Source organism: Durio zibethinus, chromosome 4 (genome assembly GCF_047325235.1).
Source record: "Durio zibethinus cultivar Kanyao isolate XHJ-2024 chromosome 4, ASM4732523v1, whole genome shotgun sequence".
Lineage (NCBI taxonomy): Eukaryota > Viridiplantae > Streptophyta > Magnoliopsida > Malvales > Malvaceae > Durio > Durio zibethinus.
Genome location: NC_143165.1, coordinates 9,000,908 through 9,274,399, shown reverse-complemented (window position 1 = coordinate 9,274,399; position 273,492 = coordinate 9,000,908). Strand labels below are relative to the sequence as shown.

General features: G+C 29.8%; 16 protein-coding genes, 2 long non-coding RNA genes and 7 pseudogenes across 28 annotated transcripts; 17 read left to right on the top strand and 8 right to left on the bottom strand.

Moving 5' to 3' along the window:
• Positions 1-57,425: 57,425 nt before the first annotated feature.
• On the top strand, positions 57,426-61,835 carry LOC149519093 (uncharacterized). Its single transcript, XR_016341501.1, has 2 exons — positions 57,426-59,471; positions 60,482-61,835. It is a non-coding gene; the product is annotated as an uncharacterized LOC149519093 (long non-coding RNA).
• Positions 61,836-72,250: 10,415 nt separating this feature from the next.
• On the top strand, positions 72,251-77,909 carry LOC149519092 (uncharacterized). The gene is made up of 3 exons (XR_016341502.1): positions 72,251-74,138; positions 76,976-77,074; positions 77,560-77,909. It is a non-coding gene; the product is annotated as an uncharacterized LOC149519092 (long non-coding RNA).
• A 1,850-nt stretch (positions 77,910-79,759) lies between these two features.
• On the top strand, positions 79,760-82,862 carry LOC111287105 (protein NOI4-like). Its single transcript, XM_022877339.2, has 3 exons — positions 79,760-79,897; positions 82,185-82,367; positions 82,501-82,862. The coding sequence occupies exons 1-3, from the start codon at positions 79,892-79,894 to the stop codon at positions 82,543-82,545; spliced, it is 234 nt and encodes a 77-aa protein (XP_022733074.1). The 5' UTR covers positions 79,760-79,891; the 3' UTR covers positions 82,546-82,862.
• A 542-nt stretch (positions 82,863-83,404) lies between these two features.
• Positions 83,405-86,377, bottom strand: LOC149519091 (transmembrane emp24 domain-containing protein p24beta2-like). Of its 3 annotated transcripts, none has more exons than XM_022877335.2 (5): positions 86,248-86,377; positions 85,487-85,696; positions 84,666-84,852; positions 84,465-84,572; positions 83,405-83,715 (listed from the first exon to the last, which is right to left on the bottom strand). In XM_022877335.2, the coding sequence occupies exons 2-5, from the start codon at positions 85,694-85,696 to the stop codon at positions 83,582-83,584; spliced, it is 639 nt and encodes a 212-aa protein (XP_022733070.1). In that variant the 5' UTR covers positions 86,248-86,377; the 3' UTR covers positions 83,405-83,581. The 3 variants fall into 3 exon arrangements, with proteins under 3 accessions (XP_022733070.1, XP_022733071.1, XP_022733072.1); XM_022877336.2 differs by having other exon boundaries at positions 86,139-86,267; XM_022877337.2 differs by lacking the exon at positions 86,248-86,377 and adding an exon at positions 86,053-86,125.
• Positions 86,378-88,562: 2,185 nt separating this feature from the next.
• On the bottom strand, positions 88,563-92,759 carry LOC111287103 (cellulose synthase-like protein E1). The gene is made up of 8 exons (XM_022877338.2): positions 92,375-92,759; positions 91,821-92,139; positions 90,778-90,918; positions 90,543-90,674; positions 90,165-90,377; positions 89,851-90,075; positions 89,402-89,749; positions 88,563-89,212 (listed from the first exon to the last, which is right to left on the bottom strand). The coding sequence occupies exons 1-8, from the start codon at positions 92,644-92,646 to the stop codon at positions 88,652-88,654; spliced, it is 2,211 nt and encodes a 736-aa protein (XP_022733073.2). The 5' UTR covers positions 92,647-92,759; the 3' UTR covers positions 88,563-88,651.
• Positions 92,760-94,221: 1,462 nt separating this feature from the next.
• LOC111287960 (cellulose synthase-like protein E1) lies at positions 94,222-97,739 on the bottom strand. The gene is made up of 8 exons (XM_022878655.2): positions 97,447-97,739; positions 96,903-97,221; positions 96,684-96,824; positions 96,459-96,590; positions 96,102-96,314; positions 95,772-95,996; positions 95,336-95,683; positions 94,222-94,868 (listed from the first exon to the last, which is right to left on the bottom strand). Exons 1-8 carry the CDS (start codon positions 97,719-97,721, stop codon positions 94,269-94,271), a joined length of 2,253 nt encoding a protein of 750 aa, XP_022734390.2. The 5' UTR covers positions 97,722-97,739; the 3' UTR covers positions 94,222-94,268.
• Positions 97,740-101,741: 4,002 nt separating this feature from the next.
• Positions 101,742-108,922, top strand: LOC111288509 (nodulin homeobox-like; annotated as a pseudogene). Its single transcript, XR_016341874.1, has 18 exons — positions 101,742-101,871; positions 102,616-102,667; positions 102,869-102,994; positions 103,081-103,239; positions 104,037-104,120; positions 104,202-104,330; positions 104,539-104,751; positions 105,102-105,230; positions 105,352-105,447; positions 105,556-105,717; positions 106,010-106,301; positions 106,393-106,518; positions 106,612-106,681; positions 107,104-107,167; positions 107,265-107,319; positions 107,667-108,135; positions 108,232-108,266; positions 108,377-108,922. The product of XR_016341874.1 is annotated as a nodulin homeobox-like (transcript).
• Positions 108,923-109,688: 766 nt separating this feature from the next.
• LOC111288375 (WEB family protein At5g55860-like) lies at positions 109,689-114,227 on the top strand. 4 transcript variants are annotated; one of them, XM_022879254.2, is made up of 3 exons: positions 109,689-110,303; positions 111,657-111,852; positions 112,209-114,227. In XM_022879254.2, the coding sequence occupies exons 2-3, from the start codon at positions 111,682-111,684 to the stop codon at positions 113,991-113,993; spliced, it is 1,956 nt and encodes a 651-aa protein (XP_022734989.2). In that variant the 5' UTR covers positions 109,689-110,303; positions 111,657-111,681; the 3' UTR covers positions 113,994-114,227. The 4 variants fall into 4 exon arrangements, with proteins under 4 accessions (XP_022734989.2, XP_022734990.2, XP_022734991.2 ...); XM_022879255.2 differs by lacking the exon at positions 109,689-110,303 and adding an exon at positions 110,337-110,576; XM_022879256.2 differs by lacking the exon at positions 109,689-110,303 and adding an exon at positions 110,570-110,631.
• A 1,589-nt stretch (positions 114,228-115,816) lies between these two features.
• Positions 115,817-130,379, top strand: LOC111288805 (uncharacterized; annotated as a pseudogene).
• A 656-nt stretch (positions 130,380-131,035) lies between these two features.
• Positions 131,036-135,615, bottom strand: LOC111287990 (phosphatidylinositol/phosphatidylcholine transfer protein SFH1-like). Of its 3 annotated transcripts, none has more exons than XM_022878721.2 (11): positions 135,313-135,615; positions 135,155-135,183; positions 134,157-134,240; positions 134,004-134,057; positions 133,784-133,861; positions 133,571-133,624; positions 133,118-133,177; positions 132,933-133,028; positions 132,671-132,772; positions 132,506-132,586; positions 131,036-131,655 (listed from the first exon to the last, which is right to left on the bottom strand). In XM_022878721.2, exons 1-11 carry the CDS (start codon positions 135,365-135,367, stop codon positions 131,335-131,337), a joined length of 1,014 nt encoding a protein of 337 aa, XP_022734456.2. In that variant the 5' UTR covers positions 135,368-135,615; the 3' UTR covers positions 131,036-131,334. The 3 variants fall into 3 exon arrangements, with proteins under 3 accessions (XP_022734456.2, XP_089615537.1, XP_022734457.2); XM_089759411.1 differs by lacking the exons at positions 135,155-135,183; positions 135,313-135,615 and adding exons at positions 134,566-134,647; positions 134,750-135,031; XM_022878722.2 differs by lacking the exon at positions 133,118-133,177 and having other exon boundaries at positions 135,313-135,556.
• Positions 135,616-145,927: 10,312 nt separating this feature from the next.
• On the bottom strand, positions 145,928-149,809 carry LOC111287936 (serine/threonine-protein kinase D6PK-like). Its single transcript, XM_089759410.1, has 3 exons — positions 149,451-149,809; positions 147,609-148,690; positions 145,928-147,009 (listed from the first exon to the last, which is right to left on the bottom strand). Exons 2-3 carry the CDS (start codon positions 148,562-148,564, stop codon positions 146,145-146,147), a joined length of 1,821 nt encoding a protein of 606 aa, XP_089615536.1. The 5' UTR covers positions 148,565-148,690; positions 149,451-149,809; the 3' UTR covers positions 145,928-146,144.
• Positions 149,810-154,929: 5,120 nt separating this feature from the next.
• LOC111288804 (oligopeptide transporter 1-like) lies at positions 154,930-157,917 on the top strand. Its single transcript, XM_089760320.1, has 6 exons — positions 154,930-155,461; positions 155,545-155,642; positions 155,724-156,293; positions 156,455-156,722; positions 156,815-156,997; positions 157,240-157,917. Exons 1-6 carry the CDS (start codon positions 154,985-154,987, stop codon positions 157,861-157,863), a joined length of 2,220 nt encoding a protein of 739 aa, XP_089616446.1. The 5' UTR covers positions 154,930-154,984; the 3' UTR covers positions 157,864-157,917.
• Positions 157,918-159,544: 1,627 nt separating this feature from the next.
• LOC111288624 (GBF-interacting protein 1-like) lies at positions 159,545-165,287 on the top strand (annotated as a pseudogene). The gene is made up of 9 exons (XR_016341500.1): positions 159,545-159,850; positions 160,666-160,707; positions 161,015-161,083; positions 161,184-161,310; positions 161,431-161,985; positions 162,547-162,814; positions 163,236-163,524; positions 163,873-164,322; positions 164,511-165,287. The product of XR_016341500.1 is annotated as a GBF-interacting protein 1-like (transcript).
• A 3,888-nt stretch (positions 165,288-169,175) lies between these two features.
• LOC111288608 (uncharacterized) lies at positions 169,176-172,169 on the top strand. Its single transcript, XM_022879567.2, has 2 exons — positions 169,176-171,256; positions 171,601-172,169. The coding sequence occupies exons 1-2, from the start codon at positions 169,403-169,405 to the stop codon at positions 171,694-171,696; spliced, it is 1,950 nt and encodes a 649-aa protein (XP_022735302.2). The 5' UTR covers positions 169,176-169,402; the 3' UTR covers positions 171,697-172,169.
• A 7,150-nt stretch (positions 172,170-179,319) lies between these two features.
• Positions 179,320-182,689, top strand: LOC111288076 (calcineurin B-like protein 3). Its single transcript, XM_022878835.2, has 10 exons — positions 179,320-179,537; positions 180,152-180,216; positions 180,306-180,460; positions 180,635-180,717; positions 180,833-180,892; positions 181,049-181,157; positions 181,384-181,436; positions 181,839-181,919; positions 182,018-182,130; positions 182,249-182,689. The coding sequence occupies exons 3-10, from the start codon at positions 180,337-180,339 to the stop codon at positions 182,304-182,306; spliced, it is 681 nt and encodes a 226-aa protein (XP_022734570.1). The 5' UTR covers positions 179,320-179,537; positions 180,152-180,216; positions 180,306-180,336; the 3' UTR covers positions 182,307-182,689.
• A 494-nt stretch (positions 182,690-183,183) lies between these two features.
• LOC111288075 (heat shock cognate protein 80) lies at positions 183,184-186,539 on the bottom strand. The gene is made up of 3 exons (XM_022878834.2): positions 186,336-186,539; positions 185,322-185,463; positions 183,184-185,229 (listed from the first exon to the last, which is right to left on the bottom strand). Exons 1-3 carry the CDS (start codon positions 186,453-186,455, stop codon positions 183,395-183,397), a joined length of 2,097 nt encoding a protein of 698 aa, XP_022734569.1. The 5' UTR covers positions 186,456-186,539; the 3' UTR covers positions 183,184-183,394.
• Positions 186,540-196,985: 10,446 nt separating this feature from the next.
• LOC111288309 (LRR receptor-like serine/threonine-protein kinase RGI3) lies at positions 196,986-200,904 on the top strand. The gene is made up of 2 exons (XM_022879139.2): positions 196,986-199,908; positions 200,164-200,904. The coding sequence occupies exons 1-2, from the start codon at positions 197,088-197,090 to the stop codon at positions 200,622-200,624; spliced, it is 3,282 nt and encodes a 1,093-aa protein (XP_022734874.2). The 5' UTR covers positions 196,986-197,087; the 3' UTR covers positions 200,625-200,904.
• A 1,300-nt stretch (positions 200,905-202,204) lies between these two features.
• Positions 202,205-203,302, bottom strand: LOC111288801 (uncharacterized). Its single transcript, XM_022879776.2, has one exon. The coding sequence runs from the start codon at positions 203,158-203,160 to the stop codon at positions 202,243-202,245; it is 918 nt and encodes a 305-aa protein (XP_022735511.1). The 5' UTR covers positions 203,161-203,302; the 3' UTR covers positions 202,205-202,242.
• A 9,533-nt stretch (positions 203,303-212,835) lies between these two features.
• LOC111287029 (uridine kinase-like protein 3) lies at positions 212,836-219,911 on the top strand. Of its 2 annotated transcripts, none has more exons than XR_016341499.1 (15): positions 212,836-212,920; positions 213,788-213,948; positions 214,361-214,452; positions 214,983-215,052; positions 215,443-215,561; positions 215,923-216,019; positions 216,488-216,567; positions 216,840-217,034; positions 217,422-217,505; positions 217,622-217,682; positions 217,989-218,049; positions 218,522-218,615; positions 218,706-218,778; positions 218,910-219,221; positions 219,333-219,911. XR_016341499.1 is itself a non-coding variant. In XM_022877189.2 (15 exons), exons 2-15 carry the CDS (start codon positions 213,798-213,800, stop codon positions 219,525-219,527), a joined length of 1,455 nt encoding a protein of 484 aa, XP_022732924.1. In that variant the 5' UTR covers positions 212,836-212,920; positions 213,788-213,797; the 3' UTR covers positions 219,528-219,911. The 2 variants fall into 2 exon arrangements, 1 of the variants encoding a protein (XP_022732924.1); XM_022877189.2 differs by having other exon boundaries at positions 219,139-219,221.
• A 1,364-nt stretch (positions 219,912-221,275) lies between these two features.
• On the top strand, positions 221,276-222,215 carry LOC111288800 (fructose-bisphosphate aldolase, cytoplasmic isozyme 1 pseudogene; annotated as a pseudogene).
• A 3,635-nt stretch (positions 222,216-225,850) lies between these two features.
• LOC111288799 (heavy metal-associated isoprenylated plant protein 46-like) lies at positions 225,851-226,523 on the top strand. Its single transcript, XM_022879775.1, has 3 exons — positions 225,851-225,856; positions 226,092-226,170; positions 226,249-226,523. The coding sequence occupies exons 1-3, from the start codon at positions 225,851-225,853 to the stop codon at positions 226,521-226,523; spliced, it is 360 nt and encodes a 119-aa protein (XP_022735510.1).
• A 3,944-nt stretch (positions 226,524-230,467) lies between these two features.
• On the top strand, positions 230,468-231,578 carry LOC111288798 (uncharacterized protein At4g26485 pseudogene; annotated as a pseudogene).
• A 3,845-nt stretch (positions 231,579-235,423) lies between these two features.
• On the top strand, positions 235,424-236,345 carry LOC111288797 (heavy metal-associated isoprenylated plant protein 47-like; annotated as a pseudogene).
• A 22,991-nt stretch (positions 236,346-259,336) lies between these two features.
• LOC111288565 (BTB/POZ domain-containing protein At1g55760-like) lies at positions 259,337-262,554 on the top strand. The gene is made up of 4 exons (XM_022879499.2): positions 259,337-259,925; positions 260,577-260,722; positions 261,213-261,331; positions 261,738-262,554. Exons 1-4 carry the CDS (start codon positions 259,807-259,809, stop codon positions 262,338-262,340), a joined length of 987 nt encoding a protein of 328 aa, XP_022735234.1. The 5' UTR covers positions 259,337-259,806; the 3' UTR covers positions 262,341-262,554.
• Positions 262,555-263,004: 450 nt separating this feature from the next.
• On the bottom strand, positions 263,005-266,134 carry LOC111288044 (protein CLMP1 pseudogene; annotated as a pseudogene).
• Between the last annotated feature and the right edge of the window lie 7,358 nt (positions 266,135-273,492).

Sequence of the window (273,492 nt, the reverse complement as noted above, 5' to 3'; positions counted from 1 at the left end):
CTAAATTTATTATCGACAAAATTTTATTATAATAAAAATTTTATTCTATACTTATCGATGGATCATTGACGGAATAAAATAAAAATTATTATGACTACTATCGATGGATTATAGGTAAATTACAAATATATATTTGGCTAATTACCTTTTCCTGCAAGAAAGGCCAATTGATGTCCACAATCTAAACACCTTTGGCTGTTCAGTTTTGAGAAAGGAATTAGTACTTAAGAGAATGGCAAAGTCAAGTTAAAGAAAAAAACGTTTCAATGGCTTTCTCTGCAAACAGTGAACCTTAAGCTCAAGTACTGAGATCATTAAGAATTATAGCAGAGAAAGGGCAAAGACAAGTTAAAGAAAAAAATTGTCCCTGCATAAGGGATAGCTTCAAAATTTTCTTTAACTTGTCCTTGCCTTTCTCTGATACCTTCTGCCTTTAGGTCCCTTTGCAATTAAAAAAAAAATCATTGGATTTTCTATACTAGGCAAAGCTAGATTTAATTGGATGACTGTCTGATATTTCCTCTTTGTGATTTATAGGCGTGGTGATGGGTGAGGGGCTCCACTTCTATGCAAATGAAAGGAAAGTTAACAGAAATTGTATCATTTGCAAAAGTTAGGAAGGAAAAATTAGAACAATTACATCATAGAATAAATTATTATTCTTTTAGACATGAAAAGAAATTTCATATACAAACCTGCTTGTGAAATTTAATAACATTTTTCTAAATTAATTAATTAGTAGATCAATCTATGAGGAATGACAACCGGATAGATTGAAATCCGTCAAATACGGGTTATTATCTTATTCCTAATAATAACTCATAATTTATTTAATTGTCTTTCCTTCCTCTCACGTTAATTATAAAACTCACATGAATTAATTATCTTATAATTATAAATTCAAATTGAAAAGAAAAATTTTATAGAATGATTCTACTGCTATAAAGAAACTTGCAGGAAACTAAAAGGAAGTTTTATCTGTTACAATCAAAAGGAAGGGAAAAAAAAAATGAATGGCAAGATACCACAAGTTAGCAATCCTTTTAGAAATCAGAGAAAATTGTAGTGCTTTTTCCTTTTTCTTTTAAATTCTTGGTGGATGATCAAATGAGAATGAGATTAAGATTTAACCTTCCATTTTTAATTTGTCAATTACAAGGGCACAAATTAGGGGTACTACTTGAATTCAAAATTTTTAATTCAATTGATTTATATAATTATTTTTAAAGATGATATTCAATAAAAATCCAAGTTTGAATTCCAATATCTGCAATTTAAACTCAAATCTCAATAATTATAATATCTTTCTTTATTTGCAGACTATTACCCCTTTTGAAAAAAAAAAAAAAGATACTTTTTCAAGGTTACTTTCATTAAACTTTCTAAGAAGATACATGGTATGTACTTGATACTTGGTTGGAGTCAATGTGTGGATGGTAATTAAATTAAAACATTAATGGAATTTTCCTTCCTCTTAATTTCTATTTCTTTGTTTTCCTGCTTGTCCCCCTTTTTCCTCTACCTTTCCTCGTCTCTACCCTACAAGATTGCATGAGTTGACTACGCCCAACTCGTTATTTAATTAATTCGAACTCAGCCTAACAATGATCGAGTTTTGTCAAATAACTCACCAAGTAATTTAGATTTTTTACTAGTAGTTAGTGATTACCATTGGCTACACAAGTAAACGCGGAAGCCTGGCACGGAGTCTGTGGAAAATGAGGAAGCCAACCTGCTGAAGTTGTCAAATTGCATCGGTTTCCTAAACACACGAAAGGAATCCATACATTTTTTTTTCATCTCATAGTTGTCAACCATGTGCTTTCAAATTATTAAACAATCATCTAATTTGATATTACATCCTTCATGTTTTCCGCACTTTAGTTGATAAATAATAATAAATAATTTGTACTAAGTTAGAAATGGTTAATCTTGTTGAAAGGTTAGATTATTTGTTTAAATTTAAAGATTTGTCCAAATTTTAAGAAGATTTGGACAAGAAATTAAAATTCAGTAAACAAATTTAGACATAATTTTTAGACTTATTTAAATTTTTGGTAAGGTTTTGGACAAAAGAATTAAAACCGAACTCGACTTAGTCTAACCCGAATAAAATGTATAATTAAAATATTATAATTATATAAGTAAATATATGTAAATTTTAATTTTTTATTTTATTTTAATTTTTACTATATAAATTAAGTTTAATGAGTGAGTTTACGATTTATTTTTTTAATTTGAATCAAGTTTAAAAAAATTTTAAGATCCAAAATATCGAATTGAATTAGACCTGAACAAATATAAAAGCTATTATATCAAGTATAGGTCTCATCCAAACTTGATCGGACTCGACTTATGAATACCTATAACAATAGTTAGTATTTGAAAGAATTTAAGTTACTTGTTTCAATATAAATGCCTCTAAAATTTTCTTACTTGAAATTACCCAAGGTTGGCCATACCCCACGCTTTTTTTTTTTTTTTCTTTTTTATGTTTAATAATGGAGCCATCTAACCTAATTCTTCTCTATAATAATTTGATTTTTTATGATATCATGAAACTGTCAAAATTTGAATGTTACTTTTTGAATTTAAGAGAATGTTGGCTTCTCTAATAAGTTGATTTCTTCCATTATTAATTTTAAAGGTTTCTATCAATTCTCATGTTACATTCTCTATTTTTTCCATTTATGGTAAGTTATTTTATGAGTCGCAATGATGATTAAAAAATTCTTAAACTACTCCAATTCAGGGTGGTTTTTGATAATTTCGGTATTTTTATATAGTATATATACATATGTATGTGTGTGTTAAGTTTGTCTCGAATAAAGCATATATATATTACTATTTTATCTTTTAGTTTTTAGTTTTTTTTTTTAAGATTTGAGGATATGGAGGAACGGGCTTGATTCGAATTTTAAATCTAAGTTTTCATGTTTTTTTATAAGTTATTTGTTACTAGATTAAAACACTCAAAACGAGTGTGCTTTTAATATACTAACAATAAAATTTGAATTTGATAATTTAAAATATAATATGGTGACACGATACGAATACGATATGAAAAAATGACACTAAGATAACACGGTTTAAAATTTTAATAATAATTATATATGAGTTTAATGAAATCAAAAAATAAATTTAATATTTTCGTATCAACACAAATTTTGACACGTAATTTTCATATAAAATATGACACAAATACACAAATATACAAATTTTAATATTTTATATTATGTAAATACATAAATTATCATGTCTAATAAAATTTATAATATGGTTTAACGAAATCAAAAAATGAATTTAATAATTTCATATCAACACGAATTTTAACATATAGTTTTCATATAAAACATAACATAAATACATGAATATGCAAATTTTAATATTTTATATAATATAAATATATGAATTATCAGGTCTAATAAAATTTATCAAGTGTTACTTTCATGAAACTTTCTAAGAAAACTTGGTACTTTACTTAGCCGGGGTCAATGGGTTGGTGGCAATTTAAATGAAAAATTCTTTCCTCTTAATTTCTGTTCCTTTGTTTTCCAGTTTTTTTCTTACTTTCTTCCTCCACCTTCCCTTTCTTTCCCACAAGATTAGACTCATTCTTTTTTTTTTCCAAAGAGCTTGACTAATTCAAATTATCTATAACTATAGATTAAAGCAATCCTAGAGATTACTATGGTTATACTTGTCTAATATTTAAAAAGATTATCTTACACTCAATCAATAATAATCTATATTATTATATTATTAAAATTAATCCCCTTTTTGTGATCCAAAAATAAAAAATAAATTCAGATTTACCATAAAAAAATTCATAGCCTTCATAGCCCCTCCCAAAAAAAGTGCAAATCTAAATACAAAATTAAAAAATAAAAACTAAAAACTAAAAAAAAAGAAATAAAAAAATAAAAAAAATCATAAGTTTAAAACTTTACATACAAATCAAAATATGAATAGCAATAGGCAAAATAATAATAATAATAATAATAATAATAATAAAAGTAAAGGAAAGGTGGGCTAGGTTCAGGTAAACTCATTTGGAATTAGCTTTGGCCTTAAGAAATTTGAGCTAAACAATAATAATTTAAACATTTGTTAGCTCTTTTTTTTATTTTTTTGTTTATTTAATTTTAATTTTGCACATAAATTAAATTTATCAAATTATTTAAAAAAATGACATAAAAATAAAAATTATTTTAATAAATTAAATAAGGATTATTTTATAATCCCTAATAAGAACCCATGATTTATTTAATTGCATTTCCTTCCTCTCGCGTTAATCACATGACTCACATGATCAATTAATTTATTATAAATTAAAAATGAAATTAAAAATTGTATAAAGACTTCTATAAAGAAACATGCAGGAAAAAATGATGAAGTTTCTTCGGTTAAAATCGAAGGGAAGGAAAAAAAAAAAAAAAGAACGATACCACAAGTTACAATCCTTTTAGAAATTAGAGAAAATTACAATGCTTTTTCTTTTTTTTTTTTCTTTTAAATTCATGGGGATGATCATATGAGAGTGAAATTAGGATTGAACCTTCCATTTAATTTGTAAATTACAATGGCACAAATTAAGTATATTATTTGAATTTGAAGTTTAATTCAAATGATTTATATAATTATTTTTAAGGTTAGTTTAGTGTTGCTATTGTTAGAAAACATAAATAAGATAAGAGAAATAATAAAAAAGAATTTTGGCTTTGAGACGTGAAGAATATTTTTTTAAAGGTAATTATGCCTTTTAAGATATAATAAAGCCTCAAACTCTCTAATTAAAAGTAATAAAAATAGTTATACTCAATGATTTATTTATGATGAATGAATAGATAAAACTTTTATTTAGATAGTTATGACCCTCTGTATAATCATAATTTTTATGAACAATAATCTATTTATATTCGAATAGTTATGACCATTTGTCATATGATAATTATTTCTAGTCAAACATAATTATTTAAAATATGAATAAAATTAATACAAAAATTAATTTTATTAATCAATAATTAAATCTTTCTATCCAATGTGGGATGCATTATATTCTAAACAATCAACAATCCCCCACTAGTTTGGAATGTTGGTGCTTAATTTTTTAACCTTTCACACAAATAAATATTATGAATACAAGAAGGTATCTTTCGATTTAAACCTTTAATTAGCGTGTATATCTTAGAATTATAATGAAATTGATGGTATTTACAGATTAAACATTTACTCTTAATGTTATAATTGAAAATATAATGCACATAATACTTATTTATTCTTCTATCAGAAGTTTATAATTGCTTTTAGCTTTATTATGGCTATGTTCTTATCCCATTCATAAACATTTACAAGAAAGACCAAGATTTTTCTTATTGAAGCGGCACCATTTCTATGTTTATATAGGTAGAGTTTCCATTATGTCTTCATTGCTTTAGACATTTAAAACTCCATGAAGAGTATAAAAACTCATCCTTCCCATGTAATAGATCACGCTAGTTTTTAAAATTTGAATGGATTTTACTAATGTTTAACATACATATAACAATAACTTATTTTTACCTATTAAACTTTGTAATTAGAGTTTACTAATTCGAAGTTGGGTTCCCATTATTGGTGTCTAATAGTAAGGGTTTAAATCCATTCTATTTGTAGTATTACAAACCAAATATCTTGGAATTCAATTTTCTTTTATGGTAATTACCTTCACTTAAGATTGAATATTTAACATAATCACTTCAGGCTAATATATCCAAACTTTTTATTTTGCATATGATTTATATGCTCTAGAAATTGTTGCCTCATTCTTATTATTTTAAGAAATAGCTGATTTTGGTTGTGGCCACAACTCTATACTCATAAATTTCAGCCATTATATTTCTATACTTTTATACATCTTTAATACAATTATATTCATAGGACAATTGGATAAACTCAATGAATAAACCAAACCATTTTAGTCCTTTTAAGATTTTTAAGCACCATTTTATGATTTTACTTTAGTAAGTATCTAAACTTATTAGCTTGTATAATTTATTGATAAAATTATACTAAAATCTTACAACACCATGATGGTAATTTTTTTTCTTTTAATTTTTATCACCCCTACCATGTGCAAGTATGCATTCTTTTATTAAAGAATGTCTCAATCAATTATCAAGATATCATATATACCTAATCAAGTTGCCATTTCATTTATCTTTTCACTATTTGGTTTTTTTTTTTTAAGTAGGAGGCCTCTAAATCTACTATTAGTGAAATGTAATTAGCAAATATTTTATATCTTAATTTTTTTTTCATAAAAGTTTCAAAACTTTTATATTTTAACTTAATATAAGAGTTTACATCAATAAGCAGATTTCAAATATAATCATACTTCTATAGTCTCATTTTAAGACTTTTTATGTCAATTCATAAATACTTATATGAATCTATTTCATCATGGACATTATTAATATATATTTTTTACTATGTATAAAATCATTTTCATCACCTAATGGATCAAATAACATTCCTTTTGCTATTATAAAAGTTTTCATAGTCACAAGATTTTGGAATCACTTATGGCTTCCAAAGCAAATATACTTTAAAATTTTCACTATATTTCAAAACTTTTAATAAAATCATAAATGATAAATCATTTGTACAATCCATGAATTAGATCATATACATAACAAAAAATTACCTCAACATCATTAAGATTGTGGCATCAATATTGGCTTATGGCTATTCTAAGCCAACCATAATAATCCAACTTATACCTACAAATCAAGTAGATTTGGCTATTCAAATTATCTCATTTATAGTGATGGATTTTAATGAAAACCAACTATCTCAAATGTTATCATGATTTTTCAATGCATATATTAATTGGCCAATAGCCAATTCCAAGTTCATGACTATTGAAAGCTCTAAACTTGATTTCAAAATTTTATGACATCTTTATTTCTTCACCATTTTGCAGCCTATATATCTATGTTATTTACCAGTTTTAATTGGTCATAACATTTTTAAATATATAATAAATTCAAATTTTACTCATAGAACCAATATACTATGTACAATGAGAGTCCATAGTATATGTAACTCCAATTTTAAATATCTTCACAATCATTTTATGTATCAATGCAAGTCATGAATCCAAATAATCATTTTCATAAAATAGCATAAACAATAATTATAATATAAGTTCTACTCATATTTCATAGAAAAAACTCGTGATGAATTTGCATTGGTTAAATCATTGATCGGCTAACTTTAAGGTTTACGGCTTTCACAAACCAATATTATTATCTAAGCCCATATGTTAATATAGTGTATAATCAACCACATCCTTGCCATTGTCATTAAACGATTGAAAACCTTGGAAACTTATACACTTTTCATTTTAATAGCTTGCAAAAAAACATTTTTTTGGGTAAAAGAAGCAAAAATATCTTTATATGCAAAAAGTAACAATGCTTTTGTATAATCATTGATTAACTCTTTGACGACTATTTATGATTTTCACTTTGTGATTGTTCGCATAAAATTTTATTTTATAAAATCACTTCTAGTGTAATACACCAAGTAGGCAAAATACATGTCTTATTACCCATGTTTCTGATAATAACAATTATTTGATTTATTATCTACCAATTAATCCATGAAACATCATATCTTCATAATAATTATTCACATACATCAATTTAATTTTAATTGATTTTCATGAAAATTGAATACTAGTAAAAATTTGAACCAATAATAAATTTTTTAAAAAAATTAACCTTTGATTTATAAACGACCAACAAAGATGGAACCATAAAAATAGTTTGACTCAATTTATTATCTCAATTTTAGTACCATGATTTAAAAATAAAACTAATCTTACAACCAAATCTTGTTTTCATAGAAACTATGTGACAAGTTGCATATTCTATATATCACCAAGAGATGACAATTAAACAATCGGTCATTCCATTAGAACCCAATTTAACTCATTACTTTATAATATGTGATAATTCTATTGGTCGTAGATCAATTCATGTCTTACTCTTTTATGTTTTCAGACTATTTCTCATCCTAGTCTTTATAAGCATTGATTTTCAAATAGATATAATACAATTCATTAACCCCATTATGGAACCAATTTCAATATATTTATAAACTTATGCAATGTAATCAATATTTTGCATATTGTGTTTTAACTTTACACACTAATGAAATTAATTTTTAACGTGTTTATCTCATTCAGTCAATTTTTTTACCAACAATTACGCAAAAAATAAAATACATACCTCTAATGAATAACTTTTAAAAATTAACATTTTGGTTCATGGAAACATTAATCATTTGACACTTTGAGCCTCCTCTAATATTGATATCCAAATCATGACAATTTCTTTTCCTTCTATCTTTCTTATACGAAATATAAATTTATCATAATTACCTTTAAATTGTTAGAAAAAATAAATAAAAGAAGAGAAATAATATAAAAGAATGGCTTTGAGACGTGAAAAACTCTTTCTTAAAGGCAATTATGCCTTTAAGATACAATAAAGCCTCAAACTCTCCAATTAGAAGTAGTAAAAATAGTTATATTGAAAGATTTATTTATAATAAATGAACAAAAATAAACTTCTATTCAAATGGTTATGACTTTCTGTATAATCATGATTTTTATGACTAATAATATATTTATATTCAAATAGTTATGACAATTTGTCATATGATAATTATTTCTATTCAAATATAGTTATTTAAAATATAAATAAAATTAATACAAAAATTAATTTTATTCATAAATAATTAAATCTTTTTATTCAATGTAGGATATATCACATTCTAAACTACCAACAACTATTGTAGTTGAAAAAAAGTTTAAATTAAAAAAATAAACGTTTCAAAGTGTGATTAAAAATTTTAAATATTTAATATTATTGTAAAAAAATGATGTACATAATTGAAATGTTAAATTTATATATATGCATTTATATATTTTATACATTTCGAAAATATATGCGTTTATATATATGTTTTGAAATGTATAAAATATATAAGCGCATATATATAAATTAAAATATATAAATATATAAATATATATATATATATATATATATATAATCTAAGTTTGAAGGCTTGCCCAAGTTTTGAGAGAACTTAGATAAAAAGTTAAAACCCATTAAATAGACTCGAACATAATTTTTAGAGCCGTTTAAATTTTGGGCAGGGTCTTAGATAGAAGATTTAAAACTCAAATTTGGCCCGGCTCTAATTCACGTATATATAAACTTTTTATTTTTATATATTTGTGAATTATATAAAAATTAATTCAAATATATATAAATTAAAAAATAATAATTATATATATTTTGTTAAATTTAATTTGTATTTTTATATAATTTGTTGTCTTTTTAATTTTTACATATAATTTTTTTTAATTTATATATATATGAGAATTAAATATAATCCTATTAAACTTAATTAATCACACCTTTTTAAATTTTTTATTATAAAAATTAAGTTTAATTGATAGACTTGAGATTTATTTTTTTTAATTTGGCCCGGATTTGAAAAGAATTTTAGATTTGAAATTTTGGACTAAGCTAAATCTAAACAAGTATATAAGTTATTAACACCAAGCATGAGTTTAATCTGAATCCAACCCAAACTAATTCATGAACAACCCGAATAAAAACCTAAGCTTGAATATCAATACTTGTATTTTGGGTTCAAATTCCTGTAATTTAATTTTATTTTCAAATTTTAATCATTTTATATAAAAATATAAAAATATTATTCTCGAAGTTGCTTTCCTTAAACTTTATGAGAAAATACATGGTATGTACTTAGGTTCTTTACTTGGTTGGGGTCAATGGGTGAGTGGCTATTAAATTAAATGATTAATGGACTTTCCTTCCTCTTAAATTCTATTTCTTTATTTTCCTATTTTTTCTTCTTCTTCCTCTACCTTTCCACATCCCTGTCCCACATGATTGCATTCAAATAATTAGTTTATTATAATAAAGACAGCTTTTTTGAGATGTTGGTTGGTGGAATACATAAATATTGTCTAAGTCATGTAAACACTAAATATGAACAAGAAGCATCAATTCATGGTATTAATGTCACCTCCTTTTGTTTTCCTGTCAAGTTCTGACTCCATCCGATAAGAATTTTTTTTTTTTTTTAATTTAGATTTCAAGTCAAACTAAATTTTAAAAAATAAAAATTAAGTTGAAATTAAGTTTTAGATGAATCTATCTCAACCCGATATGGTATATATAAAATAAATATATTTTATTATTTATTTAATTTTATATTTATATATTATATTAATAAAATTATTATTTAATATATTAATTTAAGATATTAATTTAATAAAAATATCATATTTATATATAATTAAGATATAATTTATATTAAAAATAATATTTTATAAATATTATATTAAATTAATTTTAAATCAGATTAAATTGATTATGATTTTATATATATATAATTTAAATCGAATCAAATAAAAAAAATAATATTTTAATATTAAATCGAGTCAAAATCAAATATATATTTTATAAAATATATATTTTATGAAATCGAGTTAGAATTAGGACGAACAAAACCTCGTTCACACTCGTCCCGTTACCATCACTGCTACCTCATCTATGGGGCCCGCTAGTGTGAAGAAGAGCAATCATCAACACCCTTCTAGATAATTTTTTGTGTGTACAAAGCCTTCTCTTTTTTATAATTAAAGTATTATGCCTTTTACGTAAAAAAAAAAAAATTGAAGTCCTCTTGACTTTTTAGTGAAATGTATAGTAAACTTGTAGTTTTTTAGAATTTAATAATGCCATAGATTGTTCGACTTTTAATTTTATTATTTAGTCATTAAATAGAGAAGTACTTGTTGAGAAAAGAAAAATGAAAAATGAAAAATATTTGTTAGGGATTATAACATGATAGCTATAATATATAGGAAAAATAATATCTGATAAGCAGTTGATCAGGAAGAGATCAAAGCTGCATCAAGAGGCATTGAAGCCGAATAAATGAACAAATTTTATTAAGAAAAAGATGGTTTTTCTCTCACATAATTACTGCTTTGAACATTCTCTGGAAAACAAATCTTCCATCTCATCAGCAAAGTCTTAAGGATGCATTGTTAGACTTTGTCTTAACAACTCAATTAAAATCTGTAGCACATTTCATCTTCCTAATCTATTGTTCTTAAGGCCTATCTCAAATTCTTTCCTGAAAACAGAAATTTCTTTCAAAATTTTGACTCTAGCTCCCTGGTGCAGCTTTCATTGGAGTTATAGAATATGGAACACTTCAACTATAAGTCTGAGGCTTTTGTCTCCTTCTTGGTTTCCTTGATGATTTGCAAGTCTACACTAAATCTGTCAATCGAATCCAGACCGACCGGCAACAACAGTCCTAACTATGGAACAGTTCGAAGCACTTACATCCGACAGTTCTAATCCCTCCAAGAAATGATACATGACTCCACTACAGACTTCAAAAGCCTCATATCCAACAACTCTCAAAAACCCACCTGCTGACCTATGAAGACATTGCAGCCTTGTTGGCATCAGACGAAATGAAACACCAATGACCTACTGCCTTACAAACACCTCAACACAAGCCACTACCTGAAAGTCCAAACAAGGAACAGCAGTCGAACAGAGATTTGGAAGCTCGGATAGAAGCTACGAATAAATAGTTAAAGAATAAAAGCCTCCACTTTTGATAAAGAATCCTGAAAACTTCTCCTTTTATCAAAAAGATAGACCAAGCGTTGCCCCAAGAGATTCAAAAATATCATAACGCATCCTCATAATATTTCGATGAAGATTGGAGCGTTAAAAGGGAGACTAGACCAGAAGAAATTCAAGTTTTGGTCTGATAACCACAATGAACCACATAATTTTGGGCCCAAATTGTGAAGAAGAAGACTGGATGGAGGTGATAAGAAAAAACAAATGAAGAAAAGAAAGCATCAGAGAAGGGCAAAGACAAGTTAGAGGAAAATTTGAAGCCAGTGATTATGAACATGAACAATTCCACCAAATATCTAACATGTTTGTCTAATTACCTTTTCCAGCAAGAAAAGCCAATTGATTTGCACAATCTAAACACCTTTGACTGTTCAGTTATGAGAAAGGAATTAGTACCTAAGAGAATGGAAAATACAAGTTAAAGAAAAAAATGTTTCAATGGCTTTCTCTGCAAACAGTGAACCTTAAGCTCAAGTTTTGAGATCATTAAGAAGTGTAGCAGAGAAAGGGCAAAGACAAGTTAAAGAAAAAATTGTCCCTGCACAAGACAAGAGATAGCCTCAAAATTTTCTTTAACTTGTCCTTGCCTTTCTCTGACACCTTCTGCCTTTAGCTCCCTTTGCAATCCAAGAAAAATTATTGGATTTTCTATCCTAGGCAAAGCTAGCTTTATTTGGATGACTCTCTGATGTTTCTTCTTTGCTATTTAGGAATGGTGATTGGTGAGGAGCTCAACTTCTATGCAAATGAAAGGAAAGCCAACAGAAATTTTAACATTTGCAAAAGTTAGGAAGGAAAAATTAGAATAATTAGAACTTAGAATAAATTATTATTCTTTTAGACATGAAAGGAAATTATGTATGCAAACCTGTTTATGAAATTTAACAACATTTTTCTAAATTAATTAATTCATAGATTAATCTATTAGGGATGACAATTAGATAGATTAAAATCCGTCAAATGCAAATTAATTTGTTATTCCTAATAATAACTCATGATTTATTTAATTGTGTTTCCTTCCTCTCGCGTTAATTACATGAGTCACATGAATTAATTATCTTATAATTATAAATTAAAATTGAAATGAAAAATTTTATGGAATGATTCTACTGCTATAAAGAAACATGCAGGAAACAAAAGGGAAGTTTCATCTGTTACAATCGGAAGGAAGGAAAAAAATGAATGTTAAGATGCCACAAGTTAGCAATCCTTTTAGAAATGAGAGACAATTACAGTGCCTTTTCCTTTTTCATTTAAATTCTTTGGAGACGATCAGATGAGAATGAGATTAGGATGTAACCTTCCATTTTTAATTTGTAAATTACAATGACAGAAATTGAGGATTCAGTTTGAATTCAAAATTTATAATTTAGTTGATTTATATAATTACTCTTAAAGATGACATCCTATAGCAACCCGAGTTCGACTTGTAACACCTAGGCTTGCATTCCAATACTTATACTCTATTTCTGTGAGCTCCTTTTTTTTTTTTTTTTTAAATTAAGATATTATTCTCAAGGGAAAAAAATTAGGATACCATTCTCAAGGGTTACTTTCATTAAACTTTATGAGAAGATACATAGTATGTGCTTGGAATTTTACTTGGGTTCCATGTGTGGATGGCAATTAAATTAGATCAACGGAATTTTCCTTCCTCTTAATTTCTATTTCTTTGTTTTCCTGCTTTTCTCCCTTCTTCCTCCACCTTTCTTTGTCTCTACCGTACAAGATTGCATGAGGTTGACTAATTCAAATAGTCAATAACATATTATAATTTTTAGAATTTATAATTAATATATTATCAATATATAAATTTTATATACTATCAGTAAATAAGATGATGATGAAACATATGATAACAACTCATTATTGAGTAAATTATTTTAATTTATATATATTTATTTTAAGAGTTGATATTTACTCATTAATGAATTGTTATTTATCTTATTCACTGAGAATATATAAAATTTATATACTGATAGTATATCAAATATAAATTCTATCTTTTATCCCTTTCTATTTCGGGTGACTCTATGAATTGGTTTCCTTTCCATGTATACCTTTGCTTCTTTTTCTTTTTCTCTCGATATATGATCAGGTCTGTAAACCAGAAGCCTGATGCAACCCTGACGAAAATGTTTGATCACATGCATCACATTTGTTCCTCTTCGGACACTTCATTATAATAAATAGCCATATAGCTGTTCAACGAAAGTAAAATCAAGGTTTCACACGTGGTGATAACCTGGTTTGGGGCAAGTAAACGGGTTGGCTCAGTAACCCATGTACGACAGACTCCACAATTATTAATTAGTTGTCCTAAGAAGCTTGTAATAATTAAAAGATGCTATTTGGGAGTTGGGACCATGTAATTAAAATTTTGTTACATGAATTTCTAAGGGATGGAAAATTTTTTTTAAATTAATTAATTAGTAGATGAATCTATTTTTTTACTAAATATTTATAATAATAACTACAGAAGCTAATGGAATGGATCGAAATTTAGAATATCAATTAAATAAATACGTAATATTAATTAAATTTAAAATATCTTGAAATTTTATATAGAAGATAAAATATTATCAATTAATTCTAAGTTGAGTCTCGCAAAAATGAACAATATTACCTTGATGTCAATGTGAGGAGTACTTTCAATTTTGTACATTGCCAATTGTGCTGATATGAAAGCAAATATAAGTTATATAGTTACATACACTATCAAAACTAAATTTATTATTGAGGAAATTTTATTGTAACAGAAATTTTATTCTATAATTATTGATGGATCATTGATGAAGTAAAAAAATTATTATGATTACTATCAACGGATTATCGATAAATTACAAATATATATTTGTCTAATTACCTTTTCCTGCAAGAAAAGTCAATTGATGTCCACAATCTAAACACCTTTGGCTGTTCAGTTTTGAGAAAGGAATTAGCACCTAAGACAATGGCAAAGTCAAGTTAAAGAAAAAATGTTTCAATGGCTTTCTCTGCAAACAGTGAACCTTAAGTTTAAGTATTGAGATCATTAAGAAGTATAGTAGAGAAAGGGCAAAGACAAGTTAAAGAAAAAAATTGTCCCTGCATAAGGGATAGCTTCAAAATTTTCTTTAACTTGTCCTTGCCTTTCTCTGATACCTTCTGCCTTTAGGTCCCTTTGCAATTGAAGAAAAATCATTGGATTTTCTATACTAGGCAAAGCTAGCTTTAATTGGATGACTTTCTGATATTTCCTCTTTGTTATTTATAGGCATGGTGATGGGTGAGGAGCTCAACTTCTATGCAAATGAGAGGAAAGTTAACAGAAATTATATCATTTGCACAAGTTAGGAAGGAAAAGTTAGAACAATTACATAATAGAATAAATTATTATTCTTTTAGACATGAAAAGAAATTGCATATACAAACCAGCTTATGAAATTTAATAACATTTTTTTTAAATTAATTAATTCGTAGATCAATCTATTAGGGATGACAACCGGATAGATTAAAATCCGTCAAATATGGTTATTTTATTATTCCTAATAGTAACTCATGATTTATTTAATGGTCTTTCCTTCCTCTTGCGTTAATCATAAGGTTCACATGAATTGATTATCTTATAATTATAAATTCAAATTGAAAAGAAAAATTTTATAGAATGATTCTACTGTTATAAAGAAACATGCAGGAAACAAAAAGGAAGTTTTATCTGTTATAATCAAAATGAAGGGAAAAAAAAAGAATAGCAATATACCACAAGTTAGCAATCCTTTTAGAAATCAGAGAAAATTATAGTGCTTTTTCCTTTTTCTTTTAAATTCTTGGTGGATGATCAAATGAGAATGAGATTAGGATTTGACCTTTCATTTTTTAATTTGTAAATTACAAAGGTACAAATTAAGGAAATTACTTGAATTTGAAGTTTTTAATTAAATTGATTTATGTAATTATTCTTAAAGATGATATTCAGTAGTAATTCGAATTTGAATTTTAATACTTGTAATTTGAGCTCAAATCCCAATACTTATAATCTCTTTCTTTACCTACATATTATGATTCTTTTTGAAAAAAAATTAAGGTACTATTCTCAAGCCTAGTTTCATTAAACTTTCTAAGAAGATACATGGTATGTACTTGGTACTTGGTTGGAGTCAATGTGTGGATGGCAATTAAATTAAGTCATTAATGGAATTTTCCTTCCTCTTAATTTCTATTTCTTTGTTTTCATGCTTTTCCCCCTTTTTCCTCTACCTTTCCTCGTTTTCACCCTACAAGATTGCATGAGCTTGACTAATTCAAATAATCAATAATATACCATAATTTTTAGAGTTTATATTTGATATATTATCAGTATGTAGATTTTATACATTGTCAGTAAATAAAATGACGGTGAATCAGATAATATTATCTTATTAATGAGTAAATTATTTTAATTTATATATTTATTTTAAAGATTGATATTTGTTAATTAATGAATTGTCATCATCTGATTTATTAATATTATATAAAATTTATATACTGATAATATATCAAATATAAACTCTAATTTTTATCGTTATTCAATAAATTGAATGGGGTAATACAATAAAAAACCAACACTTAAAGCTTGACGATAAACGTATTTCGAGGTCCAAAAAATTTGTCTTTTCACCATAAAGATCGAATCAGCAAGATTCAAAGAATTCTATATTTCTGTTGCTCACATTAATTTTTTTTTTGTTTCTAATTCTTGAAAAATGCTCACATGGCCAATTTTCTTTTTGGATTGGCTCATGTCGTCAACTATTGCTTAGTTCATATAATAAACTAGTGATTGTTTTATATTAAATCATCCCACTTTGTACTTTCGGTTACCTTAAATTTCCAATTAGGTTTTAACGCTTGAGTTGATATATTGTCTGGTTCGCGTTTCACTCGATTTGAGTTTCGAAGCTCCACTTAAATTTTATTTTTTATATTCAGTTTTTAATTTAATTGAGTTTTTTGAGTTCGATAAATTTATTAGATTAAATAAAATTATAAATAATAATATTAAATATTAAATATTTATAATTTAATATTAAATATATTTTTAAAAAATTTAAACTAAATCTTTTAAATTAAATATTAAATTATTTAAACTCAACTCGTTATTTAATTAATTTGAACTCATCCTAATAATGATCAAGTTTTGTCAAACAACTCACCAAGTAATTTACATTTTTACTAGTAGTTAATGATTGCAATTGGCTACACAAGTAAACGCGGAAGCCTGACACGGAGTCTGTGGAAAATGTAGGAAGCCAACCAGCTGAAGTTGTCAAATTGCATCGGTTTTCTAAACTCACGAAATGAATCCATACATTTTTTTTCTTATCTCACATTTGTCAACCATGTGCTTACAAATTATTAATCAATCATCCAATTTGATATTACATCCTTCTTGCTTTCCGCACTTTAGTTGATAAATAATAATAAATAATTTAGACTAAGTTAGAAATAGTTAAACTTATTTAAAGGTTAGATTATTTGTTCAAATTTAAAGATTCGTCCAAATTTTAAGAGAATTTGAATAAGAAATTAAAATTTATTAAATGAATTTAGAAATAATTTTAGATCTATTGATATTTTTGATAAGATCTTGGACAAAAGTGTTGGGAATATTGACTCAAATCTCATAAGAGATTTGTTTGAGATTTGTCAGATATTGCTTGATGGACAAGAAGACTTGCAAAAGAAGAATTCTAAGAGAAAGAAGATTCTTAATAGGTAAGTTTGACTTGCAAGAGAAGAATTCTAAAAGGAAAGTGATTCTTAATAGGCAAGTTTGACTTACAGGAGAAGAATTCTAAGAGGAGAGGGATTCTTAATGGGCAAGTTTGTATGGTTATAAATAGGTGAAGTCTCTACAGAGTTAGGTATGAGAAAAATATGTAAGAGAGTTGTAGGGTTTTGTGGGATAGACACCCCATAGGAGTATTGGGGCTTTACGCCTTATGGGTGTGTATGTTTGTTTGTGAGTGGACTAGAAGATCTACACATAAGTATGATGTATGGGAGCATATGAGTATGTGTTTGGTTATGTTGAAAGTGTGTACAAGGGTTTGGGTTTGTGTTTGTTTGGGTTGAGAATACTCCATAGGACTAGAGGAGATTGAGAGTGTCTTATGAGTATTGATTGTTGAGTGAGGTTGATGATTCGATGTATGTTTGTAATTCTCTACAACTAGTGGATCTTGTTTCTCATTCGTGGACGTAGGTTGATTAGACCGAATCACGTTAAATTGTTGTCTCTTGTGTGTTTGATTTATTGTTTGATTTCGCTTCCGCTGGTGTGATTGGATTGGAGGCTTTTAGCCCAACAAAAAGAATTAAAACCAAACCCTACTTAGCATGATCTGAATAAAATGTATAATTAAAATATTATAATTATATAAGTATATATATGTGAATTTTTATTTTATTTTTTTAAAATTTTAAAAAAAATTTTATTATATAAATTAAGTTTAATGAATTAACTTGAGATTTATTTTTGTAATTTGGGTCGAGTTTGAAAAAATTTTGAGATCCAAAATATTAGATTGGATCACCTAAATAAGTGTATAAGCTATTATATCAAGTATAGGTGTCGTCCAAACCAGATCCAACTCTACTTATGAATATCCATAACAATAGTTAGTATTTGAAAGAAATTAAGTTAATTATTTCAATATAAATGGTTCCAAAATTTTCTCACTTGAAATTACTCTAGGTTGGCCATACCCCGCGCTTCTTTTTTTTTTTTTATGTTTAATAATGGAGCCAATAAAGCACATCTTAATTTTCATTATTTTTACTGCTATAGTACTATATATATTACTATTTCATCTTTGAGTTTTTTATTTTTTTATAAGATTTGAGGATATGAAGGAACTGGCTTGATTCGAATTTTAAATCTAAGTTTTCATGCCTTTTATAAGTTATTTGTTACTAGATTAAAACATTCAAAATGAGTATGTTTTTAATATATTAACAAGAAAAAATTAAATTTGATAATTTAAAACATGATACAGTGATACCATACGAATACGATATGAAAAAATGATACTAAGATAATATGATTTAAAATTTTAATAATAATTATATATAGATTCAATGAAATCAAATAATGAATTTAATATTTTTATGTGACATGAATTTTAACATGTAATTTTTATGTAAAACATGACACAAATACATGAATATACAAATTTCAGTATTTTATATGATATAAATATAAAAATTATCAAGTCTAATAAAATTTATAATATAAGTTTAATGAAATCAAATAATGAATTTAATATTTTTATGTTGACACAAATTTTGATACATAATTTTCATATAAAACGTGACACAAATACATAGATATACAAATTTCAATGTTTTATATAATATAAATATATGAATTATCAGGTTTAATAAAATTTATCAAGGGTTACTTTCATTAAACTTTCTAAGAAAACACATAGTAAGTACTTGATACTTGACTTGGTTGGGGTCAATGGGTTGGTGGCAATTAAAATGGAATTTTCCTTCCTCTTAATTTCTGTTCCTTTGTTTTACTATTTTTTTCTGACTTTTTTCCTCCACCTTTCCTTTCTTTCCCACAAGGTTGGACTAATTCACCTTTTTTTTTTTTTGCCCAAAGAGCTTGACTAATTCAAATAATCTATAACTATTGATTAAAGCAATCCTAGAGATTACTATGCTTATACTTGTCTAATATTTAAAAAGATTATCTTACACTTAGTCAATACTAATCTATATTATTATATTATTAAAATTAATCCCATTTTTGTGATCCAAAAATAAAAAAAATAAAAAAATTCAAATTTACCATTAAAAAATTCAGAGCCTTCATAGTCCCTCCAAAAAAAAAAAGTGCAAATCTAAATACAAAATTAAAAAAATCACATATAAAAACTATAAAAAAGAAATAAAACAAAATAAAAAAAGAATCATAAGTTTAAAACTTTACATACAAATCAAAATATGAATAGCAATAGGAAAAAGAAAAAAAAGAAAAGTAAAGGAAATGTGGGCTAAGTTCAGGTAAACTCATTTGGAATTAGCTTTGGGCTTAAGAAATTTGAGGGAAACAATAATAATTTAAACATTTGTTAGCTCTTTTTAAATTTTTTTTTGTTTAATTAATTTTAATTTTGTACATAAATTAAATTTATCAAATTATTTAAAAAATGACATAAAAATAAAAATTATTTGAATAAGTTAAATAAGGATTATTTTATAATCACTAATAATAACCCATGATTTATTTAATTGCATTTCCTTCCTCTCGCGTTAATCGCATGACTCACATGATCAATTAATTAATTATAAATTAAAAATGAAGTTAAAAATTGTATAGAACCTTCTATAAAGAGACATGGAGGAAACAATGACAAAGTTTCATATGTTAAAATTGAAGGGAAGGAAAAAAAAATGAATGATACCACAAGTTACAATCCTTTTAGAAATCAGAGAAAATTATAGTACTTTTTTTTTCTTTTAAATTCATGGGGATGATCATATGAGAATGAAATTAGGATTGAACCTTCCATTTTAATTTGTAAATTACAATGGTACAAATTAAATGTATTATTTAAATTCAGAGTTTAACTCAGTTTTTAGGGTTAGTTTAGTATTACTATTGTTAGAAAAAATAAATAAGAGCAGAGAAGTAATAAAAAAGAATTTTGGCTTTGAGGCATAAATAATATTTTCTTAAAGGCAATTATGCCTTTAGGATATAATAAAGTCTCAAACTCTTCAATTAAAAGTAGTGCAAATAGTTTTATACTGAAAAATTTATTTATAATGAATAAACAGATATAAACTTTTAGTTAGATAGTTATGACCCTCTGTATAATCATGATCTTTATAAATAATAATATGTTTATATTCAAATAGTTATGACCATTTGTCATATGATAATTGTTTCTATTCAAACATAATTATTTAAAATATGAATAAAATTAATATAAAAATTAATTTTATTCATCAATAATTAAATCTTTTCTATCAAATGTAGGATGCATCACATTCTAAACTACCAACAATCCCTCACTAGTTTGGAATGGTGGTGCTTAATTTTTTAACATTTCACACAAATAAATATTATGAATTCAAGAAGGTATCTCTCGATTTAAATCTTTAATTAGCATATATATCTTAGAATTCTAATGATGTTGATGATGTTTACAGCTTAAACCTTAACTCCTAGTGTTAGAATTAAAGATATAACATACATAATATTTATTTGTTCTTTTATTAGAGGTTTATAACCACTTTTAGTATTATTATGGCCATGTGGTTATCCTATTCAAAACATTTACAAGAGAGAGCCCAATTCTTCTTGTTATAGAGCACCACTTCTATATTTTTATAGATAGAGTTTCCATTATGTCTCCATTACTTTAGACATTTAAAACTTCATTAAGAGCATAAAAACTCATCCTCCCTACATAATGGATCACATTAGTTTTTAAAATTGGAATGGATTTTACTAGTGTTTAACAGACATATAACAATAGCTTGTTTTTACCCATTAAACTTTGTAATTAGAGTTTATTAATTCAAAGTCGGGTTCCCATTATTGGTGTCTAATAGTGAGAGTTTAAATCCATTCTACTTGTAGTACTACTAACAAAATATCTTGGAATTCAATTTTCTTTTATGGTAATTAACCCCACTTAAGATTGAATCTCTAACATAATCACTTTAGGCTAATATATCCAAACTTTTTATTTTGCATATCATTTATATGCTCTAGACATTGTTGCCTCATTCTTATTATTTTAAGAAATAGTTGGTTTTGGTTGAGGCCACAACTCTGTACTCATAAATTTCAACCATTCTGTTTCTATAGTTTTATACATATTTAATACAATTATATTTCTAGTACAATTGGATAAACTCAATGAATAATCCAAACCATTTTAGTCCTTTTAAGATTTTTGAGGACCTTTTTATGATTTTACTTTAGCAAGTGTCTAAACTTATTAGCTTGTATAATATGCTCATAAAATTATACTAAAATCTTACAATACTATGGTGGTAATTTTTTTCTTTTAATTCTTATCACCCCCACCATGTGCAAGTATGCATTCTTCTATTAAAGAATGTCTCATTCAATTATCAAGATATCATATATACCTAATCAAGTTGCCATTTCATTTATCGTTTCATTATTTGGTGATTTTTTGTAAGTAGATAAGATAACTAGCAAATATTCTATATCTTAATATTTCTTTTTCATAAAAGTTCCAAAACTTTAATATTTTAACTCAATAGAAGAGTTTACATCAATAAGCAGATTTCAAATATAATCATACTTATATAGTCTCCTTTTAAGACTTTTTATGTTAATTCATAAATACTTATATGAATCTATGTCATCATGGACACAATTTATATTTTTTTTTTTACCATGTACAAAATCATTTCCATCACCCATATGGATCAAATAGCATTCCTTTTGCTATTATAAAAGTTTTCATATTCACAAGATCTTTAAATCACTTATGGCTTCCAAAGCAAATATACTTTAAAATTTTCTTTATATTTCAAAACTTTTAATAAAACCATAAATGATAAATCATTTGTACAATCCATGAATTAGATCATATACATAACAAAAAATTACCACAACATTATCAAGATTGTGGCATCAATTTTGGCTTATGGCTATTCTAAGCCAACCATAATTATCTACATTATACCTACAAATCAAGTAGATTTGGCTATTTAAGTTATCTCATTTATAGCGATGAATTTTAGTGAAAACCAACTATCTCAAATGTTATCATGAGTTTTCAATGCATATATCAATTGGCCAATGGCCAATTTCAGGTTGATGACTATTGAAAGCTCTAAACTTGATTTCAAAATTTTATGAGAACTTTATTTTTCCACCATTTTACAGCCTATATATCCATGTTATTTACCAATTTTAATTGGTCATAACATTTTCGAATATATAATAAATTCAAACTTTACTCATAAAGCCAATATACCTATGTACAATCAGAGTCTATAGTATATTTAACTCCAATTTCAAATATTTTCACAATCATTTTGTGATCAACATGTTCATATCTAGATCATCATATCAATGCAAGTCATGAAATATGAATCCAAGGAATCATTTTCATAAAATAACATAAACAATAATCATGAAATATGAGTTCTACTCATATTTCATGTGTCATAACGTATAGATTCGTAGACCTACCATTCGATATGGATTAAAGGATTTGCCACAAATTTTTTTGTTTAGGTGTGATTAGCCACCCGATTAAATCTGATTCATGAAACTACATTTAGGTTCAGGAGTATGGTTACACTTAAAGAAGGTATAGTACCCTCACAGCGCCCATCCAAAGATGGTACCAATTTGATTTCAAATTATCCAAGCCTTAAAAATATTTATGCTTTACTAAAATATTTAATAATGAGAAATAATCTTAAAATTACCCTAATAGTTTGGTAGCAATTTAAAATAATTCTTTCACCTCAAGAGTATTCATGGAGACTAGGGTCATACTCTGAAGAGGTTCTGTCATCGAATTTATTAATGTATTTTATTTGAAAAATTAGTAAGTCTTTCAATAGTTTGGTAAGACTTACTTTGTGGCAGATCTCCCAATAGTTTGGTGAGATTTTATTGTAAAAACACTTGCAAAAGTTTTATTTTTCTTCTTTTGAGAAAGTCCATTAAACCTTTCAATACTTTGGTAGAACTTAATTCAAGAAGCAAAGCCTCAAATAGTTTTAAGGATAAAAATTATTTTATTTATTTATTTCTAAAATTTGCCAATAGTTTAGTGAATTTCATAAAATTTAAATCTATGAAAATTCTCTAGTAGTTTGGTAGAATTCATGAATTTATTATAAAAAGATTTTTTTTATTTTTTATTTTTTTGTCATTTTTCAAAAAGGAAATTTTTTTATTTTTGCAAATAATAAATTACTTAAGGAAAATAAATAAATAATAAAACTAGTAAAATTAAAAAATTAAAAAAAAATCAAAATCAAAATATAAGATAAATATATGAAAATAAAATGAAATCAAAAAAATAAAATAAAAATAGAAAAGAGAAAACTTGCGATTCGGGTCGAGTCAGCCTATGGGTCAGCACATGGGTCAGTCGGTTACGAGCAGGTCTGAAAGCCTCTAAAACACTACTGTTTTGGGTTGATATATAAGCCACCTTTCAGCATTTTGCCTCAGAAGATCTCTGCTCTTTTTCTACCTAGAAAATGCTCTGACCTCTCTTTAAAACCTAGCCAAGAACACTATTGGAAATTGAAAAAGTTCATCGATTTCTAGAAAAATCATCAGAATCCCACTAAAAAATTCAAACTTTCATAAAAAAATTTATTAAAAAATTTAAGCATTCATCCAAAAACCCAGATGTCCCAAAATTTTTGGATTTCCTCAAAACCCTTCTAGAAACTTAGTCCTAATCCTAGAGACTTAAATCTAAACCTAGAACTTAAATCTAAACCCAGAAGCTTCAAACCCAACCCAGAATCAAAATCCTAGAAACTCCCTACTACCCATAAACTGTTTCTAGAGTAACAAACAAGTTTTTCACCAAGTTTTTCATATCCCTTATTATCTGGAATCTTAGTTCAATTTATAAGCATCAATAGGACAAATTTTAGGAAATGGATAGAACCAATCCCAGACCTGAATTCTATGATTAGATTATGCTCGAACCTCAATTTAGGTCTAAGTTCCTTGCTGATTTCCTGGATTGATTAAAAATTCCTTGATTTGGGTTCGGATTGAAACTTGACTGTTGAATTTCATTGATTTAACTGATTATAGATTATCAGTTTCCAATATTTTTATCCCTAATTGAAGAAAAGAAATAATAATAATAATAATGAAAGTCGACCCCGGACACAGATGAGTGTCTACAACTACCTTTCTTTACACATATTTGTTAAACAAGGATGATGCAAAGACCTAGACGCCCACTTTATTCCAAGAGTCGAATCAATAAGTAAAAATGACCAAGACTGAATCACAAGTCTAAAAAATAATTTAGACTGAGCCAAGATCAAATTACGAGGATTGAGCCACAAACCTGAAAGGTAAAGCGACCATGACCGAGTTGAGATTGAAGATGAATGATAGGGACTGAACCACAAGTCAGGAAAATGATCTAGATTGAGCCAAGATCAAATGATCGAGACGAAACCATGAGTTTGGAAAATGATCTGGACTTAGTCAAGATCGGATGATCGAGATGAAATCGTAAATCTAGAAAATGAAACGACCAAGACCGAGTTAAGACCAAAAATAAATGACCAGGATGAAACCAAGAGTCAGAAAATAAAGCGACTAGGACTAAGTCAAGGTTAAAAATAAATGACCGAAAAGAAATGACGAGTCAAAAAAATTATTTAAACTAAACTGAGATCGAATGACTAGGATGAAATCATGAGTCTAAAAGATAAAGTGACCAAGACTGAGTCGAGGTCGAAGATGAATGATCGAGACGAAATCGTGAGTTAAAAAAATAATCTGGACTAAACTAAGATTGAACGACCAAGATAAAATCACTAGTCTAAGAGATAAAGTAATCAGGATAGAGTTGAGGTCGAAGAAGAATGACTAGGACAAGATTATGAGTTAGAAAAATGATCTAGATTAAATTGAGATAAGATGATCGAGACAAAACTGTGAATCTAAGAGATAAAACGACCAGAACCAAGTCGAAGTCGAAGATGAATGATCGAAATAAAATCACAAGTCAGAAAAATGATCTAGACTAAGACGAGATTGGATGACTAGAACGAAATCACGAGTCTAAGAGATAAAGTAATTAAGATTGAGTCGAGGTCAAAGATGAATGACCGAGATAAAACCATGAGTCAGAAAAATGATTTGGATTGAGCCAAGATTGAAATGAGTGATAAGTGATAATGCGACAAGGTAAATGCATGTCTTATCTAGGATACAAATGTAAACACAGTGTGTGTAATGCATAAGTTACTAAGTCAATGCTATGAAGTTTCAACTGTGGAAACAAGGTTCTTAAAATTCCACTATTTCATAAATTCCTTCTCGTCTTCTCAGCATCTCAGAATAAATTCTATTAACTAATATATTTGATCATAACTCGTAGGTCATACCGATCAATCTATCACTGAATTTATCACTGATTCACCTTGTTTACCCTCTTATAAATAATTTTTTATGCTTATTTCATTTAGCTCATCTTGGGTTTTTTTTCAAAAGAATGCAAAACTCTTTATGAAAAATGTCATTCATTTATTTTTCATCATTCAAATTAGTGACAGACATGATACATTTCCTTGGTTCCTTCAAGAAATATACACTTGGTAAAGAATAAGAAAAATGGGTCTTCATTATCGAAAAGAAACAAGGTTGATAACAAGTTAAGAGCACAATATTTTTATTGTTTAAAAAGAATATCAGGATCCCAAAATAATGACTGTTCAGACAATTGTGAACTTTAACTTAGAATCTTTTTTCAAAAACACATTTTATCAATATCTTCAGTCTTTGAGCCAATCATCATCCTCATTCCTGGGGTTTTCATATGAAGTTTTTTTTTTGAGTTTCCATCTTTACTTAAACAGCTTTTTTGGATTTTCAGTTTCAGTCTTTCTTTTTTTGTTGTTGTTTTTTTTCTTTTTTTTTTTTTACTATTTTCTCTTTTCTTTTATCCATTTCTCATCTTTTCTTTTCATTTTTCTTTCTCCTTCATCTATCAATGACACTTTGATCAAAGTCTCAAAATATTCGATTAAATCTGCCTTAATTCAATTCATGATTTTTTAATTTGAGTATTCACATTTGATCAAAATGGATTTTTAAGGGACGTAATATAGGCTAGGGTAAAGGGTTATGAAAGAAATGGATGAAACAGGCTCAAACTATATTTGAATAGTAATCAAACCAAGGATTATTTTTCATGTAGAGCACACTGGCATTTTTCCCCAATAACTTTTCTTCTTTTCTTAGTTTTCCCTTTTTTTCTTTTTTATTTTTATCATTTTTGAAGAAAAACTTGAGCACAAATGGGGTTTGCCCCTAAAATAAACAAGCTTATTGAACTTTACCTTTTTAAGATAGGGGTGATCTTTGGTTAGGGTTTTTCAAAAATTTTTCTAACAAGCTCAAATAAGGTAGCAAATGATAATTTAACCTTTTTTTTAAGGATAAAAGAAAGATGACCATTTTTCATCTTGAACATAAATACTCTTAATGAAGAATATTTATTGATTAAGAGCAGACTTGCGAATGAAAAATTACAAATATCATGTGTTATATCATTTTCAAAACCCTTTACCCTATTTATCTTCTTTTTATTCAGTAGTCCCAATGAATCAACAATCTCCATCTATCAATCAGATCATCATGAATAATGTTTTCAAAATTGAATCCTAAATTATCGTCATGACTATCTGAATATTCATTATTTGAAATTAAAGAATGAATATGAAAAAAGGTATGATAAGGTAAAAGTAAATAATGGTGATTCACACAAAAAAAGAATGTCATGAAAATGTATCAAATCTATCACTTTTATTAAAATGATGAAAAATGTGATGAAATCCAGTACATGAAAGAGATCTATCTTCTCAAAAAATCCTAAGATGATAATTAGCTCCAATCAACCTCCTCAAAATTATGCCCTTGGATGATTGGGCAATGGGCTACCACTGACATTAGATGTCATGTTTCCACCTGTGTCAAAGTTTGTCGACCCTTTTTTAATCAAACTTTGGACCTTATATTTTAAAGGGATACAATTTTTTATAGAACGGCTAGTTTCCCCATAATAATAGTTACAATGAGCAGTGAAATCATACCATTTGGGATAGGAAAGTTTAAGTTATTTTGCAAGAACAGGAGCGGTCAAGTGGTTTTTGTATAGTTCTTGGTACAATTTTGTGTAGCTCACGAGAATAAGATCAAATGTAGGCTTTTTGTGATTTTGATATTCCCGTACACCACTTGTTGGAGTAGTCAAATGAATAGAGGGCCTAGTTACAGATGAATAAGAAGGTCGTGTAGCTGAAGCATGATTTATAGTGGGATGATATGTGGGATAAATCGACTGAAGGTAGTTTTCAAATTGCTGCTTATTGAAACTCACAGTTTGAGTCTCACTTTTCTTTTTTCTTGGGCATTTTTTAGCAGTAGAGGATTTTTCTTCTTTCAATTTATCATTCTTGATTGCATTTTCAATGATCTCCCCTGAAATCACTATATCGATAAAATTCTTAATTGTGTTCCCTATCATCTTCTTATAGTACAGTAACTTTAGAGTGCTTATAAATAGCATTATCATTTTTTTCTTTGTTAGGAGAGGTTGTACTTGAATAGCGACATCCTGCCACCTTTAGGCATAATCCTTGAAAGATTCAAAAGTTTTCTTCTCTATTCCTTGTAATGAAAGTTGATTAGGAGCTATATTTATGATGTGATGATATTGGTTGATAAAGGATCGAGTCAAATCCTTTCATGATTTTATGTGAGTCCTATCTAACTGAACATATCACCTTGCAGCATACCCAGTTAGGCTGTCCTAGAATACATGCATGAACAATTTCTCATTACTGGCATATGCTGCCATCTTACGACAATACATTATGATGTGTGTAATAAGACACTTAGTATTGTTATATTTTTCAAATTCTAATACTTTGAATTTCAAAGGTTGATAGCATCCATGCAGCCATAGAAATCAATGCCTTTTATAGTTCATAGTCTTTTCTTAATCATACTCATGGCTTGATCGGTCTTAGAGTCTTTTAAGGGTGCAGCTATTTACAACTTTACTTTTTTTTTTGTCTCATCCATTTTGGGAATTTGGATGTGCTCATCTGTCTTTTCCGTGAAGATAAGATTGGTATAACTTTGAACATTCTTTTGGTTGTAATTTGAGAACATAGTCTGTTGTGGCTGAAAATTTGAAATAGTCTGGGTCTGGTGTGGACCAAAGCCTGAAGGCTATAATGATTCAGTATCTTCATATGAGGCATTTTCTTTTACCTTTTTTCCTTTGTTCATCTTTTCTAGAGCTTCAAGGTACTTAACTTCCCATCCATTATCTCCTGAGCCTTTTTTAACCTCTCAAAGGGTTCACATTATCCTGATCCATCGGCTTGGCTCTAGCTCGGGTATAATACTAGTGTTGAGCTATCCTTGAATCTTGATTTGGAACAATGTGTAAATTTAAGATGATGTTTATAGAACTCTCAAATTATGAATGAGAATGATTGCAAAAACATAATGCATGAATACAGTAAAGAGAATCTACTGCATAACAATTGTTATAAAAAAAAATCTTTATTGAATTAAAAGTCACTTTATTACATCCATGAAAAGTCTAAAACTATTGAGAAAAGAAACCCATTGTTCGTTGATACTAGCTTTGCATTTCATTAAGGAAATCCATCAATTTTTGATCTTGTGCTCCCACTGGTGGCAACCTTGCTTTCCATTTTTCAATCATTTCTACCATGTCCTTGGCTTCGTAAATAGCCACAATGATTCGATCATGTAGGGACTTCAACTGGTTATTTTTTTACACATATGCTTCCTTTATTTGTTCACATTCTTCAGTCACAACCCTTATTTGGGCTTTGATTCCCATTACCACTCCATTCAGCATCTAGATGTGTTTTTATGCTTTGAAGAGCATTGCATCCTTTTTTCGTAATTTTGCTTGCAATTATCTATTTTCTTGCAAAAGTTAGGCCACTTCTTGGTTAATGGATGATCGTTTTGTATTAAGGTTGCACAAAGTTCTCTACCCATTCTTTTCTCGTTCCAATGTTTGGACTTCCTTTTCTAGCTTCTTATTTGCAAGCTTCAACTTTCAGGCTTCCTTTATAGGCCGATAAAGGATTTGGCTAGGATTTCCTTGTTAACTGAGAATTTTTTTGTTAAAAATTATTTCATGGCAAATATTCCTTATGATAGATCTAATGATGTGAATGCATGATAAAGGAAAATAGTTAGTAATAATATACAAAAACCAACATACGGGATTAATATACAAATATATACAAAAAAGGCAACGCATAATCTTAAAATAAACATCCAGTCATGTATCTTATTTAGGATTTTTTAACACAGGGGAAGGCATGATTCTATCTAGGTTCAGACTTTTAGGGTTAACTATATGTGGCTTAGATTACTTCTAGAAGGTTTCCAAATTGTTCCTTCATCATTATCCATTATAGACTAGCAATGCACCCCGATCATTACCCATCATAGGCTATAAGTGGAAAGGATTCAATTTGAGTGGGAGTGTTTTGTAGGCTTATACGAAGACATAAAATCTCACGAGGGCATAGGTATTTCACTCCCCTCTAAAGGTAGAGCTTGAGTGGAGAGCTTTATGCTATGTATATGTAAATGAATGATGGGTATATACAATAAAATGAATAACTAAACAAATATAAGCAATGAAAAGAAATAGGGAAGAAAGAAAATAATGCTAAATTTATTAGGTAAGGCTTGGATAATAAGAAATCATTTATTGGCTTAACTCTCGATTTTTTCCCAGTAGGTCACCAAACTATTATAACGTATAGATCAGTGGACCTACTACTAGACATGAATTAGAGGAGTCATCATCAATCTTTTTTATTTAGGTGTGATTGGCAATCTGATTGAATTTGATCCACAAAACTAGATTTAGGTTCAGGAGTACGGTTACGCGTGAGGAAGGTTATAGCACCCTTACAATATGCATCCAAAGATGGTACCAATATGATTTCAAATTATCCAAGCCTTAAAAATATTTATGCTTTACCAAAATATTTAATATTGAGAATTAATCTTAAAATTACCCCAATAGTTTTGTAGCAATTTAAGATAATTCTCTCACTTTAGAAGTATTCATGGAGACTAGGATCCCACCCTAAAGAGGCTTTGTTGTTGGATTTATTAATGTATTTTATTCGAAAAAATCAGTAAGTCTTTCAATAGTTTGGTAGAACTTACTTTGTGGTAGATCTCCCAATAATTTGGTGAGATTTTATTGTAAAAACACTTGCAAAAATTTTATTTTTCTTTTTTTGAGAAAGTCCATTAAGCCTTCCAATACTTTGGTAGAACTTAATTCAAGAAATAAATCCTCCAATAGTTTGGAGAATAAAAATTATTTTATTTATTTATTTATGGAATTTCTCAATAGTTTGATGGATTTCATAAAATTTGAATCTATGAAAATTCTCCAGTAGTTTGGTAGAATTGATGAATTTATTGTAAAAAGATTTTTTTTATTTTTATTTTAAATTATTCTTTTTTTGTCATTTTTCATAAAGAAAATTTTTTATTTTTGCAAATAATAAATTACTTAAATAAATAATAAAACTAGTAAAATAAAAAATAAAATCAAAATCAAAATATAAGATAAATATATGAAAATAAAATGAAATTAAAAAATAAAATAAAAATAAAAAAGAGAAAACTTGCGATTCGAGTCGAGTTAGCGTATGGGTCAGCACGCGGGTCAATCGGTTACGAGTGGGTTTGAGGGCCTCTAAAACACTATCGTATTGGGTTGATATATAAGCCACTTTCTAGTGTTTTGCCTTAGAAAATCTCTGCTCTCTCTTTCTACCTCGAAAATGCTCTGACCTCTCTCTAAAATCCAACCAAAAACACTATTGTAAACTAAAAAAGTTCATCGATTTCTAGAAAAATTGTCAAAATCCCACTGAAAAATTCAAACTTTCGGCGAAAAATTCAAGTGTTCGTCCAAAAACCCAAAATTTCCAGAATTTTCAGATTTCCTCAAAACCCTTCTAGAAACTTAGTCCTAATCCCAAAAACTTATATCTAAACTCGAAAACTTAAATCTAAACCAAAAAGCTTCAAACCTAACCCATAATCAAAATCCCAGAAAACTCTCTACTACCTAGAAACTGTTTTCATAGTAACAACCAAGCTTTTTCACCAATTTTTTTGTATCCCCTAGTATCTGGAATCTTAGTTCAATTTATAGGCATCCATAGGACAAAATTTAGGAAATGGATATAACCAACCCTAAACTTGAATTCTGGATTGGATTCTACCTAAACCTCAATTTAGGTTTAGGTTCCTTGCTTATTTCCTGGATTGATTGCAAATCCCTTAATTTGGGTTCGGATTGACCCTTGACTATTGAATTTCATTGATTTGGCTTATTACAAATTTTTAGCTTCCAAAATTCCACTCCTCGATTGAATAAGAGCAAAAAAAATAGTAATAATAATGGTAACAATAGTAGTAATAATATAATATACTATAAAAACATAATATAATAGAAATGTAATAATCATATAATATATAACATATAATAATAATAATAATAGCATATAATATAATACTATACTATAACAATAATCTATACTATAATAAAATAGCATGCCATACTATGGCAATAATACTAATAATAATGAAAATAATAATAATAACAAAAATCGACCCCGGACACAGATGGGTGTCCACATCATGTAAAAAACTCGTGATGAATTTGCATTGGTTAAATCATTGGTTGGCTAACTTTAAGGTTTATGGCTTTCACAAACCAATATTATTATCTAAGCCCATATGTTAATATGGTGTATAACCAGTCACATCTTTGCCATTGTCAGTAAACTATTGAAAACCTCAAAAACTTATGCAATTTTCATTTTAACAGCTTGCAAAAGGTCATTTTTTCGAGTATAAGAAGCAAAAATATCTTTATATGCAAAAAGTAACAATGCTTTTGTGTAATCATTGATTAACTCTTTGATGGCTATTTATGGTTTTCACTTTGTGATTGTTTACAATAAAATTTTATTTTGTAAAATCATTTTTAGTGTAATATACCAAACGGGCAAATAAATATAAATTTCTCATAATTGTCTTTAAATTGTTAGAAAAAAATTGGCATGAACCAAAATGTTATTATCCAATTTTTTCCCTTGTATCTTCCTTATGTGAAATATAAATTTCTCATAATTGTCTTTAAATTGTTAGAAAAAAAATAAGAGAAGAGAAATAATAGAAAAAAATTTTGGCTTTGAGACATGAAGAACACTTTCTTAAAGGCAATTATGCATTTAGGATACAACAAAGCCTCAAACTCTCCAATTAGAAGTAGTAAAAATAGTTATATTGAAAGATTTATTTATAATAAATGAACAAATATACATTTATATTAAGATGGTTATGACATTCTGTATAGTCATGATCTTTATGAATAATAATCTATTTATATTCAAATAGTTATGACTATTTGTCATATGATAATTGTTCTATTCAAACATAATTATTTAAAATATAAATAAAATTAATACAAAAATTAATTTTATTCATCAATAATTAAATATTTTTATTCAATATGGGATGCATCATACTTTAAACTAGCAATAGCTATTGCAGTTAAAAAAAGTTTAAATTAAAAAAAAGTACGTTTAAAAGTGTAATTAAAAATTTTAAATATTTAGTATTACTATAAAAAAAGATGTAAGTAATTGAAATGTCTAAATTTATATATATATGCATTTATATATTTTATACATTTTCAAAAATATATGTGTTTATATATATATATATATTGAAATGTATAAAATATATAAATGCATATATATAAATTAAAATATACAAATGCATATATAAAACCTAAGTCTAAAGGCCCGCCTGAGTTTGAGTGAGCTTAAAAAAAAAAAATTAGAACCCATTAAATGGGGCTCGAGCATAATTTTTAGGCTTATTTAAATTTTAGGTAGGCTCTTGGACAAAAGATTTAAAATTTAAGTTTGGCCTGACTTGGCCCGAATTCATGTGTATATACATTTTTTATTTATATATATGAATTATATATAAATTAATTCATATATATATAAATTAAAAAATAAAAATTCTATATTATTTTGTTAAACTTAATTTGTACTTTTATATAATTTTTATTTTTAATTTTTACATATAATTTTTATTTTTAATTTTTATATACATGGGAATTAAATATAATTTCATTAAACTTAATTTAATCACACATTTTTAATTTTTTCTTATATAAATTAAGTTTAACTGGTGGATTTGAGATTTATTTTTTTTAATTTAGCTTGAGTTTGAAAAAATTTTGAAATATAAAATTTTGGATCGAGTTGGATCTAAACAAGTATATAAATTATTAATACCAAATATGAGTCTAATTCGAACCTAACCCAACCTGATTCAAAAACACCTCTAATAACAACCTAAGCTTGAATCTCAACACTTGCATTCAAGGTTCAAATTTTTGCAATTTATTTTTATTTTCAAATTTTAACCATTTTATATAAAAAAATTAAAATATTATTATCAGAAGTTACTTTCCTTAAACTTTATAAGAAAATACATATTATGTACTTAGGTACTTTACTTGGTTGGGGTCAAGGGGTGAGTGGCTATTAAATTAAATGATTAATGAACTTTCCTTCCTCCTAAATTCTATTTCTTTATTTTCCTATTTTTTCTTCTTTCTTCCTCCACCATTCTTCATCCCTATCACATATGGTTGCATGAGCTTGACTAATTGTCTAAAGTCATATAAACACTAAATATGAACAAGAAGCATCAACTTATGGTATTAATGTGATCTCCTTTTGTTTTTCTGTCGGATTCTGGCTCCAGCCGATAAGGTTTTCTTTTAAAAAAATAAATTAAGTTTTGGATCAGATCAAATTAAAAAAAAAAGTAAGAATTAAGTTGGAATTGGATTTTAGATTAATTTATCTCGATTCGATTCGATTCGACATATATATATAATAAATATATTTTTATTATTTATTTAATTATATATTATATTAATAAAATTATTGTTTAATCTATTAATTTAAGATATTAATTTAATATAAATATTATATTTATATGTAATTAAGATATAATTTATATTAAAAATAATAATTTATAAATATTATATTAAATTAAAATTATTAAATTAATTTTAAATTAGATTAGATTGATTACGAGTTTATGTATATACAAATAAAGATTACGAGTTTATGTATATACAAATAGAATAGAGTTAGATATTAAAAAATAATATTTTAATATCAAACCGAATTAAAATCAAATATATATTTTATGAAATCGAGTCAGAATTGGGCGAACGAAAACTTGTTCACACTGTCCCGTTACCATCACTAGATGCTATCTCATCTATGGGGCCCGCTAGAGTGAAGAAGAGCACTTACATCCGGCAGTTCTAATCCCTCCAAGAAATGATACATGACTCCACTACAAACTTCAAAAGCATCATATCCAACAACTCTCAAAAACCATCTGCTGACCTATGAAGACATTGCAGCCTTGTTGGCATCAGACGAAATGAAACACCAATGACCTACTGCCTTACAAACACCTCAACACAAGCCACTACTTGAAAGTCCAAACAAGGAACTACAGTCGAACAGAGATTTGGAAGCTCGGATAGAAGCTACAAAGAAATAGTTAAAGAATAAAGCCTCCACTTTTGATAAAGAATCCTAAAAACTTCTCCTTTTATCAAAAAAGATAGACCAAGCGTTGCCCCAAGAGATTCAAAAATATCATAACGCATCCTCATAATATTTCGATGAAGATTGGAGCGTTAAAAGGGAGACTAGACCAGAAGAAATTCAAGTTTTGCTCTAATAACCACAATGAACCACATAATTTTGCACCCATATTATGAAGAAGAAGACTAGTGATGGAGGTGATAAGAAAAAAAAAAAAGAAGAAAACAAAGTAATAGAGAAGGGCAAAGACAAGTTAGAGAAAAATTTTAAACCAATGATTATGAACATGAACAATTTCACCAAATATCTAACATGTTTGTCTAATTACCTTTTCCAGCAAGAAAAGCCAAATGATGTTCACAATCTAAACACCTTTGACTGTTCAGTTATGAGAAATGAATTAGTACCTAAGAGAATGGAAAATACTGTTGGGCTAAAAGCCTCCAATCCATCATATCAGCGGAAGCAAAATCAAACAATAAATCAAACACGCAAGAGACAACAATTTAACGTGGTTTGATCCAATTAACCTACGTCCATGGATGAGAAACAAGATCTACTAGTTGTAGAGAATTACAAACATACATCAAATCATCAACCTCACTCAACAATCAATACTCATAAGACACTCTTAATCTTCTCTAGTCCTATGGAGTATTCTCAACCCAAACAAATACAAACCCAAATCTTTGTGCACTCTTTCAACATAACCAAATACATACCCATATGCTTCTATATATCATACCTATGTGGACCCTCTCAGTCTTCTTTAGTCCACTCACAAACAAACATACACACCTATAAGACGTAGAGCCCCAATACTCCTATGGGATGTCTATCCCACAAAACTTTATAACTTTCTTATATCTTTTTCTCATGCCTAACCTTGTAGAGACTTCACCTATTTATAACCATACAAACTTGCCCATTAAGAATCCTTTTCCTTTTAGAATTCTTCTTCGTAAGTCAAACTTGCCTATTAAGAATCCATTTCCCCTTAGAATTCTTCTCTTACAAGTCAAACTTACCTATTAAGAATCATCTTTCTTTTAGAATACTTCTTTTGCAAGTCTTCTTGTCCACCAAGCAATATCTAACAAATTTCAAACATATCTCTTATGGGATTTGAGTCAATATTCCTGACAAATACAAGTTAAAGAAAAAATGTTTCAATGACTTTCTCTGCAAACAGTGAACCTTAAGCTCAAGTTTTGAGATCATTAAGAAGTGTAGCAGAGAAAGGGCAAAGACAAGTTAAAGAAAAAAATTGTCCCTGCGCAAGACAAGAGATAGCTTCAAAATTTTCTTTAACTTGTCCTTGCCTTTCTCTGATACTTTCTGCCTTTAGCTCCCTTTGCAATTGAAGAATAATCATTGGATTTTCTATCCTAAGCAAAGCTAGCTTTATTTGGATGACTCTCTGATGTTTCTTCTTTGCTATTTAGGAATGGTGATTGGTGAGGAGCTCAACTTCTATGCAAATGAAAGGAAAGCTAACAGAAATTGTAACATTTGCAAAAGTTAGGAAGGAAAAATTAGAACAATTAGAACTTACAATAAATTATTATTCTTTTACACATGAAAAGAAATTACATATACAAACCTGTTTATGAAATTTAACAACATTTTTCTAAATTAATTAATTCATAGATTAATCTATTAAGAATGACAACCAGATAGATTAAAATCCGTCAAATACAGATTATTTTGTTATTCCTAATAATAACCCATGATTTATTTAATTGTGTTTCCTTCCTCTCACGTTAATTACATGACTCACATGAATTAATTATCTTATAATTATAAATTAAAGTTGAAATGAAAAATTTTATGGAATGATTCTACTGCTAAAAAGAAACATGCAGGAAACAAAAAGGAAGTTTCATCTGTTACAATAAAAAAGAAGGAATAAAATGAATGTCAAGATGCCACAAGTTAGCGATCCTTTTAGAAATGAGAGAAAATCACAGTGCCTTTTCCTTTTTCTTTTAAATTCTTGGGGGACGATCAGCTGAGAATGAGATTAGGATGTAACCTTCCATTTTTAATTTGTAAATTACAGTGGCACAAATTAAGGATACTGTTTGAATTCGAAATTTATAATTTAATTGATTTATATAATCACTCTTAAAAATGACATTCTATGGTAACCCGAGTTCGACTCCTCACACCTAGGCTTGCATTCCAATACTTATACTCTAATTCTCTATTTTTTGTGAGCTCTTTTAAAAAAAAAATTTAAGATACTATTCTCAATTGAAAAAAATTAAGATACTATTCTGAAGGGTTACTTTCATTAAATTTTCCGAGCAGATACATGGTATGTGCTTGGAATTTTACTTGGGGTCAATGTGTGGATGGCAATTAAATTAAATGATTAATGGAATTTTCCTTCCTCTTAATTTCTATTTCTTTGTTTTCCTGCTTTTCCCCCTTCTTCCTCCGCCTTTCTTTGTCTCTACCCTACAAGATTGCATGAGGTTGACTAATTCAAATAATTAATAACATACCATAATTTTTAGAGTTTATATTTGATATATTATCAGTATATAAATTTTATACACTGTCAGTAAATCAGATGATGGTAAATCAGAAGATAATACTTTATTAATAAGTAAATTATTTTAATTTATATATATTTATTTTAAGAGTTGATATTTATTCATTGATAAGTTGTCATAATTTAATTTACTGACAATATATAGAATCTATATACTGACAGTATATCAAATATATACTCTAATTTTTATCCCCATCTATTATGAGTGACTGTATGAATTGGTTTCCTTTCCATGGATACCTTTGCTTCTTTTTCTTTTTCTCTCCATATATGATCAGGTCTGTAAACCAGAAGCCTGATGCAACCCTGATGAAAATGTTTGATCACATGTATCCTCACTTGGGTTACATTTGTTCCTCTTCGGACACTTGCATTATAATAAATAGCCATATAGCTGTTCAACGAATGCAAAATCAAGCTTTCACACGTGGTGATAACCTGGTTTGGGGCAAGTAAACGGGTTGGCTCAGTAAACCATGTATGACAGACTCCACAATTGTTTATTAGTTGTCTTAAAAAGCTTGTAATAATTAAAAGATGCTATTTGGGAGTTGGGACCATGTAATTAAAATCTTGTTACATAAATTTCCAAGGGATGGAAAACATTTTTCTAAATTAATCAATCCGTAGATGAATCTATGTTTTTACTAAATATTTGTAATAATAACTACAGAAGCTAATGGAAAGGATCGAAATTTGGAATATCAATTAAATAAATACGTAATATCAATTAAATTCAAAATATCTTGAAATTTTATGTAAAAAATAATATATTATCAATTAATTCTAAGTTGAGTATCGCAAAAATGAACTATATGGCCATGATGTCAATGTAAGGAGTACTTTCAATTTTGTACATTGCAAATTGTGCTGATATAAAAGCAAATATAAGTTATATAGTTACATACACTATCAAAATTAAATTTATTATCGATAAAATTTATTATAACAGAAATTTTATTCTGTATTTATCGATGGATCATTGACGAAATAAAATAAAAATTATTATGATTACTATGAACAAATTATTGATAAATTACAAGTATATATTTGCCTAATTACCTTTCCCTGCAAGAAAAGCCAATTGATGTCCACAATCTAAACACCTTTGGTTGTTCAGTTTTGAGAAAGGAATTAGTACCTAAGACAATGGCAAAGACAAGTTAAAGAAAAAATGTTTCAATGGCTTTCTCTGCAAACAGTGAACCTTAAGCTTAAGTATTGAGATCATTAAGAAGTATACCAGAGAAAGGGCAAAGACAAGTTAAAGAAAAAAATTATCCCTGCATAAGGGATAGCTTCAAAATTTTCTTTAACTTGTCCTTGCCTTTCTCTGATACCTTCTGCCTTTAGGTCCCTTTTCAATTGAAGAAAAATCATTGGATTTTCTATACTAGGCAAAGCTAGCTTTAATTGGATGACTGTCTGATATTTCCTCTTTGTTATTTATAGGCATGGTGACGGGTGATGAGCTCAACTTCTATGCAAATGAAAGGAAAGTTAACAGAAATTATATCATTTGCAAAAGTTAGGAAGGAAAAATTAGGACAATTACATAATAGAATAAATTATTATTCTTTTAGACATGAAAAGAAATTGCATATACAAACCTGCTTATGAACTTTAATAACATTTTTTTAAAATTAATTAATTCGTAGATCAATCTATTAGGGATGACAACTGGAAATCCATCAAATAAGGATTATTTTATTATTCCTAATAATAACTCATAATTTATTTAATTGTCTTTCCTTCCTCTTGCATTAATTATAAGACTCACATGAATTAATTATCTTATAATTATAAATTCAAATTGAAAAGAAAAATTATAGAATGATTCTACAGCTATAAAGAAACATGCAAGAAACAAAAAGGAGGTTTTATCTGTTACAATCAAAAGGAAGGGAAAAAAAATGAAAGGCATGATACCACAAGTTAGCAATCCTTTTAGAAATCAGAGAAAATTAGAGTGCTTTTTCCGTTTTCTTTTAAATTCTTGGTGGATGATCAAATGAGAATGAGATTAGGATTTAACCTTCCATTTTTAATTTGTAAATTACAAAGGTAAAAATTAGGGGTATTGCTTGAATTTAGAGTTTTTAATTCAGTTGATTTATGTAATTATTTTTAAAAATGATATTTAATAACAATTTGAGTTTGAATTCCAGTACCTGCAATTTGAGCTCAAATCCCAATAATTATAATCTCTTTCTTTATCTGTAGACTATAATCTCTTTTGAAAAAATATTAGGATACTATTCTCAAGGTTACTTTCATTAAACTTTCTAAGAAGATACATGGTATGTACTTAGTACTTGGTTGGAGTCAACGTGTGGATGGCAATTAAATTAAATCAGAAATGAAAATTTCCTTTTAATTTCTATTTCTTGGTTTTGAAGCTTTTCCCCCTTTTTCCTCTACCTTTTCTCGTCTTTACCCTACTAGATTGCATGAGTTTGACTAATTCAAATAATCTATAACATATCATAATTTTTAGAGTTTATATTTGATATATTATCAGTGTATAGTTAGATTATATATATTGTCAGTAAATCAGATGATGGTGAATCAAATGATAACACTTCATTAATGATAAATTATTTTAATTTATATATATTTATTTAAGAGTTGATATTTACTCATTAATAAATTATTATCACCTGATTCACTAGCAGTATATCAAATATAAATATGAATTTTTATCTCCATTCAATCAATTGAATAGGGTAATAGAATAAAAAACCATCACTTAAGCTTGATGATAAAGGCATTTTGAGGTCTAGGAAGCAAATCTGTCTTTTCACTATAAAGAACAAATCAGCAAGATTCAAATGATTCTATATTTCTATTGTTAATATTAGTTTCTTTGTTTTTTTTTTTTTCCTAATTCTTGAAAAATGCTCACATGGCCAATTGTCTTTTTGGATTGGCGCATGTCGTCAACTATTGCTTAGTTCATATAATAAACTAGTGATTGTTTTATTAAATCATCCCACCTTGTACTTTCGGTTACCTTAAATTTCCAATTAGGTTTTAATGCTTGAGTTGATATATTGTCGGGTTCGCGGTTCACTCGATTTGAGTTTCGAAGCTAAACTTAAAATTTATTTTTTATATTTTAACTCAATTTTTAATTTAATTGAGTTTTTTTAGTTCAGTTTGATAAATTTATTAAATTAAATAAAATTGTAAATAATAATATTAAATATTAAATATTTATAATTTATTATTAAATATATTTTAAAAAATTTAAATTAAATATTTTAAATTGAATATCAAATTATTTAAACTCAACTCGTTATTTAATTAATTCAAATTCAACCAAACAATGATCGAGTTTTGTCAAATAACTCACCAAGTTAGATTTTTACTAGTAGTTAGCGATTGCAATTGGCTACACAAGTAAACGCGGAAGCCTGACACGGAGTCTGTGGAAAATGAGGAAGCCAACCAGCTGAAGTTGTCAAATTGCATCGTTTTCCTAAACTCACGAAAGGAATCCATACATTTTTTTTTAATCTCATAATTGTCAACCATGTGCTTACAAATTATTAATCAATCATCTAATTTGATATTACGTCCTTCATGTTTTCCGCACTTTAGTTGATAAATGATAACAAATAATTTGGACTAAGTTAGAAATGGTTAAACCTGTTCAAAGGTTAGATTATTTGTTCAAATTTAAAGATTCATCTAAATTTTAAGAAGATTTGAACAAAAAATTAAAATTCATTAAACGAATTTAGACATAATTTTTAGATTTGTTTAAATTTTTGGTAAGGTCTTGGACAAAAGAATTAAAACCGAATTTGACTCCATCTGATCCGAATAAAATGTATAATTAAAATATTATAATTATTTAAGTATATATATGTAAATTTTTATTTTTAATTTTTTCAATTTTTATTATATAAATTAAGTTTAATGAGTGAACTTAAGGTTTATTTTTTTTAATTTGGGTCGAGTTTGAAAAAATTTTGAGATCCAAAATATCAAATTGAATTAGACTTCAACAAATATATAAGCTATTATATCAAGTATAGGTCTCAGCCAAACTCGACCCGACTTGACTTATGAATACCCATAACAATGGTTAGTATTTGAAAGAATTTAAGTTAATTGTTTCAATATAAATGGTTCTAAAATGTAATACCCCAGCCCAATTGATAATTGGGCTAGACCATTACTAAAGTCCAATAAGTTAATTAAGAGATTAATTAGTAAAAAAAAAAAGAGACTGAAGTATTATATGAAGGAAAACATAGCCATGAAATAGAAAAGGAAATAGGAGTTTTTCTTTCTCATTTTTCTTAGGGTTAGAGAGTAAGAAAAATCAAGTTGGAGATTTAAAATCAGAGGCTACAATTAAGTTAATCTCTAAAAGTGAGTATATGCCTTTTTTTTTTTTTATTTAAGAAGAAATATCAAGTTGATTGCTATTATTTGGAGTTGAAGTTTTGAGAGCAAAAACAAGAAAAATTATAAAATCTTTCATTAATCTTCGTGATCTATTTGGGTAAATTATTGGGCTTTATTTATTTTATGTTCTTAAGATTTATTGATGATTATTGAATGGAGTATAAAGGCTGAAAGTGAGGATTTAAGTTTTTAAAGATTGAAGGAGAAATTCTATTTTTGGATGAAATGCTATAATTTGCAATAATAAATTAAAATAGAATTTTGTATTAATGGATAAATTATTACTATGATTATTATATATCGTTGGAAATTATGTTGAATCTACTTTCTAATGAAACAAACAAAAGTCAAATCTGAGTTTTCTATGAAGAGTTGTCTAATTTTTACTTAAGGATATGCAGGTCGTAAGGCAGCAACATCAGGGTTGAATTTCAAAAATTGTCTTAATTTTTATACAAGGAATTATAGATTAAGCCATATATTTTTGGAAAGCATATTGAGTCTACTTTCCAACAGAATAAGCGGAATTGAATTTGGAGTTTCCCATGAATAAATACGTAATTTTTATTAGAAGGTATACAGGCTATCTAGCAATAGCATTTGATGTGGATTTTAAAAATTGTTATAATTAATCCACGAGGAATCACGAGATGAGCTATATATGGTTAGAAATCTTATCAAGTCTAGTTTCTAATGCATTAAAAATATTTTAATTTTGAATTGGATATCTTGAGATATGGTTATTTTAGTGAAAGTAGCGCTAGCTGCTAGAATTAGTTACTTAAGTTAATTCTTGATTCACTTAATTTTTTTGGTATAAATGGTTTCAAATGGGTTGATTAATTACTGTTATGTTGAAATTTTCTTGAATAGACTATTAATTATTTGGGGAGAAAAACTAAGTGGTGAAATCAAAATGGGGTAAGTAAAATTTCACACACTTTGCTTGTTCTCAAATCTATGTATATATGTATGTTTCTAAATGAATGACTATTTTATTTCATTATTTTTGATGTATGAAAATATGATCAAGCATATGATTATTTTGCATTTATCTATATACACGATGGATCGTGCTTATGAATGAAATGAGAAAATGATTTATGTTTAAAGAAAGATTTTATGATAGCTACATTTTTACATCCCTGGAAAGTGGGATCATCGATAATAGAACTAGTTCTACGACCCTAGCTAACAGGTAATAGTAGTTAGCAAAAACATGATCATATGACCCTGACTAATTGGTAATAATAGTTAGCGTAAGGTCATGGTTAGTGGGTTATAATAGTTAGCAATGATCATAAGGATGAAATTGTCGATACAGCCAATGTCACAGGTTATAGCAATGACCGTAGGTAATGATAAAAGAATGATAATGATGATTTATAATGATTTTAAACATTGATCCATGATTTATATGAAATATGTATTTGACCGTGATTTGTGATTTATAATTGATGAATTTATATGTTTTGACATTGATTTATGAATTTGTGAAATGTTTGGCAGAACGATGATCTTGAAATGTTTTGACATTATGATTTGATAACTATTTTGAATATTTTATATGATATGTATGAAAATGATGTTTGATCTGGTAAAGTTTGTAAGCTTATACTTGTTGAGCGATGGTTTGTTCATTCTCCTTTCACTTTTTTTTTACAGATGAGTAAGTGATAAGTTACTTAGTTTTCTAAAAAGCTAGAAGATCCAATGGAAAAGATTACTTTGTCGTCAAAGACAATGTTGGCCAGTGAGATCTTATGAAACAATTTTGTATTTCATATGATTTATATTTAGATATATAGAGATATATCATTAGTTGGATTAAATATATAGATTTTACTTGGTAGACTATATCAGTTTATTGAAGAATGTTATAATGATTAAGAAAGAAGGTTTCGTATTACTTTGGGATTTACTTCAAGGTAATATGACCGTGTTGCGTCTTGATCTCAGGGCGTGACATAAAGTGGTATCAGAGCTTAAGTTGCGATCTTCGGAGAATTTTTTAAAAGTTAAACTATGATGAGATTTTTTTTAAAAGCCTAAGTTATGTTTCTTGAAGATTTTTTAAGAGTTCAAGTTATGATCTTTAAACTATGTAAGATGTTAAAGAGCTTATATTATGATTTTGAGGATTTTCTAAGAACTACGAGATTATGATTTTTGAAGATTTCTAAAAGTTTAAATTATGATAAGAAGATTAATGATGATTTTCAAAGAATGTAGCTTATGATCCTTGGATCGAAAGAGATATTCTATGAGAATAGTTATGATCTATATATTATATAAATATTTTTGAGAATTTAGATGATGACTTCTGGATAATATGCTAATTTTTCAAGGACATAACTTTGACCCATAGATTATGGTGGTGAGTATAAGTAAATAATTCGATGAATTTTGGAGTAGTTAAAGTTTCAATGAATTTTGGAGTAGTAATGATTCAATGAATTCTTGGTGTAATTACTTTGGTTGATATTTACATATTGCTTTTGGATCTTGTAGTTAAGAGAAAATGTAATTACCTGGACATAGTGCAATTTTATTAGTTGAAGAGATTTTTTATGCGACTTATGATGAGACATATCCTATGAGCTAAATGATTATTTAAGAGAATGATTTGATCATTGGAGATCCTATGGGTTAGAGAAAAAGACATTTGATTTAATGAGAGTTTAAAATTATTTGATAAGTGTTAAGTGAATCCTTAATCATGGATTAAGAGTGGCATATGAGTGTACATTGTTGGAATTAAAAGTACAAAATATTGGAGTTCAAATGAAATGATGTTTTGAAATTTTGAAGTTATTATTTATGGGTTATAATGTTTGAGAATTTCTCTTAATGGATTTAGTCCCAAATGTGATAATTATAGTAAATAGTTTAATACACGTAAAGAAGGATATTCACTTGATTTGATTCTACATTTTTATTGAAAAAGTATTTAAAGTTTGATCATGCGAGTTGGATGTTTGTATAGTTAATTTGAAGTTTGATCATTAAATTCCTATTTGGGGTGTACTAATTTTTTTTATGGCTAAAGTGATTAATTTATGGTCATAGTTTCTAATTGAAGTATACTATTGGATTCCTTCTAACTTTATATTTATGGAGAACATTGCCTATTATGGTACAAGGTCATGTACTTAGCAAGGAATTAAATTGTGGATAAAAATTAAAATTGTGGTTATTAATATGATTTAGTAAGGAAGTTGGTTTTGAATGAGTAATTGATTTACAGAAAAATATATATGTTTTGACTGAGAATGATTGTTTGAAATCTTACAAGGGCAAAAGATTGTTTGAAATCTTATAAGTGATGATTTTGTGTACTAAGTGATACTGAGCATATATATGATTTTAGAGAAGTTTGAAAAAAAAAAAACTTCTCAAATAATGTGATGCATTTGGTTATTGTTTATAACTATACTCTTGGCATGAATTCAAGTATTTAAAGTTCTTATTACTTGAAATTTTAAAAGAGAATTTTACTTATAGATTATGATGCATCAGTTTTGACTTTGACTTGGAGATGATAGCAATATATTTAGTAAAAAGAAAATTTGAGATATTATGATGTTTGTGGGGATTATGAAGAATCAATTGTTATACAATAATTGGTCTACTAAAACAGAAAGAACAATATTTGAAATTAGAGATTACTTGGGTAACCAAATATTTATGTTTGAATTTATATGGTATAAATTTATGGATATGATTTATTGCATTGATTTCATATGTTTTATAACGGTTAATTAATAGAAAATTTCATATTGTCAATGAAGAAAAAAAGAAAATTAAAGTACTATGTGATATCTTTTTGGTGACAAAATTATTTGTTGATATTGTTATTCAAGGTTGTTATGGTTATGAACACATGGTGTCAAGTAGATTACAAGGAATTTTGTTGACACGTGCTTTTCTTGTTACAAAATAATGTTATAAAAGTTAATTTGTTAGAATTTTATCAAAAGAAAATATCAAAATTGCGCAGTGGAAGCCTAATTTGTTTTAAGTTCTAAATTTTTATACTATTGTTAGTGGAGAAAGTGATAAATCTTTAATAAATAAGGACTAATGGATTTTAGGTAAGAATATTTTGTGTTCCTTTTATATTTTTGAGGCTTTATCCTTGATTGACATTCTTTTAAGAAGTACTTATGTCATGACTTAAAGAGAAATATTTTATAACGATAGTCATAAGACAAATATTCAATGATTCATTTTGAGGTTTTGTATGGAAGTAGATTTAAATCTTAGATTTATTGGAATAAGGACAAACAAGAAAAACTTTTATTTCTTGAATTTATGGAACAAATGGCTGATAAATTATGGTTGATTAAACAATGATTTAAAGTAAGCAAAAGAATTACTCCAGAATTTGGAGATATGATTTATAGCTTCAAGTGGCCAATCATTTATACTCGTTACAAGGATTATAAGTAAGAAAGATTAAGTTTGTATTATGCAAGGACATTTGAAGTTCTTGGTAAATTGAAAGAAGTTCAAAATAAAGAATACTGTCACATCTAATGTCTAGTGTACATGATGAATCTATGTTAAGAGAATATCTTGGTAAAAGCTATGTGGTTGGATATGAATATTTAAAAATTCAAGATGATATGTGTTTTAACATATTGAAAATATCTTTTTCGAATGGTTAATTGGAAAGAACAAGTTTTGAGGCAAAATGATTATTTTTGTCAAAGTTTAATGAAACAATCATACAACAAGAGAGGTGATTGCAAAAATAGAAGAATAAGATGTGGATGTAAATCAAGTTTCGAGGATAAAACTTTTATAAGGAGGGGAGAATATAATACCCCAGCCCAAATGATAATTGGCCTAGACTATTACTAAAGCCCATTAAGTTAATTAAGAGATTAATTAGTAAAAAAAAAGGGACTGAAGTATTATATGAAAGAAAACCTAGCCATCGTGAAACAGAAAATAAATATGAGTTCTTTTTCCTCATTTTTCTTAGGGTTAGAGAGCAGGAAAAATCAAGTTGGAGATTCAGAATCAGAGGCTACAATCAAGTTAATTCGCTAAAGGTGAGTATATGCCTTTTTTTTATTTAAGAAGAAATATCAAGTTGATTGCTATTATTTAGAGTTGAAGTTTTAAGAGCAAAATCAAGAAAAATTATGAAATCTTTCATTAATCTTCATGATCTATTTGGGTAAATTATTGGGCTTTGTTTATTTTATGTTTTTAAGATTTATTGATGATTATTGAATGGAGTTTAAAGGCTAAAAGTGGGGATTTAAGTTTTTAAATATTGAAGGAGAAATTCTATTTTTGGATGAAATGCCATGATCTATAATAATAAATTAAAATAGAATTTTGTATTAATGGATAAATTATTGCTATGATTGTTATATGTCATTGGAAAGTATGTTGAATCTACTTTCTAACGAAAAAACAGAAGTTGAATCTGAGTTTTTTATGAAGAGTTGTCTAATTTTTACTTAAGGATATGCAGGCTATAAGGCAGCAGCATCAGGGTTGAATTTTGAAAATTGTCTTAATTTCTATACAAGGAATTATAGATTAAGCCATATATGTTTAGAAAGCATATTGAGTCTACTTTCCAACAGAATAAGCGAAATTGAATTTGGAGTTTCCTATGAATAAATACATAATTTTAATAGAAGATATACAGGTTGTTTGACAGCAGCATCTGACGTGGATTTCAAAAATTGTTATAATTAATCCACAAGGAATAACAAGATGGGCCATATACGGTTAGAAAGCTTATCGAGTCTAGTTTTTAACACATTAAAAATATTTTAATTCTGAATTGGATATCTTGAGATATGGTCATTTTAGTGAAAGTAGCGCTGGCTGTCAGAATTAGTTACTTGAGTTAATTCTTGATTAACTTAATTGTTTTTGTATAAGTGGTCTCAAATAGGCTGATTAATTACTGTTATGTTGAAATTATCTTGAATAGGCTGTTAATTATTTGGGGAGAAAAACTAGGTGGTGGAATCGAAATGAGGTAAGTTGAACCTCACACACTTTGTTTGTTTTCAAATCTATGTATATATCTATGTTTCTAATTGAATGAATATTTTATTTCATTATTTTTGATGTATGAAAATATGATCAAGCAATTGATTATTTTGTGTTTATCTACATAAACAATGGATCATGCTTATGAATGAAATGAGAAAATGGTTTATGTTTAAAGAAAGATTTTATGATTGCTACGCTTTTATATCCCTGAAAAGTGGGATCATCGACACCAGAACTAGTTCTATGACCCTGGCTAATGGATAATAGTAGTTAGCAAAGACATGGTCATATAACCCTAGCTAACAGGTAATAGTAGTTAGCGTAAGGCCCCGGCTAGCGGGTTATAATAATTAAGAATGATCATGAGGATGAAATTGTTGATATGGTCAATGTTACGGGTTATTGTAGTGATCGTAGCTAATGATAAAAGAATGATAATGATGATTTATGATGATTTTAAACATTGATCAATGATTTGTATGAAATATGTATTTGACCATGAGTTGTGATTTTATAATTGATGAATTGACATGTTTTGAGATTGATTTATGAATTTGTGAAATGTTTGACAGAACGATGATCTTGAAATATTTTGACATTATGATTTGATGACTATTTTGAATATTGTATATGATATGTATGAAAATGATGTTTGATCCGATAAAGTGTATGAGCTTATACCTGCTGAGTGATGATTTGCTCATTCCCCTTTTACTTTTTTTTTACAGATGAGTAAGTGATAAGTTGCTTAATTTTTTGAAAAGCTAGAAGATCCAATGGGAAAGATTACTTAGTCGTCGAAGACAATGTTGGCCAGTGAGATCTTATGAAATAATTTTGTATTTCATATGGCTTGTATTTAGATATATAAAAATATATCATTAGTTAGATTAAATATATAGATTTTATTTTGCAAACTATATTAGTTTATTGAAGAATGTTATAATGATTAAGAAAGAAGGTTTCGTATTATTTTAGGGTTTACTTCAAGGTAATATGATCGTGTTGCGTCTTGATCTCGAGGTGTGACATAAAATTTTCTCACTTGAAATTACTCAAGGTTGGCCATACACCACGCTTTTTTTTTTTTATGTTTAATAATGGAGCCATCTAACCTAATTCTTCTTTATAATAATTTGATTTTTTATGATATCGTGAAACTACCAAAATTTGAATATTGCTTATTGAATTTAAGAGAATGTTGGCTTCTCTAATAAGTTGATTTGTTCCATTATTAATTTTAAAGGTTTCTATCAATCCTCGTGTTACATTCTTTATTTTTTCCATTTATGGTAAGTTATTTTATGAATGGCGATGATGATTAAATAATTCTTAAACTACTCCAATTAAGGGTACTTTTTGATAATTTCATTACTTTTATATAATATATATAGATGTGTGTGTGTGTGTGTTAAGTTTGTCTCCAATAAAGCATATATATATATATATACACACACACACACACACATATATATTACTAATTTATCTTTGAGGTTTGTTTTTTTTATAAGATTTGAGGATATGAAGGAACTGGATTGATTCGAATTTCAAATCTTAATCTTCATGTTTTTTATAAGTTATTTGTTACTAGATTAAAACACTCAAAATGAGTGTGCTTTTAATTTGCTAATAATAAAATTTAGATTTTATAATTTAAAACATAATACGATGATGCGATACGAATATGATATGAAAAAATGACACTAAGATAACATAGTTTAAAATTTTAACAATAATTATATATTGGTTTAATGAAGTCAAAAAATAAATTTAATATTTTCATGTCGACATAAATTTTGACACGTAATTTTCATATAAAACATAATATAAATACACAAATATACAAATTTCAATGTTTTATATAATATAAATATATGAATTATTAGGTGTAATAAAATTGATCAAGGGTTACTTTCATTAAACTTTCTAAGAAAACACATAGTATGTACTTGGTACTTTACTTGGTTGGGGTCAACAGGTTGGTGGCAATTAAGATGGAATTTTCCTTCCTTTTAATTTCTGTTCCTTTGTTTTCCTCTTTTTTTTTTCTGACTTTCTTCTTCCTTCTTCTTAATTTCTGTTCCTTTGTTTTCCAGCTTTTTTCTTACTTTCTTCCTCCACATTTCCTTTCTTTCCCACAAGGTTGGACTAATTCTTTTTTTTTTTTAATTTCCAAAGAGCTTGACCAATCCAGATAATCTATAACTATAGATTAAAGCAATCCTAGAGATTACTATGCTTATACTTTCTAATTTTAAAAAAGATTATCTTACACTTAATCAATAATAATATATATTATTATATTATTAAAATTAATCCCCTTTTTGTGCTCCGAAAATAAAAAAATAAAAAATAAACTAAAATTAACCATTGAAAAATTCATAGCCTTCATAGCCCCTCCAAAAAAAAGTGCAAATCTAAATACAAAATTAAAAAAATCAAAAATAAAAACTAAAATAAAAAGAAATAAAACAAAATAAAAACAGAATCATAAGTTTAAAACTTTACTTACAAATCAAAATATGAATAGCAATAGGCAAAAAAAAAAAAAAAAAACAAAAATGTAAAGGAAAGGTGGGTAGGGTTAAGGCAAACTCATTTTGAATTAGCTTTGGGATTAAGAAATTTGAGCTAAACAATAATAATTTAAAATTTTGTTAGCTCATTTTTTTTGTTTATTTAATTTTAATTTTGTACATAAATTAAATTTATTAAATTATTTAAAAAAATATAAAAATAAAAATTATTTGAATAAGTTAAATAAAGATTATTTTAAAATCTCTAATAATAACCCATGATTTATTTAATTGCATTTCCTTCCTCTCGCATTAATCACATGACTCACATGATCAATTAATTTATTATAAATTATAAATGAAATTAAAAAATGTATAGAAACTTCTATAAAGAAACATGCAAGAAACAATGGTGTAGTTTCATCTGTTACAATCGAAAGCAAGGAAAAAAATGAATAGTACCACAAGTTACAATCCCCACAAATTAAATCAGAGAAAATTACAATGCCTTTTCCTTTTCTTTTCTTTTAAATTCATGGGGATGATCATATGAGAATGAAATTAGGATCGAACCTTTTATTTTAATTTGTAAATTACAATGGCATACACTAAGTGTATTATTTGAATTTGGAGTTTAATTCAGTTGATTCATATAATTATTTATAGGGTTAGTTTAGTATTGCCATTGTTAGAAAAAATAAATAAGAGAAGAGAAAAAATAAAAAAGAATTTTGGCTTTGAGGTGTGAAGAACACTTTCTTAAAGACAATTATACTTTTAAGATACAACAAAGCATCAAACTTTTCAATTAGAATTGATGAAAATAGTTATACTAAAATATTTATTTATAATAAATGAATAGATATAAAATTCTATTCAGATGGTTATGATCTTCTATATAATCATGATTTTTATGAATAATAATCTATTTATATTTAAATAGTTATGACCATTTGTCATATGATAATTGTTTCTATTCAAACATAATTATTTAAAATATGAATAAAATTAATGCAAAAATTAATTTTATTCATCAATAATTAAATCTTTCTATCCAGTGTGAGATGCACCATATTCTAAACTACCAAAATCCCCTACTAGTTTGGAATGTTGGTGCTTAATTTTTTAACCTTTCACACAAATAAATATTATGAATACAATAAGATATCTCTCGATTTAAACCTTCAATTAGTGTATATATCTTAGAATTTTAACGAAGTTGATGGTATCCGTAGATTAAACCTTAACTCCTAGTTTTAGAATTGAAGATATAATATATATAATACTTATTTATTTTTCTATCAGAGGTTTATAATTGTTTTTAGCACTATTATGGCCATGTGCTTATCCTATTCATAAACATTTACAAAAGAGATCTCAATTCTTCTTGTTGAAGCGGCACCACTTTTATATTTATATAGGTAGAGTTTTCATTATGTCTCTATTCCTTTAGACATTTAAAACTCCATTAAGTGTATAAAAACTCAATAAAAACTCATCCTCCCTCATAATGGATCACACTAGTTTCTAAATTTTGAATGGTTTTACGAGTACTTACTAGATACATAGCAATAACTTATTTTACCCATTAAACTTTATAATTAGAGGTTACTAATTCAAAGTTGATTTCCCATTATTCCTATCTAATAGTAAGGGTTTAAATCCATTCTACTTGTAGTATTACTAACCAAATATCTTGGAATTCGATTTTCTTTTATGGTAATTATCCCCACTTAAAATTGAATCTCTAACATAATCACTTTAGGCTAATATGTCTAAACTTTTCATTTTGCATATCATTTATATACTTTAGACATTGTTGCCTCATTTTTATTATTTTAAGAAATAGTTAGTTTTGGTTGTGGCCATAACTCTATACTCATAAATTTCAACCATTCTATTTCCATAATTTTATACATCTTTAATACAATTATATTTCTAGTACAATTAGATAAACTCAATGAATAAACCAAACCATTTTAGTTCTTTTAGAAAATTTAAGGACCTTTTTAGTTCTTTTAGGAAATCTTATAACACTATGATGGTAATTTTTATTTCTTTTAATTCTTATCACCCTCACCATGTGCAAGTATACATTCTTTTATTAAAGAATGTCTCATTCAATTATCAATATATCATATATAATTAATCAAGTGGTCATTTTATTTATCTTTTCACTATTTTTTGATTTTTTTTTTTTAAGTAAGAGGCCTCCAAATCCACCCTTAGTGAAAGATAACTAGCCAATATTCTATATCTTAATTTTTTTTTCATAAAAGTTTCAAAAGTTTTATATTTTAACTCTATATAAAAGTTTACATCAATAAGCAAATTTTAAATATAATCATGCTTCTATAGTCTTCTTTTAAGACTTTTTATGTCATTTCATAAATATTTATATGAATATATTTCATCATGGACACTATTAATAATTTTTTTTTACCATGTACAAAATCATTTCCATCACCCAAATGGATCAAATAACATTCCTTTTACTTTTATAAAAGTTTTCAAAATCACAAGATCTTTGAATCACTTATGGCTTCCAAAGCAAATATACTTTAAAATTTTCACTATTTTTCAAAACTTTTAATAAAACCATAAATGATAAATCATTTGTATAATCCATGAATTAGATCATATACATAACAAAAAATTACCACAATGTGATCAAGATTGTGACATCAAATTTGGCTTATGGCTATTCTAAGCCAACCATAATAATCCACATTATACCTACAATCAAGTAGATTTGGCTATTGAAATTATCTCATTTATAGTGATAGCTTTTAGTAAAAATCAATTATCTCAAATGTTATCATGAGTTTCCAATGCATATATTAATTGGCTAATGGCCAATTTCAAGTTCATGGCTATTGAAACCTTTAAACTTGATTTCAAAATTTTATAAGAACTTTATTTCTCCACCATTTTGAAGTTTATATATCTCTGTTATTTACCACTTTTAATTAGTCATAATATTTTCAGATATATAATAAATTTAAACTTTACTCATAAGACCAACATGCCTATGTACAATGAGAGTCCATAGTATATTTAACTCCAATTTCAAATATTTTCACAATCATTTTGTGATCAATATGTTCATATTTAGATCACAATATTAATGCAAGTCATGAAACATGAATCCAAATAATCATTTTCATAAAATAGCATAAACAATAATTATAATATGAGTTCTACTCATATTTCATGTAAAAAACTTGTGAAGAATTTGCATTGGTTAAATCATTGATTGGCTAACTTTAAGGTTTACGACTTTCACAAACCAATATTATTATCTAAGCTCATATGTTAATATGGTGTATAACCAGCCACATCTTTTTCATTGTTATTAAACTATTGAAAACCTTGAAAACTTATGCATTTTTCATTTTAACAGCCTATAAAAAGCTATTTTTTCAGGTACAAGAAACAAAAATATCTTCATATGGAAAAAGTAACAATGCTTTTGTGTAATCATTGATTAATTCTTTGACGACAATTTATGATTTTCACTTTGTGATTGTTACCAAAAAAATTTTATTTTGTAAAATCACTTCTAGTGTAATACACCCAACAAGCAAAATATATGTCACATTGCCTATTTTTTTTATAATAACAATTATTTGGTTTATTATCCACCAATTAATCCATGAAACATCATATCTTAATAATAATTAGTCACATACATCAATTTAATTTTAATTGGTTTTCATGAAAATTGAACACTAGTTAAATTTTGAATCAATAATAAATTTTAAAAAAATATATCAACCTTTGATTTATAAACTATCAACAAAGATAGAACTATACAAATAGCTTGACTCAACTTATTATCTCAATTTTCGTGCCATGATTTAAAAATAAAACTAATCTTGTAGCCAAATCTTATTTTCTGCTATATTCTCCACCTAAATCTATTTTTTCATGGTAAATACCTTTAGCTATTTTCAATTGTTTTCATAGAAACTTGGGACAATTTGCCTATTCTATAAATAACCAAGACATGACAATTAAACAATCGGTCATTCCATTAGAATCCAATTTAATTCGTTTCTTTATAACATGTGATAATTCTTTTGATTATAGATCAATTCATGCCTTTCTCTTTTATGTTTTTAGGCTATTTCTCATCCCAGTCTTTATAAGCATCGATTTTTCAAATAGATATAATATGATTCATTAAACCCAATTGTAGAGCCAATTTCACTATATGCATAAACTTATGCAATGTAAGCAATATTTTGCATATTGTGTTTTGACTTTACACATTAATGAAATTAATTTTTAACGTGTCTATCCCATTCAGTTAATCTTTTTACTAGCAATTATACAAAAAATAAAATACATACCTCTAATGAAGATCTCCTAAAAATTAACATTTTGGTTCATGGAAACATTAATTATTTGACACCTTGAGCGTCCTCTAATATTGATCTCTAAATCATACCAATTTTTTCCTTGTATCTTTTTTATGCGAAATATAAATTTTTCATAATTGCCTTTAAATTGTTAGAAAAATAAATAAGAGAAGAGAAATAATAGAAAAGAATTTTAGCTTTGAGGCGTAAAGAACACTTTCTTAAAGTTAATTATGCCTTTAGGATACAATAAAGTCTCAAACTCTTCGATTAGAAGTAGTGAAAATTATTATATTAAAAGATTTATTTATAATGAATGAATAGATATAAACTTCTATTCAGATGGTTATGACCTTCAGTATAATCAAGATATTTATGAATAATAATCTATTTATATTCAAATAGTTATGACTATTTGTCATATAATAATTATTTCTATTCAAACATAATTATTTAAAATATGAATAAAATTATACAAAAATTAATTTTATTCATAAATAATTAAATCTTTCTATTCAATATGGAATGTACCACATTCTAAATTACCAACAGCTATTACAGTTGAAAAAAGATTTAAATTAAAAATAGTATGTTTAAAAATGTGATTAAAAATTTTAAATATTTAGTATTATTGTAAAAAAATAAAGCAATTAAAATGTCTAAATTTATATATATGCGTTTATATATTTTATACATTTCAAAAATAAATGCATTTATATATATATATATAAACGCATTTATTTTTGAAATGTATAAAATATATAAACGCATATATATAAATTAAAATATACAAATGCATATATAAAACTTAAGTCTGAAGGCATGCTTGAGTTTTGAAAGAGATTATATAAAAAATTAAAACCTATTAAATGGGCTCGAGCATAATTTTTAAGCCTGTTTAAATTTCGGACAAGGTCTTGGATAAAAAATTTAAAACCAAAGTTCGATTTGACTTGGCCTGAATTTATGTATATATAAAATTTTTTATTTATATATATATGTGAATTATATATAAATTAATTCACATATATATAAATTAAAAAATAAAAATTATAAATATTTGTTAAACTTAATTTGTATTTTTATATAATTTGTATTTTTAGTTTTTACATATAATTTTTATTTTTAATTTTTATATATATGAGAATTAAATACAATCCCATTAAACTTAATTTAATTACACATTTTTTAATTTTTATTATATAAATTAAGTTTAATTTGTGGATTGAAGATTTATTTTTTTAATTTGACCTAAGTTTGAAAAAATTTTGAGATTTGAAATTTTGAACTGAGCAGGATTTAAACAAGTATATAAATTATTAATACTAAGTATGAGTCTAATACGATCCCAACCCAACCCAACCCAATTCATGAACACCTTTAATAACAATCTAAGCTTGAATCTCAATACTTGCATTTTGGATTCAAATTCCTCTAATTTATTTTTATTTTCAAATTTTAACTTTTTATATAAAAAATTAAAATATTATTCTCGAAGTTACTTTCCTTAAACTTTATGAGAAAATACATAGTATGTACTTAGGTACTTTACTTGGTTGGGGTCAATGGGTGAGTGGCTATTAAATTAAATGATCAATGGACTTTCCTTCCTCTTAAATTCGATTTCTTTTTTTTTTCCTATTTTTTTCTTCTTTCTTCCTCCACCTTTCCTTTATCCCTATCCTACCTGGTTGCATGAGCTTGACTAATTGTCCAAGTCATTTAAACACTAAATATGATCAAGAAGCATCAATTCATGGTATTAATGTAATCTCTTTTTGTTTTCCTCTCGGCTTCCGACTCCATTGATGAGGTTATTTTTAAAAAAAAATTAAGTTTTAAATCGGATCAAATTAAAAAAAAAAAAAGAATTAAGTTGGAATTGGGTTTTAGATTAATCCATCTCAAGTCGATCAGATCTACATAAAACAAATATATTTTTATTATTTATTTAATTATATATATTATGTTAATAAAATTATTATTTAATATATTAATTTAATAAAAATATCATATTTATATATAATTTATATATAATTTATATAAAAAATAATATTTCATAAATATTATATTAAATTAAAATTATTAAATTAATTTTAAATCAAATTAATTTAATTATAATTTTAAATATATACAAATCTTGGATATAAAAAATATTTTAATATCAAATCGACTCAAAATCCAATATATATTTTACGAAATTGAGGTAGAATTGGGGCGAACAAAACCTCGTTCACACTAGTCCCGTTACCGTCACTAGATGCCATCTCATCTATGGGGCCCGCTAGAGTGAAGAAGAGCAATCATCAACACTCTTCTAGATTATTTTTTGTGCGTACAAAAACCTTCTCTTTTTTATAATTAAAGTATTAAGCTTTTTCCATAAAAAAAAAAAAAATTGAAGTCCTCTTGACTTCTTTGTGAAATATATAGTAAACTTGTAGTTTATTAGAATTTAATAATGCCATAGATTGTTCGATTTTTAATTTTATTAATTAGTCATTAAATAGAGAAGTACTTGTTGTGAAAAGAAAAATGAACAATATTTTTTGACAGGAATTATAACATAATAGCTATAATATATAGGAAAAATAATATCTGATAAGCAGTTGATCAGGAAGAGATCAAAGCTGCATCGAGAGACATTGAAGCTGAATAAATGAACAAATTTTATTAAGAAAAAGATGGTTTTTCTCTCACATAATTACTGCTTTGAACATTCTCTGGAAAACAAATCTGTCATCTCATCAGCAAAGTCTTAAAGATGCATTGTTAGACTTTGACTTAACAATTCAATTAAAATCTGCAGCACAATTCATCTTCCTAATCTATTGTTCTTAAAGGCATCTCTCAAGTTCTTTCCTAAAAACAGAAATTTCTTTCAAAGTTTTGACTCTAGCTCCCTGGAGCAGCTTTCATTGGAGTTTATAATATGGAACACTTCAACTATAAGTCTGAGGTTGTAGTCTCCTTCTTGGTTTCCTTGATGATTTGCAAGTCGTACACTAAATCTGTCAATCGAATCCAGACCGACCTGCAACAACAGTCCTAACTATGGAACAGTTCGAAGCACTTACATCCGACAGTTCTAATCCCTCCAAGAAATGATACATGATTCCACTACAGACTTCAAAAGCATCAGACCCAGCAACTCCCCAAAACCCACCTACACAAAAGCTGCCGACCTATGAAGACATTGCAGCCTTCTTGGCATCAGACGATATGAAACACCAATGACCTACTGCCTTACAAACACCTCAAATCAAGACAAGCCACTACCTGAAAGTCCAAACAAGGAACTACAGTCGAACAGAGATTTGAAAGCTAGGATAGAAGCTACGAAGAAATAGTTAAAGAATAAAGCCTCCACTTTTGATAAAGAATCCTAAAAACTTCTCCTTTTATCGAAAAGATATATCAAGCATTGCCCCAAGAGATTAAAAAATATCATAATACATCAGGATAATATTTCGATGAAGATTGAAGCGTTAAAGGGGAGACTAGACCAGACGAATTCAACTTTTGCTCCAATAACCACAATGAACCACATATAATTTTGCACCCAAATTATGAAGAAGAAGAATGGTGATGGAGATGATAAGAAAAAAAAATGAAGAAAAGAAAGCATCAGAGAAGGGCAAAGACAAGTTAGAGAAAAATTTGAAGCCAATGATTATGAACATAAACAATTCCACCAAATATCTAACATGTTACACCATGGTAAAACTTTGCTGGAACTGTTCAGATTCATATTCACTGTCTTCAAAGTTTTCTCTAACTTGCCTTGCATTTCTCTGATGCTTTTCTTTTCTTCATTCTTCACTCATTTAGTTTCTCCATCATCTTTTCTTCTTCTTCTTCAGGGTGCAGAATCATGCACTCCACTTGGTCCAGGAACAGCTACTGCATTAGTACTGCTTCTGGTTTGGTTTGCTTTCAGGTTATTATGGCTTCAAAAGGAGAGAGGAAAACCGTGTTTCACACGGATCTTACACGGTTAAGTAAGGTAGAAGGAACGGGTAGAAGCTGAAATTATCGGACACGGTTCATTTATGGAATCTCAACTACCATATATAACCGCGTTAACCAGCAGGTTGAAGTCAGAAGAAACCTACTTTGTTGTCTTTTGATACGTTGGCTGAGATTTTTCTTTTTTTTTTTTTTAACCCTGTTCTTGTTGTTCTTTTGAATAAAGAAATTGGAGGAAGCTGATCATGTTAGCATTGGATCACCACCATAATTATAGCTTCAAATTACAAAGAAGGAAAATGGGATCGAGAAGTTCTATATGAAGAAAGCACTTAAACAGACCAAATATTTGCTAGTACAGGTAATGAAATTTAAATTTTAGATTTATTAGAAGTTATTTTTTAAAATTATTGTGTAAATTAATTGAATTAAGTATTGGGTTATTTTTTATTTTGCTTTGAAATTATATATAATATTTTTTTTAGAAATGAAATGGTGATGAAGGTTTCAAAACTATATTTTTTTAATTATTTGAAATTGACAGTTTTGAAACTCTTGATTAGTAAAATTATCAAATATTTTATTAATAAACCACTATGATGGATAGAACCATAAGTTTTCATTTCTTTTTTTGTTGTTTTTGTCAAATGATTGTAGATACCTATGAATTGCATGTGATAGTCCATGAGATGAATTTCATATCATCTAGCCAAGATGAAATAAAATATGAAAAGAAGAAGGCATTTTTACTGGTGGGACATGTAGCCTAGCTAGAAGCTAGAGATCATGTTCTTATAATAAAAGTATTTTTATTTGTTAATTAAACTATTACTACAAATTTTTCTAATTAAACTTTAAAAAAATTTGACGCTTACTTGAAGTTGAAAATGGATTCGAGACTAAATCTAGTGAGAGAAAGAAATTGAAAAAATAAAAAATTAATTTAAAATCATGACGTTCGATTTGATTTGGATCAATTTTTTTTATTAGGATCGAGTAAATTTAGTTGTTCAGAATCTCTCTTTTGATAAATATTGATTTGAGTATTTGAATATGTCTGAAAATTTTAATTCTAGCATCCCTTATTAGAAATTTTCTTTGACGGATTCGACAAATCCATCAGCATCTAGCAGGTATTACCTTTTCCCACCCAAGAACACGTTAACAAAGTTTGTAATGGTTAGTATTTGAAAGGTGATCATAAAAGACAACACATCCATGAAAATATAATTTTATTAAGAAAAAGATAGTTTTTCTCTCACATAATTACCGCTTTGAACATTCTCTAGAAAACAAATCTTTCATCTGATCAGCAAAGTCTTGAGGATGCATTGTTAGACTTTGTCCTAACAGCTCCATTAAATTCTGCAGCACATTTATCTTCCTAATCTATTGTTCTTAAAGGCATCTCTCAAGTTCTTTCCTGAAAACAGAAATTTCTTGCAAAATTTTGACTCTAGCTCCCTGGAGCAGCTTTCATTGGAGTTTAGAATATGGAACACTTCAACTGTAAGTCTGAGGCTTAGTCTTCTTCTTGGTTTCCTTGATGATTTGCAAGTCTACACTAAATCTGTCAATCGAACCCAGACCGACCTGCAACAACAGTCCTAACTATGGAACAGTTCGAAGCACTTACATCCGACAGTTCTAATCCCTCCAAGAAATGATACATGACTCCACTACAAACTTCAAAAGCATCATATCCAACAACTCTCAAAAACCCACCTGCTGACCAATGAAGACATTGCAGCCTTGTTGGCATCAGACGAAATGAAACACCAATGACCTACTGCCTTACAAACACCTCAACAATAGCCACTACCTGAAAGTCCAAACAAGGAACTACAGTCGAACAGAGATTTGGAAGCTCGGATAGAAGCTACGAAGAAATAGTTAAAGAATAAAGCCTCCACTTTTGATAAAGAATCCTAAAAACTTCTCCTTTTATCAAAAAGATCGACCAAGCGTTGCCTCAAGAGATTCAAAAATATCATAACGGATCTTCATAATGTTTCGATGAAGATTGGAGCGTTAAATGGGAGACTAGACCAGAAGAAATTCAAGTTTTGCTCTAATAACCACAATGAACCACATAATTTTGCACCCAAATTATGAAGAAGAAGACTGGTGATGGAGGTGATAAGAAAAAAAATGAAGAAAAGAAAGCATCAGAGAAGGGCAAAGACAAGTTAGAGAAAAATTTGAAGCCAACGATTATGAACATGAACAGTTCCACCAAATATCTAACATGTTTGTCTAATAACTTTTCCTGCAAGAAAAGCCAATTGATGTGCACATCTAAACACCTTTGACTGTTCAGTTATGAGAAAGGAATTAGTACCTAGGAGAATGGAAAATACAAGTTAAAGAAAAAATGTTTCAATGGCTTTCTCTGCAAACGGTGAACCTTAAGCTCAAGTTTTGAGATCATTAAGAAGTGCAGCAGAGAAAGGGCAAAGACAAGTTAAAGAAAAAAATTGTCCCTGCACAAGACAAGAGATAGCTTCAAAATTTTCTTTAACTTGTCCTTGCCTTCTCTGATACCTTCTGCCTTTAGGTCCCTTTGCAATTGAAGAAGAAAAATCATTGGATTTTCTATACTAGGCAAAGCTAGCTTTAATTGGACAACTGTCTGAAATTTCCTCTTTGTTATTTATAGGCATGGTGATGGGTGAGGAGCTCAACTTCTATGCAAATGAAAGGAAAGTTAACAGAATTTATATAATTTGCGCAAGTTAGGAAGGAAAAATTAGAACAATTACATAATCGAATAAATAACAATTACATAATAGAATAAATTATTATTCTTTTAGACATGAAAAGAAATTGCTTATACAAACTTGCTTATGAAATTTAATAACTTTTTTTAAAAATTAATTAATTCGTAGATCAATCTATTAGGGATCACAACTGGATATTATTTCTAATAATAACTTATAATTTATTTAATGGTCTTTCCTTCCTCTCACGTTAATTATAAGACTCACATGAATTAATTATCTTATAATTATAAATTTAAATTGAAAATAAAAATTTTATAGAATGATTCTACTGTTATAAAGAAACATGCAGGAAACAAATGGGAAGTTTTATTTGTTATAATCAAAATGAAGGGAAAAAAAAATGAATGGCAATATACCACTAGTTAGGAGTCCTTTTAAAAATCAGAGAAAATTATAGTGCTTTTTTTTCTTTTAAATTCTGGGTGGATGATCAAATGAGAAAGAGATTAGGATTTAACTTTTCATCTTTTAATTTGTAAATTACAAAGACACAAATTAAGGGTATTATTTGAATTTAAAATTTTTAATTCAGTTAATTTATGTAATTATTTTTAAATATAATATTTAGTAATAATTTAAATTTTAATTTTAATACTTACAATTTGAATTCAAATCTCAATACTTATAATTTTTTTTTTTATCTATCGATTATTTTTGAAAAAAAAATTAAGGTTCTATTCTCAAGCTTACTTTCATTAAACTTTCTAAGAAGATACATGGTACGTACTTGGTACTTGGTTGGAGTCAATGTGTGGATGGCAATAATGGAATTTTCCTTCCTCTTAATTTCTTTTTCTTTGTCTTCCTGCTTTGCCCCCTTTTTTCTCTACCTTTCCTCGTCTCTAACCTACAAGATTGCATGAGCTTGACTAATTCAAATAATCAATAACGTACCATAATTTTAAAGTTTATATTTAATATATTATTAATATATAAATTTTATATATTATTAATAAATCAAATAAAAATAAATTAAATAATAATATTTCATTAATAAATAAATTATTTTAATTTATATTTATTTATTTAAAAATTAATCTTTATTTATTAATAAATTATTATTATTTAATTTACGAATAATATATCAAATATAAATTCTAATAATTTTTATCACCATTCAATCAATTAAACGGGGTAATAGAATAAAAAACCATCACTTAAGCTCGATGATAAAGGTATTTTGTGGTCCAGGAAGCCTGACACGGAGTCTGTGGAAAATGTAGGAAGCCAGCCAGCTGAAGTTGTCAAATTGCATCCGTTTCCTAAACTAACGAAAGGAACCCATACATTTTTTTTTATCACATAATTGTCAACCATGTGCTTACAAATTATTAATTAATCATCTAATTTGATATGACATCCTTCATGTTTTCCTCACTTTAGTTGATAAATAATAATAAATAATTTGAACTAAGCTAGAAATGGTTAAACATGTTCAAAGGATAGATTATTAGTTCAAATTTAAAGATTCGTCTAAATTTTAATAGAATTTAAATAAAAAATTAAAATTTATTAAATAAATTTAGACATAATTTTTAAACTTATTTAAATTTTTGGTAAAATCTTGGACAAATGAATTAAAATTGAACCCAATTCAATCTAACTCGAATAAAATATATAATTGAAACGTTATAATTATATAAGTATATACATGTAAATTTTTATTTTTTATTTTATTTTTTTAAACAAAAATTTTAAAAATTGTTATTATATAAATTAACTTTAATGAGTGGACTTGTGATTTATTTTTTTGATTTGGGTTGAGTTTAAAAAAATTTTGAGATTTAAAATATCAGATTGGATCAGACCTGAACAAGTGTATAAGCTATTATATTAAGTATAGGTCTCGTCTGAATTCAATCTGACTCAACTTATGAATACCCATAACAATGGTTAGTATTTGAAAGAATTTAAGTTAATTGTTTTGATATAAAAGTTCTAAAATTTTCTCACTTGAAATTACTCAAGGTTGGCCACACCCCACGCTTCTTTTTTTTTTCTTTTTTTATGTTTAATAATGGAGCGATCTAACCTAATTCTTCTCTATAATTATTTGATTTTTTATGATATCGTGAAACTGACAAAATTTGAATATTACTTATTGAATTTAAGAGAATGTTGGCTTCTCTAATAAGTTGATTTGTTCCATTATTAATTTTAAAGGTTTTTATCAATTCTCATGTTACATTCTTTATTTTTTCCATTTATCGTAAGTTATTTTATGAGTTGCGATGATGATTGAATGATTCTTAAAGTACTCCAATTAATGGTAGTTTTTCATAATTTCGGTACTTTTATATAGTATATATAAGTGTGTATGTGTGTGTGTTAAGTTTATCTCCAATAAAGCATATATATATATATATATATATTTGTATATATATATATATGTATATATATATATTACTATTTTATCTTTGAAGTTTATTTTTCTTTTATAAGATTTGAGGATATGGAGGAATTGGCTTGATTCGAATTTTAAATCTAAGTTTTCATGTTTTTTATAAGTTATTTGTTATTAGAATAAAACACTAATAATAAAATTTAAATTTAATAATTTAAAATATAAAACGATGATACGATACGAATATGATATGAAAAAATGACACTAAAATAGCACGATTTATAATTTTAGCAATAATTATATATGTGTTTTTGAAATCAAAAAATAAATTTAATATTTTTGTGTCGACATAAATTTTGACATATAATTTTTATATAAAACATGACATAAATACATAAATATATAAATTTTAATATTTTATATGATATAAATATATAAATTATTAAGTCTAATAAAATTTATAATATGAGTTTAATGAAATCAAAAAATAAATTTAATATTTTTATGTCGATATAAATTTTGATATATAATTTTTATATAAAATATAATATAAATACATAAATATATAAATTTTAATATTTTATATAATATAAATGTACGAATTATAAGGCCTAATAAAATTGATCAGGGGTTACTTTCATTAAACTTTCTAAGAAAACACATAGTATGTACTTGGTACTTTACTTTGTTGGCGTCAACGGGTTGGTGGCAATTTAGATGGAATTTTCCTTCCTCTTAATTTCTGTTCCTTTGTTTTCCAGCTTTTTTCTTACTTTCTTCCTCCACCTTTCTTTTCTTTCCCACAAGATTGGACTAATTCTTTTTTTTTTTTTATTTCCAAAGAGCTTGACTAATTCAAATAATCTATAACTATAGATTAAAGCAATCATAGAGATTATTATGCTTATACTTGTCTAATATTTAAAAAGATTATCTTACACTTAATCAATAATATTCTATATTATTATATTATTAAAATTAATCCTCTTTTGTGCTCGAAAAAAAATAAAAAAATAAATTCAAATTTACCATTAAAAAATTCATAGCCTTCATGGCCCCTCCAAAAGAAGTGCAAATCTAAACAAAAAATTAAAAATAAAAACTAAAAAAAAGAAATAAAACAAAATAAAAAGAATCATAAGTTTAAAACTTTACATACAAATCAAAATATGAATAGCAATAGGCAAAAAAAAAAAAAATAGAAAGGTTAAGGAAAGGTGGCTGGGTTCAGGTAAACTCATTTTGAATTGGCTTTGGGCTAAACAATAATAATTTAAACATTTGTTAGCTCATTTTTTGTTTATTTAATTTTAATTTTGTACATAAATTAAATTTATCAAATTATTTAAAAAATGACATGAAAATAAAAATTATTTGAATAAGTTAAATAAGGATTATTTTATAATCCCTAATAATAACCCACGATTTATTTAATTGCATTTCCTTCCTTTAATCACATGACTCACATGATCAATTAATTTATTATAAATTAAAAATTGTATAGAAACTTCTATAAAGAAAGATGTAGCAAACAATTACGAAGTTTCATCTGTTACAATCGAAAGGAAGTTAAAAAACATGAACGATACCACAAGTTTACAATCCTTTTAGAAATAAGAGAAAATTACAATGCTTTTTCCTTTTTTTTTTTCTTTTAAATTCGTGGGGATGATCATATGAGAACGAAATTAGGCTTGAACCTTCCATTTTAGTTTGTAAATTACAATGGCACAAATTAAGTGTATTATTTGAATTTGAAATTTAACTCAATTGATTCATATAATTATTTTTAGGGTTAGTTTAGTATTGCTATTGTTAGAAAAAATAAATTAAAAAAAATAATAGAAAAAAATTTTGACTTTGAGGTATAAAAAACACTTTCTTAAAAATAATTATGCCTTTAAGATATAACAAATCCTCAAACTCTCCAATTAGAAGTAGTTAAAATGATTATACTGAAAATTTTATTTATAATAAATGAACATATATAAACTTCTATTCAAATGATTATAAACTTTTGTATAATCATGATCTTTATAAATAATAATCTATTTATATTCAAATAATTATGGTCATTTGTCATATGATAATTGTTTCTATTCAAACATAATTATTTAAAATATAAATAAAATTAATACAAAAATTAATTTTATTCATCAATAATTAAATCTTTTTATCTAATGTGAGATACACCACATTCTAAATTACCAATAATCCCCCACTAGTTTGGAATGTTGGTGTTTAATTTTTTAACTTTTTATACAAATAAATATTATGAATACAAGAAAGTATCTCTCGATTTAAACCTTCAATTAGCGTATATATATCTTAGAATTCTAATGAAATTTATGGTGGCCGCAAATTAAACCTTAACTTTTAGTGTTAGAATTGAAGATATAACACACATAATACTTATTTATTCTTTTATCAGGGGTTTATAACCACTTTTTGCACTATTATGGCAACGTATTTATCTTGTTCATAAACATTTACTAGAAAAACTTTGATTTTTCTTATTGAGATGGCACCACTTCTATGTTTATATAAGTAGAGTTTTCATTATGTCTCCATTGTTTTAGACATTTAAAACTCCATTAAGAGTATAAAAACTCATCATCCCCGTGCAATGAATCACAGTAGTTTTTAAAATTTGAATGAATTTAACTAGTGCTTAATAGACACAAAACAATAACTTGTTTTTACTAATTAAATTTTCTAATTAGAGGTTACTAATTCAAAGTTGGGTTCCCATTATTGGTGTCTAATAGTAAAGGTTTAAATCTATTCTACTTATAGTACTACTAACCAAATATCTTGGAACTCAATTTTCTTTTATGATAATTACCTCCACTTAAGATTTAATCTTTAAATAGGCTAATATGTCTAAACTTTTCATTTTGCATATCATTTATATGTTGTAGACATTATTGCCCTATTCTTATTATTTTAAGAAATAATTGGTTTTGGTTATGGCCATAACTCTATACTCATAAATTTCAAACATTCTATTTTCATACTTTTATATATCTTTAATACAATTATATTTATAATATAATTGGATAAACTCAATAAATAAACCAAACCATTTTAGTCTTTTTAAGATTTTTAAGGACCTTTTTATGATTTTACTTTAGTAAATGTCTAAACTTATTAGCTTGTATAATTTGCTCATAAAAGTATACGAAAATCTTACAACATTATGATGGTAATTTTTATTTTTTTTTAATTCTTATCACCCCCATCATGTGCAAGTATGCATTCTTTTATTAAAGAATGTCTCATTCAATTATCAATATATCATATATACTTAATCAAGTTGTCATTTCATTTATCTTTTCACTATTTGGTGGTTTTTTTTTTTTAAAGTAAAAAGCCTCTAAATCTACCTTTAGCGAAAGAAAACTAGTAAATATTCTATATCTTAATATTTCATTTTCATAAAAGTTCCAAAACTTTTATACTTTAACTCAATATAAAAGTTTACATCAATAAACAAATTTCAAATATAATTATGCTTCTATAGTCTCCTTTTAAGATTTTTTATGCCAATTCATAAATACTTATATGAATCTATTTCATCATGGGCACTATTAATAATTTTTTTTTACCATGTACAAAATCATTTCCATCACCTAAATGGATCAAATAGCATTCTTTTTGCTATTATAAAAGTTTTCATATTCACAAGATCAATGAATCACTTATGGCTTCCAAAGCAAATAAACTTTAAAATTTTTATATATTTCAAAACTTTTAATAAAATCATAAATGATAAATCATTTGTACAATCCATGAATTAAATTATATACATAAAAAAATTACCACAACATGAAGATTGTGGCATTAATTTTGGCTTATGGCTATTCTAAGCCAACCATAGTAATTCACATTATACCTACAAATCAAGTAGATTTGGCTATTAAAGTTATCTCATTTATAGTGATAGCTTTTAGTAAAAACCAACTATCTCAAATGTTATCATCAATTTCCAATGCATATATTAATTAGCCAATAGCCAATTCCAAGTTCATGACTATTGAAACCTCTAAACTTGATTTTAAAATTTTATAAGAACTTTATTTCTCTATCATTTTGCAGCCTATATCTCTGTTTTTTACCACTTTTAATTAGTAATAATATTTTTGGATATATAATAAATTCAAACTTTACTCATATTACCAATATACCTATGTACAATGAGAGTCTATAGTATATTTAACTCCAATTTCAAATATTTTCACAATCATTTTGTGATCAATATGTTCATATATATCTAGATCACCATATAAATGCAAGTCACAAAACATGAATCCAAAGAATTAGTTTCATAAAATAGCATGAACAATAATTATAATATGAGTTTTACTCATATTTCATGTAAAAAACTTATGATGAATTTGCATTGGTTAAATCATTGATTGGCTAACTTCAAGTTTTACGACGTTCACAAACCAATATTATTATCTAAGCCCATATGTTAATATGGTGTATAACCAACCACATCTTTGCCATTGTCATTAAACTATTGAAAACCTTGGAAACTTATGCATTTTTCATTTTAACAACCTACAAAAAGGCCATTTTTTCGGGTACAAGAAGCAAAAATATTTTCATATGCAAAAAGTAACAATGCTTTTGTATAATCATTGATTAACTCTTTGACAGCTATTTATGTTTTCACTTTGTGATTGTTCACAGTAAAATTTTATTTTGTAAAATCACTTCTAATGTAATACACCCAGCGAGCAAAATATATGTCACATTGCCCATTTTTCTGATAATAACAATTGTTTAATTTATTATCCACCAATTAATCCATGAAATAACATATCTTAATAATAATTATTTACATATATCAATTTAATTTTAATTGGTTTTCATGAAAATTGAACACTAGTCAAATTTTGAACTAAGAATAAATTTTTTAAAAAAATATCAACCTTTAATTTATAAATGACCAACAAAGATAAAATCATATAAAAGCTTGACTCAACTCATTATCTCAATTTTGGTGCATGATTTCAAAATAAAACTAATTTGGTAGCCAAATCTTATTTTCTGCATATATTCTCTACTACATCTAATTTTTTATGGCAAATATCTTTACCTATTTTTAATTGTTTTCATAGAAACCATGAGACAATTTGCTTGTTCTATTTATAACCAAGACATAACAATTAAACAATCGGCCATTCCATTATAACCTAATTTAATTTGTTTCTTTATAACATGTGATAATTCTTTTGATCGCAGATCAATTCATATCTTTATCTTTTATGTTTTCAAGTTATTTTTCATCACAGTCTTTATAAGCATTGATTTTTTAAATAGATATAAGATAATTCATTAAACCCAATTATGAAGTCAATTTCAGTATATGCATAAACTTATGCAATGTAATCAATATTTTGCATATTGTGTTTTGACTTTACACATTAATGAAATTAAGTTTTAACATTTTTATCTCATTCAGTTAATCTTTTTACCAGCAATTATGTCAAAAATAAAATACATATCTCTATTCATGATCTTTTGAAAATTAACATTTTGGTTCATAGAAACATTAATCCTTTGACACCTTGAGCTTTCTCTAATATTGATCTTTAAATCATGCGAATTTTTTCCTTGTATCTTCCTTATGCGAAATATAAATTTCTCATAATTGCCTTTAAATTGTTAGAAAAAGTAAATATGATAAGAGAAATAATAGAAAAGAGTTTTGGCTTTGAGGTGTGATAAACACTTTCTTAAAGGTAATTATGCCTTTAGAATACAACAAAACCTCAAATTCTTTAATTAGAAGTAGTGAAAATGGTTATACTAAAATATTTATTTATAATGAATATACAAATATAAACTTTAATTCAGATGGTTATGACGTTCTGTATAATTATGATCTTTATGAATAATAATCTATCTATATTCAAATAGTTATGATCATTTGTCATATGATAATTATTTCTATCCAAACATAATTATTTAAAATATGAATAAAATTAATACAAAAATTAATTTTATTCATCAATAATTAAATCTTTTTATTCAATGTGGGATACACCACATTCTAAATTGTCAACAACTATTATTTTTGAAAAAAATTTAAATTAAAAAAGAAGTATGTTTAAAAGTGTTATTAAAAATTTAAAATATCTATTATTACTGTAAAAAAATGATGTAAGTAATTGAAATGTCTAAATTTATACATATGCGTTTATATATTTTATACATTTCAATATATATATATATATATATATTGAAATGTATAAAATATATAAACGCATATGTATAAATTAAAATATACAAATGCATATATAAAACCTAAGTCCGAAGGCTCGCTCATGTTTTAAGAGAGCTTAAATAAAAATTTAAAACCCATTAAATGGGTTCGAGCATAATTTTTAGGTCTGTTTAAATTTTGGACAAGATTTTGATCAAAAGATTTAAAACTCAGTTTGGCCCGACTTAGCTTGAATTCATGTATATATAAATTTTTTATTTATATATATGTAAACTATATATAAGTTAATTCACATATATAAATTAAAAAATAAAAATTATATATATTTTGTTAAACTTAATTTGTATTTTTATATAATTTTTATTTTTAATTTTTACATATTATTTTTATTTTTAATTTTTATATACATGAGAATTAAATATAATCCCATTAAACTTACTTTAATCACACTTTTTTAATTTTTTATTATATAAATTAAGTTTAATTTGTGGATTTGAAATTTAGTTTTTTAATCACAAGTTTGAAAAAATTTTGAGATATAAAATTTTGGATTGAACCGAATCTAAACAAATATATAAATTATTAATATTAAGTATGAGTCTAATCTGAATCCAACTCAATCCGATTCATAAACACATCTAATAACAATCTAGACTTGAAACTCAATTCGTGCATTTTGGATTCAAATTCCTACACTTTATTTTTATTTTCAAAATTTAACCATTTTATATAAAAAAAAATTAAAATATTATTCTCGAAGTTGCTTTCCTTAAACTTTATGAGAAAATACATAGTATGTACTTAGGTACTTTGCTTGGCTGGGGTCAATGGGTAGGTGGCTATTAAATTAAATGATTAATGGACTTTCCTTCCTCTTAAATTCTATTTCTTTGTTTTCCTATTTTTTCTTCTTTCTTCCTCCACCTTTCCTCATCCCTATTCCATATCGTTGCATGAGCTTGACTAATTCAAACAATTAGTTTATTATAATAACGACAGCTTTTTTGAGATGTTAGTTGTTGAAAACAAACACTACATATGAACAAGAAGCATCAATTCATGGCATTAATATGACCTCCTTTTGTTTTCCTGTTGGATTTTGACTCCATCCGATAGGTCTTATTTTTTTATTTTAATTTAGGTTTCAAGTCAAATCGAATTAAAAAAAATAAAGATTAAGTTGAAATTGAGTTTTAGATGAATCTATCTTGATCCAATTCAGTATATATATACATATATATAATATATTTTATTATTTATTTAATATTTTATTTATATATATGTATCATATTAATAAAATTATTATTTAATACATTAATTTAATAAAAATATCATATTTATGTATAATTAAAATATAATTTATATTAAAAATAATATTTTATAAATATTATATTAAATTTAAATTATTAAATTAATTTTAGATCAAATTAAATAATTACAATTTTTATATATACAATTTAAATCGAATCAGATAAAAATAATATTTTAATATTAAATCGAATCAAAATCAAATATATATTTTATAAGATATATACTTTATGAAATCAAATTAGAATTGGGATGAATAAAAACTCTTTCACACTTGTCCCGTTACCATCACTAGATGCTATCTCTTCTATGGGGCCCGCAAGAGTGAAGAAGAGCAATCATCAACGATCTTCTAGATAATTTTTGGTGCGTACAAAACCTTCTCTTTTTATAATTAAAGCATTAAGCCTTTTCCATTAAAAAAAAATCGAAGTCCTCTTGACTTCTTACTGAAATATATAGTAAACTTGTAGTTTATTAGAATTTAATAATGCCATAGATTGTTCAACTTTTAATTTTATTAATTAGACTTTAAATAGAGAAGTACTTGTTGAGAAAAGAAAAATGAAAAATATTTGATAGGAATTATAACATAATAGCTATAATATATAGGAAAAATAAAATGTTTTCTGATAAGCAGTTAATCAGGAAGAGATCAAAGCTGCATCAAGAGGCATTGAAGCTGAATAAATGAACAAATTTTATTAAGAAAAAGATAGTTTTTCTCTCACATAATTACTGCTTTGAACCTTCTCTAGAAAACAAATCTCTCATCTCATCAGCAAAGTCTTAAGGATGCATTGTTAGACTTTGTCTTAACAACTCAATTAAAATCTGCAGCACAATTCATCTTCCTAATCTATTGTCCTTAAAGGCATCTCTCAAGTTCTTTCCTGAAAACAGAAATTTCTTTCAAAATTTTGACTCTAGCTTCCTGGAGCAGCTTTCTTTGGAGTTTAGAATATGGAACACTTCAACTATAAGTCTGAGGCTTTTGTCTCCTTCTTGGTTTCCTTGATGATTTGCATGTCGTACACTAAATCTGTCAATCGAATCCAGACCGACCTGCAACAACAGTCCTAACTATGGAACAGTTCGAAGCACTTACATCCGACAGTTCTAATACCTCCAAGAAATGATACATGACTCCACTACAAACTTCAAAAGCATCAGATCCAACAACTCTAAAAAACCCACCTATACAAAAGCTTCTAACCTATGAAGACATTGCAGCCTTGTTGGCATAAGACGAAATGAAACACCAATGATCCACTACCTTACAAATACCTCAACACAAGCCACCTAAAAGTCGAAAAAAGGAACTACCGTCGAACAGATATTTGAAAGCTCGGATAGAAGCTACGAAGAAATAGTTAAAGAATAAAGCCTCCACTTTTGATAAAGAATCCTAAAAACTTTTCCTTTTATCGAAAAGATAGATGAAGCGTTGCCCCAAGAGATTAAAAAATATCAAAACGCATCAGGATAATATTTTGATGAAGATTGGAGCGTTAAAGGGGAGACTAGACCAGAAGAAATTCAACTTTTGCTCCAATAACCACAATGAACCACATAATTTTGCACCCAAATTATGAAGAAGAAGAAGACTGGTGATGGAGATGATAAGAAAAAAAAATGAAGAAAAGAACGCATCAGAGAAGGGCAAAGACAAGTTAGAGAAAAATTTGAAGCCAATGATTATGAACATGAACAATTCCACCAAATATCTAACATGTTACATCATGGTAAAAATTTGCTGGAACTGTTCAGATTCATATTCATTGTCTTCAAAGTTTTCTCTAACTTGCCTTGCATTTCTCTGATGCTTTTCTTTTCTTCATTCCTCACTCATTTAGTTTCTTCCATCATCTTTTCTTCTTCTTCTTCAGGGTGCAGAACCATGCACTCCCACTTGGTCCAGGAACAGCTAGTGCATCAGTACTGCTTCTGGTCTGGTTTGCTTTCAGGGTATTATGGCTTTAAAAAGAGAGAGGAAAACAGTGTTGCACACGGATTTTACACGGTTAAGGAACGTAGAAGGAACGGGTAGAAGCTAAAATCATCGGACACGGTTCATTTATGGAATCTAAACTACCATATAAAACCGCGTTAACCAGCAGGTTGAAGTCAGAAGAAACCTGGTTTTTTGGCTTTTGATTCGTTGGCTGAGATTTTTCTTTTTTTTTTTTAACCCTGTTCTTGTTGTTCTTTTGAATAAAGAAATTGGAGGAAGCTGATCATGTCAGCATTGGATCACCACCATAATTATAGCTTCAAATTACAGAGAAGGAAAATGGGATCGAGAAGTTCTATATGAAGAAAGCGCTTAAACAGACCAAATATTTGCTAGTACAGGTATTAAAATTTAAATTTTAGATTTATTAGACGTTAGTTTTTAAAATTATTGTATAACTTAATTGAATTAAGTATTGAGTTATTTTTTATTTTGCTTTGAAATTATATATAATTTTTTTAAGAAATAAAATGGTGATGAAGGTTTCAAAACTTTTTTTTTTAATTATTTGAAATTGACAGTTTTGAAACTCTTGATTAGTAAAATTATCTAATATTTTATTAATAAACCACTACGATTGGTAGAACTAAAGTTTTCATTTCATTTTTTTGTCGTTGTTTTTTGTCAAATGATTATAGATACGTGTGAATTGCATGTGATAGTTCATGTGCTGAACTTCGTGTCATCTACCCTGATGAAATAAAATATGAAAAGAAGAAGGCATTTTTACTGGTGGGACATGTAGCCTAGCTAGAGGCTAGAGACCTTGTTCTTAAAATAATGGTATTTTTATTTGTTAATTAAACTATTGCTACATGTTTTTCTAATTAAACTATAAAAAATTTGGCGTTTACTTGAGGCTGAAAATGCATTTGAGACTAAATTTTAAAGGTGAGAAAAAAGTTAAAAATTAATTTAAATTTATAATGTTTGATTCGGTTCGAATCAGTTTTTATTTTATTTAGTTTGAATCAAGTTCGGATATTAAATGTATATATTAAATTTAGATCAAATTTCAAATTGAGATGTAAAAAATAAAAAAAAATTGAACTAAATTATATATTTTTATTTATTTTTATATGTTTTAAATTTTTATAAAATAAATATAATTATTTTATATATAAATCTATTTAAATACATGAAAATTTTTATTAAAATAATATATAAAAAATAAAAATTTAAAAATCGATGAACCAAATTTAATTGATAGAATTTGGTTTGAATTAAGTCCAAAACAATGTTGGTTCAAATTAATATTAGATTTTAAAAATTCATAATACTATATTTATCTAAAAAAATCAAATAGAATTCGAGTTGATTGGAACTGTTATCATACCTACTTAAATCATGATAAGACATAAAGTATATGTTAATTTATGTAACTTTTTCTAGAATGATAATCTGAACAAAATCACAGCCATGCTGAAGAGTGTCTTGTGAAAAGGCTGCATTTCCAGTTCTTAGAGGAGACTAGTTCAAAATTCCACAAGGCAACCAGCCGTCTCTTATGACCGCGGCCCTACCACAATCCGAATTCCTAGAGTTGCCTTCCTTACTTTCTTCAAAATTCATCTTGATATGATTGGAAGATGAAATTGTATACTTGTAATATGATGTTAGGTTCAATGGTGAAGCATAGGAGAGTTGGGTTGGTTTGGTCATTTTTCAAGGTATTGCTAAAAGGAGGCTCAAGAAATTAAAGCTGGTTATTTGTTGAGATTATGTTCCAACTATAGTTACTTGCTTAATTGGTTTTGCAAATAGGGGAGATATGAATTAGCCTTTTTGCTGATTGATCTTATGGGATCCAAGGGTATTTGAAGCAGATGCATGTGCATATAATATGCTTGTTGATGATTTGTGTAGAAAATGACATAAGTGCTGAAACTTTATTGTTAGAAAAGATGAGAAAGAAAAGGATATCTTCCAATGATGAGAGGGTAACTTTGAAGAAGCCTTTAAGACTAATCATGATGATCTTATGGAAAAAGTTGGATTACGACCTAATGAAGTCAGTTATGGAGAGCTTTTAAATGGGTTATACAAGCATGCCAAATTTGACTTAGCAAGAAGTTTTTTGAGAGAATTATGAGCACAAATGCGATGGGTTTTGGTTGTATACGGTAGGGGTGTAATAAAACAAGTTTTAGTTATTCGACTTTTATTTGGAGTTGAGTTTAAGCTTAAAAATTAAAACTCGATGAAGTTCGAATTGAGTAATGGTATGGACCACATGAGTGTTGAAAATCTACAGAATTATGAATTGCAGTAGCCATGCTGCTGCTGACCATTGTACTTGTAACATGTTGGCTGCTTCTCTTTGAAGAGATGGAAAAGTAAGAGAAGCTGAGGATCTCATTACATTTGATTGTGCTATAAGTGACTATGGAAACTAGGGTGATGGGCTGAAAGCATTTTCTTTATTTGATGAGATGGTTAAATTAGGTAACAACCCAGTTTTTTCAATGGCAGCCTACTTAAAAGGACCATGAAAAACTTCCCTTTGCTATAGATAATTTTGTCTACAACACTATACTTGCTGAGACCTGCAAATCAGGGAATATGTGGGAATCAGCTTAGTATTCTTCTTGATAATTACACATATACTAGCCTTCTCAATGGGTTTTGTAGAAAGGGAAAAGTTGCTGCTGCCTTCCAAATCAGGTTACATAAACCTGTTTAGTTGAAAGTCTTTTGAAGGCTGGCCAGCCATGGGCCGATTTCTATTTTTATCAAGAGATGGAGCAAAAAGGCCCATACCTTGATGTTCTTGCTTTTCATGCTGCTATAGTGGAACCTCAAGTATGGGGATATTGTAAGCAAAAAGACATAGAATTGCTCTGCTCTTTCTTAACTCATGATCATCAGTAGTGGCCTTTTGCCTGGTAGATTAACTATACATTGACTCATTCTTGGACTTTGCTAGTCAGGCATGTTGGATGTTGGAATTAAAATCTTGAAAAAGATGTTATCTGAAGGTTAATGGAAGTTGGTATTAAAGTCCTCTTAATTGTCCTTTCACTTGTACCTCACTTTTTAATGGATGTTATAAATGTTTCAGTAATTTGTCCGATAATTGTATACTAGATTATTGCATTTATTGCATCTTATACCATGGAAATTTGGTTTTTTACTTCAGCCTTGGACAATCACATTGCTGCTTTGATTATTTTGGCAGGTAAAGGGTACAGGGTGGGGGCCATGGTCAAACAAGCAAGGAACAAATCCTCGGCAGCTGGTAGCCATTTGCTTCAAACTCCCTGCTAGAGCTGATCAGGCATGAGTTAGATATACTTAAAATTTACCCAGTTTAAAACACTTAAAAAAAAAGTTCTTTTTTTGGATGATCAAACTCGGAACGTTCAATCTTGAAATCAACTTGATACCATTGAACTAACTCAAAGCACCCCTTGTTTCAAAAGAGAAGAATGAGTTATTCACATTTCTTTTGATGATCAAAAACGAATTGAAAATTAAGTACTGATAATTTTAAAAATTTTGCAGGAGAAAAATAAAAATATTTTCTTAGTTAATCATAATAAGTAAAAATATCGACATAATTTTTAGAATCATTCATTCTGAATGTTAAAACAAAAAGACCTAAGATATAAAAGATTATAACATGAGTGATTCGGAAAATTTGGATTCTTATATATCATGGTACTTCATTATACGTTAATACGAAAAGTTGATTGGTTCATCTAAATCTTTTTCCCATTGGAATCTTTCTTCATCAACATAATGCTATGTCATGATTTTCAGGAGAACAAGGGTTCCTTATGGCTAGCAGCCCAATAAAGATGGGTTAGGGGGGTACAGTTCTTTGTATATCCCATGTTACAAAATGATGCGTTACTTACTGCTCATGGCATGGCAGACAAAAATCTAGCAACATGAACGAGGATATGCTCACTGTTGTAATTGGCTTTGTAATATTTCATGTTTTTTGCTATAACATTTGTAGTTATCTTGAGCCATATATCTCTTCTTTAAAAAATTGCAAATGGAATTGTCGAATTAGATTTTATAATTTGTATATTTATATCATATTTATATTATATTAAATATGTATAAAATATAAAAAAATTATTGTATTTAATTTAATTAACACATCAAATACAAAATTACTTGATTTTTTTTTATCTTTTACGTGTTATTTTATTGGATTGCGTTTAAAATTACCAAAACTTGCATATGAGAAGATCCTCCCTTTTCATAACTGGTTTTAAGCCTGGAAATTCATGATCATGAACATAAACGAGCTCAAGAAAAACATACAAGAGAGGGAAGACAGGAAAATAGTGCAAAAATCACTAGCACAAAGGTTCATAGAAGAAAAGAAACCTTAGATCACAACAACTTGGTCTGTCATCGGGAAAAGTTTTTTGTCTGCTTGTTTGATTGGATGCCACAATCTATCATGCTGTCTCTTCTTGCCCTTTTTTCTTGCCATTTGCTTAGGTTTTATATAGTTTTTTTTTTTTTTTAATTTTTATCATCACTATCCCAAGAAGAAGGAAATAATATCTTAATATAAGATGGAAAGAAAGAAGAAAAAATAATAATAAAGAGAGAATCTTATTGTGTTTTATATAAGAATTAAACAACATTTAAGCAATTATTTATATGACTTTATCAAATTCTTTTAAATAAATATGCCACAAATCACTATTTGTTAGTTATAGCCAAAGCTAAAGGTTTGGTTTCCTCTTTTATAAACTATCCAACTAAGATTCTACTTTTTTTTTTATTCTTAATATTGAATAATTAAAATTACCTATTTTTAGTTTAAAAATTAAGATTCGATTAACCGGTGTTATAATCGTAGTTTAAAAATAATCAAAATACTATTTTAAGAAAGATTTTTATATTTAGTATATTATTTTTGTCAAATCCAATAAGAGACAATTCATTATTTTTATTAACATATGTTTGGTTCATATGATAAATTAAGTATTTTTTTTTTTTTTGTTGTTGTAGTTTGAATTCATTAAAAGACCATAAAATATTAATTTTTCATAAATTTATTAATCTCGATGTACATAATCTAATCCGGATCGACCCAAAAAAATATGTACAAGACAAAATTTAATTAGAAGTAATTTTTTTGCTTAAATATCACTTTGACCAATTTCTAGGGACATTGATTAACATTTTCCTAAACATTGATATATTTTCAATAATTTTCTCAATGCAATAAATAAAATAAAAAATATAATAATTAATGGTCCATTTAATTATTAATTAATATAAAAACAAAAAGTTTCACAACTTATGCCTTTAATTCCAAAAAAAAAAAAATAACACCATAAACACATATCTGTTTTAATTTATTCACATATATATATATCCTTTTATTTTGCATAATGTAAGAATTGAAATTAATCTTATAAAAATCATTAACCTAAAATGTCTTTAAAAATTTTTGAAGGTTTTGAGTTCTTATACTCCTTTTTTAATCAAAAGTAGTCATTTATCTAAAAAAAAAGGTAATTAATTAATTTAATTAATTCTCAAAACTCTTAAATTTTTAATTAATTGATGATTTAAGAATGACACGTTGATATAATAAAGAAATAATATAAAAAATAAAAGTTACATAAATTTATAATTTTAACAAAAATTATATATTAATTTAAAAATTATAATAAAAATTATATTTTATATTTTTGTATTAACACATAAATTATAATACTTAATTTTTATATAAAATATTAAACAAATATATAAATTATTTATATTTCACACCGTAAGGCAAACACTAGATTTATTTATAATCTGGGAGCATCTGTCACCACGCCGTTTGCCAGCTCATCTTGCCGTTCCCGTTATCCGTGGATCTTCCACGTCATTAATTACGGTATATTAACGGCACTGTTTTCCCCCATTTCGTTCTCTCACCATTCCCTCTCCGCTAACCGTCAAAACTAACGCCGTTTATCCTGACTTCAAAACTGCTTCTCCTTCTTCTGTTCACATTTTTTCATCTAAAAAAATTTCACTTCTTTCTTTCTCTCTCTAAAATCTCTCATTTTCTCTCTAAATTCCTCCGTGTCTCTCTTTCCTACAAGAAAAGTTTTTCTGTTAAGAATTCATGTCGGTATGTAATCTTTTTGGGTTTTTCCCTTTCATTTCCGTTTAAATTTGTTAAATAAAGGTTTAATTTTGATTTCTTATTTGTTTTTTTTTTAATGGATTTGAGCTTTGGGTTGTTTTGATTCATATCTTTTTGGGTTTTGTATTCTGGGTTTTATTGTATTTTCTTTGTTTTAAAATTAGAATCAAGCTCCTTTTTATTGCTGATCAAAGGATGTTTTTGTTTAAATTTTGGGCAAGTTTTGTTTTTTATGATTAAAATTTTACCCTTTTTTTATCGTTTGTTGCTTTTTTCTAATGATTTTTTCTGGAAGCTGGTTTTGAGCTTTTTGTTTTGTTTAACTGATGAATTGTGTACCATTTGAGCAATTTACTTGTAAAATAACATGATTTATGGTTGGAAATTTTGCTTTTTTTTTTCTTGAAGTTGATTTTACTCAATTAGAACTTTGAATGTTAAATTTATATTGAAAATATGAGATGCATTAGCAAATGGATAAGTTGTTTGAACATGTTTTTAGAATCTTGGTCTTAGTAGGAATCATGAAGGTTCAATTAATGTGCCATTAATTTTGTGTTGAAAATGTAGTTTCTGATTAATTATTGAATCCAGCAAGTAAGGAGTGAGAAGGTAGGATTGCCATAAAGTTCTTTTGAGAACATGTCAACAGTCAAGATATTGAAGTTTGCTCTGTGATGAAAATTAGCTTTTGTTGGGAGTGTTTAGAGGGCATGTATTGTTACTTGTGTAGTATTTGATATTCTAATCTGCGAATGGAATCTTGATCGTCGATGTCATAATTCTATAAATTTGTTCATATTCTGAAGTAGACAAATCATAAACTGCTTAGCTCGGTTGCTTCTACAACTACTTTTAAGAGGTGGCATCCAGTAAGGGGAAGTAGATGAATCTTTTATATTCATATTCAAGTGACCAGCAATAAGTAATTAGAGTTCTTTTTAAAATCTATGGCAATGTTTAGTTTGAAAGATGTGACTAATTTATACTTGTATTTCAATGACTTGATATTATTTTGATTGTTACGTCAATTCAAGTTCAACTTTTTTGCAGATTACTTTTTATTTCAAGATAAGTTAAGCTGTTTCGCTGTGTCTTTCTGACAATGTGATCATTTCAAATTAGCTGGTTGTGTTTTTATATTAAAGTCATATGCTTTTATGTGGTCATTTTTATCTCCTTTAATGATCATTGTGATTTGTACTCAATTATTGCTCATTTTGAAGGGCTCTACTTTAACTGTGTAATTGATGTATTGCTGCTATCTAGGTATGGCTTTCTATGATTGCTCTACCCACCTAACGTCTCCCTTGAATAAAAATTGTCACAAGTTAGTGATTATACAGTTGTTTAGAACAGTTATTTCATGAACCATTTATGATTGTTTTTCATGTACATTTCCTATTTGAAAAAATAGTGATCATGGTCAATTTCTGTGGTCTTAGACAAGGATTTTTTGGATTGCTTTCTGTAAGTGATCAATAACCAGTGTTTGGTTAATTTAAACTGCACTGTCTATTTAGGCCCACGAATTAGTAATACTTCAAATTGCAACATGCCCCTTTACCCGACTGCAGTAAGAACCAGTAATGTGATTAATCTGAGCTCAGCTGAATTCAGATTTGTTTGCCCTCAATATTGCAAAACGTGCTAATTAATTTGCAGTTGTTAAATGGAATTTACTTTGTTTTAAGTTGAAGCTGAAGTTAACTAAGAGGCTTATAGTATCTAGCAGCTGTCATTTAGGAGCTTCACTGGCATTTAGAGGTTGGATTTTCTCAGTGATATTATGTTCAATTGAATAAGTGTCGCATTCTATTCATAGTTAGCTAATTAACTGGTTGCTAGTTCAGAATAGAATAGACCTACTGTTGTGTTTCAGTTTAAAGAAACTTAGAAGTCTATACCTAGAAAGCAAAAAATATCTGTTTTACACAGTTATGGTAATAAGTACCTTGATGGTTTATCCTATCCTTTTTTTTCATTTTACCTTGTTTTTAGAGTTTAGAATCGTCAAGGCAAACAATTTGTTAGAGTAACTGTTTTGTTGTTAGACTTTCCTTGCTTATTGAGCGCAGACAATTAATTCTGTGCTTGGAATTTATCTGTGTGTGCAATAATTGATTGGCTTGTTACATGTGCAATTGAATACATTGTAGCTATTAGCTACTTGGTGAATCTTTGATTTTGTTACCTTGATGTATACTCTATCTTCCTACTTTGGCTACGATGACCTTAATGGAAGCATTTTACTTTTATTTTTGCTCAACAGGACAAGGGTCAGCCATTGCCAAAATTTGGTGAATGGGATGTCAACGATCCCGCATCAGCTGAGGGATTTACTGCAATCTTTAACAAGGCAAGGGACGAGAAGAAAACAGGTGGCAAACCTGAGTCACCGGCAAAGGCTGATCCTGATGTTAAGCCTAGAACGGATCCTGGAAAACCCCAGCCTGTAAGTAATCTCTATTCTTGACTGTGGGTAAAATAGCAGGTTGCTTGAATGTGGCACCATTTCCATCTTCTTATGATTGTTTTAAACTGTAGCTTTTTCTAGATTTCTCTCCTGATATGTTGCTGTTTTTCAGAAAAAATGGCTTTGCTGCATTCAAGCCCCGCCTGCGGAATCTTGACAAATTCCTGCCTATGTAGGAGCTTCCACAAGTATGTTCAAGCCCCATCATGATATATTCATAAACAAGATAGAATCTATAGGGCTGTGATAAGCCCCTCTGGAATTTTTTTTGTGGTGTAAAATTTAATTCTGGTGGGAGAAAAGAGCAAAGAAGACAAACACTTACTGTATCTATATATATACTGATTGGTGGGTTACTATTAGAAGCCTGAGTTATTTACTTTGGATTTTGCCTTCTCTGTGTCATAAGCTGTGTAGAGCATTTGTGGACATTCTTTCCTCATGTTATAAGAGTTATTGGCTTGTTTGTCAAAAGGTTCTTTTTTTTTTATTTTTCTCTTATCTTCCCTTCTATTAATTTCATTTTCACTTTTTTTTTTTTAATTTTTGTCATAGGAAAGTACAGTGAAACTCTATTTTGCATCTCGGGATGCAATCCTTAAAAATATTTTAAGTAAATCCGATAAATTTAAAACCGACTTGAAAACACGATACGAAAAGAATAAAAAACACGAAAATAACATAATTTAAAATTTTAATAAAAATTATATGAGTTTAACAAAATAAAAATATATATTGAATTTGATTTGTTAACAGGAATTGTTGTATCACAATTTTTACGTTTTACATGCGTTAAACACAAAAATATGAATACATAAATTGTTAAATTTAATTTCAGTGGCAGTAAATAACATGCAGGGGTGCAGAGCGTATGAAAATCCCACCATTGAATGCTCCCTAAAATTGTGTTGAAAATGTGCCTTTGCATAATAACAATTCCAGCCAAAAAGTTTGTTTGCAGATTAAGGCTGATGAACATCACTCATCTATGAAACCACAAACAATTTAAGCAGAAATAACTTAAACCAATCATGCATTATTGATCTAAATCTCAACCATGGCAAATCTAAAGGCTCACTCATAACAATAAACTCACTGAATTTGGGGATTTTGTACATGTATAGCAAGTGCCTGAGATGACAATACTCTCCATGATCCTATAGCTAATAAAGTAATGTATCGCAGTGCTAAAACTAAACCCGGGACATCCCAAGCTTCCGTTCAAAAAGGCGTCGGAGTAGGTAAACTTGCAAAACACTGGCTCCAATCAGTGCTGCGGATTCGTAAAAGGCCTTGTGAACTGCTCTTTTGCTCATAGCTTCATTTACTGCATTTCCGGTCAAGAGAGAATCGTCAAAGGAAAAAGTAATCTACTGCAAAGGATTCATGAGAGAGAAAAAGCAGTTTATGCAATGCTCACATTACAGTTCTTTTTTTCCTTTTATGTAATATAGAAATTAGCTCCAACATCTCAAAAAGACAACTTAATTACACCTTATTCTTTTTCATCCTCATTGAGTTTAGCAAGCTTAGATTAGTTCTGCAATAAAAAACCATGTATATTATTTTTATTAAGCGACAAGGGGTTCGTGGACTTTGTCCCGTACATCCCCTCTCCAGACCAGTCTAAGCAGGTTTATCTATGTTGGACCCAGCAAATTCATGAGAAATTACCTTCCCACAGCCTCCCAGCAGATTTGAACCCAGGCAACAAAGATGGAAGCACACCCTCTTTGTCACTTGAGCCAATCATCCGTTGGTAAAACCATGTGTATTTGCATACAATGAAACAAACAACCCAGTTGCTGATCGAGCAAAATATTGAGAAAATTTTTTCCTAGTACACAACCTAAAAGCTCTAATAAACATAGCATAGCAACCTACTCAATATAAGTTTTAAGACTTCAAAGGATGCTTTATTGTAATTCACAATAGAATATCGCAACTGTCGCAAATTGCTTTAAGGTAAAGGTTTCTGGTACCGATTAGTTCGAGGGTGATAGGAGCAGATCAATGATAGAACATCAGCCGGAACTGTTTTAATTAAAAATAAAATAAATGTTAAGGTAAACATACCTATTGCCTGACGTTCTGTCTGTGCCTCTAACCAGTGCTGTTCGAACTGAATGTTATAAAGAGCTTCCTCTAACTTAGATATTTGTTCTAACAGAGGGTTGAAATGCTCTGCAGATAAGCATGAGAACAACAGTTGGCACACTTTATTAAAGGTTTAGAAGGGAGGAAAAGAAAGATTAAAGAAAATAAAACACATCTAACCGTCTTTTGCATGCTGATCATAGTATGTAAAATGACTTTCATGAACATCAAAATCAACTGTTTCAAAATAAGGTGATTTGTTACTGAAGCAGAAACGATGGACTCCTTTTTGACGAGCAACAAACTCAAATTTCTCACTTATCTTGTCACGATAATCTTGAATCTGATCGCCAGAAGGTCCTTTCACCTGACAATTGCAAAAAGTAGCTAGCTCAGTAAGACTTTGTGACTTTGAGTTCCCCAACAATTTTGCAAGTTTCGGTCACATTATTTGACTTAAAAACATTGCAAGTATAAATTTATATGACACCATTTTCATCATCCAAATTATTCGGATTGAAACAAAAAATTAACACCTAGAGCACCACAGAAGTTTGGAGAAAGAAAAGCAACAACTCCTAATTGCCTTCACAGCCAGTGGGTTTCACAAAGTCGGAAATTCGGAAATTTGGAATCTGTTTCCATTTCTAGTCCAGGCTAACAACTTGAAAAATATATCAATAAACCCCAACACACGAGAACATTGTTGGACTAGAAAGTAAATGGATTCGTGGATGTCCAGAGGAGGGTATGGAGGTATGGATTCGTGGATGTTCACAAGCCTTATAATCACTAGGAGTAAAAGACGACAGATCTGATTTAGATTCACAAAATCACCCATTCCCAAACACTAGTCACCTGCAGTTTGCACTCTAAACAATACCCTAAGTCCGAAATCTCTATAGTGCAATAACCGAACGACATGTTAGCAATTGAAACATAAGTACATGACAGGCAATGACACGATCAAATTCGCTGTAAGAAACAATTAGGAAGCTTACCACAAGATCAACACCCTCATGACTAGAATGCCAAGTCGAATCGGCCTTAATGACAACAAATGACACATGAACCGTATCCCCATCATACTTAACATTATGAGAGAAGCATTCTTCTCTATCGATCACGAATCTAATCCCAAACACTGCATTTGGACTACACAAGAATGCTAGCAATATGACAGCAACAAATTCAAGTGATCCAATTTTCATCTGCAAATTACAAAGTCAAACAGTCAATTTATCCTACCTATGAAACATCATAATAAACAATGAAAATACATTGCATTGATTTGATTGCATAAATATCAAACTATGTAATATCAAATATTAGCAGAATAATACTAAATGAAAACCTCAAGAAAAAAAAAATAAAGAGTTCATAAGATGATAATAAATCATAAATAATAACAGGCTGTTCTTCAATATTTTCCCTAAACAAGTCATGAAATTGAAAACCCAGACAATTTTCCCATCAATTCTTTTGTTTTTTTCTTCAAATTTCATGATCATAATTGATGAAAACCAAGAAAAAAATTTTCCACCAAAAACATTAAAAAGAAAAATACCCTTTTCTACCAGAAAATTTTCCAAGCAAACCCCACAATATTGAAAAAAAAAAAAAAAGTATATAAACAAAGTGAATCAGACTTACAATTGAATGAAAAGGGAGAAAATAAATGGAAATAATTCAAAACAAGATCAAAACCATTAAAGTCAAAGCAAAACTTTTTAAATTTTTATTTAAAAATAATAAAATTTACCTTTTTGGGTTTTGTTTTTGGAGAGTTGACAAGAATGTGAAGATTAGATCTCTGGAGGAACAGGAACACTAACAGAGAAAGAGTTTCAAGAATTGGGTACTTCAAGTCGGATGAGGTTGTCCCAACAGGGTTATAATCACCTGTATCTCATGTACAAGGTAACAGCTTTTTTTTGTCCTACGTGGCCCTATTGCCTTTTTTCTTCCCTTTAGTTCGATTTAGAAATTTGTATTTACTATTAATTATCGAAAACAAAAAAGAAAATTAGAAATTATCTTTAGTGGAATTTTTAAAAAATAAAAAATAATTAAAAAATATGACATGAAACATTTTCTTCATCTCGCTTATTAAATTTAAAATTTTCACTATAATAATTAAAATTTTCACAAATATCTTGGATTTAATGTTGAAATGTGGAATAGGTAACAGCAGAAAGAGCTTGCACAACTGATTTAACAGCTATAGAGCTTGGAATCTTACCCTTATTATCCTTCCTTAAGAAAAGGGATTGGCACAATGGCAAATTGATTAGAACCAAAAGCCTACACAAAAGATATTGCAGGGCCATGCCTTGTATTGGCTTATTGGATCATTATTTAAGGTCATGTTCTGCACCACTTCAAGTAGACCAACTGATTCTAAATAAGATACAACGATAAAATATAAAAAAAAAAATGAAGGTGAAAATTTTGTAAAAATCTAAAAAAATATGTTTTGTAGTTGACTTATTGAAACAAATTGTGACATAATAATTTTTATATTTTATACGTATTTAATACGAATCAAAATATGAATATACAAATTATCAGATTTAATTTCAAACAGGCAAAGTAAATGCAGTAGTTGACAGTGAATATCGGAGAAGAAGAGGAGGCTCCAAACTCTATCATCTCCCTTTCATAACATTTCGGAACATTCAGGTCTGCTATCTTAGCTGTGATCACAAATTCAGAATCAGAAAATCCTAGTAATTTAAAACGGGTATCAATGAAGCCAAAAGGGATAGGAACTTGTTCTTTTGTGCAGCCACTTTCTTTGGTTACTCCACTATGCCTCCAGACCAAAAAAACTCGATCAGACTGGAAGTGTATTTGGAAGCTATGGTATAAACAATGGGCCTTGACCACTGGATTCACAGAAAACAGGTTCAGCACAGCCACGTTCTTTGGCGATTACAGCAGACAGGGATTGATCATTGAGCCTCCAAACCATAGAAACTTGATCAGACTGTAAGTGTTCTTGGAAGCTATGACATTTGCATATGGTACAAACCAGGGACTTAACCACTGGATTCACAGAAAACAGGTTCAGCTTGCTTGTGTATGAGTAGAAAATATAGTTGAAAATATGGTCAATGTAGAACAAACCATAAAGGAAAAATCACCTGTGGAAACATGGAAATGTAGACAAGCAGATTGGAGCCCAGATGCAGTAGCAGCAATATCCAATTTGGAGGCCCAAACTTATCTTTCCATGTGCGAACCAAACTTACAGGACTGTCATTAGAAAGAAAAATCTGAAACTTACCTTCACTCCATCTTTTGTGCTACACTAGTGTCTAAGGTAAAGAAGTAGACCGTTGGTAGAGCGCTAGATTCTTACTGATTTCCATTTTTTTGGTATTCGAGGCTGCAGGATTTGAAATCTAGTCACTAAAACTAAAAATTCAGCACTCTACTAACAGGTCATGCAGCTGTTGGCGAAGTCGACTGATTTCCCCCCTTGGCATTGAATTGATAATCCTGTTATGTCATCTTCGGCTGGACTGACGCCCATAATTCAGACCAGTCTGCAATTTTCATGCATTGACTTAGTTCAAATGAATCAATTGTCTGAAAGATAAGAGAGTGAGAGAGGGAGAGAAACTGAGAAAGACGCTCTTTGCTCATTGATTGTTCTCTTCATAAGTATAACTCACCAGAAACTTGAAATTTTCTTTCTAGTTCATTTGCCACAAAGAGGAATCAGGTAGAGCTCCCTGCCTGTTTTAGATTACATAGAAACATAGTACTTTTGTGAGGTCCATTCAAATTTATATACAAACCAATCAGGAAGCAGTTATAAGTCAAGTGATCCTGTCTTGTAGCTAATAATATTGAAAGATTAATGTTATCTAATTGTATAGAATATGATCCTGTCATGTAGCCAAGGAATAATTTAAGCACTAATGATCTTGTTGTTAGGATTGTGGGGTCCAGCCCCAATCGATTTGCCAATTAAAAGGCCTATAGCCTTGCTGCCTTTGACCATGAAATAAAGTCCTACATATAAAGGTACCAAACCTATTATATGCTATCTTGACTGTATGAACCATATGAACCAAGCTATATGGTATCCTTTATTTCTTCAAACCTTTAGAGTGAAAGTTACAGAAAAATGGTAACAAAATAAACAACAGGAAATTTTAAGTCAAGAAGGTAAAACAAGTACAAGCTGACAGAGCTAATACAATTGATTTGATTGCTATGGAGTTTGGCATCCTGCCATTGTCCTTCCTAAAGAAAAGTCCTTGATACAAAGGCAAGTTGATGAGAACCAGAATGGCACATAGAATAACCTGCAAAAGCATTGTCTCATAATAAGTTCTACCAATGCTTTCATTCATGACTACTCTCTTCATCAATCCAGCCAAGCAAACTAAATTTATCAATGCAATTGTCGCCAGTGTAGTGAACATTGGAGAGTAGGCTCCGAACTCCATTATCTCTTTGACATATCGGCTATAGACTTCCTGATCAGAAACTTTGGCTGTGATTACAAATGCTGAATCCGAATTTAGTCCTAATGATTTTGCAATGGTGTCAATGAAGGCCAAGAGGTAGGAGCTTGTCCTTTTGTAAAGCCATATCCTTTGATCATTCCACCAACCAAGGACTGTGCCACCACTCCATAGAAACTCAGCTAGGCTACAACCATACTTGGAAATTGCAACATATGCAAATGGAAGAAACCATGGACTTGAACACTGGATATGTTAATAATACATAAATTAAGTCAATACCAGTTATTTGTGTTTTTCCATCACTAAAAATTGTCAATTACCAATGGATTTCAATGAATCGAATTCCGATGGTAAGGCCCTCCTTTCTTGTAGTATGCAAAAAACAAATTAAACTTATCATTTATCTGCAAATGAGAATGAAAAGTAACATACCTTGGGGAACAAGGAAATGCCTTTTAGAAGATAAAGGGAAGGAACAATAGAGTAGTATAACACTGCCAAGGAGTTAGAAGCCCAGAAGCAGTAGCAGCAATATCCTAACTGAAGGCCTAAGCTGATCTTTCCATTGGCATACCAAGCTGGACTGTATTTGGAAAGTAAGATCTGAAAGTCACCTTCAGACCATCTCTTGTGTTGCACCAGTGTCTGAGCAAGTGTGGTTGGTGCAACACCTAGAAAAGCCTTCCTTTCCGGATTGAAATACGCCGATTTCCATCCCTGGCATTGGATTGATAAACCTGTGATCACATCTTCAACTGGACACCCATATTTCAGTCCCATCTGAAATTAAACAAGCAATCAGCTGAGAGTAAGAGTGTGTAAATATACACTGGCATGTGTTCTTGAGCGAGGGAGAACAAAAGAGAGATGTAATGACATACCTCCTTTCCCCACTCGGTTTTCTCTTCATAAGTACAATTGGCAAGGGCCTTTGATTTCTCTTCCAATGCTTGTGTAGTTTCTTCTCTTTTTCTTTCTTTTGCTACACTGAATTTGTTGTCAATTTCCCTCCTAAACTTTCTTCCACAAAGTGTATCTCTTCTGTGAAAGCAGCCAGTTCCAACATAAAGGGGGCCTCCATAGCCATCCAAACCATGGAATTCCACCTATCATTTTCAGCATTAACAGAATTCACATTGAAACAATGGAACATTTATTGGAGTCGTAGAGCACAGAACATTACATGAATATTTACCTGGCTCAGTACTCTTAATGAACTACTATATAGTTCATTCTTGGTAATATTTTCGAAATTTTGTGGAAACTGTACATAAGCAATCTCATGGCCCTTTTTCTCATCCATGAAGAAGCAAAGAGCATCCCTCACAGCAAGTGAATTATTTGAGTACATATCACAGTCCACATTAAGAATAATCTGGCCATTGCTAATTCCTGATGATACCCTTATCTGCATGTTGAGTTAGGCTGTCAGGTTCAGTGGCATCAGAAGAATCATTGATATATAGAATGGCTCGGTTGCATCCATGAATAGGTTCTTACTTCTAACATAAAACACAACAAATACATGTATTTGCCAGAAAAAAAAAAAGTTGCATGTTGAAAGCCAAAGTACCAGTGCATTCATGGCACCAGCTTTGAAGTGGTGTGGACATTGGGGTCTCTTCTCCCTAGCCAGGTACACCAAAGTTGGTAACACACATCCTTCACTATCCCTGGCATCCAGGTCTTTCCCATCAATCAATATCTGGGAAAATTTAGTTATGCAACAAATTTATGCTGAATTGGTTCAAAGTGCTTTAACTGTTCGTTATCAGTAAATAAAATTTGATATCTCAATTTTCACATACTTGAAGAATGGTGTCATGATCATGTCTAGAAGAATATGAATCCCATTGAGAAAAGCCTTTATGTCTCAAGTGCACTTCTTCAGGGAGACAGCCTAGCTTGGTTGCATTTTCGATTTGGTTCTTCATGTCTTCGTATAATTTCTATGGAGGAAACGTAGCAGAATAAGATTTAAAACAGACTTCAAAATATGACAAGACTTGTAAGTAAAATAGTAGTAAATGAAGCATTTGGAAATAAGCTTGGCAATACCTTAAAATTTGAAACCAATTAACAGTAAATGTGTAATACTCTTATCTCACATCAAGACATTGCAAGGATTTATTATGGTATATGTATGTTGGTATATAATTTTTACTTGTGAGTCGTTTATGGCAAAATTATAAAATGTTTTGATCCAAAAGTCTTTAAATTTTATCTCATAAAATATGTCTCAAAAATATAAGTTCATATTTATATTTATCATAATAAATCATCGTAATATTCCTTTATCTGTTGTGATAGTTATTTCAACTCTTAACATTGTTAAAATAATAATGATGTAACATTTAAATATTGATATGGATGACATGTAATTATCACATGATCTAGATATGGCTATCAAAAATTAAAAAAAAAAAAAGTTTTATAATATAATTTTTTAAAAAAAGCTTTTTATTATTTTTATTTTTTAAAAATGACATGTAACATTCATATCATTATCACATGATAATCAGGTGTCATTCACATTAACATTTAAGTATCACATCAACATTATTGCAATGGTGTTAAGAGGTTAGAGTAATTTAATACATGAAACTAAAGTTTAGGTATTTTATTAAAAAAAATTTTAATTTGGATACCACAGTAGAAAAATTATAATAGTGTAAGGACCAAATGGGATATTATCCCTTTTATTATTTCAACACCAAATACGTCATGATGAGCTTTTCATACCCAGCAACTTGTTCACACATCACAATATATATATATATATATAAAATAATATATATATATATATGTATATGGACAGCAATATGGGAAAACCGGTAAACAAATCAATTACCTTTATGATTGCTAATTCTTTATCCTGTTTGGAGTCATGTGAATTAGAAATTGAGTCAAAGAAAGCTGCTGGTGATCTTGGCTCCACATTGAATTTTCTGCAGAATGGTATCCAATATTTAGCAAACTGAGACGCCTCCAATAGAGCAAAGAAGGTCAGATGTGAACCGGCATCATCGGAGAGATACACACTAAGCTTCTCCGGTGGGTAGTCATACGCCATAACTGATAAAACTGTGTTGATAACCATCAATGGTGGCTCAATCACAGGATCTGCTGTGCATACAAAGATGTCCACTCCTGGTAACTCATTTTCATATCTGAACACACACAAAAACATTACAACGATTACAAATAACATATCAACGAATAGATTATGAACATAACAAAATTTATTCATGTTCAATTCATTTACATGTAAACTAACTGAGTGTTCGATAGATAATTTGTGAAGAAGTTTGATTTTTGTTCATTAATTAAACTTACTAAACGATCACAAACATAACAAAATTCATTAACAAGATTTAAATATATGGAAAAGGGCGAAGAGGAAACCTGTCGGAGAGCCTGTCTTTGAAGGTGTGCCTAGAGACAAGGTTCCACCGGTGTGCTTGAGTGAGGATCCAGTAAAAACCAAACCAAAGCTCAGCTGCAAGCAAACCAATCCAAACCAATCTCCCATCTTCTCCTTCTCTTGGAACATGACTCACTCTGAAACCCCAAATCAAACATATACCAACAAACATAGACCCTGCAAAGACCCTGTAAAGGGCCCTTCCTTTTGCTCTCTTTGTCTCAAACAAAGGGAGGTATCCATCATTCCCCATCTCTCTCTTTCTCAAAAGCAATAGACAACTATCTACCCGTCTGCATATAGATTACATTTTCAAAGGTTTTTGAATAAATCAAATGAAAAGACAATTCATCTACTCACAAAAAAAGTCTGTCCTGAAATACTATATAGTCAACAACCGCTTTAATGGCCGCAATAAGAAAGAGTGTCTAATATTTTATTTCAATTAATGTCAAGTGTCCACTAGAAATGGAAGATTGATGAGATTTCATGGTTAAGACTTGACTATTTTAATCCACCAATCCAATAGCTTCACAATTTTTTTACTTGGTTGGTTGCCCCATTAGCATATTCTCGTAATACTATAAATGACCATAGAGGAAAGTGGGGTTGCTGCCCCCTCTAAGATTCCAAAATTCTTTAGGTTTATTACAGAAAAATCTCATAAATTTTTAAAATTTAAATCTTTCCCCATCAAAATTTTTTTATCATATTTGCTCCTACTAAATTGAGGCTCATACAAGAAAGCTTTTTATTTTATCTAGTAATTGAAATTTATACTTTGGTTGGTAAGCAATTTCATTATAAAATACTAGCTTTTAGAGTTCATAAAAATAATATACAAAGTGTGAATTAAAATTATATTTAACTAATATAGATTTTGTATATAAAAAAAATGCAATTGTTATTCTTCACATTATAATTAATAAAAAATGAAATATATTTATTTACTTAATGATAAAATTAGACATATTGATTTTTATTCTTTCGCATATTATATCTATTTTTAATAATTCTATAAGTAAAATTCTATTAAAATAATATATGTACATATTTATGCGTGTGTATATGTTAACATGTGTGTGTCGAAAATTTTTTTTGTCTATGGTACAATGTAGTGTTAGGATCTATTTGTCAAGAACTATATAATATTAATTTTAGACATACAAATATTGTATATATGTTATAAATATTTTTATTTTTTATAAAAAAAAGGTTGTTATACTTTTTAATTTTGTATGAAAAGTTTTATATTAATTTGTATTTTAATAAAGATTTTAATAAATTCAATTAAAATATTTAATCCCATTGATAAAAAATTCTGAATCCGTCCCTATAATTATTTACCTATTTGTATAACCTACAACTAGAAGGGAAGTGAGATTCAAACTCTTTAAGCATATTTGTAATACATAATTTAATAGCAACAATTTTTTTTTTATTTTATTGGTATTTGAGATTGTTAAATATTGAGCCTTGCTTATTTAAATTAAAATTTTACCATTTTAGTAACTATTGGCGATTACAATAATAGGTTTCAACTTGAAGTACTATAAAAATACATTGATAAAATTTTTTAGAATTCTGATATAAAAAAAAAATCCAACCCTTTTTGTTTTTACTCAATAGCATAAATTAGGCTGAAGCAATCAACTTTACATATATGTTTAGAATGATACTGCTTGTAGAACTCATTTATAGAATCCGGCATGCATAAAATATAATTAATTTATTCAATTCAAAATTCAATTTAGTTAGTTCATGCAATTATTTTTAAAAATTGACATTCAATCAGTCTAAAATTTTAATTTCATGATCACCCTTGTAAAAATAAAAGTCATCATTTCATTTATTCTTCAAGTATGAATCATGGAATCAGGTTACATGGTAAGGGTAATCAAAAACGAAAATTAATAAAAATTTAATACAAGAAAAAAAAGCAGGTAAAAGCAGAGCAAATCCAATGGATTTGATTGCTAAAGAGCTTGGCATCTTGCCATTGTCCTTCCTCATGAAAAGGCCTTGATACAAAGGCCAGTTGATCAGAACTAGAAGGCTGCAAAGAAGAATTTGCAAAATCATTGTCTCATAGAACCTGAAATTGCCCTCATTAATGAACACGGTCTTAAGAAATCCTGCCAGGCAAAGCAAATTTGTCAAACCACTTGTTGCCAATATGGTGAACATTGGAGAGGATGCGCCAAACTCCATTATCTCTTTCAAATATCTGTTGTGGGCATCTTGTTCAGAGACTTTGGCTGTGATCACAAATCCTGAATCTGCAGAAAATCCTAGTGAATTTGCAATGGTGTCGATGAAGGCAAAGAGGTAGGAGCTTGTTCTTTTGTAAAGCCATATTCTTTGATCATTCCACCAACCATGGACTGTGCCACCACTCCATAGAAACTCAACCAGACTATAGGTGTACTTGGAAATTATCACATAGGCAAATGGAATAAACCATGGATTTGACAACTGGATATGAACATACAGAAATTCAGTTAATCCAAGTCAATCAAGAGAAATGGATTCATTTTTGAAATACGCATGGTTTGAATGAAAAAAAAAAAAAAAAAAAACTTGAAACTTAACTCATTTGATTCATGCATAACAGATTCATATGAAGAAATAAGGTGTCATGACACCCAAAGATTGGAAAATAAAAAAATTTGAAGGAAAATTTTCTACAGGACACCTCTAAATTTTCTCTTTGGACAACATTTCCGTTTATAAAATTTGTAAATCCGTCTGCAATTTTTTATTTATGTTATAAGTAGTCACCATTAGAAAAAAAAATCTTGGATCCGTCATAGCATGTAATTATCTTTAAAAGGTAGTATCTGACAGGTTTGGAATTTAAATCTTAATACTTGCAATCCTTTTTACTATTCTCAGACCGTGATCTCTTCCGTAAAAAAAACAAGGAAAAAAAGAATACATACCTGTGGAAACAATGAAATCCCTTTTAGAAGATAAAGGGAAGGAACAATAGAGTAAAATAGCACTGCCAGGGAGTTAGAAGCCCAAAAGCAATAACAGCAATATCCAAGTTGGAGGCCGAAGCTAATCTTTCCCTTGGCATACCAAGCAGGACTGTACTTTGAAAGCAAAATTTGAAAATCACCTTCAGACCATCTCTTGTGCTGTACTAGTGTTTGACCAAGTGTGGTTGTTGCAACTCCTAAAAATGCCTTCCTTGCTGGATTATAATACACTGATTTCCATCCCCTGGATTGAATTGATAAACCCGTAATCACATCTTCAACTGGACACCCATATTTCAATCCCATCTGCAATTAATCATCCAATAAGTTCAAGTATGTATACATGCATCCTGGTAATCTAAAACACGACATGAAAATTATAAGAAAAACATACCTCTTTTCCCCATTCAGTGTTCTTTTCATATGTACAACTTGCAAAGACCTTTGAATTTTCCTCCAATTCAGGAATGGTTTCATCTCTTTCTACATTATTTTCGATCTTAAATTCGTTTATAGATCCTGGAGTGAACTTCCTCCCACATAGAGTATCTCTTCTGTGAAAACAACCAGTTCCAATATAGAGGGGGCCCCCATATCCATCCAGACCATGGAATTCCACCTTTCATTTCCATGGAAATTAGATTGAAATATCATAAAATGAGAGGCAGAAGAACTAAAACAGCATAGTTTTTTGTCAGCAGAGCTCGGTTAGATCAATGCATACCTCATTAATTACTCTCATTGAATTACTATAAATTTCATTCCTGGTAATATTATCAAAGTTCTGGGGAAACTGCACATATGCAATCTCAGGGCCTTTTTTCTCATCCATAAAGAAGCAAAGTGCATCTCGGACCGACTGCGAATTATTTGAGTACATATCACAGTCTACATTCAGAATGATCTGTCCATGGCTAATTTTTGATGATATCCTTATCTGCAGGGTGGAATGAAAACAAAAGATTTCAGTTCGTATCATATTTTCATCTTCTCATATCCTTAACATGGCCAAACCAACACCGGAAAATGCAGAAATCGTTTTCTGCAAAACATACGGAGCCTGAATCAGGATTTGAATTACCAAGGCATTCATAGCTCCAGCTTTGAAGTTATGGAAATGTTGGGGTCTCTTCTCACGAGCCAAGTACACCAAAGTTGGTAACCTACATCCTTCCACATCTGTGGCAATTGGATCTTTCCCATCAATCAATATCTGGCAAAATTTTGTTATTCAACGTCAGCACTAAGTTCTTGAAAATGTTATAAATGGTGCATATCATTAAATAGAATGCAGCATTTCACTTACTTGAAGCATAGTGTCATGATCACTTTGTGAAACATATGAATCCCATTGAGAAAATCCCTTATGTTTCAAACACATTTCTTCAGAGAGGCAACCTAGCTTGGCGGCAGCTTCAATTCGAATCTCCATTTCTTTGTATAATTTCTACAGGAAGGCAGAGATTGAGATTGAAAGATCATGAAACTTTGAAATAAATTAATTCAAGACATGACAGATTAGTACCTTAACAGTTGCTAATTCTTTAGCCTGTTTGGTGTCAAGTGAGTCAGAAACTGACTTAAAGTAAGCAGCTGGAGATCTTGGTTCCACATTGAACTTTTTGCAGAATGGTATCCAGTGTTTAGCAAAATGAGAGGCCTCCATGAGAGCATAGAAGGTAAGATATGAACCGGCATCATCAGATAGATACACACTAAGCTTCTCTTGTTGGTAGTCATAGGCCATTACTGATAAAACAGTGTTAATAACCATCATTGGTGGTTCTATTAGAGGATCTGCGGTGCACACGAAAATATCCACTCCAGGCAAGTCATTTCCATATCTGATTAAACAAAAATCAAGAAATTTGAGCCAAAGGTTTTTTCCATTACTTATATCTATAATTATGCAGAGTAAAAGAGACCACAGCCTAGGAATGGAAATCCAGACAACGTTACTTTAAAGGTTGGTTGCATGAACCAACTGAACTGTTCGTCTCTGTAGGCATTTGAATATGAATAAAGCAAAGATTATCATATAGAGAAAAAGAGTTTTCAAGAGAGGAAACCTTTGAGAGAGCCTGTCCTTGAAAGTATGTCTATAAATGGGGTTCCAGCGGAGGGCTTGAGTGAGTAGCCAGTAAAAACCAAACCAAACCTCAGCTGCAAACAAACCAATCCAAACCCATCTCCCATCTTCTCCATTTCTTGGTAAATGACTCACTCTATAAGCCCAAATAGAACATATTCCCACAAACACAGAGGCTGCAAAGAGTCTGTAAAGGGCTATGCCTTTAGCTTTCTTTGTCTCAAACAAATGAACATATGATGCTTCGTTTCCCATCTTTCAAACAAACCTAAGCAGAACTCAGAAATAATTTAATAATGTTGTGAAGCCATACATTGATCTGTTTGTCTATTTATAGTGAAATTTTTACGTTGACTTTTGGGCAAAATCAAATGAAAGCTATCTTATCTAAACTGTTGTCTTCGGCTGCTATCAAAAGCCATTTACTAAGAATTATTTGGTCACGTCGACAGCGGCATGTAGACAATTGTGCATTCAAATTAAAATATTAAAATTTATATATTTATATCATATTTATTTTAAAATTATGTATCATAATTTATATTAATATAATAAATATAAAATATATTTTTTAATACATAATTTTTACTAAAATTTTAATTTATATTTTGTTTTAATTTGAAAGATAATATTATTGAATTGAAATTAAATTTAATAATTTAAAATATGATATAATAATACGATATAAAAATATGATAAAATGATGATATCTTAAATTTTAACAATAATTATACATAAATTTAATAAATTTTAAAAATATATTTTATATTTTTATATTGATATAAATTATAATACGTAATTTTTATATAAAATATAATATAAATATATAACTTTTAATATTTTATATGATATAAATATAAAAATAATAAAATTTAATTAGAATGAATTTGACTGTCATTTTATGATAAACTATAGCACGCGTGAGCATGATTCAAGCATGAAATTCAAGATGGAATCGGATATACAAAATGCAAGCTGACATAAAAGGAATTATCATTTTGTAGCAATCCTCAAATTGCTTGACAGGAAATGATCAAATGGAAGCCTTTTCTCATGGACAGGAAGTGATGTCAGCTTTTTACCGATTGTTGAGATTCTTATTGAAAAACAAACGATTTGACGTCAACCAGATATTCTAGGCGGCGCTTCGGTCCATGTGTATTGCACGTTTGTAGAATAATCACGATCAAATGGTGTGTGCGTAGTGGTTTACATGATTTTTTACGGTAATTTAAATTATGTTTTATTTTAATAAACTACAAAATTAACTTTAATAAGATTACAAATAATAATAATTATTATTATAAATAAAAATTTTTAATAAAAAATTAATATTTAAATTTAATTAATAATATAATAAATTTAATTATATCATATTAAAAATACGATAAAATTCAAATATAACTTTAATTAATTTTAAAATGAAGACTTATTTTATCTTTAAAAAATTAAAAATATTTTTTTTTCTCAATACTCATCAATAATGAATATATCAAATATGGTGTCTACAAATCTTAAGTAAATAAAGTTCGCGTCTCATATTAGATAGTTAATTTTGAATTAAATTAATTAAAATATACTATTATATTTTAGTTAATCAAATTAAATTTATTAAGTTTGAAAATTAATTGATCAAATTTAATTAAGTTAATTTAATTAATTTTTTATTAATTAAATAATAAATTATATTTTTAATTTGTAATTTCTCATATTAAAACAATCAAATAAAATAATTCAATAAAAATAAATTATTAAAATATTAAATTAAAAACTTTAATTAATAAAATGAAATGATCAATTTCATATATTTAAATGTTATTATATTTCAATTAATTTAATTTTTGAATTAAAGTAATTAAAAATAAAATTTTTTAAAAATTATTTTTTAATTAATTAAAATTAATTCAATTATCAATCAATTAACCAAATTAAATTAATCTAATCAATTAATTTAGTAAAAACCTAATTTTGAACTACATTAAGATTTCATTTGATTTGGTCATACTTGGCCTTTTTGTCCCATGTGACTGTTGGCAAATTTTGTAAACCAATTCAAAGGCAGATGGAATTAGTTTGAAGCCTTCCTCAACTGATTTATTTTAATGGTTAACAATTTGGACTTTTGTTCTGTTCATTTGTAGCTAAATAGATCATTTTAATGATTCAAATTCATCAATTTTAAACTATTGAGTCAGGCATTGACATTTCTTTTGATTTGCTAAAGAAAAAATCATATAAATCATTCAACGTGAAAAATTATACCATTGTCTACTTGAATTCAATTTTATAATTTTGTTCGATAAAAAATATCTCATATATATATATATATATAAATTTAAAAATTTATTTATATATCATAATAAATTTTTATAGCATCTCGATATAAAATTGAAGTGTTACATTCAATCATTCATAATTTATTAATGTAAATTATAAATTTTTATAAATTCTATTATTTTATGTTATAAAATCAACAAAATTAAAAATATAATGATAAAATTCACCCGAATTAAAGTATATTGACATAATTCAATATTGATTTATGGTAAAGTGACAAATTTGACCTTAATTCCTAAATTCATTAAACAGTTAACACATTTTGGAAAAATAAAATTAATTTTAATTTGCTCAACCAACCATGGTATGTTTCATTGTACATTCAATAATAATTATATAATGCTAAAATATGAGCAAGTTGCATTATATATTATGTAACACAAAGCTTCTGGTCAACCATATAAAATTGAGTAATATTTTGTAATGTATAATACATATCACTAAAAAATAAAAAATAAAAAACAAAAAAGAATTTTTAGCATTACAAAAAAATCTCATTATATGTCATTCGTGACATTATCCCTATTATATATAAAATAATTTTCCCTATTAATATTATAATAGGGATGAATTACCTGTGGGAATAAGGGAATGCCATGGGGCAATGACAGGGGAGAGCAATTGCATAATTAGCGATATAAATGAATAAAACTTTAAATTTATGAATATGTTTAATTTTTATTTATTTATATTCATTTATTAAATTTAACAATTGATTTTGAATAGTTTTTCTATTTCGTTGAATTGAATATAAACAAAAATATATTTGGTTTGCTAATATTCGTGAACAAACTCATTTAAAATTTGTTTAAAACTCATTTATTTGTTATTCATTTATTATTTGCTTATAATAATACTAACAAAATTATATATTTATCTTTTATCTGAATCCTATGTTAAGGTTCATTTATATTCGCTTGGATTCGTCTGTATTTATTTAAAGTTTATTTGTTTAAATTTATTTAGTTATAATTTATCTATTGTTCATAAATGTGTTTATTTATATATATTCGTGAATATATTCGTTTATTGTTTACGAGCGAGTTCGTTTAATTTAATTAAATCAAATACGAATCAAACATAATTCGAATGTAAATATTTTATCATTTAAACAAATCGAACTCAAACAAACAAAATATTTTTTTTATCAAATACAAACCAAATCTAAACATTTTTAAAAATAAATAAACAAATCATAAATATATCTTTATTCATTTGTATTCAATTCATTTACAACCCTATACGTATAGGCAGAAAAAATGGAACCCACAACAGATAAACACAATATCCCATTTGAACACCCAATTTTATCTTCTTATGTCCATATATGAAAGACAATATTTGGATAAGAAAATTTGGACAATATATGACACAATAAATTTTGTATTACGCACAAAATAAATAAATACATATAAATGAATTAATATATATAATAGTAATTTGTAGTTTGTAAAATATTCCCTATTGTCTTCGAAGGGTAATAAAACACTGGATTAGATAATTTTAAACACAAAAAATATATATATAAATATAAAAATAATATGATTTAAAATTTTAATAAAAATAATATATAAATTTGATAAAAAATAAAAAAATATATATTTTAGATTAATGTATTGACGTGAATTATAACACAATAAATTTTATATTTGACACAAAATAAATAAAAAGAGATACACAAATTAATAAATCTATAAAATACTAATTATAATATATTTATATTTTAATATTCACCATTTACGGACGAGGCAATCCTTATTTATCCCCATTTTAAACTCCCTCCCCAGGGCAGCGCTTCTTCATCTAGTTCTTTTAAGACAAATCTACCCTTTAATACTAATAAAAAAATTAAATATTTCCTCCAAATGTACAACCCTTCAAAGCAGCATTTCCTCTCTCTCTCTCTGTTCTCGGTACCCAAAAAAACGAACTCTTGGCAGCTACAAAGAAACAAGCAACTGCTCGCCCATGGTGGTTGTTAAATTTTTATTTTGACCCTTCTTTTATTTTCCTAGTGTTTTTCTTATTCAGTTTCAATTCGGGGTTTTCTAAAGCTTTTCCTTTCAAGGTAAGTTTTTTTCCCTCATCTTTTCCTTATGGCGTTGAGCTTGTTTGTTTGCTTTTGTTGATTGAATGTAGCATTTGGTGAATTCTTTTTTAATCAAGAATGGCTTTGGAGTTTTAAAGAGTTGTGTTTAAGCTTATAGTTCTTTTCAAACGCTGACTTTTTGGTCAAGAAGGTGCTTTTTTTGTGTTGGCGGTGTTATTTTTTCAGATTGAATCAGTGTAGGATGCATGTTTAGCAATCTTGGAAGCTGTTTTAGTGAAAAGAAAAACATAGGGACGATGAAAATAGGGTTTTTTTTTTTTCTTTTTAGGAACTACTTTTGGAAACACTAGTGAGTTTCAAGGCTATAAGTCTGATAAATCCTGCAAGGTTGAAACTTTTTGGCAATGGCCGGTTTGAGGAGAAGTGAGAAATCAATGTAGGATGCATGTTTAGCAATCTTGGAAGACGTTTCAGTGAAAAGAAAAACATGGGGATGATGAAAATGGGTGGTTTTTTTTCTTGTTAGGAACTAGTTTTGGAAGCACTAGTGAGTTTCAAGGCTATAAGTCTGAATGTCTAATAAATCTTGCAAGGTTGAAACTTTTTGGCAATGGCTGGTTTGAGGAGAAGTTGCTAGGAATCCATTATTCTGGCTCTTTGAAATAGTGGAATGCAATTGTAGTTATCTTATGTGGATAAACCTCATGTTAGTAGCAAATATGCTCTTTAGTCTGTAGTAATACATTGTTTGCTTGCTGCTAGGTTTTTGAAAATGAGGCAAGGCAAGGAAGAAGCAATATGCTGTCTTGAACAGGTTGATGTTCTTATCTGAATTGAAAGTTGGATTTGCATATTATCTCTGTTTCTCCCTCTTGTTTAGAAACAAAATAGAAAAACTTTTTTTCCTGGTTGTCCCATCTTTTTTTAATCTAGACTTTTTAGTTCTGTGCGTTAACCAAGAAAGAAAAATTAAGCTCCATCAGAGACTCAGATGTGTTTTGGTTTATATGAACAGGCTATTGACTTGATTTCAGTGGTTAAGGAGATTCATGAGCTTAACTCACAGGAGCTTAATAAGTTGCTAAGAGAGTCTGAAGACTTTAGCATTCACTTTGTTACTGAAAAAGGATTAGAAATAATGGTACAACCACCTCATTTGCTATTTTTGCGGTATCATTCTTTGCTTTTTCACTGAAACATCTCACATTAAATTGTGTTATCTTTCAGATTGATGTGGAAAAACTTGCAGGATTTCTTCCTTTGCACCTTATTGCAGTACTCATGTCATCTGACAGAGATGAATCCCTGCTCAGATACTTGTTATGTGGCATCCGGCTTTTGCATTCCTTGTGTGAATTAGCCCCTCGCCATACTAAACTTGAGCAGGTTGCTCTTAGTAATACTCATTTGATTATTTTCTATTCTGATGATTTTAGTTCTCTTTATGTTCATTATTTGTTGTGCTTGTTCTTGCACATGATAAGGACTTGACGGAAATCGAACTACAAAAATAGTACAATCCTTTTTTATCAATTTCCTTGCAGGAAACTCTGTACCTTTCAGTATTCTGTGGGAAAATTGTTAATACATCAAAATGAGGGGAAGGCAGGAAGGGTGACACTGTTGGATCAATATTTCACTGCTTAGCTTTAAGCTAAGGGCATTTGGTTTAATTGAACTCACTGCCCCCACAGGAAAAAAAAAGTAATGAACCTAAGTTTCTACTTTTCTTCATGTTTTTTCATCTCAAGGTTTGGAATTGGACTAAATTATGAGATTGGAAATATTTCTTAGCTATAACTTAGAGAACAACCTATATTCTGTCTCCAGTTACTGTAACACTTAGTATAGGTAGCCAGCCACACCAATCCCTTGAGATTCTCATAATCGTTGATTAAGTCAAGATTAAATTTGCGATATCTTGCAAATTTCTAAGGGACTTTACCCACAAGTCGAGTCTGAACCTTTGCTCTATGAAATGCCCTGTACTGTAAAGACATGAATTTCGTTATGTACCTGTTAGTTGCATAAGTCACTTCTCCATCCTATAAGTCACTCTACTGCTGTGAATGTCCTTTTGAATTGGTTCGTCATTTCTCACTTTTCATCAATCTATCTACTACATAGCAAGCATACTATGAGTTTTTTTCTCCTAGTCAATTTTCCCTTTATAATGTCCACAGATTTTGCTTGATGATGTAAAAGTATCAGAACAACTGATTGATCTGGTCTTTTACGAGCTGCTTGTCCTCAATAACTATAGCCTGGTACTTTTTTTATCCTTTCCTTATGTCTTATCTTCCACAAATTTATTTTTATCTTTATTCAAACTTGTGTTCATGCTGTAGGACATCCAGGATTCAAGTTCTGTGCCTCTTTTGCATTCAGCACTTGTGGCATGTAGTCTGTACCTATTGACTGGATGTATATCTTCACAGTGGCAAGATCTGGCTCTAGTTATAGTGGCACATCCTAAGGTACAACTTAGTTAACTTAATTTTGAGGGAAGATGGTTGGGTTGGATAAAGTTCTTGTGGAATTGTTATGCAGGCTATTGATCCTTCGATTTATTTTCTTCTATCCTTCACATGCCATTTCCTAGGCAATTAATGACAATACAATAGTCTTATTAACTTCTTCAGTCCAATACGTCTGTGCACCTTATTGATCGAAATTTCACTTCAGGTTGACATGTTTATGGATGTAGCTTGCAGAGCAGTTCATCTAGTTGTCAGGTTTCTCCAAAACAAGCTGTCTGCTCAGCGTTCTGATATTTGTGCCAAGTCAACTGCTGAATCAATGGTTAACTATCTTTGCCAACAATGTGAGGCTTCTTTACAGTTCCTTCAGTTATTGTGCCAACAAAAGCCATTTCAGGAGCGGTTACTGAGGAATAAGGTTTGTGTACTAGCATTTCATTTATCTATTCATCTGGTATGAAGTACTGTATTAATTTCTTGTAGCCAAAACTTTTACCCTTGTCATAATCAGATTTTTAACTGCACTTGCTTGTGGAAACATGAGAGAGAGCTTATTAGTGAAAGAAACTGAGATCTAAATTGTTAAAGGCAATAAAAAAAAAAGAAAAAAAAAAGATCATGGTTGTGATAAAAGCAAAGTGTGCTCATCACAGACTGTCAATATTTGAGTCCTATCAGTTCTACTTATTGAAATTATTATTGTGATCTACTGCGATCTATTGAATTTTTTGAGCAGACCAATGGGATTTTGTTTTGGTTCTTGTTCAGGAACTATGCAGAAAGGGTGGTATTCTTTTTCTGGCTCAATCCATCCTGAAATTACATTCACCATATTTGGAAGAATCTTCTACAGTCATGGCTGCATTATCTAGGCTGAAAGCTAAAGTCCTGTCAATTGTAAGTCCTAGTCATGGATATTTGTTTTTGATATACATGTGAAGGTCTAACCTGCTTTGTAATCGTCTCCTGCTCTTTTTTAATATGACACTTATGTGAATGAAATGTCCTGTTTATGCAGTTATTGCATTTGTGTGAAGCAGAAAGCATTTCTTACCTTGACGAGGTTGCCAGCTCTCCACGAAGCCTTGATTTGGCGAAAGCTGTTACACTTGAGGTTAGTTTTCTGGCGCTTATGCAAGTTATGTCCTGGATTCTCTCTTCTAAAGCCGGCTTTTCAGTGCATGGATGCTTGTTCTTTAATACAATTAATATAATGATGCAGGTCCTTGAGTTGTTGAAGAATGGACTTAGTAAAGATCCCAAACATCTCAGTGCTGGTCCTGACAGAACCTATCATATGGGGCTTCTTCAACTTAATGCAATGCGTCTAGTTGATATCTTCTCTGATGATTCAAACTTTCGATCTTACATCACTGTGTACTTTGTAAGTTATTATGATCGCACTTCAGAATTTGTTCCTTTGATTTCATTTCTATCTCCCTTTCGGAAAATTGCTATTTCATTACTTCTGAGACTTTATATTCCAAAGAGTGTATTAGCTATAACTTCTTTTCTATCAGAACTTATGTACTCCCTGACGACCAAAGCCTTATATATTTGGGTCACAAAATATGCAAATTCTCTGCTGGATTGACATGTAAATTTGATACAATTGTTATGCCTTTTCGACATCTTTTGTAGTAAGATTTGTGACTGCCTCTTTTATGCTCCTTCAGACTGAATTTTTGAGCGCAATATTTTCACTCTCTCATGGAGATTTTCTATCCATGTGGTGTTCTGCTGATCTCCCTGTAAGGGAGGAAGATGCTACGCTGTATTATGAACTATTTCCTGCAGCTGGATGGGCTTTAGATTCAGTTTCATCATCAGACCTATCAAATACAACAAATCTGGAATTCACTCTTAGCCCAAACAACATGTCTCAGGCTTCCTATGTACATCAAAGAACATCTTTATTTGTCAAAGTGATTGCAAATCTTCACTGTTTTGTTCCTAACATCTGTGAAGGTAAATTTCCACCTGGGTGATGGCAAGTTCTCTTTGAAATTTGTGCTATTCTTTTTAAAATGTTAATTGAATTATGTCTTTTAATCCACAGAGCAGGAGAGGAACCTGTTCCTTCAAAAGTTTCTTGGGTGCTTGCAAACGGATCCACCTAAGCTATTACCCGGTTTTGCCTTTATCTCTGGTCCACAAAAAGCTGCTGCTATTTGTAGGAACATGCGTAAGTATCTTGTTAAATTTGGTTTTCATTTCCCTCCAAGTAGGACATAGTTGCAACTTTTTCTTGTTCCTTACAAGTAACCTGTTCATGTAGGTTCCCTGTTATGCCACGCGGAATCTTTAATTCCTACCTTTCTGAACGATGATGATATGCGGCTCTTGAGGTGATCCGGAGTTCATTTCTTTTTACGAAATTCTTCCGAAGTTCAAGGAGCATTAGAACTTGTTGAAAATTTTCTCTATATTGTGCCTTCCTGTATAAATTTGAGTACTGCTTTCTTGCAAACTCTTGTAGAAAATGTTTGAATCAACACACTCAGCGCACAAGTATTCATACTAACTAAAACTTAATGGAAACTTTTTTTTTATATGCTATCGTTAGAGATATAATTCATATATTAACCATCCTTTAAGGTTGTCCCTACAACTTTAATTTTCTGCAACTATAACACACTCCAAAGCCTTTGTTTGCAATACTCAAATGTTTCAAGGTCATTTCTGCCTCTTCTCTGTCTGAATTCATGGATTTCGAACGTTATTGATTTCTCTTGTTGAACAACTTTCTTTTTTTTTTTTTTATTTACAGAGCATTCTTTAACCGAGTACAACCACTGGTAAATCGTGTTGAATTTGAAGAAAACCGAGTTCAGGTAAATATTCTGTATCCTATAAATGATTAGTATTATTCCCACCTCCAATCCCTCCGCTGTGGTTGGTACATATCTACTTTCTTTGTTATATTTCAAGTGTTTCCGAAACTATCTGCTTCTGTTGGAAAGAAATAGGAAACTATATTTGCGGAGTTAATTTTTTAGTATTAGTTTCGTAAAGAATATATCTGCAAGAATCATCAGGTGAACGCTGGAAGTTCACTTGTTTTTACTGTTAGTTACATTCAGAACCTTGTTTTGGTAAAACAAATTTAAAGTTGGTTCAAAGTTTGAACTGTATTTGCCGAAAAAGTTTGATCAGAAAGGCAAAGTAAGATAGATTCTATTCCAATTATATTTTAGACCAGTGATCTTAGTGTACTTAAATTGTTTCAAATGCAGTTTTTAATGTCAAAGGCTATCATTGTGGCATTGATTCACTTGAAAATTTTCTTGCTTTATTTTTCATTTTACCGTTTCTTTCAAATCCAACGCTAAGCAAGGTTTAATAACCGAAATGGTAACCTGAAAGAGGAAATGTCTGAGAATTCGCTTTCCAGGAGGAAGAGCAGTTTTATGTCAGAAACAATCACATGGATGAAGCTGACGATTTAACAAGGCAAGACATGATGGACGATAAAGATAAATCTCTTACGCCTAGTGCTTTGAAAGAGATTGACAGAGATGTTCAAAATGTTGAAACAAGTGGTCTGGATACAAGTTCCACAAAGGGAAAAAACGCAATTGACAATTTAGTTGAGAGTCTCAGAGAAAATACTCTTGCAGGAGTTCGAGAGGATGAAAAAGTTGAAACTGTTCAAACTGAAGAAAAGCAACGGAGGAAAAGGAAGCTAACTATAATGAATGATGAACAGGTGACAATAATAGAAAGGGCCCTTCTGGATGAACCTGAAATGCAGCGAAATGCAGCTTCTATACAATCATGGGCTGATAAACTAAGTCATCATGTACGTAAAATAGATCTAGTAATTTATGCTTGATGTGACTCCCCACTTGAAGTAGCATGTTTCTTTACTAAAACTAGTTCTACATTCATTTCTTAGGGCTCAGAGGTTACATGTTCACAGCTAAGAAACTGGTAAGGAAGCCACTCTTTTTGTAGCTTAAAAAGCATCAATTGGTGTAATTGGCTTTTATCAGTTTAATGGTTCTTGTGTGAAACTAATTTGTCTTACATACCGGCATCAGGCTCAACAATCGAAAGGCCAGGCTTGCACGTGCAAGTAAGGATGCTCGTCCACTTCCGGGGCCTGACAATGGTTTGGCAGGAAAGCAAGGTGGGCCACAACAAGGTCATTCATTAAGAGCACGTAATAGTCCTGGTCAAGAGACTGGCCCCTCAAATACCCGAGGCACTCGGATCATGTCAAGAATGAACACCAGTGAAAACCCAGAGGCACCAGAATTTGTTGATTTTGGTGCTGCAGAATTTGTTCAATGCAAGCCAGGTCAGTTTGTTGTGCTTGTAGATGGGAAAGGTGAGGAGATTGGTAAGGGAAAAGTACATCAGGTGCATGGTAAATGGTGTGGAAAGAGCTTGGAGGAATCAGGGACGTGTGTTGTGGATGTGCTTGAGCTAAAGGCTGATAGATGGGTGAAGCTACCCTACACATCTGAAGCCACAGGTACCACATTTGAAGAGGCTGAAAAAAAGATTGGGGTAATAAGAGTCATGTGGGATTTAAACAAAATATTCTTGTTACAACTTGAATAAATTTCAGTCTTTGTTGTTCATTTTCTTGCCACTGGTATAGTTTCAATCTCATTAGCTCATAACTGGTAATCCAGTTGGTGTTCCTCTTTCCATTATTTTAGGACACATATCATGGACGTTCACAAACTAAGATAATGAGTCCCAAACACCAAAATTTGCATTATATAGAAAAGAAAGTAATAAGAAAAGAAAAAGGTTGGAAGACAAATTATACATGAGAGATGCAGGAACGGCAACCAATTGGATCCATGCCCAAACTCTTTTTAACACTTATAACTAGCAATCATTGTCATTTTATCATTGATAGAGGTATAAATAATATATCAATTCATGAATCATTCAAATTTAATTCAAATAAAATTTAAATTTAATTCAAATAAAATTTAAATTTAATTTGATTATTGTTAAATCGAATTCGAACTTGAACAATTTGATTTATTAAGTGAATTAAATTTAATATTTTAATATCTGAAAATAATTGAGATTTTATATTTTAATTAAAAATTATTATTTTATTTATATATATATATATATTCAAATTTAAATTTAAATACATGTAATTAAATTTAAAATTAAGTATAACAGTTGAAATTTTTTTTTTATAAACCAACCTAATCAAATTTAAATAATTTAAATTTTGTTTCAAATCAAATTTAAATTTAAAAATTAAAATTTATTCAAACTCAAATTAAATTTCAAACAATAAATTTCAAATCAAACTTAATCTTCTTACCATGTCTTCTTACTATATCGAATCTGCATGGCTTAATTATATCGTAGTCACTACTCATCTGATCACTCGAGTTCAATGTGGCATCCATTCCCATTCTTTCGTTTCTAGTATCTTTCAGGCAAAGTTACCCTTTCAATTTAAACATTCCACATAACTGTCCCAAAAGTACAACCTCGTTAAGCTAACTTCTCTCTCAATCAAATGAAACTGTCTCTCCCTCTCTCTCTCTTGACTATGCTGACATAAATTTTTGTTTCAAACAGCTTTCGAATATTCAATTGAACTTTCTCTCTCTATGAATCATCAGTTACTTTTTGAATCCTTCAAAAACACTAAAATGGAAGATTCTAAAGCACTTTTTAATTAAAACCCACGAAAATTTCTTTTCCAAGAAGCCTACTTTTTTTCTTGGCCGAGAGAAAAGTTCTTAACCAAATTTTCTTGACAGTGTCTTGTCCGAAGTTTGAATTTTTCTTGGTGGGTTTTGGTCTTTAGGTTGAAAGATTAAAAGGGCTTTTGAGTGAAAGAAAGAATAGTATGAAGATCAAAGAAGATGATCATAAAGACTTGAAGGGCTTTCAGAGAAGTTGATTCTTTGATTTTTGACTATTGGATCAGCTTTTTGTTATTGGGTTTTTGTTTTTTTTATTCGGTTTAGCAGTTAAAAGGTAAGTTCTTTGTTCTTCTTATGCTTTTCAAGTTTTGTTTTTTATATGTTTTTTGTTTGTTTTATAAAACCTTCTTTACATTTCATTTCATTCCATTCATATCCTTGACTTGAGAAGTCAATTTTGTCATGCTCTTGAATTGTAGAAATCTTGTAAGATATTTCTTCCAAAATATCTTTGATGTTGAACTAGGGTTCTGTGGCTTAAATTTCAGGGGAAAAAGAATTTAAAGCTTTGTGTTCTTTGGTTGGAGATTTAATAAGCATATTTAAAGTATGGTCAGCTTCACTCATAGTGTGATTTTTATTATGATGTTGAAATCTTGATGGTATTGAAAATTTTTAGCTGGAATCTAATTTCATTGATGTATTGGAGCTTTTGCTATATCGATTTTTTGGGTTAATAATTTGTTGAGGCTTGAAAATTTCGGTTCGTAAAAGGAAATGTTAAGTTATGCAATAAAGTTGTTGCTGCTCTAGTATTTAATTGTGCTTAATTTGTATGGATTTCGTAAGATGGAAACCATTCAGGCATTACTTGTTTAATGTAGGACAAGAAAGTTGCATGATCAATGGTTGATGTTGAAATCTTGATTGTATTGACTAATTTTTTACTGGAATCTAGTTACATTGATGTTGTAATGGAGTTTTTTCACTTTAAGTCCCCTGTTCTCCATTTGATTGGCCCGCATTAATACCTACAGCATCTGCCAATTCAACCAGGTCGCCATGAGTGAGACTCAGAGGCCATAACATAACCGACAAATCCAAGATGTACTCCTACAAGTAAAGGGAGTAAGAATAGATATTGGTTGTGTATGATAGGTTATGAATCAATCTGTGGAGGCTTGAAATTTTCGGTTCATAAAAGGAAATGTTAAGTTATGCAACAAAGTTGTTGCTATTCTAGTATTTAGTTCTGCTTAATTTGTATGGGTTTCATTCGATGGAAACTGATCCGGCATTACTTATTTAATCTAGGACAGATTTATACCATAACTTTCATCAAGTGCATAGGATTAACGTTATTTTACTCTAAAGCTACTAGCCCTTTTGATTTGTGAGGATTTTTCGCAGCCTGAAGTTACTGACCTTGTTTGTGATTGCCCAATACATATCAGCACATTTTGTTAAGATCTTGAAATTTGTAATAGTGCCAAAGAATCATTCGGCCTTATAGGAGAAAACTAAGTTTCTTTGAGATTATAGTTCGCACTCTTTCTGCTGAGACGTGTTGGTTGTCGGATGTTCACTTCTTATTAAGTTGTCCTCCTTTATCTAATTCATGGCAAATTTTTTCCTTTATCTGATTCATGGCAATTTTTTTTTCTTTATTTTATTTTGTGAATTTCAGTGAAATAATAAACAAGCAAAGCATTATGGTTACAAAGGGACGCCAGAACGCGACTGACTCTCCAAAATTGGAGGTGGGAGAGATAGACACTAGTGCACCTTTTCAATCTGTTAAAGATGCCGTCACTCTTTTCGGTGAAGGTGCTTTCTCTGGTGAAAAACCTGCCATAAAAAGGGCAAAACCTCACTCTGCAGAGGTATTATTCGCTATTGGAAGTTTCCCTACCTCTTTCACCTGAATAATTGTGTTAAGGCATAGTAGTATAAAGTTTTTGGGTCTGGATACGGTCTTTATGGCACATTAAAAATTTTCATTTCCTTTTTTTTTTTTTCATGTTATTCATTTTTAAAGACTGTAAATATTAAAACTAAGGAACTTTACCGTTCAGGATCATGAATATAGCATCTTCTTTATTCGTAGTTGTTTAATTACTAAGTACACAATTAGAGCTTTAGAGATAGATTGCCGAGAAATTTAGTTACATGAAAATTATGTGATCGATAATATTGGACTCTTATTTGTTTCTAAAATTTTTTTGTTGTTGAGCTGCAGAGAGTACCGGCCAAAGAGGCACAGCTTCACCTGGCTCAGAAAGAGTTGAACAAGTTAAAGGAGCAACTAGAAAATGCTGAGACAACTAAGGCTCAAGCACTTGTAGAGCTTGAAAGGGCTAAAAAAAGGGTTGAGGAACTGACTCACAAACTTGAAACTGTTAATGAATCAAAGGATTCTGTAATCAAGGCTACAGAAGCCGCAAAGAATCAGGTAAAACAGATTGAAGAAGCAAATTTTGGTATTCTCCCTGGAGCTGATGGTTCTAGGAGCCAGGACTTGGAAACTGCAAGGGAACAATACATGACTGTGATTACTGAACTTGATGCTGCAAAACAAGAATTGAGGAAGTATCGTCAGCACTGTGATGCATCCTTAGAAGAGAAAATTGCTGCCTTCAACAAAACAAAAGGAGCTGAACATTTAGCTAAGGTTAACATGGAGAAGGTTGGAGAGCTCTCCAGGGAAATTTCATCTGTACAGGAATCAATTGGACGAGTGAAGCTTGCATCTCTTGAAGCACAGAAAGAACAGGTTAAAATGTTTGCTGAAAAGGATACTCAGAGGCTATTATATAAGGCTACCCTTGAAGAATCGACACAGAAGTTGCTTGCTTTAAAGAATGAATTTGACCCTGAGCTTACACGAAATCTTGAAGCACAACTGTCTGAAACAGTTCATCAGACTGGGGCATTGCAGAAACAGATGGAAGATGCAAAGGCTTCTGATCTTGAGTCTGTACGAACTGTTACTTCAGAGCTAGATGGTGCTAAAGAATCGCTGCAAAAAGTCGCTGAAGAGGAAAACTCCTTGCGAAGTTTGGTGGAGTCCCTTAAGGTGGAACTAGAGAATGTGAAGAAAGAGCATGCCGAGCTGAAGGAGAAGGAAGCAGAAACAGAGTCCATTGCAGGGAATCTGCACATCAAGCTTCGGAAAAGTATATCAGAGCTTGAAGCTTTCCTTGCACAGGAATCCAAAGCAAGAGGCGCCTTTGAAGAAATGATTTCAACTCTCCAACAGTTATCAGTGGAAAAAGAAAATGCATGGCGAGAAGCGAAAGAAATGAAGAAGGTAGCTGAGAAGCTAAAGTTGGAAGCTGAAGCCTCAAGAAGTAAACTTGAGGAAGCAGATAAGCAGCTGAGAGTTGCTCTGGAAGAAGCTGAAACTGCAAAAGAAGCTGAGATAAGGGCACTTGATCAGATAAAGATGCTTTCTGAGAAAACAAATGCTGCACGTTCCTCAACCTCCGAATCTGGAGCCAATATCACTATCTCCAGGGAAGAATTTGACTCTTTGAGCCGTAAAGCTGAAGAGTCTGATAATTTAGCTGAAATGAAAGTGGCAGCTGCCGTGGCTCAGGTAAAAGCTGTGAAGGCTAGTGAAAATGAGGCCCTCAAGAGGTTAGAGGTGACTCAGAAAGAGATTGAAGACATGAAGGTTACAACTGCGGATGCCTTGAAGAGGGCAGAGATGGCTGAAACAGCGAAGAGAGCAGTGGAGGGAGAGCTCCGAAGGTGGCGCGAAAGGGAACAGAAGAAAGCAGCTGAAGCTGCATCTCGGATTCTAGCAGAAGCACAGATTTCAGTAGAATCATCCCCACAACACTACAGAATTCAAAAGCAAAACCCATCAGAGAAAATTGTTCAGGCTCGAAAGTTGGAAAAAGAGAAGTCTTCTGTCTCAAAAAAGGTGCTTTTACCCCATATCAGCAGCATCTTCAATCGAAGAAAGAACCAAATTGAGGGTGGATCTCCCTCTTATCTACCTGGTGAGAAGCCTCTGTGACATTGCATTTGCCAGATCTTTGTGCATGAACATGCTGTAACTGACTTCTGTATAGGACTACTGTTAGGTTAATTGATGATTTAGCAGTTGAAATGAAATGTTGATGAAGCTTTGGCAGTAAGCAAATTTAGGCTTGAATCTTGATGTAGTGGTCACCCAAAGACTGGCAGAAACAGCAGGCCATTTTGTTTCATAATATCCTTGAAATCAATGAATACATCCAGGAATCCTCCATGATTTCTTGTTGGTGGTGAGCATGTTAAGTTGGTGTCCCAACTTCAAGTCTCCTTGTGTGATTTTAATGCAACAAATTAAGCATTTATACCTAAACCAAAGCTCTTGTTGGATAATAATTCAAGGTCAGGTTTGGATTTAATGAAAATAAATCTAATAATTTTAAATACGATACAATGATATAAAATAAAAATAATACGAAAAAACATAAAACTAATAAAATTTAAAATTTTATACATATTTAACATAAAACAAACAAAACACAATGCGGATACACTAACAATCACATTTAGGTCAAAAATACCTTTTTTCATGTCCAAGTTGTGAGTGATTCCTGAATAGGGGACAGCTATCTAATTTGCATTATCTTGATTGAGCGATGAGCAGGTTAATCTAAACCAATTTTTCAGTAACTTAGACGAGAGAAAATCTGATAAATAAACATGTGAATTTTTTTAATTAAATTGTTGACATGACATAGATGGAAAAGGAAGAAAAAAAAAATCATGATCTTCTTAACACTTAATTTGATTTTTTGTATATTTATATCATATAAAATATAAAAAATTATATTTTTATAAATTACATTTTATAATTCATATCGAATTATATTTTTTAATTTTATTAAATTTTTATATAATTATTATTAAAATTTTAAATTATTTTATTTTTATATTTTTTATATTATATTTTAAATTATCATATATGTCCTAAAACTCACAGTAACAGGTATCTTTCGCAGTCAAACCAATTGAAAAGTAAAAATAATCCAAAATTTTGAAAATTGGCTTAAAATATGGAAGAAGCCTACAGACAAGAAAAGTACAAAAATGTTAACTCTCATCAAGTCTAAACTCTAAACCCATAAACAAGAAAGGTACAAAAACATTAACTCAATAACTGAAAAAGATTTTAAGCAGTAATTGTCCAAAAAATCCAAAAATTGAAACAAATTTTCAAAAATAAAAAAAACATCAGAAAAAACTAAAAAAATTCTACCCTAAATAAATTTAATAATTTAAAAGATGATGTAATAAAACGATATAATTATAATATGAAAATAAAATATAAAAATCATTTAATTTAAAATTTTAATAATTATTATATATAAATAGATAAAATTAAAAATATATATTATATATTTTTTATCATATAAATTTTTATATATAATTTTTATATAAAATATAATATAAATATATAAATTTTAATATTTTATATTACATAAATATACAAATCATCACATCTAACTTAAAAACAAAAAGCTGTAATAGTCTAAAAAAATAAAAAATTAAAGCAAATTTTCAAAAATCAATAGAAAAATATAAAAAAAAAAACTGAAAAAATCCAGCCCTAAAGCAAAAAAAGAATTTATAAAAAAAAAGTTTGGAACAGTTTTTTTTAAAATACATAAACAAGAAATTTGAAAAAAAAAAAAAGCAAAAAGTACGTGTAAAACAAAAAACAAAATCCGGTCTTTCCCATGCAACTGGAAACTCTGGAATTTAAACCTAAAAAGAAAATAAAATAAAAAACATCCTTTACCTTCCCGTAAAGCCCCTGCTTTGTCTCTCAATTTGCGCCTTGAAATGATGTCAAGTAGCAGAGAAAGAGAAGGCTCATTGAATTTTCCCGCAAACCCATTATCATCCTCGTCTCCAATCACAGTTTCAGACCATCTTGACAGTTATCTCCAAGACCCAACTTCCTACATCGGAAGTGCTTGTGGGAGTTACTCAAACGAGGGTCTTTTAGCAGCTGAGACAGCTAGTCCCAGTAACAGTGAGTTTGAGTTTGGTTTGTCAAGGCCTGACTTTAGATAGCAAACTCCAATCGCTGGCAGTGTTCAGTTCTATCAACGCCACGTCTTCGTTTGCTATAAAAACCCGTCTGTTTGGCCTGCTAGGATTGAGGCTGCTGAGTTTGATCGTTTGCCTAGGTTGTTGTCCGCTGCTGTTTTGGCCAGGAAAACTGATATGAAAAAAGAGGTTGGTGTGCTTTTCTTTTTCTTTTTTCGAGTTTTTTTGAATTGGTTTGATCTCAAGCTCTGGTACTGTTAGATCTTTTAGCTTCAAATTTGTTAACTTTTTATGTTTTTAGGTGAATCTAAGTGGGTTTCTATTGTCTCCTGGATTGGTTTAATTTCTTGAGTGATCTCAAAATGTGGAATTTTGTGTGTGTGTGTGTCTTTTTTTTTATGAATCGAATCCCATTTTTAATAAATTAAAATGGGTTTTAATTGGTTTTTTGGTAGGCCTCTATGTATAGATTGACTTTTGATTTTGGTTCTTCGGTTTTTCTTTTCTTTTTTTTTTTTTTAAAGCAAAACCCATTGATTCAGACTCTTTGGTAACTTGAAGTATGGTGTTTTTATAGATAAGTTTTTGTTCAGGAGACTTGGAGCTATGCAAGATATCTTTTTGGTTGAAAAGCTGTCATTTTGATGTCACTTTTTTGTCAATTAGACTGGGATTTGTTGTCCTGTCTGATTGCTATGCTTTCTAAATTTTCTTCCAAAGGGAAATGTGATTGTTTTGTATTTATAGTATCAAATTCATCTTTTTAATGTTGATTCGATTTCAACTTTAGTACATTCATATAGTCTTTTGGTGGTTTGCTAAATGGCTGTGTTTAGGAGTGATTTGGGGGTGCAATCTGTTTTACTTTTAGCTCAAAATTTTTCATTAAAAAAGGATACAATCCTGTTTTTGGTGGTTTGTACGTGTTTAGAAGTAATTCGGTGGCTTGATGCTTTTTCAGCTTCATATTTGTCATTTAACGTAGACTTGGGTTTTTTTACTAATGGTTTATGAATCAGAATGATTTGGATTTGATGTGTTAATACGCCCTGCTTATGTTAAGGTGTGATTATGTGGTTTATGGTCAACAGAATCCTATGAATATGAGTTTCACATTGTGTTAATACACCTTGGCTTGCTTATCCTGCAGGAACTAAATAAAAGAAGTTAGTTTTCTTTCCTTTTACTTTCCAGCATCACCTAAATGTTCGAGTTTTTGCTTTCCAGCATGCTTACCTTATCTTTTTATCCTCGTCTTCTTTTAGACTCGCTTAACAATATGTGAGGGTCATGATGGAACTAAGACATCAAATGGAGATGTATTAATATTTTCAGACATTATTAGATACAGGCAGAGATTTAAATAGCGGTTGCGATCACGTTTTTGATCACGTCATGTTTGTCGTGTTTTTGGATATAACGAAGATAATTGTTATCACTACGGTCATCGCAGTTGTAAATTTTTTTTTTCACAATTTATTATAAAATGTAATAATTATAATTATAATTATAAAAACTCGTATTCAATAATTTTAAAAATAGTTTATAACACTCTATGCTTTTTATTTTCTAAAAAAATTATTCACAATTTTGTTTAGATTATAAAAAGCATTCATATTTGGTTTATCCATAATTTTTCTTGGTCAAGTTCATATTCAATATTAATTCTAGACAAATCAAATATTAACAAAACATAATATGTTAAATACTAAGCTTTTATATTTAATAAAATTACAGACTTAAAAAAAAAAAAATTCAAATTTCATCAACTACAATTATTGATATATATTTCAAATTTTACCACATTGTAGAATGACGAAGAGGATCAGATTCTCTATCTTCACTTTGAGAGCCAAGTTGACTCCATCTCTATCCTTGAGGCCTTTTTTTTTTATACATTTGAGGTGAATGATATATTTGAGGATGATACATTTGTGGTGGGGGATACATTTGTGGTAAATGATACATTTAAGGTGGAGGATACATTTGAGGAGGTGAGGGATACATTTAAGGTGGATAATAATCATATGGAGGTGGATAACCATGAGGAGGTCGAAAATTAAGTTGTTCCGGTGGATAGTAATGTCCTTGAGTACTAGCAGATGATTCACTATACTCAAAGTTACTATAATTTGATCTCCCACCTGAAGATGAAGAACCGTTAAAAATATCATAGTGGTGCTTCTTAGCTTTTCCTTTTGATTGAGCTGTACGTGTACTTTGACCCTCACTAGATTCAACAAATGGATTTATTCCGTATTCTACCATATTAATGAAAAGTCCACCAGTAGCAGTAGGCCCAAATTCTCCTTCAAGTGGGCTATAAGGTCGATTTGCATTCATATTATCACCAAAATTTGCACCATCACTATCACCATCCTCATCATCTGGATTTAAACCACCACCATCATCACTTTGACTTAGTGTTGGACTTGAACTTGAATGAGACATATTCTTTTCTTGAGATTGGTGTGATTGTTCAATATTCATTTCATTATCAGAATTATCTGCAAGCAACCAATCAGAGTTTTGACCATCTAATAGAGAATTTTTTTTCTCTTACAGCCATTTTGTTAGCGGATCATCATCTTTAAAAATATGGTCAAAGCTAATAGGATTAAAACTATTATTTATCTCATCAATGCTCATTCTTTTCTAATGTCTCATCTTCAACCTCATGTTATAATAGGTATATACAAGTTTCTGAAGTCTTTCAAACTTCAATCTATTTCTTGCTTTGGTGTGAATATAGCTAAATGTGCTGCAATTACGTTCACAATTTGATGCAGATGTTATTTGACTAAGCACTTTAATTGCTAGTTTTTGTAATTCAGGAACACAAGTGACATATATCATCCACCACTCAGTTGTATAAAATTATTTAAATTAAATTTCAATGTGTTATACAATTAAATAATATAAATATATTATAATTATTTAATTTACTATTTACCTGGATTCATTTGCTTTCAAGCTCTTTGTGCTTGTGGAGTACCAAATGTTTCATACTTGTCTCGAAATAATAACTACATCGATTGAAAATACAATAATAAATGAATAAAAAAAATAATTTAATTTTTAATACATAAAATAAATATTAAAGTTATAAAATAGTATTAAATACTAACCTGATTAATCATTCTGATTTGAGTATTTATCAAAGGTTCTAATATTTCAATAACTGCTTTGATACCTTCTAATGTTTTTTTAAATACATTTGCAAAATCTTCCACTCCAAATTGAAATTGTGGATTTAGATAGTAACTTAAACATAATTCATAACAATATTATATTAAAGTAATAAAAAACAAATATATAAGCAATTTAAGTATAAAAAATAAACATATTTTTTAAATATCATCTATACTCTTAGTTTACTTACCAGCTAAATGCAAGTCAGAGTGCATGAAACTCCATCTATTGTCAATAATTTTTTCATATTCAGTAGAAGAACGATAATTTTGCTGAATTGTTTGTTTAACTCTATCCACACCCTTGTAAATAAAGCCCATTGTTGGTTTTTTATCACCATCCACAAGACGCAACATTTTTACTAAAGGCTCATAAACTTTTATTATATCGCCTGTTTTTTTTCAAAAATCTTTTCCCAAAATGATTTTTTTGGCTTCATAAGCAAGTCCTGATTTATGTTGTCCCTATTTTGAATCTTTAAATTTCTATATATTCATCAATAAATTTTTAGAGTAATATATTTTAAATTAATATTTTAAACAATGATATCATAAAAAGATGCTAGATTTAAATAGTTACACTAATTACTAAGTACTAACCTTTGAATTAAATATCTCTCTCAAATCTTGCTTTTGCCTCATTATTTCTTCTAATTGTATGAAATGAATGGCAAATCGAATAAGAGTAGGATGAAGTATTTGCTTCCCTTGTATATATTTCTTCATCAAATTAATAGTCCAAATGTGATTGTATATAAAACAAGTCACTTTCTTTGCATAATCCAAAACCTTTGCCACATTTTTTTCTTTCCAATATCTTAAGGCACAAGTCCAAACAATGAGCTGAACATGCTATCTAATACAAATGTTTTTCTTTCTCCATTAATCTTTTTCCTACGGCCTTAAGTGCTGCCTTGTTATCAATGACTATTTGAACAATGTATTTTTCTTTAATTTCTTTCACAACTTCATCTAATAATCTGTAGTAAAAGTTTACATCTCTACTATGAACACTTGAGATATCTACAAATTTTCAAAAAATGATCCTTTTTACTACAGTAAACAAAGAAATTAATGATATGCATTTGATTCAAACTATTGGTCTAACTATCACACATCAAAGTGACACCCAATTCATTCTAATGAGCTTTTAATCCATTAACCCATTCATGAACTTATTGATACTCAGACTCTAAATACACATTTGAGACCTCATAAGGTGTTGAAAGTTTTACATGTTGGCCAACTTTTGCTGTCACAGAAATCAAATTATGCAACTATAGAAAATTTACGAACTGAAAGGGAAGTCGATCATATATCAAAAATTTTGATATTGATTCACCCATCTTTCTTCTTAATGTCTTTAAAAATGAATCACTTACTTTTGGTTGCCTTGAGCTCTTACTTCTAATCAATTCAGGTATAGCTCTTCTTAATGAAAATTCAAACTCATTTGGAGTTGATTTCCTCGTTTTTTCTTTAAAATATTCAGCAATTAAGCCATGAGAGCTTCGTCCCTCTTTATATATGTTACTCCAACCACTAGTTATTTGTCTGAATTCTTATCTTCTGTGATACTCATGTTATGATTGGATATTATCTCACACGGCTTGTCTAGTAGTGATGTCTTCATCAATAAATTCTTCATAATCATTTTCCCATCTTAACTATGATAAAAAAAAATTTCTCCTTTTGTTGTCAGTTTTTTTTTTATTTGTTTTCTTGAATGAATTTCATCATACTTTCTCTTACTATACCTATTAATAATATAGTTTAAAAAATGGAGAAAATTAGTTGCACATGCTTATGTAAGTTTATAATTTTTATTAAGAAATTAAAATTAATATTTTCAAATGAATTAAAAAAACATAACATACCAATAACGGGCATGGTGTAACATTGTCAATTTTATGAGCAATGTGTTCTTTGAAACGTGTTATTCCTCTTTTTAAAACTTTATCATAAAGTTTACATAAAACATTTCTTCTTGTATTTGGCATAGGTGTTCCAAAATACCAACCTATATCATCACTTGGCCCGTCTTCTACTCTTTTACTCGAAAACTCTTCACATTGTGGCATACTTGCTATTTTGTATAAAAACAAAATAGACTTATATTTAGAAATATTAATATTACTTATTACATCATTAAAAATGGATTTTACATTAAATTTTTTAATTTTTAATTTTTAATCTTAAGAATATTATTAAATAACTTAATCTTTTTGATACACTAATTGATATAAATTTTTTTATCACAAATAACTTTCAATAATTAAATAATAAATACATTATTCAATAATTACACAAAAATAATAAGAATTAATCTAATATCAAAAGAATTGACAACAATATAAATATCAAAATAACAAAAAAAATTATTATATTTCATATACAAAATTATAATTAATATCTAACATAATTAAAATATAATATTTAATTTTAATTAATTTTTGTCAAACTTATACAAAAAAAATTTATCAAAAATTTTCATCTAAAATCTCTATATATATCATATTAAATTATTAATCTTTTAATTTTTTTTAATTATAAATCTTCAATCCCTCTAATTAGATTTTATCTAAAAATATATTCAAAAATTAAAAATTTTCAAACTTATATTTCAATAAAATTTTCAAACCTATATTTTTTATTTTTTAGTTTTTAATCTTAATAAGAGTAATAGATCATAAAATATTAAATTATTACGTAACTTAATCTTTTTTATACACTAATTGATATAAATTTTTTTATCACAAATAACTTTGAATAATTATATAATAAACACAATATTTAATAATTACACAAAAATAACAAGAATTAATCTAATATCAAAAGAATTAAAAATAACATAAATATTAAAGCAGCAAAAAAATATTAAAATTCATATACAAAAATATAAATTAATATATAACATAATAAAATAAAATATTTAATTTTAATTATTTTTTATTTAACTTATATAAAAAAATTTATCAAATTTTTTCATCTAAAATCTCTATATATATTATATTAAATTATTAATCTCTTTTTTTTTAATTATAAATTTTCAAAATAACTAATTAAATTTTAAGTAAAAAAATTTAAAAATTTAATTACAAAATTAAATAAAATATTCAATCCCACCCTTCTAACACCCCACTACACCCAATCCCTCCCCATCCCATCCAATCCTTCCCCACCTTCCCCCCAACGGCCCACCACACCCAATCCTTCCCCACCCCATCCAATCTCTCCCCACGTGCCTAATATCTCCAATTTGTTTAATTCTTTCTAGCATACCCTTCTAGAAACACACTTGCTCTTTTTTGTTCATCTTGTTCTTCTGCCTTCCAAGCTTGGCTTTTCAAAATTTTTTTCTTCTCTTTTTTTTTTAATTTTTCATCTTTCATTTTCTCTTACATCTCTTTATTATTACCATTTATCTAGTACCTATGAAATACCTCGTTCGTCTCTCTCAAACTCTCACAACAGACATCATTTTACAAAAATTTAGTAAAAAAAATAATAATTTAACTTTTTTTTTACCTTATTTGATCTTGATATTGATTGAAAACTTGAAGTTGATTTGAATTTAGGTGCCGAAGTATCGATTAAATGGTTGAAACTTGAAATAATTGATATGTTTTCTAACTCGTTTTTAGATTTATTTTAATGTTAAAGATCTTACATTATGAGTTTTATTTTTTACTTTTGCTTTTATTTTTACTTTTGCAGACTTATTGCTTTATTCTGTAGACTTAAAATTTTATTTTTTTCTTGAATTATTAAATCTGTGAGTAAGAAAACGGAATAGCAGCAATAACGGTCCATTATTGTTGTTATTTCCTGTTAGCCATTATTTTATGGTCGTTACTCTCTGTTTTTGCTGTGAATGAATTTTTCAACCGTGTTTTATACAATAACATGGCAGGTGATGGTGTTACCACAATTTTGCGATCATTATTCAGCTATTAAACCACTATTTAAATTCTAGGATACAGGTCTATTAGAAGCTCTGATGAGGTTTCTTTATATGTTTTTCATTGATCTCCTTTGTTTTCAACTTCAATACTGATTCCAGTTTTAGCTAAGTATGCAGGAGATTGACCCATTTCGATGTTAACACATTTGTTAAAGAAGTTCTTGTCAAGGATGGTGAGTGGCTGCCTGGAACTCTCAAAAAACTAGAAGGATCATTTGTTTTTGTTTGTTCTCATGGATCCCAAAATATCCAGTGTGGAGTTTTGGTCCTCCACTGGTTAGCAGATTCAAAGAAGAGATAGAATTGTATGGTCTTCAAGATAGAGTATCTGTTAGCCGATGCTCACACATTTGAGGGGCATAAGTATGCTGGAAATGTTATTATATTTGCATCAACTATCAAGGGAGAAGTCACAAACACTAGTAGGAGTGATCAAAGATTCAAATAACGGTTTGATAGCAGAATAGCGATCGTAAAATTACGGTAGCACCGCCTTCCGCCACCGTTAGTAGATTAAAAGTGATTGATAAATTCATTCACAGTAAAAACGGAGAGTAACGGCCACAAAATAACGACGTAACGGGCAATAGCGACAATAACGGACTGTTATTGTCGCTATTCTATTTTTCTACTCACGGATCTAATAGTTCTAACAAAAAAATAAAATTTTAAGCCTGCAGAATAAAACAACAAACCTACAAAAGTAAAAGTAAAAGCCAAATCAAAAAATAAAGCTCACAATCTCAGATCTTTATCATTAAAATAAATTTTAAAACGAGCTAAAAAATAGATCAATTATTTCAAGTTTCAACTTTCAACCATTCAATTGACATTTTCGGCATTCAAATTCAAATCAACTTCAAGTTTTCAATCAACATTCAAGATCAAAATAAGGTAAGAAAAGAAAGTTAAATTACCCTTTTTTTTTTGTAAAATTTTTGTAAAATGGTCTGTTGTGTCTTGTGAGAGTTTGAAAAATGAACGAGATATCTGTAGATACTAGGCAAGTTGGCAAGTGATAATGATAAAGGGATGTGAGAGAAAATGAGAGATGAAAAAAAAAAGATAAGAAAAAATTTTTGAAAAACCAAAGAAGGCAACACGAAGAAGAAGATGAATAGAAGAAAGTAGCGTTTCTAAAACGGTCTGTCGTTTGCTAGAAAGAATTAAACAAATTTGATATATTAGGCACGTGGGGAGAGATTGGATGGGGTGAGGAGGATTGGGTGTAGTGGGGCGTTAAGGGAAAGGTGAGGAGGGATTGGGTATGGTGGGATGTTTTGGGGGAAGGTGGAGAGGGATTGATGGGGGTGGAGAGGGATTGGGTGTAGTAGGGATTGTGTTATATATTAGTTTATAATTTTGTATATGAATTTTAATTTTTTTTGTTGTTTTGATATTTATATTATTGTCAATTCTTTTGATATTATATTAATTCTTGTTATTTTTGTGTAATTATTGAAGATTGTGTTTATTATATAATTATTAAAAGTTGTTTGTGATAAAAAAAATTTTATATCAATTAGTGTATCAAAAAAATTAAGTTACTTAACAAATTTTGCATTTTATGATCTATTACTCTTATTAAGATTAAAAACTAAAAAATAAAAAATATAGGTTTGAAAATTTTATTAAAATATAAGTTTGAAAACTTTTAATTTTTGAAATTTTTTTAGATAAAATCTAATTAGAGGGATTGAAGATTTATAATTAAAAAAAATAAGAGATTAATAATTTAATATGATATACATAGAGATTGTAGATGAAAATTATTGATGAATTTTTTATATAAGTTAGACAAAAATTAATTAAAATTAAATATTATATTTTGATTGTGTTAGATATTAATTTATAATTTTGTGTATGAAATTTAATAATTTTTTTTGTTGTTTTGATATTTATATTGTTGTCAATTCTTTTGATATTAGATTAATTCTTATTATTTTTGTGTAATTATTGAAGATTGTATTTATTATATAATTATTTGAAGTTATTTGTGATAAAAAAATTAATATCAATTAGTGCATAAAAAAGATTAAGTTATTTAATAATATTCTTAAGATTAAAAACTAAAAATTAAAAAATTTAGCGTAAAATCAATTTTTAATGATGTAATAAGTAATATTAATATTTCTAAATATAAGTTTATTTTGTTTTTATACAAAATAGTAAGTATGTCATCACGTGAAGAGTTACTAAGTAAAGGAGTAGAGGGCGCGTCAAGTGATGATATAGGTTGGCATTTTGGAACACCTATGCCAAATACAAGAGGAAATGTTTCATGTAAACTTTGTGGTAAAGTTGTAAAAGGAAGAATAACATGTTTCAAAGAACACATTGCTCATAAAACTGGCAATGTTGCACCATGCCCTAACGTTACTGGTATGTTATGTTTTTTTAATTTTTTTGAAAATATTATTGTTAATTTCTTAATAAAAATTATAAAATTACATAAGCATGTGCAACTAATTTTCTTTTTTTTTAACTATATTATTAATATGTATAGTAAGAGAAAGTATGATGAAACTCCTTCAAGAAAACAAATAAAAAAAAACTGACAACAAAAAGAGAAAAATGAATTTTTATCACAGTTAAGAGGGGAAGATGATTATGAAGGATTTATTGATGAAGACATTGCTACTAGACAAGCCGTGCGAGATAGTATTCAATCACAACATGAGTGACACAGAAGACAAGAATTCAGACAAAAAACTAGTGGTTGGAGTAACATATATGAAGAAGGACAAAGCTCTCATGGTTCAGTTGCTGAATATTTTGAAGAAAGAATAAGGAAATCAACTCCAAATGAGTCTAAATTTTTATTAAAGGGAGTTGTTCCTGAATTGGTTAGAAGTAAAAGTTCAAGACAACCAAAAGTAAGTGATTCATTTCTGAAGACATTAAGAAGAAAAATGGGTGAATCAGTATCAAAATTTTTTATATATGATCGACTTCTTTTTCAATTAGCAAATTCCCCATGGTTGCATAATTTGATTTCTGTGGCAGCAGAAGTTGGCCAACATGTAAGACTTTCAACACCTTATGAGGTCTCAGATGTGTATTTAGAGTCTAAGTATCAACAAGTTCATGAATGGGTTAATAGATTAAAAGCTTATTGGAATGAATTGGGTGTCACTTTGATATGTGATGGTTGGACCAATAGTTTGAATCAAATGCATATTATTAATTTCCTTGTTTACTGTAGTAAATGGACTATTTTTTGAAAATCTGTAGATGTCTCAAGTGTTCGTAGTAGAGATACAAACTTTTACTATAGATTATTAGATGAAGTTATGGAAGAAATTGAAGAAAAATACATTGTTCAAATAGTCACTGATAACGAGGCAGCACTTAAAGTCGCAGGAAAAAGACTAATGAAGAAAAGAAAACATTTGTATTGGACAGCATGTTCAGCTCATTGTTTGGACTTGTGCCTTGAAGATATTGGGAGGAAAAAAAAATGTGGCAAAGGTTTTGGATGATGCAAAGAAAGTGACTTGTTTTATATACAATCACATTTGGACTGTTAATTTGATGAAGAAATATACACAAGAGAAGCTAATACTTCGTTCTGCTCTTATCCGATTTGCCACTCATTTCATACAATTAGAAGAAATAATGAGGCAAAGTTTGAGAGAAATGTTCAATTCAAAGGTTAGTACTTAGTAATTAGTACAACTATTTAAATCTAGCATCTTTTATGATATTATTGTTTTAAAATATTAATTTAAAATATATTACTCTAAAAATTTATTGATGAATATATAAGAATTTAAAGATTCAAAATAGGGACAACAAAAATCAAGACCTGCTTATGAAGTAAAAAAAAATCATTTTGGGAAAGGAATTTTGGAAAAAAGCAAGCGATATAATAAAAGTTTATGAGCTTTTAGTAAAAGTGTTGCGCCTTGTGGATGGTGATGAAAAACCAACAATGGGCTTTATTTACGAGGCTTTGGATAGAGCTAAACAAGTAATTCAATAAACTTGTCATTATTCTACTGAATATGAAAAGATTATTGACAATAGATAGAGTTTCATGCACTCTGACTTGCATTCAGTTGGTAAGTAAACCAAGAATATAGATGGTATTTAAAAAATATGTTTATTTTTTATACTTAAATTGCTTATATATTTATTTTTTATTACTTTAATATAATATTGTTATAAATTGTGTTTATGTTAGTATCTAAATCCACAATTTCAATTTGGAGTAGAACATTCTGCAAATGTATTTAAGAAAACATTAGAAGGTATAAAAGCAGTTATTGAAAGATTAGAACTTTCGATAGATACTCAAATCAGAATGATTAATCAAGTTAGTATTGAATACTATTTTATAACTTTAACATTTATTTTATGTATTAAAAATTAAATTATTATTTATTTATTTATTTATTATTGTATTTTCAATCGATGTAGTTGTTATTATTTCGAGACAAGCATGAAACATTTGGTAGTCCACAAACACAAAGAGCTTGAAAGCAAATGAATCCAGGTAAATAGTAAGTTAAATAATTATAATTTATTTATATTATTTAATTGTATAGCCCATTGAAATTTAATTTAAATAATTTTATACAGCTAAGTGGTGAATGATATATGGCACTTGTTTTCTTGAATTACAAAAACTAACAATCAAAGTGCTTAGTCAAACAACATCTGCATCAAATTGTGAACGTAATTGGAGCACATTTAGTTATATTCACACCAAAGCAAGAAATAGATTGAAGTTTGAAAGACTCCAAAAACTTGTATATACCTATTATAACATGAGGTTAAAGATGAGACATCAGAAAAGAATGAGTATTGATGAAATAAATAATAGTTTTAATCCTATTAGCCTTGATCATATTTTTTAAGATGATGATCCACTAACAGAATGGCTGCAAGAGAAAAAAAATCCTTTATTAGATGGTCAAAACTCTGATTGATTGCCTACAGATAATTCTGATAATGAAATGAATATTGAACGATCACGTCAATTTCAAGAAAAGAATGTGTCTCATTCAAGTTCAAGTCCATCACCAAGTCCAAATGATGATGGTGATGGAGATGGTGATGGTGATGATGCGAATTTTGGTGATAATATGGATGCAAATCGACCTTACAACTCACTTGGAGGAGAATTTGGGCTTGCTGCTACTGATAGACTTTTCATTAATATAGCAGAATACGAAAAAAATTCATTTGCTGAATCTAGTGAAGGTCAAAGTGCATGTACAGCTCGATCAAAAGGAAAAGCGAAGAAGCACCACTATGAAATTTCTAGAGGTTCTTCATCTTTAGGTGAGAGATCAAATTCTAGTAACTTTGAGTATAGTGAATCATCTGCTAGTACTCAAGGACATTACTATCCACCGGAACAACTTAATTTTCGACCTCCTCATGGTTATTCACCTCCATATGGTTATTATCCACCTCAAATGTATCCTCCACCTCCTCAAATGTATCAGTTACCATAAATGTATCAGTTACCACAAATGTACCCTCCACCACAAATGTATCATCTTCAAATATATCTTACACCTCAAATGTATCAAGAACAAAGGCCTCAGGGATAGAGATGGAGTCAACTTGACTATCAAAGTGAAGATAGAGAATCTGATCCTCCTCGTCATTCTACCATGTGGTAAATTTGAAATATGTATTAATAATTGTAGTTGATGGAATTTGAATTTATTATATTTTTAAGTTTGTAATTTTATTAAATTAAATGCTTGGTATTTAACATATTATATTTTGTTAATATTTAATTTGTCTAGAATTAATATTGAATATGAACTTGGCCAAGAAAAATTTTATGGATAAATCAAATATGAATGCTTTTTATAATATAAATAAAATTGTGAATAATTTTTTTAGAAAATAAAAAACATAGAGTGTCATAAATTATTTTTAAAATCATTGAATAAAAGTTTTTATAATTATAATTATAATTATTATATTTTATAATAAATTATATAAAAAAAAATTTACGATCATGATGATCGCAATGACTGTAATTATCTTTATTATATCCAAAAACGCGACAAATATTACGCGATCGAAAATGAAATCACAATCGCTATTTAAATCCTGGGAGTGATCTCTCTTCCACTTGCTATTTTGCTGAATCTCCCTTTATTTGTTGATTTACTTTTTTTTCTTTAATATTTTTTTGCAGGTATGGGTATGTTACTCGAGATTACGTACCTACGCTACTCGAGTCGCACATCGAGATGGGAGAAATTATAGACTTGCTGTGGAGGTGACTTTCTGGCGTCAACTTGCTTCTGTATTATATCAACCCTCTTTTGGTGTCGGTTTCATGTGTATAGTAGAATATAAGAGGATTTATATTTTTTATGTCAACATAAATTATTAAACGTAATTTTTATGTAAAATATGATATAAATATATAAATTATCAATATTTTATATGATATGAATTATCAAATCTGCAAGAAAGCACTCAAAACCTTGGCTATATTCTTACCAAACAAAGATTCTGATTTTAGTCATAGAATTTAACATGCTTACCATGTATTAATAGACATTTAAATGCTTATTTCAGGGGTCAGATGGGCTTATCAGAGGAAGAACCAAAGAAATTTCAAGAACAAAGGCGCCTAGTAAATGGTGAGACAACTATCGAAGGAAGCACTGAAGAGGCAATACAAACACAAATGGAAGAGGCGAACACAACTGCCTGTAGGTCTCAAGATGAGCCTGTAAGCTGTTGCCCGGAAAATGGCAGTGTTTCTTGTTGTCATGACCCTGCACTACCTGAAAATTGGATATTCTGGATGATGGCGAAGGGGAAGTAAAGTTGACACCTGAAAAGAAAAAGGCAACAGGAAACTTATTCGGAAGATCACTACCGGCAAGGGTCCTGCTGTGCGCAAGGTTTTTGCTAAGCCAGCATGGTTTGAGAGCTGGGAGCTGGAGGATACATATGCTGCTCTCGCTGTTGTTTGTGCTGCTGCATCAATTGCTATTGCTTATAGCTGCTACAACTATGTTAGAAATGTGATATGATATTTTCATTGTTTATATTAATGTGATGTTTTTGGAGTATTCTCTCATCCATCTCGAGTTTGATGTGCAAAGTACATGAGCATGGGTGTTTGAGTTCTTCATTCTGCTATTTGATGTGCTAAAAATATATTGTTCGATTACCGGCACAAATTTGACATAATAAGTTTTCTATGTTTTATGCAGTTTTGATATGATACAAACATAATACAAATAAATGAATTGTCGAATCCGCAGCAAATAATGATAATCTTAGACAACTTTGAACCATCAAATGTAAGAGTGGGTGGTGCACAAAGCAGTAAATACCCATCAATGTATGTTATCATCAACAAATTATCTATCTTATGGAAGCTGATACACCAACACATGGCCAACAACCTTTTCAAGCAGCAACTGCGTTCAAGAAACATTCAGAAGATGCTGACAAGAAATTTATTCAACGCAATGAGGACTGGAAGGGTTATGCTTCCTGCAGATTTTTGGAACAAAAAAGTGCTATTTTCCACTTTAAGGACACCTTAAGAGTATAAATGTACTGATAACAATGACAAACTCTAATTCAACTTGAAATTCATTATTTAAAACTCGACTTGATCAATTTTAAAATTTTAAATTTGAATCAACTCTAAATAAAAATGAAGTTTCTTTCAATTAAATTTGTTTACCAAATTAAAAAAAAATTTTAATTCTTATGCTCAACTTTAATCTCTATTATTTGTGTGCAAACTCAATCTCAACTTAATATATATAAAAATAAAATAATAATTTTTTAATTAAAATATATATTAAAATATAAAACTCCATCAAATTCGTTAATTACTCAAATCAAACATTAAAATGCTCAAACTCAACTCATTAAATAAATTAAATTACTCAAACTTGAGCTCAATAATAATAGAACCAAATCTAAATAACTTGCAAGCACGGATGTATTAGATATACCTCTAGGTGGGGTATGAAGTTACACCAGATTTGTTGCCTACCAAACCTGCATCAAGCTGATGCAAGAAAACTCTGCTATTATATTTGATAACTAAAATGCATGGCCTCTCACTCGAATGTGGATGAGCCTTTGGCCGTCAAGTGCTGACTTTTCATATCATATTGGCAACAAATATGTAATCAATATGTCTAAAATTAATCACCATCTACTTTAAGACCATTTAATGAGTTGCATAGACCATTCTGATCTGCAAGCCTGTTGAACTCAGATTCGATAGTCTTTGCAATTTTGGTACCTTCTGGATCAGGCTCCGGAAAATCTACATGAACTGACCCCTGTTTGATCGGCAAACCAGTCACTGTAAGCGTAGCTTGCTGCTTTATGTAATTGTAAAGCTGTTGATGGAAGGTATGCTCCAATGAGAAACAATTATCTATGGCTCCATTGCTGCTGTGACGCGAGGATCCAGAACCTTCTTTTTGACAAAAATGTGGGAGGGAGGAATAATCCATTATCTGCATAGTTGGAACGAACATGTCAGAAATCAAAACAAACAAAAACATGATTCGGAAAAATGCATCTATATATACAAAGGATGGCGAGAATGAGCTTAATGCCTTATGCCACAAAATTACACAAGATAACCAATTGAACGATGAACACCTCATTCATTGCATTATCCATAGTGATTAATAGGAACTACCAAGAGAACCAATTCAATGAAGCTATCTTTTCCTGCATCAGATTAAAAACATACATAAAGCTTTAACATCCCAATCTCGGGACATTATGAATATCTACTATAGTATATATGTAATGACTTAAACTCATACTTATGAAGCGTCTTTTGTGAGATAAAATCGTAAAACTTTTAGGTAAAAGCGGACCATATCTCATTAGTTGGGTGTGGGATTCCTTAATAAGTATAAGAGCAATCACTAGCCAAAAACTGTATTACTTGACGTGGACGTCAAGCTTTAACAAGGGAGTTTAAAATTCCCCAATCCCACGATATTATAAGGAGCCGCTAAAGCATATATCTAAAGACTTAAATCTATACTTGTAAGGTGTCTTTTGTGGAACAAAACTGTGAGACCTTTAGGTCAAAACTGATAATATCTCATCAGTTTTGTAAAATAAAGGGACTAATTATCTAAAAAGTTGAAAGCAAACTATAGACTTACTACACTCTTCATATTATGGAAGCATAATGTTAAACAATAATGGCCTTTCCAGTCAACGTAGCATTTTAACAAGAGAGCAAAGAAAGTGGATTCAAAAGAACAAGAAGCTATTGCTGATATTTGAAAAGGAAAACATGCTTTCAAGTAAGTCCTACAAACATGGAGGGATGGATTTTCTTACTTTCAGTAACTCATCCCTTCCACAACCTTGAAGCACCTGAATTTTTCTCTTCGTCCTTTCTTGCACAAGAGGTTTTACAGTCTGTCAACATTTGCAGAAAAGCATTAGGTTTCTCTTTTGTATGAGTTAGCTGAGAGAAATAGGGAATTACGAAAAAGTAAAAACCTTCCAACATGCTGAAAATATGTATGGCACATTGACAATATAGTATGTTGCTGTCTTCTCGGGATAATTCAAGTCATCAATTTTTGCTATGGTAGTCAATAGCTGCATTAGCAAACAGCATATGAGACTAAGGAGAACAAGAAAAGATAAATCACTACATAAAGATCAAATTACATGTGAAATCAGGTGGCGACTATGCTGAGAAAGAGAAATGCAGTTAAAGTGATAGTAAGAAAGAAGGTTATGTGATCATAAAATGCACCTTTATTTGGTTCAATGCTGAAAGCTTCAAGCCAGTCATATCCAAAACCTTCACACATTTGCTAATATGCTGTCCATACTTTTCTGTGGCCGTAGGCTATAACAAAAGCAACATGTTAGAATACATAAAAAGTTAGTAAGCAAGTATACAAGTAAGAAACACCCATTGGCAGAGTCTGCGCTCACCAATACTACACGATCTCTATATTCGTTCATTTGAATGTGTGACTGTACATAGTAATTCACCTAGAAAACAAAACAATTACAAATTTAAGTACCACAGAAATAACTCCATGCACTGAAAGTTGAACTACATACATACACCTTTGAGTGCTAAAAGAATGTGGGATGATTGTATGTCACGGCCATTTTCAAGGAGAAAATGGAAAAAACTGTCAAGTACCTCATGCCCTCAATTAAACTCTTGAATCTTTTGCGTCTAAAAATAGAACACAACTTGCTTTGTCCCAATATGTTATACTAGACACAAGTTAATTTTTGCAGAAAAGCATATTGCTACTTAAAAGCTCAATAGCAAGTCTTTCAATGATTTCTTTCAACTGCAGTTTCAAACATCAAACCAGATTCTACAGGCTGAAATGCCAAATTTAAAAATAGAAGAAGTTATGATGTCCTTACAGATGCTTTATCATATGTGCTGAGCCCAGCACCGATAGCAATGACAGGAAGACCCTGGAAATGTAAGAAGGCATGAGGTGGTTAATCACCAAGGAAGCACTTTTGAATGTAACAAAAGCTACATATTGTCACAGCAAAACAAATACGAGTTACCAAATCTACAAGTAGGACAATCACAATATCAAGATAAACCCTAATGAAATAGGTAAACACCTCTTTTGAGTAACCCGACAATCCTACAAGATGAGAATCTCGTACTGCTCTATACAAGTCAGTGGGAATAATTGGTTTCTACATAATGAAAAAAGAAAAATGAGTTGTCAGAAAAGTCATCAATTGCCACAATAAATCATGCTGTTGCAACAGCATGGTTTTGAAATATCATAAACCGAAAAATATTAGGAATCAATTAGTGTATAATGGAAAAACTCACTGCTAATATGTTGTCAATCTCATTCTGTAGTCTCCATTGCAAGCAATCAATTAACTGGCGCAGACAACAAATTAGGAATTAATAAACAGAAAAAAATGAGATCTTTGATGCACAAAATTTTGTTTTACTTTAAGTGCACCATATGAATCTCACCATTTTATGAGCTTTCTGAACGTTCCAGTCTCTTGCTTTGAGAAACCGCACTAAAGGTTCAGTTGGATACCCATTGTGCATGTTCTGCAGACCAAGGTATTCAGCTTAAACTTAAACTTTGGCAGATCATAATATAAAATACGTATATAAACATGCTGTATTCATGCACATAATATACTGCAGCAATACAAACAGGGAACACAAGTCATGTCAGGGGAAGATCATTACAAAGAACTTAATTCCTTCAGAACACCTCAAATGTCAATATAAAATAGGGTTAATGGGAAAGAAAATCCTATGTTAAGCATTTTCTTTATCTACACACCGCACTTTGCTCCATATACTTTGTGACACTAGTAAAATTTTCATTTCCCAACCGGAGCTTAACTCAATTAGTTCATGCAATCACCTTTAAAAGGTGACATCCGGTAAGTCTGAAGTTCAAATCCCAACACCTGCAATCCCTTCTCCTATCCCCAACCTGTGGCCTCCTATGTACCAAAAAAAAAAATTTTTCATCTCCTGCTTGTATAGTTAATATCAAATCTACAAATCATTCATGATGGTCTTACAATTCAACTGTACCACCTCACCGTTAAATGATCACTAACAAGCTAGCATCCTGTTTCAGTAACTAATCAAAAAGACCAAACCAGCAAGTGCCAACTAAGCTTTTCTGTAACTCTTTGCCAAGTTTCACAACTATGCAGCTACCCCAGAAACCAGTAAAACATTGAGAAAGGGACAGTTACAAACTGAATCAACTACAACTTCACTGAACCAAAAAGGTTACAACTGAGATAAATCAAGCAAGAGATAGACCAGAAGCAACAAAGAGAAGAAAACTGTTAAACATGAAATTGCAAACAGCCAAGCAGTCAGATCAAGTCCACAGCAGAAATTATAGTAACTAAAGAAATTTAGCAAATTGTTACTAAACCTTATCTCAGCATCCAAGAAAAAAATAAATATCCAATAAATTAAAAAAAAAAAAAAACCTGAAATGTTTCCTTCATTCTATCATCAACTGTAAGTCAAATTTCCCAAAAAGAAAATAAAAAAAAAAAAAGCAGAATGTTAGTGATTTGCAGATCAAAAGAAAACCAAAAAAGAAAATATATAAAAAAAAAATCATTCCTTTATACATAAATCCCACCATTTTCCATCAAAGACAGAAATTGCTTGATAACTTCTTGATGAGCATTGCTCATTTTCTCTTTCTTCTTCTCTTTGCTTTCTCACAAACAAGATATAATGTTAAGAACAAATTTTGATAGCAAAAACTAAAGACAGAAGCTTTTTTTCTCTTTAGTTTCTCCTTTTTGCTCTCTTTAAGGCAAGTTTGAAAATTTAAGCTTAAGAATAAAAAAGAAATAGCGAAAAATTATTAAAAAAAAAAAAAAGGCAACAACTTTTAGAGGGAGAGAGAAAAAAATTTATAAAAATTGAAACTTTATTGAAACTGGGTGCCTTTTCTTCTTTTTATTACCATACATAGCTTTTTAGGCTAGGATAGCAGGTTAAAAATGTCAAGAACTTGAATTTTTTATTTTTTTAAATAAATTTTATGTTTAATGTATCTATCTGAAATAAAATATCAAAATTTATATATTTATATAAAAATTATATATTATAATTAATATTTATATAAAAATAAAAAATATTTTATTTAATTAAATTTATATATAATTATTATTAAAATTTTAAATTATATTTATTTTATGTTTAATTTTTATATCATATATAAATTATATAAATTTATCATATTTTAAATTACTAAACTACCCTTGATAGACATGAAAGGGCATGTGGTCCCATGCTACTTGTTTCTTATTCAACCTTGAACAAATGGCAGGCTCTTTACCTCAACAAATGGGTGATAAAGATTTTTCTTTAATTATCAATAAAAATTATTAATTTTTCCTTACCTTAGTTTGAAGTACCCTTTCTTGTTACCATCTTTGATTTGATTTTATCACAAACAAATAAGAATGGTAATATTCTAAGCCCATGGAAGCATAAAGTTGATTCACATTGATACCTATTTATCACTTACCAATTCATTTGATGGATCAACTTCCAACTTTTTCTTTTCTTTTTAAACATTAAACAGCACATCTAAATATATTAATAAAAATTATTAAATATATAAATAATGTAAAGAATAACAAGGTGACATATATTTTTCAAAATAGATTTAAAAAATTAAAAAAATTATAAATGTGCCATCCTATTAAACTTATTTGTAAAGTTAAAAAAATTTCATTAATAGTATACCAAATAATTTTTCATATATTTAATGCTATCAACTTTTTAAAAAGACTTTGATAAATGATTGTTATTAAAGATAAGATGAAAACGGATCAGACTGAGATTGTTTATCTTTGTTTGATTCTGATTGAATTTTTAATATTTATATTTGATTATGTTCTTGTTTGATATCATATTATTATTTTTCATATTCTATATTGATTCGACATATATATAATTCAAATTCAATTTGAAGTGATTAAAAATTAATTTAATGACTTTAATTTAATATAATATTTATAAAAATATTATTTTTAATATAAATTATATTTTAATTATAAATAAATATAATATTTTTATTAAATTAATTCTAAACTAAACATTTTAAATCTACTTTCGATCTTAGGTCTAATTTATTTTAAAAATCTCTTTTCCCTTATTTAATCTGATTTAAAAGTCAAAACCTGTCAAAGAAAAGATGGTTTTGCTATCCCTAATCAAAACTTCCAAACCTTAATAATTCTTGGTCAATAGGGTGATATTTTCCATGTAGGTTGAAGAACTTGAACAGAAAAGAAACATAAATTTTTACGTCCAAAATTTCTCAATGGGACGAAATATTTGACCTTAGACCTATCAAATGTCTCCATTTTTAAAAGGGTTGAAACTATTGACCAAGTTCCCTAAGATCAACCAAGTCCGTGTGGACTAAACTGGTAGCCTTGAAGGTTTCTTCAGCACTAAAATTTTGATAACAAAATCCAGTCAAATCACCGCAAGGATCAATTCAATTGTTAAATGAAGAAATTCTCTGGTTTTTTTTTTTTGTTTTATTTAGCGGTAAAAAAATTTAAATTTCATTCAAAATATTTTTTTAAATATTATCCAAATAAATTTATTTTACATCAAATTTAATGAATTTATAAAAAAATTATCTTTGTTTGACAATGAAAATTCGATTTTAAATACACTAAATTAATACGAAAAAGTATACTTTTTAAATCGTTCAAGAAAGAATTAGGTTTAAACAAAATGTTACCTGTGTTGGTTTGCCAAGTTAAGTAATGTTGAGAACAAAAAAAAAAAAAAAAAAAAAGCCTAAAGCAATCAAAAGGTGTAAAGCTAAAGTTTAGTGGAAAACTTATGGAGGATAAAATGCTCTTCATTCTTCACCTTTTTTCCATTAAGTTTCTTTGAAGTTTCGTTCATACATGTTTTTTTTAAATGTTTTTTCTCCTTTGAAAACATTTTTTGTTCTGCCAAACAAGAGAGAGGCACGTGGGAATCAGACTAGATTTGGGAATCAAACTGTTATGTTCATGTGTGTGTTCCAAATGTATTAGATTTGAGTTTCATGTTCTCCACCAGTATCCTTTTTTATGGATAAAATATAAACAAATTGAATATAAATAAATTTTGTTATATTTGTAATTTATTTGTCTAATTAATAATTTGTAAAATATTATTCATAATCATTTGTCAAGCTTAATAAATGAATATAAATAAACAAAAATTAATTCTATTGATGAATTATTCATCAAACGCTTTGTTAATTTTTACAAATGAATCAAACATAAATGAATTTTGCTATATTTGTAATCTATTTGTTTAATTAATAAACTTTGAAATATTGTTATTAATTGTTTGTTAAACTTAACAAATGAATAAAAATTGAACATGTTCGTAAATTGTTTATCAAATATTTTATTCATTACATCTTTACATTAAGGGGGCGTTTCGTTCGAGAGAATATGAGATTTCTCACATTTGGTTTTACAAGTATCTGATTCCTAAAATAATTTTATATTCTCAACAATATTCAAAAGTCTCAGAATTAAAAACTCACATCTTCTTATACTTTTTTAAGATTTTGAGAAAAAAGTTACTTTTGTCTCACATTTAACCTGAATAAAAAATATTTTCTTTTTATTTTACTTTTTTGAAACTCAATGGTAACTAACCTAAATTTTTTTTTTTTTTACAAACAAATAGCATAAATATTACTTTTGTTGGAAGCTTAACGTAGTATTTGAGTAGTAAATTTTTTTTAGTAGTATTTTTTTTACCACTTGAATACTATGTATCTTTGCTTTAAAAAGCAATAATTGTTGTTATTTACTACATTTATTTTAACAAAAATGTAGTATTTGATTTGTACTTAATTTTCTTTATATTTTTCCCATCTAATAATACTTTTTCAGGGTTTATAATGCAATATTTGTTATTAATTACTGCATTTCTTTGAACAAAAACACAGTATTTGATAACTTTTATATTTTTTGAAAAATTTTCCACTTTAATATTACGATTGGATGCTTTGGAACATAGTAATAGCTATCAAATACTATGATAGGACGCGTTATAATGTAATAAATGTGGTTATTTACTACATTTATATTCAAGAAAATACAGTAATTGTTGACTCATGAATTCGATTTTTTTCCCTCTCAAAAACCAAGTTTTTGACACAACTGACATTCTTATATCTAATCAAATAAAAGTTCAATTATTAAAAACAATTATGATGTTTTTGACATAACAAATGTCATATTTAGAGTTAAACTATGTTGAATAACAAAGATCACTTTTTTTCTTCAGACATTATCGCAAATCTCTAAGCAAAGACTTCTTTGTTTCAACCAACATTAGCCTCAACCTTCGGGCTTTCATCTTTGTGATGTTTAGTTTATCTTTAATTTATCAATAAACGATGTGTCTATTATCTATTACATCATGATCTATTCTATATTATTTATTTGATTCAAATATGTTCTTGTTTTATTTGTTTAGATCTCGTCTAGATCTTGATTGAAAAGATGTACATCTATCATATGTGTTCTTTATTTTGGTTTTAGTTCTTAATCCACAGACGTTTTGTTTTTTTTTTTTTTTTAAGTGTCATAGATTCCATTTATGAAATGAGCATTTTTGCTTTCGACACATATTTTCAATATTAACCAAAATCTTTTTTCCAAACAATTATAACTTGTTTATCACTAAGAAAGAATATGCATTTGATAACAGTGCTTATTTTGTAATTAAACCAAATGGAAACTATGTTAAACCTGTTACTTATTGTTAATATTACCTTAGTTGCAATGAAACTTAGAAAAAGACATAGACTATCTTTTGTTATTAGCAGTTATGATAAGCTATAAATTAGAAAGTTGAACTTAACTACAATGATTTTTTTAAAGTGATAGGCAGTGTATAGATAATTGTAGAATGGATAGGAGAGCTTTTGTAAAATAATTGTAGAGCCATAGTTTTTGTATGGAACACATTTTTTTATGTGTATTAATGTTATGACACTAAAATAGGTTATTACTATTTGTGTGATACCGGATACACAAATGGTGAAAAGATTTTTGGCACTTTATATAGGTCAAAAATAACACATGAATGATTGGCCGCTAAGACACAAACCAACAACACCCATGAATACTTTAATATGAAATATTCTCAAGTAAAAAATTGTATCAAGAGATGTTTTAATATATTGAAATCTAGATCGGTAATTTTAAGAGAAAAATCATTTTATCTAATAAAAACATGATGTATAATCATTTTTACTTGTTGTCTTCTTCATAATTTTATTAAGTCTAATATGGTAATTAACCTTATTGAAGTTGATGTTGATGAAGGGAATAGTAACCAACTAGATCTAAACATCAAGATTTGATTAGGCATGTTGAGCCAAGTGATATTTGGACTCAATTTAGAGATAATCTGACACATGCATACTAGATTCCACAGGTGGGACTATCTGAAGCTGAAAAACCTATTACATACAAAAATCAAATATTTTAAAATATAATCAAACAACAAAAATCAAATAAAAAAAATAACGATTACTGAAAAAGGGATTTGCTTAAATACTTTATCCAATAATTCATTTTTGACAAGGTCGATAAAAGACTAACACGAAATTGTGTTAGTTTGCATTGATGCCAATTGTGCTTCCAATTTAGTAATTTGTTGCTGTTGCTTATCAATTTGTTGTTGTTGTTGCTCTATTATAACTTTATATTCAACAATCTTAAAGGTGCGGGGTTTAGGTTGAGTTTTGAAATAAATTATTAGAGAAACAAAGCTCCCAACCCCTCTAACACGACCAGGTCTATCTTTTGAACCGAAAGCAATGGTCAACACATCTTCGTTAGAACCAATTGAAATTTCTCCGGATGTGAATTTCATAGCAATGTCATCCTAAAATACAACATGCAAACATGAATAAATACAATATATTAACATGCGTAAATGGCGAAGTGACAAATGAGATATAACTTCAAAATGAACTTACAATCTTCTTAGCCATTTGTTCAGTTACTTCATTCCCATATGTTCCAGATTTTAACATATGTGCTTTTTTTCAAACATCCCATCTTGATATTGCGTTGCTTGAGTTTGATATTTCCTAAAATCATATGAAAATATAAGTTGGAAATTTCATTAAATGAATTTAAAAATCATAAACCATGTGTAAAATAACTGGTATTAAATACTTACAAGTTCATACTTCACATTTGCATATCCCTTTTTTGATGCTCGATAGTGATGTACTTTTTGGACTCGTATTTTTTTTTTTGCTTCTTTTATTTTTTGTAAAAATAAAACAAAAATAAAATTAATAACAAATGGTTTAGCTTGCAATTCATTCTAAATTGAATAACCGTATATAAGATTGATGAATATCAAATTAATAAAAACAAATGAAGTTTGCTATGCATACACTAAATTCATCTGGCAGACGTGTTAAAACAAACTTCGTCCACTCTTCATCACTAATAACATCTGAATATGTCGATGGAGGATGAGCCAATTGTTCAACATTGTTAGCAAATGGTAAAATATATTTTGTTGTCAATTTACTTTTAAAATCTCTAAATTTTAACCCAGCAGATTGTAGCACAACCTTCTTAAACTCAGCTGGGACGTCAAAGCATTCCTTAAAAGATTATATTAAAAGATATCAACAAAAGCGTAATTGCATTCCATAAATAATAAACATAAACGATTAATAAGAATCTATTTGATTATTGTAACTTACCACAACTGAATCCCATATACGATCTTTTAAATTTGCTAGAACTTTCCTCCAATTGTCATAGTTAATGGATATTGTCTATTGAACAACACATCCAATATGGCTAGTCATCTTCCCTGCACCACTTAACATAGGTTATCCATCCGTATTGAAGTCAACATGTATTTTTTTTCCCGTTACTTTATGCAGCTTACCACGTCCCCTAACTTTTCTTTTTTTCGAAGAGGATGTGTCAACACCATGTTCTTTTACATGTTCGATAAAGGTAAACATGTGTTTTTCAGAAACCATAATATCAACTAATCTATACGAATTTAAATATGAAATGACATTAGCAACAAATACATATATTGAATATGTCAAGCAATTTAAATATGGAATAACATTAGCACAAATTACATATATTGAATATAAAATACATATATTGATTTATACATGTACATAAATGCTAATAATCAACAACAAAAGAAATATTCACCTTACCTATCAAAAATCAAATTCAACTTTAATAATTTAACTATTATAAGGAAAACTTTCTATTTTAAGTAAGCTTTTAACTGTTGCAAAATCTTATACCTTGACAAAGCTTTCCATGTTTGCCATTATAAAAGAAAAAATGAAATTCTTTAACAAATTAGAGATTAATTTCTTTTCTGATTTTATAACATCACTATTCGAGAACATGCAAAACAAAAAACACATAAAAAGATTCTTCTTTTGTTTTTTTTGGTTAAAATAATGTAGATTGCAATATTATAACCTGGATAGGACATTTTTTTATCATGCATGCAAAGAAAAAAAATTTTAATAGATATGAACAACATTAGAATCATAATAGAATTTCACTAGAAAAATTGGAACAACACTAGAATTTCACGCACACTAGAGGAGAAAAAAAATTCCAACACCTACATAGTAAAAATGACTAAGGTTTAATACATTTATAATTTTCATTCTTTTAAATGTTTCTGTCTTAAGATTTCATTGACAATCAAAATATTAAAATATAGTTAATCAGTATGATAGATATGTAAACCATTGTTTACAACAAACTTGAATGAAAATGACATATCTTTGTAAAAAATTAGTTGTAATGTTTATTGTTTGAAAACTATTCAATCAATAGTTGACATATTTATGGGATATTTATGTAAAAAAAAAAGTAAACAATAAATGTTTCTTAATATATATATATATATATATGAAAAATAAACACAGTTTTCCTCAATTAACGATAAGGGATCAATGGTAGTAACAGCGGCGATGATAGAGACAAAGCGCTAAGGGGGTTTGGTTGAGGGTTTTGTGGTTCAGGGTTCAGCTAAAGGTTTTGAGGTTTATGGTTTATTCTTTGTAAAAATAAAATTGATTTGATTTTAGGATTAGGGTTAGGGTTTTTGTTGTATTTTTTAATTAAAACTCAATCACTGTGTTTTTTTTAACAAAAAAATTGGAACAACACTAGAATTTCACGCACATTAAAGAAGGAAAAAAATTTCAACCCCTACATAGTAAAGATGACTAAGGTTTAACACATTTTTTATTTTCATTCTTTTAAATGTTCATGTCCTAAGATTTCATTGACAATTAAAATATTAAAATATAGTTAATCAGTATGACAAATATGTAAGCTATTGTTTACAACAAACTAATAAACAAAAATGACATATCTTTGATTATAAGTTTAAAAAATGAGTTTCAATGTTTATTGTTTACAAACTATTGAATCAATAGTTGGAATATTTATAGGATATTTAAGCAAAAAAGTAAACAGTAAATGCTTCTTAATATATATGAAAAATAACTACATTTTTACCGTAATTGACGATAAGGGATCAATGGTGTGACTACAACGATGATGGAGACAAAGCACCAAGGGGGTTTGGTTTAGAGTTTTGCAGTTTAAAGTTCGATCGAGGATTTTGGGGTTCAGGATTTATCTTCTGTAAAGATAAAATCGATTTGATTTTGGGGTTAAGGCTTTTATTTGTTATTTTTTAATTAAAACTCAACTACTGTGTTTCTTTTAACAAAAAAAAAATTAGAACAACACTAGAATTTCACCCACACTATAGGAGAAAAAAAATTTCAACACCTACATAGTAAAGATGACTAAGGTTTAACACATTTTTTACTTTCATTTTTTTAAATGTTTCGTTGACAATCAAAATATTAAAATATAGTTAATCAGTATGGCATAGATGTAAGACATCGTTTACAACAAACTAATGAACAAAAATGACATAACTTTGATTATAAGTTTAAAATATGAGTTTTAATGTTTATTGTTTGAAAACTATTCAATCAATAGTTGACATATTTGTGGGATATTTATGCAAAAAAAGTATAAAGTAGATGTTTTTTAATATAAATATGAAAAATAAACACATTTTACCTCAATTGACGACAAGGGATCGATGGTGGTGAAGGCAGTGATGACAGAGACAAAGTGCCTAAGGGGTTTGGTTGAGGGTGTTGTGGTTTAGGGTTCGACTGATTGTTTTAGGGTTTAGGGCTATAAAAATAAAATCAATTTGATTTTGGAGTTAGGGTTTTTGTTGTATTTTTTAATTAAAGCTTAATTATTGCATTTCTTTAAACAAAAACATAGTAATTATTCATTGCAATCTAACATGTGTATAACGAATTACTGTGTTTCTTTGAAGCAAAACGTAATAATTGTTCATTTTTTAAAACATGTGTATAATCAATTATTTTGTTTCTTTGAAGTTAAATACAATAATTTTTTATATTATTCTATGATTTCATATGCATTAATTGTTGTATTTATTGCATTTTTGGAATAGAAACACAATAATTTTTAATGAAAATTTTTTTAAACCACTCAATATTGCGTTTCTAGGCTTTGAAACACAACAATTGTAGATTATTTCATGCGTTTCTTAGACGAATTCAATGCAGTAATTGATTAATAATTTTTTTTTATATTTAGGCACTTGAATATAACGTTTCTAGGAGTTGAAACATGTTAATTGTCTATTATTTTTATTGACAATTTGTTGTGTTTTTTATATAGTGAAAGACATTATAATAAAAATATATGATTAAGTAATTTAAGATTCTCCCAATTAAATACATGAATCTAACAATCTTATATCATGAAAAATCATCTTTTGTTAAAAATTCACACTTTTCTAAAAATCACAGTTTCCCTCAAAATTTAAAATCATGTGAACCAAGCGCCCTTAAGAGATTTTGAAACAGAACAAAATCCCATGAATTGAATGTTATATTCTAAATTCCTTGTTTCTAAAGTTGATTGATGGTAAATTAGCTTTGACATAAATAATTTGAGAAAAAAAAGTAGTAGTAAAATGAGAGAAGTCATAAATTCTAAGACAAACACTCTTTTATTTTGTTTAAATGAACATTTTGAAAGCAAAAGTTACAATCTATGCATAGATGGCATCTTAAGCAAATTAAGGGTAGAAATCAACTTATCAAGAGAAAAAAACATGAATGTATATATATCTGAGGTTCAAGTTTAACAATCTCACGTGTTGTCCTAAAAGTTTCAAGCCTTGAGATAATTCAAGCTTTCTCAAAATTGGCTGGTTAAGGAGCTATTAAAATCATGATCTAAATCTTACGATTTATGTATTTGTATCGTATAAAATATTTAAATTTATGTATTAATATCGTGTTTTATATGAAAATTACATATTATAATTAATGTCGATACGAAAATATAAAATAATTTTTTTATTGTATTAAACCTTCATATAATTATTACTAAAATTTAAACATTATCATCTTCATATCTTATATTCGTATCATATTTATATCGTTTTATCATATCGTATTTTAAATTATCATGTGACCTCAAAAAAAAAAAAAAAGATAGCAATCCAATTTCAACAAGGTGGGTGAAATTAAAAGAAGAGACCAGACCATGTGTATATAATTCTTGTAAAGTAAAGAGTTTTTTATATGGTGATTTTATGTTGGCTTAGATTTTTTGGGAGGATACGATGTTACTGTGTAAAGGATGGAACATATTTTCTTCAAGTTTTGTTAAAAGGAGGCTTTTTGGCTTCATCCAATATATATATTTTTTTGGGACCAATTTAATCAGGTTTATCTACATCAAGTTTAATAAATTTATAAGAAATTATTTTCTCATAATCTTTCTACATCAAGTTTAATATATTTATTAGAAATTATTCTCTCCTAATCTTTCAACTGATTGAAGAGGAGCAAAAGAGATAGTTGGACACTTTCAGGCTCTTTCATAAGGATAAAACGAATCAAACATTAACGTATTCATCAAATTAATTATATTTGTAATTAACGGATACTCGTTTAATTAAAGAATATTGAAATTTTGCTCGTGATAAACTTAATAAATGAATATTAGCGAACAAAAATCAAATCTGTTCATGTACAGTTCTTCAGAAGTTTTGTTCATTTATACCCTTATTCATCTAATATTTGATCAACAATCAAGACTATATCGTTTAAGTATGCTACATTTCTCATGAAAAGATAAAAATTGCAGAATTAACGTGATCTTTTCACTTATGCAAATACAAATTTGAAGCTTAAGACATCAAGCGTATGATCATTATCATTCTAGAAATCCTAATTTGCACATCATCAACATTTGATAAACTCTACATTCAAAAAGAAAACAGAAAGGAAAACAAACAGAAAAATGTTTCAGAGAATGATTAAAAGAAATCAAATTCCAGATAGTTATTCTGATCCTTGGCAGCAGGAACAGCAACTTTATCACCAGCTGATGATGTGGGGGCTGGAATCCGCTCGATCTCGACTGGTTTCGGAATCTCCGGTGGACTCGCGCAACGAATTAAAGCCCAATTTACTCCTTCAAAGAAGGGATGTTGCTTAATCTCTGTTGCTCCTCGCTTATATGCCAATCTATGCTGTGGCTCTTTGACCAGCAAGCCCCTTATCAAATCTCTTACTGAAAAACTTACTACTGGTGATTCTGGAAATCTTAAGGGCTGGCCTACGACATTGAAGAGCGTTGCTCGGTTCCCGGACCCTTTGAAAGGAGTTTTACCGAACAATAGCTCATACAAAAAGATCCCAAAAGTCCACCAATCAACAGCACTTCCATGTCCCTCACCTTTGATAATTTCAGGTGCCAAGTATTCATGGGTTCCCACAAAAGACATGGAGCGAGCATTGGTTGGCTCAGCAATAAGCTCAGGCAATGGACTGACTTGGTTCCCCATGTCATTCTTGGGCTTGTAGTCTTTTTTGGATTTTGACGAAAAGAAGCGAGGCAAAAAACATGTTGTAGGGGCCACACATGATGGCTGGATGCAGGACGGCTCAATGCAAGCGGGTTGCATGCAATAAACTGGATTCTTTCGCAAGGGTTCAGAGTCAAGTGTGGATAACTTGACTAGTGTAGGGCTAACAGCACAACGGAGGGAAAGATCAAAGTCCGAAAGCATTACGTGTCCATCTTCTCGAACAAGAACGTTTTCGGGCTTGAGATCACGATAAACAATACCAAGCATGTGGAGATATTCCAAAGCAAGGAGAACCTCTGCTACATAGAACCTGCATATACAAGGAAAACATAGCAATGACTATCAGAATTTGGTGTCAAACTATTGTCATCAAATTATAAAGAAACAATCAATCTTCGTCTTACAATTATTAAGTAATCCAGAAACCATCAAAATATCAACCTTTTAACCACAGGGTAACAGAAATGCAAAACTGTTTCATTATATTCAACTCAACCTTATAATTTGAAGCAATTCTTCAAAGACAGATCCATCTATGTGAAAAAGGGAACTAAATTAATTTCTTCAGCCAGAAACAAATTGGCAATATGCCGACCAACAATCACTATATGTAAGTTCCAATATGATTGTACCTTCTCACCATGTAACAGAACTGACAAGTGACAATCTTTGTGGCAGTGTGCTGATTCAATCTTATTTTCTTCGGTCAGGTGGTTCATATACCTATTATCAGTTATAATAGATAAACCTACTATGCGGCATGGCAATGCAAAGATGCCAACAGTAATACTAATACTAATACTAATACCAATACCAATACTGATAAAAGATAAAAATAATAATAAAATATTCTAGAAATTTGATCCACATTCAACCCTACAGATGTTACAAGAAGGAGGATTCTCATACTTTACAGCTTGCTCGGTAAAATGCTTTCCCGGTTGTCTCTGTCGTAGTGTATGCAAATCACCCCCAGGGCAGAACTCCATCACTAAACATGAAAATTTATCACTCTCGAAATGGGTATACAACGTTGGAAGGAAGGGATGGTCCAGAGATTGTAGTATTTCTCTCTCTGTTTGAGCTCGAAGAAGTTTCTTACGACTTGCTAAAGATGCTTTATCCATCACCTTCATTGCAAAATAACACTTTGTTCCACTTAATTCTGAAAGATAGACACTTCCAATATCACCACAGCCCAATCTCGTCAGTAATCTGAAATGGTTTAAACCCAATACGCCATTTTTTGCTCGGACAGCCTGTATGGCTTCCCACCTTGTATCATTTGCCTTATGAGGTTTGTTAATACTGATACTTAAGCTGCTACATGTACTTTCATCACTCACATCACTGCTTGTGCTACCTCTACACTTGCTGCTTTTACCACTTTCAATATAATCTGTACGATCACCAACTGTATGTCCACCAGCCTTGAGAAGGCTCGTGGCCCCATCACTGGATTTAGCCAAAGCTGATTTAATTCCATTTTCTGATGTTTTCTTTTCTTGTTCACCAGCAACATCTGGTAATCCACCAATCTGACTCACTTCAGAACCAACATGATTTGGAGCTTCTTTTGGATTACTCAAGGATATACCTGAATCTACTTTCTCAGTCAAGGAATCAACAGACTCTAATTTATGAGGTTTCAATGGTTTTATATCCTCTATGATTGCAACAGAATCTTGTTTGGATGCAACTTGCTGCAAACTCTTAGGTACTGTCCTAGGTGTAACTGGCTCCGATTTGCTTGTCTTTGTGATTTGTAAAGGAGAAGGCTGACGAGAATTCCCTTCGGCTGTTTGGCTAACAAAAGGTTTCCTCTGCTTTTCTGAGGAATGTCTGGCACCAGATTTCGAGTCCATCGGAAGAGGGCAAACTTGTTACATAGATTGAACCATACAAACCCATTACTTACGCCCAATCACTGATGCATGGTCCCCCCACCAGCAATCCTAGTTACTTTCATCTTCAACTCCATCATCTACAAACTGAAAGCACAGAAAATTACCACCAGCAAACAAAATTTCAAAACCATAAGATATTCAAATATATAGCATACCTAAATGAAAGTCAACAAACCACAACTAGTTGCTTGATCTATTACATCAAAAAATCAGGTGATCCCTGAATTAAATATCAAAACCAGATCATTACAAAACCCTTTTCAAGCTTAGGTATCAGACAACCGAAATCCATAAGCACCTTTACCAGGATAAACTTCACCATTTCATCAGAAATTAAGGATAAACAGAAAACCAAATAGGAAAAAACAATGAAAAGTGGATAGAAAACAGACAATTGAATGCACAACCATATCAAGATTATCTCCAAAAAGAAAAAAAAAAAAAAAAACCCCAGCAAGAAAAAACTTTAAATAATTTCATTGTGGTAAAAAGGAGAACAGCTAACCAACTAAGAAATGCAATCCATTTTAGTCACCAGGATTCAAAGGGCCAGAGAAACAAAAAGGAGTTAAACAAATTAATCAAATCACAGCAAAAATGTAGTCCCTCATAGTTCTCTAAACACAGATAAAAATAAACCAATGAGGAGAAGATAAGAACAAAGTAAAGAAGATTCAATAGAGATCTCTCAACAAAACAAAAGACCCACCTTTGGATCCAAAACCCCACTAAGACCCATATGCTAAAAAACAAAGTAGAAACTAAAAAAACCCACTAAGGAAATCGTAAAACCAGTTAAAAGCTAAGAGCAAAAAAAGAAACTTTGACCAGAAAAAAGAAGTACCTGATATAGTTTCAAGGATCAGAACTTTGAAAGCCCTTTGCTTTAGCAGTGGAGCAAAAAAGAAGCCAACTTGCTCTCTCATTCCCCTACTAACTACTAGAGAAAGAGATAAAATAAAGAGAATTAATAGCTTCTTCTTCCCAGAAAATATGTGGAGAGAAAGAGAAAGACATTAAGTGAGAGAAACAGAGGAGCTTTTGACAAGGAGACAGAGAGACAGAGAGATATAGTGTGTGTGATGGAAGAGAGGCTGGGTCTACCATGAAAAGTGAGAGAAGATGGGTCAAAGTTAAAGCAAGGATTTTTGGTTTTTGGGAGGGATGGGTCAATTATTTCAATGCATTTTTTTTTTTTTTATCATTTTGACTTTGAAATTAAAGCCGTAAATTATACGTGCTCATAATAAATTAGGGGTGAAAATTTTTTTTAAAAAAATTTAAAATTATAATATTTAATTTAATTTAGATCAAATTTAAATATTAAATATATATATTAAATTTAAATCAAATTTCAGATTATAATATAAAAAATTTTTTTAAAAAAAGAACTCAATCAAATTATAATTTTTTTTAATTTTTATATATCTTTCAAATTTTTATAAAATAAAAATAATAATTTTATATCAAAATTTATTTAAATATATTAGCATTTTATATGAAAATAATATATTAAAAATAAAAAATTTAAAATTTAAAAACTTATAAACCAACCTAAACATGTATAAATCAATTCGATTTGATTTAGATCAAATGAAAATTCAATTCGATTCAAGTTTAGATCAATTTTAAAATTTTATGATAGTATGTAATATTTGAAAAAATCAAATTAAATTTGATTTGATCTGAATTGTTATCACTTTTATAATTTATTTAGATTTGATTTAAATAAAATTTAAAATCAATTAATTTATTGTTGAGTTGAATTCGTACTTGAATAGTTTGATTTATTAAACAGTTGAATTGAACATTTAATATTTAATTCAAGTAACTCACTAGCTTACTTGAATTTTTGTATTTTTAATATATATATTTTTATTATTTTAATTAAAAAATTATTATTTTATATTTATATCCATTTGAGTACAAATATAAAAAATAAAACTTGAAGTTAAGCATAAAAATTGAGTTTATTTTTTATTCAATAAACAAATTTAATCGAATTAATTCAAGCAATTCAATTTTTATTTCCAGTTAAATTTAAATTTAAAAATTAAAATTAAATTAAATTCAAATAAAATTTTAAATTTTAAATCAAACTTAAATTTAAATTTCTTAATATATTAATAAATAAATAAATAAAAACACATATGAGCCTTTCAAAGGCTCCAACCTGTTTTTGAACTTTTTGTTTATCTTTTATTTTAGTAAAAAATTAAAAATAAAATATATAATTGATTCAATTTAAATTTATCCCTTCTCTCCTCAAAGGGCAGGCATATTATTTTAGGAAAATAAAACATCAAATTTTAAATTTATCAAAAAAATAATTGAGTAAATTTTATTAATTTTCATTTTATTTATGTTTTAGAGAAGGATAAAAAGGTGTTTTGCCCTTTTTGTTGGCTTCCTTTAAATTTGGGTGGTCCATCAGAAAACAGCCCTGTTTTTGCTTTTATGGGTTGTGGTTATTGTTGTTGTTGATGAGCTTATTGGATCATTTTAGCATCACTTAATTAGCCTTTGATGAATAAGATCAGACGGCCAAGATTCAGATGAGATGGGCCTTTCTAATTAGTACTACCAAGGACACTTAAGTTATCTATTGAAATTTGATTGATTGATAATTTAAAATATAATATAATGATATAATATAAATTTGATATAAATAAAAAATATAAAAATAATATGATTTAAAATTTTAATAATAATTACGTATGAACTTAACAAAATAAAAATATATATTTTATATTTTTATGTTAATATGAATTATGATATATAATTTTTATATAAAATATTATATAAATACATCAATTTTAATATTTTATATAAAACAAAGATACAAATCATCAAATCTAATTTTATGGGGGAATCGTGAAAAATTTTTAACACATAAATGCTAAAGATAGATAGTTTTTTTTTTATCAAAAAAAATTCAAAGATTATTCAATTTTTGAAATTAAAATAAAATATATTATATCCGATAGTTTAAAAATAATGATTAAAAATTATACATTCGAGATGATTTTAACAAAAAATAATTAACGAAACTCAAACCTAAAACTTTTATTCTAAAATACATTATTTTATCATTTGAATCAATCCCTTTTTGATAAATATAGATTTTTTTTTGTAAGAAAAATTTAAAAGTAGATAATTCGCTCAATCCTTTAGGTTAAAATAAGATGTATCGTACCTGACAACCTAAAATAAGTGACTGTAAATTGTGCATTCGATATGACTCTAATAAATAATCACCAATAAAACTTAAACCTAATACTTTTTCATCGAAGAGAATAAACATATCCAATTGAACGAACTACTTTTGTATTTTTTAGTTTGGTGACAACAAAATATTTTGGAGTTTGAGATGATAGCTTGTTAGATTTGTCGAAAGAGTAAAATAATTGAGATGATGGGTTTGTTAGGTTTGTCAAAAATGATAAAATAAAGAGAGCATTAAAGGTAATATTTTAATTATACGTTTCGATATTCAAATCAACGAAATCATATATAAATCATGCATGAGTGATAATAATGTAGTTAATGATGTGACAATTAAACTATCATTCAAAATGATTAAGTGATTTATTAATTTTTTATTGCATTTTATTTTGACTGCAAAACTTTTTTTTATGTGATTTTTCAATGAATTGATAAAGTTTTTCAAAGTTTTGTGAAGTCACGAAACAGATAAATTGTGGATGTTGACAGTATTTTGTTTTGGAATGTCTTGGACCGACCATACATCATGTTTTTGGACTTTGTTCTAAAGTTTGTTTTAGTTTATATTATGAATAATTTTTAAATTATTGTAAAATATTTAATATAATATTTAAATTATAAATTTATTAATTAATATAATATTTAAAAATTTATTTATTTATCACGTATTATTATTTAAAATTAATCATTTTAAAAAATAAAATCTTAATTGATTCCATAGATGATTTGTAACTAATAATGAACCAAAAGTGGACCACAAGATTCTTTTTTATTGAATTATTGTCTCATCCTTTTTTATTATCTAGATTTTAGTGGTTGCATTGGGTAATTTCAAAGATATGTATTTGGTTAAATTGTCAATTTCACACCCTCTATAAAATAAAATAAAAAAAATACAAACTTTTGAATGATTTAATTTTGATAATTTTAAATATAATATGTTGATACGAAACTATAGGATAATGAAATTAATTCCATTAGTTGGTCCAATGTTAAATTGATATTGTCTGGAATTGACAATGATATGAATTATTACATTGTGTATGTTTCTTTGCCTTTCTCATATCTTATTCTCTGAGTCTAAGACACACAATCATTGAAGTGTACGAAAAAGTAGTGCACTCCGATCATTTATTTTTGTAATTGTAAAACATCGAGTGTTCCTTTGCTTCGTGCGCCATTATTACGGTTGAATCTTTTAAAAGTTTAGTGAATAAAATAGTACGTATGCGTTAGATTTAATAATTTTAAATATAATATAATAATATGATAAAAAATATAAAAAAAATATAATTTAAAATTTTCATAAAAATTATAAATTAAATTAATAAAATTAAAAAATATATTTTATATTTTTATATTAATATAAATTATGATATATAATTTTTACATAAAATATCATATAAATATATAAAATTTTAATATTTTATATAATACAAATATACAAATTATCAAATTATCAAATTATTATATATTATAACTGAATCTTTAAAATTTCAAAGAATAAAATGATATATACAGCACGGAATAAAATGGCATGCATGATTCAGTGAAGGTTCTTCTGTCACTCGTCCAAATGAAGTTTGAATTGGATAGAAAGTAAGAGACATCTAAAAATCAATGTCCCTTTCATTACGAGGTTATCCAGCAAAAGTTTTTTTTTATTTGTTCTGACATTTGTTCCTTAATTTATCTACTTCTATTACTAAAGGATGACTAAACACTCTACCAACCATTCATTTTATATATATTCTGACACAGAATCATCAAGTTACACCAAGTGCCACTAATCTTTGGCAAATATCAAATCTTGGTATTTTGTGTTTTCTATGTTGATATAAATTTTAATATATAATTATTATATAAAATATGTAATAAATATATGAATTATTAGGATTTTATATGAAATGAATATATGAAATTAAATATGGAAAGAAAAGAAATTGCATTTAATGAATAATTGAATATGGAAAAGAATTGAAAGGTGAATAAAGTTTTTTTTTTTTTTTACATCCTTTGGTAAATTTTAGTTTTCTTTTTTTCTTTCTCTAATTTTTTTTTTTTGGATATGAAATTGGAAAGGTCATTAATTTTTGTTGCTTTTTAAGTACTTTTCATGAATTTTATTTTGATTAATAATCTTGTTTATGAAAAATTATATATTTTTTGTTCACAAAAAATTACTTTTTTTTGGTGAAAACTTAATATTATTTCACAGAAAGGAAACAAATCTCAATATCAAATAACTTTGATCAAATCAAAATGAAATTGGACAAAGATAACAAAACCCCCCCCCAGAAAAAGGGAAACAATCAAATCTTTCTCCATCTCTTTGCCCTTCTGGTCTTTTTTTTGTTAAGATTTATCCCTTCATAGAAAAAAAATCATGTAAATATCTGTTTTTTACCGTTAACATATATGAATAAATGGTTTGAATATATCACATTCCTTAAATTTTGCATATTTGGAAGAATTGAAAAAGGGTGGAAATTTCACTGTTTTTGTATAAAAAAATTATCATATTCCTGAGGATGTCTAGAAATATATACAAACTTAAAACAATTTGATTTCATTAGATCAAAACTCCCATTTTTTTCATTTAATAATAATAAAAGAATTCATTACATCATGTTCATGAACTCTAGCTAGCAAACAGGTTTTGTCTTTGATCGAAATGTTTCACAAGACCACCATAGTTTGGCCTGTGAACCAATCTGATAGTATCATAGTTTCCCAGATTGTAAAATTATTTGCCTTAAAAGAATCCATCTGAAAAAAGAAGTCTAGTTTTGGTTTCTTTGTCAACTCGTTGGCTAATTATGGCAGGTAAATGTGCTTGATCCAGGCTAAAGCAAGAATGTAGACAGTAATTCAGGCTGATACATTAATTGTATTAGCTGTAAACAACTAAGCATTTCAAGAATATGAAAAAGGAAAACTTGCTTATAAAACAGGCTGGTAGGCTGTAGTTGCAGAATTGCTACACCATTGGCGAAGTTTGTTATTGGTTTTGTTTCATTTTGTGAAAAAGTTAAGGCTGTCTGGCAATGGCAGCAGTGGGGAAAGAGGTTCTTCCTCAATCTCAACGTGGAATCAATCGAAAAGGTAAAATCACTCTCTATGTGATGATCAAACACTATAGGTTATGACTAAATGATGGAAATATTGTTTGATTGTTTATCAGAAGATGAAGAAGTGAATGACAACCCTATCGAGGAAGTGAGATTGACAGTACCAATCACAGATGACCCAACAGAAGTAGCCTTGACAGTTCGAACTTGGTTTCTTGGGCTGCTATCTTGTTGCATTCTTGCGTTTGTGAACGACTTCTTTAGCTACCGGACTAATCAACTCTATATCAGTTCAGTTTCCGCGCAAATCATTGTGTTACCTCTAGGGAGGTTAATGGCTGCAACCCTTCCTGACACAAAAATTACAGTCCCATTCACCAAGTGGTCGTTCTCTTTGAATCCGGGACCATTCTCTATGAAAGAACATGTGCTGATTACCATCCTTGCTAGCTGCGGATCAGGTTCGGTTTATGCAACACATATTATCACCATTGTCAAAGCCTTTTACCACAGAGGACTCCATCCACTTGCAGCCTTATTGCTAGCACAAACTACTCAGGTACCATGTCAACTGCTTGATTTCATTCAAGGAAACTCATTATACGTAAACCCTGATATTTCCTCCTATTTAATAATATTCAGCTGCTTGGATATGGATGGGCTGGTTTGTTCAGAAAGTACCTGGTTGATTCCCCTTACATGTGGTGGCCATCGAACCTAGTCCAAGTCTCATTGTTCAGGTACTTCACATCGTCATGACTTCCATAGAAAAGATATCGGTGTTCTTCTTTATGTTGAACAACTTACAAATTACACTGCAGGGCATTGAATGAGAAAGAAAAGAGACCAAAGGGAAGACTTTCCAGGCTACAATTCTTCATCATCGTTTTCATATCTAGCTTCAGTTACTATGTTATTCCAGGCTACCTTTTCCCATCAATATCAGCCCTCTCTTTTGTTTGCTGGATATGGAAGGATTCAATAACTGCCCAACAGATTGGTTCAGGTTTAAATGGCTTTGGCATTGGCTCTTTTGGTCTTGACTGGTCTACTGTTGCTTTCCTTGGGAGTCCTCTTCCCACACCATTATTTTCCATTGTCAATACCCTAGTTGGGTTTTTCTTGGTTTTCTATATTCTTATTCCCATTGCTTACTGGATGAATGTATTCCAAGCTAGACGATTTCCTTTGATCACTTCATCAACTTATGATGCTGCTGGCAATATCTACAACATTACTAGAATTCTCAACGATAAGACATTCGACATCAACCTGGATAGCTATGATAATTATAGCAAACTCTATATGAGTGCTGTGTTTGCCATCACTTATGGATTGAGCTTTGCAACTCTAATGGCTAGCATTTCACATGTCGCCCTGTTTGAGGGAAAGTAAGCTTCCCTACTCTACTTTTTCTTCCTTGTTGATATTTTTTTTCAGTGACGATTCAGGATTTTTTTTCGAGCCTGTCCACTTATAATATATATAAAACTGTCGGGTTCCTTCAAATTTCCTTGATTTTAATTCATTGTTTTCTTGAAAAAATGAACAGGACAATTTGGACATTGTGGAGAAAGGCAAAATCTGCAGTAAAGGAGAAATTTAGCGATGTGCACACAAGATTGATGAAGAAGAACTATGAGGCAGTCCCTGATTGGTGGTTTTATGTTATCTTAATTTCAACTTTGGCCCTTTCCCTTCTTGCCTGTGAAGGTTTCGGCAAACAGCTGCAGCTCCCATGGTGGGGGCTTTTGCTAGCTTGTACCATTGCACTATTTTTCACCTTACCTGTTGGCATAATTCAAGCCACAACGAACACGGTATGGTTATTTTGAACAAAAACATAAATAAGAAACAAAAAGTAGCAAGCCTTCCATTGATTATACTATTAATTATATTTTCTGTTGTGCAGCAACCGGGCCTGAATGTGATCACCGAGTTGATTATCGGGTATTTGTACCCTGGAAAGCCCCTTGCTAATGTTTCTTTCAAGACCTATGGCTACATTAGTATGGCTCAAGCTCTTAGCTTGACTCAGGACCTCAAATTAGGTCTCTACATGAAGATCCCACCCAAATCAATGTTCATTGCTCAGGTAATTATAAAGTATATATGTTTTTTTAATGTAAGAGGCCGTGGTCTGAGAATGAAGAAATGAGTTACATATGTTGAGATTCTAGCTCTAAATTTACTAGTTGCTCCTCTTAAAAGTATCTATTGTATGAAACAACCAAGTTAAATTTTGGATTCAATTATTGATTATATTTGATAAACATTGAGCTACTTTGAATTTTGATTTGTTACTAACCTACATTTTTATTATGCTACATTGATCAGCTAGTAGGAACTATAGTTGCTTCATGTTGCTACTTTGGGACAACATGGTGGCTTCTGTCAACTGTAGAGAATATTTGTCTTCCAGATTTGTTGCCAACAGGGAGCCCATGGACATGTCCTGGAGACAACGTTTTTTACAACGCTTCAATCATATGGGGAGTTGTAGGCCCACTCAGAATGTTCACAAGTCTAGGCAACTACCCACAGTTGAACTGGTTCTTTCTCATTGGTTTTCTTGCTCCTTTCCCTGTATGGTTGCTGTCAATCAAATACCCAGAGAAAAAATGGATCAAACTCATTCATATGCCTCTTCTCATTTCTGGTGCAAGCGCCTTGCCATCAGCTAAAGCTGTGCACTACATTTGCTGGGGAGTTGTTGGAATTTTCTTCAATTGGTTTATCTACAAAAGGCACAAAGGATGGTGGGCTAGACACACTTATGTCCTGTCAGCTGCCTTGGATGCTGGGGTTGGGTTTATGGGATTACTCATATTCTTTGTCCTGCAATCCTTTGATAATTCTTATGGCCCAGATTGGTGGGGTTTGGAGGCTAGTGACCATTGTCCATTGGCACATTGCCCTACAGCACCAGGGGTTGTGGCTAAAGGATGTCCAGTTCTTTGAATTAGTCCTTGTTAATCTTGTTGGGAATAAGATGAATGTGAAAAGAAAAAACCAAATTATTAATGTCTCTGATTATGAAAGACTGAATGTCCATTATGAAGTTTCAATGTTGTTTAACATCTTTTATCTTTATATATCTCAACTTTTTTTTTTTTGGTAAAATTATAAGTATGCAAAAAGTTATAATCATAATCAAATATGACATTCATAATTAAGAAATCACTAAACCAATCAATAAATCATAATATACAATTGAATCAAACTCACATACGATGGGATTTAAATTTGGAATCTAAGGGTTCTAGAGCTTTTTCTTTACTACTAAATCAAGGTCTCGTTGATTGTATCACAGTTTTTTTCAATTGAATTCTTGAAACATTTCATTTAGGGCTAGTTTAGTATTGCTATTGCTGTTGACAAAAGTTTGGATTGAAAAAAGTTTGTTTAAAAAGTGTAATAAGAAAACTTTAGTTAAAATTTTTAAGTGTTTAATACTGCAGTAAAAAAAATATTGTGAGTAAGTGAAACATATAAAAAAAATATGTTTAAAATAATAAAATATTAAAAATATAGGTAAAACAGTGATTTTCTATCTCAGCCCAAGAGCACATTTTCACCGTAAAAGCACCTATTAAATAGCTTTTTAGTTTAGGTTGCAAAACCAAACTTTTAAACTGAAAAACCATATGCAATTTTGATATTTAGCATTATGGTTAAATCAAAAGCAGGTTTTTAAAGGGAAAATTATTTTTAACAGCAATGCTAAACTAGGCCTCATGATGGTAATGATGATTTGTTTTCTAAGATGAAAAAGAAATGAAAAATTGCATGGTCCTCTGATTTTCATATGAATGAAGTAAAGTGAGTTTGAAACATATTGGATTTAGATTCAATACTAAAAGGTGGAATAATGATTTGGTTAGACTTTTACTTGAAAAGTAATTCAAATAGACCATAATTTTATAAGAAATAATTCTATTAGAAATAAAAATAGCAAAAGAGATAAACAAAAAATTATTAGATATACATGAAATTTGTGGATTTCAAATTGTGAAATTATTGGAGTTTGTAATTTGATGTCATAAAATTTTTTAATTTAAAAGTTGTAAATGTATAATTGTTATTAAATTTAGGAAATTGGTATGAAACTATTGTAGGAGTTTGTGAAATCTGCATAAAATTTGTGAATTTCAAGTTATTTTTAATTCGATTAAAAAATAAAATTAACTAAAATTTTAATCAAAATACATAAAATAGATTATTTTATTTCAAAATCATTAAAATTTTAATATAATACTTTTACATTTAAATATTTTATTGAATAATTTTATTTAATTTATTTAAAATATTTGAAATTAATAGCTTAAAAATTAATTTAATTTAAATATATTTATTATTTGATTAATAAAAAAATTAATTGAATTAATTAAATTAAAATTGATAGGTTAATTTTTAAAATTAATAAATCCAATTATATAAAAAAATAAAATAAAATAATTTAATTAATTTAATTTTAAATAATTCAATTTAAAATTAAATGAACCGAAAAAATACCTCTAATTTCTTCTCATTTCCCCACTTTCGAACAATTAGCGCTTTTCTTCTTCTCTTCTCTCAGCATTCATCAAATTCAAATATATATATAAAAAAAAAAAATACATACTACATGTTTTTTTCAGTGTTGTTATTGTATTATGTCCTAGTTACTATAAAAATAAATACATTACACATTTTCTCTCTGCTTTTTCTTCCCATTTGTTTTGCCCTCTACTCTTTTCGTTCTTTGCTACCATGAGCAGCAAAGGTGGAGGCGGCAGCGGAGGTGGCGCTGACGGGTCAGGGGCTACGATCCCGTACAATGCAAAGAAAACGATCCAAAGCATAAGGGAGATCACGGGGAAACAACATAGCGATGAAGAAATCTATGCAGTCCTCAAGGAGTGCTCTATGGATCCTAATGAAACTGCCCAAAAGCTTCTTTATCTGGGTATAAATGAAGATTTAAAAATTTCTTTTGAGGGCTTGTTGGGTTTATGATCTGTTTTTTTCTGTGTGGGTTTTGTGTTGAAAGAGTGAAGAAAGTTGGGATTTTTTGAGAGGTGTGGTTTTAGCGCTTTTTTATGTTTTTGCTAATGGAAACTGGATTGTGCATCATTTGGTTTGTTGGTTTCGTATTTTGTGTTGGAATATTGAAGAAAGTTGGGATTTTGAGAGGTGGGTTTGGCTTGTTTTTGTGTGTTTTGCTAATGGAAAGTGAAGTTTGCACTGTTTGGTCTTTTGGTTTTGTTTTTCTAAGGATGTTGTTTGGCTTCTGGGAAATGGGAGTAGATTAAAGAAGTTATATATATTTGATAACCTGCGTGCTTTGTTTTGATTTATCAGCTATAGCAGTCTGCCAATATCTTTATTTTTCTTTTCAATCTTTATCTGGTTGATTGGAGGTTTTAATAATTAAGTTTTACCATCATAATTTGATAATCTAGTTTAAAGTAACAAATCTATATTCTAAAAGTCGAAGTTTTAATTTTTAATCCTTGCTTTGGTCGCATATGATAGATAAAATTTTCCTTTAGTAAAAAATCTATGTGATTATAATTTAACTGCATGCAAATATGTGAAAAGGACATTGCTTGTAAGTAGCATTTCTTTTTGGTTCCATTGAAGAATGCTTCCTGGATTGACATACTGTGATTAGCTTTCTTTGGGGATTTTCAAATTGCATTAATTTTAATCTTTGTTTTTGCTTAATGTATCTTATGGTTTACTCTTTGAAAGTATGACCATCAATTGTTTGGTTGGCAGATACGTTTCATGAGGTGAAAGGAAAACGCAATAGGAAAAAAGGAGGCAAGCGTTCTTTTCCTTTCCAACTAATGAAATTAAAATTTGTCTTCATTTTGATCTTCTATTCTTTCCACCTGCAGTTAGAATTTTGGTTATTAATGAATCTATTGGTTATATAGGACTGTGGTCTAGATGTTTGCTTTGTAACAATTATGCTAGTTGCAAAATAAGAAATAAAAAAAAATGCTGAACTGCTGTAATGTGTCAGAGTTTTACTTACTAGAATTTGGTTTAGTTGAAAGATATTTTTGGTTGGATTTAGTTAGCTTAGTGAAATGTGAATTATAATTCAATTCTTTTTTTATGCAGACAGATGGTGCACATGGACGAGAGGGCTGGGGCAGTCGAGGGAACTATTACACATCATCTCGAAAAGGTATTAGTTTTTTTTTCTCTTCTATTTATGCATCAATGTATGAATTTAACTTATTTGTTTTTTGGTAAGTTGCTAATGTAAAAAGCCTTGTTCTTTTAAGATGCCGGAGGTGGAAGGAATGCATATGCACGAAGGGAGAATGGAGTTAATCATACCTCAGATAGAGGCTCTATGCCTTTGCCGGTAACTCAGAAAGTGAAAAATAATGCAGCATCTCACACGATAAAGTAAATAAGCATAATGATATCAGTTTTTGCATCTAAATATGACTTTTATGCAGCTATTATTTGGCTAATTCTAGAGAAAAATGTTTTATCAAACCTAAATATTGTTTTGTTATTTTATAGAACACCAACTTCTATACCAAATGGCACTACAACTTTACCAAATGGGAGCTCCTGTATGGATGTGGACCCCAATTGTCTGTTGACGGTGTTAATAGTGAAACTAAAGATATCTTACCTGCAAACAAGCCAACAACTTTTTCAGGGCAACCAGCTGTTATAGAACCACCTGCCCCCATTCCTGCTCGGTCCTTTGTCTCTCTGATCAGAGGTCAAGAGAGGTCCACATCAAATTCTAATGCCTCATCAATTCTGCCACTTCTTCATCGGTGGCTGGTGTCTATTCATCTGCTTCAGATCCTGTGTTGGTGCCAACTGTGTTGCGGCATGCTGGTGCTCTGGGTACAATAAAACATGAAATTGGACGCCAACAGGAAGCTGCTGAAATAAATCATACTCGAGTAAACAAACATGTCCCCCTTGATATTGATGTATCTGAGACTAAGAAAACAGTCTCTGAGGTTCCAAGCTCAATGCATGGAAGTAAGGCCCCCAGCAAATCAAAGGTTGCCGAACAGGTTAAGCAGTCCAAGCCTATAGAGCCTGCCAAGCTACAAGGTATTACCTCTTTTGTTTAATTTGTGATACCGTAAAATACGGTAGTTTCTAGTGGTTTATGTGATATTTATGTTGTTTTTGGTCTGTCCTCTTTTCCTCCTTTTGATGTACAATAATGTAATTTTGAAATGCTTGTGTAGGAGGCCTATATTTTTAGTCTTTTCTCTTTGGCAGTGGGTAGGTATAGTATCTGAGGTGTTTGGCTATGCCGTTCTTCTGTTTCCCTACCGTGGGTGAAAGGGTAAAAGATCCCTTTGGAAAATCCTGCTTGATTCTTTGTATTTTTCTTTGTATTGCTAGCTGTGGCTGGATTTTGCACCCATTGTTGTGCTTTAGACTGCCTTTTTCAATTTTTTTACTTCTGTTTTAATAATAATAAAGTGCTTGTTGTAAGCAAAGTGTTGCTAAGTCATTAATTTATTGTTCTATAATGAACCCTGCTTTTGAAGTGTCCCTTACCTAGATATTGATATAGAAAATCTTATACTTTAAGGTTGTCTTTCTGCTCCTTTTGGTGGTTTTTTTAATGGATATTTCACTTGGCTCTTGTTTCTTAAACAGTGGTCACATCTGAGGTTGCAGCTGTCACTGTTAAAGCCAATTCCCAATTGCTTGCTGATTCAAATGTTCCCAATGGTCAACATGTTAATTTTCCTACCCACTTCCAAGTCTCTGAAGCGTTGAACAATGGCTTAACTTTTGGAAGCTTTGATGCTAGTTTTGGACAGGGAATGGATCACGACAATGTCACTAGTGTGGAGATTAACTCTGCTTGCCCTATTGGAACTTCTCAGGGTAGTGATGCTGCTGCTGGAGGGCCATCTTCTAGGTTGGTGGTCTTTAGTTTCTACATGTATTAGAATTTATGTTTTGTTTGATGTATTGTTTTTCTTCTGCTAGAAAGTATCTAGTGATTCCAAAATTGTTTTATTCATCTCAACAATTAGTTTTGAGGTGTTGGTGGTATGTTAGTTCTCAATTCTTCTTTAGTTGATTAAAGCAATTACATGACCATGTGGTAACTGATAATGGAGCCCCGATGTTTTGCCATTCAGCTGTTTTAAAAGAATAAAAAAGAATAATTTTCTGCTGTATCTTCTGGTGGGATTACTGAGGAAAAACATTTTAGATGCTCCTAATTTGCTATCAATATATAATGCTAGAGTGTTGGGGAGCTCCAAACAATATTTCTAGTTATCTATTTTTTTCTTAATATTTTAGATCTTATCGGGCCTTTATGATTTCTACAGAAGCCAAGGTATATTATCAGCCGTGGAAGGGGATAATGCTGGTCAACTGCAATCTCTTCCTGAGCTTGAGAAAGTGCCAGAATCAGATGGTGATGTTTCACCTGATGCAGACTTGAAAATTGATCAGTCAAATCAAGAAATGCATTTGCACCCAGAAGGTAATCAGAATGTCATTTCAAATGTCCCAAGCTATGGGTTTGGTTTCATTCCAGCATCAGCAAGCTACCTTGCACGGTTTGACGGACCTGAGGCTCAGACACATGATGTTTCTTGCCTTACAAACTTTGCTGTAAGCACTTGTTTCTTCCTCATAACTGTATATTTTTTGATTAATTGGTTACAGAACTCCACTGTGATTCTAACAATTCTAAACTCCCTTGCATCTCCTCAGGCAGCTTAAAGTGTTCTTTTTAGAAAATCGTTTTAGTACTTGGCATTTTTATTTTTTGTACTTTCTTCTGTCTACTGTTTTTTATAGTTCATCATTCTTAATTACCGTGGAACATGACAAGAAAAAGTTATCATGAACTCCTGTGAACTTCAGAAAATTAACTTGTATTGTTTTTCTTTTTTCGTAGTGACATCTTTTTACTATTATAATTACGTGCTTCTTGGACTTGATTTGCTAAATTTGTAGACTGGGAATTCTCCAGCTCCATCTGGCAGTTCAAAACCCCCTGTTCAGAGCTCTGTTGCTGCAGCCCCACAAGCCGTTCACCTTTTCCGGCAGCCATTTCCACCTAATTACTTTCCTTATCCCCAATATCTTCCACCTTTTTATATGCATGCAATGCATCAATTTTTAAGCCCAACTGCACTGCCTCAGCAACCTTCAACTGGCAACGTATACATGCCACCTGGAGCAGCTGCGCCTGGGGTCAAATTCCCTCTTCCACAGTTCAAGCCAGCGACTAATGCAGGAAATCCTTCTCACCTAGCAATTCCATCTGGCTATGGTACATTAGCATCTCCACCTGTTGGTGTTAATTTATCTGTTCCATCTGTGACCTCTGGAAGCTCTGCTAGGAAGGAGGATCTTGCAGCATCGCAGTCGAAGGAAAATCATATATACACAACTGTATCACTGGTTGGTTTTGCTTTCCTTTTACGTTTATACTTTTCCCAACCTTTTTCTATCGAACGCGTTTTACCATAATATATTATATGACTGTAGTTATGGGGTTTTTCTTTTAGCTTATATGCATATGGTATTTATCTATTAGCAACTATTAAGTTGATTTTAACACAATGTTCTGGATTTATTTTTGGTTGCAGAATGAAGGTTCAGCTCTCTGGATGCATGCACCAGGGCAAGATTTATCCAACTTGCAGGTTAATTCTTTGTACAACCTCTCTCTTCATGGTCAACAGTTTCCTTTCTCTCCTGTTCCGGCTGGTCATGGTTCCTTTGCTGGACTTTATCAGCCACCACAAACAATGGCTGCTCCTTCCAATGTTAATACCCTGCTACAACAGTCTCAAGCCATGGCTGCAGCTGTCGAAACTGTGGCTTCCCTAACTAGTGCTTATCAACGGCCTCAGCTTGCACAGATAAATTGGAACACTAATTACTGAACTGTTAAAATCTCATCACGATGCAACATAGAACGACATGGAGGAACTTTTCGGGAGGGTAAAACTCTGGCCTGCTTCTTGTGTGTAAATATTAAAGGCAGATCAAATATACAAGGGTAATGTCTGGTGAGGAAATATGTTGCTTACTTCTTTTACCTTTTTACCTGCCATCTTTTTCCCCCGTTTCTTTGGGTGTTGTCCTTGGTAGCATACTTTTCCACTTTTACAATTGGAACTAATTATTCGCATAAGATACTCTATAGGAACTGAAGAGGTCAATAGATTTGGCGGGATTTTGCCAATTTTTCCTTTCTAATGTCTCACCTGTAAATTAGATTTTGAACAGGGAGGAAAGATGATACAAGCTGTAACTGGAATATGAGAAGGTTCTCCTAGTTTCCTTAATTGGCTCATGGTCATATTTGAGTGAAAAGCTACATGGTGATTATCAGGTTCTACTCATTTGTTCTACCTCCATTTCATCCTTACACTTGATTATCTTATGCACTAAATCATTGGTTCTTGTGTTAAGTGAGATATATGGTTTACTCGTCAACAAGTTTCAAGAGTTTGGGATTGTCAGGTGATATTTATATAAGGTAAACCCCATATACGCTTCTTGTGGTTTGTGACATTCTCACTTACACGTCTGTGAATTTTTTTTTTTCACTCATAACTTTATGGTTCATTTCCGATACTAGGAGGGGCAATGGCGTCGAAAGTAAGGGTGAGGGTAATTTTATAATTTCATTAAAATTTAGTTGATTTTTGATGCTGTTATAGGAGTGAACTATAAGAGGGAAAAAATTTTCATACGAGGAGTAGAGTGAGAAAGTTGTGAACCACGGGAGATGAATGGATTGGGTAGAATGGATTATAAAAATGCTCATTTATCCAAAAAACAAGAGTCTTGGGCTCAATCTAACCTATCTTATCTCCCATCTGGAAGGATTTACCTAACCACACAAATGAAGCAACTCAAATATTTCGTGGGAAATTCATATTTATAAGCACTGAAAAAAACAAATCAATGAATCATACATACGACAATATTCATTTCAGGGGAAAATAATTCTAAACTTTTGTCAGTCTAAGCTCGTCAAATATTTCCTGTGAATTTCATTTTCAAAAACTATTCAGACTCTGCCGTTTTGGAGGAAATGGCAAACGTAGTGTTTAGTTTGACCCAATTACAACTTTAGTCTCTAGTAAGGGTATAAACGAATAGAATTTCGAGAATAGAATTTCGAAAAATTATCGTTAATATATTTGATTTTTGTTTGGTTGTTAAATTTTAATAAATGATCTTAAATATAAATTGATTATAAACATATGTTTGTTTGATTTGTTTATATTTATGAACAAATTCGTTTAAAATTTATTCATTTATTATTCGTTTGTTATTCATTTATAATAATAATAATAAAATTTTATTTTTATCTTTTATTTTAAAGTTCGTTTAAACTCGGTTGACTTTATTTATATTAATTTAAGATTTTGTTTAAATATATTTGATTATGATTTATTTATTATTTATAAATATTTTCGTTTATATATATTTATGAACATATTTATTTAATATTTACAAATATAATCATCTAATATAATTGAATCGAATACAAATCGAATGTAAATATTTTATCACTTAAATTAATCGAACTTAAATGAATAAAGTAATTTTTTTATCAAATATGAATTGAGTCTAAATTTCTTAAAAAATAAATGAATAAATTATAAATATATATTTATTGGTTCATATTCGATCCGTTCACAGCTATTATAACTTATATATTTAATTAGTTTTTGTAAATTTGGTTGTAAAGTTTTAAAATTTTTTATTGATTTATTATTCTTATTATTATTGAAAATTATAATTTTCTATAGACTACTATTACAATTGCTTTCAAGTTTTCATTGAAAAACAAAATTTTAGCTATGATGGGTTCACTAAATTATAGAGGATGTTGTTTTGTTTGCAACATGCCATGGCTGTAGGCTTCTGTTGAATGAGCAATACTCTCGAGACCAGTTGTATGAATGTCAAACCAAAGGTGGCTGTCGGACTCCGCAGAATTCACCTTTATTTGACAGTGTTAACCTTATTCTTTTCGACTTCGACCCGATTTCATAAAATATATATTTTATTTTGATTTGATATTAAAATATTATATTTTAATATTGATTCGATCAACTTGCATACGTATAAAAATGTAATAGATCGGACCAAATTTGTCTATGAATAAAATTGTATTGATTTAATTTAAAATTAATTTAATAATTGTAATTTGATATAATATTTATAAAATATTTTTAATATAAATTATATTTTAATTATATATAAATATAATATTCTTATTATTAATATATAAAATTAAAATATTAAATAATAATTTTATTAATTTAAGGAAAAAAAAAAGGCTATAAGTTCGAGTCAAAAACCAATCGATTTGGATATATTTGCCATCCCTATTGACGGTGGCTTGCAAGAAGTATGGGTTTTACTTGCCATGGCACTTGGCTACCAGCCTACCATTTGTGTACTTACTCTTACCTTCGCATTACTGCATGGCATGTTTGTGCATATTCTACATTGCTGATAAGTACATGTAACAAGATAACTGGAGACAGATGTTTGAGGGGCTTTGAATTACTCCCTGTATTCTTTTGTGTTCCAAGCTTTTTGATCAACAAAAGAACAGGAAAGGAATCCTGGAACTTGGATTTGAGAATGGGAAAGGGATCTAATATAATCTTGTCATTCAATTTTCACCTGGAATCGTTGGGTCCTTGGTTAAGGGATTTCTTGTCATTAAAAAGGAATGGAAAAGTGTTGACGGTTTTTGAGTTCCTGACCAAAAGTTTATCGGATGGCTGGTTGGTAACTCGAGCGACCTACGGCAAAAAGAATGGTAGGAATCAAAGGTAAGATTTCAAGATACTTTTCAACGTTCAAAGCAATAAAATACATTAAAAAAATGGTTTAAAATAAAATGTATGTACTTGCTACGTACCTTACTTTTTTTATAAATTTGTGTTGACGGATTGGACGACCAGAGCAAAACCAAAAGAAAGGAATATCATTCAGAGAAGTTCAATCATTGAAAAGTTTGGTTCAATTGGTAAAATATTTTTTTTTTTTTGAATTCGAGTTTAATCTATAATTGTTTATTAGAGTTATTTTGCATGTATTATTTTTAATTATTTATTTAAAACTATCATATATAATATATTATTTAATATAAAAAATTAAATAATCTATCTCTATCAAATTTTTCATTTAAAAAAAAAGTCTCATGCATATGCAATGTAATTTCCTTAGATTGTGGAGCAAAATTAGGAAATATTATAGTAATAATCATGGAACCATAGGTGTTGTGGATGTCTGCCACAGAGCCTTCTATAAGATCTGATGGCTCGAAACCATTAGTTTAATTTACAGCTAGATGACCTCACCTTAAAATTCATTGGACCACACTGAAATGTGGGGAACAAGGAGGATAAGAACAAACTGGAAAACAACAATCATGTGGATTTCCTAGCATTACTGGCTCTCAACCAACTGCCTGTATATTTCTACCGGTCTCAAATACATGCAGGTGGATTAGATTCCCCTCCCTGGCTATTTTAACTCTACTTTTTGCTTGAAAAAAATGAGAATCTTAAGAGCCGACCTGATTCATTAAGATAAAATCCATTTAAATCTTCACATGAACTTACAATCTTTGATTAAGAAGTTAGATCTAAATCTGTTAAATGCAAACTGTTATTTGTATAAATTAATTAAGTTAATTAAAATATAATTATTTATATAAATCCGTGTTGATTGAGAAAATTCATTTTTATTTGCAAACAAAAGATGTGCTTGTGTTATAATAATCTATAATCATGAAACATCTTGAAAATAATAACCCATTTTTCTTCTTGCTTAGGAAAATGATAATCGACCTTTTTAATCTTCTAACAAAGGCAGTAAGGAGGAGAAAGTACGGAAGAAGTTAGATTTGGACATAAATTTGATAATTCGTGTATTAATATTATATAAAAAATAAAAAATAAATATTTATTTTTTATATAAAAATTATTTATCATAATTTATATTCATATAAATTTATTAAAATATATTTATTTAATTAATAAAATTTATATATAATAATTATTATATTTTAAAATTTGTCACTTTCAAATTTTATTTTTCACTCCGATTCATTTTTATCACCATATTACATTTTAGATTTGAGATCTATTTGGACTATTGCAAGATTGCGATTACAAGTAATAAAAGTTCAACTGTAAAGCAATATAAAAAACTTTGTGAAATGTAGTTTTGACATATAAATGCATTCACACCAAGCCCTGCAATCATTCAAGGAACCGAAATGGAGTTGGAGCAAAAAAGTCACTAACACCAAGAAAAGCTGCCAGCCAATCTCTTACCATTCATCAACAGAATAAAATTCTGTTATCTATCTCTGTTGCTTCTGTGTCGGTTTTTTATTGGTCATTGTCATTCTATTTTTCCTTCTAAAAGAACTTTCTTTTATCTTTCCTTTGTGCAAAGACTTGATCTGTCTGTGTACAAAACTGTCCTGGAAATGGAGTTAGTTCCATATTCAAGTGAACCAGAACCGAAAACAAGTTCCACAACTCTTCCATGGCAAGACATGTTCCGATCTGCATCGACAAGGAAGCCTTCCCCAGCACCAGGCAACTGCGACGCGCCTCCAAACCAACCCCACGCGCCAAACTCCACCAACCCAGATCACATAAACAGCCTCTCAGGTGATCCCCAGGTACGGTTGGCTCTTTACATAGCCATGGCTCATGCTGGTCTTGCCTTTACCATATTCATTTTATATGGAATTTGCAAGCTTTTGCAAGAGTATCTTAGGCCAATTCAGTGGGCAATCTTGTGTTCAATTCCCTTGAGAGCTATACAAGAGACCCTTGTGGGATTTTGGAGTGAACCTTTGAAACTAGGCCTCACTGAAACTGTTCTTGCTGTTCCTGTGGCTATCTTTAAGGCTTTTATAGGTACCCTTGTTGATATTCAGAATGTTTGTTTGAGGATTTTTCTTAAACGACCAAAATCTACTCTTTCAAGGCGTCATAGAAGTGGATTTTCAAAGCTAGTTCGGTGGCTAGTGTCATTTGCTGTGTTTGTGAGTGCCTATGAGAGAATTGGTGGCTATGGGTCATTGGTAATAATTGTGTTGGGGTTCATGATTAGTACTAAAAATGTAGATAATACAATGTATGCTGTTTCATCATTTAGGAGTTCTAGTTTCAAAAGAAGTGCAATTAGTGCATATTTCACGCGTGGGATATTGAAAAGGCTGAATACTATTGTAGCTATTGGGCTGATAATTGGTATGATTGTGGGGTTTTTTGCTGGAGCAACATATTTCTCATACAAGATTGGTGTTGAGGGAAAAGATGCTGTGATTTCAGTGAAAGCTCATGTGGAAGAGAGCAATTATGCTGAGAGGATTGGTGTTAAAAAATGGATGGAAGAGAATGATGTCCCTGGAATGGTGGATCAGTACACTGCACAGTTTTACGAAACAGTGTCAGGGCAGATCGATAGTTTGGCAATGCAGTATAATTTGACGGAGTTTGTGACTGGAATGAAGCATTTTGTCATAACTACGATGACTAGTTCATCAGCGCAATCAACAGCTTTGATGACCCCCTCTCCTTATACGGAAAAACTTTTGAGCTTGAGGAAGAGGGTTAGGGATCGCGAATGGGGGCAAATTTACACAGAAGTCAATGCAATTCTCAGAGAATTGATGATCACACGGGAGGATTTGGTTGAGAAGGCTAAAGGGTTTGCTGTTAAAGGAGCAGATGTTTCGCAAAAGTTGATTGCAAGTGGTGCATCTGTTCTAGGTGGCAGTGCAAAAATCATGTTCACTATCAGCAGTTCCATCATCTCTGGAGCTGCCGAGGTCTTCAATTTTGTATCTCAATTGATGGTGTTCTTTTGGTTTCTATATTACCTCATCACATCAGAATCTGGTGGGGTAACAGAACAAGTTATGTCGATGATTCCAATATCGAAATCGGCTAGGATTAGATGTGTTGAAGTTCTTGACAATGCTATTTCTGGTGTGCTTTTGGCTACAGCTGAGATTGCATTCTTCCAAGGATGTCTTACATGGCTTCTATTTAGACTGTATAAAGTACACTTCCTTTACATGTCAACAGTGCTCGCTTTCATCAGCCCCTTGTTGCCGATCTTTCCTCCATGGTTCGCAACGATTCCTGCAGCTGTAGAGCTACTGCTGGAAAGAAGATACATCCTAGCTGTGACCTACTCCATTATTCACATTTACCTTATGGATTATGGTGCTTCTGAAATTCAGGAGAGTATACCTGGTTACAGCGCATATCTTACAGGACTTAGCATCATCGGTGGAATGACATTGTTCCCTTCTGCAGTTGAGGTAAATTTTAACAGTTAATTTCCTTGTGTTTCAGTGGCGGATCCTGGATTTTTTTCTGAGGATGTTCACTTATAATATATATATTTATATATATAACTGTTGATGGATTTACCAATTTTATTGATGGAAAGGGTTTTCGGTGAAAATTTTTGAGGTGTCCAGAGAAAAAACTGAATAGATATAATCTAGTTATAACGGATCCGATCTATTGTGATGTTTACTATGATTTTGGTTGTTTTCATGGTTTGAAAACAGTTTCTTATGTAACTTTCTTTCATGTATTTCTTGATGCATATTGTTTTCTCTGCTGGCCATTGAGTTTGAATGGGTCTCTCCTTCCACAGGGAGCAATTATGGGACCATTGATCACTACTGTTGTAATTGCTTTAAAGGATCTGTATGCTGAATTTGTTCTTGAAGAACCAAAGAAAAAAGACTAGAAGAAGAACAGGCTTGCTTCCATGTGAAGAGCTTATGTATTTTAGCAAGATTGGTTCAAACAACATACAGAAATAGTTGTTCCAAGGACAATTCTTAATTTGCCATTGAAGAGAGCCTCAATCTGCATGCCCTGTTTACTCAATCTTTATTTATTTAGTACGATAATTCTTATTTAGATTGGCACTTGTACATTGGTTATCTTGAAGCATATGGCAATTGTTATGTATCCTCGTTGTGTTTAGCAGTTTGTTCAAAAAGAAAGAAAATTGTACCGCATTTTTTTCTATATTTATCCATGTAAGAACTTATGAGGCCAATGTTTGAGTCGAGAGAACGTGTAATTCTTTTTTTATTTTTATCTGTACTATGTACAATAAAAGTAAACTTGACAATTCGTGACGTGTGAAAGACTGATAATTCGTGTATAAATGTTATGTTTTACACGAAAATTATATATTATGATTCTTGTTTATGTGAAAAATATGAAATATATATATTTTTGTTTTTTATTAAATCTATATATGATATTTACTAAAATCTTAAATCATGTCACTATTTTTTTTCTTATCGTTTTTATGTCTATTTTGAATTAACTGATTTAACTAAAAGAAACACCATGCGCTACCTCCAAAAAAAGGAGCTAATGAAACTAGTAGGATCAATTAGATAGAGTAAGAGATTAACTTCAGTGAGATTAAAAATAGTAATAATTATTGTAACGATGAGATTAAAATTAATGGTATGATATGTTCGCATCAAATATGTATAAAACATAAAAATTATTGTGTCATAATTCGTGTTCACACATCAAATATAAAGCATATATTTTGATTTTTTCGAAAATCATACTCTTTCTATCTCTTTTTTTTTTTGTCCATCTTTCATTTTTGGAATTTCTCAAAATTATATCTTTTTTTTTGGGGTAACATCTAAAATTCTTATTTTTTTCATATTTTAAAATTATTTTTTATGAAAAATTTGTTTACTGTTTGATATTAAAAGTCATGAAACTTTAATTTTATAAAATATTTTAATTTTAATATTAAACATATTAAAGTCAAAAAATTTTTTTTTAAAAAAATTTTGTGAAAATCAATATCGCCCAAATAATTTAGAGCAAAAGAGTATGACTTTTGTTAAAATTTTAAGTCATGTTACTTTTATTTCTTTTTTAATTTTGCTTCCGGGAAGCATCTTGGTCATTGATTTAATAGGCATTTAGCTTCAAGCCGATCGTCATTTCGATGTATCAAATAACTCATCCATATTCTTGGACTACTGATAACTGCTTCTAACTTAGAAAACATATACAGTTTTATATCAGGATATGTTTAATCTGTGCTGTGACTTTTCATTGCTTCTTATTTCTTGGTACAAACCAGGCTGCATGTGCGTTGCTTATGCCAGGTGAGAATCTTGACAATCAAACTGATGTGAAGAATGTGGAAGATCTGCACCCCTGAAAATCTTATAATTTTATCTCATAAAAAATATTTATTAGATCTAATATTAAATCTCAATTTATATATTATAATAAATCTTCAAAATATTCTAATGTGAAATTAAAGTATCACATAGCGCACTTGTGGAAATGGGGATCTATTTTCATGTAAGGTGACCACTAATTGCAGAACTAGACTTCCTGTTTTGACAGCTGAGATTATGACAACTACATAAAGCAAAATGGTAAAACTTGAACATTTGTCTGTGAAAAAAATTTCTAAAACCAAAATTTTTTGTTGGTGAAGCATCTTCTATCAGCTATTAAATAAGCAAACATTTTGAAATTGGAAACTTAACTGGTTAGTTCATGCAACCATCCTAGATATTCAGGTTCATCCCAGTGCCACCAGCTTCTGCTCTGAATTCATGAGCTGCAACATTTACTTGACAGATTTCTTGTGCAACAGATCGAGGTTCATCCAAGCGAAGCAGTACAGGCGGTGTTGAAATCAATTTTGGCCAAGATATACAAGGGGCAGTAGTAGAAACTTGAACAGAGCACAGAGGAACAACAAACATGGTAGACTATGTTATCCAATTGCAGGGGAGTAAATGTCAGTCACTACCTAATGACCTAGTCATTTGATGACTCTCATATGGATTAGATTAATACAAATGGTAATTCGTATATCCTTATTTAAAAATTATATATTATAATTCGTATCGATATAAAAAATATGAAACATATTTTATAATTTTTATTAAATTGATATATAATTTTTATTAAAATTTTAAATTGTGTCATTTTTATATACGTAAAAATTTGAATCAACAAAAATTAGACACTATCCGATGCCTATGGTTACTCATCATCCTTGTTTATGTGTTTAGTGCCGGACATTGTTAATACTATTAAATATATATTTTTTAATATATATAATTAAAGAATCATTCAATCAAAAATCATTATTAATAGTGTTGAATTTTATTTTGATGAATTTATCAATTCTATAAAAAAAAATATATTGTCCTAAGAAAAATTTTGAGAATGTTTAAAAATATTTTGTTTCAATTTTTTTTTTCAATTTTCTAATAGGTCTGTTAATGTACTTGGTTCAACTTTAGTAAACAAACATGGGTTTCTAGTAAAAAAACAAAATTTATATGAAGTTTAAAGTTTTTTAGTAAAAATGAATAAATAAAAATTTTAATAAAAAATTTAAACTGACAGATTGATAGAATTTAATATGAAAATTAATAATATATAAAAAAATATTAAAAATATTGTTTATAATTTAAATTTAATCAATATTTATTTAATAATAAAAATTCTGTCAATATTTATATTAAACATTCTATTTAATAAATATATCAAAATTTATAAAAAAATTTTAAAATTTTGTACTCTTGATCAATGTTAGGAAATTTTTTAATCTATCAATTTTAATTTTTAATTTTTTTATTAATTTCTAATAAAAAATTTCACAAATTTCACTTATAAAATTTATGCATGTCTTTTCCTTCTAGTAAAACACATAATTAGGAGGTTATGGAGGAGTTTGCTGGCAAATTCTAGGCAACATGACAGTAATTTTTAATAAGAAAGGAAAAATATAGAATTGGTTAGAAAAATAAGTAATTTTTAATGACAAAGGCAAAATATAGAATTGGTTAGAAAAATAAATGATTGATTGGGAGCCACGTTCTCAACGAATAAACCAATGCAAATTTTTAGCATTTTTTACTACTTTTTGTTTGTTTCTCACCTTGGTATTTCTCTTTCGGAATCAATACTTTATCTTTCTCCTTCCAATTGAAGAACCTAATAGATTCAGATCAAGAAACTGGGGAGATCTTCCTTGCCTTTTCTCTTTCCAATTATCAGGTTATCAACCTTGATTTTCATCTTTTACTTTAACTCTTTTTTTTTTTTTTCTCTTTCTCAAAGATTAAAATTAGACGGGAATTAAAATTGGATCCTTCTATGATCAATGTCATGCATGCGTATTTGTTATATTAATTGTTTTTTGATAACATGATCATGGGTATCCGAAGTTATGGTATTAAAGACGTTATCTCTTGCATTGGTGCATTTAGAATTATATTCTCGAAATATTTTTCATAATGATTGAACTCTCATCCATAATTTTCATATCATAAATAATTTTCAGTTGAGCTAATATTTTGTAACAAAGATAAGACAATTTGAATCCAACCATTACCTTCTCATCCCCTGTCCCCATAGACCAAAAACTTTTCTTTCTTGTATATTTTATAGAGATGTCTATATGCCAAGACTTGAATGTTCTCATTGAATCCATTGTTGGATTATCCGACATATGAATTTTGTTCAAATAAAAAACTCGCATAATATTTTTAGGTAAATCAATTTTAAAATAAATTAAATTTTAAAAATGATCTCATTTCAAGTATAAACTTCAATTGTCAACATTTAAAAATAGACTAGGTAATGCATGTATTGTTTATGTCTATTTTTTATTTAAAACATATAAAATATAAAAATTATTGTGTCACAATTTATATCAACATGTTAAATATAAAATATATTTTTAAATTTTTGTTAAATTTGTGTACAATTTTTACTTAAATTTCAAACTTCATCGTTTTTATATCCATTTTTATATCATTTTTATATTGTGTTATTGTATTATATTTAAAATTATCATTTCTAATTAAAAGTAATTATTTTCAAAGACAATTTTTGTGTAATTTTGTTCATCCATTGACATTTAACACTTCTATATAATCATACTTATTTCTTATTGCAAATTATTGCATGTTCTTGATTTGAAGTTGCACCAAATTAAGAAATCAAGGCATGGAGGAAAGAGAGGAACCAAAGCCTCCAAAGATCAACCTAAAGGGCAAGAAGTTATCTGTAAGGGCAATCAACCTGGAGGAAATCAAGAGGCATCCAACGGTGCATGTCTCGCCACGAGGAACAGGGAACTCGACCAAGCCATCAGGCGCAAGGTGGAACTGCCTCTGCTCTCCCACCACCCATGCAGGCTCCTTCAGGTGCCGTCACCACAGACTTGCTGGCATGACAAGGGGAGGCTCTGTCGGATCAAAACTGTCGTTTCTTGCCAACTCCAAATCTGAACCCATCAGTGATTCGCTGCAAGCTCAGTAGCAGCTTTAAGGATTTTCATACGAATTTCCACAGTTTGAGTACTTTAATGGTGTATTCATGGTGATGCATTTGTAATCTCGCCTGAAATGTATCAAACTAGTGGCAGATTTGGTCTTACAGGAGTTTTATTCAAGTTGTTTTTTAGAATGGCCAATGATAAATGGTATTAAACCTGATAATTTAAAATATAATATGATAAAACGATATGGATATGATATGAAAAATAAATATGAATGTAATACAATTTAAAATTTTAATAATAATTACATATAAGTTTAATAAAATAAAAAAAAAGATATATTTTATATTTTTATGTTTGATATGAATTATAACACATAATATTCTTATAAAATATAATATAAATAAAAAAATTTTAATATTTTATATGACATAAATAAACGAATTACAATGTTTAAATGGCATTGTATGCACCCAAAAGAAATGAAATGGTAAAATTAAACTTAATAATTTATATATTTTTATTATGTTCATTTTGTGTTTCTATGTTAAATACGTGTAAAACACAAAATTTAAAATATTTTAATTCATATCGACACCTATTTTGTTGGTATCTAATCCAAGTAGTCTCTGAGGTGTCGACATTTCCATAATAGATCTGCTTCAAGCTTCATCCCAATAAGCCTGAAGAGAGAGAACAGACAGTAAATTAAAGCATGAAATTCAGAACCTGAAATTCAATGAGCAAGATGAGAACACACCATGGACCAAAAGTTGCCAGAGATAGGCTTCATGAAAATAAACAAATAAAGGGTTAATATGTAATTTGACCCTTGAAATATATCACTTTTCACGATTTAATTTTAATAAAAAAAATTCATAATTTGATATATCAATTTTCGTTCTGTCATAGCATTTGTTTCAAATAACAACTTCGTTAATAATATGCATGACATGGTAAAAAATCAACAAATAAAATCATGACATGTTACACATTTTTATTTATCAATATCTATCATGATATCATTTTCTTGATTTTTATTCATTTATTAAATTTAACAAATAATCATAAATAATATTTTTAATTTTATTAATTAAATAAATAAATCATGAATATAACAAAAATTCATTTATATTTAATTCGTTTACATCTCTAATCTCAAACACATGCATTTATAATTTACAAAAACAAAATATATGTAAGAAAGGTGTTGTTTTAAACGTGAAATAAATGCAACTTGTGAAAACATTGACAATAAGATTCCTAATGATGATTTGTACCTAAAAGTTTAATAAAATTGTTTTTTTCTCAACAAATAGGCTAATGAAAATTTCCCAAGCTTGAAAAAGCATTAACTTAGATTGCTGTTACAAACATGTTCCTAAATTAACTATTATGCTCACCAACATTTGTATTTAGATAGTCAAGCAAAAATAATTAAGATATTAATTTATATGAATGTAATACGATTTAAAATTTTAATAATAATTATAAATAAATTTAATAAAATTAAAAAATATATTTTATATTTTTATATCGATATAAATTATGATACATAATTTTCATATAAAATATAATATAAATATATGAATGGTCATATATCTGTTTTTAAGCTTTAACCAATAAACACATGCATTAAATCAACAAATAAAATCATTACACATGGCACATTTTCATTTATCAATATCTACTGCATTATCATTTTACCTAACACAGTTAGTCAATGGGGTAAAGTACTAGACAGAAGTAAAGCTAAGGTACCAAAGTGTAAATTTTTTTATAGGTAGTAAATCAAGAAAAGTGATATAATTCATAGGCCAATTTTAATTATTTTTCCATTAAATTTGAAGCTTTTTATGTTTAACTTAGACAGTTTTAGAAAAATTGAAGTGTTGAATTTATAACATTATATATTGTCATTATGTTATTTTTACTTAAAGTTGTAAATAAATAGAGCATTTATCGAATAATTTGTGAATAAATTTGATTTCTATTCATTTATTAAATTTAATAAATGATTACGAATAATATTTTATATTTTATTAAATAAATAAATAAATTATGAATATAAAAAAATTTATTTATATTTAATTCATTTACATATTTAATCATAGTACATGCTATTATAATTTACAAAAACAAAATATATGTAAGAAAGGTACTGTTTTAAATGTGAAATAAATATAACTAGTGAAACATTGGCAATAAAATTCCGAATGATATTTGTACCTAAAAGTTTAATAAAGTTGTATTTCTTTTTTGGTAAGAAAAAAAATTTAAAAATAGATAAATTATTCAGTTTCTCAGATCAAAATAAGATATATCGTACCTGATAACTTAAGATATGTGACTATAAATTATGTATTCGAAATAATTTTTATATGTGATTATTAACATGACTCGAATTTAATATCTCTTTATCGAAAAAGACGAACCTAATCAATTGAATTAATCACTTATTGATTAATAAAATTATTTTTTACTTTACAAATAGGCTAATGAAAATTTCCCAAACTTGAAAAAGCATTAGCTTGGATTGCTATTACAAGCATGTTCAGAAGTTAATTATTATGCTCACCAAAACTTGTATTTAGATAATAAAAAAAAATAACTAAGATTATCAAACAAATTAAAATCTGTTTAAAACAGCGTCGTTACGTTTCCTTATCTATATCGGGTTCTTTCTTTTCAGATCAAACGTAATAACTTTTTTAGATTTGATAATTCAAGTAATTATTTATATAAAATATTAATAATTTATATTTATATTTATATTTTATATAAAACTTATATATTGTAATTTATAAAAATATAAAAATTATAAAAAATATATTTTTTAATTTTATTAAATTTATTTATAATTTTTATTAAAATTTTAAATTATATTATTTTTATATGTTTTATTTATATGATCTTCGTATCAAATTTGATTATCCTGTCTCCACCCATTAAAGTGTCAGCATCACGTGCCACGTAACGTAAGAAATTCGTGATTATCTGTTTTATTTATTTATTTGTATTTATTATTTTATATTTAAAGTAATTAATAAAAAATTCTTATTTTTCATGCCTGCATATAAATTATTCATATCTCTAGCTTTTTTCCTGCCCTATCACACCACCTTTCACCCAACAGAGCTTCGTTTAAGTCACCGGTAATTTCACAGATTTTCTATACAACCCCATAACACTCTTCCCATAAAAGGGTCACAATTTTTTTTTTCTCATAAATTTTTTTCTCTGTTTGTTTCCCAAGAAATTAAAAAGATTCTCTGTGAGCTTAAGTAAGTAGCTTTAATTAAAATTTCTGAGCTTCGATAGATCTGTTAAAGTTATATTTTGCAATTTAGTTTGTTTGTGGATTTTTTTTGTTTTTTGTGGAATTGATTAGATTGAATCCTGGTCAGGTTTCATTTGTAATAAAGTTATGATTTTTGGGTTTGAATTGGGCTTTTTGATGTGTTTGATTTTATGGGCATTTTATTTTGAACCATTTATTTTTGTTGGAAATTTCTGTTACGTATATCTTTCTAAGAACTGAAATGTCGGGGATGATTCAAGAGTCTTGATATCAGTTAGCTAACAAAGCTTGGTGATTTGTTGTCAATCTGTAACTTTTGTAGAATGGATGAAATGGGCAATTCTTTGTTGGTAGGAACACTCTTTTTGTCCTCTGCTTTGTATTCCATGATTCATGAATATGTTTTATGCATTACCTGATTGTATTTGGAGTATATCCAATGCTTGAAAAATGATCAAAGAGGAGTTGTTCTCTTATTTATGTGTATTTCCATGTGGGGGGGGGGGGGGGGGAGATATTATAGAATGTTTTTAAGATTGCTAGGACAAAAACATCAAACAGGCACTGATTGTGATCTTTGTTTGATTTGTAAAACAGATATTGATTTGAGTTTGAGGTCTCCGAGTTTACAACGGTCAGCATAATCAGGAAATGGTTAAAAGGTTTGTCCTGTTATTTGCCTTGAGATAGATTACGTCTACAGAAAGAATGATGTGAATGGGATTTCTGACTTCGTTTTGTGTTTGCCAAGGTATGGAGTGTTTTGATTTGCGGAGAATACCATGTTGCAGTGCATAGACGGATTGAAGCATTTTTTTGCATCTTTACTGCTATGCTGTGATATTGATTTGTACAAGCAATCCAGAGGTCTTGATGATCCAGAAATTCTTGCTAGAGAGACAGTTTGTATGTTACCATTTTTCTTTTCTTTTTAAGTAATATTCTTAAGCTTTTACTATATGCTAGAGTGATAGTGTCGATGCTTTTGCATGATTTAACATCTTGTTCAGACTTTGCCTTTTTTATTTTAGTTTTTGAGTTGTTCTACTGAAATTTGATATTTTGCTCACCTTGATGCAGTTAGTGTAAGTGAAATAGAAGCACTTTATGAACTCTTCAAGAAGATAAGCAGTGCTGTGATAGATGACGGGCTGATTAACAAGGTTTTTTTTTATTATTTTTTACTTCATGATTTATTATCAATCAATACTTTTAGTATTGGCTCTTCCCACTCGCCTTTTTAGTATTTGAGTTTTATTTTATATTACTATTTGGCAGGAAGAGTTTCAATTGGCATTATTCAAAACAAACAAAAAGGAGAGCTTGTTTGCTGATCGGGTATTTTTTTTTTTTATCTAATGTTAATTAATATTGTCTTCATACTTGATAAAGAATGCTTGTCAATCTCATCTTTCCAATTCTATGTGGTATTTTAACTCAAGTTATTAGCATTTTGCCTGAGCTGCTGTCAATGTATTTCTGATTTCACTGCAGGTATTTGACTTGTTTGATACAAAGCACAATGGAATTCTAGGTTTCGAAGAGTTTGCTCGTGCTCTCTCTGTCTTCCATCCAAATGCACCCATTGACGATAAGATTGAGTGTATGTATCAAATATTTAAGTTGTCTGCATCAAGGTCTTTGTTTGCCTCTTTGGCCATCAGTCATAATCACGTTAACTTGGTGGTTGGATGTAAACGACTGGCATGGAAATGGAATTATGAACTTAAGCACGTAGCAGATGATTTATGTCTAAATCATCTTTTCAGTTTCCAATTATCTATCTGCTGAGTACTCTGTCTTCTCCTAATTCTTTTGTCTTTTTGTAGTCTCTTTTCAATTATACGATCTCAAGCAGCAAGGCTTCATTGAGAGGCAGGAGGTTAATATTATGTTTTTCAAGTTTTGTCTTTTGAATTCTATATTTCTTCTATCCTTCTGTTTTTGCTGAAAGCAGATCCGGGGGTAAGCACCTGAGTAAATGATGGCCAGGAACAAAGGCTGGAAATGGTTCCGGCATTTGTGTCTGACACTAAGTCAGAGGACGGAAGAAGGAGAGGGAGAGCAAGAATAGGTTAAGGAATTCAGAAAATGAATAAAATGAGTGGCCCTTATTCTTGCTTTCCTTCTCTTTCTTCAATCCTCTAACTTGAGCAGTAGAGCACAAACACCGGAACCATTTCCGGCCTTTGTTCTTGATCGTCGTTTGCTCCTTTTAGGTGCTTACATTGGATCTCTTTCAGCACAAACACCTTTCCTTTGTTCATATTTTTTTTATATATAGGTGAAGCAAATGGTAGTGGCTACCCTTGCTGAATCTGGCATGAACCTTTCAGATGATGTTATAGAAAGTATAATTGACAAGGTGATCGCTCAATCTGATTTAATTGAAGTCATATCTCTTGTAATTTTCATTTTCTTCGTTCTAGTTTCTACATGTTAAGTTTATGAGCTTTATGACAGACCTTCGAGGAAGCTGATACCAAACATGACGGGAAGATCGACAAGGAAGAGTGGAGAAGCCTTGTTTTGCGACATCCATCCCTTCTGAAAAATATGACATTGCAATACCTCAAGTAAGTTCCAAATATACTCTCTTATCGAACACTATTGGCTGCTGAAGGTTACTATAAAAGACTTATTGTCAGTGATTCGTGCTCACCTTCAACTGTTCTCGTTTGTTTCCATGAATAGGGACATCACGACAACATTCCCGAGCTTTGTTTTCCACTCACAAGTTGATGATACCTGAAATTAGCAGTTGTACTCAAGCTTCGTAAACTCTTGATTATGGCTTGTTTCATTGTAGACAAGATGGCTGTTTCAAATATAGATGGCCCAAGAGTGAGTTTCTGTGATGTTTTGGTTCATTGGTTAAAAAATTTTTGTTGTGTGTGTCCATATTCAACTGTTGAACATTCTTCTCAGTGTTTTTGGTCGATTGGCTCTTCAAGGCATGCTGAAATGTTTTGCTTGTATTTTTCTCTATGTCTATGGTGTTACAATGTAAAAAATCTGTGTCCATTTGAAATTTTTTTCTAACATAACTTGCAATATGGAATCCTTGTTGTCGATGTAAAACTTGAATGTGGCAAATGATCAAATCAGTAGCAGTTTCTGTGAGATTCCACCTTCTATTCAATTGCATAACTGGTTCTATCATCTAACTGTAAGCATGGAAAATTTTTTCCACATCAAAATTAGCATATTGACGCGGAAAAAACCGTGGCAATACAGGAGATTTCGAGAAGCACCTAGTTTGAAAATAAGAGAAGGGATTGCAAAATAAGAGAAAAGATTGGAGATTGAGTTTTGAATTTTATATCGATTAGAGATATCATTATCTTATAAGAATAAATTAAACTAAATTTTGGATTTCATTTTTATAATGTTTTGAATTTAAATAATTGTTAATTTCATATCAATACTAAGTTATATCATATTTTTGATATTTTGATACCGAATAATACCGGCTTGCTTTGATACCAAATAATACCGACTGATTTCAATGAATTGGAACCGGTCTGCCTTTTTCAATAATCTCATTTGATCATTTGATTCTGAGAAGGGTAATTTTGATCCCTCACGCTCTTTAACTTTGTGTTGTTTATCTAAATACAAGGGAGCCATTGTACAAAACTTAGAAATTTCACAGCAAGTTATTAAAAGCTATATAATATTCCGAAACAGACAGCATTTTAGGAGTACGCCAAAATTACCAAAACCTCTCAAAAGGAGGCAGCAAAGAAAATGTAAAACCGACATTAAGATATTACCGCCAAGGGAACCTTCAAAATAAAATTAAAGTACTAAATGAAGTTCACATCAACATGGTTAAGCTTAGTCAACTTCCTCCATCTTGCTGCCCTCAGCATCAGCATCCTCCAACGGGGGCATTTCAGAATCAGCATCTGCATCGCCTGCATCCTCATCAATGCTCAAGCCCAGTTTCAACATCCTATGGATTCTGTTCCCGAAGGTGTTGGGGTCATCGAGGCTGAAGCCGGAGGTGAGGAGAGCGGTCTCAAAGAGCAGGAGAACAAGGTCCTTCACAGATTTGTCATTCTTGTCAGCATCAGCTCTCTTTCTCAGCTCTTCCATGATGGGGTTCTCGGGGTTGATCTCCATGGTTTTCTTGCTTGACATGTATCCAGCCATGCTGCTGTCCCTCAAAGCCTGGGCCTTCATGATTCTCTCCATGTTGGCAGTCCAACCATACTCACCAGTGACTAAACAGCAAGGAGAATCAACCACACGGTCAGAGACCACAACCTTCTCAACCTTCTCACCCAGCACTTCCTTGATAACCTTGCAAAGACCCTCAAACTTTTCCTTCAATGCTTCCTTCTTTTTCTTCTCATCCTCGCTCTCATCAAGTTTCAGACCTTCCTTGGTTGCAGACACAAGCTTTTTGCCCTCAAATTCTTTGAGCTGACCAACAGCATACTCATCAATAGCATCAACCATATAAAGGACCTCATAGCCCTTCTTCTTCAGCTTCTCAAGGAATGGGGAGTTCTCAACTGCTTTTTTACTCTCACCAGTGATGTAATAGATGTCATTCTGACCCTCCTTCATTCTGGTCACATAGTCCTTCAGGCTGGTCGTCTCATCACCACTCTTAGTGGAGTGGTATCTGAGCAATTCAGCAATCTTATTTCTGTTCTGAGAATCCTCATGGATACCAAGCTTGAGGTTCTTGGAGAAGGCCTCGTAGAACTTGTTGTAATCTTCCTTGTTCTCAGCTATTTCAAAGAAGAGCTCAATGCACTTCTTCACCAAGTTCTTGCGGATAACCTTCAAGATCTTGTTCTGTTGCAACATTTCTCTTGAGATGTTGAGAGGAAGGTCCTCTGAGTCAACAATACCCTTCACAAAGCCAAGGAATTCAGGAATCAACTCCTCACAGTTGTCCATGATAAAGACACGTCTTACATACAGCTTGATGTTGTTGGGCTTCTTCCTTGTGTCAAAAAGATCAAAAGGAGCCCTTTTGGGAACAAAGAGTACAGCCTTGAACTCAAGCTGCCCTTCAACTGAAAAGTGCTTAACAGCCAAATGCTCTTCCCAATCATTTGTAAGGCTCTTGTAGAATGCAGCATATTCTTCCTTGCTAATCTCCTCTGGCTTCCTCATCCAAATAGGCTTCTGCTTGTTCACTAAAGACCACTCATGTGAGACCTCCTTAATCTTCTTCTTTTTCTTCTCTTCCTTCTCCTTCTCCTCATCAACATCTTCAACTTTCCCTTCTTCATCTTTCTTATCCTCCTCATCCTCATCATCTGAAATCTCCTTCTCAGTAGTCTTCTCAATCCAGAGGGAAATAGGATAGCTAATGAATTCAGAGTGCTTCTTAATCAAGTCCTTCAGACAGCGCTCCTCAAGGTACTCAAGCTGGTCCTCTTTCAAGAACAGGGTGATCTTAGTACCCCTGCCAAGGTTCTCCCCGGAGGTGTCCCTGGTGACAGTGAAAGACCCACCCGCTTGGGACTCCCATACATACTGCTCATCATCATTGTGCTTTGTGGTAACAATAACTTTCTCAGCAACCAAGTACGCTGAGTAGAAACCAACACCAAATTGTCCAATCATACTAACATCAGCACCAGCAGCCAATGCCTCCATGAATTCCTTGGTCCCAGACCTCGCAATAGTACCGAGATTGTTCACCAAATCTAAACAGAAATGTAGTCACATTAGGCCCCCCTTTCACTTGAAACTCAACAACTAAATGATAAGAATTAACAAAGCAATAAAAATCACTAACCAGCCTTGGTCATGCCGATACCACTGTCAATGATTGACAGGGTGTTGTTGGTCTTGTCTGGGACAATGTGGATGAAGAGCTCTGGCTGAGCATCAAGCTTGCTCTTGTCTGTCAAGCTCTCAAATCTAATCTTGTCCAAAGCCTACAAGACCCAGTTTTAACATGAAAATCATTACTAATCACACACAAATGCCAATTCATTTCCATTCTGTTATGTATATAAGATCTTCAAAATCATTCTTGTTCACCCTTTTACACTCAATACATACCAGAAAATGAAGAAATTCATACTAACAACAGATAGCTTTCATTAAAAATTCAAGAAACAGATACTCAAGGCCCATTTCACACTTTCCTAAGGACAAAATTCATCACATTCAAACCAAATCAAAGGCTAAAAACATAAAAAAAGATAATATCTCATTTGGCCCCCTAAATTTTTGCACTTTTTCTAATATAGTACTTAAACAAAAAATATTTCTACTTAGGTATCTAAATTTCATTTTTGTATATGAAGTTGCCCCAACAACTTAACATAATTAGAGCTAATGTGGCAATTAAATGTCTACATGAATAACACGTCTGCTATCTGATAATGATATGATGGCCACAAGTTATTCACGTTAACATTTAAGTAACACATCAGCATTATCCAACGGTGTTAAGGGATTAGGGTAATTTGATATTTGAAAATAAAATTTAGGTACCTGACTAAATAATTTTTTAGTTTAAGTGCAACATTAGAAAAATTACAATAATTTAAGAGCCAAATGAGGTATCCCAAACAAAAACTTTAAATAATAAAAAGTAACATACAAATCAAAATGAACAGCCAAGGAACAGAGCATTACATATAAACATAAGAATATATTAAAATCAAGAAAAACCTAAAATTTCTATCATACAAAAATAAAACAAACAAAACCCACCAACATCGGATGATTAAAGATCAGATCCGATGAATCATGCATCAAAAAGAGGTCTTTCAAAAGGAAAGAGAGAAAGAGGGCTTACATCGGAGGCGTTGCTGATGATCTCACGAAGAAAGATCTCCTTGTTACTGTAAAAAGTGTTGATAATCAAGCTGAGAAGCTGGTTGATCTCAGCCTGGAAAGCAAACGTCTCTGTCTCCATCGATGGATAACAGTTAACACCAGATCCCAAATCCACCAACAAAGAAGCGAAATCGAATGGTTAGGCTACGGTTAGGCTATTGTTAGGCTATGTTTTGAGCTTAACGATACTTTATATAGAAGTCTTCATTAGGGTTTCTAGATCCTTCTATCGATGATTTTTTTTTTTTTAATTTTATTTTAAATTTTGATTTTGGTTTCCTAATTGAAGAGGACCGATTTTGTTTTTCTAGATCCTTCTTTTGTTTTTATTTTTTTATTTTATGATTGTGTTTGTGTATGCCCCTGGGGAGTGGGAGCACGCGCGGTTTGGTATTGACACCTGGTCTTTATTTTTTGGTATTTTTATTTATACTTTTCTTGGCCAAGTGGGTTTGCTTTTTTGGTAGGAATTTTATTTTTCTTTTGACTTTTATTTTATTTTATTATAAAATAAAATACTTAACGTACAATCCAAAGGTTCGAACCAAAAATCTTCGAATTCAAAATGGTTCCTAACTCAAAATAATTAAATCAGAGGAATTCACAGTTTTGTTTTAGTTAAATTAATTAATCGATCAGTAAATTAATTTCAATTGGTTAATAAAAATAATTTTTAAAAAATCTTAATTTTTAGTTAATTCACTTAAAAATCAAATTACTTAAAATTTTAATCAAAATATAATAAAATTTAAATAAAAAAGAAAAATATATAAAATTTGTTATTTTATTTCATAAATTGTTAAAGGTTTTAGTATAATATTTTGATATTTGAATATTTTATTAGATAATTTTATTTAATTATTTTAAATTTAAGAAATTAATAATATAAAATTTAATTTAATTTAATATATTTATTATTTGTTTAATCTAAAAAAAATCAAACAAATTAAATTAAATTTGATTAATTTTTAAAATTATTATTTTATTTAATTAATAAAAAAATAATTTAATTTAATTAATTTAATTTTAAATAATTCAATTCAAACTTAATTGGACCAGCTGAATGAACTCTCATAATTAAAATAATTCGAGCTCAAAATTAATTTAATCTTTTTAATATTCAAAATGACTTAAACTCAATTGATTTGATCCATTCTCAGCCCGTTCAGCACAATTGACATGTCAAATACTTTTTTGATGTGGCATAAGCCCAATGACTATGCTGCTAAGAGATGGTTCAAAAACAATTACAACATCATAACTGATGAACCATGGGGTTGCCTCATCCATTACTATCCAAAAAACAGCTTTTCAATATCTTTCATTTGACAAAAGTTGTTTCTTTCTCAGAATGCAAGCGCTTTCATTTCAAACCATAGCTCAATTGTCTTGTGGTTTCCTTGCCGCTGTCTTTTCTGCTTTCATTTCTTTCCAGTTCTTGTTCTTATCTTATATATTTTCATGTGCAAGTTGTAGTCAAGAGGGCATTCTTGTTTTCTGTTCATGATTCTCAATTTTAATTGTTTCATTTCATATTTGTTTATAAGAAGAAAAGTCTTTGATGTTATGGATTTTAATGAGAACTCATTAGACTTGCAAATGTACCTCTAAGAATCCCCAAATACATGTCACATACTTCCATTTTCTTAGTATTAAACTTTTTTTTTTTAATATAAAAGCGATTGTAGCTTGAAGATAAGGAAAAAGGTTGCACGACATGCCCGTGCCGGGATTTGAAATCCGGCTGTATGAATCAACTGAGCTAAGCTCTCGGTTCTTAGCATTAAACTTGTGCCAGCTAGAAACAAGCCGGTTCAAAGATGGAAACCAAGACAAACATGAGTGTCTCACTATATTTTGAGGTATTTGTTATGTGCATCCTGAAACCATAACAGAAACCAAGTGGATATTACTTATCAGAACCAATACAAGAACAAAGTTTAATGCACCTACTTGTTTCATCTTTATCCATGGTGATGTAGCAGAATTGTAAACAACTTATAATTTAGAGATACATGGATCAGTTAACATTCTTTTTTTGTTTTAAATAACTGTGCCTTGAATAGCATTTCCTTCATGGTCTTATTTAACTTTTGCTTGAAAGCTGTGCCCGTAAAAATATTGTGGACAGTAAAGAGCCCAGGGGTGTTATGACTAAGCACTTTCATACCAGACACCCTTCAACAACAGTCAAAAGTTTGCCCAGGAGGCTGTTTTTGCTGCCCTAAAGCAAGAGATGCAGGAACCTCAAGTAAATTGTTGTATGTGTTAGTTATTTTCTTTATAGCCTTTGATTATCTTCATTGAGTTATTTGGTCATTTTCATTTAGTTCTCATGGAAGACTGTTATTTTGGATTTGAACATTGAAGTTTTCCAGTGCGTGAGAATTCAAGGTATAATTTCTGAAGCTTCTGCTTGAATCTGTTCTTTTTTTCTCTCCCTCAATATTGAGAAGGTATCAAAGCATCATAGTGTGCTTTGATCATTCAGGTGAAGCTTTTTGGAGTCCATAATCAAGAGACATAATCCGCCAGAGGTTCATCATCTACTGAAATGATTTCCATGGAAATTCTACTTGCTGCATTAATCTTTCTGTGGTGGGGGGGGAGGGGGGGGGGGTCAAACAAGCTTTCATGACAATGTAGTTCATATCAGATAAACAAAAATTATTATTACAATGCTTACAGAGTTCTACCATATATTTACTATGTCTGATGAACAGATGTCAACATATATTACTGGATTAGATTCTAATCAACAAGGAACAAGATATCTGCTTTCTGGCTGGGATTTGATTTCCTGTTATCTAGTTTAAATCAGCAGGGGTGAAATACATGTTTTAGCTTAGGACAGAACTTCATATTGTGTGATGTCCCAATGTAATTTACCGTAGTTTTTAATGTTCCCCATCAGCACTCATGAGTGAAGTGATCATGTCAATCATATTATCTCACAATGATCATTTATCTAAACATTGGTTAGGAATGACGTAAATTGAATCTAGTTGGTTCACATCTCAACCTTAGATGGAGCCTTTGATGTTGAAGCTTTTGCAGAAGAACTCAGAAGTAGAAGCACCACCATGAGCAATAGTATGTGGACAAATGGTGGTCTGGCCCCTTGTGTAGAAAAAACCCGAGCCGCTTCCGACTGAACCCTCGATTTAAAAAAAAAGAAATCGACTTTATCAATCAGGAAGGATCGAAACCCGTCACGTACGGGTTGTTTTGTTATCTCTAGTTTCCATTAATGAGGTTCAACCCTGCATAGGCTCTAGTTGATTGATTCTGGACTGTTTTATGTTGGATCTTGGAAGCAAATTGGCAATGTCCTGTCCATGTGAGCCTCCATCCTTTTGTGAACATGGATTCAAGTCTCAGCCAGATCTGCAGCAATGTGGTTCGGCTGTATCTGTTGCCAGTATCTTGGGATTTTCACACTCCCCAAACATCACAGCTGAAACTGACATGTGAAGGTTGCCAGTATCTGCAGCAATTGGTTTCTATCTACTGTTATCCCTGATTTCTAGATGAGATGTAATTTTTTTAGTTTCAATTAGCATAATATCATTTTGTTGAAATCATTTTTAATCATAAAAACATGGGTTAATATTAAATTTGGCTCTTTAAGTGGACTAATTTTAACTATTACAATTAATTACTTGAAATTTATTTCCGTCAAACATTTTATATCATTGATTAATACTGTCAATCAAGATACTGACATAATAAATATTATCTAATAAAAAATAGTTTACATTTGATGCATTGTTAATATATATATTTTATATCTTATTAATGAATTAGATAATTACAACTCATTCATGAGATGAATTAGATAAAAATTATTCGTTAATGAATAAATTTTTTTAAAAAAATTTAATTTTTGTATATTTATTTTAAAAATTAATTAAATTTTTTGTTCAAAAGAAGATATAACCCTTACAAGGGGAAAGCGGATGAGATCTTGGCTCGAAACCAAAACCTCTATGTTCATGTTCATATTTGTTCATTAATGAAATATTATTATTTAATTTTTTGACAGTATATAAAATTTATATAATAATAATATATAAAATATAAACTTAAAAAAAAATAACGTATCATAATGTTATTGATTTTTTTCACATCAGCTTATTGTTAACAAAATTAATGTGAACTAAAATAATTGACGAAAACAAAATTTAAATACCTAATTTTTATAAATATCAAATCATGAAAAACAATATAATCGCTGGGTTAAATGAAAAAAGAAAAAAAAAACATATCTGATGAAACTAAAGGCAATCTAATATCACTAAAACACAAAAAGTATGCCATTTTTTTAACTATTGCTATTGCATTGGAGAACTTTTTTTAACAATGAATTATCTCTACTAAAGAACAAAGCTTTAGCCATCAGCAATCAGCCCACAAAATTTAACTGAATGGATAAGCTTGAAAGCTTGATTTCAAGAACTTTTCTATCATTTTGCTCGTAATATTATAAAGAAATTAAAAAAAAAAATGTAGGAAACCCAAATCCTGAAATTAGGGAAAGATTAGGACAGCAAAATTTGACCTTTAAAATGGAGCTTATTGCATAACAAAAGCTTTAATTTTATAACTAAAGTTATTGAAAGCAAAGGGGTCAGCTTCTCCATTAAGAAGTAGAAAAATGAAGATTGGAGAGTTGGAAGATCGAATTTGACATTAAAAGGGCAAACACAGGTACATGAGACTCTGTTTTACGAGGGTCGAGATGAGGATTCATAGTACACAGTCTTCCTTCTGTATTTTTAGCAGAGAGACTATTTTCTAGACTCAAATCTATGATCTTCCGGTCACAAAGGGGGAATAATATAATTATCCAAAAACAATGGGGAAAGTTAAGGAAGTGTTCAAATTGGTGACCTTTAATGCATAAACAATGATATTATTAATTGGGCACTATCCATCAAAATAAAATAAAAAATACATAGATAAATGATAAGAGAAAAGTTACAAAAAAAGTGAAGAAAAGCAGGAGAATTGAATTTAAAATTTTGTTAAAACTGGTAAAAATTTGCAAGAAATTCATTAAATCGGCTGGCTAATAGCCTTTGGTAACACTAGCAATTGGAATAATTCATTAAAAATAGTTAATAATCGTATTTTTTTTCAAAAAAAGTCATGATTTAAAGATATGGGAAAAATTGTAAACACTAAAATTTGAAATTCAAACCATTAAATTTAATTTAAATTTAATAAAAAGTAGTATTGTATGATGTGATTTATATCCAAAGTGCCAACACCAATAGCAAGTATGATTAATTCCATTGCCAACCATTCTTTATGGTCCACTGCCGACCTCTTTTTGCAAAAATCCATTAGAATTTACGACTTAGAACAAAAGTTGCTTTGCTCTCTTTTTATAACTCTATTTGTCTCTTTCTAGCTAGCTAGCTAGCTAGCTAGCTGGTGTGAGCATGTGCAAGAGGCAGGGGATTGGGTAAATTTGAACACTGAAGCCTCTCATTTCATTTCTTTGTTTCGATAACTGGTGAAACATTAATCGTTTATAATCTTACATAACTTTCAAGCATGTACCTCCACTTCTTTACTTTCTTTTCCATCTATACAAGAGAAAATTTTTTTTTTCATTAATTGAGTAGGTTATATAATTAAAAGAAAAAAAAATCTTTATTCTTAATTAAAAAAAAAAACCCAATCTTGATTTTTTACCAAATAGTTTGAATTTAGTTTCTTTTTGTAATTTCACTTTTTTATGCCATTGTTTTAGTTTTAATGATTTAATTATGTTATATTCTAATGGTCACGTCAACAATATTTTAATTGTCACATTATCAATATTCACATGATTTGATAATCAAAATGAATCTCGATCGAAATACTATTTCTAACAAGTAAAATGTGGATTAAACGAAATGTAATACATAATCTCTATCATGTGTTAAGTTTTATGTCAAAATCCAAAACCGACAACAATATCAAACAAACTAATTAAAAACATGCACCACTAACTAAGGTTAGTGTGACATGGTAGCTACTTGAAAGCACAATGTGGTTTAAAAAAATTTAGCTAAAAAACAACTCTATATATATTTTTATACATATATAGTACTCTAGTATTGGTTCAACAAATCTAAATTATAGAATTGTCATAGGGAAAACCAGCAATCTTATATCACATCATGTTAGTTACCCCTTTGTTGCCTACCAACTTTGATTCCAATTGCTCATGTTTGTGAAGCTAAAGAACGCTAAAAATTAACATTTGCATGAGAGATCAAGTTCATGTGATGGGAGATCTATACTAGAGTCCAAGGGCCACCAACGTGATTTAGATTCATTTTGATTAAATTCTTATTTTGTTTTTTTTTTTAATTTAAAAGAAATTAAAATAAGGGTAATTAAGATGATGCATGATGATGATATGAACCACGATGGTTATTGATGTGTTAAAAATTGCAATTAAGAGCCTACATTTTAACATTTTTACACTGATAATGGACTCATTGCACGTTCAATTTGGACCAATCAATTCAGAACCAAAAAGTTACTCTCTAATGTAGTTGCAAAAGGTTAAAAATAGGTAAAATGGTAAAAAAAAAAATCATCAAATAAAAATTTAATAATCATTCAAGCTTCTAATATTTTATTGTAATCAATTAACTTCTTAAACATTTATTTTCATCAATTGATCAACCCTTATTAAATAAAAATTAGTTAATTGCCAATATCTATTTCGATTCAATCAAAGACTCATTGAGGTGAAAATAAATATTTAAAGATTCAACTTATCCAAAATAATAAAATAAATTCAATATTACAATAAAATGTTACATGCTTAAATTATTATTGAATTTTTGTTCAAAGATTTTTTTTTATTCTTTTGCTTAAAAAAAAGAGAGATGATGTTGATATAATTAGAGTGAGCGTAAGTTGGTTTTAATCTATTTGATTGATCGAAGCTGATTGAATTTGATCAAGTTAATTAGGATAGTTTGATTTCTATAATTATCAGTTAAATAAAATAATTTAATCGATTAATTTGATCAATTTTTTATTTTTTAAATTAATAATCGAACCAACCTAATTAATCGATCTTTTTCAATAGATTTTAAATAATATATATAATATTTTTATTTGTATTTTGAAGAATGACAAATATGATATTGTTGACAAAATTATAAAGTGAGTTTTATTAAGTGAAAATTGTGGTAAAATTACTGTTCAAAATTGATAACAAAAGAATGATAAAAAAAATTTTGATTTTTTGATCTGACTTTGATCGATCTTATGTCAGTTTAATTATTTTTTATTATTAAAAAAATATAGATCGATTGGTTTCGGTTACTTCTTTAAAAAATCGATTTAATTGGATTTCGATTCTTCATGATCGAAACAATTACTGACCCTAGTTATAAACACAAACATAATGGTATCTTACAAACCTAACTTTCTATTTTCCAAGACAAAAACTTTTTCCAAGTTGGAGTTTCACCAACAAAAGTTCACAACAAAAGGTAGAGATTGGACTCAAAGGGGACCATTTAAATTGTTATATGGTGTTTCTCATCTCTATTTTGCCCCTTTGTCTCTCCTTTTAATGCTGTTGTCACTTTGTTTCCCTTTAGCTTTGATTCTTTTTATTTTCTAGCTTTCATAGATCTTCTCTTTTTCACATTAATGTCCAGAAAACATGACATTACTGACAGAATTTTTTATCAATATAAGTTTAAATTTCATTGATAAAATATTTATCGATGAAAATTTTCGTTGATATTAAATTAGATTGATAATAATATTTACCGATAAAAATTTTTGTTTGTATTAAAGCAGGTTGGTAATAGTATTTTGTCAATAAATTTAAAATTTTATTGATAAATACTGACATATAATTCCGTTGATAATTGCATCAGTAAATATTTCATCAATAATTGCATGGGCAATCCATCGATAAAATCAATTGCTAATCTCTTTTTTTTTTTCACTCCTTGGATTAGCATATATGTCATGTATCTATCAACTCTGCAGGCCAGAAATTGTGAAAAAACAAGTTTATATATATATATATATATATATATTGAGAGACTCCATTATCCATTGGTGATAATCTCACAATCTTTCAAGAAAAATGCATTGATACTTTGGGGGTTTGTCAGTAGAATCTCTGGTCAAATTAAAGGGTAGGATTCATCGATAGAGCAGAGCAAAGACAGTACTGCTGCTTTAGATTCTACCATGGAATGGTCTCTATCATCGCATGTATTGGAAGATCAAGTTTATGTTTCTACATATATTGCAACTATTATTCACTATGAATATACATTTCACCAACTTTTCTCAAGGAAAAAAAAACCCATAATTTTGAATCTACTTTTTTTTTTTTTTCAAACGATTGATTAAAACAGGTACAATTTGAAGGCCTTAGGCTTTGCTCCTCCTAATATATCTTCTTAACCATCACATAATGATCACCATTCTCATTAAACACCTAACTAGCCATGTAATCCGCAGATAAATTTACCTCTCTAAAGATATGATTAATCCTGCAATCCTAATTTTTACGAAAGAAACTGTTGACGTTGATAAATAACATGATAAAATGGATCTTTCTCATGCAAAAGGCGAGTAGTCCTTTTCATTGTCAATACCCGAATTTGATTCAATAATTAATCTTCGAATACCTCGTTCCTAAGCTAAAGTCAAGCCCATCAAAATAGTATGGAGTTCAGCTAGCTAGAAAAATCGAAACTGCTCCAAGCTTCTTGATTACTAACAAATTCAGGGTTGACTCTTCATCTTAATCTTAATGGTCTGACCATTTGATTATGATGATAGTAAAATGTAGCCATTAAAAAGTTATGAGCTGGTGTGACATTGTCCCTTCTACTCAAGGCCAAGGTACATTTTCATTTTTTTTCTTAATCCTTTACAGCAAAGACTACCCGACAGCTTGTCAAGATTTGCAGCATAAAAAAATCTCAATTTTCTTACGTAATTTCTCACTGCCATAGGCTGTTTACTGCTCTGATGCACTATAAACAAACCAAAATAGATCTCTGTTAATGCCTTTTTAAACTGACCAAACATCCCCACTTTGCTTAACACAAATTACCTATGCTTTAACAAAGACATATCCCCATAGATACATCCTAGTCAAAAAAATTGAACAAGCTCATCTAAGATTAGGAGAAAACCTCCATTCTTTTTTGTAGTTTGGGTGGGAAAAAAATGGAAAAAAATGAAAACTCATTTGAAATTATAATGTTTCAATCGGTTCAGATTAATTTTTCTTTTATTAGGTTCAGTTTAAATTCAGATATTTTATATTTTAATTTGATTTGATTTGGTTTTCAAATCGAAAGTAAAAAAATTGATAATATCCGAATAAATATATTTTTATTAGTTTTTATATGTATTTTAAATTTTTATGAAATAAAATTTATTATTTTATATAAAAATTTATTTAAATATATTTAAAATAATATGAAAATAATAACAAAAAAATTAGGACAATTAATTTTTAAAAATCAATAAAATTTGATTTGAATCAATTCAATTTTTTAAAGAGATTGATTCGGATTTTGATGGAGCTTTTAAATTTATAATATTATATATTAACTAAAATAATCGATCTGTTATTACATTTAATAAAGAGTTGTAAATGTTGAAATTTAAATTCAAACTTATTAGATTTAACTACTTATAAATGATTGTATGAATTAATTGAATTAAATTTTAAATTTAAGTGTTTGATTCTCTATCAAACAGTTCAAATAGTTTGCATTCAACATAGCTAGCTTTGTCTCAAACAAAAATGTGTACTTAAGCTTCTTAAATGATGGAAAAGCAACTGAAACTCGACTGGGAACAAACACACGGCTGGCTAGTCAATTGTGACCACACAAATTTCATGGACCACCTTTGTTGATTTGCAGCTAAAACATCCCACAGTTATTGTGCCTACCTGGTTTGATTGCTAAGCTATCATTGTCCTGAAATAATTCATTAATGGGAAGGCGAAGCTGTAATGTTTTTATCCGTCATAGGGATGCTTTGTTGACATGCTAGGGATCGTTATGAAAAAATAAGTTTGGAGGAAAATTTTACTGCCATTGTAGTTTGAACAATGCCAATTTAATGACCAGAAAAGAGGAAACAAGATGATTTAACTTTGAAAAGGGGATTTTTTTTTTTTTTTTACATGTCACTTGTGTAAATTCGATAATTTAAAATTTGATATAATGATACGATATGATATTAAAAAAAATCACTAAAGTTATACGGATTAAAATTTTTTAAAAAATCATATGAGTTTATTAAAAAAAATATTTCATATTTTTAGTACACAATTTGCTAATGTTCTACACTATATGGATATACGAATTGTTAGGTGATTTTTTCAGCAATAATTGTAGTAAAACAACTTAACACAAAGCGTGTCAAAGGACAAGGATGGGAAGAATATCAGAATAACCTTTCCTTTTAATTGACAGATTAGCAGAAAGACTGAAATAAAAAAAATAAAAAGAAAGGATGCACTTACCTAAATTCTGAAATCCATCTGCATCACCATTTTTAATTAACAACTATAACTATTAGAATAATAAGAGAAAAAGAAGGTGCACTTGGATCCAGATCTTCTGCTTTTGTTCTATAAACAAAACATGGGGTTCCACCCTCTACAATCCCAAAACAGATCACCTGTTTTCTTCTCTAAGCAATGCCTGCAACTCTAAGGAATCTCCTGCTTTCTTCCAATATCTTCTCCTTCACCTTACTTATTTCAATAGGCTCTTTTTTATTCCATCATTGTTACTCGATTGATGAGCAGGGACAAGGTCTTTTGACATGGAAGAACAGCCTAAACAGCAGCACAGATGCACTAGAATCATGGAATTCATTGGACCCTACTCCATGCAACTGGTTTGGGATTCATTGCAACTCAGATGGGGAAGTAGTCGAGATAAGCTTGAAAGCAATAGATTTGAAAGGCTCGTTGCCTTCAAATTTTCACTCTCTAAGATCTTTGAAGACTCTTATACTTTCATCAACCAATCTCACTGGCACAATTCCGAAAGAATTCGGAGATTATCATGAGCTCAATTTTATTGATCTCAGTGACAATTCTCTTTCAGGTGAAATCCCCCTGGAAATTTGCAGGCTGAGCAAATTGCAAAGTTTGTCTCTCAACACAAACTTTCTTGAAGGTGAAATTCCGTCAGAAATAGGAAATCTTTCCAGCCTTGTTTACCTGACACTCTATGACAATCAACTCAGTGGTGAAGTACCAAAGAGCATTGGAGAACTGAGAAAGCTTGAAGTTTTTCGAGCAGGAGGAAATAAAAATCTTAAGGGTGAGCTGCCATGGGAGATAGCAAACTGCACCAACTTGGTTTTTTTAGGCCTGGCTGAAACTAGCATTTCTGGCAATCTTCCTTCATCAATTGGAATGCTCAAAAGAATTCAAACCATAGCCATTTATACATCTTTGTTATCAGGTCCTATACCACAAGAGATTGGTAATTGCAGTGAGCTGCAAAACCTTTACCTGTATCAGAATTCTATGTCTGGTCCAATCCCAAGGCAACTTGGTCAGCTCAGCAAGCTTCAGAGTCTGCTATTATGGCAGAATGGCTTAGTTGGTACTATCCCGAATGAGCTTGGAAGCTGCAAGGAGCTAACTGTGGTGGATTTATCGGAGAATCTTCTGACAGGTAGCATACCAAGAAGCATTGGAAAACTTTTGAAGCTTCAAGAGCTTCAACTGAGTATTAATCAGTTATCAGGTACAATTCCTTCTGAAATTTCAAATTGCACGGAGCTGACTCATCTGGAAATTGACAACAACGCCATCTCCGGTGAGATTCCTGTCCTCATTGGCAACCTAAAGAGCTTGACTTTATTCTTTGCCTGGCAAAATACCCTGACCGGAAATATTCCAGATAGTCTTTCTCAGTGCCAGGATCTTCAGGCACTTGATTTATCCTACAATAGCCTCTTTGGTTCAATCCCAAAAGGGATTTTTGGTTTGAAAAATCTCACCAAATTACTGCTACTTTCCAATGATTTATCCGGTTTTATACCTCCAGATATAGGAAACTGCACCAATTTGTACCGGTTACGATTAAATGCAAATAGACTTGCAGGAACAATTCCATCAGAGATTGGAAATCTCAAGGTTTTGAATTTCGTTGACTTGAGCAAGAATCGTCTTGTTGGAGGAATTCCTCAATCAATATCTGGATGTCAAAACGTTGAGTTTCTTGACCTCCATTCAAATGCACTCACTGGTTCTTTGCCAGATACTCTGCCTACAAGCCTACAGTACATGGACATTTCAGACAACAGGCTCACAGGTCCACTGACTCATAGTATTGGGTCCTTAACTGAGTTGACCAAGCTTAATTTGGGAAAGAATCAACTATCCGGAAGACTTCCATCCGAGATATTGTTTTGCAGTAAGCTCCAATTGGTGAACCTGGGTGATAATGGCTTCTTTGGTGAAATTCCAAAGGAACTAGGCCAGATTCCAGCACTTGAAATCTCTCTCAATCTCAGCTGCAACCAATTTTCCGGTGAAATCCCATTTGAGTTCTCTGGTCTTAGCAAGCTAGCAGAACTTGACCTCTCCCATAACAAATTCACTGGCAAGTTAGATGTCCTTGCGAGCCTACAAAACCTTGTCTCGCTCAATGTCTCCTTCAATGACTTCTCTGGTGAACTGCCAAATTCCCCATTTTTCCGACAGCTCCAACTGAGTGACCTTGAATCAAACAAAGGCCTCTATATCTCCGGTGGTGTTGTAACTTCAGCTGATATTGGACACTCAAGGCATGCTAGACCAGCAGTGAAGCTAGCTATGCCCATTCTTGTAAGTGCCAGTGCAGTTCTAGTACTACTTGCTATCTACATGTTACTTCGCGCCCACTTTGCTACCAGTGGCCTCATGGAAGATGATAATTGGGAAGTGACCCTGTATCAGAAACTCGACTTCTCAATTGATGATATCGTCCACAATTTAACTTCGGCTAACGTGATTGGCACTGGGAGCTCTGGGGTTGTCTACAGGGTAATGATTCCCAATGGTGAAACATTAGCGGTGAAGAAGATGTGGCCATCAGAAGAGTCTGGTGCATTCACTTCTGAAATTAAGACTCTAGGCTCAATCAGGCATAGAAACGTTGTTCAGCTTCTTGGTTGGGGTTCAAACAGAATTTTGAAACTGCTGATTTACAATTATCTTCCAAATGGAAGCTTGAGTTCGCTCCTTCATGGTGCTGGTAAGGGAGGAGCAGACTGGGAGGCTAGATATGACATTTTGCTGGGTGTGGCGCATGCCCTTTCATACTTGCACCATGACTGTGTGCCTGCAATTTTGCATGGTGATGTAAAAGCTATGAATGTCTTATTAGGTCCTGGCTATGAGCCTTACCTTGCTGACTTTGGGTTAGCTAGAGCAGTCAATAGCAATGATGATGATAAACTTTCCAAATTATGTCCAAGACTTCACCTAGCAGGTTCTTATGGATACATGGCTCCAGGTATTCTCTCTTTCCTCATCAAGGTTTAATGATCTTGTTATTTTTAATCTCGTCGTGTAATTTATAGATAATATCACAAATGATCCATGAATTATAATGAAATGTTTAATGTGACACTTAAATTTTAAATATCTCTAATGTAAAACGTAAACCATGAATTTATTCATATAGTTCAGAGGTCATTCGTTAACATCAATTTATTCATATAAATCAGTAAATCACTAATCGTTTCTGTTCTTTCATGGTTACTCTCAGAACATGCAACAATACAACGTATCACAAAGAAAAGTGATGTCTACAGTTATGGTATAGTCCTATTAGAGGTCCTAACAGGGAGGCATCCGTTAGACCCAACTTTGCCAGGGGGTGCGCACTTGATTCAGTGGGTTCGAGATCACTTGGCGAGCAAGCGAGACCCATCTGACATTCTGGACCCGAAACTTAGAGGGAGGGCTGACCCTGCCATGCATGAAATGCTACAAACACTAGCTGTATCATTTCTCTGTGTCAGCACTCGGCCTGTCGATCGTCCAATAATGAAAGATGTTGTAGCAATGCTCAAAGAAATCCGCCATGCTGAGACCTTAAGGTCTGAAACTGACATTGCGAAGGGAGCCCTGACAGCACCTCCGTCATCACCACCTCACACTAGAATAGTAGTTTCTCAAGGGTCTTCTAACTGTTCCTTTGCTTTCTCCGATGATTCGATCCAATGATAGGGCGGAAGTTTCAAGTTGTAGCTATGTGATACATAACTTGTTCATAGTCCACAGAAGAATCTATATGCTGTACTATACATCGGAGTGGGAAATGTTAATGGGGTTTTTGAGTTGTAATTTCCGCTTAATTTGGTATTGTAGATTGCAATAATTAATTACTTAGCCTTCACTTAATGTACTATACTAGCGAATGTAACAAAAGTTTGTATTAAGTTTAACTTAGTTGATTGAAGTGATATTTAACAAATTTGACATTCGAATTTAAGTACTTGTAACCTTTTCAAGATAGTTGCTTCTTCCTTTGTAAACAAATGGAACAGAAAAGAGAGCTACCTGAAGACTAGGGGTTTAATCTAGCCAAGCCTATATAGTGAGAAAATCGAGCTTAATTTGAGATAAAAATTGAGTTAATCAAGCTCAATTTGCTTGTTTACTAAATAAAAAGTGAGCTCAATTCCCATGCTCAATTTCAAACTCAATTATTTATGTTCAAATTCAAGCTCAAATTGATACATATAAAAGTAAATAATAATTTTATAATTAAAATAATAAAAATATATATATCAAAATATGAAAACTCAATTAAGCTCGCGAGCTATTTGAGCTGGATGCTAAGATGTTCGAACTCGACTCTTCAATTAGAACTGTTCGAGTTCTCGACAATAACTGTGCTGAATTGAAGTTTTATTCAAGCTAAATCCTAATAATTTGTGGACACTAATGGATCATTTACCCTGATATTTAAAAGACTATAAGATGGCAAGTGTTAGAGCTGGAATTGAGAGAATGACTGCAAAAGGGCATGTAGTAGAAGCTGGAAAAATGATTGTGAGCGATGGATTTATGTAATTGGAATTTATTCCAAGAATGAGATTCAATATCTCTCTCTCTTTCTCAACCTGCCTTGTAACAGAGGCGCTCACATGGTCCCACGTTCCCCGCATCACATGTCCATGTGCTGTCCGAAAAAGACTTCCCTTCTGGTTTGAAAGACTCTGTATGTCCTAATCAGCTGCACATGCAGTAGCAAAGACCAATATACTTGTACATACATAGAAAAACAAATAACTGTTCCATAATCATATTGCTCCAATCTGCAAAAGAATTATGATCCACATGGCATTAGGGCAATGCAGCTCCACTAGCAGAGGCTACTGTCATTGTCTCAATATTGATGGTGTCTCAAGATTTCTAAAACGACTAACAGAAGAAATCCATCCGTCAAATGATGAATTCTATTTGATTAAATAAAGTTTAAGGTAAGGAAGGCTTTTCCGTTCTACTGTCAAGAGATACCGTAAGTTTCATAGAAGATCGATATTGGATTTACAGTTATCACATTAAAAGAGTCTGTTGGCAGTGAGATTTGAATTTAGATCATTGGAGGTTTGTGAAACAAGTATCGATAAATTGATATTGGAAATTCAAACCAACATTGAAGTATGTAATCTTACGTTTACTAATATTCCTGTAGAAAGGAAATAAAAAAATGACTAGGAAGCATTCCATACTCTTAATATGTCAAGAAGAATGACCAAACTACCACAACAGACTAAACTAATACAAATGTTTACAGTTTCCAGCATGGAAGGCAATGCACTTTATTAGATTGGAGCTACTCAATTTTCCAAGCATATAGAACATAGCAAAATTTTGGAATTGATTGGCTTTCCATTGGTGAGTCGGATATGTTGCAATCATCATCGCCATTGGTGCAGTTCTTACCTTCGGAATCTGGTGTGCCTGGTGTGAATATAAACAAACCATGGCTTGAACCAGAGTTATTATACAACCAATCATGCACATCCCAGAAAATTTGTACTGGTGTTTTGTTTACTGTGACAATTTCATTTCCTCTAAACCTCCAATGCAGGTTCATAATTCGAATAACTGCAGTGCCATCAATGCTAATCCACATTTCTGGATCATCAGGACCAGATAGAGAGTTCTCAATCATAATATCATGCTCTTGTTTCCCCTCATCTAGTTTGGCCTTGGAACAAAACAATTTCTTCCCACAAATATGCTCTTTCTTACACATCAAGGTAGGGTCTATCAAAGAAGGTCTTTTTTTGGTTCTCTTAAAAGCATCTGTCTTCATATCTCCTAGAACTAATGCCACTTCTTCCTCAGACACAACTGCTACATAATAGTCTGAGAAGGGCTCAGGGCTATCGGAGAACTTTGCCTGTCGAAAATCCCAGTAAATGTCAACCCTATTGCCATCTACTTCCAAGCTTTTGAGACCTTTTCTTCCCCAAAATTGCCATGCTTTTAAATCAATCTTGCAGGTATAATGACTTTGATCATCAGAAGGATTTTCAACATTGATTGTAAAGGAATGGTTCACTAGGCTTTTGCACCATGTGGCTGTTACTTTGCGATACAAGTCTGCAATGTTGGCACGGTAGATGGAGGTGGCTGAGCTTTGTGCAGCATTATCTGTTGCTGCCTGATTCTCCTTTTGTTTCTCTGTTGGTGGCGGTGGCCTTGGAACGTTAGGTGGTGCAGCTCCCTGAAGATAATTTAACATCGTTAAGGCCTTGGACAAGTTTTGATAACTTGATCCCACAGACGTTAGGTTGCTTGGTATTTCAAATATGTCAAATATGGTTCAGCCCTGGAAGCAGGCTTCTTGCAGCTCTTACCGAAATCTGTATCAACTTTGATGCTACCTGAAGCGGATCCACATTCAAAAGTAGGATGTTCATGGACACCCCGCGATTGAAAAACAAGAAAACTTGAAGGAAAATTTTCACTGGACACCTCAAAAATTTTCCCTACTCACTCTTTGCATTGACAGAATTGGTAAATCTGTCGTCAGTTTTTTATATATACCACAAAAGTAGACACTTCCCTAAAAAAATCCTAGATCCGGACTAGATGCTACCTTAAAAAATAAAAAGAAAATATCCTCTAGAGTCCTGTCAACTCTCATTAAACCAAATGAGCCTGCTTTATCTGGATATTATCTGCATCTACCTTCTTTTCTGCATGAAGTGGTGGAGATATTTGGCCTCATATTTTGGATGAATGTAAAATGTACATGTTAGTTGGTCTTAATGACTTTTCTGAGAAAGCTTAAGGCCTGAAACTGACCAAATTCTTGAGGGTGATTGAATGTGAGAAATCTGTCAATCAAGGAATTTAAAAACACCCACTTATGAGATTTGTAGATATTAAAACTGATATGTTTGGTTGCAGGAAAAATCGGCCTGAAAATTTGCAGATATATGAGTTGAGGAAATGGTTCCATTCTAGTGGTTTTGGAGTTTGTAACAAGGGAAAGTTGCTTTGGGAAATTTACATCTAAGCTGAGGTTGTCAATGTCTATCAATCTTAAACAGAAATTTTCTTGTTTTCATCTAGTATTACTATTTATAGACCATTGAACAAGTCAGTTAAAAGCCATCAAATTAAAGTCTAAATTTGGTAATGCTTGAACAGTTGTGTACAAGATTGTTTGCAAAAAATGCATGGAGGAAACTGTTGTATGGTATTTGGTTAGACAACTAAATGGATTGAAATATTTGCTTTTTCTTTTCCTCATATTTAAAAATAATTGGGACATTTACAAAAAAATGTGACAGCAAACTCAATCAAACCATCAAAATAGGTTTGTAGATCAGAGAATTTTTGTTTGGTTCATGAGAAAGCTTATTAGGTTTGAGCTAGTATCTTACATGGACACTTAGTCTTAAGTTTCCTGCAAAATTTATAGCATTTAATGTCCCATGGCTGCCACAATTTGGCAAAAGTTTTGGAAAATTCATTTTAATGGTGGGAAAGATCAGTCTTCTAATAGGGAGAAAAAACATAAAAGGGCACATTTTCCTAACTGAGCTGGAGAGTGCACAACAACTATAAAATATATGTAGGTTTAAATGTGGCAGACTTCTGGTGGAACCACATCACAGACTGTTGGCATCTTTCATATATTCAAAATTCCTGGACATGATTGACGGGTTTGGTTGTAGAAAAAATGAAGGTATTCCACATTGTAGTCCATTATAAAGTGGATTCATCCACTGTTCCAGGCCCAAATATGATTTCTGTTTAACAAATAACAAACCAAATCAAGTCTTTCTGGTACGTTTGGGGTTCCACTGTGACTAGCCAGTCCAACCAGTTAGGGTTACAGGTTATAATATGATTGAATTTGATTCGATTTTTTCGGAAAATGTATAGTATTATAAATTTAAAAAATTCTATCTAAATCTGAATTGATCAATTCAGTTCGGTTTAGTTTATTGATTTTTAAAATTTATTTTTTATATATTATTTTAATAATATTTTTAATATATTTAAATAAATTTATATACAAAATAATTATTTTTATTTTATAAAAATTTAAAAATTATAAAAATTAATAAAAATATATAATTCGACTCGATTCATTTTTTTTTATTTTTCACATTTTAATTCAAAATTCGATCCGAACTTAATATATATATATATTATATTTGAACTTAATTGGAACTGAATTAAAAAAAAAAAAAAACTAATTCAAATTAAACCGTACACTAAAATTTGAAATGAATTTTCAATTCTCTCAAATTTTTTTCCCACCCAAGCAGCATTAAAAGCATGCTTAAACCATAGCTTGATGCAATGGTTCTGAACTGGGCTCACATCGTCTGTCCAATGAACAAGAAAGTAGATCAATGTTTCCAACTGAAGTGGACACTTTGTAACATGCATGAATCTTGCCACTTTGATTTTTGTAAAGTATCTGTTTGTGCAATGTATGATACATAAGAGTTGTTGATGGAAAATAATGATCAGATGATACTAAACACATCTCCTGCAACAAACAGGCCAGAGAGGTAAAAAGTGAAAGTGACTTCAATATCAATCTGAATAGGCGGTGAACAATGCGGGATTTATCAATTCTATAGACGAAAAAATATATTTAAAGACAAATTTTGAATGTTTAAAAAAAATTTTATTTAATTATTTATTTTTTAAAATATATAAAAAAAACAACGGGATTTAAAAGAGTTTAATAAAATAAAAAATATATTTTATATTTTTAAATTTATATATATTATTATATATAATTTTTATGTAAAATATAATATAAATACATTAAATTTTAATATTTTATACGAGATTAACACACAAATCACTAAATTTTCTTGTGTGGATTAAATAAGAGAGACAGAATTTGACACCACAACCATTTCACGACCCAAGGATTAGTTTAGTCATCAGCTCTGGGCCTCTTCCTGTCCCTTCAGTCACTTTAAATTTCAGCCAAAAGGTCCTACTATAAGATTTGGCATACCATTTGAAAGGCTCTTTCTCTTGGGGAAAGATTATGAACAATTATAAAAAATGATAGCTATAATTTACCAAATCATTTATACACATATACAAATCTATTATATATAAATGTTCATGTATATATCTTTGTACAAGTTAGTACAAAAAAATTATCTTAATAAATTAATTATTAAATAAACACACATTAACTTTTTAATTTAAATATAAAATATAAAATTTTCGTGATCATATGAACGTCAATAAAATATAAAAATTTCATCGATAATACCTCAAATAATTTTAAAGTTTATTTTAAATGTATTAGCACTATAATTTTTTTTTATATAAGATTATAAGCTTGTTACATGTTCCATTCTTTAAAATTAATTTTTTATTTTTTAATATATTTTTAAAAAATATCTGTTATTTTGTTAATCTATTTGTGAAATTTTAAAACTCTAATAGCAAATGAAATAATTTTTCATAAATATATATATTTTTTGTGAATTTAATATCATCAACTAATTCAAGCCTACTTTTGCACAAATTATCACAACTATTGAGTACCAAAAGTCTGCTTGCTGCCATACGATCACATGGGTGATTTAGTCTAATCATTGTGGGAAAGAAAAGAAAAAAGCAGTCAAATCACAAATGGCATATGGGAAAACGAAATGATAAAGGGAAGCATAAAGAGACACAAGTGTCCAAGATCTAATTGTTGATTATTGATTGCCTCATGGGTTACTCAATTACATTTTTGACCACAGTAGGAAATTTGCTCCTCAATTCCACCTCATTTGAAGTTTTATTGACACGTAAATTGCAAATAATACATCCTAATTTCCACATACAGGTAGCTAGGTAGATACCTAAAATTTATCCTCAAAGGTTTTCTATATAATTTCTTGTAAGAAAATTTAATTAAAATAAAAATTATTGATAAATTAAATTATTAGAAAGGTCAATTTCATATATACTTGTTCAAAAGTCTGAGTTAATTGTTTAAACTTGAAAGCCTGTTTAAATTTTAAGAAAATTTAAATAAATAATTAAAATTTATTAAACGGATTATGATATAATTTTTAAATCTATTTAAATTTAAGGCTAGACCTTAAAGAAAATAAAATCCTGGCTTAATTCGATCCTATTTGAATAAAATATATAATTAAAAAATATTATATTATATAAATATATATGTTAAGTTTTATTTAAATATTTTAGTTTTTAAAAAAAAATTTAAATTATATATATATAAATTAAGTTTAATGGTTTAGCTTGAGATTTATTTTTTTCAACTTGATCTAAATTTAAAAAATTTTGAGATCTAAAATATTAAATTGGACCAGATCTAAACAAATATATAAATTATTAATATTAAATAAAAATTTGACTCGAACTCATCTCGAGCTAACTCATAAATACTTTTAATTGCATAATCATAGTCTCTAACTTAAATATTCAATTTCTTTGTTTTGATTTGGAAAAAAGAAAACTTAAATTTTATTTTAATTTTAAATAGAAAACTTGAATTTTATTTTAATTTAAATAAAAAATACATACTCTAATAATTAAATCAAATATTTCAAGCATCCAACTATTGCTTACATATTTAATAGTAATATAACATTAATAGTTACATGCGATAGAAATTTTGTCTTGCATAATCTTTATGATAAATCATAGTTAATATCGTTGTATCTATTGATAATAACTAAATATCAAACAATATGATGCAATTATCAAGACTTTTGATTTTTCTTTTGTATTAATTTAGGGAAAATTACAATCTAATCATTCACTTTGGATCCAAATTACTACTCAGTCAAAATTGTTTCAAAAATATTTTCCCATTCATTTGGATTGAAATATCCCAAAATAATGTTGATTTTTTATATAAAAGATATTGTAAATTTAAATTTATTAAATATTATTAATAAAAATAATTATATAAATTAATTTAATTAAATTTTAGATTTATAATTTTAATTATTTCAAAATTCACGTATAATGTAAAATGAGAAACAAAAAGTTAAAATTACATATCAAAATCAAATGATATTATTGATTTTTTTTAATAAAAATGATAAAATTATTTAATTGTCATAGGTGAGGTCGAAAAAACATTAAAGATAACTATGTTGTTTAAAATTACATGCTTTTCATGAAGTTTGGTTTCTCCAAGGTGGAACCCAAGAGACTTATAAGAAGAAAACAAAATCAATTGGCTTGTGCTTCCCATCACTTTTATATGTTCTTATCCATAACTTTGACGACTTAAATTAATATATGAAAATTTGAGGTTTATAAAATAAATGGTGGATTGACCAAAAATGTCTTCGGACGAGGATAAAATTAATCTAGGATAAGGACTTGTCCATTAAATATCTATCTTGTTGTTTGGTGGATTATGACAATGAGATATTTAGCCATTGTTATATCAAAATTACTTAAACCTAACTTTTAATTTTGTTATGCAAATTTTGATTATAACTTATTCTTAATTAACGTTTTTATTGATGCTGTTGATAGTGTTTTGAATGTTTTAACCGAAATGAGTTGCTGAGAGGTTAAAGGTGAAATGGTTTGAATTTGTAATTAAAAAATACGATCAAAGGGTGTTAGAGTTATTTTTTCGAAATACATTTTGATATTCAAATCAATGTGGTATTTAAGGTTAAAGAAGAAAGAAAGTGAGGTGTGTAAAGGAAACCACAATGGAAGGATACTTAAATCTTAATTTTTATGTATCTGGTCTTCATCTTTATTTTATATATGAGTTAAAAGGGTGATAAATTGACTAAAACATTTGACAGTTGATGGTAAATCTACATAAAACTCAAGAAAAATCTACGTTATTGATTGTGAATTGTATTTAATAATTTTAGGTAAACATAAATTGTATTTAATAGTTTTAAGTAAGTTAGAGATAAAATGTTCAATTTTGAAGTGATGTCTTGATGAAATATCAGTAGGGATATTGCATAAGCCCTTTCTTGACGAAGGACAAGTCAGTTTTTAAAAAGAGATGATGTGGCATTTAGATGTGCACTAGCTGGGCACCTAGGAGGGTATTGATCGGGTGCCTAAAAGGGTTGATCATGTTGATAAAGTAAATGGGTGTAACAGATGTAATTCTTTATCCAATAATAAAAAAGTTTTATAAACGCTTAATTGAATAGCATTTTAGACCTATTACAAAAAAAGATCAAGAGGTGTCGAAAATAATGTTTTGTGGCCTACTTTGATGTCCAAATTAATTAAGTGTATATAAAAAAAAAAAGAAAACGAACAAAAAAGAGAAAAAAACAATGAGAGAGAAAACTTAAAAGATTTAAATTAAGGAGTGTTACATGTTTGATTTGATTTTTCTTTTTACATCTTATGAATGATGATTTGATTAGCTGAACAAAGGATTTTTTATCTTAAAACTATGACTAGGTACTTGATAATTAATATGATAATGAGAATATTATCGATATGACCTTTAAGAATAATAATCTTTTCATTAATAAAAATGATTCTCCTAAACCAATTTTAGAGCTTTTTAGCTCCCTAACTTATTCTTTTTCCTTGGCATTAATCTTTGAAGTAAAATATTTTGATTTGAAAAAAGAAGTGAAGAACATTTATTTCAATTAAAGTGGTATATTTTGAAAATTAAAAAAAAATACAAGATAATATTGTTTTTGTATTGCTTTTGATAAATAGCTAACAATTTGTAGGATTACCTTTTTTATCATAATATCTTAAGATTCAATTATGAAACTTCTAATAGGATACTCCAAATAAAGTTAATAGATGATTATTAGATAAAAATGAGGTTAAAAATAAAGATGAGTTTAAAAGAAAAAAAATATAGTTATTTTAATGCAAAATTTCATTAAGTAAGGTATGTAATGGCTCAATTCTTAAATAAAAAAATATTTACATCTTTTTACAAAAGTGATTATTTAGTATATAAATACACTAATGATATAGTGTTTTTAAAAAATAAATATATTAAATTTTATTATATTATTAAATATAATTAGATCTCTTATTTGTAAAAATTATATATATTTGTTTTAAAACTATAGTTTTTTTCTCTAAAAAATATAATTTTTTGGCTAAAATAACAAAGAAATCCTAAGCTCTTTCATTTTTTTTAGATAAGTCCATATATTTTTATTATATACAAATAAACCTTAACCTTTAATTTACACTTAGATAAATTTTTAATTTTTAATTTCTATTTAAATAAACTTTTAACATAAGACATCATGTATGCAAGACATCATGTTAAGAGTCAATTTTTTTCTTGATTAAAAGGAACCAAAAAAATTGTAATAATTTGTTTGAAATAAAAACTTATTTAAATACAAATCAAAAGATAAAAATTTATTTAATATAATAAAAATGTAAGAATTTATTTAAAAAGTAAAATAATTCAAAAACATTTTAATATTTTAAATTTTTTTAAATTAATGTACTTTTTAATTTGTAACCTTTATTTACATGATTTTCACATTATTGATTTAAATATTTTAAATATATAAGTTTTAAAAAATATTTCCAATGCGCATGTTATCTAAGCTAATGCTGAAGATTCCACGAGACCCACCATAAAAGAAACAATTTTTAGCGGTTGAAAAAAGTAGCAATAATAAAGCAAATGGATTGGCTAGCACACTTAAATCTGGGAAACACGTGTATTCATATAATATAAAACTTAATAATTTATATATTTATTTATTTTATACAAAAATTTCTTATAATAACTTATTTTAATGTAAAAATCTAAAATATGTTTTTTAATTTTTTAAATTTATATATAATTTTTGTTAAAATTTTAAATTATATTATTTTTATATTTTTGTATTACTTCATTACTTAAATTTAATAATTTATATCATATAAAATATTAAAATTTATATATTTATATTATATTTTATATAAAAATTATATATTATAATTTATATCAATAAAAAAATAAAAAATATATTTTTTATTTTATTAAATTTATATATAATAATTATTAAAATTTTAAATTATATTAAATTTATTTCTTATTTTTATATTAATTGTCCTATCGAGCGTCGTGTAGAAACCAGACTCACAAATCAAATCTTCCTCGTTATCCACGTGCGCTTCCCTCCAAATCGGGCGCTGCTCTTGTCTTTGTCTTTTAGTTTTGTTTGTTTTTAGTTTAAGAGCAAAATTTGCATTTGATAATTGTCAAAGAATTTGGAGCCAACTCCGCATGATTCTAAGCATGTTCTTATCTTAATTTTTTAAGATGACCTTTTTTTTTTTTTTTAAAGTTACTATATATCTCATATGTGATTTTGAAACAAATATATTTCAAAATTACTTTGATTTGTTAATTAAAAAAAATCAAATTCAACTCATTTATTTAATAATCGAATTAGATTTAGATAAAATTTTGTTTCAATAACAAAAAATAATTTTAAAATTTTGAGATTTTTAAATCAATTTTCATCATATATAATTTTAATCTAATTTTATATTAAAGTTTTTAATAATATATTACTTTTTTCGTCATTAAAAAAAATAAAACAAGAGAAAAATTTTCCTTTCAAGAGTTGTATTACTGACAAAAAACAAAGTATTCGATTCAAATCACTTACTAATGGAGATTACTGACAGTGAATTCAAATTTAAACTTCACAGTAAAAGATTCGATCTTTAGCAACTTAATTAATATAATATATTGTGTTTTTGATTTATCATATATATACATGCATATGAGATTTAATATTTAATTGTAATTATAATTTTTATACTTAAAAATGTAAATTTATCAAAATAATAATAATAATAAAAGAGTTAGTATTGTAATTATTAATATTAATTTCACAAGTTTACGTAGATATGATAATCAATATTTGTATCATATAAATTATTAATAATTTATATATTAATATTATATTTTATATAAAAATTATGTATTATAATTTGTATCGATATAAAAATATAAAATATATATTTTTAATTTTTATTTATAATTTTTATTAAAATTTTAAATTATATCATCTTTATATTTTTTATTATTATATCATCATATTATACTTTAAATTATCAAATATAATATAAGTATTTTATTTAATATAAATATATAAATCATTAAATTTATTAATATTAGTATGTGGTACCTAGCAAAATATTAATATATTTATTATTTATTCGTCCTTATTTCTACATATCTATCACAGTTTTTCCTTATACATCACATCATTTATCTCTTTAATTTAAAAAAAATAAAAAATATGAAATTAGTGACTCTGCGTATCATTATCCCTTTGAAGAGAAAAAGACTTAAAAGAAAAATCCAATGGAATGGCTTTATAGTAAATAAAACCGAAATAAATTCTTTTTTTGTAAAATATATCTTAAGATTACAAGATAATTTAAAATATGGGGCAATGATAAGACGAAAAATAATAAAAAATATGAAGGTGATATATTTAAAAATTTAGTAAAAATTATATAAATTTATTAAAAATAAAAAATATATTTTATATTTTTATATTAATATAAATTAAAATATATAATTTTTATTAAATCTATTAATTTATATTTTTATATCATATAAAATATTAAAATTTATATATTTATATCATATTTTATATAATAATTATGTGTATATAAAAATATGAAATATATATTTTTATTTTATTAAATTTATATATAATTATTATTAAAAATTTTAAATTATATTAATTATATTTTTATTTTTATTATAATTATATCATATTATTATGTTATATTTTATCTAATCATATTATTTATATAATTAAAAAAATTATCATGATAATAAATTTTTTCAAACTCATAATTTTCACGAATCAAATCCAATAATATGCTAAGTAATTCAAAGGATAGACTGCAGGTCTCTCTTACTCTTAAACGGTATAAATACCTCCAAATCAATCCTATCCGTACCACCAGCCTCTCTCTCTCTCTCTCTCTCTGTCTCTACCCCATAAGGCTAATTTTTTTCCCTCTCTAATAATCCATTAAATCAGGTAAATTTAATTCAATAATCATCATTTAATATCTAATTAATCTTTTTTTTTTTTTAACTTTTTGTGTTTATTTTGTTATCTGGGAAATAAATAATCTTTGCTTAATTGAAACTGAAATTGATTTTTTTTTGTATTTGATGTATTATTTTTGATCTGGGTATTTTTAAATGTTTCAGAAGTTGTTAGATTTGGTTTTAATGGGTGGGATCATTGGTGATTTTGAAGGGATTTTAGCTTCACATTATTGGATTAATTGTTATGTTATGATTGGGAGCTAAAGGCTCTGTTTTTATGGTAATTTTTTTTTTCACTTGAATGCTGTTGATTACAGCTCTGTTTTGTTTTGTTGTACGAGAGATTGTGTTTTAATGTTTGTGATTGAGTGGAATTCCTTGAATATATGATTCGTTGTGTTTGTTTGTAGCAATCAGTTAATGATGTTTGGTTGTGTGGAAAAATGGAGAAAGAAAGCTTCTGCTTCTTAATGAATGTTCTGTAATGGGATTGCAATGTGGGTGATTGTTTTATCTTTTGTTTGTTTAAATTGATCGAAGGTGACCTGTGTAAAATCAAAAAAAGGGGAGAATTTTTATGGGAATTGGTAATAAGGGGATAACTTTGCTTTCTTCTGAAGATTGTATGGAGGGGATTTCTACAGAGTTATGGGATATAAGGCTTAGTTTGTTGCTGTTGTTGTTGTATTGTATGGAGGGGATTTCTGCATCTATGAATGCTTTCTTTCTTCTTGGAAATGAAAAGAAAATCGAACAAGACTTGATTCAATCAAGCTGAAGCCCATGTTGGATGCTTCTATCTTATTTTATGATCTCATACGTTTGTTTCCTAAAGTGTAAATTTTATGTGTAGGTCTTAGCATATGGGTTCTAAATCAGTTGAGGATATGATAGAGGCCTCATCTGGGGTGCATTTTTCTGGTTTCCATATGGATGGTTTGGGGTCAAGAAATATTGAGAAGGCTACAACCTCATCGGCTACTGAAAATGTGCATAAACAACCTTTTGTTATTGGTAAGTATGAACATGACAAATGTTGTTGAGCTATTACACACGCTGTCTTTTGGATGCAATAATGATCAGAAGTAGTTGGTGAATAAGTCTGGATAAGAAAGCTGAGAAAAACTACATCCAAGCTCTTTTTTTTTTTGAAGAAAATGTTGCCATCATAGAGTATTCTACCACATATTGGCTCCTCTTTTCATTGTGCTTGAGACACAAGCCTTGCTATTCTAATAATACTTATGTATGATGTTCTCTTATTCAATTTGTTTGGGTTATAGTTTAAAAACTATGCAAAGGCACTGAATTGATACTTATTTGGTACTACTTTGGTTATTGCATTGGTTTCTTTCAATTATATTACGGGCTTTTTCGCTTTTTGATTTTCATTTTATCAAACTTTGGCTATTATTTTATGGGTCAGGAGTTGCTGGGGGATCAGCATCTGGTAAGACTACAGTCTGCGATATGATTATTCAACAACTTCATGATCAGCGTGTTGTATTAGTTAATCAGGTAAGTTTTTTAGAGTTCCAAATGTAGATTTTGTTAGGTTACTTATAGAAAAATCTTCAATGTAAATTTGTAACTCGCATGATTTTTTTGTAAAGTCGAATAATTGAAGCTTTGTAAAGGATATGAATTTGAAAGACTGTTCTTGCTATCACCTGTTTGGAAATTTATTTTATTCTTAAATCCATTTTAAACTTGGGTCTTTGAATGGTTCACTTAGTCTGTTAGTTCTGTTGTTGACCTATGAAGGTGAGAATGGATCATTGGCTTTCTTCCACTATTGGTTTCTTCCTGTCTTAAATTGGCTCTGGATGCAGTGGATTATAAACTCTGGATGCAGTGGATTATAAAATTGTTGGTGATTATTCATATAAAGAAAAGGGAGATAGAGTTGGCTTTTATCATTTGAACATCATTTGCTGAAGGGGATTGTTCAAAATTTTGATCTGACCTCTTTTTTAGCTCTCTTTTTCTGTATTCTAGAAATGATTGGTCTCCTATTGGATAATTTTTTAATGTAAACAATGTGCCAGGATTCCTTTTATCACAATCTCTCTGAAGAGGAATTTGCAAGAGTTCATGAATGCAACTTTGATCATCCTGGTGAGAATATTTCTGTTAGAGTCTAAAATAACAAGAACACCATGACTTGCTGAATTTCTGTGCTTATAAATTGACTGAAACTCAGACCATCTCTCTTTCATCTCTATTTAATTATTTACTAATTGCTTTTTATGCATTGTCTTGGTAATGAGGGCACTATCTGAAATTAGTTTTCTTATTCTGAATTTTAAGTATTTGATATCATGCATGTGTGAAAAAGTTTGAAGTATTATGTTCTAAGAGCATCCAAGTATTATTAATCAGCAAATGACAAAGGGCGTGTCTTCATCAGTTGGTCTTTAGGAAATGTGCTGTTTTATGTGCATACCATCTGGTTTCAGTTTATGTTTGCTTTGAATTTTATTGATGCAATATTGTTCTTTTCTGTAGATGCTTTTGACACTGAGAAATTATTAGATTCTATGGAGAATTTGAGGCATGGCCAAGCAGTTGATATTCCAAACTATGATTTCAAGAGTTATAAAAGTAATGTTTTCCCAGCCAGAAGGGTAAGTCTCACAATGTTCAAAATGCATGTTGATATGACATGGAACCACATTTATTTTTTCTTGGACTTGGGCACTTTTTGGTTCAAGCATTCCCCAAAATTAATATCTTCAACATGGTACACAATGACACCAATTTTTGATATCTTTTGCCTTCTTAAGTACTTAGAATTCAGTAACTGTTGTATGTGTACAATGTCCAAGCTCTTAACGTCTTTTAATTCCTTATAAATGGTAGACATGTCTTTCCACAGCCCTTTTCGCCTTTTTTTTTTTATAGCGAAGGAACTGTGAATGAAGTTTCACCTCATATTTATTGCTTTTGGATGTTTAGAAACTCTCTTTGTCATAAAATTTTCTGCAGGTTAATCCTTCAGATGTTATAATTTTGGAAGGGATACTCATTTTTCATGACCATCGTGTCCGAGAGTTGATGAACATGAAAATATTTGTTGATACAGGTTATTTAATTAAACTGTTATCTCTATTCTTTGGCTGATCACATTTGTTTGCATGCTGCATATATCTGGCATAAAATTTTATCGTTGGCTGAATTTTGTTTATTTGGTATAAACTATGAAGTGGCACTCTGATATCAATGACTGTAATATAGGACTGAGTTTTCTTGCCCCCCAATATCAGTATTCTTCTTTTCAGAGATCTGTAGATCCCTAAAGCTGGGAGCATATTAGTTTGGATGTACAGCATTTTATCAGTATACGTCACTTAAACTGTCTTGATGGCTATGCTATTTTTGATGTGGATGCAATAAAACTTACTTCTAAGAAAACAACAATCCATAACTTATTATTTATTGCTGAAAACTTTTAGTGAATAACTTGCATATATTAGGGAACATATCATTGGCGTAGCTTTGTTGGTGTCATTGAGTTGGCTTGTTGCTTCACATTGAAAAATTTTCAGTGCAGATGCTGATGTACGACTAGCAAGAAGGATAAGGCGTGATACTGTTGATAAGGGCAGAGATATTGATACTGTCCTTGATCAGGTCTACTTGCTTTACTATTTACATTGACATGATTATTTTTTGTTTTAAACAATAGAACTGGGGCATTACTGCCTAAGCTTGTCAAAGTGTCCAGCTTTAAAGATATTGCAGTTGTTCTAAAGCTTGGATTTGTTAAGTTTACTCAATGGAAGAAATCTGTGAGGCAATAATTTATGATCTTTTCTATTCTCATTTACTAATGTTTCAGCTTTCTTTTCTTTGGAGGTGCTTCTTTTCAGCTGATATTAGTATGCAATTAATTTTTAATGCAGTATTCCAAATTTGTGAAGCCTGCTTTCGATGACTTTATACTTCCAACAAAGAAATATGCAGATATTATCATTCCCCGTGGGGGAGATAATCATGTAGCAGTTGATCTGATTGTGCAGCATATTAGGACAAAGCTTGGCCAGCATGATCTCTGTAAAATCTACCCAAACCTATATGTCATTCATTCGACTTTTCAGGTATAACATTTTTGTTTTACAAAGGGTGTAATAATTTTCTGCCTGTATTGAGCTTCAAATAGCTAAACGTTTTTAATTATTCGAATGGATCCACAGAATCATTTGATTATTTCTGCTAATGATTCCAACCAAAATCCATTTTTTTTGGGCACAACAATAATTTATATTCTCAAATGATATCCGTGAGATTTGCAGTCATTGTGGAAATTCCATTTTCCTTACAATTAGTATCTCACTCAAAAAGGGAAGAAGTCGCAAAATCCCATAATTTCCAATCAATTCATTCAATATTTCCTTTTTTAGAGGACAAATTCTCACATTTAAATTATGTGTTAGATGTACTAATACATACATTTCCTAAAAGAATTTTTTTTTTCTTTTATGCAGATACGAGGCATGCACACCCTCATTCGTGATTCTCAAACAACGAAACATGACTTTGTTTTTTATGCTGATCGGTTGATTCGTTTGGTTGGTATATTTTGATTTAGATGCAATTAATTTGTCTTCTTGTTTTCTTCACATGTTAATGTAATGATCTAAAAGTTTCCTTAGGTTTCTCACTCATTTAAGATCATCATTTCCAGGTTGTTGAACATGGGCTGGGACATCTGCCATTTACAGAAAAGCAGGTGATCACTCCAACTGGTAAGCTGATGTTACTTCGTCTGGTCCTGGGCATCATAAAAGTATTATTTGGGTTATCAGAACTTTGAGTGTGGTTTTTCTGTTACACTTCATTAATGTTGTGTATTTCAGATCTAGTTGTATAGATTTGTTCTCTGACATGATCTGTTTGTTATGTTATCTGGAATTGAGTTTTCTAATAGAGTTCATATTGTGGATGATTGCAAGTTGGTTTTGTAATATTTTCAGTTGTCATGGTTCTTAATTTCATTTGCTTATACAATGCTACCTAGTCATAAATTATTAACATTGGTGTTGTGGATGCAGGGTCTGTATATACAGGTGTGGATTTCTGTAAGAGACTATGTGGTGTTTCTGTTATTAGGAGGTACAACTCTGCTCTCAAATCTTACAGCACTGGATCGATAATTCCATGGCTTTCATGATATAAAACTTTCTTGAGAATATTGGAAGGAGGTGGGAATGCTTCTGAAGAGCAAAATAATAGTGATGGTCAGAAATTGATGCGTCAATGGGACTTTGGTGGTGGAAATTTCATGACATTGTGGTGATGTTGTAAGGGTGGAAAAAACTACCAATATGCCTTAGACATGTGAACTTAAAACTAATACTGCTGTAGTTTACCGTGGTTAATTGGGTGTGGTAAGTTGAAAGAAATGTTTCCTATAGCTCTAGACTAATAGGAAAGGTGGTTGAGTGCAAATGATTTCCCAATACAAGTTGAATCTATCATGGTTATAAACTAATTGCTATGATTACCTCTCTTTCTCTATATGCACATGTACGCCATGCACATTATTTTAAACCATTAGCTACTGACCTTTTGAAACTAATGCTAGTGGTGAGAGTATGGAGAATGCTTTGAGAGCATGTTGCAAAGGTATCAAGATTGGCAAGATTCTTATTCATAGGGAAGGTGACAATGGTCAGCAGGTTTGTAACTGAACTACCTTCCACATATGAAAAATTGTGTTTGTTTGCCTCCTTTCTCACTCTTTCATTCATGCTTTGGTGATTGACTAGCTTATTTATGAAAAATTACCGCAAGACATCTCACAAAGGCATGTGCTGCTACTGGATCCTATTCTAGGCACAGGTTCGTTTCTTTTCATGGTTGATAATCATCTTGTGCTATGCATACATGTTTTTTCAGTTTAACCATTTTACATAGCATTTCATTCTCGACTGTCATTTGGTTCAAATGCTTACCATTTTTGTGCTCAGTAGGAGTTGGTATTTATGTGCTCCATGAAAAATCTATGAATTTTTTTCGTAGTCTCAAGTCACCCCACAAGTGCTAACCTAGAACATAATCCCATCAGGGACACCGATAAGTTTTTCTTGTTTGTTGATTTCTACTCACATAGTCTAAGAAATAGAAGTTTGTTTTGGACATTTTTCATTTAACCTAATGTCACAATCTTGTGGTTTTACCATATTACAAACTATTCCACAGGCAATTCAGCTGTTCAAGCTATTTCATTGCTTATAAAAAAGGGTGTACCAGAGTCCAACATCATATTTCTCAATCTCATATCTGTAAGTTATTGTTGCTTCAATCTGTTATGTATATTAGCATCTTCTCTTGAATAATTTCTGTTTAGATTTATGTATCATCTTACTTTATGAACATGTCACTGGATTTGCCAGGCACCTCAGGGTGTACATGTCGTGTGCAAAACCTTCCCAAGAATAAAGATTGTGACGTCTGAAATTGATATTGGTTTAAACGAAGATTTCCGTGTTGTCCCTGGTATGGGTGAGTTTGGAGACCGATATTTTGGAACTGATGATGATGACCAGCAAGTAATGACCCCTGTGCCATACTTCAACCGGAGCTGCTGAGTTTTCAACCCACATATCTTCTTCCAGGCGATTTGCTGTTGAGCTGGAGGATTAAACTGAGCATGCTTTAGTCATGTTGAGTTTCACTTGGTTTGAAACAATTTTGACTTGATTACAGCCCCATTGTTGAATCAACTTTTTCTTTTTCCTAAATCTTTCGAGTCATACCAGGGTTGCCGTTTACATATCTCTATTATCTGATGATGATACTTGAAAATGGTCTAACTTGCTTGCAACCACATAGAAAACAACTTTGCTTTTTCATTCATGGTATTAGAGGGGAGTAGTTGCAGGCAGAACTTCATAAATTCATTAGCAGCCTCCTCACGATATGTGTATTTCGAAACCCCATTATGTCACTTAAATATAAAGAAATTCATTCTACATCATTCTTGTTATGCATCCTTTCCATCTTCCTTACCGGACAGAGAATTCCAAAATCAACTAATAAGGGCAATAACTGCTATGTTCTTTGTCCCCTTATATGTCAAGTTCATCTCAAGAGTTGCACCTAGGGGTGCAATCGATGTCTTATGTTTGCAAGTTATTCGGGATTAATTTGAATAAAATTCGAATTTAATTTAGTCATTATTAAGTCAAAATCAAGCTTGATCAACTTGATTTTTTGAGTTAGATAAATATTTTTAGTGAACAATTTATTAAATTAATATTTTTATGTTCGACTCAAAAACTTATGAGTTTAATCGAAAATTTTATATTTTAATATATATTAATTATTTTAATTAAAAAATTATTATTTTATTCATATATATACATATATCAATTCGAACTCAAATTTTAATTTCAATATGGATAATCAAGTTTAAAGTTGAGCATGTGAATTGAATTTATTTTTAATTTTATAAACAATACTAATCAAGTGAATTTAAATAATTAATTTTTTATTTCGAATTAAATTTAAATTAAAAAATTAAAATTCAATTAAGCTCAAATTAATTTTTAAATAACAAATTTCAAGTTGTGCTCAAACTTCTCAAATCCGAGTCAACTACACCCTCCTTGCACCAATAGTTAAGGTTGTGGGCTTGTGGCTGAGAGAGAGAGAGAGAGAGAACTGGCTGCCCGAGGAATTAAGTTGCCTTCTCTCGTTCCCTCCAATTCCCCAACTAAACAACAGGCTGAGGAACAAGCAGTTTGCAATTCCACAGGATACATTTGTAGGAGGGATAAAGCATAGATTTAACTGCCACTAGGTCACGAAGGTGATCACTCATTATCCGAGGATGATAATTTTCGATGGGATATTCTTTTGACACGTGTTAATGCACTGCATGTGATGGGTTCCTTTTAGTATATTCCATTTCATACGAGCTAATCTATATAGGAGTGGTGCTCCTGTGGCTTTGCTTTTGTACTTTCGTCCTGTAATTTTCCTCATATCCATTATCTTCCTCTCCAGCCTAAACCATGTCTGCTTTTGTTGGGAAATATGAGGTAAAATCTCTCCCTCCCCCCCTCTCTCTCAGTTGTCTTGACATGTAAATGTGGAACACCTTCAGATTGTCTCAAGCTTTCCTTGAACAAATTCAATCCTAGTAAAACTGGTTTCATGGTGGCCCCTGTCACCTTATATTCAGATCGGATCATTCTGTCAATCCATTCATTATGAATTAATTTTAAGTTGAATACTTAATATGATATCAGAACTCAAGTTCTTATTTGTTATCTTTTCATGTTTGTTACACTTGTCTTCATCTATACCTAATGAATTTCTGTTAAAGTGATATTATGAAACACTAAATATTAGATTTCATGTAATCTTATATTTAACCCTCCGACGTAAGGACTTAACCACGAAACTTATAATTTTCAGCTTGAATGTTAATCCTAGCTTTACTAAGTGCCTCTCTTTTTCTCCAGAGGAGCTGATCAAGTACGCCAAGTACATTGCCACGCCAGGGAAAGGTATTTTGGCAGCGGACGAGAGCACAGGCACCATTGGAAAGCGTCTAGCAAGCATTAACGTTGAAAATGTCGAGTGCAACCGCCAAGCCCTCCGTGAGCTCCGTTTCACCTCTCCAAATGCTCTGTCCTTGAGGATACACTATCAGAAAACATCTGATGGAGAATCTTTTGTTGAGGTCCTTCAAGAACACGATACCATTCCAGGAATCAAGGTTGATAAGGTTACTGTTGATATGGCTGGCACCAATGGCGAGACCACAACTAAAGGGTTTGACTCCTCGAAGCACGATGCCAGCAGTACTATAAAGCTGGTGCTCGTTTCGCAAAGTGGCGTGCCGTGCTCAAGATTGGTCCCAATGAGCCATCTGAATTGTCTATCCAGCAGAATGCACAGGGCTTGGCTCGTTATGCAATCATTTGTCAGGAAAATGGCCTCGTTCCTATTGTTGAGCCTGAGGTGCTAACAGATGGGCCTAATGATATTAAAAAATGTGCTGCTGTCACTGAAACTGTGCTTGCAGCAGTTTATAAGGTGCTGAATGATCACCATGTTCTACTTGAGGTTGAGGGTACCCTTTTGAAGCCTAACATGGTCACTCCAGGTTCTGATAGCCCAAAGGCACAGCAAAGTAGTTTGCATTTTTGTCCTTAATATCACTGTAGATGAAATAATTGAGTTGAACCGAATTGATATAATAAAAAAATCAAATTTAATTGATTGCAATAAAATAATAAAATGTTAAATAATTATTAAATTTTGGTTCGAAAACTTTTTTTGGACTCCTTAGCTTACATTGTAAATACAAAGACTTGTACTAATTATTCTTCTTTCTACCCTCTCTGTTTGCTTTGGATAAAGAAGGTCAGAGACCAATTCTGCTACCATATTAATACATATATCTTTAACCAATTACTCAACTTATAATCTCAAGAAGTACTCTAATCAAACAAAAGTTCGCAAACAAAAAAGTAGGGTTGTAAACAGAAGGGATGAATAGTTTATAAGTAAGTTTGATTTTTGTTTGCTTATATTTATTTAATGAATTTAACAAACGGTGTCGTACAACATTTCAATATGCGTTAATTAAATAACTAGATCCAAAATGGACAAACAATTTGTGAGCAAGTTCGATTTTTATTTATTTATTAAATTTAACAAATAATAACAAATAATATTTTGAACTCGTTAATCAAATGAATAAATTAGGAATATAATAAAATTAGTTCATATTCAGTTCATTTACACCCTTAAAGAAAAGCAAAAGATAAGACTTAGAGAGTTAAAAGAGAACATAGATAGTAAGTAGATTCACCTGGTTGTAATTCCTTGTTAAAAGCCATAATTAAGTTTATGCACTTTAAACCTCTGAAGATATTAAATCCATACATTATGTTACTATTTTAAGGTATTTCCACAATGATGATTACAAGGAAAAATAAGAAGTTCAGAGCTCAAGATGTTGTAATTATAACGAAAGATATCATTTGTGTTAAGCTTAAAGCAAGAGGAATTTTCTATACATTCAAATTGACTAATCTCAATTTGAACAGAAAAAATTAAATATCTTGATCTTAAAGGAAAAAGGGTGTGCATTTTCAGGTTATAGTTCACAATCAAATCTTAGAATTTTAGGTGAATACCCAAAATTTAGGTAAGAAAAAAATTTAGGAGAGAGAACTTTTTATTAAATTAATTGGGATTAATGCTTCTTATTAATTTTTACAAGTATATGTGCCTATTTATATAAGAATTAATTATAATTTTGATATTGGAGTTTTGAGAAAATGTATAAATTTGTACTTAAAAAAATAAAATATATAATTTGTATTTTAGACTTTCAAATTATATATTATATTAACCGAAACTCTAATCCTATTAATTATATTAATTTATATATGTGTTATTTGATAAATATATTCAAGTTATGTATTTACTGCATATAATATAAACATTTTTTCAATATAAATTAAAAGTATATATTGTTTACCTAAACCGTAAAAATTGTTTAAATTTGATAAATCATTTTTTTTATCATGTGACATTCCATTGAAAGTTTTTATAAAATATTTAATACTTTTCTTTAACAAATAACATATATATAATAAAATTGTATTGATTGAATACCATATAGAGGAGTTAAATTAATAATATTAGGATTTGGGTTTAAATGATACATCATTTAAAAGTTTAGGGTACAAATTATATATTTTATTCTTTTAAATACTAATTAATATATTTCCTAAAATTTAAGTATCAAAAGTGTAATTAACTCTTTATAAAACATATCTTAATATTACGGGGAAAAAGCCTCTTATAGCAGTTAATGAAATTCTATTAGGAATAAAATTCTATATTAACTTAAAGAATTGAATAATGCCTATGTCTATATACTAATGGGTTTCAATCCATTGGTCCCCTATCAATATTCCAACAAAAATCTTAGAGAGCTGGTCAACCTGCAATGAGTCCACTATCTCAAGCAAACCCAAAAAATTCTTCAGCTACCTTAAGATTATAAGTGCTTTGTTTATACAGGTGAAGACATCATTAGCTCATCAACAAGATGTTAACTGGTGGAGAATTACATTACACTGGGAAAAGAAAATAATATTGAATATCCATCATTAGCATATCAAACCCCAGCTACATTTTTTTTTTTATTGAAATTCCTCTCTTAATACTCAGATAATCAAAGAAAAAAAACTGAAAAATTCATTCTGAATTCATTCTGTAGCCTCACTGGTTACATGCCAGGGAATATGAAACTTGGAATTGGATGCAACGCAAAGGCAAAGGCAGGGCCGCAGTCTCAAAACCCTGATGTGCTTAATTTGTAATGACTTCGATCCCATGTCAAAAAATTGTAAGAATATAATATGATAATATACAAATTTAAATTTATAATTTTGACGTAACTTTTGTGATATAAAATCGTGAGATTTTTAATCAAAATGAATTATTTTATGTTGATGTTTTTCTACTATGCCTAAACTTCAGTGTGATTAAATTATGTTGAACAGAAATAGATTTGCTTTTCAATTTTTATAATTATATGTTGTTCCACACCAGGCTCTCAATTTCTGTGTTTTGTTTTGTTTTCGATATTCTCACGCATGACTCATCAAGCTCTCAAGTAAAAAATTTATCAAGTTCAGTGGCACAAACTATTTCTGTTTCTGTTGTGGTCGATTGAATGGAAATTGGAAGTTTGTGGCTTGATTACATCATATTTAATTTTGACATTTCACCAGATAAAATCCATGCAAAGATCTGTTTCTAACTGTGTGCGAATTTGATTATTTAATTATATTAGTTTTTAAAAAATAAGACTACTATCTCTTTTACTTTCATCTTACTAAATTATCCCACAATTGGAATAACTTAGCCTAGATGAAAAAAAAAAAAAATTCTTGCCTCTCTTCGATGATTTGTTGACCATAAAATGACCTACTCCCTCTGTCTACTCTTTCTTGCTGCTTCAACTAATGAATGCATTTATCTCTCCTATGATCTTCTGGTGATCCCATAATATCTCTTTTTCTCTTTCTCTTTATGTAGTCTGCTATTCCAATACCCAGTGCATTAAATTAATACAACCAAATATATCACCAGTGTCCGATGGTTTTTTGGGTTTGGTGACGGGTGATTTATTGGGAAGATTTGATGATTGATTCGAAAGTCGGAGTGACATGTAATAAAAAGAATGATCAGAAAACGTCAAAGGTAGGACTTTGAGATGCTTAAGTAAGTAAATCATAATAGATGAGAGGAGGTAGAGAGAAAGAGGAGAAGATAAGTAATATGTAAGAGAGTGAGATTGATAATGAAGGATTCAAAATGATATAGTGACCTTTCATTTTATAATAAATTTGTGCTAACGTAGTCGGTGATTTATCTAATACTGGTTAGGTGTCGACCAGTTAAAATGATCGTCCATGTGACGGTCAACGGTTGTTAATTTAACAATCAAGTTGATAACCAGACGATCAAGATATAATACGCAGCATACAACCGTGAATCATACTTGCCGTTCTGCGGTAAATGGAACTTTCAATCATAATTAATAGAACAAAATGGAAGAACATTCACAAGTATTTAGTAAAAAAAAGAAAAGGCTATGGCAGCAGTATTGAGAAACTGGTTGGAACTGACTAGGTCAGCAAATTAAGCAGCGGTTTTGGTGTTGACTAAAATTAATCAACTGGTTTGAGGTAAGCTTGAGGTCTCTCTATACTAATAATAATTTTGGCTTGCCAACTATGTATCTCCTGAAACAGTCAAGGCCTCCCCTATATAATTAGACATACATGCCGCTCTTTTGTACATAAACTTCTATTCCATTGATTGTTTAAGAAAAGCAGTCTTTTGTACGATACATACGTACTTGCTCTAGATCATGAAGGTAAGCCTTTTTTTTTATACAAAAGAAGCTCGGCTTGGAGATAAAGAAAAAGGGTTGCAGATGTTAGAATTTGAGTCTGAAACCTGTTCGATGTCAACTTTTAAGAGTGATTACATAAATTAATCGAGTTGCACTCTCGGTTCCAATTTTTTTTCCTGTTTTTTACATTTCGAATTGGGCGTTGAAGCTTTCGATTTGACACTGAAACTAATCCACCTTGACCAATTTGTTGCAGCAAAAGATAGTTATCAAGGTGCAAATGCATTGTGACAAATGCAGAGTCAAGGCCATGACGATCGCTGCAGAAGCAAATGGTAAACATATTGCATATCCTTTGAACAAATTTATCAAAAACTCATGATCTTGTTGAATGTTCTTCTTCTCTCTGACAGGTGTAAGCTCAGTGAGGATAGCAGGGAAAGACAAAGATCAGGTTGTGGTGACTGGAGAAGGAATTGATTCAGCAAAGTTGACCTGTTCACTCAAGAAAAAGCTTGGGTATGCCGATATAATCAGAGTGGTAGAAGACAAAGGAAAATATGATGATAAGGAGAAAAAGTCAGAACTATGCAAATTCTATTCATCAAGTTATTGTCAATGTCCACACTGTACCTTACACCATGGAGTGGTTTATGATCCAAACCCAACTATCTGTTCCATCTTGTGATACTGATCATAGGCATTTTAAGATTAATGCACTTCGTCAGATGACAATATTTCAGTACTTTCTTTTCTGTCTGGCTTCATTTTTAGTTGAACACTAGTGCCATCTTTCCAGTGGCAGATCCATATTTTTATTCCGAAGGTATTTATTTATAATATATATATATATATATTATCAATTTTGTTAATGAAAAAAGTGTTCAGAAAATTTTTTTGCTTCGAATTATTTTATTTTCTAATTTTTTAAAAGGTGGATCCACTCCTGCAACTTTCTACTCTCGACTGAGTTCAGTTTGGTTTTTGTTACTGCAGATCTTAAGAGGCACTTTTAAGATGTGCTATACTTGATTGAAAAAAAAAAAAGAAAGAAAGAAAACAAGAAGAAATTAATACCATTTTACAGTATATTCCAATGTAAAGGTACATTAAATTAGACTTGATAATTTTAATTATGATACAATGATACGATAAAAAAATAACATAATTAAAATAAACTGTATATATATTTAATGTAATCATATTTTGTATCTTAATTATGTTGCACGACTAAAATATAATGCTTTTTGTATCGTATTTCGTATAAAATATGAATAATTAATACATTTAATCATATCTTAATTATGTTATCATGTTGACATGTGTAAATGACAAGTTTACGACATAATTAAATAATCATATCTTTTCATATTACCATATTTACACGTATAATATTACACATTTAACACATTTATAAAACTCATTTAATTTTTTTATAATATACAAACCCTAAAAATTATTTTAAACTTTTAATTATGACATCTATTTTTTATTATGTTAACATTTTGTGTTTAATGTTAATATTAATAGAAAGCAAATTTTGGTTTTCTTGAATAAATTAATAATTGTATTAATTGTGTTATGTCATATAAAATTTGAATAATATTAATTTTGTTTTAAATAGGTTAATCGTTGTGCTATTCGTGTTAATCTTGTGTAATCATATTTAATTGTGTTACTTATATCATGTTAAATGGATTAATTTTAAACATATTAATCATATTATTTTACATGTAAAACGTATAATAAACATATTATATTTATATTTAAAAATTTTTAACGTATTTAATAATTTATGTCATGTTCGTATTTTAGTTATTGATATTATACTTTATATTAAATTTAACATGAAATACAATATAAATATATACACAAATTATTGTATCTACATGAAAGGTTGAACTCAACGACCCCATAAACATATCGATAAGTCCCTATCTCACGATAAGATGAACATATAATTAGAACAAGTCAGGCAGTTAATTAGGGAATGGTTACAAAATCATAAGTACTGTTCCACCAAAGACTAAGCAAACCAAGTTGATTGATGATTGGAAGACTTAAAAATGACTAAATTTTGCATATCAATCATACATATACATACATATACATATACATATACATATACATATACATATATATATATAAATATATGAAATCACTTACATCCATATAAATTTTATGCGTTTTTTGATATTTGAATCAAAATTAAATTCATAATTATTTTAAATTAAAATAATATTTTTATTTTGATTTAAGGGTATAAAAAAGTGTAAAATTTATTGGAATTTAAGTGAATCATTTTTATATATATATATATGCATACCAATGTTGCTGGAATATTAAAATCTATATGATGCAAAATGCTTAATTAATTATATATTCAAATTACAAGTTGCTTGCTGTATTGACCTAGAATAAGTAAATTCAATTTTCAATATATTACATGACATAAGCCAAATTTCCCTTTATTTTGATTTGTCATTCGCTTACGTGACATGAATTTTCTTATAACTTCAACAATATTGTTTTAATTTAATTTATTGACTTACCATACTCACAAGAATGAATACTTTAGACAAGTTAGGTTTAATTTAATTCAATAAAATTTAATTTTCATTTATATTTTCCAATCTCATCTAAGGCCATACCCATATATAAGTCATTGTCGTAGTGTTTAAAAAATTTATTGAATTTTGTACCAAATATTGACTTACATAAAAAAAATTATGTTGTGTATTTTAAATTTATTATTTTTAAAAATTAAAAACTAAAATAAAAATATATAAATATTAATTTGATATGCATAATAAATAGTAGAAATTAATTATATATGTATTAATATAATTCATTAATTAAAAGGCATGAAGAATTGTAACAAAAAGTTAAAAAAATTTAAATTTTAATTAATACAAATGATAATGAATGAAATGTTAAAAAAAAAATACTAATTTTTAAGTGTAATATAAATATAAAACTTTTGCGAGATAGACAAATTTTTATTGGATGACAACGTCAAGAGTTTGTAGAATTTTTTAAATTAAAAAATTATATCGAAGAAATGATGATATATACAATGTTTCACAATTTCAGATGAAACATTATTATAATAATCTATAATTTAAAAACGAATAAATTAATGATTATTAAGATAATTAAAATTGATTAGAAATTAATTTATATTAGGACTGCGCTGACAGATCATTAAACTTTATTAGGTCTTAAATTTTGTTTTAAGAGAGATCCATTTTCTTGTCAAAGTGTTGACACAATTTACTAATAAAAAATAATAAAATAATTACAATAATTAATATAACAAATACTTACAATAATTGATAAAAGTAATTTGCATTTTAAAACTTGTTACAACTTGAGTTTAATTATCACAACTTTTAAATAAATAAATTTTGTTAAAATTTGATTTTGTAATGAAATTTAAAACGACGCATAGATATGAAATTTGAAATTTTTATTAATATGTTTTTAATATGAAAAATATATAATATATATTGAATTTTTTTTTTTTATGATAGAGACTTAGAAAGCAATGTTAGAAGTGTACTCGAACTGAGTCTAATCGAAACAATGAAAAATTTGAGCTTGACTCTAAATTTATTGCTTTAAACTTTGTTTAAGTTTGATCGAATTTTAATTTTCAAGTTTAATTTTGACTTGAGATAAAAATTAAATTATTTAAACTTATTCAATTAAGCTTATTTATCAAATTAAAAACTTTATTCTCATACTTGACTTCAAACTTCATTAATTATGTTTGAACTTGAGCTTGAGCTTATATTAATATATATGAGAATAAAATAATAATTTTTTAATTAAAATAATTAAAATATATATTAAAATATAAAATTTTGATTAAGTCTAGAAGCTACTTAACGCAGCCGGTGCCCTTGATAAATTAAATTACTTAAGTTCAAGCTCGATTCGATAATAAATAACCCAAAACCAAGTAACTTATGAGTATGTGTGTATCATTTATGGTATTAGACAAAATACTTTAGATCCACCCTTTCTTGCCAACTCCGAAAACTAGCACAATATCCCACCGCAATAGCTCCAAGTTAAATCAGGGATTCCCATGCAGAAATCGAACCTGGATCATGCACTAATGCAGTGCACTTGCAAACTCGTCCTTGCCATTGAACCACACCCTGGATGCAAATAAGTTTAATCTACATTTCAACCTAATTGATTTTATTAGTTTCACGATATGTTGAGATATATATAAAAACTAGTCACATATAAATTCAGTTTCCGAAGATCGTATTTCCAATAAGTCATGTAAATAAAGAAGTTTTTATTTATGATGTCTATGTCATGCATGTTACTTTGGAAACATGGAAGGCTGCCGACTGCTTCGTCTCTTCTGATGAGTCCATCAAGGTAATTGGAAACATGAATCACGAAAATGAAGCATCTAATTATGATCAGTTTAATTGGAAAAATTAATGAATTCACGAAAAACTAAGGGGTTGCTTTTTGAAAGCATTATTCAATGAGAGGATATTGAAGAGCCAGGAAGGGCTATAATTTCTTATATATGCAGAAACAAATGGGATGGAATTTATGGAAAATAAAATGGAAATGGTTAATTGAGAGAGTAATGAAGGAGAAAAATGGATAAAGCATTATAGTAGCAGTCATAAAATACTGCTGGTGGGTGAGGGTGCTTTCTCTTTTGGTGCTTGCTTAGGCAGAGCTTTTGGTTCTGCTGCCAATATGGTGGCCACTTCTCTTGATTCAAGAGGTGTGTATCTTGTTTACAGTTTCTTTTTACAAAATATACCGCAGCCTAGGATTGGAGAAAGGTTTGCAAATATTGAGATTTGAATTTCAGACATGCTAAATTTCATTTCTTAAGTATAGCTATACGATTGAATTGAGCTAAATTTTGGTTAATAATAATAATAGATGTTTCCTAATTGTATCTTTTGAAAATCATAGAGATGTTAATGCAAAAGTACTCAGGAGCAATGGCAAACTTGAAAGAACTAGAGGAGCTTGGATGCACAATTATGCATGAAGTAAATGTCAATACCATGAGCCAACATGCTTTCCTTCCTCAAATTGGACTCATTCGACAGGACAGTCTTCAACTTTCCTCATGCCGGCTTTTTCCATGGGGAACACAGTACTCATCAAATTGAGTAAGATGCCTTGTGAACATTACAACTCATGAAGCTGCTCAACAAACAATGGTCGATCCAAGATTTTTTTTTTGAATGTGTCCACTTATAATATATATATATATATATATATATATATATAATTACCGACAAATTTACTAATTTTATCGATCGAAAGGTGTCTAGAAAAAAATATTGGGGGAGTTCATGAAAAAAATTTTCTTAAATTTTTTTTTCTCCATGGATCCGCCTTTGGAATGAAATATTGTTTAATGTTGTTTTTAGGCTTCACAAAAATGTGGTGAAGGGTTTCCTGGGGAATGCAGATGACATGTTGACAGACAATGGAGAAGTTCACATATCCCACAAAACTGTTCATCCATTCACTATGTGGGGGATAGAGAAGCTGACAAATGATATTTGGATTAGGCTTGCTCAATCAAGAACCATTTTCGAAATGGGACTATCCAGGGTATCAAAACAAGAGAGGACATGGAATTAGATGCAATGCCAGTTTCCCTGTTGGACAATGTTGTACTTTCATGTTTCAGAAGCATTCTTGTCTTGTAGCTTCATTATCTGATCTGTTGTCTGAAAAGTAACAGGGTTTTAGAGTTGATATTTGCTTACCTCCTTAATTATGCCTACTATGTCTATGTTATGAAATTTGATGAGTTAAAATTTGTTTAGGAAGGTATCTGTTCATGGTTTCCCTACATAATTAAATAATTTGACAAATTGAGCATATAGGTTAGCCGTAATCATTAGCCTTTGGTTGTTAAGTTCATTCGGCAGCAGGGTGGGACTAACCTGATAATCTAAAACTCGATATGATAACAAGACACAAGTATGATATAAATATAGGATATGAAGATGACACAGCTTAAAATTTTAGCAATAACTATATTTAAATTTAACAAAATAAAAAAATATATTTTATATTTTCGTACCGATACAAAATATGAAACGTAATTTTCGTATAAGACACACTATGAATATACGAATTTTAATATTTTATATGATATAAATATACAAATCTCAGGTCCGAAGGACTCAAATTTTGTCGTTTTATGATTCCAAATGAACCCTGAATTTTCAATTACATTTATATCTACAGAGTGAAAAGAGAATAAAAATTTCCAGCATTTTCCAGGAATGGTTTTGTTCATCAAGTAACATATTTGGCATTCCAAAACACTGTAGTGAAAGAAAACTTTTGAAATGGTGCTTAATTTGGAATCCAAACCCCAAGTAAATCCAAGGTTCAATTTCCATAGCTCATGAATTCCTGCCATATAGATAAAATAAAAAATGCAAAGGTTTTTTGTAAGGACCTCCTTGAATAACTTAAAAAATATTTCTAATGATAGCATTAGCCCCACAAACTTGGAATTTTGAAGGATTTAACACCAACTTTCCAGTACCAGGGAGAATTTGTAACTGAATTGAACAATCAAATGATAAAGCATCTTCTCTCTTTATTGACCGAACCTGTTGATTAAGGGGAAGACTTGAGAATTCGAGTTTATAAATAAGAACTGGGAATGCAGTTGTTAAACAAGGACTTTGATATGGTCTTGCCCCTGACTCCACGAAGAAGGCCTACAAAATGAATGATCAAATTCATAAAATTGTAACTTACCTTGACAATGAACATTAAAAGTAGCCTTCACCAGAGTCATAAATCCAACAAAATTCTTGAAATGCGCTTGATTATTCCTAATAGATGTTGTACCTCACAAGTTACATTAATTTGTTGACCGATGGTATCTTGATCCTTAACTACCGTAGCGTTGTAATTATTAGACATCTTGTCCAGAGAAAAGGCTACATCCAGTACTGGACCGATGATTTGATAAATATTTCTCAAATTTTCTTTTTCAAGCATGGAAACTCTAGGAATAGAAGTAATAAGATTTATTCTCATAATAAAATAAAGTAATATATGTCAATTTTCTTTTGAAAACTTTTTAATAAAAAAAATTTTTCGACAGCAAATTGATCGATTAATTCAATAAGAAATGTGGATTAGCACTTGATTTCGTTTGTACCATCCAATTGAATCCAATTCAATTGGTTTGTTTCCTTATTCAATAAAGGAATTTTTAAGTTCAACCAACCTATCCTATTTTACCTACCAATATTTTGAAATCTATTGAGGTATTTTTGGATTGGCGAGAATGGAAATTGCTAGACACAAGCCTAATGGATTTATTTGATCTGTTAAAAAAGACGGTCAAGGAATGTTGAAGTTATAATTTAGTGGCACAATCCGACATTCAAATCAGTAGGCATATCAAAAAAAGAATAAATAATAGAGAAGAAAGATATAGAGCCGGTTGAATGAGATCCCCTTCAAACCTTTACCTGGTGCTTTTTATGCCTTTACCTCCAGCCAGCCTGTCAGGTTTGATGTGGAGTCGACCATTGTAATGCATGGAGCATGTGACAGTTTGAGTTGGCTTCCACTTATGGGCAATACTTTTGAGATGAATGAATCTAAATTACATACCAAAAAATTTTACATGAAGTTTCTCAAGTAGAATTTGTGAAGTTTTTTTTATTAAACATGAATAAATAAAAATTAAAATTGAAAATCAAAATTGATAGATTAAAAATTTTCATCACATAGATCAAATGTGTAAATTTTGAAAAAATTTTAATTAATTTTGATATATTTATTAAATAAATATTTTTAATAAAAATATTGACAGAATTTATATTGTTAAATAAATATTGATCAAATTTGAATTATAAAGAATATTTTTATTTTTTTTTTACATATTAATGATCTTCACATTAAACTCTATCAATTCAATAGTTCAAATTTTTTATTAAAATTTTTATTTATTTATTTTTAATAAAGGATTTCATAAACTCTACCTATGAAACTTCCTATAAGTTTTATCCAATTACATACTACCTTCTTTTTGGGTACACAAATATTTTTTTTAAGCATACAAGATTGAATGTTTCTACAAATGAGTTTCAACATCCAGTAAGCCAATTAAGTTGAAATTTCAATGTATTAATTTGACATTTCTTTTTCCCTTTCCTTTTTCTTTGGGTTAAAAGGAACTTTTTTTTTCTTTTTTCTAAAAACATGTAATCAAATATGTTCTTATCAACTGGAAAATGAACATATATAACACATCATCTAGACTTTAGATTTGTAAAATCGCGTATGCAGTTTGGATTAAACCTAATAATTTTAAATACGATATGATGATATTATTAAAAAATATATAAAAAAATATGAAAATGACATAGTTTAAAATTTTTTTTTTTAAAAAATCATATATGGGTTTGATAAAATATATATATATTTTGTGTTTGATGTATTGATAAAAACCGTGATATGACAAGTTTTGTATTTTATACATATTTGAGACAAAATAAACATGATATGAATGTCGAATCTGATTCAATCACTGTAAATTTTAAGCTAGTTGCCTTCATGATTCATATCTGAAACCAGATCCTTTATTTGCCAATGCACAAAGCATATATATATATATATATATATATATATATATATATATATATATATATATATATATACACACACACACTATGTCTTATTTACATGGAATTTCATAGGGATATGATTGACTCGTTAGCTGGAAGGAACAAAAAAATCATTTCGAAGTGAAAGCGACTTCCCGTGGTAAACAAAGTAACGAATTCTTTCTTATGGCAAAGAATTGTAAGACGTCCCTTCTTATACGCTTGAAAAGTCCAACATTAATTGTGAAAAATATATGGAATAATTTTCCATTGAGACAATGAAATGAGGAAAATAAACGAATTTATGATATCAACTTGTCATAATAATCCAATCTTTGAAAAATATATGGAATAATTTTCCGTTGAAACAATTAAATGAGGAAAACAAACGAATTTATGATATCAACTTGTCATAATAATCCAATCTTTGTAATTGGATTGATGAGTCAAGGTCTTATTAAAACAATAACCACTGATAAATACGCTCCAATAAAAATTTTTTGTGTTTCTATCATAGGGTTAGAGATGACTGAGTGGTTCAGATTGTCAAACAAGTTATATTTTATCTCATTTAGATTTGATAATTTTAAATACAATATAATGATATTATATAAAAAAGATACGACAGAAATACAAAATCGTATAATTTAAAATTTTACCAAAAATCACATATGAGTTTAACAAAATATATAAAATGTGTTTCATCTTTAACGTGTCAACACGAGTTGTGATACGATAATTTTCGTATTTTACATATATTTAATAAGAAATAAATATGATACGAATATACGAATTACTAAATTTAATCTCACTAATATGTAGACAATAGAAGACTTGGCCAAATCAAAACAAACATTAAAAAAATCCCCACCAATTTCCCTATATAAGTAGATTTGGTGTCCTCCTTTTTTCTTCATTCTAAGAGTTCCATATCCAACAAGTCTCTCGTCAAAAGCTGCTTTAGTTTCTTAGATCTACTGATATTCAAATATGAAGAAGGTGAGCTTCTTTTATCCTAGAAATTATCACATTCTTTTTTCTCACAGATTTTTCTAGCTGTAAGAGAACATATAAGATTGTTAGAATATTGATATGATTTCTGTGTAATTAAAATGCAGCAAAAGATGGTTCTCAAGGTGCAAATGCACTGTCAGAAATGTCGGACAAAGGCTTTGAAGATAGCTGCTGCAACACATGGTTGGCGTCGAATTCCAACTTTTTTTAATATTTTCTGTGAGCCATATTCAAATATTTTTTTAGGATTAATGTGACCATTCTTAAACTGTAGTAAAATATTCATTGTGATAACTAAAATTTTAAAATCTCTAATGTAATATATGAATCATGAATCTTTTTAATTAATATGGTACTTTCCTAACATGTTTAGCTCTAAATGATGATACGTGATAGATAAATAGTCTTTCAAGTACCACATCAGTAAGTATCGCATTAGATATTTTTAAAATTCAGATATCTAATTAAATATTTTACTATAATTTAGACAAACGTAATTTTTTTCTATTTTATGAAAATAAAGTGATCTTTAGTATCTAGCTTGGCTTTAACCACGAGCAGGTGTGAATGAGGTAGCAATAAAAGGGGCAGAAAAGGATGAGCTGGTGGTGATTGGAGAAGAAGTTGATTCGGTTAATTGACTTGTTCGCTAAGAAAGAAGCTGCACAATGCTACCATACTGAGTATCGAAGAGAAAAAAGATGAGAAAAAGGATGAACAAAATCCAAGTTATTTTGTTCACTATCCTCAGCATTTCATTCCTGAAGTGCTGGTTCAGGATCCATACCAAACAACACTTTGTCTCATCATGTGATAGACATTATCTAGTTATGGTATCCCCAATTTCTATGCCCTCTTATGAATTTTGGATAATAAATGTATTTTGAAAAATAATTTTTCGTTCATAGAAATCATAGTTTGAGAAAGAGATTATAGATACTAAAATTTAAATTCTAAATTTACTGAATATCATCTCATAATAACAGTTGTGAGCATTAGTGATGATGTGATTCATTTCAGAAGACTTATGCAACTCATTAGAATTAAATTATAAAAGTAATGCAGCATTAAGAAGTTTTCTTTATCATGTCCAACTATGATTGTTTTTTCCTTTTTGTGGTTTTAGCTATGTTTGACAATTTTTTTTTCCTAAACCCTCTTAAATAAATGTAAAATGTAATAGTCAATTAAAGGAAAATCAGGAAAATCATAATTACTTCAATGGAATTTATGGTCATGTATGATGCTATCAGCCTCAGCACTGATCATATGCTAATTAAACTGAAATTAACTTGCCCTCTGGGTTGGAAGTTAAATCATATACATGCAAACGAGAGCTGTTTTGTAATTTCAAATACCAAAAAAATTCAATTACACATGCTTGTCTCTTGTGTAAGGAATTGTGATGAACTCTTTTGATGTCATTTAAATCATATTATCTAGGGTAGAAGTTAGGGTGTAAAGGAATCGAATATGAACAAATTTTATTATGTTAATGATTTATTCCTTTTATTAATGAACCTTGGAATATTATCTATGATCGTTTGTTAAATTTAATAAACGAACATAAATTAAATTTGTTCATGAATTATTCGTTGAATGTTTTCTTTGTTTACACAACCCAATGAAATATGTATGAATTGTACTATCTTTATAATCTATTCATTTAATTAATAAATTATGAAATATTATTCGTAATTATTTATTAAGTTTAATAAATAAGCATAAACAAAAAGAAACTGATTTTGTTCAAGAACTATTTTTCACATGTTCTGTTAATTTACTACCAATAGTAATATATATATATATATATATATATATATACACGCTAAAATAAATTTTGTATTAAAATAATAAATAAATTTCTTCCTCAGTTGAATGAGTTTATGCAGCCCTCACATCCAAAGTCATCATGATATAGTAACCCAACAACCATCTCATGACTTGGCTGAAATAAGACAATAGATAATGGTTTGTAGATCAAAGGTACAATGAACAAACTAAAGAAAAATCAAAGGAAGACTTAAAAAAGCCTTTACTATGACCTAATCAATCAGGCCATGCCTTTAAGGTGCAAACAAGTTTTAAAAGCCAAACATTGATAGCCAATGGCAATCAGTGATAGCTACATTTACCTTGTAGAAATGTTATTTTTTTTAGTGAATCTCAACATGCCGAATCTTATAGAAGATCGATGTACGGTTTCAAACGATAGGCCGCAGTCTGAAATGAGAAAAAGATTATAAATATTAAAATTTAAATTTCAAATATAATAAATGCTATCTCAAAAGTAGTTGTATAAATTAATTTAGTTAAACTCGGGTTATTTTAGTCTTCTTTGTCATGAGACAAATTGATAATGTTTATGGACTTCTTTCACTTTCATCATCAATATTTTCTTTTACTATTGATCCTTTCCTTAATTTTCTCATCAAATTAACCTTGTCAAATGTTGCTTGCACAACTTGCTCACCAATTAATAACTGTAAGAAAAAGAACAAGAACCAGAAAAGACAGATACTAAAGACTCAATTCAAACCACAAGCGAGGGTCCATAAAACTTGCCATTTATCGTGGATGAAATTATTTGTAAATTTCCTAATTGAAAGGTACTCCATCTGCAATAAGTCTCCATGGAAGATGCTTAACTCCAACTGCAATCAGCCTGATGTCTCAACTTCATCAATTCATGAAATTGGATATACTCTGTTATATTAAATTTTGTTTTCTAACACCCATTTTCACCTATTTATATGAAAATTCAAATTAACATGCCCAAGTAATTAAGTGTTTGTATAATATTAATATAATTGAATTTTGTCAAAAATTTCAAAAATCTGATTCTTCATGTTCCGTTAAAAATTCATCAAAAATCCATCCGTAATAATAGACTTTTAGTTATGAAAATTTTTCGAATTTTTCTCTTGTAGTGAGAACATTATTGCGAGTAATATTAATGAGTAGAAAATTTTGCAAGGCCAAGATGAGGCATGAGACTGAACCATGTCTATCTTGGGAAAATAGGGTTGAGTCCCATGTAATTGGTTTTGAATCAATCAAAGGCCTTGGGCTTTGGCCTATCTTTTTACACATATCCTTAATTACTTAATAAAAAAATGTGAGGCTGTTTTAAGGTGAAGTCGCAAATAAAAAAAAAAAGTCAAAAAAATAGAGAGAAAAAGTAAAATGGAGAGTTGGTTGAACGAAAGTCGATCTATGGTCCGATTGAGCTGAAATTTTGTCAGCAAGTTTATGATTCAGAGTTTTACATTCTGAACGATGAGGATCGAGTTTGAAGCTCTCTAGAAACAAATCTAAGGTATATTTATTGAGTTATCTATTTAGTGAGATTTCTCCAATTGTCTCTCTCTAGTTGTTGATTAGCTATAGTTTTAGCTAGAAAAGAACTTTATATATCTATTATTTGATAATGGAGAGTTTTTTGGTGGTCTATGATTTTTCCCTTTACACGAGAGGGTTTTTCACATAAATCTTAGTATGCTTTATTTTTTTTGCATTGTTGATTGTTGAATATTATCCGTTACTGTGGATTTATTATGATATATTACTTCTGTGTTGCTGTGTTTATTGCTTCAAACCTAACAAGTGGTATAAGAGTGAGGGTTACTTTGAGATATTGATACAGAAGCAGACCAAGACAGAAGTAAATTCTGTTTAAGATCATAGAGGGTGATATAGGTTTCATGATAAAATTAACAACATCAAATTATTCAATTTGTAAGCCTATGATGAAAGATCATTTATACTGCAAAAATTTATATGAGCTAATATTAGATGATTCAGGTAAACCAGTAGCTATGAAAGATGAAAACTGAAAGAAGTTAGGTAGAAAGACGCTGGCTACAATAAAAAAATAAGTTGATATCAGCGTATTTCATTATGTAGCGCGGAAGGCAGATGCCCATATTATTTGAGAAAAATTGACAACATTGTATGAGAAAAAAATAGGTATGAATAAAATTATGCTTGTTAAAAAACTTGCAACTTTATAGTACAAGGATGGATGATCGATTACAAAGCACTTGAGTGATTTTCAAGACATATTTAATATGATGACTACTATGGAGCTTAAGATGGATGATGAAATGAAGGCGTTGTTTCTTTTGAATTCATTGCCAGACAGTTGAAATACTCTAGTTGTGACTGTTCTTAATTTAGCTCTTGATTACAATGTGACATTGAAGATGGTAAATGATAATATGCTTAATGAAGAAGCAAGGTGAAAAGATGTAAACCCTAAGAATCAGCTCTAGTCACAGAGAACAGGAATAGAAACATCGACAGAGATCAAAACTTAAAAAGTTGTAGTAAGTCTAAACATAGATCCAAATCCAGAGATAAAATAAAATGTTTTCATTATGGTAAAACAGGTAATATAAAACGACATTGTAAAATCTTGAAACAAGAGCGAAAAGATGAGAAAGATAAAAGTTCAGATGATGACAATATTGTAGCAGTGAATTTAGATAATAATTCAATTACTTTAATTTGTACATATGATGATTGTAATCATATTGGTGATCCCGACATTGAGTGCATAGTTGACACAGGAGTGACTTATCATTATGTTACTAAGAGAGTTGTTTACAACTTATAAAGTATGAGACTTTGGTTATACTAAAATGGAAAACAAGAGTGTCTCGCAGATTGTTGGAATTGGTGATATTGTCGTACAAATTGGTACTACTGCATGTTGACTTTAAGGGATGTTAGACACATTTCGAATATGAGAATGAACTTACTTACTATTAATATCCTTGATAAAGAAGGATATAAGAGTCGACAAAAGAATGAGCAGTGAAAGCTTCTCAAAAGATCTAAGTTGCAAGAAAAAAACTATGATGCACAATGTATAAAACATGGATGCAATTGAACGACAACCAGATAAATACCGTTATGGATGATGCTTTAACAAACTTGTGGCACAAGAGGCTGACACACATCAGTGAAAAGGGGTTATAGGTTTTGGCAAGACAGTCATTCTTTTGTTAAAGGTATGTCTCTCGATTCATATGATCATTGTTTGTTTGGTAAGCATCATAGAGTTTTTTTTCGTAAGAGTTATCAGTGAAAAGAAAATATATTAGAATTAATTTATTCTGATGCATGTGGTCCCATTAAGGTTGAGTCATTAGGTGGTAGCAAGTATTTTGTTACTTTTATTGATGATGCTTCATGTAAAACTTGGGTGTATATGTTGAAAAATAAAAGTCAGATATTACAGTATTTTTAAAAATTTTATACCATGGTGGAAAGGATGACAATGTTGCCCTTGAAGTATATTCAAACTGATAATAATGGGGAATACATATCCAAAAACTTTAAAAAATACTATTCAAAGTATAGGATCAAGCATAAGATAACAGAACTTGGAACATCGTAGCATAATGGTGTAGCTCAAAGGATGAACCGCACCATTATGAAAAAAGTCAGATGTATGTTAAGAATGGCAAAATTATCAAAGCCATTCTAAGGTGAAGCAGTTAACACGCTTGTTATTTGCTTAATAGATCACCATCAGTTTCTTTGGGCTTTGACATTCCAGAAAGAATGTAAACAGAAAAAGATACTTCATACTCTCATTTCAAAGTTTTCGGGTGTAAAGCATTAATGCATGTACTGAAAGAGCAAAGGTTAAAGCTTGACAGTAAAGTCACACAGTGTATGCTTGTAAGATATGATAATGAGGAATTTGGCTATAGGGTATAAGATCCAGTGAAGAGAAAGACAGTCAGAAGCAAAAATGTGATTTTTCATTAAAAAAAACCATAGCAAACCTTAAGAAAAATGAAAAGATTATACAGGTTACTGTTGAGTGTGATATTTCAACAATGATAGGGGTTCCACAAGAAAAAATCACAGATGATAGAAATGAGCAAGAAACAGAACTTGAGGATATAAATAAGCTAGCCATAATTAGTGATGAGCTAGATGCAATTAGTTTTGAGCAGGGGGAACAATTCTTTCTACCTGAGAGTGTTAAGTAAGGGGAGCTATCTTCGGCATCAGGTGACATAGAGTTTCAGCCTAAAAGATCTACTAGGGAGCACATGCCATCTACCAGGTATCCAAGTTTAGATACTATTTTAGTTACCAATGAAAGGGAGCCAAAGAGCTTTCAAGATATGCAGACTACTCTGGATAAAGAGCATTGGTTAAAAGCAATGAAAAAAAAGATGGGGTCATTGCGAAAAAATAGTACTTATGATCTTATTAAACTTTCAAAAAGAAAGAGATTATTAAAAAATAAATGGGTGTTCAAGTTGAAAAAAGATGGTGACAAGTTAGTGAGGTACGAAGCTCAATTAGTGACAAAAGATTTTTTTCAGAAACCAAGCATCGATTTTGATGAGATCTTCTCTCTAGTTGTGAAGATGAGTTCCATTCGAGTGGTACTAGGATTAGCAACTAGTTTGAATCTTGAGCTTGAGTAACTTGATATCAAGATTATATTCTTGCTTGGTGACTTATAGGAGGATATTTATATGAATCAGCCTGATGGTTTTGAAGTAAAAGCGAAAGAGCACTTAGTTTGCAAATTGAAGAAAAGCTTGTATAGCTTGAAACAAGCTCTGTGATAGTGGTACAAAAAGTTTGATTCTTTTATGGTAAACCACAACTATAAAAAAAGGGTAGCAGATTCTTGTGTGTATGTTAAAAAAAATTTTGATGGTAACTTCATTATTCTTTTATTATATTTTAATGATATGTTGATTGTAGGACAAGATACTGGTATAGTTTGTAGGTTGAAAGAATAATTATCTAAGACCTTTGACATGAAAGATTTAGGTCCAGTAAAACAGATTCTTGATATGAACATTATTCGGGATAGGATAGCTGGAAAGCTATGGTTGTCATAGAAAAAGTATGTTGAATGGGTGCTTAATAGATTCAACATGCAACAAGCTAAATCAATTAGCAGTCCACTTGCTAACCATTTTCATCTGAGTAAGAAATCTTATCTGGTGTCTAAGGAAGAGTAACTAGCTATGTCTAGTATTTCTTATTCTTCTGCAGTTGGTTCTTTAATGTATCTTATGATTTATACATAGCTTGACATTACTCATGCAGTTGGTGTAGTGAATAGATTTTTTTCTAATCCAGGAAAGGTTCACTGAGAAGCAATGAAATAGATTTTTAGATCTTTGAAAGGCACTTCAAAAATATTCTTAAGTTATGGAGTTTCACAACCAGTTTTTGAAGGGTTTACTGATGCTAACATGGTAAGTGATCTTGATGCTAGGAAATCTACTTTAGGGTATTTATTCACTTTTGTAGGAGGAGCTGTGTTTTGGCAATCTAAGTTGCAGAAGCATGTTGCTTTGTCAACTACAAAAGTTGAGTATATTGCAGCAACCGAAATAAATAAAGAAATGTTTTGAATGAAACATTTTCTTCTTGAATTAAGGTTGAATCAAAAAAAGTATGTGATATTTTATGATGGCTAGAGTGCTTTAAATTTGAGTAAGAATGTCATGTACCATGTGTAGACACCCAATTGAGTCCAGACCCAGATCAATTGGGCTTGGCCCAAAAGGGTAAGCCCAATTCAATTTCTATCTAGTATTATTTTTATTTATTTATTTTTGTATTTTATGTATTTTATTATTTATTATTATTATTGTGTATTAATATATATATTTATTTATTTTTTTTCTGTTAATATTTATATGTATTTTATTTATATAGTTATATTTGTTATTATTATGTTATCATTATTATTATATTATTATTATCATTATCATTTTTTTCCTCTGGTAAATATTTTTGAATTTATCTTATTTTATATTTTAATTATCTGTTAATTTTATTTTATTCATCCATCTGATTTTGTTTGATTATCTGATAGTATTATTATTTTTTTTTCTTTTTTGATGGCTAAGATTAAATGTTGAAGAATCCTACTAGGAGTGGGGATTCAATCAAAACAGTCCAATTGGATTCAAAGATTGAATCCCCGTCCAATGAGGAATTGGGATTGATCAAGAACTCTTGATCAACCCCTATAAAAGGCACCCTCTTGGAACAGATGAAGAAGACAAAGAAAACAGTGAGCAAAGCTACTGAATTTGAGAGAAAAGAGGTGTATAAAAGAGTTTTCGAAGGCTAAAGAAGGTTGAGAAGAGTTAGGATAGCTGTAGGGATCGGAAATAATTTTTTAGAAATTTTTGGCGAAAAATTTTTCTGGAAATTTCTGGAAAATTTTCAAATTCCGTCGAAAATTCCGACGAAGTTTGAATTTTTCGGCGAAAATTCCGGCCAACCTTGAAGTTTTCGACGATCAACCCAGTTTTCGACGAAGAATCCCAAAAACCGATGATCTTTCGGCCAACTTCCGGTGAAATTTCTAGATTCCAGCGACTTTTTCCAGAATCCGACGAAAATTCTATCGGTGTTTTTCAGTTTTTAGAGAGAAAGGAGAGGAAAAAAGAAGAAGAGAGAGAGAGAGAAGAGAAGGATTCTACTGAAAAACAGAAGGAAATGCCTTTTATACCCGCTTAAAATGACGTCGTTTTGGCCTTAAGTAACCAGAGAATCCGCTCGTTTTGTCGAAACTCGACCCGACCCGAGCATCGACCCGCTTTTGACCCGTGCTTGCCTGCCCCCTCCGAGCCAAGCCGAGCTTCCCAAGCCGCCCCTCGAGCCGTTTTCTCTTCCTTGAGTCGAGCCGCGATCCGAGCCGCTCCAGGTTTTTTTTTTATTTTCATTTATTTGTTTTTCTATTTTTTTATTTATTAGATTAGATTTATTTAATATTTTTTATCTTTATCTTATTTTTATTTTTGTTTTACTTTTCTTTATTTATTTTTTTTCTTCTTTATTTACTTTTACTTTTATTTTATTTTATATTCTTTAAATAAAAATCAAAAAAATATTTTTGAGGAAAAGTTGAAAATATCAATTTTCCTTAGAAATAAATTTCTAAAAAATATTTTTGGGGAAAAGTTGAAAGTATCAATTTTCCTTGGAAATCAAAGTTTCAAAAAAAAGATTTTTGAGGAAAAGTTGAAAGTATCAATTTTTCTTGGAAATCAAAGTTTCAAAAAAAAAATATTTTTGAGAAAAAGTTGAAAGTATCAATTTTCCTTAAAAATAAAATTTCAAAAAAAGGGATTTTTGGGGAAAAGTTGAAAGTATCAATTTTTCCTACACAAGAACAATCATCCTCTCCTTCTTTTCTATTTTGATTTTGATTTTGATTTTGATTTTTCTTTAATTAATCCGACGACGGAGCCTCTGCAAGTGAAACTGTAGTTTTTCTTGCATACTCTTGAGGTGAGAAAATTTTTTCAATTTTTTGCTAAAAGTATTAGAGTCAATTGAGAAAATTTTCCAATAATTAATTACTTGATAAAATTTTAAGGCTCATTGGATAACACAAATTTCAGCTGGTACCATCTTTTGATGGGCGTTATGAGGATGCTATAACCTTTCTCACACATAACCGAACTCTCGAACCCTGTTCTGGTTAGTAGACCTGAACCTATTCTTTTAGGGACCCTTAATTTTAGGTGTTCCCTAAAAGGACAGATTCCTTAGGTGGCCAATCGCACCTAGATAAAAAAGATTGGTGGCGACTCCCTTAAGTCAATGTCTAGCGATAGATCCCCGGATCTAGACGTTATGACAGCTTGGCGACTCCACTGGGGACCTTGAGAGTCAGGCCAGCAAATAATTTGTGTTATCCAAAAGCCAAATGAAATTTAACCTTGTTGTATATATGTGTTGTTATTCATTCATGTTTTATTTACTTTGTTAATTATGTCATTCATGTGCATGTGCATAACATGAGCTCTACACCCGAGCTCCGTCCCTCTAGGAGGGAGTAAAGTACCTATTGCTTTCGTGAGGTCTAATGCCTCCGCAGTGGCTAGCGAAATACTCCCACTCAAATTGAACCTTTTTCGCTTGTAGCCTGTAATGGGTGAGGATTAGGGTGCCTTACTAGTCTGTAATGGACAGGGATGTAAGGAGCAATTTGAGGACCTTTAGACTCTGACCTTAAAACCGCATGTAGTGAACTTTAAGAGTGCCTACACCTAGGATAGAGCTCTTTTTACCCAATGATAGATATACCCTAAAATTAAGACACAAAAAAGGGTGTTTATCTAATCATTTTGATTGCTTAACTTTGTGTATTATTTTTATCATATGTAATATTATGCATCAGCATCACTTACGTTTCATCCATGAAACTAACTATGTTGTTTGTCTGATTGTATGCATCTGTATTCTTTTCATGATCATGTTTCAACACAATCATTTGCATTCATTTCATACTAGATTTCATTCAAAAAATGTACATTTCATTTGTATATCAAAGCATCATACATAAGGTACAGCATAACATTTCTAATCATAAGTATGATACTCAAGGTCTGAGGATAGCTCAATCTAGCGAAAACCCTGCTCATCCATACAACACAAGATCCAGAGCAAGGCAAATGGAAGAGGAAAGTTCTCATAGATTTGAAAAGCTAGAAAAAGCTCAGGAGAAGATTGAAAGTGAACTAAGCAAGATTCTGGAGGCCCTTAATAACATAAATAAAGAAAAAAGAGTTGAAAGAAGTACAAGCCAGCAAGAAGTGGCTGACCCTTTGTACCCTCCAGGTTTTGGCCCACCTCAAGCCCAGTCTGCCCAAGAGGTCCCGCCACAACATTTCCCCTATCCTGGAATGCCATCAGCTTTCAACCCAAGGTAGTATAATAGCCATATAAATCTTGTATTCACTGAAAAAGTAGTAGAATCAGTTCTTGATCTAAATGATTTAAAGGAGAAGGAAAAAGAAAAGATGAGAGTGAAAGTTCAGAAAAACTCCAAAATTAGCATGCTAGAGCAGAGGCTACGGGCTGTGGAAGGATTTAACTTTTATGGGTCAGTTGATGCTGCTGGGCTTTGCTTAGTTTCTGATGTGGTTATCCCTTATAAGTTCAAAGTATCGAAGTTTGAAAAATATGACGGCACAAAGTGCCCCAAAACCCACATCACCATGTATTGCAGAAAGATGGCAGCTCATGCACATGATGAAAAACTCTTGATGCATGTCTTCCAGGATAGCCTTACTGGTTCTGCTGCCAGGTGGTATGTTCAGCTGGATAGGACTCACATTCGCTCTTGGAGCGATATGGCACATGACTTCATCGGTCAGTATTGACATATTATCGATTTGGCCCCAGATCGTTTGTCTTTGCAGAATCTGAAGAAAAAGTCAAACGAGTTTTTCAAAGAGTATGCCCAGAGATGGAGAGATATAGCTTCACAGGTACAACCTCCACTAACGGAGAAGAGACCACAGTACTATTTGTTAGCACTTTAAAACCTCCATATTATGAAAAGATGATAGGAAATGCAACAAAAAATTTTGCTGACATGGTAATCTTTGGAGAAATTATTGAAAGTGCCATAAAAAATGGCAAGTTGAGAGGAGGAAAAACCAAGAAGACATAAGAAAAGAAAAAAGCTGAAGCTCAAGCTGTGAGCTTTGATAGACAACAATTCAGGGGTTATCAACCCTATCCATCCCAAGGTCACTCTCCATACTATTCTGCTGTGAATAATGCCTCATCCTACCCATACCAGCTAGCTCCACAACCACCTTATTTTAGCCCTCAAGATCTTACATATAGCTTTAACATTCAAGCTCCTGTAAGAACCCAAATTCGCCCTACTAACCCAGCAAGTGGCTCACGAGAACAACGAACTACTCGAGAAAAACTTGTATTTGATCCAATCCCTATGACTTATACAGAGTTATATCGAGTACTCTATAATAGCCATTTGATTGCCCCCAGCCATGTGGAGCCGCTTAAACCACCATACCCAAAGTGGTATGATCCTACAGCCCACTGCGACTATCACTATGAAATTACTGGCCATTCTACTGAAAATTGCACTGCTTTAAAGTATAAGGTGCAACGGTTGATCAATGATGGAATGGTAAGTTTTGATCAAGGAAAAGCAACAACATCTAATGTTAGCGCTCTGAGTGAAAGTCAAGAATAGAAAGGGGCTGGAGAGTCACAATGAATTGAGAGGCAAGATGTCAATAGAGATTCTTCACCTGATCGCATAGGGGGACAATTTTAAAAAATAGAGATAAGGCTGGTTGAAAGTTTTCTTCTGTCATTGTAGGATTTCTTTTCAAATAATGTTAGATTTTTTTTTGCAATATGATTTCACTTGTTATCATTTTAATAAAGGCAAGTCAATGCATTTCATTACATTTTTCTCTTTCACTTGACCATTATTCCATGCCCTGTTACCTTTCATAACTTCACATTTCCATTCTTAAATTTCAGATGATGAATATTTAGACAATGATAACAATAATTATGGGATTTAATTCTGAGAACTCATCCATATTAATATGAAAAGATGATTTGAGCAAAAATAAGCTGTTACCGGAGGTGAAATAGATATGTCTTGAAGATGTGCAATTTTTTATACGAGTTCATAAGTTTGTTCAATAGATGATGTTCAAGAAAGGTATTCACAATTGAGATGAAAAATGACCATCTTTTCTTTACCATTTGAAAAACCATTTATTGCTACCCTTTTGAGCCTGTTATGATTTTTTTTTTGAACCCTAATCAAGGATCACCCTCTACACTTTTGAAAAAATTTCACAAAAGGTCTCAAAAATGAAAAAAGAAAAAAATAAATGCCACACATGACTTGGGGTAAAATAATGAGAATCCTTTGTGTGAAGAAAGAAAAAAGTAGTGAAACGATGTGGGGCAAAATGCCAAGCTGCATCAAATGATCCTTCGGTCTTGAACCTTTTTAATACACGTTTTGAGCCTATTATATCCATTTTTTATGACCCTTCACCTTGGCCTACATTACAACCTTGAAAAATCCATTTGGATCAAGTGTGAATACTCAACTTGAATGATCATATGTTGAGTGAAGGCATGTTCATGATGAAGCAATGGAATCATGCTACATTACTCTAAAAGTTTGATGTATGAAGGATGTCAATAATAGGTGAAAAATGAGAAAAAAAAGAAGATGATGAAAAAAAAAAAAAGAAAGAAAGAAGAAAAAATGAAAAAAGAGATTCAAATTGAAAACTTGAAAGGTTGATAGAAAAAAATCCAGGTCAAATGGCTCACATGAATGAAAGATCAAAGACATTTGAAGATCTCTCAAAGACTGGGGCAAAGCTTACCAAGCTCAAGTTAACTTCAACAGTAAATGGAATGAGTTTTTGAAAAAAAATCTTAGATTAATGTTGAGAATTGTCTAAATATTCATCATTCGGACATACCATCCATCTCAATGACATTTCTTTTTCCATTTGTTCTGTACCAAAATAGATATTTATTGATTATCTTTACCATAGTTCACTTTCTGTCCTCTTATTGTTACACCCTTAAAATGAATTGAAAAAATGCTTGATTGCATTGTATTTGTCAAAATTTGAAATGATAATGAATGAATGAATATGTGCTTAAAAGAATCTTACATTCATTTGAAAAGAAATCTAAGATGATGAAGAAATGGTAGAAACCTAAAAGAGATGATTTGAAAAGGTATATGATATAATGGGGCAAATCTTGAAAAGTGATGAATTGATCGATATGACTTGCAAGTTATGATTGAATGATGAAAACAATCACTAGACAGAGTTTGTTTTGGAATGGTTAATGCTGGGACATCTATGAGTAATGACCCAGTGATGATGGATGAAACTTGTTTTAAAATTTGTTAGTGCTGAGAAATTCATTGAATGATGGTCAAGTGATGATCGATTGATGAAGCTTATTCCAAAGTATCGAGAAACTGAACAAAGAAGAATGTGAGTGGAAAAGACAATTGAGAGCTACACTGGTTCGATCTTAGAAGAGCAGTGTAATTGGATCTCTGAAGAATCAAAGGGCTTGATGCCTAAGAAAAGAGCTTGAGAAACTTGAGTACCATACATTGAACAGGAATTAATTGGCCAACATTTGCATAGCATGCATTGAAATTCATGTACATTTGCATAGCATACACTACTTTCAAGAAAGTATAGTGTATAAATCCAAGAAGCAAGGGTGTTCCAACATCCCACATGGAAAGACAGATATAAAGATATTTTGTAAAATTGAGAAAAAAAAAGCTTGTCAAGTAAGTTCCTAATCCTTGAAATAGGATGTCTTTTGGTATTAGGGTTGATTTATAAGACCTTTGGGCATAATCTCCTGAAATTCCTTCAAACACAACTTTCAACTCCTTTGGACATGATTGTCAAGGAGCAATTTACTTTCCAAAGTCGTGGTGCCTCTGATGCCTCTGTTTAGAGGAGCAATTTACTTTTCAAAGTCGTGGTGCCTCTGTTTAGAGGAGCAATTTACTTTTCCAAAGTCGTGGTGCCTCTGTTTAGAGGAGCAATTTATTTTTCCAAAGTCGTGGTGCCTCTGTTTAAAGGAGCAATTTACTTTTCAAAGTCGTGGTGCCTCTGTTTAGAGGAGTAATTTACTTTTCAAAGTTATGGTGCCTCTGTTTAGAGGAGCAATTTATTTTTTAAAAGTCGTGGTACCTCTGTTTAGAGGAGCAATTTACTTTTCAAAGTCGTGGTGCCTCTGTTTAGATGAGCAATTTACTTTTCCAAAGTCGTGGTACCTCTGTTTAGAGGAGCAATTTACTTTCAAAGTCGTGGTGCCTCTGTTTAGAGGAGCAATTTACTTTTTAAAGTCGTGGTGCCTCTGTTTAAAGGAGCAATTTATGTTTCTCAAAGTCGTTGAGCCTCTGTTTAGAGGAGCTTTGGTAAACAAAAAAACAAAAAAAAACAAAACAAAAACAAAACAAAAACAAAACAAAAAAACAAAACAAAAAAACAAAACAAAAAACACAAAAAAACAAAAAAAAAATGACAATGTTGAGTTGAGTCTTGATTGGGTGTCTATGTCTTTGCGCAATTTTTGTTTCACAGAAAATGTGCAAAGAGGGGCAGCTGTAGACACCCAATTGGGTCCAGGCCCAGATCAATTGGGCCTGGCCCAAAAGGGTAAGCCCAATTCAATTTCTATCTAGTATTATTTTTATTGTTTTTTTTTCTTTTTATTGTATTTTTTGTATTTTATTATTTATTATTATTATTATTGTGTATTAATATATATTTATTTATTTATTTTTTTCTGTTAATATTTATATGTATTTTATTTATATAGTTATATTTGTTATTATTATGTTATCATTATTATTATTATATTATTATTATTATTATCATTTTTTTTCTCTGGTAAATATTTTTGGATTTATCTTATTTTATATTTTAATTATCTGTTAATTTTATTTTATTCATCCATCTGATTTTGTTTGATTATCTGATAGTATTATTTATTTTTTTTTTCTTTTTTGATGGCTAAGATTAAATGTTGAAGAATCCTACTAGGAGTGGGGATTCAATCAAAAGAGTCTAATTGGATTCAAAGATTGAATCCCCGTCCAAGGAGGAATTGGGATTGATCAGGAACTCCTGATCAACCCCTATAAAAGGCACCCTCCTGGAACAGATGAAGAAGACAAAGAAAACAGTGAGCAAAGCTACTGAATTTAAGAGAAAAGAGGTGTATAGAAGAGTTTTCGAAGGCTAAAGAACGTTGAGAAGAGTTAGGATAGCTGTAGGGATCGAAAATAATTTTTTAAAAATTTTTGACGAAAATTTTTTCTAATTTCCAGATTCCGACGAAAATTCCGACGAAGTTTGAATTTTTCGACGAAAATTCCGGCCAACCTTGAAGTTTCCGACAACCAACCCAGTTTTCGGCGAAGAATCCCAGAAACCGGTGATCTTTCGACCAACTTCCGGTGAAATTTCCAGATTCCAGTGACTTTTTCCAGAATCCGACGAAAATTCCACCGGTGTTCTTCAGTTTTAGAGAGAAGGGAGAGGAAAAATGAAGAAGAAAGAGAGAGAGGAGAAGGGTTCTACCAAAAAACAGAAGGAAATGCCTTTTATACCCGCTTAAAACGACGTCGTTTTGGTCTTAAGTAACCAGAGGATCCGCGCGTTTTGTCGAAATCCGACCCGACCCGAACGTCGACCCACTTTTGACCCGTGCGTGCCTGCCCCCCTCTGAGCCAAGCCGAGCCGAGCCGAGCTTCCCAAGCTGCCCTTCGAGCCGTTTTCTCTTCTTCGAGCCGAGCCGAGCCGCGATCCGAGCCGCTCCAGGTTTTTTTTTTTATTTTCATTTATTTGTTTATTTGTTTTTCTATTTTTTTATTTATTAGATTAGATTTATTTAATATTTTTTATCTTTATTTTATTTTTATTTTTGTTTTACTTTTCTTTATTTATTTATTTTTCTTTTTTATTTACTTTTACTTTTATTTTGTTTTATATTCTTTAAATAAAAATCAAAAAAATATTTTTGAGGAAAAGTTGAAAGTATCAATTTTCCTTAGAAATAAATTTCCAAAAAATATTTTTGGGGAAAAATTGAAAGTATCAATTTTCTTTAAAAATAAATTTTCAAAAAAAGGATTTTTGAGGAAAAGTTGAAAGTATCAATTTTCCTTGGAAATCAAAGTTTCAAAAAAAAGATTTTTGAGGAAAAGTTGAAAGTATCAATTTTCCTTGGAAATCAAAGTTTCAAAAAAAAAATATTTTTGAGGAAAAGTTGAAAGTATCAATTTTTCTTAAAAATAAAATTTCAAAAAAAGGGATTTTTGGGGAAAAGTTGAAAGTATCAATTTTCCTTGAAAATCAAAATTTTCAAAAAATATTTTTGAAGAAAAGTTGAAACTATCAATTTTCCTTAGAAATAAATTTCCAAAAAATATTTTTGGGGAAAAGTTGAAAGTATCAATTTTTCCTACACAAGAACAATCATCCTCTCCTTCCTTTCTATTTTGATTTTGATTTTGATTTTGATTTTTCTTTAATTAATCCGACGACGGAGCCTCTGCAAGTGAAACAGTAGTTTTTCTTGCATACTCTTGAGGTGAGAAAATTTTCTCAATTTTCTGCTAAAAGTATTAGAGTCAATTGAGAAAAATTTCCAATAATTAATTACTTGGTAAAATTTTAAGGCTCATTGGATAACACAAATTTCAGCTGGTACCATCTTTTGATGGGCGTTGTGAGGGTGCTATAACCTTCCTTACACGTAACCGAACTCCCGAACCCTGTTCTGGTTAGTAGACCTGAACCTATTCTTTTAGGGACCCTTAATTTTAGGTGTTCCCTAAAAGGACAGATTCCTTAGGTGACCAATCGCACCTAGATAAAAAAGATTGGTGACGACTCTCTTAAATCAATGTCTAGCGATAGATCCCCGGATCTAGACGTTATGACACCATGCTAGAACAAAGCACATTGATGTTAGATATCATTAGTTACGTTTAATGACTAAGAAAAAGTAAATATTGTTAAAGAAAGTCCATACTGATGAGAATGTAGTAAAAATGTTGACTAAGATACTTTTCAGGGAAAAGCTTGAGCTTTGCAGTAACTTGATCGGAATGAGTTCCTTAGCCAAAGTAAGTTCTAAATGAAACTGCTATGGTGATGAATCTCTTCCTAATGAGACTGAAGGGAGAGATTGTTAGGAAAATGGGGTCTAACCCCATGTAATTGGTCTTGGACCAATCAAAGGTCATGGGCCTTGGTCTATCTTTTTATCCAAAGCCCTAGCTACTTAATAAAAAAAGGTGAGGTTGTTTTAAGGTAGTGTCGCAAACCAAGAAAAGAAAGAAGAAAAACCAGAAAAATAGAAAGAAAAGGGAAAAAAGAGAGTTGATTGAACGGAAGTCAATCCGTGGTCCGATAGAGTTGAAATTTTGTCAACAGATTTATGATTTAGTGTTTTTCATTCTTAACAGTTAAGATCTGGTTTAAAGCTCTTTAGGAACAAATTCAATGTGTATTTGTTAAGTCACCTATTTGGTGAGATTTCTCCAATTATCTCTCTCTAGTTGTTGATTATCTCTAGTTTTAGTCAGAGAAAACTTTGTATATCCATTATTTGATAGTGAAGATTTTTCTAGTAATCTATAGTTTTTCTCTCTACACATGAGAGTTTTTCATGAAAATCTTGGTATACTTTATTTTTTTTACGTTGTTGATTGTTGATTGTTATCTATTACTGTAGGTTTATTACGATATATTATTTTTGTGTTGTTATATTTATTACTTTAGGGCCAACAGTCTGGTGGGGGCACAAATTCATCTCCATGGAAATGAAATCCACTTTGGGAAAAACCCATCCTTCCCTCGAGGTGAAATTTTCCGGTCTTTCCTCAGTAGTAATTGATCAGTCACATTACCATTTTTACCTGATTATTGCAGCAACTTGTTATTATAATACTGAATCCCCCAAAAAATCTCAGTATCATCTGAAAACAAAATACCAAATTAAAATCTCTGAATTGAATCTTTTGCTATTTTCTACTCATTCAATCAATTGGCAACTAGGGAATTATAAGGTGCATCAGGCATAAGATAAATCATCACTGTTTTTTTTTTTGTTTTTAATATACAAAGGAAGTCGTAACTTGGACATAATTATCACTGATTCTTTCTCGCAAGAAAGTGGAAGCTCTTTTCCTGTAATTCTATAACAATTAATACCAAATTGCCTCATCAGTGTCATCACCTTGACATTTCTCAACCTCCGACCTGGCCTATCCCTATGCCTAAATAACTGATGATAGTTATATACTGATACTCTCACCTGCAAATTCCCAACACAACAAATTATGTGGTCCAAAATGTACGTTAACAAAATTCACCATGTCCAAAATTCAAAGCTAAAGATTACTTTAATGAAATTGACATGGAGGCCATGCATGACAATAAAAATAATAGCAACTTCAGAGATAAATGGTTCAAATTAATTAATCTTTTTTATCAATATATCAACTAGGGCTCTTAAGCAAAAGCAACAAAAAAAAAAAAAAAACAGAATCAATATGGGTTCCCTCCAGAGAATAGTGCCTTTTCCCTTTATTTATCTTTGTTCTTTCGAAATCTGTGTCTTTGCCATAGCAATCGGATAAATCCTGAGATCCTTGATGAAGAAGCTGTTGTTCATCATTGTAGTTTAAAACAATTAGGGTAATAGTTCACACTGAAGATGGAAACAATTTATGCTTTCCTAGTTTGGTTCCAAGAAAGAGCAATATATGAAACTTCAGCAAATATAGCTTGATGGTATTCATTGGGCTAACAACATTGTTTAAGCTAATCCAGCCCACTTCAACTAAGCTGGTCAGTCCACTGAAAATCGAGGATGATAAATGAAGTCAAGGCAAACAACAACCAAAAATTTCATCTTGTTTTGTTAATTTAGGCTAATCGGAAAATCTCAAACTCCTATTCTTATCATTTTTTTTCTTGTTTGATGTTGAAAATGTGCATCAGGGATCATAAACAAAGTAATCGGAAGAAATAATTAGTATAAAATTCACTGAAAGAACATCAATTTCTTTATCAAGCGGTAAGGGATTTTCGAATTTTGTTCCATATATCTCTTTTTCAAATCAGTTCAAGCAAATTTATCTCAGCCTCTCGGATTCGAACATAAGTAACGAAGAGGCATACTTTTTTTTACCACTTGAGTTAAATGCCAACTATCCGATGATAAAGCACATCAATTTAATAGTCAGTTCTTGCAACATTCGCAAGAAAAGAGGTATACGAGGAGCTGATTACAAGGTTAATTGCATTAGATATGGCTAACTCAGGAATTTCGGATATGCTTAATTTCCAAAAAACCAGCACTTTTCAAGCATTAAAGAAATAAACTTGACCGTGTGACAAACAAAGAAAATGATTCTAATAGGTGAAAATTGATGCGTGCTGAATCTAAAGAAATACGTCCATTTGATGATTATGACATCATTTTAGCTGCAATAGCCGGTGTTAGCTGACAAAAGCCTGTTCACCTGCTCTATTTAGAAACTCTATTGCATATTATTTAGTTAGATTAATCAAAAATTAAACAAAAAGTATAGGACGGCAACTTATCTTGGCAGGGCGAGTTTTTGCTCTCCTCAGCTTCCACTCAACCCCCAAATATTCCACTTGATATCTGACATCGATCGTTTTTATCTTTTATATTCAACCTTAATCGGACACATATATGTATATTTTGTATTCAATTTAAAATTAATTTAATAATTATAATTTAATAATAATTATAAAATTTATTTTAAATATAAATTACGTCTTATTTATATATAAATATAGTATTTTTATTAAATTAATACCTTAAATTAAAATATTAAATAATAATTTTATTAATATAATATATACATATAAATATAAAACTAAATAAATAATACATATATATATATATATATATATATCTCAAGATAGGTTAAGATGAAGCACCTTAAAATTCATCTTCAATCCGGCTCTAAATTTTTTAATAATACTTACTTCACGTCTAATTCAACTTCCGATTTTTTAAAACAAAAATCACCTTATTACATCAAAACAAATTAAAATATCGTCGGTTTGGTATTTATTTACTATCCATAAAAAGCCACCCCTTGTCAAAAATAATAATTATATTAAGCCAAATAAAATTAAGAGCCTATTAGTAAATTCGACAGTGCCACATGTCACATTGACGTTCTAAGTAAACCCACGCTCTCTAACTTTGAACTGCAAGTTGATAGTAAAATTATAAATCCTCATAACTCAATTGTCTTTCTCAGTGTTTTATCAAATGTAATGTTATTTTCGCATACTATTGTCTTATTGTTAGGTGATAATGCAAGATATTTCAAATAACTTATGAGCTTAACACAAAACATATAAATATGCTTTAACAAATAATGATATTTCTGAGTGACATCCATACATAAAAATAATCATGCTTTACCTCACCATATGTGATTAAATCTACTCTAAGTATAATATCTTTTGTTAAAATAATATTATCTCACATCAGTTATGTATTGAGCTTTTCTATGGCCTATACATGTGATGAAAACCTGCGCTTATATTCCTTCTGAGTTTGTCACATGATAATGACACCCACATATGATAAATATTTATTAAAATAATCTTATTTCTCTTCTGTTAAAGATTGAATTTGATGTGATCTTACATTTAAATTGGATCTTGGTTGATTCTTAACACCAATAAACCACATTAGGCACAAATCATAAAGGCTTTAGAATCTTTTTATTTATAGTGCAATGGTGATTAGGACTGAGGTGCTTGACATTTGACACACAAATATATCCAACATAAGGGTCGTTTGTGTTATTCCAATGGGGTTGCAATGTCCATTCCACTGTACCAACTCTGCTTCTTATAAAAGCAAGTTTTTAAGCCTCAAATATGTGCTGAACAACACATGAAAAGATTATAAAACAGATAACTTGTCATACCCTTTTTTTTTTTTAATTTTGGATAATTGAAGCAATTAACAGTAATTAAAATTTGATATTATTAAAGCTTTTATCAATTTTTCATGTTTTTTCTTATAAAAAACCATCCTGTTTAGCTAGGCAACCTAAAACTTACCATGGTTTTCAATCAAAACTGACCCCAAAAATGATTATGTGATACGATTTAATTCGATTTATTCATATAATCATCATTAAATTTAAAGTTTAAATCTCAATATTTACAATTGTTTTTTTTATCTCCAGACTGCATCTCCCTTGTATATATTACAAAAAATGAAGCAATTATGTGATATTGAAAATTGAAAGCCCCTATGCTGTCCTCAATAAGTATCCTACTATACATTCAATTAGTGTTGAGCTTAAGATAGAAATATACTTGTATTTGCTGGGTGATTGTGTATGGCTGTGATCATTTGAGATGTCTTTGTTCAGATTTCTTGTAAGATTGGGATGCCTAAAGGATTCTTCTATGCATTTGTGTGTCCCACAAATTAGATACCTTTCTTGTCTCTCCAATCAACTATGAAATATTCTGTGTTACACTAACATTAAGAATCAACAAAGGAATCATAGATTCCAACCCTTTAATTGTTAATATAAAAATTGCCCAATTGCCCATCTCTCCTTTTTCATTTTCAAATCTTCGTTATAAAAGTAATACCCAATTACTTGAAAACTTGTACCCTTTCCCGTAATCAAGTTTATAACTAATTAATGTTCTTGTTTTTTTTCATTTATGAGGATTCTAATTGACAAATTTTCTCCTTTTTATATCAAAATCAAATCCGTTAATTTTAAATAAGATATAATGAAAAAAAATACAAAAATGATATGAAAAAAGATATAAAAAATACAAGTTTAACAAAAATAAAAAATTTTGTATTAATTTGACATATTAACATAAATTATGATATAATAATTTTTATATTTTATGCATATTTAATATGAAATAAATGAACATGAATATTAAAATTATTAAATCAACTCCTAATATATGTTAATCTAAACTTTGGTTAAAGGGATGGTGACTTAATCTTGGGTACTCTTTATGGTTAATGGACAAAAGTTGAAAGAAAAGGTGAGCGAGCTCATCAACAATTTGATGCTCACACGTAAGAAACTTTGGTGTGCTTTAGGCTTTATGAGTTAACTTGTCCTTTTCTTTTGCCTTTTCTTTTTTTGGTCAATGAGATGCCTCTAGGCAGATGGCTTCGATACCGCTCATGGCTTACAAAAGGATTATAAATTATAAATCATAAATTTAATTCAATTAATTTATATAATTATTTTTAAAAAATATCATCAGATAGCTCGAAATGGTATTATCAACTCTGAGGATTTGAATAACATATATTTGAGCTTTCATCACATGTAAATCAACTTTTTATTTTTTTATTTAATCGTGTGTTAATAATTTGATGAATTTTCGTCTAATTCTAACTGTCTTTTCGATCTCACTTGTATAAAATAAATATGTATTATCTCCAAAACCCCAGTAATATGTGAGATTTTTGGAAAACCATTCTTAAAATGCAATTATAAGAATTATTTTAAAAAAAAACTAAATTAAATTGCAGTACCAGTAGGTTTAGGTTTCATTAATTCTACAAGGTGGGTAACATAATAAACCCATAAATAATCCATTTTTGCTAATCACCCGTTAACATGGACAGTTTCCTTTAAATAACCTTAAACAGTTTTTTTTTTAATGTTTATCAAAAATATATATCAAAATTTATTTAAATTTATTTAAATTTTATACACTTGATTTATATAACGAGACCATTTAATTTATCAATTTTAATTTTTAATTTTAATTATTATTTAATCACTTTTAGTAAAAACTTCACAAATTTTATCTAAAAAATTTTATTTAAATCTTTCCCTAATATTCATTACTTCAAAATAAAATGTACTTTGGATATCTAGCATTGAAGATTATAGAAGAGCCCCTTCTTGCATTGCAGGTTTAGCATTTTTTTTTTTTAAGGAAGCCGCAAAGAATAGAGAAATAAATTATAAATGTTAAAATCTAAATTTTAAACATATTAAAATTATTTTTTTAAAATAATTATATAAATCAATTAAATTAAACTCTCAATTATTTTTTTTTTCCTTATTTAACTATGCGGAATTCTTTGGAAAATTTATTGACATAATAGTCTATGATATTGGTATTTACACAAAGCATCAGATACTTTCCTTCAAAGCACCAAAATTCAGTCCAACAAACCAAAGGCAAAATATTCTACTACTATGGAAAAAAAATGGTATTGATTAAAATTTTATCAAAAATTATATATAAATTTAACAAAAATTAAGAATGTATTTCATATTTTTTTCATACAAATTATAATACTTAATTTTTATATAAAATCCAACGTAAATATATAAATTATTAATATTTTATACAAAATAAATACTTGGTAAACCTCATAATTAGCAACAGTCCAAAGACTAGACGACCATTCAATAAATAAACCCCAAGCACTCCTTCCTGCCACCTGATTTTCAGTTCAAAATCCAACCAACATTTCACCAAAACTTCCTCTCTTTCTCTTTCTTTCTCTTCCAATATGATCTTATCGGCGTAGAGCAACACCAACATCCTTGGGAAACTGTAACCTTTGAAACAACAAAAAATAAAAGCAACAAACAACCCTTTAAACTTTGACATAAACAGCCTCCACCAGTTCTCTCCTGTCTGTAACCTTTCCAGACCAGACAAGGACAGCAGTGTTTTACAGACAGAAGAGAGAATTGGGTTGTCTTTTATCTGTTTTTTTAGTTTGGTTTTTGCTGGATTCAAATTCAAGTATTTATGTGGAGAGATAGGTATTGTAACAGGAAACCTGGGAAAGTCGGGGGAGTATTTTTTCGAGAGGATATTTGATTGCATCCATGAGATCACTGAGGCTCTCGCTTTGTCTAGGATGAGCGAGTCTGCTTATAGAGTTGAAACCACTGCTCGTCTTGCTCAATGGAGGATAGACAATCTTGCTTCTTGCACTTACCGCAAATCCGATCCTTTCAAGATCGGCAAGTGGAATTGGTCTGATTCTTTATTATTATTATTATTTTTCTTTCTTCTTTCTCTCCATCTTTTTGATGAATTTTTTTTAGCTTTTCATTTCAAAAATTCGAAAAACTACCACGTTTTGATCATGCATTAGTTTGGTTTCCTGTTATATGCAGATTCATATAGTTGGGTGAAGTATCCATGGATACCTCAAATATTGAAAAAACAAGAAAATTTGATGAAAACCTAAATTTGTTAAATCATGAGTAGTTTTTTATATATATTATAAGTGAACATTCTTGAAAAAAAAATTTATAAATCTGTCACTGAATTTCCTGAAGTTTGGAAACAAGACCATGCATTAAGATAACCCTCTAGGTTAATTCTTTTTTGAGCTTAGATTTTGGTTTGTTTCTGGATTTTTTTGTTTTTCATGGAAAATATTGATGAATCTGAATAAGCAAGCACATTTTTTTATTTCTTGTTGATCATTTTAACCCTTGGTCACCCCCTGACAAAATCCTGGGTTGAACACTGAAGAAACTAAACTGTTGAAAACTTTAAGGTTGGAGTGAGAGTTTGGTGTTTTCTTTGGTAAGCTGAGAAAGTAGGTTTTTTTTTTTGTTTGTATTTTGTTACGAGGACAAAGCAGTTTTTTGAACCGTGTTCTTGTCTGAATTTAAGGCATTTGACGGTGGAGAAGAACAGGGTATTGTATGTTAAATTACACCCAGAGATATCAAATCTAACCAGAGATAATCCTCCAATTGCATCCTTCATCATCCGAGTTGTCTGCTCTGCTGGAGATCGAAAGGCTTTTACTCATCCAGGTACATGCTGCTTCTTCAACCTTACCATTTTTGTTTTACTTGGCAAAACAGAACAACCATTCCAGGGAGGGTTAAGGCTTGAATATTTCGTTTTTAAGCTTAGGTTCGAATCCTACTACCAACAATCTCCTGATGAATGATCTGTAAATCCAATGTAAATCTTCTTTAAAACTTGTGATTTGTCCTGACCATAGAATAGAGAAGCCTTCCCATACCCTAAACTTTTATGTAAAAAGAGAAAACAGAACAATCATCAGTTATTTTGATCCACCAATCAATAATTTGATCAAAACTGGATATTGTTATTTCATGAATGATCCATAGTTTTTCATCAATTTAAGTTTTTTAATGCTTTTCTTGTTGATTTTGATTTCTGATGGTGCTGTGAATTACTTTTAGGGCTTAGATTTTAATGGAAAGAACACTGTTTCTAGGATGATCAAGATTGTTGTTGATCAATTTTTTCAATTTTATTGTCCCTGTTTTACAGAAATAACAGACAAACAGCTGAAAACCAACGACGATTTTGTCTGGCCGATTGAGGTTCCTTTGACAGGGAAATTCATTATTGACGTTGAATTTCTTGATCTGAAGACTGCATCGCCAAACGTAAGACTCTAATATAAGGAAAAATTAACTATACTCTAGTTATCACCTAAAATCTCTGTGGAAACTAAATGCTTAGATCTGACAATTCATATATTTGTATCTGTTTGTTTCATTTAACACATGCAAAACACAAAAATTATGGTATCACAATTCGTGTCAATATATCAAACACAAAACTCATTTTTTAGTTTTTTTTTTAAACTCATGATTTTTATTAAAATTTTAAACCTTGTCTTTTTTTTTGTATAGTTTTTGTATCAGATATTGTATCGTGTTTAAGATGATCTGGTCTACAGTAAGGCTGATGGGAAAAAACAAAGATATTATAAGAGTGAAATCTAGTAAAGAATGGGTGTTGTTAATGTCATACCTGAATTAACTATTATATTTTGCTGTTAATTTGCAGGGTGGGGAACCTTGCTCCATTTGGGCTGAAGGATTCACACAAAAGCAATCAAATGCAACAGCTGTTGCATGCCTTGCTCGAATGTTAACAGAAGGCATCCATACAGATATCATTATTAATGCTTCTGATGGAAGCATTGGAGCCCATCGTGCTGTTCTTGCTGCAAGATCACCTGTTTTCCGCAGCATGTTTTCACATAACCTGCAAGAAAAAGAACTCTCAACCATAAACATCTCCGACATTTCAATCGAAGCTTGTCAGGCTTTTCTAAGTTACATTTACGGAAACATCGAACACGAAGAATTTCTTACGCATCGACTGGCACTTCTCCAGGCTGCTGATAAGTATGATATATTGGACTTGAAAGAGGTGTGCCATGAAAGTCTCCTAGAAGATATTGATTCAAAGAATGTCCTTGAGAGGCTCCAAAATGCAGCTTTATACCAATTGCCAAAACTGAAGTCCAGTTGCCTGCAATACCTTGTGAGGTTTGGAAAGATATATGATATTCGAGACGATTTTAATGCTTTCCTGCAATGTGCAGACAGGGAACTGATAGCTGACATCTTTCATGAAGTTCTGAACACCTGGAAAGGATTCTAAGATTCCAAAAAGAGTAAAGAACAAAGGAAATGTGTTTAAGTCAGTGATATTTATAGGATGCATGAGGATTTTAGTGTGCAGGATTTTCTGTAAAGATGATTCTTTTGTTCAGATGGAATTCATGTCTCCATGTGCATATGTATTGGTATCCTTTGACATGAACATACCATCCTCATTAACAGAATTTCAGAAATACAATATGATTTGGTTCAAATTGATTGATTTATGTTGTGATTTAGATTTTAAGAGGAATTTTACTCAATCGGTTTCTTTATTTGGGATGAGGACAGAAACTTTGCATGCTGTCATACAGAAGAAATAAAAGCATACCAAACATGAAAAAACACTCAATTATATTGGTATGAATGCAGGACCAATCTGATTTGGTTGCAAATGTTTCTATTTGCTCGACAGGTGCTTTCAAGTTTCACTCTTGACTATCTCATCAAGAACCAACTAAACCATGTAAAGGCTGAAAAAGAAAAAAAAATTAGGTAGACAAAGCATGCCAATACACATCCTGACCACTTTGCAATTAATGCAGCCATGACTTTTCGGTCTCCACAATGAGAAGTGATTGACACAATAAACCAACATGCTCTTTCTCGGATTTTGGCGTAAAGAGAATCAACAAGTTAGAAACTTGCTTTAGTTTTAGCATAAACAAACTCGCGCACTGATACCAAGTTAATAAACCCACCATGTTGCCATAAATGACTAGTAATTGAAAATAACAAAAGCTGCAAACAACAGAATCAAATGGAAAACCTGGTTATGTGGCCTGGTGGTTCACCTCCCAGCATCAAGAGCTGCATTTTCTTCCCTGCAAGCCCTGGGTTCAGCGGAGGACAGAGGTTCCCATCATAGAAAAACACGTAAGACTCGATCAAATCTTCATTCTGTTTCTAAAATGTTTGTAGCCAAGATTATCAGCAGATAGCAGATGGATAGAGACATAAGAAACAAAGTACCATATGTTAATACCAAATATAGTAAATAACTGATAAACAAACTCAGAGAAGTCAATAAGAGGACTTCCTATATCAAGGAATGAGTGTGAAAAGCATATCAACAGCTTAAAACTGAGCATAATGATCACTTGCGAAAGAGGTGCTGATCTTTAGATGCATAAATTACAGCTTCTATTGTTAGAATGGTAAATTTCACCTTCAACAGCACGTTTATACCCACTCACTTGCAGTTGACAATTGAATGTTGTACCTGTCATTACTGAGAACCTCAGAAGATGGAGAGAAAGAGTGTGAAGGGAATAAGAATAAGTTTGTCGAACTGGGAATATTGAGGGGATATTATTAGGATCTCTCTTCTTTCTGCCTTTTTTTTTTTTTTTTTGTTAATCTAAGGGTCAAAGGCCCATCATGACATGAATCTCTACATCATATTGAGTAATTCAAGTAATATTCGCCATGAAAATATTTTCAGTTCATGCCAAATTACATGACCTCAAGTGGGGTTTGAATTGGATCACAAAAAGTTGCTTACTGAAAACCCATTGGTATTCAAACAATGTTTAAAAAAAAGAAAAAAAAATCCCAAAAATCTTTCAAGTACACCACTCATCAATATTGGGCCCCAAATATTCATTTGCAAGGAAAAACCTCAGACTCCCAGCAGATGAGAAAAAAATGCACTTCCATTCACTAAAGCCATCAAAGAGATAGAAAATAATGAACTATATATCACTTGTCAGATGCTTGATTGACCTCACCGCTCTCTGCTTCACCAACAACTTTCTTTTCATCTCCTTCCATTACATCTTCATTTGCGCAATGGTTCTTCAACACTGTAGAAATGTCAGCTTCAGAAGCTCCGGCAAGCTTGAAGCGCTCAACAGCAGTATCAAGATTCTTTTTCCAACCATCCATTCCTAATTTGCACTCAACTGGGGATCGTTCAAAGAGCATGTTGCCCCAGAAAAGATGTATTTGTGATCTCATCACAGCTGCTTCCTCAGCTGAAAGCTCACCCTAACTACCAGTTCCTGAGAGCTCACTGTCAGCACCACTTCCAAGTTTCTTCCTTCTCTTTAACAACTCCTTCTTGCTTGAATTTGGATCTTTCAACTCATTTACTCTCTGCTCCTCGAACTTCTCCCACATTTCAGTAGCAGCTTTCATCTTCTCCTCTGCGCTGTCGAAAAGTTGAAGTGTCTCCGCAGGATCCCAGCTTGAGAGATCTATTTTCTTTGCAAGTGCAAAAGACCAATTAAGTTTGGCCATTTCAAATTGCTGCTGTCCCAGTGCCAGCAGCCCTTCATAAAAGTCCGGCTTGATTAAGAGGGCTTCCGCATACTTTCTCCCTGGCCAAAGAATGCTTTTCCCTAACCCAGTCATAAGCCACTTGAAGTTGTGCTGACACTACCTCCTTGCCAGAAGAATCATCTAGGGGAATCCGTTTCCTTGCAGCACACATATGAACATTCCCCCAATTAAAGAAAGTCAACGCAGCAACCTCTTGGAACTTGGCAGCAGCTTTGTCAAAGAGGATTTGAGCTTCCTCACTTGTAACAGTCTCCTCAAGAGCCTCTGAACACAGCTCCATCCCAAGCTCGTGCAAGTCAATATGAGCATCAGGATCAATACTTACATGGGTGCGGAAAAGCAGAGCAAACTCAAACAGTCAATCATCCATCTCCACTTCCTTGCACTCTGGATCTTCTGAAGCCCCTATTTGTTCCTTTGAAGCTTCTTTCTCTGCCTTTTCAATCTCAGTATCAACACCTTCCGACAACACAGTATCACCAACAGATGAGTGAGACCCACTTTCATCTGCCTTGGCTCCCTCACTCTCCAAAGGCTTCTCCTCCTCTTCTTCCAGCAATGGTGGCTCCTGCTCTGGACTCACCTCAACAATGCGCAATCTCAACATCCCAAACCCACGGGTTTTATCCGGCTCTATTGGAATAAGAGCATCTACAGAAGACTCAGCCAATCTGAGTTCTTCGTACAGGTAATAGTTACCAAATCCCCATCATTATTCTTATATTTGATCAAAATTGACTTGGATGAAGGAAAACGTTTGCTCACAATCTCTCTTAGAACTTTGAAGCTGCAATTAACCGGCATGTGAGAAAGCCTTATGTCATGATCATAAACAAGTTTCAATGGTCTCCACTGAATTGCCACCTCCAATCCTGCCCATGCATAGAAGCAGAAAAAAACTGTTCTCTCTCGCCATCCTTATTCAGATTATCAGTTGCTTTCAAAGAACCACTCGAGGGCTTCAGCATGAGTCTTGGCAACTGGGCCTTGTTCTCTTGACCATTTTCAGCTGCTACATTGATTTGGCGCTTCTCCAGCCTATTACTTGGTGATACAACTGATCCTCCAGGAGGTGATACTGCTGTCTTCTTAGGCAACGGGCAAGCAGGTAAGCAAGGACCAAGGCCTGCAATTGGGGCACCACGAACAGCACAAGCCCCAAGTGCAGCTGGGGAAGGGCGGCTCTGGAGGTCTTGCTGAGCCTCCTGGCAAGGACCAAGTGCAGTCCTTAATCTCCTGGCAATCTCTAAATCATCTTTATGATTGGGGCCAGGCCCCGACAAGAGCTGCACATCCTGCATGGCCATTTCATACTTTCGGTAGGAAAACACTTATTTACAGTTAGTTGCAATCTTATAATCTATATATTTATATTTGTATCTCTAGAATTAAGGATAAAAAATTAGAATAGACAATCTCTCAATTATAGGATCAGTTTTTAGGAAAATTTAGTTTTCTAGTTTAACCCCTAGTTAGTTGTATATAAACTTAAGGTTCTTGTTTAATTTTTAATGAGCAGTTTTTCAATATACATTCAATTTTTTCTCTTAGTTTTTCACATAATTTTATTTTTAGTTTTTTCACATGGTATCAGAGCTTTAGGCTCTTCTTGGGAAGCAAAATTTTCAGTCTTCATTGCTGACTTCTATTTTAGACCTTCATTGTCGACTTTTATTTTAAGCCTTCATTGTCGAACCCTGTTAAGGCATTCATAGCCATTCTATTTTTCTCTTCTTTAGCCTTCATTGCTAAGAGTCATTTTTGGTTATATCTTAAGACTTATTTCAGTTCAAAGAAAGATATCACTACCACCCAATTTGAGGAAGTGTCAATTGGAAAAATTACCAAAGTATTATAGATGTCCCAGAAACAAGGAGAGTTTGATAGGGAAGAGATTGAAAAGCTGAGAAACTTATTAAAAACCCTTAAAAAGCCTATTGTGGTATGTTCCTTGCATAAGGTCTCTAGTCAGGTAAAGCTTCTAGTTCTCATGGATTAAATGTCTCGATTAAGCCTATTACAAGTTTTTGGGTCATTGATTTAGAAGCCACAAACCATATGACACATTCCTCACAGAAGTTTAATACATATACCTTGTGTCTTAGTAATAAAAAAATTGTTGTTGCAGATGATTCACTTACTACAGTGACAGGATTAGGAGATATTCAAGTTAATCCCTCGTTTGTTCTCAAAAATATTCTTTATGTTCCTGGATTGTCTACTAATCTGATATCTATACACAAACTTACCGAATATATGAATTGCAAAGTGACTTTTTATCCCTCTTATTGTGAATTTCAAGATCAAAGTTCAGAGAAGAGGATTGGACTTGCTAAGAAAAATGATAGACTATACTATCTTGAGACATTAAATAACACAAGTAATATCAAGAATAGTTTACCTTTATCATTTTTTTTTGAAAAATCTTTCAATAAAGATAAAATCTGGCTTTATCATTTTTGTCTTGGACATCTTTCTTTTGGAACTTTGATAAACATGTTTTCTTTTTTGTTCAAAGGATTAAATGTCGAAAATTTACATTGTGATGTTTGTGAACTTACAAAGCATAGACGTGTATCTTTTCCAATTAGTAACAAAAGAAGTTCTACTCCTTTTTACTTGATTCATAATGACATTTGGGGTCCCTCTATAATTTTTAATATTTTTGCTGCAAGATGGTTTGTTTCATTCATAGATGATTGTATTAGGGTCTCTTAAATTTTTTTTACTTAAATCTAGATTAGATGTAAATAGTATGTTTTTAAGAGGTTTAAATCTGATAATGCAAGAGACTATTTCAACCAAAGTCTATCCACTTATTTTCAAAATGAAGAGATTATCTATGAGTCATCTTATGTTAATACTCCACAATAGAATTGAGTGACAGAAAAAAAATAACCATTTACTAGCCACAACCCGAGCCTTATTTTTTCAAGCAAATGTAACCAAATCTTACTGGGGGAAAGTTGTTCTCACTGTCACACACATTATAAATAGGTTACCTTCAAGGGTTTTAGGATTTAAAACTTCTATGGAACTACTCTTACAATTATATCCCAACCTTAATACCACAAATAATCTCATACCTAGGATATTTAGTTGTACATCATTTGTTTATGTTCACAATCATAATAGAGGAAAGTTAGATCCAATAGGGATTAAGTATATCTTTGTAGGATATTCCTCAACTCAGAAAGGGTATAAGTGTTATCATGCTTCTACTAAAAAATTTTGTGTATACAGATGTCACTTTTGAAGAAAGCAAACCATTTTTTACTTAACCTTATCTTAAGGGGGAGACTTCATTCATGGAAGATAAGGATAAAGACTTCTTTTTGCTTGATTTGTCCCCTTCTTCAATATTTTCACCCATTAATTATTCTGAGTCGAAACCTGTTTCTACTAAGCTTATGTTAAACACTGAATTTAAGTCTGAACTCATTCCAAATATAGAAGATGTGACAAAGGATAATATTGTTCTTGATTCTATGAAAGAATTACAGGTGTACTCAAGAAGAAAAGTTTCAAATCCTGAACCAGTGCCAGTCCAAGAACCTGATCCTAACTCTAGAATGAGGTAACTATAATTTTTTACTTTGTTTCTCAAAATGAGCATGAATCTCTTAAAATTATAACTAGTGATTATGATATGCTTATTGTCATTAGGAATAGAATTAAAAAATGTACTAAGCATCCATTATACCCAATCTCTAATGTTATATCATTTGAAAAATTCTCACCATCCCACAAAAATTTTCTTGTGAGCCTAAACACTATTTCTGTTCCAACTACATTATCTGAGGCATTATCCAGCGAGAAATAGAGGCAAGCCATGAAGGCCTTAGAGAAAAATAAAACATGAGAACTGGTAGAGTTGCCTCAAGAAAAAAATCTAGTGAGATGTAAATAGGTTTTCACTGTAAAATACAAGGCGAATGGTACTGTTGAAAGGTATAAAGCTAGGTTAGTGGCTAAGGGCTACACTCAAACCTATGAAGTGGATTATCAGGAAACTTTTGCTCTAGTTGCCAAGATGAATACAGTTAGGATTTTATTATCATTGGATGCAAATTATAATTAGTAGCTTCAATAATTTGATGTAAAGAATGCTTTTCTATATGGTAATTTGGAAAAAAATATATATATGAAAGTTCCACCAAGATTTGGAGGTCATCTAAAAACAAACAAAGTATGCAAGCTGAAAAAAGCTTTACATGGCCTTAAATAGTCTCTTAGGGCTTGGTTCGAGAGATTTGTCAAAGTGAGGCTAGTAATGGGATATAAATAGAGTCAAAGAGACCACACATTTTTTATCAAGCACTCTAATTCAGGAAAAGTTAGTTTTATTAGTGTATGTTGATGATATAATTATAACTGGAGATGATGAAAAAAAAAAAGAGAACTCTAAAATAGTATTTAGCTAGAAAATTTGAGTTAAAAGAGCTAGGGAGATTGAAGTACTTCTTAGAAATTGAAGTAGCTCATCACGGCATAGTATCTTCATCTCACAATAGAAATATGTGATGAATTTTTTGAAGAAAACTGAAAAGCTTGCATGTAAACATGTAAATACCTCTATAGATCCTAATCATAAAATTAGAGAAGAGAATGAAGATGCTATAGTAAATAAAGAGATGTACCAAAGATTAATTGAAAGACTCATTTATCTCTCACACACTATCATAACATCTAGATCCGGAGATCTATCTCTAAACATTGACTTAAAGGAGTCGTCACCAATCTTTTTTATCTAGGTGCGATTGGTCACCCAAGGAATCTGTCCTTTCAGGGAACACCTAAGTTTAAGGGTCCCTAAAAAAATAAGTTCAGGTCTACTAACCAGAACAGAGTTCGAGAGTTCGGTTACGTGTGAGGAAGGTTATAACACCCTCATAACGTCCATCAGAAGATGGTACCAGCATAATTTTGTGTTATCCAATAAGCCTTAAAATTTTATCAAGTAATTAACTATAGGAAATTATTCTCAATTGACTCTAATACTTTTAGTAGAAATTTGAGAAAATTCTCTCACCTCAAGAGTATACAAGAAAATTACTATTTCACTTGCAGAGGCTCTATCATCGGATTATTTAACATTAAAAAAATAAAAAGGAATAAAAGAATGATTGTTTTTATGCAGAAAAAATTGATACTTTCAACTTTTTTATAAAATATTTTTTTTAGAAATTTTAATCTCGAGGAAAATTGATACTTTTAACTTTTTTCCAAAATATATTTTGAAACTTTAATTTCGAAGAAAATTGATACTTTCAACTTTTTTCAAAAATATTTTTTGGAAACCTTAATTTCGAGAAAAATTGATACTTTCAACTTTTCCTCAAAAACTTTTTTTTTGAAAATTTATTTTAAGAAAAATTGATACTTTCAACTTTTCCCCAAAAATATTTTTTTTATTTTATTTTAAAGAAAATAAAATAATGAAACAAAATAAATGTGAAAATAACAAATAAAAAAATAAAGAAAAGTAAAACAAAAATAAAAATAAAATAAAGATAAAAGAATATTAAATAAACCTAATCCAAAGTAAAAAAAATAAATAAATAATTAAATAATTAAAAAAATTGGAGCGACTAGGTTAACGGCTCGACTCGGTTCGGCTTAAGGAAGAAAAACGGCTCGGAGAGCGCGGCTCGAAATGTCGACTCGGCTAACGGCTCGGGAGGCAGATCACGCGCGAGTTAAAAAATGGGTCGACGCTCGGGTCGGATCGGATCTTGGCAAAACGTGCGGATCCTCTAAGTTATTTAATGCAAAAATGACATCGTTTTGGGAGGGTATATAAGGCTGAATCCTTCATTTTTTCAGCAGATCGAGCCTCTTTCCTCTTTCTCTTCCTTCATCTTCTCCTCATTCTCTCTAGAACACCCGAAGAACTCCGGTTGAATATTCACCGCATTTTGAAAATTTTCATCGGAATCTAGATTTTTCATCGAAAATTCGTTGAAAAACTGATCGATTTCTGGAAATGTTGTCGAAAACTGGAAAGTTGGCCGAAAACTTCAAACTTGACTGAAATTTTTACCGAAAAATTCAACGTTTGTCGAAAAATTCACCGAAATCTGGAAATTTTCCAAAAACAAATTTCGCAGAAAAATCTCCAAAAAAATTTTTTCGATTCCTAAAGCTATTCTAACGCCTCTAAACCCTTTTTAGCCTTCAAATCTCTTCTGTATGCCTTTTTCTCCCAACCAGTAGCTATTTTTCTCACTGTTTTCTTGTGTGTTCCTTCTGTTCTTGAGGATCCCTTTTATAGGGATTGATCAGAAGAGTTTCTGATCAATCCCAATTCCTCTTTGGATCGAGATTCAATTATTGAATCCAACATGGACTCTTCTGATTGAATCCCAATCCAATCTTCAGTCGAATAAATCAAAAAAACAAAAATAAAAATATTAATGAAAATAAATCAGATAAATCAAAAAAAAATAATAGATAAATTAAAATTAAATAACAGATAAATTATAACATATAATCTGATATACATATAAATATTAACAGAGAAAAAATAATAATAATAAAGATATATATTAATAAATAGTAGTAATGAATAAATAAATACATAAGATAAAAATAAAAATATATATAAAAATAATAATAATGAAAATAAAATAAAATAAAAATGTAAAATACAAAAATAAAAAAAAAAAAAGAAACTAGACTTACATATTTGGACCAGGCCCAATTGATCCAGGCCTGGACCAAATTGGGTGTCTACACACACTAGACCTAATATAACATATGCTATAAATGTGATAAGTTAATTTATGCATAGTTTTAAAGAAATGTACCTATAGGCTGTTTACCATATATTGCACTATTTGAAGGTCAATCCTGATAGAGGTATCTTATTCAAAAAAAATTTGAGGCTAGTTCTAGAAGTATATATAGATGCTGATTATACAGGTTCAGTAACTGATAGAAGATTTATCTCAGGCTACTGTACTTTTTTAGGTGATAATCTTGTGACTTTGAGGAATAAAAAATAAAATGTAGTGGTAAGATCAAGTGCTGAAGCAGAGTCAGAGCAACGACTCAAGGAATTTGTGAACTACTATGGTTGAAGATTATCTTAAAAGACTTGAAGATCAAGTAGGATAGACTAATAATACTCTACTATGATAACAAGTTTACAATAAGCATTGCACACAATCTTATGCAATATGATAGAACAAAATACATTGAAGTAGACCGACATTTCATAAAGAAAAAACTAGACAATAGGTTAATTTGTACACCTTATGTATCAACCAAGGGTCAACTTATAGATGTGTTGACTAAAGATCTCAGCAGTGCAATATTTCACGAAATTATTTTCAAGCTAGGAATGAAAAATACCTATTCACTAGCTTAAGGAGGAGTGTGAAAAAATACTTATTTACAGCTGGTTGTAATCTTGTAATCTATATATTTATATTTGTATCTCTAGAATTAAGTATTTGTATCCCTAAAATTAAGGATAAAAAATTAGGATAAACAATCCCTCAATTATAACAACAATTTTTAGGAAGATTTAGTTTCCTAGTTTAACTCATAGTTAATTGTATATAAACCTAAAGTTCTTGTATAATTCTTAATGAGCAATTTTTTAATATACATTTAGTTTTTTCTCTTAGTTTTTCACACAATTTTATTTTTTAGTTTTTTCACACTTTTCAATGGCCTTAAAAGCCCAAGCCCTCCTAAGAAGAGCTTGAACAAAGTGAGGTTGAACCTAAACCGCTATAGTACATTCAGTAATGATAGTGTCATAATCAATAGGTTTCATTTGCATCAAACAAGTAGCTCTATTGCTATGAAAAACAGCTCTATCAGGGTGTGTTTTGGGGATAAGCTTAAGAGCATTATCATAAACTTGAAAAGCAGCCACATAGTCCTTATTCTAAAACTTGTTATTGCTTTTTTCTTTAAGCTCATGGGCTCTCTTCAAAACTATAAAAGAGTCTAAATCAACACCACCATTAGCATGTTTAATTGTATTACTGGAATTATTAATTGAAACCTTGTTTGAACCACCATTCTTTTTTCTCCCTCCTGATTTCCCCATATAATAAAAAAGAACCAAACTTTCTGCTTCTCTTATTCTTATACAATATAATATAAAAATCTTTGAAACTATAACTTAGGTTTACAGCCAATGAAAGCCTTGAGTTATATGATGGAAACAAAGATAAAAATGACACTTACAGTAAATAGTTAATAAAGTTGAGAGCTTGTTTAGTTTGGGTAATAGAATTAAAGAAGTGGGATTTGCTAGATTAAGTGCCTGAGAGTGTACAAAGGCAAGAAAAGTAAGGCTTTTAATTAAGATTGAGAGATAAAAATATTGGGCTTAAAGTAATAAATACAATAACGCAGAAGCAATATATCATAATAAATCCACAGTAATAAACAACAATCAACAACGTAAGAAAAATAAAACACACCAAGGTTTACATGAAAAACCCTTTAGTGTAAAAGAAAAAATCACGAACAATAAAAAAATCTCTATTATCAAATAATTGATATACAAAATTCTTCTCTAGCTAAAACTAGAGCTAATCAACAACTAGAGAGAGATAATTAGAAAAATCTTACCAAATAGGTGATTCAACAAATATGTACTGAATTTATTCCTAAAGAGCTTCAAATCTGATCTTCACCATTCAGAATATAAAACTTTGAATCATAAACCCGCTGATAAAATTTCAGCTTAATCAAATCATGGATCAATTTTTGTTCAACCAACTCTCATTTATCTCTTTTCTCTCTATCTTTTTGGCTTTTCTTCTTTTTTTTCTTAGTTTGCGACACCATCTTAAAACAGTCCCACCTCTTTTTATTAAGTAGTTAAGGCTCTGTGTAAAAAGAAA

Excerpts from the sequence above, each read along its gene's own strand:
- LOC111287105 (XM_022877339.2), top strand. Across the intron at positions 82,368-82,500 it reads ATCCTGGAAAACCCCAGCCT|AAAAAATGGCTTTGCTGCAT; the intron begins GTAAGTAATCTC and ends GCTGTTTTTCAG.
- LOC149519091 (XM_022877335.2), bottom strand. The coding sequence starts at position 85,696 with ATGAAAATTGGATCACTTGAATTTGTTGCTGTCATATTGCTAGCATTC. Across the intron at positions 84,853-85,486 it reads ATGAGGGTGTTGATCTTGTG|GTGAAAGGACCTTCTGGCGA; the intron begins GTAAGCTTCCTA and ends TGCAATTGTCAG. Across the intron at positions 84,573-84,665 it reads TGATCAGCATGCAAAAGACG|AGCATTTCAACCCTCTGTTA; the intron begins GTTAGATGTGTT and ends GCTTATCTGCAG.
- LOC111287103 (XM_022877338.2), bottom strand. The coding sequence starts at position 92,646 with ATGGGGAATGATGGATACCTCCCTTTGTTTGAGACAAAGAGAGCAAAA. Across the intron at positions 92,140-92,374 it reads AAAGACAGGCTCTCCGACAG|ATATGAAAATGAGTTACCAG; the intron begins GTTTCCTCTTCG and ends GTGTGTGTTCAG. Across the intron at positions 90,378-90,542 it reads CTGGTGCCATGAATGCACTG|ATAAGGGTATCATCAGGAAT; the intron begins GTACTTTGGCTT and ends CTCAACATGCAG.
- LOC111287960 (XM_022878655.2), bottom strand. The coding sequence starts at position 97,721 with ATGGGAAACGAAGCATCATATGTTCATTTGTTTGAGACAAAGAAAGCT. Across the intron at positions 96,315-96,458 it reads CTGGAGCTATGAATGCCTTG|ATAAGGATATCATCAAAAAT; the intron begins GTAATTCAAATC and ends TCCACCCTGCAG. Across the intron at positions 94,869-95,335 it reads GGATTTCATTGTTTCCACAG|TTGTCAAATCCATGGTTTAT; the intron begins GTATGTATTCTT and ends GTTCATATCCAG.
- LOC111288375 (XM_089759412.1), top strand. The coding sequence starts at position 111,616 with ATGGCAATTTTTTTTTCTTTATTTTATTTTGTGAATTTCAGTGAAATA. Across the intron at positions 111,853-112,208 it reads CAAAACCTCACTCTGCAGAG|AGAGTACCGGCCAAAGAGGC; the intron begins GTATTATTCGCT and ends GTTGAGCTGCAG.
- LOC111287990 (XM_022878721.2), bottom strand. The coding sequence starts at position 135,367 with ATGAGCAATGCTCATCAAGAAGTTATCAAGCAATTTCTGTCTTTGATG. Across the intron at positions 135,184-135,312 it reads TCTGTCTTTGATGGAAAATG|TTGATGATAGAATGAAGGAA; the intron begins GTGGGATTTATG and ends TTTGACTTACAG. Across the intron at positions 133,178-133,570 it reads GCACATATGATAAAGCATCT|GTGAATTACTATGTACAGTC; the intron begins GTAAGGACATCA and ends TTTGTTTTCTAG.
- LOC111287936 (XM_089759410.1), bottom strand. The coding sequence starts at position 148,564 with ATGGACTCGAAATCTGGTGCCAGACATTCCTCAGAAAAGCAGAGGAAA. Across the intron at positions 147,010-147,608 it reads TTTACCGAGCAAGCTGTAAA|GTTCTATGTAGCAGAGGTTC; the intron begins GTATGAGAATCC and ends TTGTATATGCAG.
- LOC111288804 (XM_089760320.1), top strand. The coding sequence starts at position 154,985 with ATGATGGAAATATTGTTTGATTGTTTATCAGAAGATGAAGAAGTGAAT. Across the intron at positions 155,462-155,544 it reads TGCTAGCACAAACTACTCAG|CTGCTTGGATATGGATGGGC; the intron begins GTACCATGTCAA and ends AATAATATTCAG. Across the intron at positions 155,643-155,723 it reads GTCCAAGTCTCATTGTTCAG|GGCATTGAATGAGAAAGAAA; the intron begins GTACTTCACATC and ends ATTACACTGCAG.
- LOC111288608 (XM_022879567.2), top strand. The coding sequence starts at position 169,403 with ATGGAGTTAGTTCCATATTCAAGTGAACCAGAACCGAAAACAAGTTCC. Across the intron at positions 171,257-171,600 it reads TGTTCCCTTCTGCAGTTGAG|GGAGCAATTATGGGACCATT; the intron begins GTAAATTTTAAC and ends CTCCTTCCACAG.
- LOC111288076 (XM_022878835.2), top strand. The coding sequence starts at position 180,337 with ATGTTGCAGTGCATAGACGGATTGAAGCATTTTTTTGCATCTTTACTG. Across the intron at positions 181,920-182,017 it reads TAGAAAGTATAATTGACAAG|ACCTTCGAGGAAGCTGATAC; the intron begins GTGATCGCTCAA and ends GCTTTATGACAG. Across the intron at positions 182,131-182,248 it reads ATGACATTGCAATACCTCAA|GGACATCACGACAACATTCC; the intron begins GTAAGTTCCAAA and ends TTCCATGAATAG.
- LOC111288075 (XM_022878834.2), bottom strand. The coding sequence starts at position 186,455 with ATGGAGACAGAGACGTTTGCTTTCCAGGCTGAGATCAACCAGCTTCTC. Across the intron at positions 185,464-186,335 it reads TCATCAGCAACGCCTCCGAT|GCTTTGGACAAGATTAGATT; the intron begins GTAAGCCCTCTT and ends TGGGTCTTGTAG. Across the intron at positions 185,230-185,321 it reads TATCGGCATGACCAAGGCTG|ATTTGGTGAACAATCTCGGT; the intron begins GTTAGTGATTTT and ends ATTTCTGTTTAG.
- LOC111288309 (XM_022879139.2), top strand. The coding sequence starts at position 197,088 with ATGCCTGCAACTCTAAGGAATCTCCTGCTTTCTTCCAATATCTTCTCC. Across the intron at positions 199,909-200,163 it reads TTATGGATACATGGCTCCAG|AACATGCAACAATACAACGT; the intron begins GTATTCTCTCTT and ends GGTTACTCTCAG.
- LOC111288801 (XM_022879776.2), bottom strand. The coding sequence starts at position 203,160 with ATGTTAAATTATCTTCAGGGAGCTGCACCACCTAACGTTCCAAGGCCA.
- LOC111287029 (XM_022877189.2), top strand. The coding sequence starts at position 213,798 with ATGGGTTCTAAATCAGTTGAGGATATGATAGAGGCCTCATCTGGGGTG. Across the intron at positions 216,568-216,839 it reads TTGATACTGTCCTTGATCAG|TATTCCAAATTTGTGAAGCC; the intron begins GTCTACTTGCTT and ends TTTTTAATGCAG. Across the intron at positions 217,683-217,988 it reads GCAGGTGATCACTCCAACTG|GGTCTGTATATACAGGTGTG; the intron begins GTAAGCTGATGT and ends TTGTGGATGCAG.
- LOC111288799 (XM_022879775.1), top strand. Across the intron at positions 226,171-226,248 it reads GATCGCTGCAGAAGCAAATG|GTGTAAGCTCAGTGAGGATA; the intron begins GTAAACATATTG and ends TCTCTCTGACAG.
- LOC111288565 (XM_022879499.2), top strand. The coding sequence starts at position 259,807 with ATGAGCGAGTCTGCTTATAGAGTTGAAACCACTGCTCGTCTTGCTCAA. Across the intron at positions 259,926-260,576 it reads AAGATCGGCAAGTGGAATTG|GCATTTGACGGTGGAGAAGA; the intron begins GTCTGATTCTTT and ends TCTGAATTTAAG. Across the intron at positions 260,723-261,212 it reads AAAGGCTTTTACTCATCCAG|AAATAACAGACAAACAGCTG; the intron begins GTACATGCTGCT and ends CCTGTTTTACAG.